Consider the following 244922-nt stretch of genomic DNA (forward strand, 5'->3'; position numbering starts at 1 on the left):
TCTCATTTCAAGTAACCTAATCATCTAAACCCAATCCTATTAGCTAAAAATGACGCCATCCTCCCCACATTAAAAATCTTCTCGCAATACTAATTCTTATTCGATCCCCGCTCCAAAAACCTAAGATTTTCCAAAGGGATCTACCCCAAAGAAAGGGTATAAAAACCCGTGTTCTGGTGGCTCCGGACACAATCACACACAGTTTTTCAAGCAGTTTTGCGCAGTTATTCCGTTTAGCTCAAACAGTTTTTCGAGTAGTTCGGGGGCGCGAATCAAAGAGTAAAACCAGTTGATACTTTGTCGCGACCAAGTGGTGCATCTCAAGTGGAGGGCCCATCACCCTGACAACACCATCCCGCAGCAGGGTGCCCACACGTTTACAAAAAAGGGGTCCGACGCTCATATAACACCTTCCCTCAACGGGGCGCCTGCTCAGAACCACCGAACATAGTCAACCCGATCTGAAACTATCCTACAACGAGTAAGTCAGTTCATTCCTCTTTATTTTATTATTTCTTCTGTCCTCCCTCCGGAAAAATAAAACACACACACACACACACACACTTGTAAAGAATACACAAATAAAATTATAAAACACATGCGAATAAGAGTTAAGTTTTGTATCCTAATTATAAATTCAATCAAATTAAAATGTTAAGTCTTTAGTAAATTAAACTTTTGTTCTTTTTTATTTAACCACACCCTCCTCGTTCGTCACCCCCTCACACTTTTCCTCTCAAATTGCGCACAAAGGTTCCGTCCCGGGTAAAAGGGATTCAATTCCTTGACCCAAAAAGGGAACCACGAGCGGTTGACCTGTCGACGGAGTAAAAACGACTCTTTCAGTCGCTGACCCGTCGCAAGTCCTAAACGTGCCGCTCGGCTCGTGCGGTCAGGCCCGTTTACGTTGATCGCCGAGCCCAACGAAAAAATTCTACATCTATCAGGACGTAACAATATATTTCCTTCATATAATGAAATTGAAAATGCCAAAAAGGACTGTTATCCTACTGATATAAAAATTACAGAAACTGAAGCAAGTGTAAATCTTCAATCTATTTTAAACCATACTTCGGAAAGATTATTGAAATCATTGGATGTAAATACTTTGCCACAGGAAGGAGATCTATTGACATTAACATCAAAATATGGCTGTGATGGAACTTCTGGTTTGAGTTTGTACAAACAAGCTTTTGAAGATAGTAAAAGTACTGACGAATATATTTTTATTCTTTATTTTGTTCTTATCTCTCTGAATCAGAATTCTGAAAATTTAGCTTTCGCTGTAGTTTGGCAAAATCCTAAACCTTCTTCAACAAAATTATGTCGACCTCTAAAATTTGATTTCGTTAAAGAAAGTAACGAAAAAATATTGCTGGAAATTGAGAGTATAAAAAAGGAAATTGAAAAACTTCGACCAAGTGAGGTTGAAGTCAGTGGAAAAAAATTTCGTGTGAAGCACAATCTCTTTTGTACAATGGTAGATGGAAAGGTTTGCCAAGCACTTACTGATACACCTTCTAGTAACTGCACTATTTGTAAAGCAACGCCTAAAGAAATGAATGATTTGGAAAAAGTAAAAGAAAGAGTTGTAAATATTTCTGCCTATCAGTACGGACTGCAAACTTTGCACGCTTGGATTAGGTTTATGGAATGTGTTCTTCATGTTTCGTACCGTGTAGCGTTTAAGAAATGGATATGTAAAGATATAGAACATAAAGAATTGCTTAAGAAATCAAAAACACAAATTCAGAATAAACTTAGGAAGAAATTGGGTATTTTAGTAGACGTTACGAAACAAGGATGCGGAAGTACAAATGATGGTAATACAGCGCGAATTTTTTTTAGAAATTTTGAAGTAGTTTCAGAGATTACAGGATTTGACAAAGACTTAATGAAAAAATTTTATGTCATTCTACAAGTATTAGCGTCAGGAGATGCTATCGATACGGACAAATTTAAAAAGTATACTTTTGAAGCAGCAAAACATTTTGTTCGACTTTATTGCTGGTACTACATGCCCCCTTCGATGCACAAAGTACTCATTCATGGTGCAGATATTATAAAAAGCTTAGATGTTCCCATTGGTCAGTTATCTGAGGAAGCACAGAAAGCGAGAAATAAAGATTTTAAAAGATACAGAAAAAATAATAGCAGGACATCTTCAAGAATTCATACCAACGAAGACATATTTCATTTTTTATTGATTTCTTCTGATTCTATTATAACAAAAATGAGACATGGTGTTAAAACAGATCGTGAACCTCTACATCCAGAAGCACGAGATCTGCTTAAGAGGATGCTGAAGTGACGGGCGAACTCCGACGCGAAAGCGCCATCATTTCGATGGTACTAAAAATGAAATGACATTATCGGCGCAGCCTACGGACCTATGCCGCGTAGGTCCGTGTGTACGCATTTGTTTGTAGTGGTGACTCACTACACTGACGTGTGGTCTGTGTACGTGTGTCATCGGAAGTTTGTAAACAAACAATGCTTGCGCTTGTTTCCTCGACTGAAATTTCGTCGCAAGGCTGCAATATAATGTCCGAGAAAACATAAGCGTATACAAGGTGTCAAATAAATACAAACTAAATATGACAAAATAATAAATGAAAAATATACATATAATACTATATATATCATTGAAGAAAAATGTCATATACTTTTCTTACTTTTATCCTTATGTAGTAAATATTAAATAACTAATTAATCAATTAATTAATATATACATATACACATATATTCAATAAATAGTTATCTTTATTTTGTATTTTATATGATAATGACTGAAATAATGACAGTATATATTATTTTAGTTATATAAAATACAAAATAAAGATAACTATATTCAATATGTATATGTATGTATTCAATAATTAATTAACTTATTTATTTATTTTGTATTTATTACATAAGAATAAAAATAGGAAAAGCATATAACATATTTTTCCAATTAGATATATAGTATTATACATACATTTTTCAAATAAAATATTTTATCATATCTAACTTATATCTATTAGACACCTTGTATAAGTCTATTTTGTCTCGTATGTACATCATTCAGCCATACGATAGAATTTCAATTGCGAGAAAAAAGGTTAAATGACCTTATAAATTATCTGATAAAATATAAACAGACCACACGTGCAGTAAATTGCTAACTAAAATAAATACGTATTTCTTCAAATCTGTCAGCTGACGTTAGATCGCCTCTGACAATATTTCTTACAATTTGCCAGTTCACGAATAAATTGTCTTTAGCTCTCTTTCTTCTAAACTGTCAGCTAACGTTAGATCGCCTCTGACTATATTTATTAAAAATTGTCAGCTCACAATAAATCGCCTCTGACAATATTTCTTACAATTTGCCAGTTCACGAATAAATCGTCTTTAGCTCTCTTTTTTCTAAACTGTCAGCTGACGTTAGATCGCCTGTGACAATATTTATTAAAAATTGTCAGCTCACGATAGATCGCCTCTGACAATATTTCTTACAATTTGCCAGTTCACGAATAAATCGCCTTTAGCTCTCTGTTTTCTAAACTGTCAGCTGACGTTAGATCGCCTGTGACAATATTTATTTAAAATTGTCAGCTCACGATAGATCGCCTCTGACAATATTTCTTACAATTTGCCAGTTCACGAATAAATCGTTTTTAGCTCTCTTTTTTCTAAACTGTCAGCTGACGTTAGATCGTCTGTGACAATATTTATTTAAAATTGTCAGCTCACGATAGATCGCCTCTGACAATATTTCTTACAATTTGCCAGTTCACAAATAAATCGTTTTTAGCTCTCTTTTTTCTAAACTGTCAGCTGACGTTAGATCGCCTCTGACTATATTTATTAAAAATTGTCAGCTCACAATAGATCGCCTCTGACAATATTTCTTACAATTTGCCAGTTCACGAATAAATCGTCTTTAGCTCTCTTTCTTCTAAACTGTCAGCTGACATTAGATCGCCTCTGACTATATTTATTAAAAATTGTCAGCTCACAATAGATCGCCTCTGACAATATTTCTTAGAATTTGCCAGTTCACGAATAAATCGTCTTTAGCTCTCTTTTTTCTAAACTGTCAGCTGACGTTAGATCGCCTGTGACAATATTTATTAAAAATTGTCAGCTCACGATAGATCGCCTCTGACAATATTTCTTACAATTTGTCAGTTCACGAATAAATCGCCTTTAGCTCTCTGTTTTCTAAACTGTCAGCTGACGTTAGATCGCCTCTGACTATATTTATTTAAAATTGTCAGCTCACGAAAGATCGCCTCTGGCTTGTCTTATTCTATATTGCCAGTCCACGACAAAGCCGCCTCTGGCTTGAAGACAAGAATAAGAATTTTCTTCTAATGCCAGTCCACGAAAAAACCGCCTCTGGCTTGTCTTATTCTATATTGCCAGTCCACGAGAAAACCGCCTTTGGCTTGTCTTATTCTATATTGCCAGTCCACGAGGAAACCGCCTCTGGCTTGAAGACAAGAATAAGAGTTTTCTAATGCCAGTCTACGAGAAAACCGCCTCTGGCTTGTCTTATTCTATATTGCCAGTCCACGAGGAAACCGCCTCTGGCTTGTCTTATTCTTTATTGTAAGATACTTTTATTACGTCATATGCTTTATGTATATACAGGGTGTCTGGCAATAATCGCCCCACCGGTCATATACAGGTAGAGGAGGTCAAATCGAATAGAAAAGTCCTTTACCATTTTTTGATTTTTGTAATAAGTACTAAGTAATTAACGAAAAAAGATTGGTGAATCCGTGCAAGTAAAGCGCGCGCAGCGAGAAAGACATCCCACTGCTATGCGATCACTAGGCGTGCGATGAAGCGTTAGGAGGAGCGCTTTACAAATGACAATGGCAACATACGAGCGGCGCGTAACGCTAGATCCTTGTGTCCTAGTGATCGCGTAGCAGTGGGACGTCCTTCTCACCGCGCGCGCTTTACTCGCGCGGATTTGCCGATCTTTTTTCGTTAATTACTCAGTACTTATTATGAAAATTAAAAAATGGTAAAGGACTTTGCTACTCGATTTGACCTCCTCTACCTGTATATGACCGGTGGGGCGATTATTGCCAGACACCCTGTATATAAAATTTCTTTTGGTTATTGTATTTTGATCTAGCTTACATTTTTGTAAAATGCGCGAATTAATATACTTATTTTCATACCAGTAAATTTCATAAGTTGTAAATCCATTTACATTTTTTTTTCTCTTTCATTAAGACCTCATAACTTTCCACATCCTCCAAAGATTGTGCTAGATTCTGTCCCTGGTAATTGAGATCGCTATCTCAGACCAAAAAGAGAATCGAACGGAGTTCTGTAAAACGGAGTAAAATCGATTCGTCGTTGACCCGTTCACAGGAACCAATCCGTTCGAATTCACAAACAGATCCCTCATAAAACCCTGTTTTGCGAGTTTACTATTGGTGTATGGTTTATGATTCGACCGCCCTTCCCAGGTAGGATGTAACATATAACTAAATGTTAAAATAGTATTGAAATAGTAATGGTAATATTGTTTTATTACTTTTAGTTTCACAACCCAGATAGCAAAATGCCAGCAGTATGCCAGCAGTATGTCAGCAGATTCAATCATGAATGTGCAGCAGATTCCGCTCCGCTGCGTCCTCATTAAGCTATGTTTTTGCTAGCACTATGTGACGGCACGATGTGACGGCAGAAACGCGGCAGAAATGCAGCACGGCGTGCCGTCACGATGTGACGCTAGAAATGCAGTCAATATTAAACAGAGCCTGCGATAGCAGTTACCGACAGCAGACGTACAGCAAAAATTGAGCACGATATGCAGTCACGATGTGGCGGCAGAAATACGGTAGAAATAGATCAGAAAATGTGCGTTTTTAAATGGTATTTAATGAAATTAAAAAGTGGTTTTTAAAAATGTCGTGTTTTTTAAAAATGGCATTTAAAAATGTCGGGTTTAAAAAAAATAATATTTTAAATGTTTTTTAAATAAAATTAAAAATATTTAATATTTAAAAACAAATTTTTATTTATTTATATAAAATTTTGTTATAATTTAATACAATTTAAGATAATTTCGTACGATTTTCTACATATTATTTTATATTCTACATATACTTTTATACATATTACTTATATTTTATACTTATTACATATACATATTATATTGTAATATTACATATTAAATATTACAAATTCAGTACTTATAACTAATTTTATTACAAGTTATTACATTATACACAACGTAAATTTATTATTATAATAATAAGTTTAATAAAATATTTCCTAACTTATAATTAAATTTTTTTTTTTTTTTAACGGAGGTGGAAAAATCTTCAAAAGACGTCCCCATGGCCCGTACCATGGGGGAGTGCTGGATTCAGCCAGAACTTGGATCATAGATCCGCTATTCTGACCGCCTACCAGCTAAAAAACCATCTCATTACCTACACAATTTACAAAAACTTAATAAAATTGAAACCGTGTGAGCTTCGGCGGACGCGGAGTAGCTCGCCGGAATCCAGGTTCGGTCGGTTGGGGGTATGTCAAATAAACCAAATGCTCGTTTATGATAAATGTAACAAAATAGTGTTTATTCAGAAAGATGTAGATATGGTTTGTCTCGAATGATCTGCTTCAATGCTCGTGCATACATGCGAAGCGTGTGCAAGATGAATTTGAAATAGCATACAAAATAGCCAAATATCGGTGAAATAATTAACAAGTGATAGCGAAATAGTTCTTTAAAGCGGCGTGGAATGAATACAGAGTAGCGTGAAGATAAATGCGAAGTATCGTTACTGGTAAAATAATTATTTGAGCGGCGGTTGAGAAATAATTATGTAAGGCGGCGTAAAATAAATGCGAAAGTAACGTGAGAATAAACGCGAAGTATCGGCAATAGCGAAATAATTATTTGAGCAACGGTAAAATAATTATTTTAAAGCGGCGCAAAATAAAAGCGAAAGCAACGTGAAATAATAATGAAATAATTATTTGAGCGGCGGCGAAATAATTATTTAGTGTGACGTGAGGCGTCTTGGTGCGGTCGGTGAGAGCGCAAGCGCGGGCGATCGTGTCGCAACGGTTGGTACAAGACGGAGCGCTTGTCGGTGAGTGCGTTCGTAGTATCGCGAGTCTGTTCGATCGTAGATCGATGCGGACTATTCGGCGGCGCGGATTGGTCGACGCGGTTTTGCCTGCCGGACGGATTACAATTATGAAATCCCGGCGAATAAACACGGTATGAGGACTTAGGCTGCCGATTACGTTCGGCGGGAGTACGAGGACGCTCGTACGAAGACGGAATTTAGAACAGCGACCTGGCTAGGTATGCGGAAATGCCCGCAATACAAAGTTCGGTGGCCTAGAGGAACCAAGTACGCTTGGCGGGTATACGAATATATTCGTATCCTGGAATCAAAGAATACCGAGGACGCTCGGCGGTACATGAGGATACTCGTGTGCTGGCACAGGTGTAGAGTCCGAGTATGCAGCGGGCTGCATCGTTACAAAATTTTAAAGTAATAATACTAATGCTAATACTATTTATAAAACTAACACTTTTACGAACTTTTAACTTAAAACTTATTTTAATTTATTTTATATCACCGTTTATATCACAAAGGGCGATAAATCCAACGATGAATCCAACAATTAATCCAACGATGAATCCAATTCTACTTGTATAATCTTCAAGGCACTGCAACATAGTTTTATAATATAATTAATAATTGAATAATAATTTATTATATTCTATAAATAAAATTTAATATATACATACCTAATCACTTTCATTTTGTTCCACTGCTTCATCCGGTTCGTTGTCCAATTCCTCTTCGTCGGCCCAATATTTTTGAGCCACATTTCGCACCTTCTTCCTCGATCTATTTTGTCGCTTATATGTCCTGTGGCGTTGTTTTGCCGATCTCAAGGCTTCTCGCATATAGCGTTGGAATTCTGATCGAGTTGGTTTTTCAAAATGTTTATTATTGGAAACAGCATCTGAAAAATATAAGAAATATTACATTTTATTATTAAAATTGTATTGCTTTTATTTTATGTACAAATACTGAAAAAAAGCTTACCGTAAATTGCCTGAATAATTCGCGCGTTGTACAAAGGCCGTGAGCCTTCTTCACGGGCAAACTATGTAAATGTTGCTGTCGTTTGATCTTTCATAACTTCTTTCAAACATAAATTAATTGCTTCCTTGGCTGTAAACCCGCCAACGTATTGTAGAAAATTCACCTGAAATGTGAAAACATAATTGTGTTTATTACACTAATTTATTCATTAAAAATCTATGCGTTTTTACATTAAAACTTACAACTTCTTCATACGTCTCGTCATTAACATTTTCAAAATCTTGCACATCCTTTTCCGTAGAAAGTGGCAAGCATGACACTTTTGTTACTCGGCGTCGATCTCTGTCTTGAACACATTTTAAAATTCGTTCTACGTTGTTATTCAATTTCCTGCAAACATAAATATATATAATTATATATATGTACATATGTAATATATATTACTGCTACATATTATTTTAGGGCAGAGTAGGCCGGGGTGAGAGCGAACTGAACACATACGCTTCTGGTATGAGTGATGCGATCTTTCCCACAGCGGTCCCGGCTCGGCTGTGCTCGGCTGCCTCACCCAACCTTACAGAAGCGCTACGTCACGTGTGCATACGGATACGTGACGTAGCGCTTCTGTAAGGTTGTGTGAAGCAGCCGAGCACAGCCGAGCCGGGACCGCTGTGGGAAAGATCGCATCACTCATTATACCAGAAGCGTATGTATTCAGTTCGCTCTCACCCCGGCCTACTCTGCCCTAAAATAATATGTAGCAGTAATATATATTACATATGTACATATATATAATTATATATATTTATGTTTGCAGGAAATTGAATAACAACGTAGAACGAATTTTAAAATGTGTTCAAGACAGAGATCGACGCCGAGTAACAAAAGTGTCATGCTTGCCACTTTCTACGGAAAAGGATGTGCAAGATTTTGAAAATGTTAATGACGAGACGTATGAAGAAGTTGTAAGTTTTAATGTAAAAACGCATAGATTTTTAATGAATAAATTAGTGTAATAAACACAATTATGTTTTCACATTTCAGGTGAATTTTCTACAATACGTTGGCGGGTTTACAGCCAAGGAAGCAATTAATTTATGTTTGAAAGAAGTTATGAAAGATCAAACGACAGCAACATTTACATAGTTTGCCCGTGAAGAAGGCTCACGGCCTTTGTACAACGCGCGAATTATTCAGGCAATTTACGGTAAGCTTTTTTTCAGTATTTGTACATAAAATCCGTCACGTGTGCACACGGATACGTGACGTAGCGCTTCTGTAAGGTTGTGTGAAGCAGCCGAGCACAGCCGAGCCGGGACCGCTGTGGGAAAGATCGCATCACTGGGTATAATAATACTTTTATTATATATTAGTAATGTTCGTGTTGCAACCACAAGGATAGAGAAGATAAAAGATGTAGATGCGCATGCGGCGAGCATAAACTATCGCTCGAGCTTAGATAGAGATGGCGCGGGATGTGTCCGCTCGGGTATCGCCACATAAATTCTAACACTTCCCCTCGAGGCTCGTGCGGTGATCCGCGTTAACTCTATTTTCTATACCTAAAAGTTCAATGCACTTTCGATGTTTTGGTCCCGATAAACCTTTAGTAAGGATATCCGCCGCCATGTTTTCTGTTGACTTGTAAACGACCTCGATACAGCCGCTCTCCAGCATTCCTCGAACAAAATGATGCCTCACGTCGATATGCTTAGATCGGTTGTGAAACACAGGGTTCTCAGCCAACTTGATGGCTCCAGAGCTGTCGCTGAATATCTTCACCTTTCCAACGCTTTCCAATCCAAGTTCAACGAGGAGGCTTTGAAGATACACTGCTTCCTTGGTAGCCTCACTCAAGGCCATATACTCGGCCTCTGTTGATGAGAGAGCGGTGGTCCTCTGCTTTCGAGATTCCCAAGTAACAGGACATCCAGCCAAGACAAAAGCAAATCCTGTATAGGACTTTCTGTCGTCTATACAGTTTGCCCAGTCGGCGTCCACGTAGCCAACGAGTGGATGAGTATTTCTTCCGAATGATAATCCGATGTCCCTGGTGCCTCTCAAGTACCTCAGCACGCGTTTCGCAGCGGACCAATGACTCGAGTCGTAACAATTGTTATACTGACTCAGATAACTGACTGCGTGTGCGATGTCAGGTCTTGTACACACAGCCAAATACATCAAGGCTCTAACTAGTTCACGGTAGGGAAGATTCACGTCTTGCTGGGTGATGTCTTCGTTTCTTTTCAGTTTCACGCCGACATCCAATGGTGTCCCTACTGATTTTGATTCGGACATTCCGAAACGACTCAATATATCATTCAAGTATCCCCTTTGATTCATGGATATAACTCCTCGGTCTTGCGAAAATTCGATTCTGAGACAATATCTTACGGCTCCTAGATTTTTGACATCAAACTTAGTGGATAAAAATTCGTACAATTTAAAAACGTTCCGATTCCTTTTTGATGCCACTAGCATGTCGTCCACGTAGATCAAGACCATAAGGATGTCTTCCCCTCGCCCGAGGTAGAATAAACAGGGATCACAAGCGGATTGAGTAAGTCCGAAGCTTTTGAGAACTTCACTTAGCTTTACATGCCAGCGCCGCCCTGCCTGGCGTAAGCCATAGAGCGACTTCTTTAGAAGGAGCACTTTCTCTCCACAATCTAATTTCTCTAGCATCTTTGTGGATGACTTGTGAATCTTGCTTCCTTTCTTTTCTCGATCGACGATTCTCTCTAAGATATCTTCGAAATTGTCCGGACATTCCATAAGAATCTCTTCCTCGAGTTCGCCGTTTAAGTACGCTGTGGTAATATCAAAATGACTTAAGAACAACTCATGTTGAGCGGCTAGTGCGGCTATCATGCGAATAGAGCTCATGCGGGCTACGGGCGCAAATGTATCGCCGAAATCGATGCCAGGACGCTGCGAGTAGCCTTTTGCGACAAGTCGAGCCTTTCTTCGTTCCAGGGTTCCATCGCTATTAAACTTGTTTCGGAGTACGAAACGACTCCTGATGACTTCGCGATCTTTGGGACGATCGATGATTATCCATGTATCGTTCGCAATGATTGACTTCAACTCCGATTCCATGGCCGCGAGCCATTCGTCCGCCTCTGGGCTTCGCAGTGCTTCTTTGACTGGAATCTCGGCTGGATACGCAACTTCCGCGTCCCCGTTGCCGAAAAACAATTCGTTGTATTGCTTCTTGGGCCTTCCCCTGGATCCGGTTCTTATTATACGTGGCCTTCCTCGGCCTCTTCTTGGCAAGTTTGCATTGTTTTCGTCGACGCCTTCTTGGACTAAGGGATCCTCTTCGTTTTCGAGTTCTATTTCCTCCTCGCAAGTCTTTAGAGGGATTTCGACTTCGCCGCCTTCCGAGTCTTCCGTGTGCTCCTCGTCGTTTGTGCTGAAGTCCTCAAAGTCGTTGCTAATTCGATCCTCGTCGTTTTCCAAGAATTTCACGTCACGGGTTACATCGATTCGTCGTTCTTCCGGAATCCACACTCGATACGCCTTGGACTCTTCAGAGTATCCGACGAAGATTCCTTTGTTCGATCGATTATCAAGTTTACCTTTATTTAGATTTCTAACTAAAGTGTAAACTTTGCATCCGAATTCTCGGAGATGGCGCAAATCTGGTGTCTTGCCCGTCCATTTTTCGAAGGAAGTTTTTCCGTCTAGACTATTTGAAGGACATCTATTTTTAATGTAGTTGGCGGTGTTTATAGCCTCTCCCCAAAACGATGGTGGCAACCCGGACTGGATCAGCCAGTGTTGCCGCGACTCTAAAAAATTCTTCACCAGACTTCAACTTAAAAAATCACCAGATTTCACCAGATTTTTTAAATGATGTAAACTCAAATAAAAAAACAGATTTTAATGATTTTTAATGTTTTAATAAATATATTTAAACATTAATATAAACAAAATTAATATAAAATATTTAAACATTCATAAAAATATGAATAAAATACTCGCGTAAATAGAGAAACTTATTTTATATTTAATTCTAGCATATTGTAAATTGTTAGTATAATGTGATGGTTGCATTATTAATAAATATAAACATCATTTATATATATATATTTTTTTTAGATATGTACAGGTTATGTACATATATATATATTATGTATTACAGATTTTATTTTATATCAGATTTTTATTCTAAACTTATTTTTTATTGTTGAGATGTATCTCAATGTATCTTATACCTTTTTTATGATGCACAAATTTATCTTATATTCACAAATAAGTATTTTCTTAAAAATAAACTTTATACAATATTCTTAAAAGTAATAATAAACTTGAGCATAACAAAAATGAGTATCTTTCTTAAAAGTAAATCACAGTATTTTTAAAAGATATAATATAAACTTGAGAATTATAAAAATGAGTACCTTCTTAAAAATAAATCACAGTATTCTTAGAGTAAAAATATGATAAACTTAAGAATTACAAAAACGAATACCTCTTCTTAAAAAGAAATCACAAAGTCTTCTTAAAAGTAAATATATAATGATAAACATGAGTATCGCAAAAATGAATATCCTAGCAAACACTAATTAACAAGGTAATTAATGTTTAACTATGTATTTTCTTGAAAGTAAATCACAAAATCTTTATAAACTATAATAAACAAATCATAGACCTATAAAAGAAGAAACATATTACATTTTAGTAATTAAATTATTATTAGTGATAAGATTGTAACAATTTTCACCATTATCACATATATATTTTTTGGTATGTAAAATACTTGTCAGAGTTTCAGTATTTAACCGATTTCTTACTTTTGTCTTATTCAAATTTACAGTACTAAATATTCTTTCCACGCAGGCACTGCTATGTGGTAAGCATAATATATCAAACACAAATTGTGTTATTAAAGAAAATGCAGGAGTATTATCTCCTCTTTTAAGATTACCTACTTCCGTCCAAAATTCCAAAATTTCTTTGTTTTTATTTAAATTAGTATTACGAAGAAGTCTATATTCTCTATCTAGTTCATTCAAATCAACGTTTAATAATATTTTTTCGAAGTACATTGCCACAGGCCCTATTGAAATAATCGAATCCATTTTCTTTGGATTTAGGAAAGCTAAATGCTTTAGAGCCTGTATATGTGGTGCGTTGAATGGAAATCTTAAATATATTTGGTGAGCACTTTCAATATAGAAGTCCAAGCATCTTAGTTTCATATCATGTTTTTCTTTAGCAGTAATTTTTACATCTGATCTATGAAATTGTCCATTTACTTTTGGTCCTAAGTATAAATCTTCAATTGGAACAAAATTATGTGGATTTCTGTATTGGATTTTACTTATATCTTTGGAGTCTAATACTTCTTTTTTTATGTAACATTCGAGAATTGTTTTGTACGCCAAAGATATATTGTCATACAATAAATGAATTTTAGGCGTTTCTGCTTGAAATTCCATATTCATATTAGTAAATATTGGCAAGATAAATTCTAAAAATTCTAAATAAAGCTTATTTAAAGGATCTTGAAGTTCGTTATAAATATTTTCGGATGCTTGTATTTTATCACTGAAATATTGCGATTGAAAATAAAGTTTTAATGCATCATATTGCTCCAAGACCCTTTTAATTACCGATATTAAAGAAAGCCAACGAGTTTGAGCTGGCAATAATAATTTATGTGGTTTTGCATCTACAAACTGTTGGAATTCTCTAAATTCGGATGTTCTTTTAAAACTATATTTCATGTACGAATGTACATCCCGTACAAAATCTTCAAGACCTCTAGGTAATTTCAAACAAGCATATGATGCACATAACGCTAATGAATGACAAGTACATTTTAACACAAAAAGTCCAGGTACATCATTAGTTAACAAAGTTTTTAAAGAATGATGCTCGCCCATCATTGTATTAGCTCCGTCAGCCCCAAAGCCTATCATATTTTTTTTTAATGGTATTTCAAACTTATTAAAAAAATTTATAATAACGCTATGTAGTGCTACTGCAGAAGCATCTGCAACAGATAGCAGAGTTACAAATGTATCATTTATTTTAAAATTTTCTGAAAACCTTGCAACTATTGCTAAATTTTTTATGCAGCTATGATCAGTACTTTCATCTACTATTAACGAAAATTTATGAATTTTGAGTTTAGCAATAATTTCTTCAAAAGCTGTTTGACCTATTACATTTTTTACTATTAAAGTACATTTAGTTCTATTGCATTGTATATTTTTTATGACTTCGGGTTTGCAGCTAATATTTTTAATTAATTTGATTAAATGTTCAGCAGAATTAAATGCAATATTATGCTCTATAATAAATGCTGCAATCTTCAATTCGACTTCTTTGATTTTGGTGTTCAATATATTGGTCTTTTTAATAAATGGCATACTTGTTACAGGCATTTGAATAGCATTTATCTTTTTTGTATGTTTCATAGATGCAGCATGCTTTTTAATTGCTCCCAATCCGCCAATGCAATCTACTGAACATATTTTACAATGAAAGTAATTTTTACCTTTTTGACTTTTTTTAATCCACTTTTTATATTCGCTATGATTTTCCCATTCAGATCTATATTTGTGCAAATATATCTTTTTTGCTTTCTTAATACTGGTTGAAGCTGATGATGTTTGTTCATCATGTTCATTTTCTGTTAGATATTCATCATATATATCTTCGTCTTTGTCCATATCAATCTATTGGAAATAAAAATAAAACTATGTAAATATAAATGTATACATATGTACAGGAATAAATATAGAAGATGTGTATCAAACTTGCTTACAGTGATATTATCTTGGTTTAGCATATCCTTTGAATTTGTATATCAGCATATAACTGACACATACACATATCTTCTTTTATAATTTAACAGGTGATCTCAAGAGCATCCTTATTGGCATTGGGTTCTAATAGACTAATAGACTTAACATTAATTCCAAACAATTGCGCTCAAGATCCATAGACAATCTTGACTTAAATACAAACACAATAACATTACTGATGTGTAGCTATGCAAGAGAACACAAGCTTTCGTTCATTAATTAATTGGTAATTGTTGGTTAACTTCCGAATTGTTTCCGAACATAGCTAACGCAGTTATTTTATAAGACCGGCGTTCCATAGAGTGGAATGCGTGGAGTCAGCGCGACCAATCACAGCCATTTCATTTTCTTGCGCAAGAAAACGAAATGGCTGTGATTGGTCGCTCTGACTGCGCGCGTTCCGTTCCGTTGTGGATTTCCGCTCCATGTGACATTGACCTAATTTAGAAGATTTTAGAAAAAAATAAGAAAAATTCATCAAATAAAGAAAATAATCACCAAATCATCAAAAGACATTAAAAATCCCCAGTCTGGTGAAAAATCACCAGCAACGGCAACACTGGGATCAGCAAACATCTTGCCATCTCTATGAGTGTGCGATTCCGTCTTTCCGCTACGCCATTTTGCTCAGGGGTGTGAGTCACAGTCAGCCGTCTGCCTATGCCGTGTTCCGCTAAGAATTGATTGAATGCCTTACTTTGATACTCCTTCCCGTTGTCAGACTGAAGGTATTTGATGCTTCTTCCGGTTTGCTTCTCGACGAAGGCCTTGTAATCCTTGAATGCATTCAAAACTTCGTCTTTTCCTTTCAGCAATTTGATCTTGCACCATTTCGAGTGGTCGTCTATAAAAGTAAGTGTGTACCTCGCTTTTCCATTTGATTCAATGCGCATCGGCCCGCATACATCGGAATGTACGATTTCTAGGAGTTCCGTTTTTCTATCGGACGCTGTCGGAAACGAGGCTCGCGTCATTTTTCCTCGAATACAAATCTCACAATCAAATTTGTTCTTTGACGTACCTAAGTTGATGCCTTGTACGCTTCCGTTACAAACGCCCTCCACGAGATCGCGCGCGTTAAGGTGTCCCATTCTCCGGTGCCATAATTCAAATAAATCGCGCGTCTTTCCATTTTTAATCGTCGCATTACATTCTAGCTTCGCTTCGCGTAGGTAATAAAGATCGTTGATGCGATCGGCAACGAGTGTGATGTTTCCGTTTCTGTCGATCACTTTGCCGTATTTACTATCAAAAATTACTGTAGCCTTTATCTGCAATTTTACTTACTGAGAGAAGGTTGGTTCTCAAATCCGGTACGTATAATGTATCGCGTACACTTACTCTTTTAAGTTTACCGTTAACCTCCGCCGCGATTGAGATCTCGCCTCTCGCTTTTATCTCGGTTGACGCATTATTCGCGAAATTTAACTTCCCAGAGTTTACGCTCGATATCTCCGTAAAATCGCGTTTATCTTTACATAAGTGCGTAGAACACCCACTGTCCAAACACCAGCTTTCACGCGGTTTATCGTCTTTTACTTGGAACGTCTTTTGTGCGGGCACTTCTTCCGATGACGCGAACAGACTTACATCTTCCGCTTTTTGAGCAACGGTATCTTCGAGTGATGCTTGACAATCGGCGGCTTTGTGTCCTATTTTGTGACATCGGTGACACTTATATTTAAAGGTTTTGCTGTCTTTTTGATCACGCTTGCCGCGCTCACCGTCTTTCGAATCACGTTCCTTGTTTCTTTTCGGATTCGCCGTCCGTCGCTTAACGAGCGGTCCCTTTACTACCATGGCGTTGGATGTACATGCGCGCGTATCTGCTTTTCGCGCGTCACCTTCCTCCACGATTTTTACGCGTAACGCTTCCGGACTCGGTAGATCGTCGCGGGACTCTATGGCGCACCTGAAATTTTCGAAACAAGGTGGTAAGCTGTACAACAACATAATTGTTAGTAAATCGCTATTAATGTCTACTTCCATTTCCGCGATCTTGTCCAAGGTGTCGAAGAACTAGTTCAAGTGTTCTCGAACGTCTTTTCCGTCGTCCATCCAATGCAGGGTCAGCTGTTTTAGTAGGGTGGCCTTCCGCGCTGGTCCCGTCGATTGGTAGATGGTCTGCAGTTTCCGCCATACCTCATTCGACGTTTCGCAACCTTTAATCCGTTTTAGCTCGGCCGGGCTTATTCCCAAGATAATGTCGGACTTTGCCTTTCGATCTTCCTTTTTCCATGCAGCAGCGGCTGCGATACCATTTGGATCGTTTTCGATTATCTGGGGTTTGGCCTTTTCTCCTATCACGTATGCCCATGTATCGTTTTTGACGAGTAGCGCTTCCATCTGGATCTTCCATGTGTCGAAGTTGTCTCGATTTAGTGGTTCGATCCGCACAGTATGATGTGAAGCCATATTGATTCGTCTCTCGACAACGCTTACGATCGGTTTCGACTAACCGCACTTTTGTCCTCACGCGTATTTCTCTCTTGTTTCGTTTTGCTTCTCACACTTTCACTGCGAGTCCTGGGCCCATAACCTTTTAGGGCAGAGTAGGGGTGAGAGCGAACTGAACACATACGCTTCTGGTATAATAATACTTTTATTATATATTAGTAATGTTCGTGTTGCGACCACAAGGATAGAGAAGATAAAAGATGTAGATGCGCATGCGGCGAGCATAAACTATCGCTCGAGCTTAGATAGAGATGGCGCGGGATGTGTCCGCTCGGGTATCGCCACATAAATTCTAACATATTATATTTTGGACTTACTTCAATTGAGCTTCTATGGTTTCCAGTCGCTTTTGAAACTTCCTACAAAATAAATATACGTTAGCTCCAAAGTGCATTATATAATAATTTTCTTTTTTGCAATAATTATCATATACTCACCAATATTGCACATTATTTTCTGCATGGCGTGGTTGAGCCTGAAACTTTGAAACATTTGGCATTATATTTGATTCATATGTAAGTATAGGTTCAGTGTAATTTGGTTCATGGGATGTTTGTAATTGTATGTAAGAAATGTTTTGTGAATTTGTGGCTGTCTGTGTGTATGCCAGAGATGATTGTGATACTTGTATATTCTGTGTGTGTAAATGGTTCTCATTGTTAGTATAAATTGGCGAGCAGTTTTCGTCTAAAACTGCTCGCAACTCCCTTATATCGTCTGTTATCTGTAATCCTCTTCCATCTGCTGTCTTCTTTCGTGGAGCTTCATCTGATGATGTGGTTATATATCTTGAAGGCTTCATGATTTGCCTTTTAGGGCGATCCATTTTGCTATAAGAAAAGAATGTACAGAAACGGAAATATTGCAAATATAAGAAGAAACAATAATGTCAGAGAGAGGAAAAGGAATAGAATGTTTAAAAAAACATGAAAAAAGAGAAAAACGAAAGAAATAAGGAAAAAACAGACGAGAGGAAAAAGAAGATTGCAAGAAGAAAAGTGAATAAAACAATTTTTTTTTTAATGTGAACATAATTGTGTATACCCAGGGAGAACAACAGGTCTAATAGACGTCTATAAACGTTTCTTAGACCTGTTGTTCTCCCTGGGTAAAGCAAAGGCAAATTGTGTGAATACATGTATATTGTAAAATATAAAGTAACAGAATCATGTATCCCGAGAAGGGAAGCATTATCTTATGGTAGCTGTCTTATCCCAGACAACACACATGTCCAAAATTGGGACATGCGTGCTGTCTGAGATGAGGATTACCTCAGGACATTGAGATATCCCTAAGATGTCATAGGATGTTTTGTGCTGTGTGGGAATAGGTGTAAAAAATTAATTTCTTATAAATTGATTCAAATTTTCACCTTACCTTTATTAAAGTAATATCTAAGTGGTTCTGCAAGAAAAAAAGAATTTACTGTTCAGAAACTGAGATGATTGCAATTATAATTACCTTAAGGTACGCACGACAAAGAAAAGTACAATTATAATTGCAATTATCTCAGCTTCTAAACAATAAGTTTTTTTTCTTACAGGACCATTTAGATATTACTTCAATAAAGATAAAAATTTGGATCAATTTGTAAGAAATTAAATTTTACACCTATTGTCAGAGATAATTACCTTAAATAAAAAAAATATTCTATAAAGTGTACAAGGAAAAAAAATGTATAATTATTATTTTTTTAAATATTACTTTTAGGTAAAAATGTTATTCTGTTGCTTTGTCTGTAAAATGCTTTTTAAAATATATTTTTGATTGTATCATATATAAATTGTAAAATTTATGTATTAAAGAAACTTGATATCAGATTCAAATTGTTTTCATACAACAATTTACAAATAACGTATATATATATAAATAATTTTTTTTTTTATGACAGCTTTAAAAGTTTGTATGTATAACAGCTTTTTTGAAAGGTTTAAATATATACAAAAATATTCTAATTATTTGTTATTTGTAAATTGTTGTACAAAAACAATTTGAATCTGATATCAAGTTTCTTTAATACATAAATTTTACAACTTATATATGATATGATCAAAAATATATTTTAAAAAGCATTTGTAGACAAAGCAACAGAATAACATTTTTACCTAAAAGTAATATTTTTAAAAATAATAATTATATATATATATATATATATATATATATATATATATATATATATATATTCATGTAAATAAACTTTTCAGTTTAATTTAAAATAGAAGTCAACGTTATTGTTATCTTGTATTAATCAAACATTTTTGATAGTGAAACTGTTACCTTGGTTATCAAGAATTGGTCTCTTCTTGATGGCAGAAATATATCCTTTGTTTATTTTTGAGCACCTTTCTTTATAAAGGGCATAGCAGGATAAGCACGTGTGTGCTGCCCCCTGCCGGATCCGGTCGAGATTTTAACTATAAGTCACCACTGACATAAGTATTATTATCCCAAAAGCATATTTCCCAAATATGGTTTTTACGGGAGTTATGGAGGTGTAAAGAAAAAAAGAGAAAAATTTTTTTCTCGATAACGGCTTGACCAAATTTGGCGAAAAAAAATATGTTATGCGCTTGAATGGGATAATATTTTGAAAAAATTAAGGGACAATTTTTGTCGAATAGAAATGGTTTAAAAAAATTGTTAAATTTTTTTCGAATTTTTTTTTAAGAGATGTAATCAAGACACTACTCCAATTAAAAAAAAAACACAAAACTTTGAATACTTAAGTATAATATAAAAAATTTTCAAAATAATTGAAAGGGTAGTACTTAGTTAAAAAAATTAAAGTTCTCGACGGTGCGCACGCGGTGAGCTATCACATGTCGTGCTTGTTTATTATGAATATCCTCACCTCTCAGGAATCAATCTGCTTATTATCTGCTAGACCCCTTCAATCCTCATCGCTGTCTTCTTCGATTATTGGAGAATAATTATGCTGCTGGAACATTTTGCTGAGAATTTCAGCTGGCTTTAATAGTTTGGACAAATATCTGCCATGAGCTAAATAATACACTACTGCCGCAATGTGTGAACAACAGCCAACAGTTCTTCGTCCGTTGGCACAATCACATGCATAGTGCAACACACCAGAAATACCGACACTATCGGGTTTATATTTTATGAAGCACCTGTATATTTTCCGAGAAATATGACGTGATCTAACTTCCAGTTTTAAAACATTCGTTTGATCCTTAACAAATTGCAGGTTTACCCTTCCATCTTTATCAACCATTTCAGCTAAATATGATACCGCCTGGGACAGTTGATAAGATCCAGTGAATAGGATTTTTAAATCACTTTCGGTCATTTCTGGAAAATCCATGATGTCGTCTGATGAGATCGTTTGAAAGGGAAGTTTTTTGCGCAACCAGCCTTTTTCTTCGGCTTCAATAGCCAAAGAATTTTCAACATGTCTCCTGGTTCTCATCCTTTCCAATATGTCATCTGAATTTTCTGTGTCCGATTGTAACCTCTTTCCGAATTCATTGTTAAGAAACGATGCAATTCGAAAGTAGGTTCCAATTTTCGGAAGCATTTTGTTGTCCAATTTGTGGTCAAGCAGTCGATATTTTTGCTTTAATATTCCATGGACAGCTTCAACTGCCCATCGAATTTTTGTCACATAACGAGATTCATTCGATTCATATGTGGTCAACTGCTTACGTTTCCCTTTCAGGGCAGGCATCAATACGTTGAATTTCCTTTTCTCTAATTCAGCCTTCACATCTCGAAAGCCACGATCAAGAACCACGTAATCGTCCTCCTTTAACAATTCGCACAAGCCCTTTGGATCTTCTAGAAGGGTTTTTAGGATCTCTGCATCATTTAGATTAGCAGGATACGGTCCCAGCATATCAACTATGTACCCGTCAGTTGTACAAATCGTGAAAGGCTTGCAAAGTGGGACTTTCTTTTGACCAGAAAATGATTTTCTTTAAAATTCATTATTCGTACTTTTTTGATGGCGTGCGTACGTCCCATCGCAGATCAGCATTAGATTTTGGTAATTGCCAAATAAATTCTTAGCAATGTCAGTCGTATGATTCTGAATAAGATTGTCTCTGACTGAAGAAGTTAATCCAAAATGAGAGGGCAACACGTCCTCCTGAAATGATTTGACTATCGCTGATGAATATTCCGAAACAACCTGTTCATTTTCTAGTTGCAAAATGGAAGCCAAGACTGCATTTGAATTGCCAGTTCGAAGCTTAAAAAGGAACACAACAAGTGCCTGAGTTATGGTACGTGTTTGTCTGTTCCGCATTGAAGTCATCATGTCTCTCAAACGTATGATACTTTTCTATGTTAGGCCTGTAAAGACAAGAAGTTGTTTTTCGGAAAGACTATAATCTCCGATTTTATCATAAAGGCTGAAATCACATTTGAGAGAGAGACTTTGCATCATTTTAGTTAATTCAGATGAACTCAGATTTGACGAATTGGAGTAGACCTTCAAAAGACCAAGATCTTCGTCATAAAACCGATTCTTGATTAAGTGATGTCGACAACATCGATTTCCTGCTGGTACATGAATTTTCATTTTGATAAACGATTGCATACGAGCTTCTTCTGGAATAACTGTGAGATTCTTTGTGGCAGAACAAAGACAACAGTGCTTGTGAGTCGATATAGTTCTTTGAATTGGAACTTCAATTCTTTCGATGTTTTGTTCTTCCGATGAAGGTTTGAGTCGTATACTGATTGATGGACCATCAGAAGTTAATTCTAATTCATCGATTTCCATTTCAAAACTCGAGAATTCGTTATCAAGCTTCTCTTTTTTATATTGAAGAACGCGGCATTTTGAACATAAGACATTGTTAATAGCAATTGTCCGTTGAAGTTCGGTAGAATAAATCGTTGCTTCATCTTCAGTTTCAATTTTTTTTTCTGGCCACGTACTTTAAGTAAAAACTTATCGCACCCAGGGCATCGAGGATTTTTTAATGGTGCAGCCATATTTCGGTGAACGTACACAACACGACAACACCAGAACAAGTCAAATCAAGTGTGTGACAACACGATGATAAAGCGAATCAAGTATGATAAGAGCAAATTGAAAATTTTAGTATATTTAGGTGGAAAGAGTGAACTCGTACTGTGATACTCGTACTACGATACTCGCACTACATACTATTTGAGATCGAGCGAAAGCAGCTCGACTAAAACAAAAAGTCTCGACACGACGCGGCAACAAAAAATCGATAACAATTATTTTTAGCTGAAAATAATGTACTCACAAAAAAAAACACAAAGCGAAACAAAGACGTATCAACACAGTACAGTATACACTATTTGAGGTCGAACGCAAGGAGCTCGACCAAAACAAGAAGTGACGAGTACATAATAGCAGAGATTGTAAAAACACTTCTAGAAGATCCCAACGGCTTATACGAATAATTAAAGAAAACTAAGGAAAATCAATGTGTTGATGCCTGCTTTGAAAAGAAAACGTAAGCAGTTGACCACAAATGAATCGAGTAAATCTCGTCATGTGACGAAAATTCGATAGGCAGTTGAAGCTCATGGCAGATATTTGTCCAAACTATTAAAGCCAGCTGAAATTCTCAGCAAAATGTTCCAGCAGCATAATTATTCTCCAATAATCGAAGAAGACAGCAATGAGGATTGAAGGGGTCTAGCAGATAATAAGCAGATTGATTCCTGAGAGGTGAGGATATTCATAATAAACAAGCACGACATGTGATAGCTCACCGCGTGCGCACCGTCGAGAACTTTAATTTTTTTAACTAAGTACTACCCTTTCAATTATTTTGAAAATTTTTTATATTATACTTAAGTATTCAAAGTTTTGTTTTTTTTTTTAATTGGAGTAGTGTCTTGATTACATCTCTTAAAAAAAAATTCGAAAAGAATTTAACAATTTTTTTAAACCATTTCTATTCGACAAAAATTGTCCCTTAATTTTTTCAAAATATTATCCCATTCAAGCGCATAACATATTTTTTTTTCGCCAAATTTGGTCAAGCCGTTATCGAGAAAAAAATTTTTCTCTTTTTTTCTTTACACCTCCATAACTCCCGTAAAAACCATATTTGGGAAATATGCTTTTGGGATAATAATACTTATGTCAGTGGTGACTTATAGTTAAAATCTCGACCGGATCCGGCAGGGGGCAGCACACACGTGCTTATCCTGCTATGCCCTTTCCTGAAAAAAAATATGCACCAATAAAATATAATTTTTTTACATATTTATACATTTTTTGCAAGTATAAATATAAATATTTTTTTACATTATAAATATAAATATTTTTTTACTAATTTTATTAACTTAGTTTTTTTTTTAACAGTAACAAAGTGTGTTTATTTATAAGTTAACAATATTTTATTACAAAATTATTTTTAAATTTGATCAATATGTATTATTGCAACAACTATATATTGAGAAGTTTGTGAATTATTGTTATCATTTTCATCAATTAATGTGGAATTCCAGAAGGGCATTCTAAAACATTTTTGGTGGACTTCATTTATACGAACGGTAAAAATATTTTCATCTAATGTGGAACATTTAAAAATATGCAATGCTGAAGATAAAATACCTATATCGTAAAATGTATCTACATCTAAAAATTTTTTTAATACTAAATAATGTAAATTGTCAGCCATAAAAATATTGATAATGATACAAATAGAACCATTACGTAAGATGCAGCAATTATCACGTGCGTCTAAACTGAGCAAGATTCCATGAAACATTATCTTACGATATTGATTACAATTCGGAGCAATATTGCATGGAAAAGGACCTACATTATGCCTCATGGATACATGAATTGAGGAATCAATATTGCAATAGTCAATTGCTGCATGTACTTCCATTTCGGCGACTCTGTTAGAAATTTGTTGAAGAACAGAACCAGATTTCCTACAATATCTTCTGAAAACAGCCATATTATTTTCATACGGGAAAGCTGAAAATGAATCTAGAGAGCCTAATTGTCGCACATCGTTTGTAAGGTGAATAAGACCATGTACATTATAAGAATAAAATGTCGGACCGTAAAGATCGTCACACCTATTGACGAATTTACGCAATGCAAGATCAGCAAAATTCAAATAAGTTTTGGACGGTGATGTCGAAACTAAAATCCTAACTGCTGCATGCAGAAATAAAAAGTGTGTGTATACTTCCTGATCAAGAATACCGTAAGTAACAACTGGACCTGTATACATAAGAAATTGTCGATACTCTGTAGCTTTATACTTTGTATATGCATCAAGTGATCTTGGACGTCTTGCAAAATTAGAAGGACAATATGTTGCAAGTGTTTTCAAGCGTGTGGATATATGAGAAATAGATCTTGCTGATAACTTTGTTAATCGTGAGTATTTTCCATGAATCCATGCAGATAATAATTTTTTTACAACTCCTAAACACACAAGATGCATGTACTCGAAAGGCACTTGAGAAACCATTCCTATGGGTAGTTCTGACAATGGACTCTTACCATCTTTATGATGATCCTCATCTAAACATGCAATGTATTCTTCATTAGTTCGCAGGGAATGATTAACACCACAGAAAATATTACGTCCTTCACATATTACACCAGAAATTTTACATTTAGAGCATGGATGACTGGACATATGGCTTCGATGATTGAGAATAAAAGCACGAGCTGGTGCATCAGCTATGAAGCATCTTAAACGTATAGGTAATTTTTTTCTATGAAAAGTAATATCCCCATTAGCCAATATATTTTTTATATCCGCAATAAATTTGTCAAAAAATGCATTAGAGTCATTTGGTTTTGCAGGGCCTTTGTATATCCCTACCACTATTGGTTTGGAATGTCTAATGTTCGCGAGTCTACACTGAATTGGCCAAATATGAATACTGCCTGATTTGTCTAGATTACATCCGTCGGTATTAAAGTCAATGTCTAATTCGCTTGGAAGAGATAGTATTGGAAAGCGCTCAAGTTCTCTGGAAATGCGTGCTCCTATATCAAAATGAATGTATTCGCCTAGATCAACTTTACATGTGACAATTTTATCTCGTGGAGTACCTACAATTGTTCTCACATCTTTCGGTAAGTTACGAAAACAAGAATGTGTTCTAAGAAGAGATACAATATTATTACCTTGCACATGAGTCAAATTATTTTCTACAAAACAGGAGGCCAGTTTCTCTCGAAACGATGGCTCAACCGAGGAAGTACTAACAGAAGACAAAGTATTATCAGAAGAAAGAACATCATTATGAAGAAGAATATTGTCATCTTCAACGGTTATAGAACACGTACTATCGCAAATATTATTTTCCACACAACAGCATGTTTTGTATTTGACGCGCCCAACGTATCTTCAGTATTAATATTATCTAATTCTCTTAAAGTATTCTTTATATACAAACTTTTACTTTGCAAGTTAGTTTTTATTTCGGATCTAATTCTTCTTTGTTGTCTATCACTTAATTGATGCCACCTTTTTCGCGAAATAGAGCGTTTCAGTAAATAAGGTTTCATACTTATCTGGTGTTATTTCTCGCTGTTGTCCAAGTAGCTATTTTCTCTCCGATGAAGAGTGTATAATATCTCTTGCTGTAGTCCAAATATTCTGTCTCACCAAATAAGAAATCTGAAAAATTTTTTAATTTCTAAATTTTCAATAGACAAAATATTCGCACACCAAGATAAAATTTTTGAGACCGTTGTCAAGGACAAAAAATTGGCATCTGTTTTAAATAATTACTATCGCATAGCAACACAGCTCGTTTTATTGTTTTATAAATGCTAGCAAATGTAAAAAATCTAAAGGCCATATTACACATAACAAAATAAATTATAATTTATTTTAAATTTATTGTAAAAATGTTTAGTATTAATAAAATTAATTAGTAATGTAAAAGTATTAGTAATATACAGTAGAACCTCGATTATCGTGGTAATGTGGGAGGAGCATACCTCGGATAACCGAAATCTCGGATAATACGGAAAATAAATACATACAAAGGCTGTTTTAACTTTTATGTATGTATGTTTTTTATGTATTTGAAAACATAACTTTATTATTAAATAAAAATATAAAATATAAGAGTCAATTGACGAATGCACATTATTCTTTGTTGCAAACATGCGTTATTGGCTTAACAAAGTCAGTAATACGAAACTGCTTTAATTTGCTCATGCGTTTTTTAGCTGCAATATCTCTCCATCTTTTTATTAATAAGAGATCACTTGCAGTAGCTTCTGATTGTTCCTCAACATATTTAAGCAGCATAACATAAATTCGTATTAACGTATTATCCGAGTTTTTCCGTATTATCCGAGCAACCGCCTCGGTTAATGCGGAGTGCTCGGATGAATTCGATGCCTCGGATTACGCGGAACGTCGGTTAATCGAAGGTCGGATAAACGAGGTTCTACTGTAATGTAAAAAACCTAAAGCTCATTTTTCAACTATTTTACATGCGAGCATTTTACTAACTACTAAATTAACAGAATTAATTGTAATTTATTTTAAATTTATTGTAAAAATGTTTAGTCTTAATAAAATTAATTAGTAGTAATTTTTTAATAAATTATTAGCTAGCATAGCATGTTCCGTGCCTCGATGGCTTACGCTGAATTTTCCATTCAGGCCGTTCAATATTTTACATAAACAAATACATTATCATAAAACATTTCGCAATTTATTTCTTTTGTTCTACACTATTTTGATAATACATCTTAAATTTATTATAATATATACGGTTGGGCACGGAACGTGTTAAGGTATAAAGGGAAAAATAAGGAATATAAATTATTTTATTAAAATTATTAAAATAACTAAAACGAGACAATTGCAAATTCGCGAAATGGAGTGTTTTAATAAAAAAGACTTACCTATCTGATATTATCCCTCGCTGTTGTCCAAGTAGCTATTTTCTTACCGATGAAGATTATATAATATTCCTTGCTGTCCAATCCTTGCAGTTTAAATATTCTGTCTCACCAAATAAAAATTTGAAAAATTTTTTAATTTCCAAATTTTCAACACACACTATATTCGCACAAAATATTCGCAGATGAAATTTTTGTCCGGCAGCTCTCGCTATTGCAATCAGAATAATGCAAAGCGCGACAATTGTTAAAAATGCCACTCGACAACGCTAACGGTTCCACCAATCACAAGCTTGTAAAATGTGACGCAGCATGTGTCCGCGAATCCGCAGACCGTTGTCGAGGGTAACAAATAGGCGTCTGTTTTAAATAATTACTATTGCGTAGCAACACAGCTCGTCTTATTGTTTAATAAATGCTAGCAAATGTAAAAAACCTAAAAACAATATTACACATAAAATGTAAAAAACCTAAAGCCCATTTTTATACTATTTTACATGCGAGCATTTTACTAACTACTAAATTAACAAAATAAATTATAATTTATTTTAAATTTATTGTAAAAATGTTTAACATTAATAAAATTAACTAGTAGAAATTTTTTTATAATTATTAGCTAGCATAGGATATATATAATACAACTTAATACAATATATTAATAAACAAAATTTATATTAAAATTTAAACGCATATTTTTAAAGAAGAAATCTGTATATAATTCAGCACACGCATGCTATTATGCATGTATAATTTTATTATGTATAAAGTTCTAATGTCACTTATACAACACATAACAAATATTGAAGAAAGTAGAATGATAAACTCACATACGGAACATTCTTGATATATTAAAATAAATATAACGCTTCTTATATTTAACATTATATTCATATCGTATTGCTCTATAATTTAAAAACAGTTTTATTAGATAGTATTTTTAGTAAGCAATGTGGATAGCTATATAAAAATGTGTTCAAAATAAATTAGAGCTGTTTCTTTCGAATGTTTTAAAAAGGATTAAAAAATACGTCACACGCATGTTGTTTGGCAATTTTAAATAAATTTGTAAAATTTTATTTAAATTATATCTTGTCTACAGAATGTATGTATACAAAATCTATAGAATTAAGCATTAATAAAACAATTTGTGTTTTTCAAGTTTTTTAAAAATAAATTATTAATTTTATTAATTGTATTAAAGTGCCATTAAATTAAATGTACGATGTATCATAATACCATTTAATTAAATATCATCATGTGACGGCAGAGCATGCTGCATTTCTGCCGTGTTTTTGCCGTCATAGCGTGCTCGCCGACAAGTTTGATTTCTACCGACAATCTGCTGTTACACCGTGACAGCAAGTTATGTGCAATCTCTGTATGCATTCTGCCGATATATTGTGCCAGCATAAAATGTTTGAAATTTGCTCTATTTATGTTGGTAAGCTATGCTCAATTTTTGCCGCATTTCTGCCATTACATAATGATACACGTTATACTCGATTTTTGCTATGTTTCTGACGACATTAACTAAAACGGCATACTCTGCAAGAATATTGACAGCATTTTGTCGATATAGTATGCAGCATATAATTTGCAAAACGTGCTCTGTCCGATTTTGCTATCTGGGAATATACTGAAAATTTGCCTAACGTTGAATGGAGTAATAATGAGAATAATGTTTTGAATAGCGTCCCAATCTCATTAACAAATAATACCAAAACAACAACAGCACCAGATCCGAACTTGAATTATGGACAAAATTAATATGCAAGTAGTTTCTATTTTACTCATGTTTGATATTTAATTATATATATTTTAGATAATGATATTTATTCCACTCAAAAAAATATTTCGCTGATGTAGTTAGATTTCTAGATATCGCAACAAGAATGTATCGCTATTTTTCGTATCTGTGAAAACATTGTTTGTCACATACAGAATTTATAGCAGTAATGTTCTAGCAATAGCTTCTGAAAAATTTAGGTGCCATTGCTAAATGTTATTCATTGCATGATCTAACACGTGATTGATCTTATATAGATAGGCGCTTTAGAGAAACTTTCTTTTTAAAATTCACAAACAATACAGATATATATTCTGTTTCTGTCATCTAAACTGATTAAGTAATTACATATGCGATATCACAACAGTTGCTAATCATTTATCTGTTTTAGTTAATTTTTTACACCTAGAAAATTTTAGCTATTATTGCAAGATCATTTTTTTGAGTGTCTGGAGCAATTTTGCGTTATATTTTTTATCTTTATTTTTTATCTTACATGTTTCATATTTTTAATTTGTAGAATTTTAAAAAAATTTTTTTTGTTTTTACACATACATGAATAAATTCTTTTGAATATTTTAGAAACGAAAAATTTTCAACGATTTGTAATTCGAAAACTAATTAATTTGGAATTAAAAATAAATCGTACCCACACGGAACATAATATCCAATGGACGTCCATATAATCTCCATAACTCCACACTACATCTATCTCTACGATGTATATTAGATAAGTTTTTATTAGAAATCCATATTATTTCCATGATAAATGACGATATAAATCCATCATAAATGTCTATTAGACATCTGTTATCGATGTTTGACAGAAGTATCCATAGTAACGAATATTGTTAAGGCATCGTCGATGTCAAACGTTTCGGCTGATCATTCAGCCAGCTTCACTACTAACGTTACAAATCTGTTTAGTAGAAAGATTGTGGTTTCAATTCGTCATTAATAAAATTATTTGGAAATAAAGTCACAAATGTGATTGCGAGATAGTCTTGTTTATGCAGGTGTTAACAGAATGTCACCATGTTCTCGACTGTCTCACAGTTCTCGACTGTCTCACAGTCGTGACATTCTGTTAACACCTACATAAACAAGACTATCTCGCAATCATATTTGTGATTTTACTGCCAAATAATTTGATTAATGACGAATTGAAACTACAATCCATCAAAGCTCTATGAAATATCTATGGAACATCTATGATTGCTCCATATGATATCTATGAATATATTTAATGGATGTCGAATGGAGGTATGTAATGCGGAATTGTGGATGTCTAGCAGACATCTATAGGAGATTACATAGATATCTAATAGAGGTTTCAAATCTCCATGATGGACATCTAGTGGATATCTATTAGAGGTTTTTGTTCCGTGTGGGGTATCAACATGAACCAAAAGCTTATTTTAGAAAAATTTTCAATTAAAAGAATTTTTGAAATGGAAGAAAGAGAAAAAATCGATATTTTTCAAGATCTACCATTGAAGGATGAAAATAGTCTTGAAGCTATAGAAACAAAATTAAAAAATTATTCCTTTTATCGAGGTCAAATGGTAAGTTGAATGTCTATATTTTCATATTACAAAATATTTTTGAAAAACGGAAGAACAACAGTTTATGATTCGATAAACAATTCAATTATGAAGAATTCTAGTATAAGTTGTTGACAAATTTTTTGAATTAATTTCTTGAATTATTTCTTGCATAATAGAATCATATCTCCTGGATAGTGTAACACATTTGATCCATGCAACATATATAAATTTCTTAAGGCTCCTGGGTAGTCACCGCAGCCATATTAGATTCGTGACGTCAGAAGCGAGAAATGACACGTCGAGAATTCTTGCGTGCCATTTCTAAATAAAATAATAATTTAACAAAGTAACACTCTGGATCGCTTTAAGACACCTGTAAAATTGTCCGAAAACTATGCTTTTTCCTTGACAGGTTATAAACAATCGTTAAATCAACCGTGAAACGAAGCCTAATTATGCGAGGAAACACACGGTTGACAGCTGTCTGTATGAGTAGAAAATACTCCTTCTATGTTGGGCTTTCCCTGCTAATCTTAGTTTTCGGACAATTTTACAGGTTTCATGAACACGTCACATATTATATCACTAACATTTAACGAATATTAACGAAATGGCACGCAAGAATAAATTGGGTAGTCAACCTGTCATTTTTTTACGCCTAATAGTTCATCGATTCTCCACCTGAGACGCTGCATAAGAATTTCTGTCATATGAACATGTCGGTAACAGTACAAAGCTATATATACAGGGTGTCCCAAAAATTTTGACACAGCGGCCATATGCCGGTAGAGCAGACCAAACTGAACCGAAAAGTCCTGTACCATTTTACAATTTTCACAAGGGTTAAAGAGATATTAATTATTAAAGATTACCGAATGCGAACGCACGGCTGAGATACGACCGCCTACAGACTACGGTCGCTAGGCGCGCGGCGTGCGGTAAGCGGCGAGCGACAAGCAGCGAGACGCGCCGCTCGCCGCTCCCCGCTTGCCGCTCCCCGCTTGCCGCTCCCCGCTCGCCGCTTGTCGCTCGCCGCTTACCGCACGCCGCGCGCCTAGCGACCGTAGTCTGTAGGCGGTCGTATCTCAGCCGTGCGTTCGCATTCGGTAATCTTTAATAATTAATATCTCTTTAACCCTTGTAAAAATTGTAAAATGGTAGAGGACTTTTTGGTTCAGTTTGGTCTGCTCTACCGGCATACGGCCGCTGTGTCAAAATTTTTGGGACACCCTGTATATTCTGTCTTTATCGCGTTTATTGCACATATTAATTATTGCGCATAATAAATATACTATTAATATAGTAAAAGTAAATAAAATGTTACATAGATATATTTTTTAAATACATTTATTTTTTATTATTTTAACTTTTTTTATATATTATATTAAAAATTATATTATATTAAAAATTATATTATATTAAAAATTAATAATTAAAAATAAAAACAGGATCCGATCCGGGCCTAGTGCGCCCCATATCCCAGCTACGTCTCGATCCTCCTCTCCATCTTCCTCCTCTCCATCCTCCTCCTCTCCTTCCTCCTCCTCTCCATCTTCCTCCTCTCCATCCTCCTCCTCTCCATTCTCCTCCTCTCCATTCTCCTCCTCGCCAATCTCTTCCTCTCCGCGCTCTTGATAAATAGTAACTACAAAAAACGTTAGAATAAAAGCAATTATTTAATAAAATACGAATTAATTTTATAATTGTACAAATAAAACAATATCTTTTATTTCTTTCTTTTAAGTTTTGTCCTTTTCTTTTTTTTCTTTCTTTTTCTTCCTCCTCGGACTCTTCCTCTTCAAAACTCATGACTTCTGTTTCTTCTTTTTTTTTCTTCTGCCGTTTTCGTTCTCTCTCCAATCTTTTAAAATATATATTTTTATAATGAACCAATAACAAAAAATTACTTATATATATACATATATATGAATTATTGTTGTGCATATTTTTAGCAATTATTTATGCAATTTTATAAGAAATCTAAAAATAAAATAAAAATGTACTAACCTTTCTTTTCTAGCTTCTTTTTCCTTTTCTTCCTTTTTTCTTTCTCTTTTTCTCTCTTCCTCTTTCTTTCTTCCTTCCATTCTTTTCTCATCTTCCTCTTTTTTCTTGTCTCTACCTGTCATCCTCTGCTTTCTTTCTTTGCTTCGATCTCTATCTTTGTTTAACCTATAACATAAGACAGATATTGTGTAATTAGATCGCACGTTATTATTTTTATTATTATTGTAGAAGAATTATAATTGAGGCTTTATGGAAAAAGGGCACATAAGCTTACATATATACATAGGCCTATGTGTCCTTTTTCCAAGGCGTCACTTATATCAGTAAACACTAAGTAATATCAGTTATTATCACTTGTACTGGAAATTTGATATAAAAGTAATGTGCAAACAGAATAATAATCTTAAAATTATACTCACATGTTTATTACGGCAGTGCAGCATCGACTGGTTTCTTGTGCTACGCGTCAGTCGTCAAATGTTTTCAAAAAAGTAAACAGTACACACACACACACACACACGCACGCACGCACGCACGCACGCACGCACGCACGCACGCACGCACGCACGCACGCACGCACGCACGCACGCACGCACGCACGCACGCACGCACGCACGCACGCACGCACGCACGCACGCACGCACGCACGCACGCACGCACGCACGCACGCACGCACGCACGCACGCACGCACGCACGCACGCACGCACGCACGCACACACGCACGCACGCACGCACGCACGCACGCACGCACGCACGCACGCACGCACGCACGCACGCACGCACGCACGCACGCACGCACGCACACACATAGTTTGTTTGTCACGCATCGCCTTTCCTTGCGCGGTTGTGTTTTATTATTACTACGCTGTATATAAAAGCGATCAAGGAAATACAATTCACAGATCAGTATTATATACTTTTTGAGTGTTATATTCATAGTGTTATCTACTTTTTCTTGAATTTTAATTCTTGTGAAAATGGAGAAGTACGATGAATATGGAAGAATGTACGGAAGAAGTCGCAAAATGAAAAAATATCAAACTTCGTGTAAACGACTAAGTAGGCAAAAATCGCGGATAAATCTAAGGTAACATCATATAGGGGGAAGTCCCCTAATACCGGACGGCGCCTACAACCGGACAGTACATATATCTATAGAACTAAAAACAAAAGACGTTTGTTACGGACGTGGCTTGATTCTTTTGTTCGGGAGATGCGCGAGTAATGTGCGTCGTTCGTCAATCTGCTGCCACCGGCTAGTGAGAGCGGTTGTTGTATCTAACAAGCATTTTTTGTGCGAATAATTTTGTAAGTGATATATCTTTAAATAACGTAGATTTCGCTACTTCGTGGGCACGTAAGATTGTTCATTGGTATGTATACTTATAATAAATTCGACTTACTTTTCAAAGCTGTCACGGATTTATCGACTTTTCGTCTGATTTCGAATGCATTAAAGGTCCCTGTATCCGGACACTAGAAAAGTCCCCTATTACCGGACACTACCATGTCTTGTTTATTGATCATGTACGTTTATTATTTATTACAGATTTTTTTTTCTAAACATGAAAGTGAAGAATAAGAATACTGTGCAGAATAAACAAAAAATAAAAATCGCGATGAATAAGGTATTATCAGGTGAATTATCAATTCGGAAAGCTTCCGAAAGATATGCGGTGCCAAAAAGTACACTGTTTGACAACATAAAAGTCATAAAACAGGGTGGCGAAGTCAGCCTTTATTCTAAAAAAGGATTTAAGAAGACATTTGATGAAATTTACGAAATGACTTTAAAAGAACATGTCGTAAACTTGTCACATAGATGCATGCCCCTAACTAAAAAAGAATTTCAAAAGCTTGCATTTGATTTAGCTGAGTCACTAAAAATAGATCACAGATTTAATAAAGAAAAAAAGATGGCCGGGAAACACTTTTATTATGATTTCATAAAAAGAAACCCAGGTTTGAGTCTTAGAACTCCAGAACCAACCAGTTTATTGCGTTCTGTCGGCTTTAACAGACCTCAGGTGAAACTGTTTTACGATAATCTTAAATCACTCTACGAGAAATATAATTTTGAGGCATCTGATATATTCAACTGTGATGAAACAGGAGTCAGTACTGTACATAAGCAGCAGAAGGTATTAGCTGTAGAGGGTATCCGGCAAGTAGGGAATCTTACATCAGCAGAACGTGGAAAAAACGTCACGGTTATGTTCTGTATGAGTGCGGCTGGATTTTTCTTGCCGCCATATTTTATTTTTCCTCGACAAAGAATCCCCGAGCGACTAATGATAGGCGCACCACCTCAAAGTGTAGCTGTGGCACAGTCAAATGGTTGGATGAATGGCGAGCTCTTTGTAAAATGGCTTCAACATTTCGTAAAATTCTCGAAACCAACAGCACAAAAACCTGTTTTGTTAATTCTTGATGGTCACTGCAGCCATAAAGAATTAGCTGTGATAAATTTTGCAAAAGAAAATCATGTACACATGCTAAGCACGCCTCCTCATACGACACACAAACTTCAGCTTTTAGATAGAGTATTTATGAAGCCTTTTAAAAATGCCTATTACGAAGTCTGCGCTTTATGGATGAGAGCCAATGCTGGAGTAAGAATATCGGAATATGAAATAGTCAGCTTCGTGGCGAAGTCGTTTAACCAGGTCGCTCGCTTACAGATTGCTACGTCCGGATTTCAGTGCACGGGGATCTATCCATACAATCCAAATATTTTTACAGATTTGGATTTTCTTCCTTCAGAAATAACAGATATTCCTGTAGAAAATGATCCAAAAACTGGAAACCTTTTGAACCTTCCTATTAATCCATCGACATCAAGTAACAAGTTGCCACAACCTTTTCAGGCTCCAGGACCTTCAGCAGAAAAGATTAAAAATTGCATAGAGGAACTGTCGCCATTACCCAATGCAGCCGCCAAGCGTTTGACATCAAGAAAGAGAAGATCAGAAAAGAGTGCAATTTTGACATCATCTTCCTACAAAAAAACTCTTGAAGAAAAAGAAAACGTAAAATTGGAAAAATCAATCAAGAAACCGTCTTCTAACAAGCTACAGAATTCTAGAGGAAAAAAGACTACTAACAAGTTAGAGATACCTAGAGGAAAAAAGACTTATGATAGGTCTAAAGTAAAAAATAGTAATTGCCGACTAACTGTCCACAATGCAAAAGAAAAAACAGCATGTGTAATTTGCCTCGAAGATAACGAGGAAGATTGGATCCAGTGCTGTAGCTGCATGGAATGGGCGCACGAAGCATGTGCGGACATTCCTGAAACCAAACAGGAATACATTTGTGATCGATGCACCTTATTTTAATAATATTTTTAGTATTTTTGGATATGTCCGGTTATAGGGGACCTTTTCCAAAACTGTGATTTAAAATGGCTCTAAAAAATATATATTAATGTTTATTTCTACTTATTGTTAATCATCGAAACTTTTTATTTTCACATGAGATATGTCAAACTTGATATAAAAATTAAAACATATAGATTTAGTTGCTTTGTTTTCATTCAATTGTCAAAAAATCTTAAGTGTCCGGTACCAGGAGACTTCCCCCTATTAAATTTTATAAAATTGCTATATCTACATATGAATCCTTTGCTCTTATAGGAAAAGATATCATTCATTGCCACTTATCGAATTTTCTTTCAATTCTCTTTATTTTTTCAAAAATTTCAACTCTGATCGAAAAGCGATCATAGCCCAAATAACAATTCCTACGCGCAAAGTTTGCGCGTCTTATGCAAATAATCTGTGTAGCAGTTTGCCTGAATTTTGCTCGTGGGATATGTTGCGCCTACTTTGGTGGCGGTAGGCGCTGCGTAAAGATTCGGGATTCGCCGTGCTGGTCAAGGGGGCTTTGGCTCGGAGAGTGTAGAATAATTAGGCACTTCTGAATATACGTAGAATAGCTTTTATTTGGTATCTTCTTATTACACTTGTCACCTCACTTATTCGGCGACCGTACTACCGTGGTTACGCGTGTACGCGACGTGTCGTGCTTCGTCCGGAACTTTGCTGATAAAAACCCGCGGCGCCTTGTGTGCCGCCTTAATTTATACGGATCAGTATTCGGAACACAATGAGACTTGAACTATATCGATCCATTGTGTTACCAAAATGCTGATCTGTTTAACCTACTTTAGACGCAAGTGACACTCGGGCTTCTAAGAACGAGAGCTCGCGTCAGCGCCTAATTGTTTAATAATTAAATAACTTTTGTCACAGGATTCTCGAGAAGTGGCCTCGATTAATGGCCTTCTAAATGTTTATTATTGTTATTGCCTAATTAACCTATAATTATTACGTTGTGGTCTTTCGACACACAACATCCCTCCCCCGTTAAAAGAAGAAAACGGAGGTACGAAGTTTTCGTTTGTTTAGTGCAGTTGTCTCAGTAGTAGCCTGAGTAGTGCATGTTATAATGATTTACAATTTTACGCATTCCGGGGTTGCGAGAGTTCTCGAGTTTCCCTTTTTCTTTTTGCTAGAACAATTACCATTCCTATTAATAGAGTTAACACAATAACTACGATGGCTACAGAACTAGTGACCATAGGATAAATAAATATTGGCTTTTTGAATTGCACAACATTACTTTCTTCTAATTCCTTGTTAATTTCTTTTATTTCTCTTCCTAAATCCATGAGTTCCTTAGGGCTCTGGATGATTTTCTTTAATTTTATTGGTCTGATTGCCTCCTCTGGCTTATTTATGACCGTCTCTTTTATTAGAGTTAAATTAAATTTCGGCAAAAAGGTTTGAATGCTAGTGTCACTTGTTGACGTTAAAGTCCTGATGGTCATGTCCGTCGTAATTATTTTACAATTATTTACTAATGTAATTCTACCGGTGCGTTCGATTTTGATTCGCATATCCCTTTTATTTTTGCACTGTATAATTATTTCCTGTTCTTTATTAGTCGAATACAGCCATGAATTTTCTTTGCTTAGAGCTATCCAAATCGTTTGGTTAGATTTAATATATCTAACGTCGCACGCATTTTCTTTCGCTAGTCCCGCGTACAACTGTACTTCACAGAGTGCTCTCGGATTTATAGAGTATACTGGACTGTCTGGTTTACAAATATACTGATTTACGATTTTTACACACTTACTTAAATTTTCTACCGTCATGGTTACATAGGAGGGTAATTCCAGATTAACGGCAATTACATGTTGGTTTATTTCCGTAAAGGTAAATAGTTCGCCATGGTTATGGACAGGTAGAGGAATTATCTTTATTAACTTATATTTAGGATAAGATACAAGTGGAAATCTTAATATAGTGTACACAGTGTCGTTCGCATAATATGCGTTAACAGTGGTCAATTTCTCTAGTAACGGCCATCCACTATTTTCGAGGGCAAAGGGGAAGTGCGTCCCTTGAGGCAAGTGTGGCGTTATCGCTCGCAATTCGCTAAAAATTTGCTCTACCGGAACTAACCTAGGGTGTATAATTCCGTGTGTAGCGTAGGACAAGTAGTCATATACGTTCTGTACGTCACGTTGTAAATCGGTTAACATTTTATTAATAATAGTATAATATTCGTTTATTTCTTCGCTTTTGATAATTAACAATGTGCCGCTGTAGATACGCTTATCTAGATCGTATAATCTTTCGTTATTCTGTTCGATGGTTTCTTCTAAATCACTGATATGCGCTATTGTAGTATTTAATACTTTTAATTGGTTATGCGTTACGTGCGTAAGTGTCTTCTGGTTACTTTGTATTAGCATCAGTTGTTCGTTTATTTGTTTTTCATCGTCGGCGTCCATAGTGCCGAATAACGATTTAGCTAGCGAACCTATTCCGTTAATCAGTCCGCGCTTTCTATTTGATGAATCCTTATAAATACTGTTTAATCTGTCTATTAGTGCAGCTAATCTAACTTCATCTTTCTTTATTAATTCTAACAGATTCGCGAATTTGCTTTTCTCTTCTTCGCAATTCATATGCTCGGTCCTTATTGACTTCTTTATTTTTCCAATACGCGATAAAGGTACTGTATCCTCCTCTTCGCATTTTCCGGTGATTAAGATTTGTACTTCCACCTTATTTTCTATGGGCTCAATATCGACGTGTGGGGCTTGTATTTCGATCTCTTCGTCGGTGGTGTTTATTACGCTTACGGGACAGCTATAGTCACTGGCGTTTACTAAACAACCGCCGATGATCACCCCTGGTCGTGTCTCCAATACGTGCACGACTCCTAGAGCGTTTTCGCTTGTCGTGGCTTGCACGACTGTTTCACTTCGTGGTGCCAATGTTATTTTCTTATAAGGAAACAGCTTGAATGTAGTTTCTCCTATGGTTAATCGCTTAGTGGGGTACTCCCAATGCGTCACATGCCGTTTCAAAAAATCTGCGCCCAGAATTCCTTCATGTGTTATGGGGAAATCATCTCCCACTACATGTATCTTGTGTCTTATGCGCTTGTTGCGCATGGGTATATTGGCTTCAATTATCCCCAAAGTTTCCGTTTTTCTTCCGGTGGCGCCAATTAATGTAATTTTTTCGTCATAGATTAGCGTTTCTCCCTTCAGATGTTTTAACTTTATTAATGTTAATGTAGCGCCGGTATCCACTAGCATGGTAGATATTTCTCCTTTTGTTTCTTTAACAGGGATTTTAATTAGATCCAAATCCGTGTTTGTTTGCGCTATTTTATCAGTATGTGCGACTTGTAGAGTTTTTGCTGGTCGAGCTGTTCTCTTGGCAGTGACCTCGCTCTCGTTGTCGCTATCGTCGCCCTTGCCCTTATCACTTTTAGTGTATTTAATGGCTTTTGGGCGTACATTATCGTTTGAGTTGGCCCCCTTTTCGGGTCGGCCGTTTAGCAGCCAACACTCGTCGCGCAAGTGTCCTGTCTTTTTGCAATGCTTGCAATATTTTTCAAGAGCGTTTACTCTTTGTCCGTCCGCCTTGGGTAAGTTGAATCGGTTAGCGAAGCGACTTGTGCGGCATTCGCGTCCGTGGTGGCCCCATTTGCCACATTTTGCACATTGCGGTGGTTTTTCTCGCGTGGTACCTACCGCTTTGTAATTAGGCTTATTCATTGCGTTTGGGCCTCTCATTTTTTCTTCTGAGGCAGCCACTGCTATCGCCTCTTGCAGATTGCTGTAGTTCCGCGATCGGACTATTATTTTTATGTCCTCCTGCAATCCTAATTGAAAATTTTGCAGGGCCTGGCCTTATATTGTTCCCTTAATCGTGTTCTTTTCGGCCACGGTGTGTCCCTTGCCTTCAATCGTTGACTCATAGAGTTTCATTGCGAGCTGATCCACTCGCAGGCCATATGCTTGAGCGCCCTCCCCCTGCTTTTGCTTGAGTGTGTTAAACTCTAACTGCAGGTGAGCAATGCTTTTACGGGTCGTATAGCATACCTCGAGTTCTTGCTTCAGTTCCGCGAACGTTTGTATGTTTCGCGTCTGGAAATCGAGCATGACCTTTCCCTTTAGCTTAGTGCACAATATGGCCTTGAGTAACTGTGACTCTTCTGTAGGATTTATGCTTTCCATTGCATATGTGCTTGCGCTTAAAAATTCTTGAATTTTGTGCTGCGAGGTACCGTCAATTTCCGGTATTATACTCCGCGCCTCTTTTAATTGCATGTAGCTGGTCGCGGGTAGGGACCTACTTCGTATATCGGATGGGCCACGTCCGTATGTCACGTTCGTCTCTGTTACACGTCGTGGTGAAACCTGTGCCCTATTATCAGGCCCGAACGCGACTGGTCGGATCGTGTTTCTTATATCGCGTTGCTGTTCTTGTAGATCGACGAACTGCTCTTGTAAGCGTAGTATTTGCGTGTGGAAGTGTTCCTGTATCCCTTGTAGTTGAACTCGCATGTCGCTCATAAATTCGACCATTATTTCCATCTGCTCAGTTTCGCGATTTCTATGCGTTCCAGCCTCTATTACGGTCTCTTCGCCCTCGTTACTTAGTTGTTCGCGTAACGATTCTATATCCTCGTCTATCGCGCTGGCAGTTATGTTGCGCGGTGCTTGGGCCATCGTGCTCCGGTATCTTATCTCGCGCGGATCGAATATACTGCTATCGTATGAGGTCAGTTCGGACTCGCTATTTGCTGACGCGCGACTCGGTGTTCTACTGCCTATTTGTTTGTTTCGACGCGTTTCCCTATCCTCGCTTTCGGGTATTAGACTAGTATCTATTTCCCCGAAAGAGTAGTGTCGATTTACTTCTATATTCTCGTGGACTTCCGGATTCTCGCTCGCGTTTTCGGTACTAGAACTCTGTGTTTCGAGTTCGCGATTTCCGCGTGTCGCACGCTGTGTTCCCTGACTCGGGTTTATAAGTGCGCTTATCGCTCGTTGGCCCTGGCTGCTGAATAGCCAGGATCGATTAAGTTGCACGTTGGGGTTATCGCGTTCCTCGGACATTAACGCCGCTTAACTTTTAGTGTACAATTTTTTGTCAGTAACTTACAGAATTATTATCGCTCGCATGTTGAATCGCTGCTCGTGCCGTTGCGTCGGGCTGTCTTCTGCGTCCGGCTGTCGGCTGTTGAGGCAGGTCGCGGTTCGTCTCTGCGATAAGGCCGCTCTGCTCAGGTTGCGCTGATTCAGCTCCTGCGGCGTTCTGCTAGGCTCACGCTGTCCCTCTGCTGTTTGCTGCTGCGGGTTGCTTCGGCCTTGTTACTTTCTTGGTCACCAGTTTCAACACTTTAACTTTCGTTTTGCGTTGTTTTTAGCTCTGGCGCCTGCGCTTCTAACTCTTCGAGTTAGGCTTCTTGGTCCAGCTGCAGCCGTGCCCAGGTCATCAGGGTATTCAGAACATCCAGGTAAACGGTAAAGATGGCGAATCCCACCGCTGCCACCAATTTGTTGCGCCTACTTTGGTGGCGGTAGGCGCTGCGTAAAGATTCGGGATTCGCCGTGCTGGTCAAGGGGGCTTTGGCTCGGAGAGTGTAGAATAATTAGGCACTTCTGAATATACGTAGAATAGCTTTTATTTGGTATCTTCTTATTACACTTGTCACCTCACTTATTCGGCGACCGTACTACCGTGGTTACGCGTGTACGCGACGTGTCGTGCTTCGTCCGGAACTTTGCTGATAAAAACCCGCGGCGCCTTGTGTGCCGCCTTAATTTATACGGATCAGTATTCGGAACACAATGAGACTTGAACTATATCGATCCATTGTGTTACCAAAATGCTGATCTGTTTAACCTACTTTAGACGCAAGTGACACTCGGGCTTCTAAGAACGAGAGCTCGCGTCAGCGCCTAATTGTTTAATAATTAAATAACTTTTGTCACAGGATTCTCGAGAAGTGGCCTCGATTAATGGCCTTCTAAATGTTTATTATTGTTATTGCCTAATTAACCTATAATTATTACGTTGTGGTCTTTCGACACACAACAGATATATTTAGTCGTGTATAAGTCGTGTATTGCCCGCAAAGTGCAAGCGTTTTGCAAGTGTGCTAGCATTTTGCTACCGCTATAACAACGCACTGGGATAAGGTTTTGTGTGCGCAGTATGAGCCATTTTTGTATGTGAGTTGCTAGATATTTATGGGCATAATATTTTCTGGGAGAGAGCATAAAAAAGATAGCAATTTTACTAGTTATATTATTAAAGTGCACAAAGTTGTACAAATATTTATTGCAGATAGAAATCGATAAATTTTTTTCTTTTTATAATGTAATTTGTAAAATTACATTATAAAAATTTGTAAAATAAATTCACACATCGAGGTTTTAATTGACTAGCGACAGCTTGTTCGCAATTCGTTATTATGCTCAAAGTTTATATATTTCTAAATTCAAGTACATAATCCATATGAATTATAATTTAAAATTAATTACTTGTGTTTAAAGAGATTATCTTTTATGTATTATATGAAAATTAATAATTTTTAATACTTTTTTTCAAAGTTGTACGTTTCAATTCTTCACTTTTAAATTATATATCTTCTGCTTTAATGAATTTATTTTCTTTTTTCTTATTCGTGGAAATATTTTTAAATTTATAGAATACATATTTGTTATTTTTTTTTTTGGTCCAATACTTTTCCAAAACGGTATGTGATCTATTTCCAATATAATTTTCGCAGTTTTATATCTCTTTTCCACTTTTTGTTTGATATATTAGTATCCTTTTTTTGAATGTAAAACATCAATTGAAAAATCAATTTTAAACATTTTGTTAGACCTTATTGAAAAGTGTTCTTGTAATGTTACAAAGAATTGTCAGCAATTTATGATAATCTCGCTTGTCTAGCATGAAAAAAAAGTTGCGAAAACTGTTTCGGAAACACATACCATTCTGTAAAAGTATTAGAAAATTTTAAGAATGAAAACAAAATATTTGAAAATAAAAACATTTCATATATGTAGTGTATAATGTAATTTTTGAACTGTACTTATGTATGTAAATATGTTGTACGTATTAACATTTATTTATAGAAAACAGAAATTAAAAGAAATTAATATTTTAAATAATGAAACAATTAATAACAATGACACGAGAGAAAATATAAATGCAGATATACATGAAAACACAATGCAGGTAGATAAAGATGGAATTCTTCAGGATGTTGTGCATGACAAATTAGCTGCAATGGGTATTGAAACTAATAATTACGAGGAAAATGCAACATGCATTTTAAGTAATAAAGAATTAGAAGAAATATTAGAGGATGACATAGAAAATGAAGAAATGGACACTTTAGGAATAGATAGCAATATTGATGCATTTCGTGTTAATAGCGGCAGTATGCCAGGAAAATGTATCGTTGATTTTGTATTTCTTTTTCAACAACTGCACGAAAAATTTGACATTCTCGCGGAATAGAATGTTTGTTTCGCGATTTAATATTTATCGGAGCTCGTGCATATGGATTGAAAAATAAATTATTTTTTAAATGCCGAATGTGCAATTTTGAAGAATTTGTTTGGAGTGAGCCTTCTTCTGAAGAAAATTTAGATGTAAATATAGGCGCAGTGGCTGGCGCTTTATTAACTGGTGTAGGATTTACACAATTACAAGAAAGTTGTGCAGCTATGAATATTAAATGCATGGGAAGAAAAACGTATGAAAAAGCACACGAAACTGCTGCTGAGGCATTCGCAAAAGCTGCAGATGAAAGCATGAATGCTGCTGCGAATGAAGAACGTGAATTAGCATTACAACATAATGAAGTAATAAATGGAATACCGCATATAGCGATAACAGATGATGGAAGCTAGATGAAAAGATCATATAGAACAGGACGGTATGATTCCTTATCAGGTGTTGGCACAATATGTGGTGTACGAACAGGCAAAGTGCTGCACATGTCTGTAAGAAATAAATATTGTGCAGTTTGTGTAAAAGCAGAGAAACATGAAAAAGAACCCACAAAACATAAATGTTATAAAAATTGGAACAGAGATTGCAGTTCAACAAGCATGAAAGCAGATGCAATCGTGGAAGGATTTAAGACAAGCATAGAAAAGCGCCAATTAATTTATTCTACATATATAGCGGATGAAGATAGCAGCGTATATAAGAAAATTATACAGGCAAATCCATATCCTAATGTTTTTATAGAGAAAATAGAATGTCGGAATTATTTATTGCGCAACTTGGCGACAAAAATAAAAGAAATCGCAAAAACAAAAGGACGTTTTGGACAGTTAAGAAATGTTATTGGCAATCGTGTCCTTCGAATTAGAACATTTGTGTCAAAAGCTGTGCAGCACCGTTTAGAAGAGCAAAGTACAATGGAGCAAAAGATTTTATCTCTAAAAATGGATTTCAATAATATTATAAGTCACGTTTTTGGCGAGCATAATGAATGCGCCAGAATTGGATATTTCTGCGATGGATCACAGAAAGAAAACGAAGAGAATTATATTCCACAATTAAAAAAATATGGATTGTATGAAAAACTGCAGAATGCTATGAAATATATTAGTTGGAATGCCAAAAGCTTATTGAAAGATAAAGACAGTAACAGAGTTGAAACTTTTAACTCTGTTATATCAAAATGTATTGGTGGAAAAAGAGTAAATTTTGGTCTAAGAGAATCATACGAAGCGCGTTGTAATGCTGCAGTAGTTTCATTTAATACTGGCAAGCCTATAAGTTATCTAAGCTATACTTTAGGAGCACAACCAGGGGAAGTAGCTGTAGAATTTGAAACTGGGAGAGAAATAAGTAAACCTTACACGAAAAAACAATCGACGAAACGAAATGTTAAACGTGCAGTGACAGACAGAGATTATGGTCCACAGGCTGATAAACCTGATGCTACATCAGATGAAATGGAATTAAGAAAAGCGCAACACATGAATATGTTGCAAAATTGGCAAATAGAGCGAGTAGCAATAGAAAAAGAAACTAAGGAACAAGCAGCTAGCGGTATTTGGCGATATTATCGTACAAAAATAATCACCGCCTCTCATTTTGGTCACATATGTAAAATGAGAAAAAGTACTTCTTGTGCATCAAGAGTTACGTCAATAATATATCCATACGAATTAAATGTGGAATCAGTGCAATATAGAACAAAATGTGAGGATGTTGCACGCAAAAGCATTGAGAAGGCACTAAATATTAATATTAATTGTTGTGGATTATTTATAGATTCAGAAATACCATTTTTAGGCGCTTTGCCAGATGGATTAATAGGAGACGATGGAATAGTGGAGATTAAGTGTCCTTTCGCAGCACGATTATTAACATCAGAAGATGCAATTGCAGCAAATGTTTCAAATCTGCGATCATTATATAAGAATGAAAAAGATGAGGAAATGAAACGCAGTCACATATATTATTACCAAATACAAAGGCAATTACATATCACGCAAAGACAATACTGCGTTTTCGCACTTTGGACACCATTAGGATTAAAAATAGAAAAGATTATACGTGATGATACTTTCTGGAAAGAAAATATGCTTTCCAAATTGATTCAATTTTATGAAGATTGTATTACCGGAATTACTTGATCCCAGACGAGAGAGAAACATGCCAATTCGTGATCCTGAATATATCATTGAAGCAAAGAGACAAAAAGTTGCAGAAAAAGAAAAGACGGACAAATAAATGTAAATAAAAATAATAAAAGATAAGTATTGAAACACATTGAAGTAATGAAAAAACAAATTTGGATTAAAAAATGAAAAAATTTTGCGCTTTGCAAAATTAATAATGTTGAACAATGTAAAATGCATTCTGCGTTAGACGCAGTGATTATTGTCGAAATGCATTCTGCGCTAGACGCAGTGATTATTGTCGAAATGCATTCTGCGCTAGACGCAGTGATTATTGTCGAAATGCATTCTGCGCTAGACGCAGTTATTATTGTCGAAATGCATTCTGCGCTAAGCGCAGTTTATAACATACAAATAAAATATACGCTCCATTCTACCTGCATTCTGCGCTAGGCGCAGTAAATCATAACACAATGTAAAATATGCTGCTACTTGAATATATAAAATTTAATATTGTCTTGTATACTATAAAATCGGACAAATGAGATAGCGTATATGTGCACACGGATACATTCATATCTTACCGTTAGAGTTGAAATTAACTATTCTCTAATGGATATATATGATTGCAACCGTTTGTACTACAGCGCGATGTCTACTACCCACAAAATAAATTGAAAGCAAATTGTCGCCAACTTAGCATCAAACTCGTTCGAAAATTTGTTAAAATAAAATAAAAATGTATAATAAAAAATCATAATAAATAATAATATAACATCAATCTTATAAAGTTAGAAAATGTTAATATAATGTTTTTGTTCATTACTGAATAATATAAAAACCTCTACAATTGCCAAATTTTACAACATTTCTTTGCATTTGCTATCTCACTTTAGCGCAAGTGTTCGAGTAACTCGCACAGAATCTTACATGAACGTCCGCATTCTAATCGTATCAGTCAAAACGCAACTTATTCGAAAATTGAACAATAGGGATATGTAGAGAAAGAAAAAGAAAGAGAAAGAAAAAAATTACAAGAAACATAATATCTTCTAGTCACTCGCCTTACTTCTTTAGCTACTTGGCATTTACCTCTGGAAAAGAAAAAAAAACTGTTTCTTAAAACTTTTTTTACTCATTACTTTCTAACAGTAATCAACTAAATTATTAAATTATGATTTTGACAAATATTAATGTTTCAAAAAAATATTCTATGTTTATTAATAATCTTGGCATATGTTTAACTTGCATTTTATTCCAATAAATAAAAAAATATAAAATAATTTTAATAAATATAAAATATTTTTAGTAAAAAACATTATCTGATTATTTACTTGATTATGTACGAAAAAGAAAAAAATTGCAAGAAACAAGACTCGAACGCAAGATCTCTAATATTCCAATGACTCGCTGACTCGCTTTACTTTATTAGAAACGCTTGTTTCTTAGTATTTATCACAGCGCTCGGAATTAGTTGCACATTTCGGGCCGATTCCCGAGACGATGCCTCCTGTTTCCCCACTACCGCCCGGTTGCTGGTGGCCGAGCCGCCGATAGCTCTGGCGCAGGAGCGTTTTGTATAAGAAATAGGCTGGGTTGTTGAGGCACCTCTCAGAAAATAGTAATATTTTCTTTACTATATAAATAATATTTATTTTTATTAATAATTAAATACATATATATTATGTATTAATGAAAATAAACATTATTTATGTAGTGAAGAAAATGTTACGATTTTCTGAGAAATGCCTAAACAATCCAGCCTATTTCTAATATAAAACGCTCCTGAGCCAGAGCGCTGATTTATCATATGCTGTGTCATACGCTGCGCTGGTGGAAGCGAGACAAGATCATTGTTAGTCGAACAGCTGAACGCACACGAATGCGTGACGTAGCGATTCTCACTTGCCCGACCGCAACCTGAGCTACATATATATGTATATATGGTACATATTATATTACTTTACAGTACATATAATATTACTTTAGATATTGATTACTATGAATACATTACATATAGATTTATCGGGAAAATAAAAAAATTTTTTAATTTAAAAACTTTTAATGATTAGATATATACAGATTTGCAGGAAAGTTTATGTAAACAAATTTTTAAATTATAAATTAGCATTTTGTATGTTATTCAGTAATTTACTTTTATCAAATTGTTTGACCTAACCAATTGATTAGGTCAAACTGTTACACTATTTACTTATACGATAAATCGACTGGGTAAATTCGACTGGGTTCTTATTCCTACCACAATTATGTCGCCACTGTCAACGCGGAGTTCACGGCTACGGGACCAGGAGCCTTAAAGATAGCAGCTATATATGTGTATAAATGTTTGTATAATTTAATATTTATATGAAAAATTTTTTAAAAGTAATTTTATAAAAAAGCATTTACAAATATATATTTATTTGAATATTTTTATTCAGAATTACAAATTCTAAGTTTATATTCTTTTTCTCATTTTGATATATTCTATACAAAAAATAGTTGTTAAAAAACAAAATTATAATTTTAATTATACATATTTCGAAAATAATTATTAATGCTAATTTAAAATAATTTTAAACAGGTTAAACAATTGAGGCGTGTAACTTGCCAAAATATTCATGTTGCCAAAACCTCATGTTTACAGCTGATGAAAACAATACTGTCAAATGAGCTGGCAATAAAATACAATTGGTGCGGAGCAAAAAAAAACAACATTTTTCTAAATTAGAAATATGCAAAATAATTATGAGTAAGTAAAATATTTAAAAACAATCTTTATCTTTTTATTAATGAATGCTATAATTCCTTTACAAATTGAAAGACATGTTTGTAAATATTTATAGCATTTATTAATGAAACATGTTTACAAATATTAATATTTTTCAATTATCTTATATATATTAGAAATAAAGCATATAATCATTTGTTATTTAATTTGAATAACACCGTAGACATATTTGTTTTAATTTATTCATAAATAATGAAGAAATAATATAAATATGTTACTTTTTCAGATGTAATACGAAAATTACATGATGTCACAGATGAGCAGATCTCAGTCTCAATCAAAATATGGTTAGCTCATGCTAAAGAACGTAAGGAGAGAGAATACCGTAACATCATATATCAAGAATAAAGAATAAAAAAAGTTAATATATATATAAATATAAATAAAATGTAAAAAAAATATATAATGATAAATATATATTTCTAAAACGCAAATATTACAAATTAATATAACCTAAGCTAATCTAACCTATCTACAAATTGTCTACATATTGTATATATGTATATTGTATATATTGTGTGTGTATGTGTGTGTACGTGTGTGTATGCGTGATATACCAATAACATACTGATGAAATGCTATGGATATACTAAAAAATGTTCAGAGTATATACTATAAACTATAATAAGTGGGACATAGGAACATTCTCAGTATGCACTAAGTATATCGTAGTACGTATATCGAATGTTCTGAGAATGTACGCAATATACTTTTGTGATATCCTCCAAATATTCTCAGAATCTACATGTGCTGTTAGGGTACTAGAGACTATTGTAGGCAATATTTGAATTAGCCGCACCGCTATTGAATTAGTCGCACCGCTACTTTCTTTTTGTTCATCAAAAAGTGAATATTTTGACTCAAAGATGAAATATTAATAATCTGCGAATAAATGTTAATTCTCTCCCTTTCTCTTTCCTTTTACCTGCCTTCTTGCATGCTATGTTTATGTATGTGTAATTTTTTTTTAATTTTATATAAATTAATATTAATATAGTTATATAAATATTTTTTAAGATTTATATGTTGTATAAAAAAAATTATAATTTGATGTACAAATGTCTTTCATATTATAATAAATAATACTTTAAATTTACATGATATTTAAAGACGCTACATTTCTTATGATACTTAACTACTTGATTCTCTTTGATAAAGTTTAGTTGATTGTAGTTCACCCGTCGTGATAGAATCTATAATCCAGGTTTCCTTCAAACCATTCATACCGATGATAATTTTAGCCTGCTTAATATTTTCCGTAATATGTCCGCCTGCTGTTTTTATAAGTTCTTTAAGTGTATCACATGGTATTGTAGTTTTATGCTCAACATATATAAGTCCACATAAACTGAACAATTCTGGGATGTATGACAGTCCAAATAATTGTCTATCTTTCCGATTCTCCTGCAAAATCCAAATATTCTTGTTATACAATATGCGAATAAAGATTTGCAACCATCTCGTCTATCGCCTTACCTCTACAGCTTTAGAGAAATGTTTCATCTCAAACTTTTCTGGATCTAACCATGTATTGTTCTCCAGGGATGTTAGAACCCATTCTAAAGTAACAAGCCAACAACCTCTTATAATTCCTCGAAGCAGATTCACTGTGCGTACACCTGTACTCACAACATGAGTCGTTCGCTTTGATACATTTATTTCCATTTCTGCCATACCAAGGGATTTGATGATGCTTTTAACTAAACTCTGGTCTCTACAAAATATAATACATTTTTTATAACAACTTTATAAATTTGTGAAATAACATAAAAAATTATTACTTGTAAAAAAAGAAGCATTTTAAAATAATTAGTTATTATTACTCTTTTGATAAACCAGTCGTTACAATGACAATCTTTTGAGACTTGTGTTTATACCATTGAGTAGGTATTGTGCGATGCCTTACAAAATCATTTAAAGAATCTTTATTCTCTATTGATCGATTTTCTTTATTTTGTCTATTTTCTTCTAATATATTCAACACATTTTCGTCAACAATTTTCTTGATAACGATTTTCTTACTCATAATTTTTTTCGGTTTTCGCACTTTTTTTTTTTTTCTTTTATTCTCAAAAGTATCGCAATCATTATCTGACCACCTTTCATTTACGATATTATGTTTAATACTACTTGTGTTAGTCTTAACATCCGCTAACTTTCTTTTTGAACGCTTCTTTTTGAACTTTTTGCTTTTTTTTCCAAATGTTGATTCCTTAGCTGTGCATTTATCTTCCTCTATTGGAGTAATAGAGCACAATTGAGAGTTTTCGTTAAGCGGCAATAATTTCCTTTTGCCCTTCCGTGTTACAATACATTCCATATTTTGTGAAGAAATTGTAGTCTTGTCACCTATTTCAAACCTTGCCTTATTACATGTATCTTCCGTGATTATTAATTGATTTTGAATAAGAAAATAATTAGAGCTGGGCATATCTTTTAACATAACTGTATCTGCATCGGCTGTTTTTGGTGTTTCAGTCGACTTAGGTGTTTTATTTGATACTTTTGTATTCCTAATATTAAAAAAACAAAGTTAGTAATATTAAATATAATTAGTATTTAATATAATTTATATATACACTAATATATTAATTTACGCGCGTGCGTGTGTGTGTTACATAATGTGTATGTTAAATCATGCAAAAACAGTAATCTGTGTATGTATATGTAAATAATATTGTATATTTGTATACTTACAAAACATTTAACTTAGTTTTAATCTTGTTTTCTTTATTATCAATCAAATTTGCATTGTTGTTACAAGATTCTGCATTGTGATTGATGTTTTGTGTTTTATATTTTAGTAATGATTTAAATAAAACTGATCGGCTTATTGGATATAGAGTTCCTTCAACGCAACTATAATTATTACCACTATTACTTGTATGATCATTACGCTGATATATTAAACTTGTTACATTATTAGATTTATCGTTTTCTGCTTTTTCTTTATCTCCTATTTCATAAATATTTGATTGAACGTTATGAGAAAACTGATTTTGTGTAGAGATATTTTTTAATCTCTCAAATAAACTGATGTTTTCTAAAAAGTCTACATCATCTGTTTCTTTATTTTCTGTTATTAAATATTGATTATCTATATATAAATGTTTTTCTCTTAGGTCTTTAACATTCCCCTTCTCTTGGATCAATGATTGTTTGATTGAACGATTATTTCTTCTTAGCCTTGTTTCGTGCATAGAATCTATCGATGTATTCATTTGCAACGAAGTTTGAGTGCTATTTATACTTTTGTATTGATCATTCAAAACTATTGATCTTTTATTATTAGTTATTGTTGCTCCAAAGCTTTGATTAGTATCAATAATTTTGTAATTGCTTGAAGAATTCACTTTACTAGTTTTAACCATTACATCCAATGATGTATTTACATTTAAAGATAACTGAGTAATACTATTTGTACTATTATCAGACAAAAGTAACATACATTCTTTTTTGCTTTGATTTGTAGTATTACGCTCCTGTACTTGCAATGTATTATGTATTTTTGTAGTAGCTGCAACTTCTTCAATAGATACTTGCACAGGAACTACAGGTACACGTGTACTAACTGCATCATTCGCAACGTTTGCACAGGGCACATTGGAACACGCAATATTATTTTGTACAGTAAATTTGTTTAAATGAATATCTTTTAACCTCTGAATAGTTATATTTTTCTTTTGGTCTAAACTTTTTACTTTGGATTTTTCTTCCTCTCTATCTTCAATACAATTGTTTGCATTTGAATTTCTATCTTGTTCTTTACTTGTTTGAATAATACCACAAATCTCTGTCATTTCCATAGATATTACTTTATTCATTGTATGCGTAGCATGAGATATATTAAAATCATTATTTGTTTTATTACAGCTACTTTTATTTTTTTTTTCCCTTATTGTGTTATCTTCAATAAAGGTAGAACAGGTAATGGGTACTCCTATATCAACATTCTGAACAGAGTGTTCAGTTGAAAATGTGTTATTATAGTTTTCAGATTGATTTTGCAAACATAATTTAGAACCTGCTCTCTTGTTGCTGCTGCTTAATATAGGACTGCTACTTTGATTTGTTTGTTTAGGGGGGATTGGACATTTATTTTGCAGAACAATATCTTCTATAATTCGACATTTTGTGTGCTTTTCTACTTGTTTGTCATTAGTGACAAATAATCGTTTTTGAATTAATCTAGATTTATCCACAGTTTGTTTAGAATTTTGTCCATTCTTGCTTGTTGGAGTGGCTATAATATTTAAATATCTATCCTTTCTTTGCTGATTAGTATATTGTTTATGTTCCATTGTTATTTTATTTCTGAGACAATGATTATTTGTCTTTAATATAAGAATAGACTTGTTCTCAGAATTTGAATTGTGTATACTGCTTACAAAGTGATTTTTCTTATTCCCTAGTACCATTGCAGTTTTTATAGATAGCTCATTATCTCCGTTAAATGTCGCTTTAGTCTTGTTTAATATTTCATCTTTCAACTGCTTACAATTTGTTTCTAGAGCTCGTTCCTTAGAACTTGTATCTTCTAAATGTATTTCTTTCTTGACTGCAAGAAAATTTTTATTGTTATTATTTATCTTTATAACACATTTGTTCATATCGTTTATAGCTTGCAAATCTTCATTGTTAAAGTTAAATTAAGAATAATTTTGATTATTATATGTACCTTGGCTTTCTTGCAAATTTCTATTATCTGCTCTTTCAATGTTTTCAATCTCTGATCTATAGAGAGAACCATTGCCAGAATCCGTTAAATTTGCGATGTAACTCATATTAACTCTCAAAGAGCTATGTCGATGTTCAAAACTGTCATCTTCATCTGATGTGTTTGATGCGATTATTTTTCTTTTATTCATCATTGATCTATATTATTATATTATAATTATAGTTATATACAAATACACATAAAAATATTTTTTCTGTTCTTATTAATTTATATTATAAATTATATCTGCATACTGACAATGCATATCAAAATATAACAAAAATTACGAGATTAATAAACATGATGAGGTTATTGAATTTTATCTTACAAATATATTTTTATACACTATAGGTTTATTCTTTGCCATTGTACTGAGGTTGCAGCAAGGAATCGTCACTTCGCAAATTTTTATGGGGGACGAAAGTCGGTGTTGACGGTACAATACTGAACTATATATGTCAGAGAGAACTCTGAGAGGGACCACGCCACTGAAATATATACATACTGGAACGCGCACGGCCTCTCTACTGTTGTGTCCGCGAGAGAGAACATTGCAACAAGATTTTTGGCTTTGTCTCGTCTCATCTTATTGGTTGAAATTTATGCGAGTACAGTTCAAGACAAAAAATTGAAAGAACAAAAAGTGGTGAAAACACGAAGTAAGGGTGCATCCCGACGAAGGAAGAAATAGCGGAACGGAACAGTAGCGGAAAAGAAACTAGATGGAAAGTAGCCAATCAGAATGATTCCGTTTCAATTCCGTTCCGCTTTTTAACCACTGGGTTCCCCATGGCACGGAACTGTTACGGAACGGAAAAATTTCTAACCTATCGACATGAAAAATTCGCGAAGTGTCCGTTTGTTTATTCGTTTTGCAACGTACGTGCATTTTGGAAGCTGTTGGAAGGAAATAAAAAGCAATGTCGTCATCGGTACGTTATTATTGTATAAAAATAAAATATATATATTAAAACACTATGTATGTTTTCACATAAATTCAATTATTTAAGATAAGAATTGATAATAATTCTTGATAAGAATTCTATTTCTAATTTAGACCGTAATTTATAAGACAGTCTATGTAGACCTTCTGCCAAACGTGACACGAATCCATCTATAGGATTAGGTTCTGCATTTTGTGTCAAAGAATGAATAAGAGCTTCTTCATATTCGTCTAAATCAATCCTCTTTTTTTCTGCAACAAAAAAATATATAAATTAATTATTATTCATTCGCTAATGTAAGTTGCGTATAATAAACATTCATACTTCGTGATTTCGGTAAGACTGGAGACAGTGATGTGGAAGTATTATCATCAGTGATAGGAGTCAGAACATCATCCACGCTGCTTGTTGATGTGGAAGGAATGCTGTTGCAACTTGAAGCTTGCTCTTCACACATTGATCTTAAAGACGTTACGGTTCTGAAATAAATGTTAGGATGTTATTACTATATAATTATTATCAATAAAACTACCACTATTCTTGAACTTACTGTCGATATTCCAACATATCATTTAAAAAATTCATTACATTGTAGTGACGAAAGGACGGTTTCATTTCATATTTTTTTGATATACCAGCCGCACCACTTTTTTGCACAATACTTTGTTTTTTTTTAAATATATTTCTTGCTTTCCTATAACAATCTTTTAAATAGGTCCATCGTTTTTCCGCTTCAGTAGCGGTATATAAACCTACAACACATAATGTAATTAAAAAATATATTTAAATGTGTAATACTTGTTTTATATATACATATGTGTGCGTGTGTGTTTGCTTATATACAGAAAACCTTGCAAATAAATATATATATAAGTAAATAAATATAAATAAATATATAAATAAATAAATATAAATACTACCTTTCAAACGTACGCTGACTTCTTGCCATAAGCCGTCTTTTTGTTTCCTTCCTCGCTCTTTCACCGGTATGCGAAAATCATATAATGCTGGTCTTTCTTTTACTGCACTTATTAAATCTTCATCTAGTTTATCGATATCAATGTGTTCCTCAAGATTTTCATCAATATTTTCTTTCTCGTAGGTACTTTCTTCAATAGTGCTATTTCCACCAGTCTCATTCTCTACATGCCAATTAATTAAATTAATGACAGTTCTTAATTAATTAAATGAATGACAGTTCTTAAAAAATAAATAATAGTTTGTTGAATATATTGCCTCTTTTGTAGACACAAATATACGTACCATTTCTAAAAAGATTTTTATCCTTATCCATTAATAATTCTTTACACTTTCCAAAGCAACCATGTGAAATCTGTCCACTTTTATCACGCCAAATAATCCAGCCACAATATCCACATTTGAATTTCTCCTAATCAATAAAATATATTACATACAATTGTATCTGTTTTTTAAATTTCTATTATATATTATAAGAACAACTTAACCTAATCTATTTTATGAGTTTCATGTTAAATAATTGAATTTATGTGAAAACATACATAGTGTTTTAATATATATATTTTATTTTTATACAATAATAACGTACCGATGACGACATTGCTTTTTATTTCCTTCCAACAGCTTCCAAAATGCACGTACGTTGCAAAACGAATAAACAAACGGACACTTCGCGAATTTTTCATGTCGATAGGTTAGAAATTTTTCCGTTCCGTAACAGTTCCGTGCCATGGGGAACCCAGTGGTTAAAAAGCGGAACGGAATTGAAACGGAATCATTCTGATTGGCTACTTTCCATCTAGTTTCTTTTCCGCTACTGTTCCGTTCCGCTATTTCTTCCTTCGTCGGGATGCACCCTAACTATATTCAGCCAAGTATAAATATTATTGTTCGAGGACTCGGACCGAGATCTCGGATTGAGTTCTAGCATCGTGGACACAAGGCTTATGGCCGGTATTCATAGTGTAGTTCAGTGTAGCTTTATGGTGCACACGGGGCACAAATGTGCGATCCATACACCAGCCAATCAGAGTCCACTAACAGTCACGTGACGAGTTGGTGAGTCTCTCTTTTTAGGGTCTCTACCTTGGTGTACATAGGAGCATGCGACGCGAACAAACCTTTTATCTCCTTGTGTCCCATGGAGCCGTAATTCCATGAAATTTCCGTAAAAGTTACTATAAGTTGCTAATTATTACTAATAATACTTTTTCTAATTTTATTTATTTAACTAAATTTGACGATTTAATTAAAACTTTTGTTAAAATTATAATATATTCTGTAGTTTTCTTATGAATAAAATACAAATAAACAATTATAATTTGTTAAATAAAAAATAGTACTACCGTTACGTCTGTATTTACGGCTCTATGGGACACAAGGGCCGGTATTCATAGTCCGTTCTTATATTCAAGATCGTCTTAAATACAAACTTATATTCGCTCTCTTCGTCAGACACAATCTATGTGTGACGAAGAGAGCGAATATAAGTCCGTGCTTAAGACGATTTTGAATATAAGAACGGACTATGAATACCGCCCAAGGAGATAAAAGTTGCGTTCCGTTTCGCACATTATGCGCACGAATTACATAGAAAACGTTCCGTTTCACTCAATGCGCGCATGAACAGCGCTTAGAATTCCCTAGATCCCCACCACCTGCAGCGCATAATACACGCATCAGCTACCTCAAGTTTGAGTTGCAGCAGCTTATGCGTTCCATGCGATTGCGTAATTGCATATGGCGATTGATAGCGATATTGTAAAAAGTGTCAAAATAGGAAAAGTCATAATGGAAGAGTCATTAATGATTCACTACTATTACTGTCACTCATTTCATCAATTAAAAACATTGTCACATTGATAGCGCAATTTATTGTGGAATCCATTTTGATTTTCCGCTTCTAATGCGTTCAATATCGTTCCGTTTCAAAGAATGTATCATGCGCATAATGAAACGAAACGCAGCCAATGCGCTAAGCATTAGCGATGCGAACGATGCGTGCTATGCGCAAAACGGAACGCAACCAAAAACACACGTAACGTTACGGACGAAATACCTAGTAACTTTTGCGGACTTTTGGTGCGGATTATGGATTACGGGCTGTATGTGGCTTAGTTTACACCACGGACTAAGGAATAGAGGGACTGAGGCGGGTATTCATAGTCCGTTCTTATATTTAAGATTGTCTTAAGTATTGTCTTAAAATGCTATGAACCAATCAAAAAGCCATATTAGTATCTTAAGATGACGATGACGACGACTTAAGACGATCTTAAATATAAGAAACAACTATGAATACCGGCCTGAGTCTAAAGTCCTAGTTTAGGCGAGAGGGGATGGTAACTCAAGCGTGCGGGGGGGACTGCTTTCCGCCATATTGATGTAGCGATTCTCACACAGAGATTCTGTGTCTGTGACATGGTTACACTCGTGTAGTGGTGCCACTAGACATAACGAGTGACAAGCATAAAGAGATTAGGCGATTTTATTATTGTTGTATTATAAATTTTATAAAATACTTTAACTTTTATTACTCTGAGGCTCTGCATACAGTAGACAAAATATTAGAAATAGCAATAAACATTTAATATTAAAAAGAGAAATTATTTTACATCTAACAAGAGAATAAAATATATTAATTAGTTCCAATTCTTATTTCTTAATTTATGCATTAATTTTTTCTATTCTTTTTATTTTTAAAATAAATAATTCCAATTTCTTATTTCTAATATTTAATAATTATTTCTATTTCTATTTCCTATTTTGTTTATTGTGCGCAGGATCTGACTTTCATTTCTCACATATACGCAAATAGTGAGTTCTATGTGTGGTGATTACTAAACGAATATGGCGGCTCCCCCCGCCGCAAACGTGCTCCCCCGGTACAGCTTGTGCACCGTCTCTCTATTCCTTAGTCCGTGGTTTACACCGATTGTTTAGTACGCGTACCAAGTACTAAATCAGCTTTTTTGATTGGTGTAGATTTTACACTAAACGATTTATAGCTATCGGAGAAGCAGATTTAGTATTTGGTACGCGTACTAAACAATCGATGTAAACTAAGCCTGTGACGGCATCCTCATTCCGATCCTTGCTTAATGGGACTGCACCCTTAGGCCTGTTCTACAATACGTCGTATGTCGGCGTCGGATGTCGTTTGTCGTTTGTCGTACGTTGAACATCGGATCTGAATACGACTTGTCATTCTACAATATAGTCGTAAGTCGGTGCAACAACAAATATAAAAATCAAAAAGCTTATATAGATAGAGTAGAAAAGTCAGCTAAGAACAAAGAATAGGAACGTTAGACAATAGAAAGAGAAAAAATATGGGAGGGCCATCTTTATCTTTGTCTAATGTTGCGCGCGCATCGAACTTCAAAAGCTGAGTGGAGAGACGCGTTGTTTTGAGTTTTGAGGAGAAGTTTCTTTAGTAAACGCTGTGATCTGTGATAGAGAAATATTATCATTTTGCTCGTTCTTACAGAAGACAGAGATGTCTTTGCACGATAAATTTCTGTCTTATTTCATTATTATTTTCAACGTGGCTTACGCAACATTTATAAAATTATAACAAATTATGACGAAAGCGTGTGTTGTATGTAAAAAACAACCCACTCCCTTCGATAGATCTCGAAGTTTTCACAAGTAAGTATGAGAAAAATGTTTACGATATAATGTAGTATCAGTAATCAAATATTATTAATAAATTTATTATTATTCTAAGTAGTTATGATATAACCAAAATATCACTTAACCTAAAATTCAAGAAAAAATGTAACGGAACGCAATTCGCGTCATGTGAAAATGCAAAGTATTATTTTATCTTTAATTCCGAATTACAAATTTCCTGATACTGTTGAGTTAAAAAAGAAATGGATGGAAGTTATTGATGTGACAACAATTTCAAGTTCAGCCAGACTGTGTAGTGATCACTTCCATAATGATTCGTTTCAACAAACTGATGGATATACAACTTTGAGACGGTTAACATCAACTGCTGTTCTTTTTGATCAAAACGACAATCAATTATCTTTACAAATCAACAATGTACCTACTCAAGTACTTGGCGATGTAATTAATCATTAAGATATGACAAGTGCTGAAAATACATCATTTTCAACAAAAACAGATACTAGTGGCTTTAAGATACATAATCATTTAAGTTCCAGAAACAGTATTAAAAGGTACATTAGAACTTTTATTTAAAATAATTTTTATATTGCAAAATAGCTTAATATCTTATAAAATAATTGTACTATTAATTGTATGTATTAATGTATGTTTAGAAAATCATCTGCTGTCAACATTTCCCCAACAAAAAAATTTCGTTTCATGGTCGGAAATCAGTCAGAGTCTTTTTCAAGAGAGGACTTCACTTCAAATAAAGCATGGGAGCGGTTTGTAAGAGTTATGACTTATGAACAATCTAAGAAATCTGCTTCCCATGTGAAGATGATTAGAACAGAAAAAAAATTAATTATATGAAAGAAATGATTAAAACTATGAAGGAGAAATAATTTTTTGAAGCTGTTGAATATTTACAGGTTTATTCGTAATTATGTATATATAGTATAAATTGTAATCAATTTATTATGAACAAATTCATGTAATTTTTTTACTATAATAATTAAATTGTATTTACATTTAAATAATTTTTTTTATACATTATAAAACGATTGCGATTAGCTTAAAATATTTAAAATTGTTTTAATTATTATATTTTTTATTAGGAATTACCTCAACACTTACAAGAGTTGATATTTCGTATGAAAGAAAATAAAGTTACAGCTTCCTTTCCTGCTCAGTTAAAACATTTTGCTAGAACCTTACATTTTCACTCTCCAGCTGCTTACGAATTTGTGAGACGCAGCTATCTCAAATGTTTGCCTTGCGTTGAAACACTCAATCATTGGTTGTCTTCAAAAAATTATAAACCAGGTATTTCTGATGAACTAATAAGACACGTGTCAAACATGGTAAAGCAAGAATTTCAGAAAGGTAAGAAACTTATTTTCAACCTTACGTTTAATGAAATAAACATTCATAAATGAAAACATTGGGATAAAAAAGCTCACAAATGGAAAGGTGTTGTCGATTTAGGTGGACAGTTGGATGAAGTTAACAATAACAATGAACTTAAGATAGCTACTAAAGCATTGATTTTTATGTTAGTCAGCATTAATGGGTCGTTTAAAACACCCATTGCACATTATTTAATTAACTCTTTAACAGGCAAAGAAAAGGCAGTACTTTTAAAAGATCTATTGATAAAACTTAGCCAAAATGATATTGAAGTAGTTAGTATTACTTTTGATGGTGATAAAGCACATGCAAAAGCATGTGAAGTATTAGACGCTAATTTTAATTACAGAGATAAGAGCAATTTTAAGCCCTATTTTGAACACCCAAATACTTTAAGACCTGTCTACGTGTTTTTCGATCCGTGTCATGCACTCAAGTTAGTAAGAAATTATTTTGCGTTAAAAGGACCTATAATATATGATAAAAAAGAAATTATTAATTGGACGTATATTAAAAAATTACACAACAAACAAATTAGTGAAGGCTTGCACTGTGCATGCAAGATACGAGATAGGCATATTTATTTTCATAATGAGAAAATGAAAGTGTCACTGGCGACACAAGTATTGGGTTCAAGCGTATCAATTGCATTACGTTTTCTTGAATTTGAAGTTAAAGATGAAAAATTTGAAAAAGCTTCGTCTACAGCGAAATTTTGTAAAACATTTAATGATATTTTCGATCTATTAAATGTGAAAAACAAATTTTGTAAGACGCCAGGACGAAAAAGTATTACCAAAGATGTTTTACCTGAATTAAAAACAAAAATTGAAGAATATATTAAGTATATTAAAAAATTAGAAATAGATGTGCCTGTCATGATTATAAAAAAAAAAAAAAAACATAACAATAGAAAAAGAAAATTCTATAGTTTATGACCAAGTAATAAAAAATATTGTTCGTAAATCAGTCCTTGAAAGCGAATCTGTTAAAACGGGATTTCTTGGATTTATTATTTGTTTAAAAAACGTATATAGTCTTTGTATAGATTTGATAGAAAATAATATTGTTCAATTTGTCTTAACTTATAAATTATCTCAAGACCATGTTGAAATGTTTTTTGCATTAATAAGAAGAATAAATGGTTATAATAATGATCCAACAACAATACAATATCAATCTGCTTACACCAAATTATTGGCTAATAATATGAATGTTTAATGCCTGCTTCAGCGAATTGTACCCCGCAAGACAATACATTAAAAATTTCAGACGTAACAAACATTGTCGAAATAAAAAAAAACAATAAAGAATAATCAAAATAAAATTATTTCAAAAAATAATAAAGAAACTCATAATAAAAAAAAAGAAAGAGTCTCACAACAAAAACAAAATAGTAATTTTTCAGTTTATGATTTTTTGGAAAGTAATCATAGTATATTTGATCACAATTATTGCGGAAATGCAGGCTGGTATGTTTCTGATTATCTTGAAGAAATCGTGAAGCATACAGCTGATTCAATAGTATATTCATTAAAGAAAAAAATAATTTGCGAAATTTGTAGAGACATGTTAGAAGGAAGTGATAGTGTCAAATCTAAATTGACAATTTTAAAAAATCGCGGTGGTTTGCATTTCCCCTGTAAAAATGTAATTTTCATCTATATGAGTGCTGAGAAAATAATACGTCAACATATTTATTTATTATTAACTAAAGATATAAATTACAAGCTTGTAACGGAAACACTAAAAATACTCCTTAATACAATTTTAGATAATAATAATCACATTTTAGATCAAGAGCTTTTGTATGATCATCGACATCAATTGATTCTTCTTATTATACAAAAATATATCGATATTCGCTTGACACATGAAAGTAAATGTTCCAAAGATGATTCTAAAAGAATCAGAATGCGTAATTATAAGCTAACGATTTTCAGTGGTCAATAATAAATAATACATATATTAACTGATTTATAAGCGTTATGTTATATAAATAAAAAACATTTTATATAGAAAATATTATTATTATTAATATAAACATTTTCCTCTTCTTCTCTATTTATATCGTTCTCCTGAAATCTTCATCTCCCCACTTAACTCTAAAAATCAACAGCACATGCGCGATTGAACAAGGATGCTGATGGGCCTCTCGTTTTCTGTCTCTTTCTATCGGCTCACTCATTTTTAGCTAGCTCCCCTACTCTATCTATATAATATATATATAATATATAATATATAAGCTCTTTGATAAAAAAGGAAAGTAGAGTGATGAGAAATTATTTATTAATCTATTATTAATTTTGTTACATATAACAAAAATTAGATTATGTTTAAGAGGATGCTGAATTTACACTTTCTTACCGATCAAGTTTCAATTTTGTAATTAACACGGCATTTTTTATTGCTTAAATAGAATTACAAATCCTTTTATGTGGTTAAAGTACACACTCTAATACATCGGCAAGCACCGATTTTAAAACGAAAAAAAGAAAAAAATTTGGAAATTTTACCGACAAGCTGTCGATGCATATAAATATTTATTTTTTATAAAAATTATACAGTTTGTACATGCAAAACGAGTGTGCTGGCCGAAAAAGAGTATATCAAAGATTAACAGGAAACCTTTCAAATTGAGTTCAGAGATGTAATTTTAAAATGCGTCGCGAATTACAATTATGCAAAGGATGCGAGCAATATAGACGATAATAAGGTTAAAAAGAGCAGCAGATTAGTTCCCGGATTTTGGCATAGAGGCGCTATACAGTTCTTAGTGCTATCTGTCATATACATCAGAATCTTTAAGGTTAGTTATGTGTGTGTTAGTTATGTGTGTGTTAGTCGTGTGTGTGTGTGTTATGTGCTAGGAAACCCGGCTGAAGAAAATAGGTTGAAGGCATTCTGAAGGATAAAAAAAGTGTATGTATTATACATAAATTTTGCAACATTTTTGCAAACATTTACATTATTTAGTTACATACATTCATATTTTAATTTCTGTAAAATACTTTTATTTATCTGCTTCATGTGTATATATTATGTATATTATATGCTCCATATTATATATATTCACATCAAAGTATCTATGTAAAAAGTTAATATCATTTTGTATATTGTATATATTTTTATAATAAATGTATATGTCATATAACTTATTTATAAAGCATGAAATATAAAGGTATTTTTAGTTTCTTGTATGTATCACTTGTAAAAAAATTTGAATAAAAAAAACATTAATTTTGTGACTTGCAATAATCTGTTTCAATATATACTTCTTTTAAATACTTACAATTAGCCTTATTTTATGCGTTTACCTTGGTATCTAAAATACACATCAAAATGTAAAATTAATTTCTAGTTCAGTAGAAAAAAAACATTGTAGTCTTACACCAGAGAGGAATGGGAAAATATCATGTATATGTAATAACAAATAAATCACTTTTCCACTGACATTATACACAACTTTGCAGAAATAATTTTATTCTGTGAATTTTGAATGTGTGGTGCAGTTTAAAACACACAGTCGAAATATGTTTATATTTTTTAAATAATAGTTCTGATTTTTCATAAATCACAGTGGTTTTATAAAATGTTCAATTTTAACAGTTTTTATTAGACTGTACTTTAGACAATATTATATTTTGCCATTTCTTTCTGTTGTAAGACAAGAATGTTTCGTTTCTACTGTAATACAAATACATTTTCGATTTTGATACGTATTTTAAATACCAAGTTAATCACATAAAATAAGGCTAATTGTAAGTATTTAAAAGAAGCATATAATAAAACAGATTATTGCAAGTCGCAAAATTAATGTTGTTTCTTTTATCAAGATTATTTTACAAATAATAGACACAAAAAAATAAAAATATCTTTATATTTTATGCTTTAAAAATAAAAAATATGGCATATATCATACATTTATTGTAAAAAAAGTATACAAAATGATGTCAATTTCTTAGAAAGATATTTTGATATGAATATAGATAATATGGAGCATATAATATACATTATATATATACATAGAGCATATGACGTAATAAAAGTATCTTACAATAAAGAATAAGACAAGCCAGAGGCGGTTTTCTCGTGGACTGGCATTAAAAAATTCTTATTCTTGTCTTCAAGCCAGAGGCGGTTTTCTCGTGGACTGGCATTAGAAAATTCTTATTCTTGTCTTCAAGCCAGAGGCGGTTTTCTCGTGGACTGGCATTAGAAAATTCTTATTCTTGTCTTCAAGCCAGAGGCGGTTTTCTCGTGGACTGGCATTAGAAAATTCTTATTCTTGTCTTCAAGCCAGAGGCGGTTTTCTCATGGACTGGCATTAGAAAATTCTTATTTTTGTCTTCAAGCCAGAGGCGGTTTTCTCGTGGACTGGCATTAGAAAATTCTTATTCTTGTCTTCAAGCCAGAGGCGATTTCCTCGTGGACTGGCAATATAGAATAAGACAAGCCAGAGGCGATTTTCTCGTGGACTGGCAATATAGAATAAGACAAGCCAGAGGCGGTTTTCTCGTGGACTGGCATTAGAAAATTCTTATTCTTGTCTTCAAGCCAGAGGCGGTTTTCTCGTGGACTGGCATTAGAAAATTCTTATTCTTGTCTTCAAGCCAGAGGCGATTTCCTCGTGGACTGGCAATATAGAATAAGACAAGCCAGAGGCGGTTTTCTCGTGGACTGGCAATATAGAATAAGACAAGCCAGAGGCGGTTTTCTCGTGGACTGGCATTAGAAAATTCTTATTCTTGTCTTCAAGCCAGAGGCGGTTTTCTCGTGGACTGGCATTAGAAAATTCTTATTCTTGTCTTCAAGCCAGAGGCGGTTTCCTCGTGGACTGGCAATATAGAATAAGACAAGCCAAAGGCGGTTTTCTCGTGGACTGGCAATATAGAATAAGACAAGCCAGAGGCGGTTTTCTCGTGGACTGGCATTAGAAAATTCTTATTCTTGTTTTCAAGCCAGAGGCGGTTTCCTCGTGGACTGGCAATATAGAATAAGACAAGCCAGAGGCGGTTTTCTCGTGAACTGGCATTAGAAGAAAATTCTTATTCTTGTCTTTAAGCCAGAGGCGGCTTTCTCGTGGACTGGCAATATAGAATAAGACAAGCCAGAGGCGATCTAACGTCAGCTAACAATTTTTAATAAATATAGTCAGAGGCGATCTAACGTCAGCTGACCGTTTAGAAAAAAGACAGCTAAAGGCGATTTATTCGTGGACTGGCAAATTGTAAGAAATATTGTCAGAAATGATCTAACGTCAGCTAACAATTTTTAATAAATATTGTCAGAGGCGATCTAACGTCAGCTGACCGTTTAGAAAAAAGAGAGCCAAAGACGATTTATTCGTGAACTGGCAGATTTTAAGAAATATTGTCATAGGCGATCTATCGTGAGCTGACAATTTTTAATAAATATAGCCAGAGGCGATCTAACGTCAGCTGACAGTTTAGAAAAAAGAGAGCTAAAGGCGATTTATTCGTGGACTGGCAAATTGTAAGAAATATTGTCAGAAATGATCTAACGTCAGCTAACAATTTTTAATAAATATTGTCAGAGGCGATCTAACGTCAGCTGACCGTTTAGAAAAAAGAGAGCCAAAGACGATTTATTCGTGAACTGGCATTTTAAGAAATATTGTCATAGGCGATCTATCGTGTGCTGACAATTTTTAATAAATATAGCCAGAGGCGATCTAACGTCAGCTGACAGTTTAGAAAAAAGAGAGCTAAAAGCGATTTATTCGTGGACTGGCAAATTGTAAGAAATATTGTCAGAAATGATCTAACGTCAGCTAACAATTTTTAATAAATATTGTCAAAGACGATCTAACGTCAGCTGACCGTTTAGAAAAAAGAGAGCCAAAGACGATTTATTCGTGAACTGGCAGATTTTAAGAAATATTGTCATAGGCGATCTAACGTCAGCTGACAGATTTGAAGAAATACGTATTTATTTTAGTTAGCAATTTACTGCACGTGTGGTCTGTTTATATTTTATCAGATAATTTATAAGTTCATTTAACCTTTTTTCTCGCAATTAAAATTCTAGCGTATGGCTGAATGATGTACATACGAGACAAAATAGACTTATACAAGGTGTCTAATAGATATAAGTTAGATATAATAAAATATTTTATTTGAAAAATGTATGTATAATACTATATATCTAATTGGAAAAATATGTTATATGCTTTTCCTAAATTTATTCTTATGTAATTAATACAAAATAAATAAATAAGTTAATTAATTATTGAATACATACATATACATATTAAATATAGTTATCTTTATTTTGTATTTTATATAACTGAAATGATATATACTTCCATTATTTCAGTCATTATCATATAAAATACAAAATAAAGATAACTATTTATTGAATATATGTGTATATGTATATATTAATTAATTGATTAATTAGTTATTTAGTATTTACTACATAAGGATAAAAATAAGAAAAGTATATGACATTTTTCTTCAGTGATATATATAGTATTATATGTATATTTTTCATTTATTATTTTGTCATATGTATTTAGTTTGTATTTATTTGACACCTTGTATACGCTTATGTTTTCTTGGACATTATATTGCAGCCTTGCAACAAAATTTCAGTCGAGGAAACAAGCGCAAGCATCGTTTGTTTACAAACTTCCGATGACACACGTACACAGACCACACGTCAGTGTAGTGAGTCACCACTACAAACAAATGCGTACACACGGACCTACGCGGCATAGGTCCGTAGGCTGCGCCGATAATGTCATTTCATTTTTAGTACCATCGAAATGATGGCGCTTTCGCGTCGGAGCTCGCCCGTCACTTCAGCATCCTCTTAAGCCTTAGGTCTGTTCTTTATAGCTGAACTGGCTGTACTAGTTCAGAGTTTATCTTTTTCCCTCCACATTGGAAGGAGAAAGATAAACTCTGAACTAGTGCAGCCAGTTCACCTATAAAAAACAGACCTCTTGTGTCCACGATACTAGAACTCGGTCCGAGATCTCGGTCCGAGTCCTTGAACAATAATATTTATACTTGGCTGAATATAGTTAGCGTTGTAATCGAGTTACGATTCTTTACGATGATTTTCTGATCTATGTTATATTGCCAAGTTGGTTTATAGATATTATCAAGTGATGCACCGCTTGATTTCGAATGTTTTATTTTATTTAGATGGTCCAAATATTGTGATCTTAAATTATTAATTTTTTTTTTGCAATTTCAGTTGTTAGTGGTTGTCCTGTTAATTCTTTGTACTGATTACAGATTATCTGTAAAGCTTGATCTTGTTTCATACGATTATGATAATCAACACTTTTTGTAACATATAAACAAGAATGTTGTTGATATAACATTAATAAAATTTTAACATTTTCTTTATTATCCATTTTTTATTACAAAAGAAGTTTTTTCTGAAAATTAATTTTATATATTATTATACTTTTCTTGAAAAATAATATGTATATATAAGTTATAATATATTTTTAATGTCTAATTTAATCTGCATTAAAACTAATAATAACTACTTGTGTAAATCTTATTAATTATTAATCTTATTAATTTATTTTATTTAAGAATTATATTTCTCTTATTTTTTCAATTCTATAATTACTTACTAAAATATTATTTATATTGTTCACAGTATCTCGTATCACTATAAGTATCTTATATTTTGTCTTGACAGATAGTAAAAGAAACTAGTAAAATCTAATAACTCGCAATAACTCGTACCGAAAAATGGGACGCAACGCATTTTTTCGTTCGAGCTTCTTATTCGAGTTTTGCATCCAAGTTCAGTGTGTACATGATCCGAGTTCTAGTAACTTTCCCTCGGTCCGAGATCTCGGACCGAGTTCTAGCATCGTGGACACAAGGCTTTAAGCACGGACTTATATTCGCTCTCTTCGTCACACATAGATTGCGTCTGACGAAGAGAGCGGAATATAAGTTCGTGCTTAAGACGATCTTGAATATAAGAACGGACTATGAATACCGGCCATTGTAAAAATTCTTGAAAGATGCCGAGCAGTTGTTGAGCAGTTGTTAAGCAGTTGTTGAGCAGTTGTTGAGCAGTTGTTGAGCAGTTGTTGAGCAGTTGATAAGCGGCCATTTTGTTGTAGGGTGTCATGGCCGAAACCGGAAATCCTGCCAGCCTCAGTTTTTCCATACGTCAAAGCCTAAAGTTAGCGATCTAGTACTAGTAAGGCACTAGATATGTAGGTATTCTCATCCGCCATTTTGGTTCCTACTAGATGGAGAATTATAGCGTATACAGGGTGACACTTAAAGACTGCCCACTAAGTACATAGCGTTATTCCTTGCCAAAAAATAAGTCGAAAAAAGTCCTGAATCATTTTTAATAATTGACGTGTTACACATGTACGCTATACTATACTATAGTATAGCGTACATGTGTAACACGTCAATTATTAAAAATGATTCAGGACTTTTTTCGACTCATTTTTTGGCAAGGAATAACTATACTATAGTATAGCGTACATGTGTAACACGTCAATTATTAAAAATGATTCAGGACTTTTTTCGACTCATTTTTTGGCAAGGAATAACGCTATGTACTTAGTGGGCAGTCTTTAAGTGTCACCCTGTATACGCTATAATTCTCCATCTAATAGGAACCAAAATGGCGGATGAGAATACCTACATATCTAGTGCCTTAGTACTAGTATAGACATCTGTGATACTCGATAATATTGATGCTGATCGAAAGTCTCAATGGAAACAAAGCTTAAAAATTAATAGTTTTTCGTCTAGAGATATTTTAAAAGTCTTTAACTTTTAACTTTTGCTGTGATGACATAGCCGTGATATAATGCCGGCTAATGTGTATGCTGTGTGTGTGAGTGGGTGTGTGCGTATGTGTGGATATATGCTGTGTGTTGTATATACACACGCACGTACACACCCACCACTCACTCGCATACACACCTACACGATACATGCAGCACACACACGCACGCACAGGCGCGCATACGCACGCACACGCATGCGCACCCGCCCCGTACTCCGTACCCGCCATATTCAAATAAAAATTATTTATCTTGCGTTTTAAACAAAAACAAATGTTGGAATTATAAATTTAACCGATTATTAATAATGTACAAACGACGTACAAACGATTAAGCACGATAAATTCATAAGTTATAGTTTACGTGACGTAATTACGACATAGGGGAGGGGGGGTAACTATCATTGGCACAGTTACGAAAACTGTAATTTTTTTTTAAATTAACAAAAAATGTACAAACGATAAAAATCATAGTACATTCATGTACAAACAATGTACAATCCGAATATATAAATGTTTTTACGATTTGCGTTAGGAGGGGGGCCAACTATATAGACCTGGAGTCGGAAATCGGTTGTCGTTATCATATCGAGAGATGGTCAACTCTTATCTTTTCCGGCTTCCGACTTTCGATAGGTCTTACGACTGGATGCCAATATAATATAAGAGATCATGTAAGTGATCAAATTGTTGCACCGACATCCTTGTAAGTTTAAAAAACTCCTTATGATCATTCGTCCGAAAATATGTGAATAATGTTCGATGAGCATCATGAGTTTGTCTCATATTTCTTGAAATATGTGGTTTTACCCACCACCTTCTTGTTATTTTGCGTCTTTTTCTTAAACATAATCTAATTTTTGTTATATGTAACAAAATTAATAATAGATTTAAATAATTTCTCATCACTCTACTTTCCATTTTTATATTTGTTGTTGCACCGACTTACGACTATATTGTAGAATAAAAAGTCGCATTCAGATCCGACATTCAACGTACGACAAACGACAAACGACATCCGACGCCGACATACGACGTTTTGTAGAACAGGCCTAATAGATCCATAATATTTCCGTTTTTTTTATTAAAACTGCTATGGTAAAACGGCTGATTGGTGCATGTCCGTGCTAGATCCATAATTGAGGATCTAGCACAGACATGCACCAATCGGCCGTTTTACCAGAGAGAAGACTGAGAGTGGACATGCCCGCATTTTTCGTGTTTCTGTGGACTAGCGCCTCTATGTGCACAAAACGTGCACATTGAACTACGTAGCCAATGTCCACGAATCCGGTAGGTAATGTCCACGATCTTTTGGGTCTCTTCCGTGCTATGTCCACGACTTTTTGGTTCCGATATGTGCTATATCTACAAAGTGTCGGTAATGCATACTTGTAAAACATGATTATGTATATCAATCAGATTTGAATTATAAATACACACGTATTGTAAATACATGTATTGTAGCATTTATTTTTGCATTTACAGTTTATTTAGCAAAAGATGAGTTATTTTCAATAACCTGTGCAATTTGAAAATGTACATTTAAATTATTTTAATAAATTACTTCTATAATTTTGTGTGTGTGTGTGTGTGTGTGTGTGCTTGCGCGTGTGTAAATAAAGTATTGCATTTTTGTCAATATTTAAAAAGATGATAAACTCTTATAGATATTTCATACACCAATAACTTGACCAATAACTTATTTTGAATATTAAAAGCCAGGGTTGGGCGTTTACACGTAAACTATAATAGATGTAAAAATACATATTAAACACGAATGCAAGCTAGACAGTAAAAATAATCTTTTTATTTATAATTTGAGAGGACTATAGTCATGAACCGCCGCAAGCAAGTGTGCACCGCACAAAGTTTCATTTAACAATTAAGTTTTAAAGTCTAATTCTATATTCTTAACACTACACATACACAAAATTTTGTGTGCTTGTTCTGGAAGACTTTAATTTTTTCTAAAACAAATATTGTATATCAATTGAAAAAAACCGTGTCATAAAACTTGAAACTATATTGGTCGGATCGAATACTTGTTTATTTTTTAAAATATGACTACCCTAAAAATTGCTCTTTTTAAAAATTGTGTATTTACCAATCCTTTATAAATCAGATATTGTCAAAAATTATTTTAAAAATGTTATTTATAAAAGATTGATAAATAAAAATATGCAACAAAAATGAATGAAATAATGAGACAACAAAGGACTTTTTGAAATTTTTTAATTTGGAAATTCATATTTTACAGTTTAATATAACAGAATCGTAAAAAAAATTTGAAACATTGTGGTTTATAATTACAGAAAAGCAGGTCATAACAATTCTTTACACGATTTCACGTCACAAAATTATTCGCTCACGCTATGAATTGACTAAAACAAATGCAGTCTACTAACTTCGATGGGTATTTATTTCTGATTGTTGCTTAAGATAGTCAGTATAACATAGAAAAGCATTCAGTAAGCATCGATTTCAATTTTTAACTTCTCGTTTCAATAATTCATTATCATGGGCAGAAAAAGCAAAGAAACAAATCTTGAAGTTAGGAAATTAATTATTTTTTATTGAAAAAATAGTAAATTTTTAAGAGAAAAATCTTTAAGAGAAATTGGAAGTATTGTTTGTAAAAGTTATTTGACGGCGCGATACGTTATTAAACGATACGAAGAAGAAGGACGAATAGAAAATAAAACAGGCCGTGGTAGAAAGAAATTATTAAATTCCTCAGAAGAGCGTTTGTAGTTAGGAAAGTTAAAGAAAATCCGAAGATAAGTGCTCCCCGAATAAACTCACTTCTTCAAAATTTCTCTGAAAAAGAAGTTTCCCACGAAACAGTTTGAAGAGTACTACGGAAAAAATTCGCAAACATTCTATTACAAGCAAAACTGAGTTGTAAAATAGATTACAAAAGGAATAACAAAAAATAGACAGCGATTATTTGAAAAAAATAATAGGATCGATGCCAAAAAGACTTGCCGAAGCTATAAAACAAAAAGGATATCCCACTAAGTATAAATTTTATTAAAATAATAATTTCTACAATATAAGCGAACAATTTTGTGACGTGGAAACGTGTAAAGAATTGTTATAACCTGTTTTCCTGTAATTATAAACCACAATGTTCCAAATTTTTTTACAATTCTGTTATATTGAACTGTAAATTATGTATTTCCAAATTAAAAAATTTCAAAAAGTCCTTTGTTGTCTCATTATTTCATTCATCTTTGTTGCATTCTCGACTAAGCAAATAATTTTGTGACTCACAGTATATATATATCATCGACAGTCCTGATAGAGATTATAGTTTTATAAAACAATCTCCTAGCACAGTTCTCGGAATTTGTTGAACATTTCTGCCGATTTCTGCGGTATACGCCTTCTTTCTTCTCCACACTGCGCTCGCTGCAGCCGCTAGGATCAACGCCGCCGAGCGTTAGGAGCGGCACTATTTAATTATGAGTGGATTCTTCTCCCTATTTATTAAAATTTTAAAAAATTTATTAAAATTTATTAAAAATAAACTTATTATTAAATTTATTAAGTGAAAATATTTCAATAGATTTCCACATCATCCATGAGATACTAATGCTGACGCATTTTTATCTTCAGTGGAGCGGACCTACTGGAAAAACCACTTTTAAAAAAACGCATCAGCATTAGTACCTCATGGATGACATGGAAATCTATTGAAATATTTTCACTTAATAAATTTAATAATAAATTTATTTTTAATAAATTTTAATAAATTTTTTAAAATTTTAATAAATAGGGAGAAGAATCCACTCATAATTAAATAGTGCCGCTCCTAACGCTCGGCGACGTTGACCCTAGCGGCTGCAGCAAGCGCGGTATAGAGACAAAAAAAGGGATATACCGCGGAAATCGGCTGAAATGTTCAACAAATTCCGAGCACTGTCCTAGCAAAACAAGTAAACAGCGAGCATCTCGGTAAAAATTGAGATAAATACGCTACGCTCATAGTCATGTGCAACGGAAAGTCTGTGTGTTACCGTGCAGCTTCGTTTCACATTTCTCATTTTGCAATATTATCGTTTTATAAAATATTGTTTTTATATTTTCTTTTATTTCTGTTTAATTGTTATTTAATTTGGGTGGAGTTCCGATTAGCGGAACCCTCCGATTTTTTTGAAACTCCGCTCTTTTATGTAGTTTGGCGCGCTGATTACGAATATGATAATGAAAATTGCTGACTAGGTCATTTTCAAGGTCAAAACAAGGTCAGAAAAAGTGAAAAAATATCACTTTTTTGAGATTATTTCGAGAAATATTGATGTAACAAAAAAATGTTTCAAATAAAAGTTGTAGTTTTTGTAAAAATACATCATTTATGTCCTATGCATTTTTTGTGTAAAACTGATAAATTTCGAGAAAATTGACGTTAAAGATTAAAAACTTTGGTAAGCAGGTAGGGGGGGTTTGGGGGGACGAAAAAAGAAGGGTTAGGGGGGGCGAAGCCCCCCCGAGGGGGTAGAAGGCACAGGCGGGGGTAGAAGGCACAGGCGGGGGGAGGGGCAGAGCCCCTCCCCCCGCCTATTACATAGCTAGTCACTATTATAGAAGTTTAAAATAACTTTCAAACACAATATGCTCTTCACCTTGCGTAGGGGTCTTGCTAATCTTTTCAGTATCTAATATTTTTAGTATATTGTAGACTCATACTTTTAGTAAGGCGAAGATTTAATTCATATAAACTTTCTGCGCGCACACACCTTGCGTTAGGGTCTTGCTAATCTTTCCTGTATTTAAAATTTTTAGTATATATACGAGTAGTAGACTCATCATACTTTTAGTAAGGCGAAGATTTAATTCATATAAACTTTCTGCGCGCACACACCTTGCGTTGGGGTCTTGCTAATCTTTTCAGTATCTAGTATTTTTAGTATATTGTAAACTCATTAGATTTTTAGCAAGGCAAAGATTTAATAAATATACATAAATTGTATACGCACACACGCCGCTACATTCTTGAACGGCATGCGCATGCAAGCTAAGGCCTACCTGTTTACCAAAGTTTTTAATCTTTAACGTCAATTTTCTCGAAAATTATCAGTTTTACACAAAAAATGCATAGAACATAAATAATGTATTTTTACAAGAACTACAACTTTTATTTGAAACATTTGTTTGTTACGTCAATATTTATTGAAATAATGTTAAAAAAGTGATATTTTTTCAGTTTTTTAATGTTTTGTCCTTGAAAATGACCTTGTCGGCGATTTTCATTATCATATTCGTAATCAACGTGCAAAAATACAAAAAATAGTGTAGTTTCAAAAAAATCGGAGGGTTCCGCTAATCGGAACTTTATCCTTTAATTTATATAGTTTTTTAATTTTATATTTAAAAAGTTTATGAAACATATTTAACATTTATTAAATAAAGTATAATAAATAATCAGTGGACAATGGAAACAATTTATGATAAATGTGCTTATAAAAACTGTCGTAACGGACGATATACTACAGGTTCACATTTATTTAGATTTCCATCAAAGCAAGATGCAAGACAAAAATTATGGATACGCAACAGTGGTAAGTTTTGTTTATAAGTTATTTTTTAAAAGCATACTTTTGCATATTTTTGAAATCGTGTTTATAAAAATAAGAAATGTTTCTTTAAATGATATAAATATATCCAATGATAATGTGTTGATGTATACACATTTAACAGCAAAATTAAAGCATCACCCGTTCTGCCCTCCAAATTTCAAGAGAATTTATAACTTCGTCAAAAGTAGGCATAATAAAATGTTCTGAGAAGCATTTTACAACTTGAAAGCTTTACTTTTGAGATCGGTATTTTAGTAAATGACTTACTGATTTTTTACAAAACTACATCAAATATAAAGAAATGCGTCAAATTTTAAAATTTTTTACTTTGAGAAGTTCCAATGCGTGATTTATAAATCGCATACAAATACGGTTTATATTATTTGAAAGCGTAAATCTTTACCTTTAATTTATTCGTTTGAACGTTGTGCAATTTTTTCAACAAATTATCCCAGATAGCATTTGGATATTCTGACAATGTTCGTAGGATATTTGACCGGGAAATTAATGATATTCTTAGAATATTCAAAACATATCCTGGGATATTCTCAGTATAATCTGGGAATGACCAAATGTCCGCTATTTTCTAATCCTGAGTATATACTGGCGATATTCGAAAAAAATCCTGGCCATATTCAAGGAATATTCTGGATATATATGGACAATATGCTTAGTATATGCGGAGAATATTCTAAGCATATGGGTAAGGTCACAATGTATGGATTGAATGTCTTTATATAGAATGTGCACATTATATATATATTTTTTTTAATATATATATATATATTAAAAGTAATGTTCTAATAATATGAAGATACTCTGAGATATATTGAAAGAATTTCTTAATATTATTATAACATCCCACATAGCACATAATGTTGCAGCAATATTGCAGCAATATTATTTTTCCATTGCAATATTACCATGAAATATAGCAGAAATATTGATTAAATATTATTGAGATGTCACAGCAATATTAAAATGTCCGCGAAGATTAATCGCAGTAATATTGTAGTCATATATCACAATTATATTACTGTAATATTAATGAATATTTCTGTAATATTTATGTGATATTAAATATAGCAAGGAATTAAATAATAAAATTATTTTAATACACAATAATACTTTATATATTAAAATATGTTACGTACAATGTTAGTACAAACTGAATGGCATATAATATATATATGGTTACAATAAGTTTTCCGTTTGTAAATTTTTTAATCTTCACTTTCATTTCCTGAAAGTGCAAGAATATCGTCGGTGTCTTTTGATTTTACATTTTCCTTTTCTATATTCTTGCTTTTTTCTTCCTTTATTCTAAAAATTTTATATATATATATTTATGTTTGTGCAATAAAATTTAATTTAATTATTGTAAGTGATATTTTAAAAAACTGTACTTACTTTTCTCGAGCCTGACGAGTAGGTGCATTAGCAAGCCAAAATCCTATTTTTTTAATGATGTAGTCCTCTGTTACATCAAATTTATGACGATAAACGGCACCTGAAATATTAAATTTCTATTATTATTTTCAATTATCTTTAACAATATAAACTTACGCAAACACAAAATAATAGTAACATAACATTATTGTTATAATTTCCCACTCAAAAATGTAACTGCAAGTAACATTGCCTTGTATGTAATAGTTACACTGTTGAGTGTTGAAAAATTATTACACAATAATGTTATGTTACTATTACTTTGTGTTTGCTGGGAATTTATTATAATTTTACAAAATTTACCCAAAACGCATTTACATAAAACTAAATTATAAAACGGTTTCTTTTTCTGTTTTCCAAGATAACTGTAACTACATGCTAGAGAGTTAGTAAAAATTTGCCTCATTATTTTGTTCACAACTTCGTCAACATTTTTTCCTCCTTGATAATATAATTTAGTCACCTGTAATAATTATTACAAATAAATAAATAATATATTATTTTATTTATAATAAGCAATATGTTTATGATAACATATGCAATATATATTTATGATAAAATAGTAAGTCGTTATCATTATTTAGTATGTATTCAATAAGCGTAAATAGAAATCAAATTTACATATTAATCATTTTCATTTTTCATTCATGAAAACATTCATTTTTTAAAAAGAAAGATACTGATTACTCTGCATAGAAAATTTAACACACATGCACAAGCATTATGAACAAATTAATTGCAATATATTTATTACTACAGAAAATATCAATTTATATATATATACCTTGCATTGCAGATGAATTGTCAGGAAAAGAAATTGTCTACTTTAAAAAGTGGATTATTTGTAATATATATAATATATATTATTAATATATATATATTATTTGTTAAAGCAAAAGAGTTTATATCTAATTTTTTGTACTGTAGTAATATTTCTACTTATTTTATAAAATTTTTCAACATTTACTATTTCTTGATAGAATTATATATTATAATTATATGTAGTAATAATATTATTGTATAATAATATGTATATGTAATAATAATAATGTTGAATGCATTTTATTTTATTAATGTAATTAAAAAAATGATTTTGAAAGACTTTTAAACTAAACTTTTAAGTTTTAAAAAAATTGTTTAATAAGTTGTAAAATTGCAAAAATATGTGTACCGCTTGATTATAAAATTCCTTATTTTTTAATTTTTCTTCGAAGTTTTTCAGTTGTTCTGCATCTTCAATTGGAAGTAAAGAAGCAATATTATCATCATCTTCACTCTTGTTATTAACTGTAGCATTATCTATATATCCTGATTTATCCAGACTATTGATAGATTTTAGTAGATCATTAATTTTTGTAAGAACAACATTTTCCTTCTTTATAGATAATTTTTGTAATTCTATAAATATTTGCAACATTAAAAACAATTAAATATTAAAAAACAATCTTTTAAACTTCCATTTTATGGCTTACCAATTAAATAATCTATTTTTTCATTAGTTGTTAAAAATGTATGATCTATATTTCTTGAAGTTTCTCTTATGCAACATGTTTTCTGAGAAGTATTCTTCTCTTGTACAATTGAGGTGTCAACATTATATTTTGTCAACATTGCGTTATCTATGAAAATAAAAAAAATTAATTATTGGGTTGGCAAGAAAGTCGTTTTTTCCTTTATTTAAATGAAAGGCGAAAACAAAAACTTATTACGACATGACTTTCTTGCCAACCCAATATTTACATTAATATTTTAACAATTACCCAGATAACAAAATGTCTGCACAATGCTTTCACAGTGCGCGCGTGCGGATTGTTCGCCCTTCGACTAATGTGCTTTAAAAAGCTTTTAAATTTTACGCTATAGAGAACCAAAGATTATTACTTAATATTTTAATAATCTTATTAAGTTTGTTCTTTTTAGCTAAAATGGCTACACTAGTTCAAAGTTTATCTTTTTCTCTCCACATTGGAAATGAAAGGAGAAAGATAAACTCTGAACTGATGCAGCTAGTTTAGCTAAAAAGAACAGACTTATTATTAAGTGTACAAATAAGTTCTTGGTTTTTTTTAGATTATATTTATTAATATAAAAGAAATGGTACACTCAATTTTAATCGAAATAATATCCTTTTGAATTGATTACTTTTTGCCATCTCTCAGGTAAGGTGCCAATCTCTCGACGAAAAAATGCTTCGCCTTTTAAAGTAATCATTGATCCAATTTTTGACTTCTATTTCATTCCAAAAGCGGATATCCAAAAAGTCGTGCTCCATGGATTAAAAGAAGTAAAAATCCGAAGATGCGATGTCCGGAGAACAGATTAAATACAAAATAGATAAAGGAAAAAAAAACGCCGAAGTCTTCCCCATGATAATGAGAAGCTGCTGTTAAATAAGCATTTCTTGATGTTGAATGAAAAATCTTATTGCAGCCTATTCTTCGGACATCGCATCATTGGATTTTCACTTCTTCTGGTTTATGCATGATCTTTTAGATACGTGCTTCTGAAATAAAGCAGAAATCAAAAATTGAATCATTTTAAAAGTAATTGATTTGAAATCATTTCGATTAAAATTAGGTATACTATTTCTTTTATATTAATAAATTTATAAAAAAAGCTGCGAGATCTTGTTTATACACGTAATATTCACGCGTGAGAGGAATATAAACTCGCACAAATTATCTGGGCATTTATTTTCGTGAGAATATTTTCCTTCCTCATACATAATTTTTGTAGAAATATTTAAAAATTAAAAATTTTTAATTTCCATTATTTGTAAATCACTTTTATGCATGACTTACCAATTACGTCAACAATTTTTTCATTACTTGTGTGATCTACATCTATATCTGTAGAAGTATCTTTAATGGTGAATGTTTTCATAAAAGTATTTTTCTTTTGTACAATTGATGTATCATCATCATGTACAATTGATGTATCATCATCATGTACAATTGATGTATCACCATCATGTTTTTCAATTGAATTATCTATAATAGAAACAAGAAAAGAAATTATGTTATATTCAAGCAAATAATATGTATATCACAAATTAATGGAGCGTTTAAGAAGTACATTGACTGAAGTATATTACTTGCTATGCAATTTGTAAATATATATATAATTACCATTTTCCATACTAATAAGTGGTAATTTGGATGTTGAAGGAAATTCTGGATATTGGATGTTGGAATTCATTGTTTTTTTCATACTACTTTTAATTCTGTTTGATCTTTTTCTTGGAGGATATTCTTCATTGTCAGAATCCTCACTTGATAACATACGACGTGCACGACGTTTTCTAGTCTTTTTTGCATTTTCTGAATCACTAATATCAGTCAGCTGTTCTGCTAAGGACACTTTTTTCATAGCATTATCATAATCAGCTGTAATAAAACAAGTATTTTTATCACTTATATAACATATATTATTAATTGAACATATAAAACCTATATTATTATTTTACATGCAGTTCCAAAAATTCTTATGACACTTAAAAATTCCCAATTTTCATCAGGTTCTTCTCTCCTAGAGATAGCTTTCAAAGTTTTTCTTTCATCAAATGGAGGCCATTTAGCTTTTTTCTTGTCTGTGCTTAACCAAATAGTTGGAATAGCAAATATTCCATCATTAAATTCAACGATTGAATACATGTTCTAATTTTATTTTCAACTATTGTGAAAAGAGAATCTGAAAAAAATGACAGAAATAATGAGTTCATTAAAAATATACATATATTACTATATATATTATATATATATATATATATATATATATATATAGTAATATATGTGTATATATATATATATATATATATATATATATATATATAATATGGTTTCTTGGGAACTGAAGTACTAGAAAAATGAAAAATTATGCATTATTAAAAAAGATATTTATGCTTATTATAACCCCAATAGCGTGTTATTACAATTTAATCGAGAGTCAGTTAGTAATAATACAAGAAGCAACAAGTTTGGTAAAACACGGCAAAGATAAATATATGACCTAAAATAAACCGATATTTTAGGAAACTGAAATCATGAAATTTCTGAATGTATGTACACATATACATTATATAATTAATATCTGTACCTTTTTGGAACTCAGCACTAGATTAAGTATATAATTTATTAGTATCAAAGTTATTAAATCTTGACACTATCACATGAAAAACAATCTGCGCACGTTACATTATGCACACTATGCATTCCGATCCGATATAAGGTTATCGCACACAAAATAACACAATTGCATATATATAACATAAGACTATCTCGACCAATGAGCATCTAATGTAAAGGCGCTATAAAGACGCACTTACTTAAACATAACGTGCGCGTGTCTTTCACGTAATATCAGTGTCAGGATTTAATAAATAACTTGGCACCAATAAATTATATACTTAATCTAGTGCTGAATTTCAAAAAGGTACGAATATAAATTGTATATATATATATATACACACTAGACATTCATCAACATGTCATCTAGTGAAGAAACAGATGGCGAAATTGTGTGGACAGATTACACAGATAGACACAAACGTCGTTTAGCACATAAAAGAAGTTTAAATGAATTTACAAAAATATATAAAAAGGTTAAACGAAATAGAGTTTATAATATAGCAAATAATAATGACGGTCAAATAGACTTTTCTTATATCAAATATATTGATACATATATATTATATGATATATATAATATATATGTATCAATATATTTGATATTTTAATAACGTCTCAATAACATCGCTCTAATTATATGTATTATTTATTATCTTGCAACAATATATTACAATATTACTGTAATATTTCAATGTTATTTATCAACATGTAATATATCAGTAATATTTCTGTAATATAGTACGATAATGCGTAATATTTCTGGTATATTGCAATATTACTGAAATATTTACGTAATATTTCGTGCTATGTGGGATCCTTAACGCGTATAACATGTTCACATTCTGTAAAAGACATTCAACCCATGCAATGTAGATATGCCGATGCATATCTAATAATAAAAATTAATTACAGTATATTTTTCTATTTATTTATATAATGTAAACATTTAAAATTTAACAATCGTTATACACTTTATATATATCGACCATCATAAAATAACATAGTATAGTTTTTCTATTAACGTTGTCATTATAAAACGATTAAAATAAATTATTATTACAATGAGCAAAATTAATGCCGCAACTAAACTTTTCGAGAAAATGCAAAAAAAATGTTAGTAAATTAAATGTCGTTCAAAAAAAAAATTACGGTATACTTGTATGATCTTAACAACTGAATTTTTTAATTTACTTTTTTTTTATTTTTTGCGCTATTAGCGCGTTCTTTGGCGTGTGCTAGCCAAGTTTTTATTGGTGCAGCAATATCATCCTCGGTTGCACCTGTAAATCGTTTGCCGACCACATCTGGAAATTATATATTATTTAAATAAGCTGTATTAATAAAAAAAAATGGTATTTGGGAAAAGCTATACAACATTATGCACAATTATATGCTAAAAATATGTATGCGGTTTTAGCCGAGAATAATTATACATAATTATATGAAATTATGCATAATTATACAAATACTAAATACTATTTTTATTTAGATTGCACATTTATGCATTATTATTCTGGGCCAAAATTGATGCATATTTGTATAATTATGCAGAATTTTTTTGTCGAGTAGTACAATGAAAAGTAGAAAACTCACACAAAATTGCTTTACAAATACGCAAGTCTGAGAAAACTTCTTTCTTTTTGCCACCAACCCAACTAAATTATTCTGCCAAGTCGTCGGAAAACAATTTACGCATTAACTGTAGGGACATATGTTTTAATGTCTTTCCACCGGTTTGCAGAAGCTCTTTTATAACTTGACTTCTGAATTCCTTGTTTGTCAAGTTCTCCTCCAATTCCCGTAAATCGCCATCAATAGTTTTGAGAGGGAGATTTATTAGTACATTCTCTTTCTCCTCCTCTAATAGATCATCTTCAAATTTTCGATTCAATGTTGCAAATGATTCCTTCCTAATTGTTTTTATTTCCCTTTGCAAATTCTGTATATCAAACTTTATGTTAGTTAATGATCTCACGACAAAGCGTTGAAACACGTTCACACCTATAATAATTAAAAAGAAATACTTTAAAAATTGTTTCTTTAATAAAAAAAAGATACATTCTAATAAAATATAAGTTTGCTTACTTTGATTATTATTAAATATATGACTTATTGGCGAATAGTCTATCAAAGGAGATGCATTTTCTTTTTGTTGTTCGAATTCGGGAAAATCAAAAATAATATTGTCATCAATATTCAAAGTTGGTTCTGACGTTATTACATTCGTAGCTTGATTTTCAGCTGCATGAGAATGAATGTGACGTACAACGGTACCAGGACTATTTTGATTTCTTGCAAATTCCGTATTTTTTCTTGCATATTTATTCGATAATGTATCCTGCGAATTGATACTTCCGTTATTGGATGCATAACTCGGTTCATTTGGCAATTCTGTAAGGGAGCAAAAACAGAAAAAAACTTATTTCAACATAAAAAACCAGAAAGAAAAGTTTGTTTTAAGAATATAAATAATTCTCTGTACTTTTTTTCGCTGGTATGCTTTGTGAAGTACAAGGAGATTTATTGAAGACTGGTATATCATTTGTTATCTGCGGCGTTGTATCATTTATGGCCAAGCGTTGATTACCATTTTTTATCAAAACAGCTGGAAATTAAAAGGAAATATATTCATCATTTTAGGAATAATGGGAATCTTAACAAGTAATAAATAAAAGACATCTATATTTTATGTTTTTATAATACTACAAAATTGTATAGTATAACTTATGATTGAGGAATCTTGTCACGCAACTTAATAATTTCAAATAAAATTAATAATTAACCTGCGCGCGATTAGTATTTATAAAATTTCTGCATAAATCTGACGAATTTATATTTTTTATTCCGAATTATTTTATTTTACCTTTCTCTTTCTTTGCCTTGTAAATGTTAATAGGAGTCTTTGAATTGATGGTTTGAGGAGGATGGGGAAAAGGGTCTAATTGAACTTCTGTTCCATTGAATTCTTCCTCGTCGCTGCTGCTATTGCTCATTCGTGCTCTCTTTTTTCTAGATCGCTTTAACTTGTCCGCTCTTGCGTCTGAATCGTTATCAAAATCCGTTAATAATTCTGCATCTTTCAGCTTGGCCTTAGCTTTCTCATACGATGCTATAAATAAGAATTAATTATATAAATATTTTATATATATAAAAAATATAAATGCATATTAAATATTAAAGGCTTCCGTTGTTTAAAGGAATTGGCACTTTATATTGTAGTTTGCGAAACGTTATTCTATTGCAGAAATACGCACTTATCACTCGGAAACCAATGCCATAGAAAATATGTGAATATTATTTTAGCAATAAAAAATCTGCGTCAAAGAAGAAGAATGTGCAATATATTGCATAAATTATTAAGAATTTATACTTACAATCCTTGGCTATTATTTTTATAACTGGAATGTTCGTCCATAATTCCTTAGGTGGTTCCATGTTCCGAATAGCCTTTTCGTAGCGCTGTACATTTGTCAAAGTGGGCCATCGAGCCATTGACATGTCCTCATTTAACCAATTGCTTGGTATTAGTTGCAATCCATCGGAAAACTCGATGACGGCATAATAATCATGTTCCGACGGTGACATTATTTTTGGAGATCTACATTCAAATGGCATTTATATCAGTATGCAATAAAGGAAATACAGCAAAATTGTTTTTTGCAAGTGTAATTTTGACATATTTTATGACAACTTTTTGTAAAGACCATATTTGTAATTCTGATAGAGTATGTACTGCATATATTCCAATTAATGAAGAGTTGCAAGGTTGTTTATAAACGTCATCTCGATGAAGAAATTCTCGTCCTATAATTACGAAACTCTTTAGTTGCAAACAATATGCTATGTTTTCTATAAGAACAATTTTCCCACAACTTAAACCACAGCAGCAATTTGCATTGTTGCCTGCCTTTAGCGTCACATTTCCACGTCTTATACATTTGTATTGGGGGTCACTACAATGTGCAATAAGAGGTCCAGTGTTATGCTTTGATTTGAGATCAACTTTGAATTCAGTTTCCACCGAAGCCTTAATGATAACTGTGTTGTTTTCCATTTCAGCTATTCGTCGTACAATTTGCTGTAAGGGCTGATTGGGTTTTCTTACAAATCTTTTCAATGTCTGCATATAATTTTCAAATTTATATGCGCTAAAACCATCTAAAGGACCAAACTTTTCGACATCCTCGACAAGGTGTACGAGCCCGTGGACATTGTGCGAGACATTGTGATTTCCATACAATTTTGCGAAAGAAGAAACATAATGTTCTAGCAGCTGTTGTGTATATGGTAAAAGAGAGTGTAATTTTTCACAGCACATTATTCTTACAGCCACGTGCAAAGATACAAAATGATTATACAGATCAGATCGCAACTTTGATTTTAAAGCTATAGGGCCCGTGTACAACAAGAATTGGCGATATTCCGTAGCTTTCCACATTCTAGCATATCTTAGCGACTTTGGTTTTCGTCCAAATTCAATTGGAAGGCATGGTAACAACTCGTTTTCTAAGCGTGCTGATATTTGCTGCTGTATAAGAAGTCGAAGACGATATTTTAAGTCACCATATAACCATAAGTTTAACGATTTACGAGTAACTCCCAAACAAACTAGATGCATGTAATCTTCGGGTACATTCGTAACGGGGCCAAAATTTGGTATTTCCAATAGATTGCATGTAATGCCGTCTTTATGATATGATTCATCAGTTTTATTTTTAAAATCTTTATCTGTTCTTTGCGGTGCGCCAAAGCGTGGAAAACAAATTCGGTTTTTAATGTAATCTCCTTCAACTGTGCATTTTGTGCAACTTCTGTAGCCCGTATGTGATATTACGCTTAATGCAAAGGACTTTGCTGGTGTATCACATATCAGTTGAAATATATAGCAAGGGAAATGTCGACCATTGAATATAATTCCGTCTGAACATAATATTTTAGCTTCTTCTACTAAATCTTCAAAAAAATTATTTGCCGAGGCAGGTTTTTCTTTTCCACAATAAATTCCAACAGTGAAAACATTTCTGTACGGTATTACAGATGCTAAAATTGGCCACAGCTGATCCGGCATTGATTTCCAAAGTGGTAGTCCATCAACACTAAGTTGCAAATTAATGCAATCTGTAAGGTCCCCGGTTACCCGGGATAGTATTTTTAATATGCCACTTGTTAAACCAAGATGGAAATATATTCCTGGTGGAACATCTCGTAATGTAGTTTTTTTAGGTGTTTGCAGAAGTGTCCGTGAATCTACAGGTAAACAGAAAAATTCAGTACATTCATGCTGTCGTAACCGTCTTAATAATTGTGATAACGCATCATGCTTGATATGATATCTAATTGCCCAATCAATAAGGAATTTTTTCATCGGCTCATTACCCTCTTGTTCTTCGTACTCTTGAAATTGTGGCAAATTAGCTACTTCATCATTGATGTCGTCTTCTTGTTCTGAAGATTCAGAATCGCTGAATTTGCGAACGTGAAGATATTCATATTCATATTCGTTCCATAACACTTCTGTTTCGCAATCCTTTTGTACCTGTTCCTCATTATTATTATCACTATCATTATTATCATAATGATTATCTTGAAGATTTATCTCATCATATCTGCTTTTGTTGGTTTGCAATAACTCGTCTTCTACATTTGAACTGGTCTGTGGGGAAGAATCAGTGTCATCCAATAATGCCTTCGATAACAGTTGTATCTCTTCTTGCCGAAGTCTGCGACGATGTCGATTAGAATAGGAGCTTATATTTTTCAATAAGCTTTTTCGATTCATTGTCACCTGCGCATTTACTAATTTGTATTACTCTTCATTATAATAGCCTTGTGCGAATTTATCGATATAAACTGCCACGCAAAAAATATATAATTGCCAGTAATGACAAAATACAAAATACAAATTATTAAAAAAGACCGGTGGTAAAAAACACTAAACTTTAATTGTTATTAATTTTTATATATTTTTAATAATCACACAAGAGATTCTAGAGAGTGTTAAATAGCGCTAGATTTATTTTATGTATGTGGCGGCTCACCGCCACACCGCTGCACTGACGCGGTATAATACATCGCGGCGCCGCTACGCGCCGCAGGCCTTCTACCAGTTACAAGCTTGCGGACCCACCGCCAGGTTGCGCAGGCGGTGAAGAACCTTCTCGCGATCAAGCTTCGATCGACGAGATATAAAAGAGCTGCTCCGCAGATCTTTCCTCACTCACTCGCTTCAAGGCGAGCTCTCTCAAGGGCCCTTGAACTGAGTCGTACTCTGCCTCGGCAGGAGCTAACCAGAGACACATAGTCTCGCAGTTTTTCTCACGCTGCCTCGCAAGGCGCGTAAAAAGAAAACAGAGTCCCAGCATCGGCCGCACATTTCAACCAAGCGGCCCGCGGATACTCCACTTTCGCCGTCACCTCCTCAGTCTCTAGTGTGGAAATTAATCCCACTAGAGTTCTGCGTCCGGTTGACTCGACCACCAAGGGACACGCTCACACAAGGCGACATCCGAATTCGGAGACCTCTCTCTCCTCGGTACACGGAGCAATCCGTAATTCCGAGAGCCGAGACGGTTGCCACCACCAGCACACCAGAGACTCGATCCATCGCAGTACAGACTTCACCGCTCAGAGCCTGCTCAGAGAGCAGTTGTCAGACGGAAGACCACTTCCCGAACGGAGTTCCACCGACGCCGGGAAAGGGGCTGCAACGAGCTAACTCAGTTGAACCGTCCTTTTTAGGACCCGTTCAACACACTAAGACGCGGCCGGTAATTTCTTACCGCGCCCGTCAATTTTTCTTTTGATTCTCGGCCTTACACTCTTGCCGAGAAAGCGCCTCTGGCGCACTTAATCAAATCAAACACAAAACTTGTACTTTACTCTACTTCTCTGACGAAGAAAAATAAATTATATTTTTCTAAGAAATTGGTCTCAATATTTCAACCAAGTCGAACACAATCCTTAGGCAATACGCCTATAAACTGGTGACCCCGACGACTGGTTAAAGCAAATGAGCCAATCAGAGAAGGCCGGCGATATGCCAGGCGCCGACGCAGCACAAATCGGCAGAGTATCGGTGCGAGTACCACCTTTTTGGCCGGAGGAACCAGAATTATGGTTCGCCCAATTAGAGAGCCAGTTCCTGCTGAGCGCCGTCACGTCGGATTCAACCAAGTACGCATACGCAATCTCGCAAATCGAAACAAAATACATTAAGGAAATCAAAGATGTGATAACGAATCCTCCGCCATGCGGGAAATACGAAGCCGTAAAAAGGGCACTCATCCAAAGACTGAGCGACTCACAGGAACACCGCATCCGCCAATTATTAGAGCGAGAGGAACTAGGCGACCGAAAGCCATCGCAGTTCCTGCGCCATCTAAGGACGCTCGCGGGCAATGCCGTGCCTGATCAACTCCTGCGCACGCTATGGCTGGGGCGTTTACCGGCCCAAATGCAGATTATACTAGCGACGCGAGCTGACGATCTTCTCGAGGACGTGGCGGAACAGGCCGACCGTGTCTACGAAGTCACATGCCGAACAGTCGCAGTTTTGGACAAGCCTAAGGAGACGAAATCAAAACCTACCGGCTCACTCGAGGACCAGATTCAGGCATTGGTCAAGCAAGTCGCCGCACTCAACACGCGATTGGGCCGGCAGGAGCACCGCCACAAACAGCAGCGCCACAGATCGCGCAGCCGCAGCCGGACTAAGTCAAATTCGGAAGAAGACAGCGAGTTTTGCTTTTTCCATCGGCGATTCGGCAGCAAGGCAAGAAAGTGTACAGAGCCATGTACATACAAGGAGAAGAAGAAGGACAAAACGGAAAACTAGACGGTCCGGAATCAATGGCGGCAGACGGCCCGGACCCGAAACCATGCCGCCTTGTAATAACCGAGCGACAAACAAAAGTTCGGTACCTCATCGACACGGGATCAGACATAAGTGTCTACCCGCGCTCGATGGTACGCGGACGGATGTCCGGAGCAACGCAAGCCCTGTTTGCAGCCAACGGAACTGTCATTCACACCTACGGGTGGATCGCGCTTCAGCTCAACATCGGATTGAGGCGCGCCTTCCAATGGAAATTCATCGTAGCTGACGTCACGCAGCCAATCATCGGCTCCGATTTCCTTGGGCATTTCCATCTCCTGCCGGATGTAAGGAGAGGCAAACTTTTGGACGCTACGACGGGATTGGCCACAAACAGCCTGCAGAGCAGAACCGGACAAACATCAATTAAGACATTACTGCAGGAAACAGCTTTTCACGCCTTATTGGCTGAATTTCCACAGCTCACTAGACCAACCGGAAAGACGGAATCCGCGCCGCACTCAACGATGCATTACATCGAAACAACACCGGGACCACCGGAAGCATGCAGGCCGAGGAGACTGGCGCCGGAGAAACTAAAAGAAGCAAAACAACAGTTCGATCTTTTACTGCAAGAAGGAGTAATCGCGCCGTCCAAGAGCGCATGGGCCTCACCATTGCATATGGCACCGAAGAAAGGTGGCACGTGGCGACCATGCGGCGATTACAGGAAGCTCAACAACCGAACGGTGCCGGACAGATACCCGATTCCGCATATCGAGGACTTTACACAGGCTCTTCACGGGAAAACAATTTTCTCTACACTGGATCTGGTTAGAGCTTACAACCAGATTCCAGTAAACGCTGAAGACGTGCCAAAAACGGCAATCACCACACCGTTCGGTCTGTTCGAATTTCTCAAAATGCCTTTCGGTTTGAGAAACGCAGCGCAAACGTTCCAGAGATTCATAAATGAGGTGATACGCGGACTCGATTTCTGCTACGCCTACATTGACGACATCCTGGTAGCATCTCACAACGTTGACGAACATAAAGCACATTTAACAGCTTTGTTCCAGAGACTCAGCAAATACGGAATTCAACTAAACCCAGCAAAATGCGTGTTCGGAAAAAAAACCGTAGCATTTTTGGGCTACCAAGTCTCAGCAGAAGGGACGCAACCACTACCGGAGAAAGTCGAGGCCATTCGGAAATTTCCAAAACCGATCACCGTCAAGCAGCTGCGGCAGTTTCTCGGAACCTTAAATTTTTACAGGAGATTCATTCCAGGAGCGGCCATAGACCAAGCAATTTTGAATGACGCGCTAAAAGGGAACAGACCCGGGAAAACACCAATCGAATGGAGCGCAGAACGAGAGGCAGCGTTTGAAACGTGCAGAGAAAGCCTTGCACGGGCAACGCTCTTGGCACATCCGGACCCGAAAGCAGAACTCTCCTTAACAACCGACGCCTCAGATTTCGCAATCGGAGCAGTAATCCACCAACATGGAAAACTCGGACAGCAACCGGTGGCGTTCCTCAGCAAAAAGCTGACCACCGCGCAACAAAAGTACAGTCCGTACGACCGAGAGCTCTTGGCGATATACGCAGCAATTAAACATTTCCGGCACTGGTTAGAAGGAAGGGAGTTCATCATTTACACGGATCACAAACCGCTCGTGTACGCATTCCGAAAAGATCCTTTGCAGAGCTCACCGCGGCAGACACGGCACTTGGAGCTGATCGGGCAGTATTCAACCGACATCAGACACGTGGCGGGAAAGGATAACATCGTAGCAGACACACTATCGAGGACGCAGGCTGTCCAGCAAGCAGTAAACTTTGCAGAGCTCGCAAAATCTCAAAAAGACGACGCCGAAATACAAGCATTACTCAAAGGGAATACGAAGTTGCAGCTTAAAGAAACCGTAATTCCCGGCACAGATATCAAACTGATTTGTGATACATCGACGGGCATCCCACGACCATACGTCACGCAACAATTCCGAAAGCAAATCTTTAAGCATTTGCACGGACTCGCGCACACCGGGATAAAAACCACCGTCAAATTAATCACGCAGCGCTTCGTGTGGACCGGAATAAAAAAGGATTGCCGCAAATGGGCGCAGGCTTGCATTCCCTGCCAGAAATCAAAGGTCCACCGACACACCGTTTCACCAACAGGAAACTACTTGGGGCCTACCAGCAGGTTCCAGCACATACACATGGACATCGTCGGACCTTTGCCTCCATCTCGAGGGAAGAAATACTGCCTCACAATCATTGACAGATTCACACGATGGCCAGAGGCATACCCGATGTCCGACATCACCGCAGAAACGATGGCTCGCCTCTTATTTGAAAACTGGATTGCGCGTTTCGGAGCGCCGGCACGAATCACCACGGACCAGGGACGGCAGTTTGAGTCGGAACTATTTAAGCAGTTGGCCAGACTGACCGGATCGCAACACATCCGAACTACCGCGTATCACCCGGCAGCCAATGGCATGGTAGAGAGACTACACCGGCAACTCAAAGCGGCTATCAAAAGCCACGAAACAGAAGCATGGACGCAAATTCTTCCAGTCATTTTATTAGGCATCCGCGCCGCAGTAAAAGAGGACATCGGAGCCACACCAGCAGAATTAGTTTTCGGAGAGACTATTCGGATTCCCGGACAATTCTTGGACCAAACCAGTAACGAGCAGCCAACGGACGAGTTTGTCCGTCATTTACAAGAAAAAATGAACAAACTCCGTCCACACCTGCGACGCCATGGCCACCGCAGCACCTTCGTACACAAGGACCTGGCCACATCGGAAAAAGTTTTCGTCAGACACGATTGCCCGACCAGAGCGTTACAGCAACCATACGACGGACCATTTAACGTTTTAAGCAGAAACGACAAAGTCTACAGGCTATTGGTCAACGGCAAGCCAATCAACGTCTCGATTGACCGATTGAAACCGGCTTACACGTTGGACGACGATGAGCAACCAATCGAACCAACACCAGCCGACCAACCAAAGCCCTCCGCAACCAACAAGACGAGGAGCGGCAGAACTTCTAAACCAACCGTGCGTTTCCAGGCTTAAAAACTGCCAAGGGGGCCCTGTGGCGGCTCACCGCCACACCGCTGCACTGACGCGGTATAATACATCGCGGCGCCGCTACGCGCCGCAGGCCTTCTACCAGTTACAAGCTTGCGGACCCACCGCCAGGTTGCGCAGGCGGTGAAGAACCTTCTCGCGATCAAGCTTCGATCGACGAGATATAAAAGAGCTGCTCCGCAGATCTTTCCTCACTCACTCGCTTCAAGGCGAGCTCTCTCAAGGGCCCTTGAACTGAGTCGTACTCTGCCTCGGCAGGAGCTAACCAGAGACACATAGTCTCGCAGTTTTTCTCACGCTGCCTCGCAAGGCGCGTAAAAAGAAAACAGAGTCCCAGCATCGGCCGCACATTTCAACCAAGCGGCCCGCGGATACTCCACTTTCGCCGTCACCTCCTCAGTCTCTAGTGTGGAAATTAATCCCACTAGAGTTCTGCGTCCGGTTGACTCGACCACCAAGGGACACGCTCACACAAGGCGACATCCGAATTCGGAGACCTCTCTCTCCTCGGTACACGGAGCAATCCGTAATTCCGAGAGCCGAGACGGTTGCCACCACCAGCACACCAGAGACTCGATCCATCGCAGTACAGACTTCACCGCTCAGAGCCTGCTCAGAGAGCAGTTGTCAGACGGAAGACCACTTCCCGAACGGAGTTCCACCGACGCCGGGAAAGGGGCTGCAACGAGCTAACTCAGTTGAACCGTCCTTTTTAGGACCCGTTCAACACACTAAGACGCGGCCGGTAATTTCTTACCGCGCCCGTCAATTTTTCTTTTGATTCTCGGCCTTACACTCTTGCCGAGAAAGCGCCTCTGGCGCACTTAATCAAATCAAACACAAAACTTGTACTTTACTCTACTTCTCTGACGAAGAAAAATAAATTATATTTTTCTAAGAAATTGGTCTCAATATTTCAACCAAGTCGAACACAATCCTTAGGCAATACGCCTATAATGTACATTTAGAATCTGTTTATATTTGGAAATGTTTATGAAAAAAGTCTGATTTCTTTGAAATATTTTAAATAATTTTAAATACTTACTAAAATATAAACAACGGAATTAAAAAGTGTACATAACAAGACTGCATATTTGCAATAGTGAGAAAGCATGATATGTAGCGAAAAATATGAAGTGCAAGTATGGGAGAGAGGATTCAATAAACACAAAAAGAACTACGAAACATATAAAGTCGAACGAATATATAGTCGTTTCTTTAAAATTATTTATGTTAAGTACTACTTAAATGAGTTCCTAAGACACCATTTCATTGATAATATAAAATAAGTAATTCTGCAGACATGAAAACAATACTTTACGAAATAGTTTTTATAGTAGTAGTATTTAATAGTCACTTCTTAAAAACGGATCTTAATACTTGTATATTTCATAGTCATGTTATTTCTTATAAGAACATTAAGCTTTTTCGTGCTTCATCTCATTAATCTAAAAAATGTTTTTTAATATCAAAGCAAATTTTATTTGTGACCGCGCGCATAGAATGTTCTATAAAATATAACCTTAATTATAAGTATCAAAAATTTTCTGAGATTTAACACTGGGAAATCTTTGATATTAGACTGAGGTTATTTCGCAATTCGGTGCATGAAAAACACGAAAAGTTGTGCTCTCAAGTCGCGTCTTACTTGAGACTTGTCGGGATGTGAAATAGATATATTGAAATTCAACAATAAATCTTTTGCACCGGCTAAAAGTGCAAAAAAAATATATATATATGGGTAAAATAAAAATACCTCTTTTCGCTAGGATTCCTCGCTCGACACGTAATCTAGGTGGATTGACTTCAGAAAATAGGCACGATAGACGAAAACCAAAGGTCCAAAAGTAACAAGCAAACCATTCACGACGAGCACGAGATGACAGCGATTAATGAACAATGGCTAATGTGAATGGTGGCGCGCGCCACGCGCCGGTGGGCGGCGCGACATGCAGCACTGGCATTGCAGTTTTTGCCATAAAAACGCGGACTGATTATTATAGCGTTTTTCATTGAAACTGCACTCGTGCAGTGTTTCCATAACAACAATGTTAAAATTTGCACAAAGACAGTGTATATTTTAACATTGCTCTCATGGAAACACTGCACGAGTGCAGTCCTAATGAAAAACGCCATTAGATTCAATAGAACGTGACAACATTAATTAATGACCAATGAAAAAATGACTAATGAAAAAAAATATATATATATGTATATATACATGTCCATAGGAAATTTAGAATATACTCAGAATATATTCGGAATATACTGAAAACACACTTAAAATATATATAATAAACTTTAAAAATTTTTACTTTGTACGATATCCTCAGAATATATCAATAACTCTATATACTTCGTATATATACTCAGTACATTCTCAGAATATTATTTATATATATGGCAGATCCGGTATGTATTCAGAATATACTGAGAATACAATATGCTATCTGGGATTCAATGTTAAAGTAAAAAAAATTATTTTTGCTTCAATATTAACACTTTCAAAAGCTATAAACCGCATTTGTGTGCGATTTTTAATTCATGTCATGGAACTTTGCAAAGTTCATACAAAAATTTTAAAATTTAACGCATTTTGCATTCTTTATTTGTATCCGTATAGTTTCGTAAAAAATCAGTAACTTGTTTAATAAAGTACCAATCTGAAAAGTAAAGATTTCAAATTTAAAATTTGAATATGGAATATTTCATTATGATCATTTTTGACAAAGTTACACTCTTTCGAAATTTGCTTATTTTTAGAGAGCAAAATGAGTGATACTTTAATTTTGCTGTCGAATGTATAAGTAAAAGTAGCAATCTTAAATTTGTTTACAAAATGATTTAAAAATGATACTCTTAATTCGAGTTTTGATATCTTGTGGAGCAAAGTTATTTGATATTTGATTTTTAATAGGCTAAAGAACGTATTACGAATTTATGGATAAAATAAATTAAGACTTTTGTTATTGATATTTTCCTGGTAATTATATATTGCGCAATAGAGAGATGATCTCGGCATCTTTCGCGCATCAATATGTATTTTAGTGCTTGCTGAATATGTAAAGATTTCACAAAAAATTAAACTTTTTGATATAAGAAGTTTATAAAAAAAACATTAAAGAATAGTTAAATAAAGTACAATATAAGCGCGTGCGGATAAGATCAGCGGGATTTCGAGCCCAAGCACATCTCACGCACACACAAAACGCTGTACCTGTGTAACGCGCGCTCGGCTAAAAATAAGTTCAGCGGGTCGACCGAGCGTAACAGATAGATAGAATTGACGGCCCGGATCAAAGAATTCGCCCAGCGCTTGAAATCCTGTAAAAGTATTGTCCAAACGTCTCAGAGCATGAAAATTTTGAAAGTCGCAACATTAATTTGTTTAAATATAGGCTTGTAGAGATCGACGAGACGGAACTTTTTTCTATTTGCAGTGTTTTTGTTCGATGCTTATTTTTAATAATAAAAATAAAAAACTAAAAAATTTTTATCCCTAAATTCAATAAGATTTTAAGATATAAATCGTCGTAATTTGGCCAAATTTTATTGAAATTGTTTGAAATTTGGTATACGCATGCAGTATAGTCTAGCGATGCTTACAAAACAATAAAGAAGCTGAAAATCGCCTATTGTTTAATAATAATTAATTGCAAATTGAGGCCAATCGGTAACCACGTTTTTTTAGTTTCGCCGACAAAAAGTATCGAGGGAACTTGAAATTTGGAACAACTTCCAGTGATACATTTGTTCCTCACTACTGAAGGAAGATTTCTGGAAATTTTCAGATTGATTCATTGAAAATTTGCGGAAATATGCATTTTGTAAGAAAACATGCGATACCGGCAATGATAGCTTTGTGAGCGCTGAGCACTATCAGGCAGCGTACTCGCCGTTCGGATTTCCAGGACTCGATTTTATAATAATTTTTTAATGGTTATACATTTAAACAATCGCTCACTTTCCACGAAATATCGAAATGATGAACTATTATTTATAGGCTTTCTTAATTAAATACTTTTATTATTATTATTTCGAAATATTTCACATACACTCCAGAGACGCGGTTTTTAAGACGATAGTAATTTAACAAATAACAATAGTTAAAGTTGTAAAAAATTATTATAAAATCGAGTCCTGGAAAACCGAACGACGAGTACGCTGCCTAATGGTGCTCAGCGCTCACGAAGCTATCATTGCTGGCGTCGCATGTTTTCTTATAAAATGCATATTTCCGCAAATTTTCAATGAATCAATTTGAAAATTTCCAGAAATCTTCCTTCAGTGGTGAGGAACAAATGTATCACTGGAAGTTGTTCCAAATTTCAAGTTCCCTCGATACTTTTTGTCGGCGAAACTAAAAAAACATGGTTACCGATTGGCCTCAATTTGCAATTAATTATTATTAAACAATAGGCGATTTTCAGCTTCTTTAGCTTGTTTTGTAGGCATCGCTAAACTATACTGCATGCGTATACCAAATTTCAAACAATTTCAATAAAATTTGGCCAAATTACGACGATTTATATCTTAAAATCTTATTGAATTTGGGGATATAAATTTTTCAGTTTTTTATTTTTATTATTAAAAATAAGCATCAAACAAAAAAACTGCAAAAAGAAAAAAGTTCCGTCTCGTCGTTCTCTACAAGTTTATATTAAAAAAAATTAATTTTGCGACTTTCAAAATTTTCATGCTCTGAGACGTTTAGACAATACTTTTACACGATTTGAGCGCAGAGCAAGAGTTCTTTGATCCGCGTCCTCAATTATTATCTTATTTATTATTTGAAAATAAAATAATTATGTTTTGAAAGTACTTTCAAAATATTTACTATTTGTCAATCGTTTTTCATTACTTTATTTTAGGGAATATTAAATTAGAAAAATGGACTGTCAATTCATTTCGTCGTGCTGGTCTGTGTGCAGATCATTTAATGCTAACTCATTTAAGGGAGAAGGCAAGAAAACATTAAAACGCGATGCTGTGCCAATTCGATTTAATGATTTGATAAATTTAGAAGAAAAATCTGAGGCAGCTATGGAAATAGGAGAGATGCAAAGAGCAAAAAAAAAACAAAACCAAATAAAAGAAATGGAAGAAGTAGAAAATACATATAATAACGCAATTGCAGGAACATCATTTAATATCGATCATAATGATAAAATAAATAAGCAATTATTAGATCGATTCAAACAAACTTATCTTCTAGCAAAATTAAATTTTGACAAATCATTAGAAGAGAAAGATATTACAGAATGGATGCATTTAGAACCTGTAAGATATGAAAACATTGATAAGTGTGATCTGTTAATGACAAAATTGTGAAAAAGAATATAATCCAGAAAAGATAATTAAAAGTTTAAAACGTGAAAATATTCGTTTGCGGCAGACTATAAAGCGTTCAAAATTGCGTTTACAACGTCGCCAAATAGCTAAAAAAAAATAAATAAAAAAAATAACAAAAAGAAAATATAAAATTTAATTAATGAACAAAATCTGCATCCCGTTGCAAAAGCAATGATTAATTAACAACTCCATACTCCACATGCGGCATATACAGAGGAAGAAAAAACTCTTTTGAAACAGCTTTTTTATTATTCGGCATCTGCATTGCGTCGTTTACAAAAGGCAGGTTGCAATTTTTTTGCAGAACGAACTATTAGAAGATGGCACGAAGAATTTAATATAATGCCAGGATTTTGTGATGTTATATTCCGCAAATTGCAGGAAAAAATTTCAAAGTTGCCTGTGTTACGTCCTAACCTGGAGGGAAAGGAGCGGGTCAGGTATACGGACGGACGCAACAATAAAAGTATAAATTTGTGGTGTTTGCTCGCTGGTCGGTATGAGGAGAGGCGACCGCGCGAGCCGAACGATTTTCCTTGGCTGAGAACAGGTCAACGATCGTAAAGATCGATATTACCCTGTTAGAGGCCTCAACCAATCGTTCGTGGTTCCCTTTTCTGGTCAAGAGAATTAACTCTTTTTACCAAGGGCGGAACCTCGTGCAATTTTTCAAAAGGAGAGGTGTTTGAGAGAGAGAGAGAGGTGAGAGAGAGAGAGATGATTGTGAAAATTAGACTTACTACTTGGATGTCTTCGAAATGTGTTTAGATCTCCAATCCTAAAGTCCAGGTGTAGTCGGCCTTGAGGTGTACTTGATCCTCCTGGGGTCAGTTAGTGGTATCCGCACTGGGTCGATCGGAGATTGATTGCAGCTGAGGGGGATGAGAGTGAAGGGCCACGGCCGATGAGCGTTATATCCTTCGCGCCGGGAAAACTGATCGGAGGCGTTGCACAGATCCTCGTATTCGAAGTCAAAATAATTTCTTTGAACACCGATGTATTCTGAATTGTCTTCCGTAACCGGTCTCGTGTACTGGAGAAGTAATTGGCGCGCACGGTATTTTACTCCCCCACGTCGCGTCTTAGATTTGGGCATGAAGGATAATGTCGTCAATCTGAAAATTCCAGGCTAAAAGCGTGCGGTGGTCCGCACCACGATTAGCGGGGATACAGAAACCAAGTACAACGTGCGGTGGTCCGCACCGGAGCAAATAGTTCTGAGTGCTGATTCAGAGAGATAACTGGGTGGTTGGGTGTTAGGTAGGGTGTAGGTTGTACACGAGAAAAGAGATCGAATAGTTTTAACAGACACTTTACTGAATCTATTTTATTACAAACTCTTACAGTCAATTAAAAATGTTGCGAATTGTTTCTAAGTCCCAATATTCAAACTGTTCGGGAAATACTAAAAGCCTCTCTCTACTAACTGGCTGACTCTCTAACTAAAAACTGCTTAACTGCCGCTTTCACGGGTGGGTGTCTTCCTTTTATACTCGAAATTTTGGGTTCTGGAAGGGAGACATTCCTTCCGAGGGGTTGTTAATAAAAATAAGATAAAAAAGGTTGTTTGAAGATTAATAAATGGATTGCTCGAATGACATGTATATCGTTCCGTCGGCTTTTCTGTCGGCGAAAATTCAAAGTCTACTATCGCGGTCGCGTGTCTTATCTCGACAAATTTTCGATTGAAGGCCTAAAAGATTATTATGGTACATTCGGGATCTTAAATCATTAAAATAATATTTTTGGAACGTTTCTTTGAATTTTCCCGACTGATCGTGAGAAACTTGTGCAAGGGAAAGGTCCGTACAGGACGTAACACCTGTAGAACAAAGAGTTTGTGCTTTAAAATGGGATGAAATGTATATAAAATCATATGAAGAATACTCATTTAGTCTGGATCAAATAGAAGGACTCGTTGATCTTGGGCCTTTAGGAAGGAAAAATGAAAGGACAAAATGCGTATTTGTATTTTGTGTGGATAGTATAAATGCGCTTCATCCATGGCGTCAACCGCTAGCATATTTTCTCCCAGGAAAATGTATGAAAGCGGAAGAAATAATGATTTTAATGAAAGAATGCTTAGATAGATTGAGCAAAACGGGTGCTGATGTACGACTTATAACGTGCGATCAAGGTCCATCTAATCAAAGCGCTTATGCTCAACTTGGTGTGCACTCAGATAAGACATATTTTATACATAATAAAAAAAAATATTATGCATCATTTGATTTTCCACATTTGGTAAAAAGATTGGCAAGCTTGTTAAGAAAACATAAATATTTGTCAAATATAATAGAAGGGGCATCCAGAGCCATCGCAGGATGTTAGTGCAACATTTTTAATTTAATTTCTTAAAGAATTATTTTAATAAATTAATCTACAAGAGACAGTTAAATTGTACACCGATCTCACATTGAGATACGTATGTGTACGAAATTATAAGTATATTGTTCTCATATCGAGAAACATTTACTTACATATAGGAATTATTGGAGAGAAAGGAAGAGAGAAAAAATATCAGGTCGCGAGTGGCTAAGCCGGGAATTGAACCCGGGTCTTCCGCTTGCCCATCGTAATACAAATAAATATTTGTATTACGATGGAAAAATAATAGCATCATATCCCGATTATGAAATAACATGGTCTATTGATTAAGTATGTACTGATAGGAATTATTAGAAAGAAAAGAAGAGAGAAAAAATATCAGGGCGCGAGTGGCTAAGCCGGGAAAGCTTCCCGGCTGATATTTTTTCTCTCTTCCTTTCTTTCTAATAATTCCTATCAGTACATACTGATTCTCCATATGTAAGAACAATGTACTAAAATTTTCATACACTTTAAGTATCTCGAACCAGAAATTGGTGTACAAAGTTAACTGTCTCACGTAGACTAATAAATTAATTTCTTTAAGAAAAATTAAAATTCCGCACTAACATCCCGCGACGGCTCTCAATGCCTTTCTATTATATTATGTGATAGCTATCATTTGAGCCTTTCCTTTATATGTGTTAGATTGTTAATTAAAAATGTATATCTTTGTTCATTTTACATTATGTTGTAATTTTTCGTAAATTGTACTCCAAAATTCAAGATTACAATTTACATACTTTCTTGCGACAGTTCATAACTATAGTCTTCTCAAATTATAGATAAAAAGATTGTTTTTACTGTTTAGCTTGCATTTATGTTTAATATGCGAGTATTTTTGCATCTATTATAGTTTATGTGTAAACGCCCAACCCTGGCTTTTAATATTCAAAATAAATTATTGGTCATTACTGTATGAAATATCTATACAAGTTTATCATCTTTTTAAATATTAACAAAAATGCAATACTTTATTTACACACACGCACGCACGCACACACACACACACACACACACACACGCGCGCGCGAAATTATAGAAGTAATTTATTAAAATAATTTAAATGTACATTTTCAAATTACACAGGTTATTGAAAATAACTCATCTTTTGCTAAATAAACTGTAAATGCAAAAATAAATGCTACAATACATGTATTTATATTATATGCTACAATACGTGTGTATTTATATTTCAAATCTGATTGATATACATAATCATGTTTTACAAGTATGCATTACCGACACTTTGTAGATATAGCACATATCGGAACCAAAAAGTCGTGGACATAGCACGGAAGAGACCCAAAAGATCGTGGACATTACCTACGGGATTCGTGGACATTGGCTACGTAGTTCAATGTGCACGTTTTGTGCACATAGAGGCGCTAGCCCACAGAAACACGAAAAATGCGGGCATGTCCACTTTCAGTCTTCTCTCTGGTTTTACCATAGCGAAAAGTGGATCTGGCCATGTAGTTCCGCCGGCTGAAAAAATGCCAATCAGCCGTTTTACCATAGCAGTTTTAATAAAAAAAAAACGGAAATATTATGGATCTATTAATATGTTTTATTATAGCTGCGCATGATTTTTTTTCATTTTAGTATATATTACGGACAACGATATGAGTTATTATATTATATTGAAATATTTTTATGTATGCGCATGTGCAATAAAATAAATTTTCTCATCATTTCGATAGAACTAAAATCCAGTTAGCGCTACTGTACGGCCTAGAGAAAGCGTCGTACGAAAAACGACGGCATGACCCCTCTCAGGCTTCTCTCTGTCACTAGTGTACACTAGTGCAGAAAGTTCGGCAATAAAGAACAAACCATTGAGTAAAAAGAAACAGGAGGGAGCATATACTAGCCAGGACTAGGTAAATCCGCGGACGGATGTACGTCATGGCAGCCATCTTGAGCGATCACTTTTTGAAAGTGAGAGGGAATGCTCGAGCATTGCGGCAAGCGGCATATCGTACGCCGTACACATTAATATGCAGTGTATAGTCTTTTATGCAACAGTGTATGGAAATAAACGATCAAAATGGTATACTGTAGAGCTTGTGGCATAACAGCAGCAGCTCGAAATCATGGAATAACGTTTCATCGGTTAGTATTATCAACAATAATGAGATTTTTATTTTGGAGATTATAATTATATGTATAGTATTGTGAAATTGTAGATTCACAATAATTACTAAATAATTTTCACTCACAAACAGGTTTCCGAAAAATCCAGATCAAAGAAATGCATGGATAAATTTTTGTAAGGACGAAGGATTTAATATAAATTTAGATTTTAGATTTTAACATTGCTCTTATGGAAATACTGCACGAGTGCAATCTCAATGAAAAACGCCATTAAAATTTGGTATTATTGTTGCATATTATAGTTATTTTCTTTTAATTGTACATTATTTCCTAATTAAACATAACAAGTCATTCAATATTGGCGCTCTTGAGCGGCCATCTTGAGCGACCACTTTATATAGTCACTTCCGTCCGCACTTTTATGGCTGGTTTATGCTTCGGTCTTAATCTTAATCTTAGTCTTAGTCTTAACTTAATCTTAAGGACTCGTTTATGCTTCCCTGGAAATTCGGACTACGCATGTGCAAATGTAACAAAACCTAACCTAACCTAACCACAAATTGTAATAGAAAAACTATAAAAACACTCCTACACAGTTTTTGTTCTTTCAATTTAAGAGGTTAGATTCTACATACTAACTTACCACTTAAATTTAGCGCTTCTCCAATAGCGTTCCAACTATTCTTCACCACTAATTTATTTTTATAATTTGGATTTTTTTATTCCAAACAACATCGAATTGTTGGACACATTCAATTAAATCAGCATCACTCATTTTCGTATTTTACAAGAATCGAAAACCATTATTTCGCGCGGTTTCGTGCTGCGTCGGACGTCAGACTTACCTCATTGGCCCGGCCTTAGGACATTAGGGACTAAAGTTAAAAGATGGGATCTTTCCAAGATTAAGATTAAGACTAATAGCGTTTTCGATTATACAGGGTTTGAACGACCCAAGGTTGGTTAATCGTAATTCCCTAGAAACACATGTTCGAGCTAAAATAGGTTCTGATCTAAATTGGGTTCTAGTTACATACATTATATAGCGTAATTCTAAAAAATGTCGCATCAAAAGCAACTTGTGGCTCTTACGGAATTTTTATTTTCATCTGATAGTGATGATGATGTTGAATTAGAAATAAAAGCAAGAACAATATATAAAATAAAACAAAAGCGACGTATACATCGTGTACAAAACTTTACAAAAATAGTTGATAAATATGATGATAATGAAGTTAGTAGATACATAACCTATACAACATATTTTTAAAATAAAAAAAGTATAATATAACAATTAATAATTATGATATATTTTTTTACAGTTTAAAAATCATTTTCGTGTTTCACGTAAAACTTGTAATTTACTCATTAATATGTTTAAAAGAAGTGAATATTATCCATCAGGAAGAAGAGGCATAAAGACAAAAGCAGCTAAAAAACATATTTTATGTTTCTTATGGTATGCAAATATATATTAATGTTTGTAGTATTAAGAATTATAATAAAATATGTAAATGAAATGATGCAATTTATAAAATTATATTATATCAAAAAGATATTATTCATAAAATTATATATGAAATATTCATATATCATATATATGAAATATATGAAATATTATATGAAAATAGTATCAAAATATTTGTTGTTAATCTTAATTTTAGTCTTAATTTGTTTTTAATCTTAATTTTAGGTTTGCAAGCAATAAATGTGTTATACGCGATGTTGCAAATTTATTCAATGCTAGTTTTTCTACTACTATGCTTATGATTAATAGGGTCATAGAATTTTTATATAATTTAGCTCCATCATTAATTCAGTTTCCTCAGACTGCTGAAGAAAGAGAGAGACATGCGGAAAAATTTAAGGAGGTAAATTATATATTATTTAAAATTATTTTATTTACATATCAATTTACATATATATATATATATATGTAAATTGATATGTAAATTAATATATATATATATATATATATATATCAATTTACATTATATATGTATATATAAAGAAACTATCTCTTAAATATTTCTACATCTAAAATATTTCAATATCTATAAAAGTTAACGAAATTACGTATAAAACAATAAATATAATTTTTCTTGATAATTTTTTTCTATTTTCTATTATTTTTGTAGATCTGTGGTATTTCTGGCATTATTGGATGCATTGATGGCTCATACATTCCTATTCGAACTCCTTGTCACAAAATTAGATCTACATATGTTAATCGACATGATGAGACAGCTATCACATTGCAAGGAATTTGTGATGCTGAAAACAGATTCATTGATGTTTTTACAGGGATTTCCAGTAAAGTACATGACGCTCGAATCTATAAGATGTCTTTTATTCGAAAAAATGTATGTGAAATGGGAGATCAGTATCATTTAATCGGGGATGCTGCATATCCTTTGTCTGTAAATTTGATAACCCCATATAAAGATTGTGGCACTTTAACTGCAACACAGAAAAAATTCAATAATGCATTTTGTAAAGCTAGAGTAAAAATAGAAAATACATTCGGTCTTTTAAAAACCAGATTTAGACAGCTAATTCGATTAGAGATGTGGTCTGTTTTAAAAATGTCTAAATTTATTATTGCTTGTTGCGTAATGCACAATTTATGTGTTTATAACAATGACATGTTACTACAAGAATATATTGCAATTTATGAAGAAACAGGTGAATATATTAATAATTCGTATAGACAGAGAGAGGCTGGTAAACGAAAAAGGGATATGTTAGCTGATAAATTTATGGAATCATTTCATTCATAGATAACATATTTATATATGATAAAATTATTTTCTTTTTTTTTATGATACTGATTTCCTATTTCACATACATTTTTACTTTTACTTATTATAAGATAAGACTTATTATAAAACTTATATTAATAAGACTTATGTTAATATGATTTTAAACTTACATTAATAGTTTTAATATATATAAAACGTATAGTTTTAATATGTTATAATATGTATTTCAATATAATTATAAAAATAAAGAACATTATTTTAGACTAAAAATTCTTTTGTTTAAATAATTGTTTTATACAAATATAAAAAAAAACTTATGCTATTATCAAAATAAAAAGCACAGAAATACAATATAATAATTTTATTAAGAAACATTTTTTATACATATAATATGTTACATACATTATATAATATTTTAAGTATAATAAATGTTATATTGCTATTTTCCAATAAAGTAATACTACCAGCACAACAAAGACATACTGATATCGATTATAACCAAAATAAAAAATATACCTGTGTGATATATGTGAAAGTAACATTTTTAAGAATTTTAAATCAGTACTTTTGTACATATAAAAATAAAAATAAAAATTATAATTAATTAAAAGTAACAATTATTGTCTTTATCTTTTTTTTTTTTAAATAAACTTTAAAAAATATTAATGTTATCACTAAACAGCAAAATCACAGCATGTAGTAAACATTCTCGTACGTACACAAAAAAAAATTAAAATTATATTTTTTAACAAAAAATAATCAGTCTTTATCATTTTTTCTTTAAATATAAATATAACTTTAGAAATAAACATATCACAACATATAATAAAAACATCACAGCATATAAGAAACATATATTGCATTTAGTTTTCTGTAGAACTAGAATTTTGTGATTTTCCAAATAAAGATAGCAGTAAATTACATTTTTCTTTATGACGCCGATCTCTGTTTTTTTCTGCGGTGGCAGATATTTCTCTTAGAACTTGTTCGAATGTATTTAATTTTAATTTTTTTTCAGGTTTATATGAAGATATTTCAGATGTATCAGATGTTTCAGTATCACTTATTGTCAGTGAATTAGATGTGTCAATATTTCTTTTAGTTGCATCTATCTTTTTGTTTATTTCTATATGATTTACTCCAATTAAAATTTCTGGTTCAAAACTATCATCAATATTTTTAATTTCCTCGAATTCATCGTTGTAGGGTACTTCGGTTGGAGCATTTCCAGAAATTTTATTATTGTACAATGCAATATTTTTTTCTCTTCTAACATTCTTATATCTATTAGCGCATTGTGTTGCAGTAACTCTAATGTCAAATTTTTCGAACAAATCCTCGCTTATTTGTTTAAACATAGTAATTCTATTCTTGAACATTCGATATGGACCGATTTGGGGAAAATATATACTATACTGTTGGAGTAAATATTTTGTTTCGTTTTCAGTCCATCTATGTATATTAATGTTATTAGACTCTTCATTCTCTTTCTGATCAGATACTTTCTGATCAGACATTTTATTTGTCTTTGAAGTAATCTCTGTAATTAAAAAAATTTAGTATTTAAAATAAAGATTCTTTTCAGTATAATATTTAAAATAAGAATCTTCTTTAATAGAAAAAATATATGTATTTATAATTATTATCCTAATATATATTTATATAACACGATATATATATATATATATTATACATTTACCTATTAATGATGAGTCAAAGATACCAGTTGATTTTAAATATTCTTTGGAAATAAATTTTATTTCATTTTTACCTAAAATTAAAAAAAAGATTTTTATTTGACAAACTTATATTCATGAAACATTATTTATTCAGTTTTCAATAAGCGTTTTATATAATTAATATATACATTATCTAATAAAAAGCAATTATAAACACTGACCTTTATCATTCATTAACTCACATAAAATCTGGTTATCATTATTTTCTATTGTGCTTCCTTCTTCATTAAGAATTGCTCTCTTAATTATCATTTTTTCTTGATTCCTGAAAAAAAACAGATTGTTATTAAATAAATTTTATATAATTTACAGTGTAAATTTACAAACTACATACAAAAATTATACACAAATTATATAAATTAAGATATTTATACTTCTTAATTAATAAAAAATCTAATATATATATATATTGTATTATATTCTTTATTATTCATTAAAATATCAGATTATTAATAACTTACAAAATATAAGTCTTGTATATTTTGCATTAACTCTTGATTTTGCATTAACTCTCTCGATTCTAGGTTAAAACTTCGATCAAATAATATACGTAGTAAGTACTACGTTTATAAATCGAACACGATTCGGATCTGATCCTGTTTCTAGTAACCTCACACAGATTGAATGACGTCATGAACCAACCTTGGGTCGTTCAAACCCTGTATAATCGAAAACGCTATAAGATTAAGACTAGGGAAGTATAAACGCCCTTATGGCATTCTACGTTATCAACTCTTAAGATTAAGATTAAGACCGAAGCATAAACCGGCCATTAAGACCAAACGCTCCCTCCTGTTTCTTTTTACTCAATGGAACAAACCTATACTTACTTACACTAACTTATCCCCGCTTGCACTATTTCAATTCAGTTCAGTGCAGTGTGAACTCAGTGCAGCAATAAAGCAAGATCTGTAGAGAGAAGGTTACCTCATACGCAAAGAGGGACAAGCAGCAAAAGGGACAAATGCAGAGAGGGGCGAGCGGCAAGAGGGGAAAATAAAGAAAAGGGCGAGCGTAGAGTCCCTATATATAGAGTCTGGCCACTCGATTAGTTTTGGAAAAACATGGCGGCGGTATATGCATAGACGCATCTTGTATTTACCATATTTATGGAATAAAACTTTCATTGACTACACCTTATTCGACTACAAATTGATAGTATTAATAAAAGCAGAGTAAAGCCTATAAAAGTAAGTACAATTATTTGGTATATGGTTTTTAAATTAAAATATCTAAGAATAATGATATTATAAAGAAGTAGGATTTGTCATAAAAATTGTAATTCTAACCTTACATTGTTTTTAATAGTTTTATTTACAATGAGTTTTATTTATAATAAGTTTTATTTAAATGAGTTTTATTTATTATTGTGATACAAACATTATTGTGATACTGAATATATAAGTAATAATAATATGTACTGTAATGATATGATTTTAAGTATTATTAGTTAATTTTTTTTTATTTTTCAATTAAAAATTTCTAGAAAAGAATAATATTAATTGTTATTAATTTTTTTGTTCTATTTCTTTTCAAATTATTATACTTTCTATAAGAATTCCTATTGGTTCCGCCATGTTTTTCCAAACTTTGTTTTGACCAATAAAAATAAACACAAGAGTGGCCAGACTCTATATATAGGGACTCTAGGCAAGCGGCAAGAGAGGCAATGATGATGTCATCTGCGAGCAGAAGCTATCTCAGACAGCTACTGTTTGCAGATGAGATCATCATGTTCTCCCCTTAGAACATATATACTGGAAGGGGCTAGCTGACTTGCCGTTGTCCTCAACATCTATCTATCCTTGTCTGTACATTTTATTGCAATACGCATGCGTCGATTATGTTGATGTGTGTGATGACAAACTAGACAAGCTTATCTATGACAAGCCTTCCAATATTATCAAGTCTAAAGAAATAATCATAAAAAAGTATAGTATCGAGTATAGTAATAAAGTAATAAAAATGTATGTAAAAATGGGATGTTATTGCATTTTATGTAACTCAACAAACCGTAGCAAAATATCTCTTCATGCGTAAGTATAGATTTACTTTGTTTTATTTAAAGCTTTGAGGTTATATCTTGAATTAATTTAGAAATATAAAAGATATATTGTACGTATAACGTACATTAAAATAATCTAAAATGTTATTATATATTCTGTCCACAACGTTTAGATTTCCTAAAGATTTAAACATCAATAAAGTTTTTAAATATTTTTTTTATTATTTATTATACTAATTTTTATTGTACTAGTTACTATATATACAAGATATAATTAAAATAAGATAACAAACTTTAGAAGAGCGAGAATATTACATAATAATAAATATTACTTTTTTATTTTTTATTAATAATATATATTTTATATCAGTAACAGTGGGTTTGACGGTCATATGTTGATGTCAAATTTTTTTTTATATTTGGTCTCGCTCCTCAAAATTTGTTATCTTATTTTAGTTCATCCTGTACATTCTGTATATAATTATTGTTCATTACAGTATTTGTTTTTGGTTATGTGCATCATTATTTTTATTTTATTTCGCAAGATTATTATTACATATTACTACATATTATTATATATAATTTATAATATATTGCAATTATATTATAATATAACTTAAAGAATAAATTGTTATAATCAAATTTTCAAATGCCTTCCACCTATTTTAAATCTTTCTACTTTCAACTTAAGCGGTTATTCATTCGCGCAAGCGCATTGACTGATTTTGTACAGACAAGGATAGATAGATGTAGGAGACACTTTTGTTATGTATATTTAGATAGGCTATGCCCCTTCCAGTATATTGGCCGGAGCACAGACTTTTGCATAAAGCATAACGCATAAGCATAAGGAAATTGATTGGTCCATTTCCTTATGCATTTGCTTATGCTTATATATAGACCAATCAATTTTCTTATGCTTATGCGTTATGCTTTATGTAAAAGCTTGTGCTCTCGGCTTATATGTTCTAAGGCTCTCCCCTTTCTTCAACGCCCCCTCGCCTTCAAGCTGTTTCTAGCTCCCCCTTTACTTCATCGCCTCTCGCCACAAGCTGTTTCTAGCTCTCCCCTTCCTTCATCGTCCCTCGCCAACAACCGGTTTTACTGAAGTAACCTTCTCTCTATAGATCTTGGCAATAAAGAACAAACCTAAGGGTGAAATTAGATGATACGGAAAAGAGCTGCGGAACGGGAAATGCGTCATTGAGACAACCAATCACTTGCGGAATACAATCGTACACAATAGCTGTGATTGGCTGTCTCAATGACGCACTCTCCGTTCCGCAGCTCTTTTTCAAATCATCTAATTTCATCCTAAGGGTGAAATCAGATGATATGGAGAAGAGCTGCGGAACGGAGAGTGCGTCATTGAGACAGCCAATCACTTGCAAAATACAATCGTACGCAATAGCTGTGATTGGCTGTCTCAACAACGCACTCTCCGTTCCGCAGCTTTTTTCCGTATCATCTGATTTCACCCTAAGGCCGAATTTCCACTGGGCGCGTCACGCGTCGCGTTATCCGCTGCGTCACGAATTAACCAATCAAAACATCCCATTTTATTGCATCATTTGCCGCGCGAATAAAATGGGATGTTTTGATTGGTTAATTCGTGACGCGACAAATAACGCCGCGCGTGACGCGCTCAGTAGAAATTCGGCCTAAAAAATTGGAATTATTTTATTTCAGAATAAAAAAATGGAATGTATTAACGTATATATTATCATAAATAAAAAATTAAGAAGTAGGAATAATTAATATATTTTGTTCCCTTGTTTGAAGTAAAATAATTTCTATTCGTAATTTCTAATTTCTAATATTTTCTCTATTATACGCATGGCCTGAGTAACCATATTTATTTTTGCATCGCTTTTCTCTTTCTAAAATTAATAAAAGTACAATCGCGACCAATCTTTGCTTTTTTGCAGCGTCTACGTCCCTCATTTACAAAATACGTCTAAAAGTGTGTTATTTATTGTCTTAAATAAATAGAAATAAAGTAGTAATATTTTTAATAATAGTAATATTGAGTAAGATATTATTCTAATAATATAAATAAATTATTATTAATATTTTTATATTAACCAATATTATTTATTTTAATATTTTTTAATACTATTTAATTATAACAATAATATTAACAATTAATAATATTTTTAATTTCTAACTCTTAGAAAGCTTCTTTTCTTTATATTTACTATGTATATGTTGGTTTATATATTGTATTTTCTTTGATTTTTAGCAGATGTATTTTGCAACAACTCTTGTAGCGAAAATAGTATTGGATCTATTATCGAAATCAAGCATGCTAGAAGTTCGCATCACGCAACATTTCCGATAAGATAGCTAAGTTTTGCCAGCACGGCAGCAGCAAGGCGTCTTGCGGTGTAGCATGAAAAAGCACATTGTGTGCTAGTAATTGTCAAAATCGTTTATCATTCAAAATTTTTAATTATTTTCCGTCATTTCGAGTTTAAATAACTATAAATTAATTTTGTATATCTTTGGCTTATCTACTATGATTTACAGGTCAACTCTAAGTTGTAAAAATAGCAATCTGAAAATAATTTTTTTATTATATAACAACTTTATTGAATATAAATAATATGATTTAAAGAGCAAACATCTTGTTGATTTGATTTTTGAAATAAAAGAATACTTATTGCATAAAACTTACTTCAAATATTCGAAAGAAATAATTTTTAGGTTTAATAATTAAACTCGCATCTATCTATAAAATATGAAGGGTTCATAACAAAAACAACTTTTGTCAAAAATTGAGGAAATTGAGAAAAACGTATTCTAGTAGTCACAAGTGGAACCTACAGTGTGGTTGCTACCAATTCTCATAAAAATAACTTATGCCTTGATTTATATTGTTAGAAAGTTTGGATGGTTCTACTGAAAACTTAAGGATGACAGAATGTTTTTTCTTCTCCTGAAAAAATCGACAAGGATTGTTTTTGTTATGAATCCTTTATATGTAAACAATAATCTAAGTCTCACAAGATGTAATAAATTTGTAATCCAATATCAATCGAAATTAATAATGTACATAGTTAACGTATACTTTTTTGGTCTTTTCAAAACTTTCAAAGTTTTTACAAAGTTTTTGTAATAAATATGTATTCAATATGTGTGTATAAATAATTTCTTAAATAACGATAAATCTTCATGTGATGATGATATAATTATATACTTCTTGTATTCATTAACTGCGTCTTCGATATCTAAAAACAACTAAAAAATATACGTAGCTTATTTTTTAAAAGATATCTTAACTAAATATATTTTGTTACGGAATTAAAAGTTAAAAATTGAATAAAAGTAAAAAAATTTTATTTGTAATAATTTAGAATTAATGTTTTCTTAAATAACATTTTACTAATAGTTACTAATTATTTCGCAAAAAGTAACATTTTACAAAATACGAGGCAGTGAAAATCTTTATTGCAAGTCTGAAGACAATCAATTCAATATATAATAATGTGGCCTGCTTACCTTAATATATACTATTACATAGTTTTAATTTATTTTCACAACTAACTATTTAATAATTAAAAGTTTAAGTCTTTGAATGTAAATTTGAATATAAATATTCCGAAAGTAACATAGTGCATAAAGAGAACTTTATGACACAAATATGATCAATTTCAAAGACTTTACTTATTCTTTTCACAATTTACTTATTCTTTTATCAAGGCACTAATCATCATATAAAATTTTACAATACATATTCATAATTTACAAATACTATGCACAAGTGCTAAATTAATTTTTCTAATTGCTTTCGAGATTAATAAGTATGTTACATATCGACATGGCTAAACAAAAGATATTTTGCAAATTTTTGTAATTCTTAATATTTTATATATAATTATATTTAATCATATTCATATGTCAGAGTTATATGAGCATATATAGCTTCACTATAGGCATAATTAAATATTTGATAACTTGAATGATAGAAAAATTCATTCATTCATTTATTCATTCATTCAAGCTACCGCCAATTATGGCTTCTAACTGACTAGATGTAAGATTACTTAAGTCCTTCGTTTTATTTCCTTCTCTCTGTGATTTATGAAGTGTGTTTTTCTTCACTGAAGCTCTTGAACTTTTATCACATGACATAAAATTAATCTCTAGATTGTTTTCTTCCTCTTCCTTTTGAGATCCTTCACTCTCTTCACTGCTAAGATGAACCTGTGAGGCACATTGTTGATTTAAGAAAATCTTTGTAAAAAATGCAAAACTACCTTGAAAAATTATTTGAATAGCAATATATATTTTTAAAATGTATAAAAGATATAAAGAATATAAAGAGAGAGAGAGAGAGAAAAGCATATTGCATGCATAGAGAATTCCAGTCAAGTAAATACTCTCTTTTATTTTCAAAAAAGGTGGATTAAATAAATAAAATTAAAGTTTTATATTGACTCATAAAAAATAACCATTTAAATTATTGATTCTGGATTGTATTTATTATAATTTTGGTTTAGGAAACAAAAAGGAATGCTCGTATACCTTATATAAAAATTAATAAAAAAATAAATAGAATTATAAAAGGTTACCTATTAAAAAAATAATTACGTGCAATTAAATAATAAGCATTAATGAGATAAATAAGATTAGCATATTAAAATTTGTACAGTCTTGAAAATATTTCTCATAGAAATTGAATATTATTATTACTCACCATGTCATTAAAAAATAAATGAAATATAGTAATGTAGAATAAATTTACTAAAATAATAATAAATAAACTTATTTTTTTATTAATTTTAAGTATTATATATCCAGAGGATCACTCAATTCTATTATCTATAACACATCTAACTACATTATATAAAGAAAATATATAATCATTTATAAAAATAAAATAAAATATTTGTTTTCATTAGATGTACTACTGCCAATTTGAAGGAGTAGGGATATCAGGAACAATGAAAAATAATTTAAAAAAAATAATAATCCATTTTCGGTTTGTCTTTTTTTCGAAACATATCCTACCTTTCAATATTACAATATTATTTTTTAGACTAAAACATTACAACAATAATCCTTGCTTTATGTACATACATACGTACATACGTACATACGTACATACGTACATACGTACATACATACATACGTACATACGTACGTACATACGTACGTACGTACGTACATACATACATACATACATACATACATACATACATACATACATACATACATACATACATACATACATACATACATACATACATACATACATACATACATACATACATACGTACATACATACATACATACGTACATACATACATACATACGTACATACATACATACATACGTACATACATACATACATACGTACATACGTACGTACGTACGTACGTACGTACGTACGTACGTACGTATGTATGTATGTATGTATGTATGTATGTATGTATGAACGTATGTATGAACTTATCTATGAACTTATGTATGAACGTATGTATGAACGTATGTATGAACGTATGTATGAACGTATGTATGAATGTATGTATATATAGAATAGCTGCGACATATATTCAAAGATTTTGATAATACATTTAAAAAATAGTCATACAAAGAATGTCTTATTTACTTTTGTGTATGTATTACGTACATTTTACATACCAATTAAGTTTTGGCTCAAATCACACTTTAAATATACACTTTCCTATATTCAATTTAGTTTAAAATAATGTAAATTGTCACAATAAAGTAAAGAGTATGGCTCTCTTGATAAATTACAAACGCTTTTATTTATATACACATCCTTTTTAACCTTTTTAAATCTTTTACAAGACATAATCTTAGATAACTTCTTCAAAATGGAATTTTCCTCTCGTATGCTCTATCATCACCGAAAGTAATATGCAGCCAACTCAGATGTATGCGAATAGAGATGCATATACAAAAAGCATACAAAATACTAAATTGCATTGCATTGCATTGCATATGGTGTTTCTATGTGAAGTTGTATTCATATGTATATAAAAATTGCAATTGTTCGACCATCACTGTGATTTATACTAATGACACAGATAGAGAGTAAGGTTTCATCTCACCTCTACGATAGAAACCCTTGGTGATGGTTCTCGCGTCGCAATTTTTTCCATTACGATCGGACTACTGGAACTCGTGGAGGAATACTCTTTATCTGTCTCGTTATCATTATCCGAATATTCTTTCTCGTCTCCGGTGGGTTTTGGTGTATCCGCATTTTCGTGTGATTTACACACGACACCACTTTTGTCGTTTTCTCGTTCGAATAAGTTTCCATCCAGATGAACTAAAAACAAAAGTGATGACACATATAAACATGTTATATTTCAAATCTTCATAAAACATCTTTATAAATATGCAATTATATTACACATAATATTTTAATAAAATCTTTTTAGATGAATTAAGAGTTTATTTTTTTTAATGAAAATATCAAGAGAAATCATTATTTATTTTATCTTTCCAATTTTTCATATTTTATATTTATGTAACAACTTTTAAAATTAAAATTTCAATAAAGTTTCCTGAAAATCGACTAAAGGGTATGATTATATTATTCATGTTCTTTCTTATTTGCTTAATGTTTAATGCAAAAGTTCACCAAACATAGGTATTATCTTGAGATATTTTTATTAAGGAATAGATTTTAAATCAGCCGAAATTTTGAGATACTCAGTGATTTTATGGAATATGCGTTAATATTATTTTCAGTCTACCTTGACAGAAAGCAGTGCTGCAGAAAGAACAGTGTGAAGATGTACGACGACCGCATTCTAAACAATAATGCCAAGGACAACTGAATTTTGGTTCCGCCTCATCAACTTCCACGCACGTCATATGATACTTTTTTTTACATGTTGTTTGCGAGCAAATTATAAATTTACTAGAATCAGATATTTTTTGCCCACATCGCCAACATATAAGTTTTTTTCTCCATCTATCACGAGGACAGTAAAAATCATTAATACACTTTGTATGATAAAGATCATGATTAAATGATAAAAGTAGTGTATAAGTATACAACAAAATATTTCCAAATTAAACAATTAACTATGTTATATTATAACATGTATGTAACAACTATATATGTAATATAAATAAAAATAAGAAAAATATATAAATGTGTAAGTTTAGAAATATTGTTAAAAATTTATTTTAAAAAAGGGGGGAAGGGGTGCAAATAGAGAGATAGAAAAGAAATAAAGAAAAAAAGAAAAAAAAAAGGAAAACATTGTTAGATCTTTGCTTTTCGTAGAAGCATTATCAAACAAAGTGACAACTCTTTGGGAGGACAAAGAGGATTAATTTTGTGCCTATTTTCCCCCTCTATCCAGATCATCAAATTGTACACGGTTAGATTTTTATCTAGAGAGTGGAAAACAGTCTAAACAAAAATATATTAAAAAACGATCAAAATTTGAAAAGAATTGATAAACAGATCAATGTATTCACTGAAACTAAGCAAGATAATCAGCATGAAATTCGTGAAGTGCTAAATTCAATCTATGTCAAATAATTAAACTTGACAAGAGCGATATAAAAATGGAAAATGGAAAATTATGAAATATTTTCTTTCTTCTTTTTTTTATTATAACTTTTTAATAAAACATTTCAAAACCTACCTATTTTGAATATTTTTTATTCATAGAATTTTATTTTTACTCATATAACATATTAGCATAGTTTGATCACTAAATTTAAAAACGTCCTATAACATACCTTCGTTTAGGCTTATCATCTTTCTTTGGTTGTTGTTTCTGTACTTTTAGACCAATAAAACCACTACAATTCGGTGCACCGCAAAGACATTGTTTATGCGTTTCTCCATCTGACGCTAAATTATAATTAAACGTCAGCTCTTCACTTGATTCTATGTCACGCAAAGCAAATAAACCGATACGCGTATCGCCATTTACTGTCCATTTCTGCGTTTCACAGTTCGGGGCGCATGAATGATCTACAAACAAAAAATGATACTTCCAAATTTATGGATTTACGGATATTGCAGAAAGCGCAGTATACTTACTCATAAATCGGCTTAGATTTCCTTTCGGTTCCGCGTCGATTGTTCTATTATTATCGATTGTCAAGAAGTAAAAATTTTCATTTTTTAGTTCCTTTTTTCGATACAATCTACACCTATACTCAGCCTCGTCTATAACTTCTCCCACATACTCAATGACGAATTGTCCGGCTTGAATGTCCTCCAAAGTTCGTAAACCCCAGCCGCGACCCACCGTGTGAAATGGCTCCATCGCTGGATATTGTCGCAACACAAACGATTGATTCATACATTTGGGCCCAGCCGGACAGATTCCCGGACTGCACTCGACCAACAATATACGATTCAAGCAATCTGTTCCAGGTGCGCATGGATTATCCAAATCAGGATTGCATTCGCACGCCACAATGCTCTCGACTTCGGCTGGCTTCACGTTACCCACTGGTTTATTGACCTGTTATATACCTATTTCTATTAAGGTCTCTAATTTCATGTTACATGCTTATCAAATTGCATATAAATTAATATTATTTTTTTGTAAAAAATTTGATATGATTGCAACAATGAAGTAGTGGTAAGAGTCAATCTTACCGCTTAATTTTAATCTTAATTAATCGCTTGATCAACTCTTAATTTTATGTTAACTGAATGGATTTTGATCGATTAGAAATTAGGCGATTAAAGACATCATTATCTCTGCGAATAAGACTTGAATTTATAATAAAATAGCGATTAACATTGTTCTCGAATCAATCAAAATCTGTTCAGTTAAAAATTATTAAATAAACAATGATAAAATACTGAAAGTAATATGATATAGTATAAACCATACTTTTAATTTTACATATGGTGGTGGTTTCAATCCTTTTGGTTCCTTAGTCACGGATCGCTGCGATTTTAATTGTTGATGCAATCTATTTGCTTCTAGCAGGGCTGCTCGAAATCTGTCATCCATACCATTCTTTTTACCTATAGGTGGTTTAAAATTTGCGTCGCCATCTTGATACAAAAAAGCTCGACCTCTAGAAAGATCAAATTAAAAATTTTTTAAATTGATATTTATTAAATCAATACTATATATTTTTTTGCATAAAAGAAAATATTTTATTTACCTATGCACCCAATAATAATTATGAGATCCCAAAAACATTACGCAAAATTTACCAGGGCTATGAGATAAAGCATCTACTTTTTCAGGTATTTCTTGCGGATAACATATACGAGACGGCCACCATCGATAATGGCCGAATTTCACCCACACAACTTCTCCGTACAAGGGTAATCTTCCTGTTTCGCAATCTTCACAAATAAATCCACCGTCAGGTGCATCTATGCCTATATAATAATACAAAAATAACTTATTACACATATTATATACTTTATGTATCAACTGAATAAGTCTGTAAATTTTAATGAAAAGTTACCGAGACATTCCAAATGAAATGAAGTCGGACACGTGTCGCAACAAATCAAGCTGCCGCCTCGTGAACACAAGAAACACCATGCCGCATTTGATGGAGGATTTGGCGCTTTGTAATGCTTAGGACATACGATTTGACTGGCCGTCAAAATTGTCGAGCCGGCAGGAAGACACTTGATGGACGCGTGATAAGATGAAGGACAACGGACGCATCTTGCCATTTTCTCGTTAGGAGCGCGCGAGTGATTGTCTTGAGGATTATCGGAACTACATGTGTGACATACATGATACGGACACGTCAAACGTCCACCTTGCCAATGTGACTAAATATAAAAAACAAATATTTATTTATTATTAAAAGGCTTATTGTTGGATATTTTAGCATGGTAAAATGTAGAACGTAAATGAAAAATTTTACCTGAGGCCACGAATTCAAACACTTGGAATGATAATGCTTTCCACAAGCTGGCACAATACATCTTATTCTATCTCCTTCTCTTTCGTTGCATATAAAACAAGCAGGTGCTACTCCAGATAAGCAGTCAATACATTTAAATGTTTCGTCTTCTTGTTCCTCGGATTTATCTAGATTCAAAATTAATATTACAATTAATATTGTAATATGTTACATGTATAAACAAATTTATACAAAACAAAATTTGTTTATTTTTATATTATATTAATATAAAAATCATTTATTGAGAAAAAAATCAATTTTTTATTCACTTTAATATGCAGCATTAAATTTAAAGATAAGTTAAGAATGTGAAATATATATATATATATAAATTGTAATATGTATGAATATCATAGTTACCATTTTTATTTTCACTATTAATACTTTTTTTAATTATATTTAAATCGTCAAGTATTTTATCATCTGATGTGTTCTCATCAGCAGAGTGTTCTGGACTAGATTCGCCAGGTTTCACACAGGATAAATGAAAATAAGAATAACAAGGTCCTTTACATCTCGTTAACTTGCCTGCCTTCTCGCAAATCTGACAAACTTTCTCTTGCTTCAAACCTTTAAAGAGATTGTATGGCCTACCTCGTTTCATCTCTGAAACAGAACTTTCTTCTTTGTCAATCTTATTTTTTGTTTTTTTATTTTCCTTAATACTCATTTCAATATCAGCAAATATTTCTTCACGATTTGGAGAACTTTCCTTTGAAGGTAAATTACCATCATTGGTCATATACGATCGATATTTCTTTCGATAACTTTTATCCATGTCATTCCAAGTTTTTCGCAAATATTTTTTTATTTCTTGCTCTGATGCATCTGGATATTCTTCCTCCAGAAAATCTCTATTTCTTAAATAATAGATTTCAAATAAACCTTCTAGATCTTCTTCACCTTTATCAATTTTTGTATTTGTACTTTCATGAGAACTTTTAGAACTTGAAGGAGATGAAGGTAAAGAATCTAAATTTAGTTTTAAAGCAGCTTTATCGTTAGAAGTCCGCAAATTTTTTGATTTTGGCGTATCCAATTTTCCTGCATTATATATCTGTAAAAGTAAAAAGTATTACTTTCAACAGTTTTACATTCAATAGCACAAAATTATATTTATATTAAATGTAGCTCTTTTAATATTACATTATCATATTTAGTGCGCTTAGTATCAGGTCTATCTTGATCAGTCGAATTTTTTCTCTTGTTTTTATTTTTTTGATCATTAGAAGATGACTTTAAAGTTACTTTAGACTTTGAAACTTTCTTTTTTGGTGCAAAAGCTTCAGCTCTTTCTTCAATTGTCATTGACTGTACTTCCATTGCTTCTTCAACTGCTTTATCCCATTTTGCCTTTGTTCCCTGCTTTATAACAAAAGCCCTAATGTATTTAGCATTTTGCTTTTTTTGTTCTGCTGTTAGTGATTCTGGTAGTTTTACAAAGTCATCAAGATTTGTAAATGATATCATAGAATTTGATGAAACCCAGCTATGACGTTCATTGTCTCCAAAGTACTGAACATGTACCAACAAGATAGTTGATTTGCTCATAACTGTTGAAAAATAATAAAAAATTTTTTAACAGTTTGAAACTACATATATATATTTTTTATATACACATGGAAATATTTAACAAAAACATAATTTAGAACTTTCAGAATAATCTATATTCTCAAACAAATTAAAAAAGAAAAAGTTAAAATTTAGATGAAGATAGATAAAACTTTTAGAAACATTCACCTTTAAGCTTGTGATATATCATTGAGACTGGATCAAGTGTCACAATACAAGGCCAAAATGGGAAATTGCCAACCCTGGCCCATGCTAACTGTCCTATTACCCAATGGCATTCAGTATTGTGATTACTTGAATGGTTTATCTTAGGAGACAAAATTTCTTCTACGTTATTAGAAGCAGTAGAAGAACAACTGACTTTATCCATCTTTTCAGATATATTATTTTCATCGACAAACTCCTCTTGAGTCTTCGATATTTTTGAATTCTGTAAAGTCATATAATGCAACATTATATTATATAATAGATATTAGTTACAATAAAAGAAGCAAAGTATTCAATTTGAGATACACATGCTGATATGAATACCTTGTTGGCTTCTATGCTCACAGTATTCATAACTTAGAAATCAGTGTTGCATTTTCTGATATTTACACACTGAATGTTACAAATCACTAAAATGCGTTAATTTCCTCAACGATGGCTGCTCACGAAAGTCATGAAATGCCAGCGGCAAAGACTTACACGTGGAAAACAATTTCCATTACCGCTGGCACTAGTCAACAAATCCCGTGTCTCAAGGGTTACTCTCTTTCTTGCGAAGGATCGTGTTTATCTAGTCCGGAGAGCAAACGTCGGCTTTCACACCGCGAAAACCTTTACACAAGCCTAATTTTTGCTCACACAACCACCTCAATAATTGAGATAATAACGAATCATGGACAAACCTCGCGGAGCTCCTGAAGCGGGACGCGTTTCCCGCGATTTTAGACGATATACACAGCGGCGCTATCGTTCCTGGAAAAGTCACTAGATTGGCAATGCGTAGAGTAGGAATGGGCAATACAGTATCGATATTTTAAAATCCGATATATCGATATTCTTATCGAAACTTTTGCTATGCCCCGTCTACACATTAGGTTTGTTCCACGGACTAAAGCCTTGTGTCCACGATACTAGAACTCGGTCCGAGATCTCGGACTGAGGGAAAGTTACTAGAACTCGGATCATGTACACACTGCATTTGGATGCAAAACTCGAATAAGAAGCTCAAACGAAAAAATGCGCTGCGTCCCATTTTTCGGTACGAGTTATTGCGAGTTATTAGATTTTACTAGTTTCTTTTACTATCTGTCAAGACAAAATATAAGATACTTATAGTGATACGAGATACTGTGAACAATATAAATAATATTTTAGTAAGTAATTATAGGGCTTGTTCGTTTTAGCTACACTGGGGCTGCTCTGGGTCTGCTCTACACAGGATAATACAGGACAGATAAATAGTTTGTCCTGTATTATCTTATTTAGAGCAGACCCAGAGCTGCCCCAGTGCAGCTAAAACGAACAAGCCCATAGAATTGAAAAAATAAGAGAAATATAATTCTTAAATAAAATAAATTAATAAGATTAATAATTAATAAGATTTACATAAGTAGTTATTATTAGTTTTAATACAGATTAAATTAGACATTAAAAATATATTATAACCTATACATACATATTATTTTTCAAGAAAAGTATAATAATATATAAAATTGATTTTCAGAAAAAACTTCTTTTATAATAAAAAATGGATAACAAAGAAAATGTTAAAATTTTATTAATGTTATATTAACAACATTCTTGTTTATATGTTACAAAAAGTGTTGATTATCATAATCGTATGAAACGAGATCAAGCTTTACAGATAATCTGTAATCAGTACAAAGAATTAACAAGACAACCACTAACAACTGAAATTGCAAAAAAAAAATTAATAATTTAAGATCACAATATCTGGACCATCTAAATAAAATAAAACATTCGAAATCAAGCGGTGCATCACTTGATGATATCTATAAACCAATATAACATAGATCAGAAAATCATCGTAAAGAATCGTAACTCGATTACAACGCTAACTATATTCAGCCAAGTATAAATATTATTGTTCGAGGACTCGGACCGAGATCTCGGATTGAGTTCTAGCATCGTGGACACAAGGCTTAAAAATAAATCCAACTATCAAAATTGGAAACAAAGTAATAGCGGAAATAATTTTAAAATAACATTTTACAGGTATTGAAATTATTTATTCATATTAAAGTTAATATTACATGTTTAAAGTAATATTATATATTTTATTTTAAGAGTATAAGTTGTTAAAAATATTGTTTTTTTTTCTTAGTTTTCTCAAAGATCCTAAAGCTCGTACATTGTGGTTAGATATTTTGGAAATAAGTTCATCATCTATCCCAAGTACAGCTCGTATTTGCTCTGTTCACTTTGAACAGAAATTCTTTGACAGAACATGTTTCATAACTCGATTAAAAGTGCCGTCACATACAGCCCGTAATCCGTAATCCGCACCGGAAATCCGCAAAAGTTACTAGGAATTTCATCCGTAACGTTACGTGTGTTTTTATCTTCTAGGCTGCGTTCCGAAATTCACTGCCAGTACTGAAAATCTACAATATACGTAACGTAAATTATAGATTTTCAGTACTGGCAGTGAATTTTGGAACACAGCCCTTGTGTCCCATGGAGCCGTAATTCCATAAAATTTCCGTAAAAGTTACTACAAGTTACTAGTTATTACTAGTAATGTTTTTTCTAATTTTATTTATTTAACTAAATTTGACAATTTAATTAAAACTTTTGTTAAAATCATAATATGTTCTGTAGTTTTCTTATGAATAAAATACAAATAAACAATTATAATCTGTTAAATAAAAAATAGTATTACCGTTACGTCTGTATTTACGGCTCCATGGAACACAAGGAGATAAAAACACACGTAACGTTACGGACGAAATACCTAGTAACTTTTGTGGACTTTCGGTGAGGATTACGGATTACGGGCTGTATGTGACCAAAAGTTTGTTTTTTATTCCTGCACTGAGTTGAACTAGTGCAGTGAACTGAACCGAGTAGTGCGAGCGAGGACTGAGAGTACAAGCAGGAATAAAGAACGCTACAGTGCAAAAGCATTATGGCGCATTACGTGGTACCTATGGAAATGTTAGATTCATTTGATGAAAATGATTTATTAATAGCAATTCCACTATTACAAGCGCCATTAATTGAAGATAATGATGGTAAGAAATATTATTATATTCAGACTTAGTATTATTAATAATATTGTAATATACGTACAACATAACCTATTTATTTATTAAATAACTTTTTAGAACATAATGAATTACAATTATTACATCCGTTGTTTGAATTAATAGCTCTAATTTTTATATACTTAACAATTTAACCTTTTCCACGTTTATTTTCAAATTGCCGGTTGCACTGCTGTCCTGTACTGCTTGCACTAGCTCCAGACCTAGAGCAGCCAGTTCCGTAAACTCTTGCACTAAGTTCTGCTACACTGCAATAACGAACAGCGTCGGTAACACCAGTTCTGCAATAAAGAACGCTTCAGTGTACACTTTTTGAACTAGTGCAGCCAGTGCAGGAATAAAAAACAAACCTTATGATCTATACTAATATCTATACGTATACTACAGTATACGTTACGTATACTATAGATACATGCGCGCATATGTGCTTTACGGAACGCAGCCATATGGCTGGTTTATGCTTCGGTCTTAATCTTAATCTTAGTCTTAAGCCGAGAGCACAAGCTTTTACATAAAGCATAACGCATAAGCATAAGGAAATTGATTGGTCTATATATAAGCATAAGCAAATGCATAAGGAAATGGACCAATCAATTTCCTTATGCTTATGCGTTATGCTTTATGCAAAAGTCTGTGCTCCGGCCAGTAGTCTTAACTTAATCTTAAGGACTCGTTTATGCTTCCCTGGAAATTCGGACTACGCATGTGCAAATGTAACAAAACCTAACCACTAATTTATTTTTATAATTTGGATTTTTTTTATTCCAAACAACATCGAATTGTTGGACACATTCAATTAAATCAGCATCACTCATTTTCGTATTTTACAAAAATCGAAAACCATTATTTCGCGCGGTTTCGTGCTGCGTCGGACGTCAGACTTACCTCATTGGCCCGGCCTTAGGACATTAGGGACTAAAGTTAAAAGATGGGATCTTTCCAAGATTAAGATTAAGGGCGGTATTCATAGTCCGTTCTTATATTCAAGATCGTCTTAAGCACGAACTTATATTCGCTCTCTTTGTCAGACACAATCTATGTGTGACGAAGAGAGCGAATATAAGTTCGTGCTTAAGACGATCCTGAATATAAGAACGGACTATGAATACCGCCCTTAGGGCGGTATTCATAGTCCGTTCTTATATTTAAAATCGTCTTAAGCACGGACTTATATTCGCTCTCTTCGTCACACATAGATTGTGTCTGACAAAGAGAGCGAATATAAGTTCGTGCTTAAGACGATCTTGAATATAAGAACGGACTATGAATACCGCCCTAAGACTAATAGCGTTTTCGAATAAACGGGGTTTGAACGATCTAGGGTTGATCAATCACTATTTTACTATAAATGCAAGTCTTTCATTGGTGGAGAGGTTGCAATGACGTCATTAACCAATCTTGGGTCGTTCAAATCCTGTATAATCGAAAACGCTATAAGATTAAGACTAGGGAAGTATAAACGCCCTTATGGCATTCTACGTTATCAACTCTTAAGATTAAGACCGAAGATTAAGACCGAAGCATAAACCGGCTAATAATGTTCCAACAAGCGGTTTTAGGGTGTCGTCACATACAGCCCGTAATCCGTAATCCGCACTGGAAGTTCGCAAAAGTTACTAGGTTTTTTGTCCGTAACGTTACGCGTATTTTTATCTCCTTATGTCCCATGGAGCCGTAAATACAGACGTAACGGTAGTACTATTTTTTATTTAACAGATTATAATTGTTTATTTGTATTTTATTCATAAGAAAACTACAGAATATATTATGATTTTAACAAAAGTTTTTATTAAATCGTCAAATTTAGTTAAATAAATAAAATTAGAAAAAATATTACTAGTAATAACTAGTAACTTGTAGTAACTTTTACGGAAATTTCATGGAATTATGGCTCCATGGGACACAAGGGCTGTGTTCCGAAATTTACTGCCACTACTGAAAATCTATGGGTTTGTTCGTTTTAGCTACACTGGGGCTGCTCTGGGTCTGCTCTACACAGGATAATACAGGACAGATAAATAGTTTGTCCTGTATTATCTTGTTTAGAGCAGACCCAAAGCTGCCCCAGTGCAGCTAAAACGAACAAGCCTTATAATTTACGTTACATATATTGTAGATTTTCAGTACTGGCAGTGAATTTCGGAACGCAGCCTAGGAGATAAAAACACACGTAACGTTACGGACGAAATACCTAGTAACTTTTGCGGACTTTCGGTGCGGATTACGGATTACGGGCTGTATGTGACGGCATCCTTACACAACTGTTTTGTGCCTGACACTGTGTCTATTTGTGTTTCATTGGTGGAAAACTACCGTTATTACCATTGAGTAAAAAGAAACTGGAGGGAGCATATACTAGCCAGGACTAGGTAAATCCGCAGACGGATGTACATACGTCATGGCAGCTATTTTGAGCGACCACTTTTTGAAAGTGAGAGGGAATGCTCGAGCATAGCGGCAAGCGGCATACCGTACGCCGTACGCATTAATATGCAGTGTATAGTCTTTTATGCAACAGTGTATGGAAATAAACGATCAAAATGGTATACTGTAGAGCTTGTGGCATAACAGCAGCAGCTCGAAATCATGGAATAACGTTTCATCGGTTAGTATTATCAACAATAATGAGATTTTTATTTTGGAGATTATAATCATATGTATAGTATTGTGAAATTGTAAATTCACAATAATTACTAAATAATTTTCACTCACAAACAGGTTTCCGAAAAATCCGGATCAAAGAAATGCATGGATAAATTTTTGTAAGGACGAAGGATTTAATATAAATTTAGATTTTAGATTTTAACATTGCTCTTATGGAAATACTGCACGAGTGCAATCCCAATGAAAAACGCCATTAAAATTTGGTATTATTGTAGCATATTTTAGTTATTTTCTTTTAATTGTACATTATTTCCTAGTTAAACATAACAAGTCATTCAATATTGGCGCCCTTGAGCGGCCATCTTGAGCGACCACTTTTTATAGTCACTTCCGTCCGCACTTTTAAGACCAAACGCTCCCTCCTGTTTCTTTTTACTCAATGGTTATTACCGGCCCTTTTCCCTTGTTGGCACTCATTTTGGCTTGTTACTAAAGGTAAAACATTGAGTAAAAAGAAACAGGAGGGAGCGTTTGGTCGTAAAAGTGCGGACGGAAGTGACTATATAAAGTGGTCGCTCAAGATGGCCGCTCAAGGGCGCCAATATTGAATGACTTGTTATGTTTAATTAGGAAATAATGTACAATTAAAAGAAAATAACTATAATATGCAACAATAATACCAAATTTTAATGGCGTTTTTCATTGGGATTGCACTCGTGCAGTATTTCCACAAGAGCAATGTTAAAATCTAAAATCTAAATTTATATTAAATCCTTCGTCCTTACAAAAATTTATCCATGCATTTCTTTGATACGAATTTTTCGGAAACCTGTTTGTGAGTGAAAATTATTTAGTAATTATTGTGAATCTACAATTTCACAATACTATACATATGATTATAATCTCCAAAATAAAAATCTCATTATTGTTGATAATACTAACCGATGAAACGTTATTCCATGATTTCGAGCTGCTGCTGTTATGCCACAAGCTCTACAGTATACCATTTTGATCGTTTATTTCCATACACTGTTGCATAAAAGACTATACACTGCATATTAATGCGTACGGCGTACGGTATGCCGCTTGCCGCTATGCTCGAGCATTCCCTCTCACTTTCAAAAAGTGGTCGCTCAAGATGGCTGCCATGACGTACATCCGTCCGCGGATTTACCTAGTCCTGGCTAGTATATGCTCCCTCCTGTTTCTTTTTACTCAATGGGTAAAATCAGATGATACGAAAAAGAGCTGCGGAACGGAGAGTGCGTCATTGAGACAGCCAATCACAGCTATTGCGTATGATTGTATTCCGCAAGTGATTGGCTGTCTCAATGACGCACTCTCCGTTCCGCAGCTCTTTTCTGTATCATTTGATTTCACTCTATACCCGTGACTGAAATATGCTTATACGATTCCGTGTTTTCCTTCTATTCCAACAGAGGCGCTAATTTCACATGGTCTGTATGTAAAGAATTTCATGCAATGTTGATATCAAATACGTAGTTTTGTACAGACTTGATGTGATCTAAAAGGTTTGATATATATGAATATAATAAAAATGTCAACACACACACACACAGGAAATATGACAACTGTTTACTTTCTATCAATGTTTGCCGAATTTGCGACGTGGACCATGTAATCATATTAATATCGAATAATTTAAAGAATAGATCTGTGAAAATTTCATCCTACAAAAATGATTTCCTTGAATTATTTCTATAAAATACAAGTGATAATCGGTTATTATTATTTATGTGTAAACGCCGTGAAGGATAATAACAGCTGTCACTGTGGCAACAGACTAAATCGACAAGCACTTTTCAATCCTCGTAAGGAAGGATACTGTGCCATGGATAACTCGAAATTTAGCGCGGTTGACGTAAACAAGGAAAACATAAAGAAAATGATCAAAATTGATACCGGTACATATTTCATAGGAACGAATAATCCAGTTTTTGTAGCGGACGGAGAAGGTCCAAAACGCGAAATAGTATTAGATAGTTTTTATATAGACAAATTTGAAGTGAGTAATGAAGAATTTGCAGCTTTTGTAAGCGCTACCGGGTACACGACAGAAGCAGAAAACTTTGGAGATTCCTTCGTTTTTGAAGATCTCTTAACACAAAATACAAAAGACAAGATCGACAAGGTTGTTGCACAAGCTCCTTGGTGGTTACCAGTGAAGCAAGCCTCGTGGCAACATCCAGAAGGACCCGACACAAATATCACTTGTAAGTGAAAAAAAGGAAAAAAAATTGAATATTTTATTTATAAGATGGTTATAATAATTAGTTCTGGTGTCTTCTACGGAAACATGAATTTGAGAAAAATAAAAAGTGTTTTAAAAAATAGGTGGTTTATATTATATATTTCAAGACAAAAAAATGTGAATTGTGCAGAAATTATTCTGTTTTCATAATTTCTTGATCAGTATTTTTAGGTTATGTTTCCTTCTTGTTACTTTAAATAAATCTTTGTTTACTAAAAATAATTCAAAGCTATCCTAATGTAAAAATTTTTCTGAAAATTTAACGAAATTTTGCTGAAATGTATTTGAAAATTTCTCTCAATTGACTCCATTAATTAATTTCATAAATATTTCAGCAATTTTTCATTAAAAAGTAACAGTTTTCAGTTTAATTCACTAAATTTTATAATGATAATTATTTAAAAACTTTTATTATTTTTCAGCTGTATATTTTGATTTTCCTTATATTTCATAATATTACATTAAATTTTCATACGGAAAATTATGATTTATTTTGAAATATATTCAATAATTTTTCAAAAACTTTTATTTTACTTTTCATTGATTTTATAGTACTTTCAGCAAAATATTTTCATCAGGGATACTATAGAAAAATGTGATTTATTTTATTTTTTAAATAAATTATTTCGTATTTTTACTTTTTTTATGGTAGAATTGCATTTCACAGTTGTACATCATTTGTGGTAATGTCAGGCTATATGTTTTTAAGATATTTAAGTGTTTAAAAATGAATATTTGTAGTGTTTATTCTATAATTATATTTATTTTATAAACATTTATTTTGTGTTTTTTAGAAAAAATAAAGTTTTATTTTTTTTTAATATATTTTTATTATATAAATAAAAATAAATGTTTTAAATTTTTTATGATAAGTTTTTTTTATTAAAATAAAACATTAAGCGGTTTCCACATAACTTCTTTAATAACTTTTTTTTAATTATTGAATATTTAACGTATCTTCAATCTAGTACTTATATGAGGCACTCAATTCTAAAGTGGATCAAGTCCAATATTCATGTTATTGATAAATTGAGTTAAAGTTTATTTGCTTTGGCCAGTTCTTTGATTCGGCCATCAAAAGATTTCTCATTCAGCACTGTTACAAAAAGGCGAATTTAAATTTAGGTTATGATCTCAGAACTTCAGCTATATTAATTAAAGCAAGAATTTAAATTGAACTTAAAATTTGGGATTGATCCACTTTAGAACTAAATGCCTTATATATAAATAGGTTTTTTGACACTCTTGCTTCAACCCTTCTTATTTTTAATAAGTTGGATTAGGCTAGAATTTTTTCAAAGTAGAGGTATAATATACTACTACTATATTTGCCCATGCATTCAATTTATTACATTGACTTAATTATTAAAATAATTAACGTATCAAATTAGATACAATAGGGAGATAGAATTAGATACAATAATGATAATAATAATAATAGATTATAATAGATAATAAGATGAATATTTTAATAATAGACTTAAGTTGACACATCCTTTCTATCTCTTCTATCTTCTCTTTTACATAATGTCGAACACTGGTGTTATGGATTTTATCAATACTCCAACTTTATCAATAATTATATAATTTATTATTTAAATCGTATAAAATCAATTGTATCAAATCTTGCCTTAATGTCTTAAATCATAAAGTAAATGTTTGCGTTGCATTTCATATTTTATTGTTTTTTGACACTGAAGATACTCTGATGTCAGACAGAAACGTTTGTTATTTGTGAGGTGTTTTTATAATATAATACAAATTTTATCGCACGAAAATCTGGCGTTTTGGCTCTTTACACTCCCTATCGTATCCAATTTGGTTGTTTAGTCAGCTGAGCTCTTATATATCCAAATTTTAAATAATTAATATAAGTAAAAAAAAGATTTGTATGAAAAAGTAAAAAAAAGGAAACATATAACGAAAAAATTCTAACATAAGAAAATAGTAAAAATAAAATTATTCCTGCATATTCCATTAATTTTCTTTTAATATACTATATAAAACACCTACTTTTTAGAACTACTTTCTTCAAAATTCATGTTTCCGTAATCGATACCAGCCCCACAATAATTCATACAAGCTCTTTTTTTAAATTGTGAAATTAATTACAAGATATTTAGCCAGAATGGATCACCCTGTTGTTCATGTCTCCTGGAATGATGCAATTGCTTACTGTAGTTGGATAGAAAAGAGATTGCCTACAGAAGCAGAATGGGAAGTTGCATGTCGTGGTGGACTTTCTGATAGACTCTATCCTTGGGGAAATAAATTGATGCCAAATAATCAACATAAGTAAGTTGAACTTATGCATATTTCTTCTGATTCTCTTATATGTATGACATGTCTTATAATATTCATTATAATATTTCAACAAGAATTCATATTTTATTATCCTTTTTAGAGTCAATATTTGGCAAGGTAATTTTCCTACAAAAAACACTGAAGAAGATGGATACAAAAGCACATCACCAATTACATTATTTCTGCAAAATAACTATGGTCTGCACAATATTGTTGGAAATGTTTGGGAATGGACGGCCGATTGGTGGATGACAAATCACTTACGTGATCGACAAACAAATCCTGTATTTATAATTTATTAAGAACTTAACAAATTTATATAACAAAAAATATATGTCATATTGTATTATTAATATTAGAAGTTAATAAATTAATATTAGAATTATTAAATATATTTTCAGACTGGTCCATCCAATGGTTCTGATAAAGTGAAGAAAGGTGGTTCCTATCTTTGTCACAAAAGTTATTGTCACAGATACAGGTGTGCTGCGCGTAGTCAAAATACACCTGATACATCATCTGGAAATTTAGGCTTTAGATGTGCTATGTCAGCATAAGGATTATATCAAATATTTAAAAGCAGAAAGTATGAAAATAAATATATAAATATACATATAAATATACAATATATAAATATATTGTAAATAAAATTGTATTTTCTTTATGAAACTGCAATGCGCTTTATCTATATAAAAAAATTTCTTATTTTTCGAATAAAAATTATAATAAGATATTAAAATACAAAATAAAGTTGTCTATATAGTGGTTTTTGGAGAAAAGTTTTTCTTTATAAATATAATAAAAAGTTGATATTTTTTGGCCAATATGACAAAATATTTTGATATTTCGTAGAGACTTTTAAACATTGAATACTATACTGGAATGCTCACTTAATATTAAGGGTATAATGATAGCCTGAATAGGTTCGAACAGATTTTATTTTTCAGAAAATAGTTATTAAATTTATGTGATTAAAACATATTTTTTATAATACTCAAAATTACACAAATGTAAACGTAAAAAGTTTGACAATAAAATTTAATATAGATATAAATTTAATTTTGGAGAATTACATTTGTTTTTACTCATATATCATGCATTTATGTAACTACAAGTATGATAAAAAGTATGTGTGTTTTCTCAGAAAAGTTTAATAATTATTTTCTCAAAAATAAAATCAAGTTGCATTTTATTCTGAATATGTACTTAATAACATAATTTTTATGATGATCTACATAGTTTACATTGTCTTGAAAAAAATCAATGTAAACATGTAAACAATACGTAAACAGTAAATGTCGTAATCTTGAAATCTGCGGCACAATTTTGCTATAAATGTATGGTGTAAAATAATACGAAATCAAATAATCGAACCTGTTTTATTTCTTATTGAAATATATTCTACCGATAACCACACGAGGATATTCGTTAATGCCGTCTGCATCGACTGTTGTTTAATTCGTGAGATATCTATTGTTGATTCACAAATTTCATTGAAAGCTTAGCGCCATCGCCGTAAGCGCTTTATTCATAACAGATGATGAATTTTGTGTTTTGATTGTTCATTTCATCAGAGTCATTTGAGAAGTATTTTAAATATGAAGAGAAGTATCTTGAAGATTATATATCTTTAATAATCGCAATTTGATAATTATTATGAACGCGATTACCGTGGTAGCAATATTGTTTCTTGTTGAATTGTGTTGTGGTACTTTGTCACCACCGACAGGAAAAAATAAAAGAGAGAAAGGAAAGAGTAACAATAAGGTAAGGTATTACAAAGAGTGTTTAGGCTTATAGATAAGTGAACAATTTCTTTTTATTTATAAATAATATTTCTCAAGTTGTCCAAGGGTCCTGTGGAGCAAGATGTTTTTCAAAGAAACTTGTTAGTTGAGAATCCTAAACAACAGGATATTCTTCGTGAATCAGGTCGATATTTTCAAGATACAAAGCATAGAAGATTTAAAGGAGATGTTTTGGGGTATTGTACACCTGTGAGTAAGCTATGCAACTAGTCTAGTGATATATAGAACTACAAGATACAAATTGATATAAAGATGTATTTATATTGAACGTAATTCGATTTTATAGTGGAATGGGAATGGATTTGAAATTTCAAAAACCTTTCATGGCAAGCTTACGATGGTATCTCCTGTATGGTTGTCCTTTCCTTTTGGCAACACGTCAACTTATCAATTGTCTACTCATTCTGTTCAAACTAAGTGGATAAAAGAAATGAGGAATTATAATAATATTAATCATGGTGTGAAACGTAAGTTAAAGATGATTGAAGTGAATAATTATAAGCCTACAATAATGTTATTACTTTTAGTTATGCCTAGAGTATTGTTTGAACATTGGTCCATTGATGACATTATGAAGATATACAGTAGTACAGAAAGCCAAACTCAATTAATAGTATCTCTTTTGGATGCTGCTCAGGTAAAATCTAAATTAATATTTTCTTCAAATACATTTTTGTGCATTGTTACTTCAAAAATATTTTACATTTTCAGACCTTTTATTTTGATGGATACGTCTTAGAAATATGGAATCAATTTGTATTTGCAGGTGCAAATCTACCAATTGTCACTTCTATAGTAAAATCTATTGCACAGAAGTTGAGAAAACATAATTTGGATATTATATTAGCAATACCACCATCCAAAGGGTACTCGATATTTTTTGTAATATATAAAGTATACAAAATTGATTTTACTATTGTTTTGTAATTTTCTAGTGCACAAATTGAATTGTTTTCAAAGCAACAGTTTGATGAACTAGCACCATATGTAAAAGCTTTTTCGCTTATGACTTATGATTATTCAACTATTCAAAAACCAGGCCCGAATAGTCCTCTTGATTGGGCCAAACAATGTGTAAAACTGTTAGTTCCAAAGAAAGATGATTCCAGACGATCTCAAATTTTACTAGGTATTAATTTCTATGGTTACAATTATACACCAGAGGGTGGTAGAGCGATTCTTGCATCTGAATATTTAGATATACTGAAATCATTCAAAGGAAAGATTCAATGGGACAACAAAAGCAAAGAACATTTCTTTGAATCAAAGTAAGATTATCTTTTTAATTGTCAAATATTACCTCAATTGCTCAAATTTATAATTTATATAAACATTTTTTTCAATTATTGTGCATCCCATATATTAATGTATCTATTTCAGGTTGCCTATAGGTAATGGTTACGTCTTTTATCCTACTTTATATTCAATTAAACATCGATTAGATCTCGCTAATGAACTAGGTACAGGAATTTCGATTTGGGAATTAGGTCAAGGATTGAATTACTTTTACGACTTGTTATAAACTGTTGCATATAATTTTTTATTTTATATAATTGAAGTTTTCTAATGTCTGTAGGCACATGGATATGCATGTACATACAAGTCTCAAAATACATTTAAACATTTATAAAGTTTATATTATTATTAAGCTTATATTATTATCACAATATCCTGCTTTAACCTCGTACAGTTTTGACGCGCGCATATATATTTTTATAGTACTTTGTGCTATAATCACCATTATTTGACGTTTCATTTGATTTACGGCCTTGGAACATCATCATGGCTTGTGGTCCTTTTACAATGTGATACATTAGCGCCCAACACATTTTTGATGGTAGTAACCTAATGGAACAAAATCTTTATATCTTTTGTTCTTACATATCTTTATATGTAAACAGCGTGTTTATCAATCACTCACCATTTAAGCGGCAGTAGATATTTTATACTATTAGGTAACACTACAGATATCTCGTTTGTTAGTATACCCGCGACTATCTCTTCCGCAACGTATTCTGGTTCGAGCATCGGCATTAATCTGTTTTGAATATTATTTTCTTATAAATTATTACAGATTATATTATACATAAATTAATAATTTGTTACAAACTACTTGTGTGATTTAAAAGGAGATTTCGGTCTAGACAGCTCGAAATTGATTACAAGCGATGCATTTCAAGCGATTTTCGTATATCAACGCCTCCTTTCTCTCTTTATCGTGTGTGTTGCAGCAGCTAGGGCAAACGCCGCCAAGCGTTAGAAGTGGCACTGTCCGACAAATAAAGTGGTTTTTTTTTAAATCTTCAAATATTAATAATCAGGATCCTTATAAAAAAAACCACTTCATTTATCAGATAGTGCCGCTCCTAACGCTCGACGACGGTGTTTCTAGCTGTTGCAGCGTAAAGAGAGAAAGGAAACGTTGACATATATACGCGCGAAAATCACTTGAAATGTGCAATTTAATTCCGAGCACTGATCTAGAAAATTCATTTAGGACTAGAGAAAAAAATCAATTTTTAAAAATTTTTTATATTTTTAATACGTGTAAAATATTGTTTAAAATTAATGTTCTAACTTTTTAATAACTTTTAATACAAGATAACTATTGGAAAGGTGTCTAAAGTAAATTGCTATTTGCAACGAATGGATAGAACAAAATGAATTAAATGTTATTTTGTAGAGAAAACCCGTCAATTTTATTTCGTATAGTATAAAAAAAGTATATAACAATTAAATAATTAAAATAAACATAAAAAAGTGCTACACAAATCTGTCTGAGCGCTCAGTGATAAATATTTTCAAAGTGTTATCTATCAAAAAACATTAATAAGCTGAAACAGAGTATTCGAAAATGCATTCAGGATATTTTCCCACTGATGTTAAAAAGTATTGTATTGTATTTAACAGTTTTAAAAAACTTTGAAGTTTTTGTGCCAATTTCCATAGACAACACTTTGAAAATATTTAGTGCCTAGACAGATTTGTAGTATTTTTTTGTTTTTTTTTTAATTAATGGGTTTCTTTTACAAAATAATGTTTAATTCATTTTGTTCTGTCCATTTTTTGAAAAGTTATAGTAATTTACTTTAGACTACTTTCTAATGGTCACTCTATATGTCTAGAATATTATGTAATCGTTGTTAAAACGATTTTTCAAGATTTATAAAGTTAAGGAAGTTACAGACTCTTATATACAGTCAGGTTTAAAGTGAAAAGTGAACTCTCAAAATATTAATAAATACAATGTTTGAAACCCTATGTTAATATATATACATTATTTTTTCAAAAACAAAATTCTAAAAAATATCTTGTTTTAAACTCTCTAGAATCCGGAATCTCCTCTTATGATGCAATATGTAAAATAATTTTTTTTTACTTTTATATACCTGGGTTTTACTCCATGGAACATCCCTGTGTTTATGAGATACGGACAAACCAAAGTCATATTGATCCCATCGTATCCGTGCACCTTAAAATATATAGAATATAATCATTGATAACAGACTGATGGTACAAAGTTGATTAAGTGACCATTGTTTGCTTTATTCGATAAATCTTTATGTACTTTGAGTTCGGTAAAAAGACTTTCGTGGTATCCCACGGCAGCAAATTTCGTCGCAGAATAATCCGTGCAATTGTATGTTCCTAGGAGTCCAGCGACACTCGCAATCGTCACAATGTGACCGTGATTATTTTTCATCATATCTTTTAAGAATGACTTTGTAATCTATGATAGAGAGACAGATAAAATATTATCGAAACTTAATGTGATTTTCATGAAATGGAAAACTTGAAAAATAGTTTGACATCTGCTAATGTCAAGCACAGTTATTTACCCAATAATGTGACAGGATATTCACTTGAAATGTTCGCTCAATTTCACGATCGGGTAACTCCAGAAAAGTTTTTCCGTGTACATATCCGGCGTTATTCACTAACAAACTTACCTATGAAATAGGCAAGTTTTAATTTTTTTGCTTTTGATAAAAAATCCAGACAACATCCCAGATAGCATGTATGTCTTTAAGAGACATGCGTATTGCTGGGTATTTAACCTAATAGACAGTTCATAACTTAATGCCATCTCTTGTATCATTTTAAAATTAAAAAAAAAAAAAAAAAAAATACAGTGTCGAAATTATTCTGATTTGTTTTATCAATATTTCCTAATATTTCTTGCAGCATCTCTACGCGAAAGAAGTATGTAAAGAAGTACAAACAAGAAGTACAAGGTAATTATTGTTTTATTAATTAATTACTATTTTAATATATAAAATTTAATATATAAAATATATCAAACTATAAATGAAGATAATTTGAAATTATAATTTATACTCTATAATGTTCATGTATGAATACTTGAATGGAGCGATAAGTGGTCTTATTGGCGAGGGGGGTGAAGCTTGAGCGGCAGGAGGAAATCATGCAGCGGCCATATTGGTCGGTTAGAAAAATGGCAGTGTTATTAACCTAACCTAACCTAACCTAACCTAACCTAACTTTGGCTTGGCGCTTGCGTAATGAATAATATTCATTAATTCCGCGCTCGTTTAGTTACCCGGGCTAGCCGTAGCCATCTTGGTCGGCTAGTTTTCCTCTTGTCTCTCTGGCTTCAATCCCGCTCGCTATCGCTCCGTCCATATATTCTTACGTCCATGGTAATAATAATTTTTTAACCTTAATTTTATTCGGTTAATTGCAGTATATTAATTGTAAAACAAGGAGCTTCAAGAAATCCAGGCTGATGAGGTGATGGCCTGTGAAATTAGGCAATACATGTAAAATCAGGTTTATATTAGGCTCGAATTGAATATCTATACTTGAATGCTTTTGACTCTTCTTGACTCTTTTTCTTTACTAGTAGTAGTGGTAGTAATTTTATGGTTTCCCTAAAGGTTACAATCTTCTTTTTTACTAATAAAATTTAACAAATTATAGGTTTTCAATTATTTCGGAAAATATAGCAATGTTATTGAGAAAACTTGTGCTGCTGAAATCGCGTTGAACATTCAAGAACAAAAAGATCTAAGTTTTATCAAGCGGCTCCAGTTATCACTATAAATGAAGACAAATTTATTTGTACAAAAAATGAAACTAAAAATTTGGCATTATCTTGACGAACACAATAGTGGAAGGCTAAATGGTATCTTTTTACCGTTTTTTTTATAGCATTCAATATGTTATTGTTGTTTGTTAATGATACATTACTGATATCGTTACAGTTACCAAAACTGGCAATTCCGATGAAGATGAGTTGTATGAATCCGCTATTATCGATACAAACAACTGATGCCGTGTGAAAAGTTATGAAACACGCCTCCCAAGACAGAAATACTCGATAAGAACAAGGTAATTTATTATTTGCGGAATTAAGATTCTACATATTTGTTATATTGAGATAGGTTATATATATACATATATATTTAAGACAAGTCTGAAAGACGTCAAAAATCTGGACACAAGACGTCTTTAAGATGTTTTTAAAACGTCATAATGTTGTTGGGAAAATACGAATATCTCAATTTTTTTATCATTTTGAGACAATTCAATAAAAAATTGATTTTTCTTTCTTTAGTTATGTTTCTTCTGTACAGACTCTGGGAAAGATTATGAAACACGGCAACAAAAAATTTGATTGCTCGACGAGGACAGAAGTAACACACGAGCAGCGAGCGGGCAAATAAAAGCGTGAAAAGCTTCACTTTTCGTTGCCGTGTAATACTCACCATTAGCACGTCTAAAGCATATATCTCACAGTCTTGCCGCGCGGATCATGCGTTTATTTGCCAATAAATGCTAAACTAAGAAAGAACGTTATTTTGCAATAAATGTTTTTTAATTATTATCTCAATAATTATTGCAAAAATTGCAAAACGGTGAAGGACTTTCTTGTTTATTGCGCTCTACTCGCTTGCAGAGATTTCGTAATCTTTCCCAAACATCCTGTAAAATTGATATACAAAAAGAATATCTTTTTGGAACTTTGTTTTGAAATCTGCTTATTTAAATAAATTGTAAGGTTGCTGAATATTATAAATTATTTATTTGCAACTCAGTTCGATTGTCATGCGCAATTTCGTACAATAAAGTTCACAAATCCAATAGAATTTAGCATTTATTGTATCCCAGACCTACTGTAATATCCGTCAATGGCAGATTTCTGAGATCATTTGGAGATGAAAATCTTAATATCAAAATGTCGAGGCTCCCAGATAGCAATGCCTGATGATCAGATCTCATCACGTCATGATCTTCAGATATTTACCGCAAAATTATGTATATCTTGTAATCATATTATGATGATACATATCATGAGCATAAGTTAATGTGCACATGAGGAAAAATGTGAGCTCACATATTGATGTTAAATTGTCAACTCATGATAATCACAAACTGATTGCAATAATTAATTATTATGTGTTATAAATTTTGTACATTCAATATTTTCGTCATTATTATAGAATTCAAGCGCATGATCTCCGTGACCCATTTTGCATGATAAAATGTGTTTTATGTGTTTACATTTTTAAATATGAAATAATATTTTAATAAATATTACAAAATTTTCAATGATTAATATATATTAATAATAATTAATAATATAAAAATACAAATAATATTAGGATATTGCTCTTCCTTATTAAAATAATGATCGTGTTGACATCAAGCTAATAGAGCAGGAGCCGGATCGAGTTGCTCAAAAGTTTATTTTATTAAAAATTGTTACATACGTTTCGGCCAAGGAATGTAGCCATCTTCAGTGTAAAATAGACAACAAAAATAATTTAGTACATAAAAAGAGAAGCATTGATAAAAACAATTAATATACAAACGCTCTCCGAACGTGGTTATGATTTAAGAAACGCATCCTCTGATACTACGGTTCGTACATTTTTTGTAGTTAGTCTTATTATATATGTGTGAAGCCATGGACCATCTTGAATGGCCCATCAAAATTGTGTAAACAGAAATTAAAAGTGTGACATGTGTCCTCGGCAGTGAGTGGGACTCGACAGTTTTATAAATATTTCTGTTTCATAAACGTGTTTATGTCGCTCTAATGCGCTTATATTGAGTGTACAATTAAAATAAATAGAATATATTTAATATTCAATAACGAAAAGAAAACATCTAATTTTATTATAACCTAACCTAACCTAATCTAACCTAAATATCAAAAAAACATAATCGTAAAATGAACTCATAAATCACAATAAATGTGAACATACATTGTCGTCATGTTCTGAACTACATATGACATACAAAATGCAATATTAGCTTGAACCTCATGCATGTACTAATATGTCATTCTTTTGTGCAATTTTATGGATATCATGACATGTCTGCGTTCTGAGCAGCATATGAGCCCGCATCTGTGTCTATTCTTGTCCTCATGTTTGTGAAATATATGAGTACAATATGATCTCAAAATGCATACATTTTCCTATCTGGGCTGTTAGTTACAATCTCGACAATTTGGTATTAAGATTTTTGTAATCAAATAATCTATGAAATCTGCCATTAACGAGTGTTACGATAGGTCTGAAACACTTTGTATATTTGAGAAATTAATTTCTGCACGAGACGTCCGCATATTGATCATTGACAATTGAAATTTGAGATCCTTTTTATTGGTCAATTGAGAATCAATGTGGTATTTATTTTCCACTTATCATAGGTTTAGAATTGTTCAAAAATGGAGAAATTACATTGTTCTCCGTGTCATAGAGTATACATAGAATTACAGCTTCACCATGATTTGTTATCGGAAATAGTTTGCAATATGAAATTTGTAAGCTTATTAGACTTTTCACTTACATTTCCGACTTCGATTTGTACCGCTTTTGCGGTGCGATACACTTCCTCTTTGTCAGTGATGTCGCAACAATACGTGTAACATTTTCCACCGGCTTCCCTTATTTCTTCCGCGATTTCCACAAGACCTGCAGTGTTTCATTTACACAAGAATGTACGTTTGCATGTATTAAAATTTATGAAGCAATAAATCTGAAGTGCAATTATTAGATGTTAAAATATACATATTGCCTACATGTTCACGCATTTGTGCAAGGTACGCAGAAGAATTATAAAACTTGTACACATAAGAAATACGATTGAGAAAACGATCACGTAAGCTAAACAATAATCAGAAAAAATAAGCAGCATTACAAAACATGCCCAGTCAACAAAATGTTAGCAGCCTGCTGGCAGTTTGCGAGCAGATTCGCTTAGAATTTGGCAGCAAATACGGTGCCATCTGTGTCCGCATCGTGTTCTGTCGGCAGAATCTGTCGACATAGGATGACAGCAGATTGGCGGCAGAAAACGAGTAGGATCTGCGCAGTGTAATTTGGTGTCAGATTGTCGGCAAAAATCGAACAGAACCTGCCGTCACAATTTAAATGGAATAACGGCATTTAAATGCTTTATTACAATTTTACATTTCTCGTTTTGTTTATTAAAAGTAGTAAGTGAGGTATACAAAGTATATAATATATATTTGCTTTATTCGGACAAAAAAAATACTTATGTTTTAATAAATTTATTAGGCAAAATCTCGAAATCACTGCAATATCGGGTTAACTCGCAGCGCATTTTCAATTTCAAAAATCAGTTTAATATTCTGAATCTCTTATGGGGATTGTATCAGATTATTGTATTAAACTGATAAGTTTCATTAAGCCACTGGCCACACTTTATATGCACTGTAGATGAATTTTGAGTACGAGTTTATATGTATATGAAGAAATACGCCGCATAGTGGCAAACATCAAATTACACTGCGCAGATTTTGCTCGATTTCTGCCGCCAATCTGACATCAAACTGCATTATACAGATCCTGCTCGATTTCTGCCGTCAATCTGATATCAAACTGCGTTGCGCAGGTCCTGCTCGGTTTCTGCCGCCAATCTGCTGTCAAATTATGTCAGCAGGTTTTGTAACATTTCTGCTGACATTCTGCTATCATCATTTGATGTAACAGGTTTTGTATACAATCTGCAGTCTTTCTGCTGACAAAAATTTGTAGCAGACGTTTGGCAATATCTGTTCGAACAGACTTTGCTGACTGGGTGTATTTCACATTATTTGAAACTCAACACTGTAGTTATTGTTTATTCTTCGCATAGAAAGCACATAATCTTCATTTTTCTTTTTTTTTTTTTCAAATTAAGTTTAAGGTAATGACAACATGAGTTTTTTCAATTAAAATAATTAGATATTAAGATCTCAACCATCATATAATATCTAAGATTTCTCTTCTATCTCGTTCTTTCTGGGTAGATGAGCTCATTTTCTACATGTGTTTTACTACAATTCTAACGTGGTTAGATTTTGAACTACTCTTCGGTTAACTATGGATTGTTAAAAAAATTTTTTTTGCTTCTTATATTGTTTATTTAATTAATGCGTTGCGTTTTATTTGTATTTGTATTTGTATAATAATACTGAGGAAGGCCTGATGACAGGCTGAAACGTCTGTTTTAATGTAAATGTAATAATGGTTAAAACTAATATACGATAACCTTCGCACGAATAACCGGCTGTTGGCTCTTTACGCTCCTTTCGAATATTATTGATTTTAACAATCACCAGAGCCTGATACATCTATAATTTTTAAAATAATTATTTATTCAAAAAATGTAATCTCTTACCATTTTTATCAATATCCCAAACGACTACATGTGCACCTAGTTTGGCAAGTTTGATCGTGATTAATTTGCCAATTCCGCTCGCACCACCTGTGACGAGAGCAATTTCATTCTGGATTGATTTGGCTCGATATCGACGAGGAATTAATGTTAACACTATGGCCTCGGTGAAATAAACTATGCTCATGCCAATGAACAGCAATAAATCGTAGATCACGTGCCCGCTTTTTTTCAGATTCATTTTGCGATCTAAATGTCATTGAGAAAATTATCATTAATTATTTTTAATTATTTTTATTTAATAATAAAAATAAAATAATTTTTCAAAATAACATTATTAAATAATATAAAATTAAATATAATTATTAGTTGCAATATAAGAGGCGACATTAAAATAAGAAAGTCCTATACACCTTTTCATACAATATAATGTTCAAACTTATTTTCTGTTCCAATTCTGCTAGATATTGCAAATTATAAAAAGTTTAATATTCGTTTCCTATGATTAATATATTTCTGCATCTCACGTTATTTGCATTTTAATTTTACAATATTGCAAATAATATTTGTTTATTATTCGTACTTTCACGATCATACATTTTGCACAAAAACTTTTGTCAGTCGTCGTTTTTGTTTGTTAGGATTTGTTTTTTAGGATATTACGAGAAATCTTACAATTAGATTTAGACAAATGAAAAACTTGCGAGACACTGCAATGACTTGATGCGAATAAAACGAAATGTCTTCTTGGACTGGCTAAAACATAGTATATAAAACATAGTATATGTTTAATATAATGGAAAATATAGTATACAAAATTATGAAAAATATATTGATATAAAGAAATATGTAAACATCATGATAAATATACGTAATAAAACAGAAATTTAATAAACATCAAATAATTATATATCAAAAACCAAGCAAAAATATGGTTATGTGACACCGACTCATAATTATTAATGGAACGAAATCACGTCGTGTCACGTACAAAGAAAAGGCGCTGAAACTGACATAGATCTCTTAAAGCGACATACTCCTATTTTTCAGAAATTAAATGTATTTTAAATATAATTTTAAATTAAATGTAATTTAAATATCAAAATATTTAAACTAATATAAACATGATTTGTTTAGTTAGTTGTTTAGTTAGTTAATTCATTAAAAATCCATAGTTCATGTATTTCTTGTTTATTTATATGCTAAATCAGCTTATATCGAGTGTTTAAAGTTGGAAAATTTTGTTTTTAAGATTTTCTTTGGAGAATTATTTAGTCTAAATAACAGTAATTATCTTTTTTGATAATATCAAAATATTCTACATGCTTGTAGATTTCTATTTTATTTTTACTTTTATCTTTATTATTGCTTCCACGGTATTATTATTTCTACGGATTTGAAAAATTTAATTAAAAAGAATGTTTTGCGCAGCACATGTAAACGGTTCTCGCTAATGTGACTCGGAAGCCGTGGAGCCTCGTAAGAAATATCGCATTACTAGATGTATCACAAATCAACTTACTTGATGGTGGGTGGTTTATTATTAAAAAAACATACATTAACATAAACTCTGCCTTAAAAATAAACAACTGAATTGTATCTATCTACACTAGGAAAAATATTTAGTTGAAGAAACCAAATTTTTGTTATGGTGACAAAAATATTAAATTGAAATAATAATCAAACTATTTCAAGTTATCTTAAACTTTGTTGTCAACAAATATTTGGTCAAGACAGCAAAATGTAAATATTATTTTAGGAAAAACAACTAAATTTTTTACAATATAAAACAAAATATTTGCTCAATCTTTTATAATATAAAACAAAATATTTGCTATAAATAAAAGCCCCAACAATACAATTTTACTAAAAACACTAAATTTTTTTCAAGATTAATTTTTTATAGATGCCTCGCACACAAATATTATCTGAAAAATACAAATTTTCTTTTGCTTAAATATTTTTGCATTTTAACTTTCCGATTTATATAACATTTCTTATTCGTCTATTTCTTATTCGAAATCCATCACAGCGCTATACAGGGTGTCCATAAAGTCTGTCTCCATCTCTATATTTCGGAAACGGTTCAAAATTATGAAAAACCGTCAAATACGTGTTCGATCATTTCGAGGAGCTATTCTTTTAAGGGAGTTGGGTATGAACCAAGAGGGTGGCCCAGAGAGACCTCAATTCAAAAATTTTAAATGGAACTCGATATTGTAGTATATCATTTGAAAGGGCATAAAAAAAGAAATTTTTTGGCGCAAATCGGAGGTCGATACGTTGACTCGTTTGGGAATTATTTAGGGTCAAAGTTTGAAAAAGGTCAATTTTTAAAAAACTGTTACTCCCATTTAAAAAATCCTAAAAAGACGTTCAAGGTATGAAAATGTTCATCTTTTTAAGTTTTTTCCATAAAAAAATTTAGATTTAATCTTGGTGTTTTTTAATCAGGTCGAAAAAGAGACCCAAAAAATTGTTAAATTTAAGCCTTGAAAGTTACATTATGAAGATTATAATTTTTGTCTTTTTTTTGTTTGTTTTTTCTTTTGAGTTTTTTAACTTAGAGGCGAACTCTACTAGGATCGGAGAGACAACTTTATTTTACATTTATTTTTTAAGAGATTTTAAGAAGATTTTGCTTTTATCTTCAATAGATACTGGATTTACAGCTGTTCAAAATGAGTACCGTTCACTTCTTGACAGTAAAATAATCGATTATAAAATTCTTGTCTTACGTTCTGAAATGTTTTCCTGGATATGTCCTTATAAGCTGTCGTAATTCTCGCCTTAAGATCTTCGATGCTATTAGGAACAGTTTTGTACACTACCGACTTGAAATAGCCCCATAGAAAAAAATCTGGCAGTACTGTAACTTTCAATTAAAAGGTTTTAATAATTTTGAACTGTTTCCGAAATATAAGGGGTGGGGATAGACTTTATGGACACCCTGTATATATATCAAATGTAAAATCATATAGACTACTGATCGGTGAAAGGCAACTATTATAAGCAAAATGGAAAGTCGTACCTTTCATCCGAATCTCTGGTGATTTGTGAGAGCAACACTAAATTCATATCTCATAAATCGATTAAAATCACATATATATGATATATCTACTGTGTTTCATACATACGCATGAGCCTTTTTTTTTTAGACGACAGAATGTATCATCAATACATTTAATGCATTTGCTCGGCTATAAACATAAATGACTATAAAAACTCGATGTATACACAGAAATAACACTTTTGCTAAAAGATCTAAAAATTGTGCCAGATACAGATCTGCAAATAAATTTTATTGGACATTCAAAATTGATCAATAGAGCACTCGATCTTAATTGATGGAATATCAAAACTTTTTGTTGCGATATGAAAAAGATCAACTGCTCTATTGATAAATTTTGATTATCCAACAAAATTTATTTTTAGATCTGTATCTGGCACAATTTTTAAATCTTTCAACAAAAGTATTCTTTCCGTGTATAAAAACAATAACAATAATAGTGTAGCATTAACTAGCAATTATCTGTCATTTATTATTATTTACACTTTGAACACGTATTTTCACACAACATCAACCTAACAAAATTGTTTAGTCGACGATAATCTCATTTCTTTGAAATATACAGAGTGTCCCACTAACTAACTAACTAACCGCACGTACTAACCGCACCACACAGTAATAGCACATTCCTGACATCATTTTGAGATGAAAAGCCTAATGCCAAAATGTTGAAGCTACAATAGTTTTTAAAAGAGAAGCATTTAAAGTTAATCAATCAATTTGTTCTGAATTTGCGCGCTCAGGCGTGGTATGTAACATAATGATATTTTCAGGTATTGATCCATTTTTCTTCTATAACCGTGCCTGAGTGCACGAAGTCGGAGTAACTATAAATAAGGCAAAAATATAAATTTCTTAACTACCTGTTATTAACGGTAAAAATGTTTCACTTTAAATTTCGATTTGTTCTGTTATTTTCTTACATTTTATTCATATATTTTAAGTTTATTTTGATTATCTATTAGCATGACAACCCTCTACGATCTGATTCAATCAAGCGATTTATCTTTTCTGTGCTGATTATGAAAATAGACTATTTACAAGTCATATATTTTTTGTCTTGAAATATTTTGACTTTTGCATTTGTATGTATTAACAAATATTTTTTGTTACGTAACAAAATATTTTCTAAAACATTTATTCTTATAATATAAATTTTTCCCTTGATCGTAAAATTTTGCGACTAACTTGTAAGAAAATGTTTCTTTGATAATGATATAGATCACAAATATAGATCATTTTCAAAATTAATGATAAACTTTAAAAATGATTTAAAACAATAAAATATTGAATTTTATTTAAAAACAGGCTAAAAACAAACATATCCATTTACATTTTATGATTATAATTATGTTTAATTAATTTTTATCAATATTTTAATTTTCTCTTTCTTCTTCAATAATAGACTTCCAATTTTTGAAGTCTCACGAGCTCTCTTTAAAATATTTGTAGAATCATTTTATATTATTATATAAAATTTATTTACTTCAACTGCTATCTGATGACATAATGAAAGAATAAGTATTTTCTTTTTCACGAAACAAAAATTTACTAGAGATCAAATGATTTAGACTACTACCAAAATAAACATGAATTGAATTCTGATACAATTACCAATGCCATTAAGTAATTCAATTTTCAACCATTTTTCAAGAATCTCTTCACATTATGTTATAATGTAGATCGATGTAATACATATAAAGTAAGGCCAAGATTTTTTATTTACACATAGTCGACTTTCATAATTACTAGCATATATTTTTATGAAAAAGTATTTGAAAAATGGATCGACAATGCTAATAATCATCTATTGAATTGCTCATAAATTCTTTATTTTGTAATTGTTACCTTTTTTGTTCGATGAAACGTTCAGATTCCCGACCTTCAGGCCTTCAGCAATTGGCAATGCTTCGCAATCGAATGTTAAAATCAATTGTATCACAGTTCAGAGTCTATGCAGGAAGTAGCGCACGTATCGAGAACGCGGAACATGGAGATACTCTTCGTCCTCGCAACCTGCACTAGGTGATCGACAAATGTTGACTGTTGACTGCGCAACTGCAGTGCGCCTACTAACTCTAGTGCGCCCGAATTTCCGAGCGCACTGTGGAAGTGTTGGATCATGAAGATACTACGGTACGAACACTCCGCCAGGACTTACAGGATAGATTAGGCCGCCCGTTTCCCGCCCCGTATCTCGCTAAGGGTCAGGCGTTGGGTTCCTTTTACTTACATACACTATATACTTTCATCTTTTTCTACCTCCACAGCTTAGATATTTACTTGTTGCATTGTATGTACAGATGGTGCAAGAAAGCGCGTCTAAAACGAAGAGTATCCTCGGCGGAGAAACTCCGCTTCGGTGCGTGACCTGTGATTACGTTGCACTCGATAACGGCAAATCTGTGTACATGCTATAAAGTTTTATTTCGCGAAACGTTTTCTAAGTTGCGTCTTCGTATTATTGAAATTGAACGCGGCAAAATCTGATAATTCACCAATTGCGTTATCTCTCTTTTTTCATTACAGATCAATTTTGTAATCTACCATTTCTTTTCCATTGATTATGTTACTAAAAGTGCATCAATAAGAATATTTATCTATTCTATTCTTTACTTTTGCCACGTTAATTAGCATCTTTTTTTAATTACAACAATAAGATAATATCTTTCCAAGAGATATAAGATTTTTGTTGGCTAGATAATTTTGTTATTAAGTAGCATTGCGCAAAGATAGGTGCTACGATCACGCGCGAATCGTACAAAAATTGCCGCTCGGTAACTTATCTTTCACGCTAATATTGTATTAGAAAGCCGTATGATTGGGCAAATTCTTGCAACGTGCGCGGAAAATACATATTGCCCAATATCCTTACTCGCCTCCAAATTGCAACAAGCTTTAAACTCCTAAATTGTATTTGAACATATTATTCCTCAAATGTGCATTTTCTTCATATTTTTCGAAAGAAATGTTGCTTACGGGCTCTTTTGATAAAGAGAAAATTTATCAACATTTATGATAAACTGAAGAAGTTATCGAAGTTAATTTCCATATTCGGAATGTATGCATTTCGCGATATCTACTCAAACATAGGAGAGAAATGTAGGTAAATCGAAATATTTCTCCGTCTGAAACTGGTGAAAGGATGACGCTGCCAAACTGGGTCACCAGCAATTGACTCAAAGAGAAGAAAGAGACGCAACAAGGGTGATGCTAATGTCGCTATAATATTCTACGTGGCATCCTGTCGTACAGCGTGCTCAATGCATGCACGCGCAAAAGAAGAAGGGCGAGAATCTTCCTTTATATAATAGCCAATTTCTGTCACGTATTCGTTAACCATACAAAATACTGTGACTCATAATAAGTACGCGTGCCGGCGAGTGAATGAAACTGCGAAGAGCAATGCGAAGAATATTGTTTGCATTGTATGCGTGGGAAAAAAATTATGCGTCGAAAGATCATTGAACTTTTGATGCGCAGCCTTTTCTTGACAAATCCGCAAGCAAATGCAGATAAAGAAGAACCGTAATTCTTTTAAAACTCGCACAAAAAAGTTTATTTTTACTAACATTCTTTAATGTTATACAGGGTGAGGCATCTAAAACCAGGTCACCTGAATAATTCGCCTGCTTTTGGCAAATACAAAAAATGCATCAGATCTATCTTGGTTTCAAGGGGGACATAATCTGATGTCAATAGTTTTTTGTAGGTAGCGGTGTAGAGCAAATGCAAAGGTTAACTTCGTTTTTTTAAATAGAATGATATGTTTTTTTACTTACCTTCTAATAGAGCATTTTAAGACGTATACAATGACCTATGGTTATAAAGGTCATTCAAGGTTAAAGGTCAATTGTAATGGAAAATAATTTGCTTCAAGGAACCAATCGAACACTTTCGTGTCTTCTCTGGTCTTGTTGTTATAATCGTTCTTCTAATCGTTATACTGATCGAACATTAACGCATATTAACGTTCGAATCAGTGATTTCGTAACATTTACTATTTACTTCTTCCATTCTTGAGTTTGAGGGACAGCAATATGGAACAGTTATTTTTAACTTCTCATTATGTTTTTTGTTTCTCATCTATTATCACGGCCGTTTTGTATTTCGCTTTTGGACATATGTTATATTCTCGTTAACTGTGCTACGATTTCTACTTGAAGTTGATACAAGCCTACTATTACGTTTAGATCTAATTTTTATATTTTACATCGTTTTAACATCAGATCTTATTGCAACGACCAGCGTATTTTTATGTTCAAATTTATTATTTTTGTTGACACTATAAAAGGCTTGATGTTAAGCTGAAACATTTGTATATTGATGTTATTATAATTTAATACAGATTTTTGCACTAAGAGCCAAGCGTTGGCTCTCTAAGCTCCTTTATTCATATTTGACATTATGAATATCTTCTTAATTGATACTAAAATCACATATACAGATACATTAACTATTTTATATAATATAATTTCTGTTTTATTTTTCTTTAATTTTATAAGATAATTACTCTTTTTTGCATTCTAATATCTAATTTATAAAGCTTACATTTAATTTATAAAGTTTACATTATCTATATGAAAAAAGTCCATGTAAACATCATATAGACAATACGTAAACAATTCATGTAGACGTAATTTTGAAATCTACAGCACAATCCTGTGAGACAGTGATTTGGTAAGATAAAATGTTCATATTTGTTATCCTGCGTGCAGTCAACGATTGGTAATGTCATTGTCCTTCAATTACCTCCGGGCCCACTGGATCCACTTGATGGTCACAAAAATTTATCCAGGGCTAACGGTCTTTAATAGTACTTCGTCGGCGATTATGGGTTTGTTATTTCTCTTCAATTTGAGCTGAATCTGATCAAGATCTATAGAGAGAAGGTTACCTCAATAAAATCGGTTGAGGACGAGGGACGATGAAGTAAGGGGGGAGCTAGAAACAGCTTGATGGCGAGGGGCGATGAAGGAAGGGGAGAGCATGATGATCTTATCGACAAACAGTAGCTGTCTGAGATAGCTTCTGTTTGCCGATAAGATCATCATTGCCCCTCTTGCCGCTCGTCCCTCTCTGCATTTGCCCCTCTTGCCGCTCGTCCCTCTTTGCGCATGAGGTAACCTTCTCTCTATAGATCTTGGAATCTGATAGCCCACTAGCAACTAGCGCTACCTTGTGAATTAGTTCCAATTGACGACAGCAGTGAACTCTATACATACTGAAAAGAGCACCGCCGTTACAACCAGCCAAGCTTGTATGTGAGACGGAAAACCGATTGAGACAGAGAAGGCATTCCCTGCTATGGAGATTATTATTATTTTTCCATTTAGATAAACATGCGAAACAGAATAAATATCATCCCTTGACTCTTTCTCGGAGCCATTAGACAAATCCCTACTCGATGCTCATTCCAGTTGTATAGAGTTCATTGGGCGACAGTAAAAGACATGATGTGTTGGGTGAGTTGGATAGGGCCAAGATCTATAGAGAGAAGGTTACCTCACGCACAAAGAGGGACGAGCGGCAAGAGGGGCAAATGCTGAGCGGGGCGAGCGGCAAGAGGGGCAATGATGATCTCATCGGCAAACAGAAGCTATCTCAGACAGCTACTGTTTGTCGATGAGATCATCATGCTCTCCCCTTCCTTCATCGCCCCTCGCCATCAAGCTGTTTCTAGCTCCCCCCTTACTTCATCGTCCCTTGCCCACAACCGGTTTTCCTGAGGTAACCTTCTCTCTATAGATCTTGGGATAGTTCAGTGCATGTATCTCAATACAGCGCCTCTGTTCCAATATCTGAGAACTAATTTAGTGCTCTGTTTTATCTCATTATTTTATCTCGATATTACACGCAAATGTATGTATAAATTTTAATCTGGATTATTTTTTAAAACTAAATCTCTAAACTCAATTCTAAGAATGAGATGTTATTCTTTTACATATCCTACATTATTATCGGCTCTTGTTTTACACATACAAACTTTACATATAAACTTTTATACATATAAAGTGAATATTTTTATGATGCGACTCAAGAGTCGATAAATAAAAACAATTTTTCTAATTTTTTTTCTTGTTTGGTTCAAATTCAATCAATTTCAATACATTAACGTATATACTTTAATCCTAGAAAAGAACTTTTAATTCTATACAATTAACGAAATGATTATCCCAGATTAAGAAATAAAGTTTTGTCAGTAAAACAAACGACTCCGGGATCTCATTAATAAGGCGTGGACAAAATAGACCCATGAATCCGTTTTATATTGACGGAAAACAGCAGTCCGTTTTGAGGGTTAAGAAATGCTCTCATAACCAAGTAATGTATATTATTACGTACATGGAAAGCAATTTGAATCGGCCGATCAACACCACAAATTAATGCTCACTTATGGAATAAAAGAACACTTTTAAGGATTAAAACGAGAACTTTAATAAAACGTTTTTACAGGATTTGTAACCGTAATCGAATAAAATACAAGAGAGCTATCGTAACGCGTCCGAACTATTTGACACCTCCTTCAAGTTTGACAGTCTGTCGTTGTTTGTAAACAAGCGTCTCTCTGGAGACGAATTTTTTACTCTCACTGAGAGTACGGGAAATTCAGAAAACGAAAATATAGGGACGCAACAATATTATACTATATATTACATTATTTTGCACGGGAAATTCAGAAAACGAAAATATAGGGACGCAACAATATTATACTGATTATTCTTTTTTTTTTCACTATAGGAGAAAAAATCTCAGCTACACCATCTGGTTTCTTAAGTATAAATAAATACATATTATTTAATGCAAAAGTATTTCGTGGAGTGTTTAAATAGTTAGTATGACAACTAAAGGTTAAAAAAAAGTTATACTCACTCTATCTCTTCATAAATTCAAAGTTCTACACTCAATAGATTCAATCTTTGGTCGATAAATTTGGAAAAGATTTTTCTTGTCAATAAAATAATTTATAAGATCTATTTTCAAATTGAAGATTTGTTGTTGTGGATGGTTTCCAGAAAGAAATACACCATCCCAAGTCAATTGAAATACTTAGTAGGTTTATTATAAGCCAACACTTGGTTATACAGAACAGCGTTGATATAAACGTGAAAAACAGAACAGGGCCAAAAGCGTAAGTCCTCGTAAGCATGCGCATTTGCAAAAGCGTAACCAATAAGCAATCAGCAAAATAAAAAGGAAGGAAAAAGTAACATGCGACTTACAGATAGATACATAAAAACGAAACTGAAGGATACACTTTAATCTTACAACAAGATTTTTAGGATTTCTTTGTTAAAAGCAAATAAAAGCAATAATAACTTTTTCGTTAACAACCCAATAATTATTAAGATCTCAAATGCATATAATTTTAGCTTTCAAGATTAGTGAATTGCCCATATAATTAACAATAATTTTTTAGGCTAAAAGATTTATTACATTAGACTATCAATGAAAAATATAAAATGTAAATACTCAGATATTACGCATGTAAGATATGATATCACATATTTCTTATCTTATCACATTGACTGTTTGAACTTGTAAATATGTATGTTAAGGAAACAACTAATAATTTCAAATAAATATCAGTATTTTAAAGAAAAAACAAAATTTTATGATTATTTTATTAGCACATTTTATTTTTAATATGTGCACAAAAGAGAGTGAACAAAATTTGAATCAAAAATTTGAAATTATATATATCTAAAAATGTTTCGTCTTGTTGTAATTGTTCTTGCTTTAATTTCTCAGAATTTAGATCACTATTCAGTCAGGATTACGAGTGCCTGTTTTTCACGGTCCACTATCACCCTACTTTCGCTCGCTGTTGCCTTGAAAATTAATTATTGTTGCGAAACATCTTAATATTGCATCAAACAATCAATGTTTTTTTTTCTTCTGAGATGGAAAATATTTAATATTTTGATTTAAAAACAATATATAATAAATGGGTATATTTTTTACAGCTTAGTGATTTTTTTTGCTAATGTTTTGTTGATAGATATAATTAGTGTTCACAGCTTGATGTTTAATTTATGATACTCCCGTATTTGATTAGATAAACAGAGTTTGCGCTATTTTTTACATCTAATTTATGATTGATACTATTAAAGTAGTACTGTTTTTATATTGCAACAAGCTCTTGCAAAATATCAACACGAATATCAATTGGATCGTCATTTAATGATTTATGTACCTGTTTTTTAAATTATCTCTCTTTTAAATTATCTTTTTTTATATTGAAAAAATTATAACAAATTAATGTTCTATTCGATTGATATTTATATCTGTTATTGCAAACCAAATTTTGGAAACAAACTTATATTTAATTTACTGCAGATCATTTTTTGTTTCTTCAGAAAAAGAGTCAATGCATTCTGCGATGTATCACGTTCGTATATTTATTATACGAAATAATGTGAATAGAGTAAATGGAATGTAAATTGATCATAAATACATAATGATTAGAATTGTGCCAATTATTTTCATTTCTGTTAAATTTCTTATTTTTAACAAGAAAAAAAATCATTTGTATAATATTTGTTTCTTTTCCATCTCACTATTGTATAACCATGCATATTCGTTGTAAAAAAATTCAAATTAATTATTTCATAATATGTGAAACAATTAAATTATAATGAATAAAAATTACAATAAATGAGAATTGCCTGTTGTAAAAAAATAAATTGATGGAAGCAATCTATGTTGTATTGTATTACGCAATAAAAGCAATAGTTTTACACATTTGATTTATGAAGTAAACATATGTTTTCCTAAAAATTTATTATAATCAAAATAGAGACTAATTATCAAAATATAGTAATTGTGTTTTCAAGATTAATATAATCGAATACAATCTAAATTTGACACGCTTTTCTTATTCTTTAACGTTTTGAGTGCTATGGACACATACATGTGTTCAGCGAATTTTATCGATATATATTATGGACACATATATGTGTTCGGCAAAAGTTATCGGCATAGATTATAGGTACAATATATGTATTTAACAAATTTCTTCGATTTATATTCTCTTCCCAGCAATTGTCAGTGCGGATTACGTGTCGTCCGTATTGAACGCTTGACTCTAGAGCACTCAAAAGGTTAATTGACATAATTGAGCGCAGTAAACAACCCGTTTGCAATCACAAAATTTAATGTTTAGATTCTAGTGGATAAAAAAACAATGATCTACAAAATTTACAAATGCCTCACAATTGTTGCCTCACACTATTGACACAAATACAGAAATAAAAAACTAACAAAAAAACCGTTTGTGCAACGCAGACAATCCTGAAACTAGATAATTATTAAATCAATATTTTATAATATATACAAAATGGATAAATACGCTGTAAAAAGAATGATTAAATAAAGTTTTTTATTTAATAAACTCCCCCCTCCCCCCCCCTCCCCCCCTCCTTTTCGCTCCTTCTCTTCTCTCTTCTCCTCACTTCTTTTTCTGAAGAAATTTTATTCCCGTTTTTCTTTCTCTATTTTTCTTTATTTATCTCTCTCCTTCTTCCCCTTTTTTAAGATCCAACTATTTCCTGGCAATTTGGTCCTCCTTCCTCAATTCTCTGCAATTCTTCATACATGCTTTGATCTCATTCTTACATAATCTGCTTACAAAATCTTCTTTCTACCTCCTCTTCCAAATACCTTTTTTCCCTACTCTCGTTGCTTAACCGTTCTAAATCTCGCCATTCTCTTTCATACCTATATTCTCTTCTCATACTTTTTTCAAATATTTTAATCAGTTTTCCTCTTGTATAAAATTATGTATATGTATTTAGAAAAAATGTGAAAAAATACATCAAATTCGAAAAAAATATTAAAATTCGGAAAGAAGTAATTTCTCATGTAAATATAAATAAAAATAAGTCAAAAATAAAATATCTTTTTTCAACTGCAATTTTGAAGAATAAAAATTAATAATTTATTTAATAATAAAATATATTAATTACCACACAAAAATATATAGATAAAGTTTTATATTCTATAATTTAAATTTGCATCTATTAATAGACATTATATTTCGATATTTATGATTCATATTTTGATGATTTTTGTATATTGAAGTATTTGTTTCTGACTTTGCAAAAAGAGGAGTTTATTCTTCTAGCACTTCAATCTAATTATATCACATTAATTGTTATAAAATAAATTTTTATTATTAAATATACATATGTATAATATTTACTTAAATATGTATAATATACTTAAATTAAAAATTACTAAATTATTCTCAGGAGACATATTTATTACTTTAGTCTTAACAAATTAATCTCGTGTAGTTGAATCTCACATTTTGCATGTTAAATTGCATGTCAAATTGTTTACTTCTGCGAGATTATAATAGGTACGTGTAAAGTGTTGTCAGAAATATTTACAGTACACTTTACATAAATGATAAACATTGTAATGTATATTTTATATTTTATCTTATGATCATACATTAAAAAGGAATATTTTATGAGATATTTTGTATTTTATGTAAAAATTTATCAAAATATATACGAAACATTAAGTATTTCATAAAGATTTTGATTTTAATATCTTCATATTAAATAAATTGAAATATTAACGAAGCAAGAAAATCATATAATTTTAATAATTGTTTATTTAAAATTATATATGAATATATACTGTTTAACAAGTGTATTTAGTCTTTGTACATCGGCTCTTTTTTATTATCGCGAAAAGTTTTTAAGATCTTAAAAAGACTTTTTTTGTTCTTTTTTTATTATCTTATTGTTTATTTATAGCACTTTTTTACCACAATATTAAAGTATTATTTTTTTTTCATTTTTTTCAACTTTTTCAGACTATTTTTCCATGTGTCTAGGCATCAGTAAGTCACGCATATACACACCATACACGTATAGAAATATATACACGCATGCTTACTAATCTTAGATCTATACACATATGTGTACATCTGACAAAGCAACGAAGTGCGTTCTCGTTGGTTCGACGATCATTCGGAGGTGAAGGCGCAACCGAAGCAACGCGTTCCATTCAGTGTACCGACGACCGTAGTCTCGATAGGACTTCACCATCTTTTGTGAGGTGGGTCTTCCATCTCGTAAACACGCGTGTGTATGTATCGTATTCGAATTGCCTCCGAATCTTTCTTTCTGATATTTTCTGTGCTATCACCTATGTATACGATCACGAACGTAATCTTTTGCACGCGTCGATTATTAATAGGTAAGAATTGGAATTAATAATTAATGCGAATTAGGTAATTAAATCTTTATCACATAGTTTTTTTTTATTTCTATGTCTTCTAATTCTTATTTTTAACGAAATAAATTTAGCCAAAGAAGCTAAGTATATTTCTGAAATTTCAAATATTTAATAATGTATTAAAGTAATAAATTAGGATTGAAGATAAAATATCAAAAGTCACAAAAGAAATGCGAACGAGCTATAACTTTAAAATAATGAGCTTTATTATACAACATATTTATTGTTTTTTTGCGATCGCTATCTATCTCTGCAATATAATTATGGATGTTTTAAGATGATTGGACAGAAATCAGGTTGCAAATTCGATGATGGGTAACTGAAATAACACAATAAAACAACAATAATGTTGAAGATAAGAGGTTTATACAAGTGAAAGTTAATCAGTTCCTCAGCAAAACTTACTACCGTCTGTCGTTACAACGGAAGGAAAATTTATAATTTGCTACTCATATGTGATTGTGACTTAATCGCATCATATGGTGGAACGTTATTCTATAAAGTACTTACTAATTTAAAAAAAAATCAACTCTCCTTGCTTTTTTGTATTCCTTGCATTCGCAATTTGCCGGCGGAAAATTATTAACGATTGCATCCTGCACGATGTTCCAGAAATACGGGATGTACTTTTAATTGTAGCTTGGTTGATTTGGTTATAGTTCTTTTTTAGCAAACATGTAGATATTTGACATTATTAATTACATCTATAACTGAGCTTCAAATTAAAGTTAATAGTATTCAAATAAATTAAAAATTGATATAAAAAATGATTAATTAATATAAAAAATTATATAATTTTAAATCGATGAAAAAGTCTAAAAAAAATAGAGCATTTAATAATTCTGAAACATTCTGTATAACAAATAAGAAATCATAAATGAAACAAAATACACAAAAAATTTGAAATTTTTCTAGAATTTTTTAGGTATTATTAATTCGATAATTACAATGTTGCTTCAGACGATTTTTCGGCTATATTAATTAAACGCCGATTATACAGCCGCATCGTTTTACGTCAGTTGAAATCGCGGTTGAAAATTGAAAGTGAGTTTCGTCGGTTACTAGAAAGTGGCGAGTTAGCGTCTCAGCACTATAAAATGCCGATGAATCAATGATAAATTGATTTTTTAGGGACATATCGAATGTCAACGATAATATGTGAGTTTTTCACTCGTATTTTCACTGCTATTGCACTGCAAATGCTATTTTTTGTCGTTTTCTTGTGCAAAATATCGCAATGCAATAAGAGAATAGAATCATCAATACTTGTTTACGTATATATATATGCAAAATGTAATACATAATTATACGCCAAACATAACATTATGTTTTTACTCAGAATTCTATCTTTGTATCGAAAAATGAAAGATCTTTGTATCTAGAAATAGAAAAATATATAAATTATGATTTTACGGAGACAAGAACGTTTTTTTTGTCATTAAATTGTTACTCCATGTGTATTAAAGAAATCGTTTCAATAGCTTTCACGGTCGGTGTGTTTATTAATACGATATTTTCACGGTCTCCCCGAGACGCTTCGTCGAAGTTAACAGTCCACTTTCTTAAACTGGATAACGCTGGACTCTTATATACATATACATAGTAAATGAAAGCTGCAATGTTACCGGCTTCATCCAATGTCGAGGAAGTTATATAAAACATGCAAACCATTACTCTTATTGATGTCAGACATATGCGTTGAAATCGTTTAAGCGTAATCTTGTGCATTAATTTTTGTTTAATTGTATATTCAAAAAAATTTCTTTAATAGCAGACAATTAATTAAGATTCGAAATAATAAAATTTATCAAAATAAAAAATAATAGGTGTACGATTGATTAAAATAAAGAACAATTAACCCTTACGGAAAATAAGTATTGAGCTCTCAATACTTAGTATTGATCAATAGTAAATTGGCCAACATTTTTTTAGGAAATACTTAGTACTAGTATTGATGAATACTTAGTACTAGTATTGACGAATACTTATTATTACAGCTCTATATACAGGGTATTTTATAATGTCCGTGTCAGCGCTCGTGTGCGAGTAGAGTGCGGTAAACTAAATAAAAAAGTTCTTTACCGTTTTGCAATTTTCACAATAATAATTGGGATATTAATTAAAAAAGATTGACGAATAATCACGCGTTGCGTACGGCTAGACCATGGGCTATACATTCTAGACGTGACAGCAACAAGGATCGCACGGCAACGAAAAATAACAAGGCATGGCGAGAGCAGGAGTAATACATGTTATTTTTCGTTGCCGTGCGAGCCTCGTTGCTGTCACGTCTAGAACATACAGCCCACGGTCTAGCCACGTGCAACGCGCGATTATTCGTCAATCCTTTTTAATTAATATCTCAATTATTATTGCGAAAATTGCAAAATGGTTAAGGACTTTTCTATTCAGTTTACCGCACTCTACCCGCACACGAGCGTTGGCACAAACATTATAAAACACCCTATATAGTAGACTATAGTTACTTTCTCTATATAGTAAACTGCAGTAATAAGTATTCATCAATACTTAACTTCTCTTAATACTTAAGTATTGACGAATACTAGTCTAATATTTAATATTCACCAATACTGACTGTCAATACTCAGTATTCATTAATACTTAACTCCCTCAATATTTTAGTATTGACCAATACTGACTCTCAATACTCAGTATTACAACCTGAATACTAAGTATTACAATCTCAATACTAATTGTAAGTATTGAACCTCAATACTTATTTTTCGTAAAGGAAATTATATAGCAATTTATATATATAAAAAGCCAGGAAAGTTTTGTAATCTTGATATTCACTTAACGTGCAAAGATTACATTATAAAGTAAATAATCAATATATGCCAATAATTATATGTCAGAAAAAGGACTAAAAAATAAAAAATCTTGACACATTAAATTTATCACTTATTTCGTGTTACCTCAATCTACATTATAATAATGTAGAGTATTTTTTGAAAAATAAGAAAATCGGACTGTTTAATGGCGTTGGTAATTATGTTAAAGAGAATTCAGTTCATATTTATTTCGACAATGATCTAAGTCACTTGCTCTCTGGTAAACTTTTGTTTTGTAAAAAAGAAAATATTTATTTTTTTATTATGTCATCAGATAACGATTTAGATAAATAAATGTATTTATTATCTATCATTTATTATTTCTTATTTATAATTATTATTAATTATCTATTATTTATTGTTTATAATTTATTTATTATAATAAAATTTATTATAATAAAATAATGTATTACGAATACGAGATGTTTTATTATAAGAGATACAGTCAATTATTTTGAAAATAAAGCATTTTCGAGAAAGATGTTCCATATGAAAGTTGTAGGGTTTTAAGTGGTACATTACACAGCAATGTTTGTGTGACCTTGAATAGTGTTGTTAAGGTCACGTAAAAATTATTTTGAAATGTTTTAAAGGAAACTCCTATTTTTTATTACATATTCTTGTAGCTGACCTCGAGAGCTTTTCAAAACTTTATAATAAAGTTTTTTTTATTAAGTACTTTCCGAGGTTTAAAAGTTTGGGAGGCTGACCTCCACCCACTCTAAAGACATGATCGATTTAAAAATGGAGAGGGTTTGAAGGCAAAAAATACCAAGGACCCTTGAAGTGCTGATCTCTATTTCCCAACACACATACACGCACACACGCGTACGCACACACGCACGCACGCACACACGCACGCACGCACGCACACACGCACGCACGCACACACACATGCAAAGAGGTATAAATCTGACCGGGCAACCTTCGCGTAGTATACTTTGAGTACTATTAATGTCGGCGGTACTGTACTTGCCTCATAACTCGGAAAATACTTGATGGGATTTTACTTTTAGTTATAGGTTTCTACAATCACAATCTCGTCTCTTAATTTAATGTGAAATGTATTTAATCATTAGTAACTCCTTTACAAGCTTTTACAAGGAAACCAAAATAATGCCTTCAATAATGCCTTCACGTGTACGCTTGCACAAGAAGAAGTAACTACCGGAAGTTCAATCATAAAAAAACAAAAACTAAATAATCGATTCTCACTCGATATCGCAATTTGCATAGCTGACGTCTAGGACAACGATTATATTTCTTTTACTCTTTCTTAATCGTTGACCTTATATTATATATTTAAAAAAAACAAAAACAAAGAACACAGAAACTTATTTAAACTTATAAACTTATAAACTTATTTAATCTTTTAAACTTATTCTATATTTATAATTTTACCAACTTATTCCTAACTTCTCAAACTTAGTAGTGGCCAACAACCTAATGGCTTAGTGAGTATATCGGTTAGTTGCTTGTCAGTCGGGCAATATTTTAAATCAATTATACCTTCTATGTATTTTTCATTTAAGTAATAATATCTCACATCTATGTGTTTACTACACTTGTTTCCTATGCCATTCTTGATAATTTGCAAAGTCTTTTGATTACACAGAACTACAAAAAAATTTTTGGAAATAAACTCAAACCAGAGTAGGTGTTTCTTAAAGATTTTGGGTCACTAAATCCGAATTCGCTAGTTGTTTTGCTTCATTACGTCCAGTTTTTTAGATAATCGAGAAAAATAAAAAATTTGTGAAAATTGAAAGAAACATTTGAGGAAAGAGGAAAAGTAAATATGACATTAAAATGCGGTCGCAGACTGATTTAAATATATTTTGATAAGTTAAATAAAGTGCAAGAAATAAAAAAAATTTTGCTTTACTAATGTTAGGTATTATAGCCTAACACGTCGTAAAACAAATCGATATAAAGTACCATTGTGCAACAAACAATTAGGTGATCTGTGTGAGTTATACTAGGTCTTTTCAAAAATGGATTTTAATTGTTACTTTTAGAAGATAAGTTAAGTAAGTGAGGTACAGAGTTGGACACGAAGTGGATCAGTATAAATTTCAAAAAAATTTGTTTGTTGCACAATGGTACTTTACGTCGATTTGTTTTACGACGTGTTACGCTATAATACCTAACATTAATAAAGCAAAATTTTTTTAATTTTTTTATATTTAAATCAAATTCAACTGATTTAAATCAATATTTAAATCAGTTCTGCGACCGAATTTTAATGTCATATTTACTTTTGCTCTTTCCTCAAATGTTTCTTTCAATTTTCTGTTTCTTCAAGTTTCTGTTTCTTCATCACTTTTTAATCTATTTAAAACATCTTCGTAATCTTCTGTGTTTTCGTCTTCTGATTCCAGCACATCTTCTAATTCTATCGGTATTTTAGCTTTCGTATTTTTAATTTTTATTTGTTTTTCTTTCTTAAATATCATTACATCTCGTGATACGATTAATTTTTCTTCCATTTTATTAAAGAGTTGATATCCATTGGGCACATATTCCACAAAAGTATACTTTTTACATCTGTCATCTAATTTCTTAAGTCGACTGAGGGTTTTTACATACGCACCGCATCCAAACAATTGTATGTTGTTCAAATTTGGCCTTTTCATTGTCCACAGTTCTGCTGTTGTACTCATTGTTACCTCTGTTAAACTTCTGTTCAATAGGTATACTGCAGTACGAGCTGCTTCTCCCCATAGTGTTTTATTGACTTTACTGTCTGCTAACAGTGTTCTCGTTCTTTTAATTAGAGTTCGATTTAGTCTCTCAGCCTTCCCGTTTAGCTGTGGGATGTAGGGAGTAGTATAATCTAAAATGACACCTTTGTCTTTGCACCATTCCATCAGGTTTCTACTTAGATATTCTCTACCGTTGTCACTTCTTAGCTTGGAAACTCGCAACTGCCATTTAGCTTCAACCATGTTGATAAATTGTTTCATCTTTTCTGCGACTTCATATTTTCATTCCAATAGATATATCACAACAAAATGAGTGTAGTCATCTAAGAAGATAAGTATATAATTTTTCTTGTCCCATATATATGGATCTATTGGTCCGCAAATGTCTGTGTGAATCACAGTTCAAGTTCTAAAGTCAAGTCAAGTTCTAAAGGTCGTGTTGTTCCTCTTCTTTTTTTGCCAAATGATATTCTCACTTGTTTGGCTTTGGGACAAATTTCACAGTTCCTTGTTGTTTCTTCTATTTCTTCTGCTGCAAAATCCATTCCTTCTGATAGTTTCATTAATCTTTTCATATTTTTAGCATCTAAGTATCCCAATTTTCTGTACTATTCATAAGCTGTTTCCTGTTTACTTACTAATAGTGCATTTCCCTTTTCTCCTTTTTCAAGATTTGTTATCCAAACCTTGTTTGGTTTTATACGCCATAAATCTTTTACTGTCTTTTCTTATTTTAGCTTTGTCTTTGGAAAACACAACTTGTCCGCCATTTTTCACTATTGCACTTACTGAGAGCAAATTTTTACTCAGCTCCGGAACAAACAAGACATTTTTTAATATACAATTTTCAGTTTCTACAATGCCTATGCCTTTTGCTTTTATTTTTTTTTTTTTTGCCATACCTATTTCAGTCTCTTTCCAAATTATTTCTTTGAACAATTTTTCGTTATTCACCATGTGAGACGTTGATCCTGAATCAAGTATCCACTTTGATTCCTCTTGAGTTAAATTCTCATTTCCAACCAGAAAAGAGACTTTCTTTATCTTTATCCTTCGATTTTGTTTTGTTTCTCTTAAAAAAACAATCTTTTTCTGTATGATTAGTTTTCTTGCATATATTACATTATATTTCATACCCTGCGTCATTCGTGTTTCTGCAGAATCTGGCAAAATGTCCTGGTTCATTGCACTTGAAGCATCGTTTCTGCTTGTTCTGTGTGTTTTGTAACTTATTTCTTGTTTTTGCTGAATTTACGCTAGACTGTTTGTTTTACCTTGTCTTTTCTCAACAGACTTGAAAGCCATCGGCTCCTTCTTTTCTTGTGACATATTCACTTTATTCATTTCTTCCTCGGCTAGTAATCTAGCTGTAAGACTTATTAATGTCTTTTGATTAGCGGGGGCGGAATCCCATGCACTTGCAAAGTGTTTATAAGTGTTCAGTAGTGTAGCAAGAATTTTAGACATTATCATTTTTTCATCTATATATCTGTTCAATACTTTTAACTCATATTTTGTAGAGTACTCACATGCATAGCCATATCCTGACTACGTTGATATTTATAATTGAAAAACTCTTACAATAACAGACATTTCTGCTGTTCCGTGTCCTTTTCAAAAACAGAGCAAATTTTTTGGAACATTTTTTTAGCTGAAATACATATCAATATGTGCGTTAAGAGCTGTTTTTCCAATGATGTAACTATTAACTTCTGTGCTCGAGCGTCCTTTTTTAACCATTTCGCTTTTACTTGTTCGGAATTTTCCGGCCGTAACTTACTCTGTTCAGATATTATTTCATATAATCCCAGGAATTTTAACACACAATCGTTATTTGAAATTTCCATACAGGAAAAATATCACTGTCTTTTAGTTTTTCAATGTAAACGAATATTTCATCGGCTTGTATCGCCATTTTTTGTCGGTTCTTTTCTTTTCTTAATCTTGTCGGCGCGAGTTTGGCAATCACCAGTGTCAAAAAACTAAATGTCACATGGTTGACGGCACGTTAAATACAGAATAAAAAAGAAAAAGTCTTCCAATCACACTATTCATTACCTGATGGGATTTTACTTTTAGTTATGGATTTCTACAATTACAGTCTCGTCTCTTAGTTTAATGTGAAATGTATTTGATCACCAGTAACTCCTTTACAAACTTTTAAAAAGAAACCGAAATATTTAATAATTCCTTCACGTGTACGTTCGCACAAGAAGAGGTACTACCGGAAGTTCAGTCATAAAAAAAAACAAAAGCTAAATAATCGATATCGCAATTTGCATAGCTGATGCCATCTAGGACAATGATTATATTTCTTTCAGTACTTAATGAAAAAAACTATATTATAGTGGTTTGAAAAGCCCTCGAAGTTAGCTACAAGAATATGCAATCAAAAATAGGGGTTTCCATTTAAAAATTTCAAAGTGATTTTCACGTAATCTTAACAACCCTATCCAAGGTCACAGTAACATTGCTGTGTCATGTGTCACTTAAAACCGTACAATTTTCATATGGAACATTTTTCTCGAAAATGCTTTATTTTCAAGATAATCGACTGTATCTTTTAAAATGAAACACCCTGTATATTTTAAAACTCAAAACTTGAGAAGTTAGAAATTAAAGAAGAAAAGAAAACTAGAATATTAATGAAAATTAATTAAATATAATTATAATTATAAATGTGTGAATGGATGTATTTGTTTTCAACTTGTTTTGAATAAAATTCAGTATTTTATTATTTTAAGTTATTTTCAAAATTTATTATTAATTTTGAAAATGATTCTAGCCACTTGAGATATCAAGAAACATATTTTCTTACAAGCTACTAGAGTAACTACCAGAAGTAAAATTTTAGAATTACAGGAAAGATTGTAAGAGTAAGTGTCTTATAAAATATTTTGTTACACAACAAAAAAAATATTTTTAATACATACAAACGCAAAAATCGAAATTTCTCAAAACAAAAAATATATAACCTATTGTTAGCCCACCAGTACAAATAATATAGTATATTAAAAAATAAAAAAAAACACTTATATTAATAGAATTTATAGAAACAACACAAGATATTTAACAAGTAATCGAAACGTTAAGCAATGATTTTTCATGAGTCGAGTATTTGTTGCATGTTCAATCGTTATCGCGTTCTCGTGATTTATCTTCTCCTTAAGCGGGATGAATATATCATATCTTGAGAAATTTTTTTTTTGTTGCAGCCAAAACACATAGTGCCATTGGGTCACGAGCGTAATCGTCAACCGCTATCTCATAATTTAGTTTCAACTTTTCTCGCCAACTCGCAGTTTGAAATATGACAGACTGAACGATCGATCACCAAAGTCGTAGAGAAGTCACGCGGACAGCTTGATAAGCGAAAGCAATTCAAGTTGAATTAACACAACATAATAACACGCACATAAAATACGGTACATACAGTGCCAACATGACGTATTTGCGCACGATCGGAGAAGTGATCGGCTTCCTGCTGGTTTGCGCCGTCGTGATCGTGAAGGATATTGTCAAATTTTTCATCCCCAAGAGATATAAGATGAAGAGTATAAATGGTGAGATCGCCCTCGTAACGGGGGGTGGCGGTGGATTGGGCAGGCTTCTCTCCCTTAGGCTGGCTAATTTGGGCGCCATCGTTGTCGTTTGGGATATAAACGAAGCCGGTGAGTAAAATTAAAAGGAAAAAATTTATCAAATTTTAGCTCAGTATTTCGCAAGATAAAATTTTATTATTTAATTAGATATATTGCGCAATATAGAACATTGAATAATCTCATCATAGTGTCATCCTTTAGTTGTTTCGTCTTCTGTTTACTTACGTGTGTAAACTCAATTCTTTCAGAGAATAATATTATTCTGCATACATAAAACATTGCAACTGGAGAAAGTATTTATAAACTTTTAAAATTACTTAAACGAAAAGAGAACATGTTTCATAAAATTTACTTTCAATTTTTATATTTTATATTGAAAATGTAGGGCGAGACATCAATCTTTAAGCGACTCATGGAAAAATTAAAATTCACGTATACATGCACCATAGAATCAAAATTATATGTGGATTATCTGAAAATAATACACACATTCTCATATTATATCGTGCTGAAAGCTATAAGAGATTCTTCCCGCAAAAATCTCGCGTTCACTCGAATCGAATCGTCATTTCTAGTTCATATTTATAAAGGATACTCATTGAAATTAAAGTTTGAGGTATAAAAAGTTATAAACATCTGTAAAGCGATGCGCTTTACATATCCAACAAATAATGTAAACGATTTGATTGTTATTTTGTGAATAATTTTAAATTTAAAAATCGTATGTTTAATTATTTTATTATTTAAAAAAAACATTATTTTACGTACGTAATGATGCATAAATATAGAGATTGTACGTAATGATGCGTAAGTAGAGATCATGAAATCAAAAGTACTTTTTAGGAAGTCTCGATAATCAATAAAAATCAACAACACGACTCGTCATAAACGCAAGGCCGATTAAGCTTCTAAATTTCAAGGTCACTGCATACGCGCCTAAACTGTTAATGTGACTCAAAAGGCACACATGGAATACAACGTATAAAATTATTCATTTATAAATCTTCCCAATTTATATATAAATACAAGATGCAATTAATTAAACATTCAGCTAATTCTGACGTAATTATAGTTTATTTCTACAAAATTATTTATTTTATTTATTGGCTCTAACAGGCACATTTTTAAAATATCAAAAAAGAATAATGCGCATGCTAGACAGTGTCACTTATTTATGTTTAGTTTAAAAAATCTTTTTAATATTCAAAAAATAACTATATAATATTGTGAAAAAATATAGGTATTACATTATATATTTTTAATAGATTATTGATAAATATTGATAAAAAAATTTATTTAAAATATATACTATTGAGTTAAATGTTTATTGATTTTCGTATATATTTTTAAATAATTAGAACATTATAAGATTCTGTATTTTTATAATATGTTATAGCATAACGTTTATGCATAAATGTGATTATATTTCTCGCAATGATATTTTAATAGTATATTCCTGAAGTTATATAGTTAGAAATTCTAATAAATATTAAAATTGTAATATAGTTTCAGAATTATATTAAATTAATCACTGATACTATGCAGATTTTCTAAATTTATATTTATGCATAATTACTGCACGATTACTCTTCCATTTCTGCCGCTCAATGTTTTGTTTGTGAAATTATTACGCAAAATTTATAGAGATATTTATAAAAGATAAATTTAAATTTTTAATATTCTTTGTTAATTGATAATAAAATTTTTTGCGCTTTGACATCCGCTTTTCGGTTTTTATAACCTTTTTTCTGTTGATTTTTTTATTTTTAATTTATGCTTGCACATTAAGACATATTTTTAGAAAAAAGTTTTATAATTTTTAATTTAATTTTAGTATAACGTTAAAAATTTATATAATTAACTTTATTATTTAGAAATTTATATAATTATTTTATTATTATTTTTTATTATTAATTATTTATTTTGTTTGATATAAATATTTTGCTAGTACAAAATATTTATATAAAAAAGAATTTATAATTTGATGTGATGATGATTATTTAATATCACAATTTTCAATAAAAATTGTTTTCATAATTATTTATTTCTGTTGCATCTATCGCATTATTAAAACACATCAATTTATGATGAAATAAACAGAGCGTACAGAGAATCAATTGACATTGTGAAAAGGAACAACGATAAAATTCGATAATTTTGAGTTTCGAAATTTTATATATTATATCACTTTCAAGAATAAATAGTATTACATTTTGATATTATTATTTATAGAATTCTTTATTTGATAATTGAAAAGTTTACAACAAAAACAATCCTTGTCAATTTTTTTCATTTTTTCAGGAGAAAAAAAAACATTCTGCTATCCTTAATTTTCAATAAATCAATTTCAATTTTTTTTGACAAAATATCGATCATGTATTGCTGTAGGTGCTATTTGTAAATTATATTACAGAAGAACCTAATAAAAAAAAATTATAAAATTCTAAACTTTGAGACTATTGTTTGAAGGTTTTTGAAGGAAAAAATATAAATTAAGAGATAATAATAAACACACAATACACATTTAAACTGCACTTTTTATTAAATAATCTAATAATTAAATAATATAATTTTTATTAAATATAAAATTTTTATTGAATATAAAATCTAATAATTAAAATAAGAAAATCTAAGACTATTCATCAAATAATAGCAGTAGAGAGAGGAAGATTATTAATATAATATTATATATTATCATGTCATGATTCTAGTCCACATGTGAGTCACTTTTTTTCAGCGACGGTCAACTTTTTGTAGAAAGCATAGCTTTTTGATTTTAAATAAGAGAACAGCTTCTGCTAAAAAATTTGAAAGCTAACCTGCAATCGTCACCAACCTGTTTTGCTGCTACATTTTTTCCAACATAATTAACATGTTCAAGGCTCTTAACTTTTTATCTTTTTACATCTTTCCTTTCTTTCTGTTTTCTTTTCTTTTTCCACTTAAAACTATCATCTTTTGAAATTAAAGCCACTTGATAACTGTTCTTAATAACATATTGTAAATAACACACAAGTAATAGATTTGGTACAATACATAATGGATAAAACAATCAGACTTTCAAAATATTGTCCAATTGTGCAGCTAGTTTTTTGATTGTTCGATTGTTTAGGCGTGCACGAACAATCGAAGCATCGACTATCAATTTTTCTTTATTTACATTTCATAATTCCACATTCTATTATCTTATGAAATATTATTACCATTATGATTAAAAGGTTTTTTTCTTATCTGCTTTCTGTTTAATAAATCTATATTTCAATAATTATTTTATTATTCAGTCAGCAATTATCGTTATATATTAATACGACTTGCTATCTCTCTTAGCATTAATCATGATTAATTAGATGATTAGATATTTGCGCTTTTATACGACAATGTGTAAATATGATAATGCTTGTTGATGCAACATTAAGCTCGCATAATATTATATATATAATTAAGCCACTCGCGCCCTGATATTTTTTCTCTCTTCCTTTCTTTCCAATAATTCCTATCAGTACATACTGATTCTCCATATGTGAGAACAATGTACTAAAATTTTCGTACACTTTAAGTATCTCAAACCAGAGATCGGTGTACAAATTTAACTGTCTCACGTAGACTAACAAATTAATTTTTTTAAGAAAAATTATAATTTCGCACTAACATCCCGCGACGGCTCTCTATGCTTTTCTATTGTATTATTTGATAGTTATCATTTGAGCCTTTCCTTTATATGTATTAGATATATAATTAATATTTTAATATATGAATAGTACAATTACATAATGATTTAATCCAGCGCTCGGAATTAGTTCTGCTATCGGCGGCTCGGCCGCCAGCGGCCGGGAGGTAGTGGGGAAATAGGAGGTGTCGTCTCGGGAATCGGCCCGAAATGTGCGACTAATTCCGAGCGCTGATTTAATCGATGCATTTTTCACTCTTGACTGCAATATTCTTTCATGCGACTATTGAAGCTGAAGAAAAAATACAATATCGAAGTATTAATCCGACAAGGCTAAAGCATCTTTTTTGAGATAGTCCATCTTTTTTCTGTCGATCAATGCCACTAGAAGGCCACTGTACAAAATTTACTTGAGTTCACGAACGTATAAGAAACGGCGTATTGAATTTCAATGCGCGATTCCAATTATGGATGGCTGTGCTTAGTGTAACAATCAGCTTTATTGTGGAAATACACGCTTTATTATAACAAAACTCAATCGCATCAATATAATGTATTTATAATATTAATATTATTAATATCATATTTATATCAATAATTATTATAACACTTATTATGTAACACAATTAATTTTTTAAATATATTCTTTATTTTTAATAAAAATAAAGATGAGTGTTATAAAAACTGATGATTCGTGGTCATTCAAGGTTTGCAAGTGCATGCGCTGAATCAGGTTTACAAACTGGTTAATCATTAAAAAAAGTCAAATGTCAAACAAGTATAAGCGCACGCACCGTATAATGTTTAAATGCCATTTCGAGTTTATTACAAAGTTTAAGATATACTATATAATACAAATAATACAACTTTATATATACGTAATAAATGTGTTTCTGTCTTTATTTTCATAGTTCTTTATAATTACAAGTTATTTTATCGACATGCGAATAAATTCTATTTTTACTTCTCTTGAAAATATAATATTTTAAATGCAATGGAAACACTATTAGGTGTTGTTTTATATTGTTATTAAGAGAAATCGATTGTAGTGAAAGTATCGTAGATGACAGTTGCATTACTAATTTTAGCTAACCACATGAAGAGAACGATTGCTTTTCAGATATGGAGCCAAATAGCGAAAAGGACAGCTATGAAAAATAGAATTTTCTATCTAGAAATTTGTGCATAACATATGATGAATATATTGACAAATAATTTAATTCTTTACGATATATAATTCCTTTTGATATATAATACCAAACTTTACTTATTAACAAAAAAACAGCGGTGTAATGTTAAATAATAATATAATGGGTAAATATGCATTTTAGATTACACAGCACCGATTTTGTTGCTCTTTAGATATGTTGTAGGGGAAGTTATGTCGAGAACATTTTAGAGGAATAGCAATGACATTGTAGTTCCATAATACGATAATAGGCAGCAGATTAAAATTATCGAGAAAGTAACAACGATTTCGCGATGTCAAATTTATCTTTCCCTTTCACTTGGTACTTTCTTTTGCATCGATGTGACTATCACTTCGCAAACTTGTGTCAGCGTTTTTATATATTTGTCATACAAGTTCTGCGAGTAATAAACATAACTCGCCAAATATACAATTGTCCCTGCTGAAATATAGGAAATTCATGAAGCATGAAGTGCAATAAACAGTGTTCTGAACAGTATTCATTTTGTCCTATAGGCATCGAAGAAACTGTTAAACTCGTCCGGGCGGCCGGAGGTTCATGTTACGGCTATGTCTGTGATTTGTGCGATCGAGAAGATATATACAAGAAAGCTAGAATCATCAAAGAAGAGATCGGCAAGGTAATAATTGTGTATTCTACTCATTGTCAGACAGCAAATCGTGGGGAAGCTGTAACTCCAGATTTACTCTATAACGCGGAGAACAATATAATTTCTCAATTTTCAGATCAAATCTAAACCTATAATGAATGGAAAATTTATAACTACTACACTAATTCTCTATTATTGACCAATAAATGGAATCTCAAATTTTAATTCTTAATAAACAGTTATCGGTCTTATATGCGGATCTCGAGCAATTATTATCTTATAATGTAAAAAAAATTAATTTCTTAAATGTATTTGAAAAATTTTGAAGATTAATACTTTGAAAGATAAAAGGGCAATTCTACATGAGAAACCTTTTCGACCTAAAAAACTATTTGTCTATATTTACTTAACAAATGTTCAATTTTATGGATTTATGAATTTTGCTGTATGTAATTGCGCAAGACGATCGTGACACAGTGCTTGTAGCTCAAACTGAGTTGCAAATAAACAATTTATAACGTTCAGCAATCTGAAAGTTTATTTATATAAGCATATTTCAAAACAAAGTTCCAAAAAGATACTTTCTTTTGTATATCAATTGTATAGAGCAAACATAACTAAAGAAAGAAAAATAAATTTTTCTATTAAATCCTATAATTGATACAGAATTGAGAAATTTATATCTTATATTATATCGATTCATTACAATTAATAATTGGTTTAACAATTTCAATTTAAAAATGTAAAAATCAGTTAATGTAGAATTAGACAATAATTGAGAAAATTTATTCCTGAGTTTGAATTGGTCTAAAAATATTGTATTTTGCGGACGTGCTTAAATTAATAACTGAACAATATTCTCGATTACATAAATCATTTTTGGAGGAATTGTAGAGATATTTTGTTCTCTGGGTATCAATATTGTTTTTTAAAAGAGAGCTGTATCACGGTCATATAACATCTTTACGTTTATATTCGCGAAAAAATGATATGCAACAACGATCATAATTGATTTCTTCTTGTATATTTACAGCATTAATAACAATTAAATTTATTAAAATAATATTTACATAGAAAAGGATTATGTAAAAGTATTATGAAAAAATGTGACACAAAAAAACAATTATATACAATTACAAGGAAAAACAAAGACAGTTTAAGATTTTTCTTTGCTTCAAAACTCGTTTATCATTGTTATTTTTCGTTACCTTTAGTTTGTTATACCAATTTCAGTGCTCGACACAAAAATGTGATTCGCATATCAATCTCAACAATGTTGGATAACTCGCGCGGATGTTCAACGCAACGCGAAAGAAATGTCATTATAGAAGACAAATAACCGACGACTCGTGGCGTCGGGCCATTACTCGTGGCGCGACCAGCAATTTTCTGCGGACGATATTATGAAAGTTTAAGTTGCGCCATAACATTGCGATACGCTGTAGCTGATATGACAGTCCGTTTCGCGTAATACATAAAATAACGAAAAAATGACCTTTTTGCGATTCTGCGCCGCACCTGTTTTCTGCTTGATATCCAGGTCGATATCTCGGACCAATATCATTCGTTGTTTCTACGAATGCAAAGCACTGCAACTACTTTTTGTTTTGCACAAACTTGACACAGTTTTTTGCTCGCGAGGATAATACATTTTGCATATTTTATTTATAGGTGACAATTCTCATTAACAATGCGGGCATTGTTACGGGAATGAAATTTCTCGATACGCCGGACAAACTTATCATTAGAACGATGGACGTTAACGTCATGAGCCATTTTTGGGTGAGTAGAATTTGTTCAAACTCAGCATTGAATGTAAAATTATGATACTGACTATTACATTGCTTATCCAAAAACTTTTCTGAATCATACTTGTAACGACTCGAAAATCTTTTTGCGAAGAGAAGAATACTCGAGAACGGTATACGAGACATTGCTGTGAAAAGAGGTTGTTCTCACTTGTTCATAAGCCTCTCGCTCTCGCGTAAGTTTTGCAATAACACGTCGATTTCAAAACCCGTGTACGTTCACAATATACGAGCAGTAAGATTTGAAATTATTCGCGGCTTTTACCACGATAAATTTGGGTTTAAATTCAAGGCTCACGAGTCGTCTCATTACAATATCATCGGTGGAAGAATCGCCGGTGAGAGGCATTCCATTCCGTCCCCGCCGCTTATTGCCATTGGTCAGGTGCAAAAACCGGTCGGATAGGTGCAAGCGATGTGTAGTATGTTGTAGTCTTGCAATTGCAACACACACCAGCCAGCGGCGTACTTGCCAAACGTAAATAATTCCTTAATTCGAATTCCTGCTTAATCAGTGTCCTGCAAACTTTCGTTTGCTTCAGATCTTTGGCAAATTGGAATATCAATAATTTTATTTCTTGTACATTCTATTTCGTATCTTGTATCTCATTATTGGCTGTCCAATTCGGCAAAATGGTTCTGTTGTAATAACATGTTTCCACTACATGAAGCAACGTAATATTGAGCTCTCGATGATTTCTCTATATTTTTGCAATGTTATTTTCAGCGAGCAATTCACAAGTTTGTGTAAAACTTTATAAAAAGATTGTTTAAAATTGACCATTTGGTCACATAGAAATATCTGCTGTAGAGTAAATTAAAAACAATTAAGAAAGAAAATAATAAAATTTAATATTAAGTACGAAAAATTCAAAAGTGGGAAAAAAGAAATAATATGCAAAAATTGATGAACAAATGATAATACACACATGCTTATTATTTTGATATATTTGTATATATATTTAATCATTTCGTTATTGAAAAAATTGTTTCGCCTGCAGGAGTAATGACATTGGAGAGTTACGTGATAGAAATAAAAAATATTCAACATGAGATTTACAGATTTACGTAAGATACAAGTGTGTAGTTGAAAGGCACTTGTATACTCATATCGATTTGACGAAAATTTTTTATCATATTGCATGATGCGAAGGTCAAAATAGAAATCGTGATCGCTCAGAGCGGTGTTCTTGACACATTTATCGAGTGCAAAAATGTTACTGGGATGATTACATTTATCTCCGATAAAAGTGACGTAACAAACTCGATAGTCAATGTTGTTGAATGTTTACACAAGAACTGATAACTCATATGCGCAAAATTAACGTTTGCACGAAAGATTTATGACATTTATGATCAATGCTTGTAATTCTCTTCTTCTTTCTTTATCAACTTTAACAATATCAACTTTTTACAATGTTAAATGGTTTTTACAATGGTTGTAATTGCTTTAAAAATTTGTTCAAGATTGTGTTTATTACAATTGGAAAAAGATTTTACACAAAAGAATAACACAAGATCTTGTGTGATTATTTCGATTTTTTGCTAATGTTTTTTATTCGCAAGAAAATAGAGTTAGTGCTTTTAAAACTCAGCATTAATATCTTGATAAATATTGATAGAAATACTAATGAAAGTGGATAAATGAATACTGATAGATAAATATTGGTTGAAAAGTATAATCAGTTACATGGATGTATACTAATTTATTTTTTTTGCACGCATGAATTATGAATGAAGCACTTTCTCATAACATTGCTAAATGATTAAATTTGACTGATTTAATTATTAGTTGTTAAAATAACTAATAATTTTTAACTAAAAATTTAAAAATTTTTAGTTTAAAATCATGCGATAGTATCGATAATGTAAAATTATATTAAAAAATTTTTTTATTTAATGATATTTAAATAAAAAAGCAGTCATTTAAAGATTTCAATCAATCTCTAATCTTATCTTCTAAGAATGATTATTTCCACTAACAAAAGAAGTGCACGAAGTGTTAATCGTAAATAAGTATGTACACGGTGCGGTCCAAAAGTTTTAGGACTGAATTTTTTACGACAGTATTACTAGTGTTACACACCGGGACGCAGCGGAACTATGCACTAGAAATCTTTTTTAACAATTATGTTAAGTGGCGCTAGTGTGCAGTCAATTGTCATTAAACAAAGACACTTTGTGCAATTGATGTTTAATGACCTCGGTCAAAAATTAAAAATGGATACGAAGAAAGAACAACGAATCGCAATAAAGTTTTGTTCTAAAACCGGTATATCGTCCGCGGACACGGTAAATATGATCAAAAAGGCTTACGGGAATACAGCCTTGACTCGTTTAAATATTTTTCGGTGGTATGCGCGATTTCGAAGAGGGAAGAGAATCGGTGAAAGACGACGAAGTAGTCGCCCAAGAACAACTTGAAATCCTCTCGACTATTTTCTGTTCCCTAAGCTAAAATTACAATTAAAAGGGACCCGATTTGACACTGTTGACGATATTCAAGGAGCAGTAACTAAGCGTTTGAAGGACATCCCTTTAATGTGTATTAAAAAGTGTATTGAGTCAAATGGATCATATTTTGAGTAATTAAAATGTAAGATAAATTATTTCGACGTTTTTTTTATTTTTAATTGCCTTAGTCCTAAAACTTTTGAACCGCATCGTGTATACCGGTTTTATAACAAAACTTTATTGTGATTCGTTGTTTTTCCTTCGTATCCATTTTTAATTTTTGACTGGGGTCATTAAACATCAATTGCACAAAGTGTCTTTGTTTAATGACAACTGAATGCACTAGCGCCACTTAGCATAATTGTTAATAAAGATTTCTAGTGCATAGTTCCGCTGCGTCCCGGTGTGTAACGCTAGTAATACTGTCGTAAACAATTCAGTCCTAAAACTTTTGGACTGCACCGTGTATTATATATAGTTGAAAAGATCTTAGGTCTATTTTTTTTTAACTGAACTGGTTATACTAGTTCAGAGTTTATCTTTTTCCCTCCACATTGGAAGGAGTTCAATTAAAAAGAACAGACTTCTTGCCGAGTAGAGTTCAGCTGTGCAATATCTCGCTTGAATGGCACCTCTAGAGAGCGCTATGCGCAATAGAAGTTATATAGCTATTAGGGATGTTTGAAAATCTAGTTCATTATTAAGTTCAAAATAATGCGAAAAAAGAAGAGAAAAAAGGGGACCTCTTGCTTTAATCTTGAAGCAAAAACCCCCACCAGTTTTTTAAAAAGCCCAAATAGCTATATAACTTCTATTGCGCATAGCGTCTTCTAGAGGCGCCATTCAAGCGAAAAATTGCATAGCTGATCTCTACTCGGCAAGATCTTTCCAACGATATATAATACATATCCATTTGCGATTAATACTTCGTGCACTTCCCTTGTAAGAAACATGCCATGATTGCTTTAGAGTGTTTTTTTAAAGTGTTTTTGCTTTAAATTGCTTTAGAGAGCTTTTATTGTATAGGTAATTTTTATTATAATAGTTTAATGTTAACTTTTTTCAGCGTCGATTAACTTTATAATCAATGATTAAAAGTTTGTCAATAAAATTGCCAATATAAATGAAATATCATTATATTAAAAAAAAGTTTAAAATTTTTTTTAATCGACATTGGAAACATAGTCATCCTTGAAATAAAATATATAATAAAAATATAGTCACCATTCTAATAAATAATTTCTATTATTTAATCAATTATTAATTCAAATATGATAGCTATAAACAAGCCCAAAGGCAGGTGTTAGGTGCTCTCAAATTAGTTAAACAAATTATAATTACAGACGTTTCGGACAATTTATTGTGTCCATCCTCAGTGAAATAATACTAACGGCGAAACAACGCCTTGAATACAGAATTAAAATATAGATACACACATATAAGCCGCAAGGTTAACGCAATTCCGTTAAAGATTTTAAACGTTTCCAGTCGCTGTCCATATGGTACGGATGATTCTCGAAGATGTGAAATATAAAAAAAATCCTTACTTGACAAATCAGAAGTATAAAATAGTTAAACAAGGCGATGCATTAAAGTATCGGATGGTTAGTCCAACAGCAATAAGACTCTGAAGTCGGACGTATCTGAGTAAGAAGTACATACATTCAGCTGTAGATTGTAAAGCACGAAACGGAACGAAAACATCTTTTTCATTCTTTTTGTGTTATTTAAAATTAACACGAAAAATGTATAAGTGTGGTAATAAGGAAGCTGGAGAAAGTGCGATCCCCCTGTGAGAACAATAATTACAAATATTATCCGATAAACGATAAAACTACGATTCTAAAGATATATATTATTCAAACTAATTAAAACACTGCTGCACCGCAAGAGAGAGATAACGAAAGAAGAAAAAACAGTCAAGTACAATAACAAATTAAAAAATTAAAATAAATAAAAAATTTTAAAATTAAACAATGATCAAAAAATAAATAAAAATAATAATAAATAGTTAACAATTAAAAACAGAAAACAATATTTACCTTCCAACAACCAATTCGCCAAAATTATAAAACTGTCAGATCGTCCGGTGTTCAAGTTCTTAATATTCGGTGTCTAAGACTCAAGACTAATAAGAGATAAATTCAATTGTCCTCGTCGATATGTGTTATAAAAGTGAGAGATAGAATAAAATAACGAAGGAATTATCAGTGGGAAAGGAAGGAACAGGATTGATGAGAAAGGGAAGGAGAAGAGGATGAAGAGAGAGGCGAGGCGAGGAGTACACGTGTGAGACTAAGGAGAGGGAAATTTTCGAAGAATAGGAAGATACGAGTTAGGTAGGAATTCCGTGTCGCTTTGTTTATTAAGGCTGTTATGTTGTTTTTTAATATGAAGCATTTCAGAAATCAATCTTTTGCTGTAAGAAGGTTCTTTATCTAAAATTTCAATTTTGTCCCAACTGAAATCATGGCCAAGGTCCAACCTATGGCTCGTGATGGTAGAAGGAGAGCCCGATCTTTTATTAATATCATTACGATGCTCTTTAATTCGCGTTTTGAGTTGCCTCTTAGTTTGTCCGACGCATAGGATGCGTCACAATCATGACATGAGATTTTATACACGACTCCGCTTTGTTGTAAGGGTTCAAGAATATCTTTACCGGTTTTTATAAATTTATCTAATCTGTTGTTGCAGCAAAATGCAGTTTTAAAATTATATTTTTTAGTAATAGATGTAAATTTTTCAGATATATTATTTACATATGGAATTGTGAAATATTTTTTCTTTTCCGTTTCTTTAGATTGCGAAATGTTTTTTTCATTATGTAATAAGAAATGAATCCTTTGGTTAATGGTTAAAAATATAAAATCTAACGGGTAACAATTGTTTAACAATATTGAAATCGTCTGCTGTAGGTTTTTTTGATGAAATATGGGGTGTGATAGCCGTATAATTTTATTTACTATTATTTATTTATATAACAACTCCGCAGCGATCGTGACGTGTTGCTTAGTGCATTGGTCCAGTATGCCAGTGACGATGGGTTTAATCCTCGCTGCCGCACAAAAATAAAAATTTACGATTTCCTCTTGAAACAACAAACTTGCAAGTAGTAAAGTTTGAAATAGCGTTCTATTAATACTAGAATTTGATATTGTTGTTGCCTTTGATCGGATAATGGTATATTATAATATCTTGCCTCTAGACAATTTCTCAACTTTAGCTTTTTATTATAACATAGTTTTCTGTTTCGCGCATGTAAACTAGAAATGGGCTTGTTCCCGACGCCGTCTATATATTGTAGAATAAAAAAAGGATGATTTACTTAATATTTGAAATCCAGTAATATTTTGTAATTTATGTTTTATATATAACATTTTTAATTTATTTTTTATAGTTGTAATTGTTTGTGTTTTGATATTTGATTACAAATCGCAGTAAGCAAAATATTAATAATGTTGGCAAATTGGTAACAAGATTTGATAAAAATTTTAAATTTGAAAAAATGTTTTAATTTTTTCTTCTTTGATACAATATTTCATTTTTGATGTTAACAATTTTATCGACAAGTTTTTAAATAAAAATAATTAGAAAATAGAATGTAATTAAAAGAGTTAAGAATTAAATAAATAAAAAATATAATTAACATGATGTTAAATAAAACTGGTTTCAAACCGGCTAGCAGTAAATTACCATAATATTTGTAAAAGTGGGTTAACGACTTTATGAAGAAAACTGCGCGCAATGGATCCCCTTGTATCTCGATGTCACGGTTATTTTGATCGAATCTTGCCATCCACTTTCCAATGCTTCTTTTCCACTTCCATTCACGATTCCATCCATCCGTGTAATGTGTATATTATCGTGGCAATTCTACCAAACTCATATTACCATATTTAGCTGAATGTTGTTTGGCGTAATATTATACGAGACACTACCGTGTCTCTTGATAAAATCGAAAAACGTTAGAATCAAATAATTTTAATTTTATCCAGCATATATATTTTTTATCTTTTAAATATTTAAAATTATTTGTATGATCTGATAGAGTATACATATGTCACAAAAGTAATTTTTATAATTTTTAAGATTTTATATCGGCGATCATAATGGCAATGGGTGAATAATGGAGCTAAATAAGCGGTAAATAAGCGCTTTAATAATCGTCGTAATCCACATTTTTAGACCGCAAAGGCATTTCTTCCAACGATGTTGGAAAATAAGAAGGGGCATATCGTGAGCGTGGCTAGTTTGGCCGGTCAAGTTGGAATTCAGAAATTAGTGGACTATTGCACATCCAAGTTTGCGGCGATGGGATTCGACGAGGCGCTTCGAATGGAACTTGAGGCAATTACACTTCTTAATTACATTACTTTGATTACATTGAAATAATTAGAATTTATTCATTGGTAAAATATGAGCGAGAAGTTTTGTACTTTTCGTCTGTTAACACTGTTGATTAATTGATCAAAACTTTTTTCTACTCTATTCTACTCTAGAATGAAGAATGCAATATTCACACAACAGTCGTGTGCCCCTACTTCATCCGTAGCACCGGCATGTTCGATGACGTTCGAGCGAGGTAGTACGACGCTGAGTGTAATACTTGTAGTTTTATGATGTTTGCGATTAAAATTCTCAATCCGTTGCTGCGACCAGTCAAATCAAAATATCGTGACTGAAAAATCAAGAGAGTGAAAAATATTTTACCATCAAATTTCAGTGATAGAATGCGAAAAAAATTATTTTATTTTACGAAGAAAAAGTTTTAATTTTCAGCATAATTTTCGACATTATTATTCAATATATAAATAGTCCAGTTTTTATTATTTGCAAAGCATGATCCGATACAAGACATGAAATCTCGTAGTACAAATAACGAAAAAGAACTCTTAATGTCAGTAGTTTGCAACATTGATTAAATGTCTCAACAGTCTTAGAAAATTATTTAAAAATTATTTTAGAAAAATACATTTTTGCATCCTTCCAATAAGATGTCTCGTATCAAATGCACTGTACGATAATGGCACATTTCTGAGATAATTTTGAAGAGAAAGTCCTAATACCAAAATATCAAGGCTATAATAGTTTTTAAATGGAAAGCATGAAGCAACCAATCAGGTTGGTCCACATTCGCGCACTCAGTGCACAGCACTGATGCGATATCGCCCACCGCGGTCCCGGCTCCGCTGCCTCACACAACCTCACAGAAGCGTACGTCACGTATCCGTGTGCCACGTGTGCCACGTGTGGCACACGGATACGTGACGTACGCTTCTGTGAGGTTGTGTGAGGCAGCGGAGCCGGGACCGCGGTGGGCGATATTGCATCACTGGTGCACAGTAATGAAAGTAATACTTTCAGATATCGATTTCTTAATATCGCCTATAGCATACTTCTTATTTATAATATTTCGTAATATTTTTATTATTATTAACACGTACAACAAATTAATTTACCACACCTAATTGAGACAATATTAAGAAGCAGTTTTTATATTATTGTGTATAAAAGTGCGAATTTTATAATTATATTTAGTGTGTGAATTTGAAGCAACCTGATTAGTCAACTTTACACGCTTCCCATTTGAAAACTGTTGACTAGTCTCGATATTTCAGTTTAAAAACTACTAACTAGTCTCGATATTTTGGTTAGAATTAGAATTTTTATCTCAAAATAGTCTAAGCAAAGTAAGTGCCATTACTGTACGGTGCGTTTGATATCCTGTACATATATAAGTATATGCAGCTAATTGGTTAAATATCTTAGAAATTCCAATAAAGATTGTTTATAAAAATTGCAAAAAGTTTTTACATGATTGTTTTCTCCCTTCTTGCAACAATGTTAAAAAATCTTTATTAGAATTTCTAAGACATTTAACCAATTAACTGCATTTCTGAGTAACTAAAAATTGGTTGATTTAAAAGAATTTATATTTGAAATGTAGCTATATCCCGACTCTGAGTCCAAACGTCGTGGCTGATAGAATCGTAACGGCAATGAGATGCAACGAGAAGTATGCCATCATACCGGGTTACTTGCAAATTCTATTGGCTCTGAAATGGTAAAACATTGTTCGTGTGCCATACACATAAGACGGACTGTATAATTGACGAAATTGCAGGTTATTTCCGTGGCCGTGCGTGGCGATGTTTCTCCGTGGATTGGTCCAGGATGCTTCTCCGAGTCACCCATCATTTGTAACTGCAGCTACAATTAACACAAAGGAAATGTGCACTGTACCATTATCCAAGGATCAGAACGGCGCCGTCATTCATCAACAATTAACCAGACGTGTCTCCAGCTCTGAAAGAAAGCCTTGAAATTCCTCGTTCTGTCCTGATCTCAATATCGGTTTGGAATGTCCTTTATCACTTTCGAAAGTGCCTCCGCTATCTGGCCAACCGATATTGGCCTTTAATTTTTTAGATTTTTATCTTTCAGATTACTTTGACGGACGAGAAATAAGAATGTAATGCAGATATCGGAAACATATACGGTGATTTTGTGGCGATTACACTGATGAAATATTTCGAAATCATGTCCCGGTCCGTCGCGGAGCGTCTTATATACCGTCTATAATACCGCATAAAATTGAGACGAGCTTCTTCACGAAACGATGGGTTTGTTTTAATTCTGTCCAAGATTAGGAGGACCTGTAACGGTATATACATTATTATCCTAGTGATTCACAATCCTACGTCACATCTATGAGATTTTGTTATAATTTTATGATACTTTTTTTTTTAATAGCAAGATTATTAATATATAATAAGATCGACAAAATTAAAATTATTTATCAATGTATGACAAAAAAGAACTAAGAGCCGTAGCCAAATGTACATGTCGAAAAAATTAAATATTTATTATAATGTTTTGGTCTGACGTCAGACCATCTTCAGTGAGACTACAATTGAGATTAAGCGCTATAATATAATAATCGTTGTTAAGTGAAGTTTAAGAAGTTTGACAAAATTATTTATATATACATATGTATTGCCGTAATCTTGTAACACTAAAAATGGATATAAAACACGAAAACAACAGATACGACGCACAACTACAAATTGTCAGATATTTCAAGATGGACCGACGCGAAAGATGTGATACCGAACTTGTAAATGACGTCAGTGTTTTTTATAGGTATAAGAATAATTTTAGAATGTCTACAATTTGATACTGACATAAAATTGAAGAAGTGTGTTTATATCGTATTAACTGAAACTGACGGTCCTATAGAATTTATAAAGATTTTATCCATTATTTTCTATATATGTAAGAGATATTTATATCATAAAAATGATGGGCATTATATTGTATGCCCAGAGTATCAACATATGATGTATAATAAAAATTGTTTAAGTTTCAATTTTCCAAAGCATAGTTTTAAATGATACATTGCGAAATCTCGCACGTTATTACATTGATATAAAGGTGTTAGAATATATAACACATGTTTGTAAAGTTTACATTACATATTAATATATAAATATAAACTTTATAGCAAGTATTTAAATATTCATCTTTATAAGGGAGAGGAGGGGAGAGGAGGGTAAGAGAGGGGGTAGGGGGGAGAGAGAGAGAGAGAGAAAGAGAGAGAGAGAGAGAGAGAGAGAGAGAGAGAGAGAGAGAGAGAGAGAGAGAGAGAGAGAGAGAGAGAGAGAGAGAGAGAGAGAGAGAGAGAGAGAGAGAGAGAGAGAGAGAGAGAGAGAGAGAGAGAGAGAGAGAGAGAGATTCAGATAAATTATTAATGATAGTTATCTTAAAAATTTTCTCGTATACGAAAGAGGCAGCGCTGTTAAGGCGCTGCAAAGTAATATTTTGCCCCATTTTTAATATAGAATTAGAATATAAATAACAAATTTATATAAAAAATATTTTTATAGAATAATTTTATTAGCATCAATATGGAAATATATATTCCTTTGATGAATGCTAACTTTTGCACAGTGCCATAGCTTATCTTTAGAAATTTATTTTATGTATAACATTTTTGTACTCTACAGCACGACAAGATATAATAAATTATTCTATTAGATTTTTCTTGCGAACGATATGTTGGATGAATGTAAGTCTGACAGAACTGTATTTTGTTAAAAGCATACTTTTTTTGACAACTATAATCGATTTTTTTTTTTTTTAATTATCAAGTATCTTCTTGCAGTGATTTATCATGTAAATCAGTAATTCTTAGAAATCGTATAATTTTCTGGACATAATACATTGCGCAGTTTCTCGCACGTAAACAGATCAACACGAAAAGGCTTACTTTCACTAAAATTTCGCTGCTTTCGCGATACGACAGAAGTTTTTGTCTCAGCAAAATTTCTCGTACGTATATAACATAATATAACGAGCTCTTCAAGGTGAGAGTTAAATTATGCCCATTAGCATAGCTTTTTTAATGTATACGAAATCGCAAAAAGAAATCTTTGTATAGAAGGAGAGAAAAAAGAAAAGATATTCTTGAAATATGAAACATCAGAATAGCTTGAAAACTCTCAAACCAATTGACGCCGTATCCGAAAATTCAAATATAAGAATCGGTACTGCAAGATTTATTTTTGAAAATGGAGACAGCTACGAGGGAAAATATCAAACCGATATCGACAGACGCATTTTAGTTAAGCAAGGTTAACATTTTGTATATTTAGCGATTATGGTATCGATATATATATTTTATCTCGACCAGTGAATCATGCATCAATACTCGCGATTTATAGATCAAGGAATGTATTTAACTGATAATTTCGACGTATACGATGGTAAATGGTGCGACGATAAGTTTGCCAACGGTGAATTTTACATTCGGTAATCGATATGTTAAACTACATTATTTTAATATAAAATGCAATTTAGCAAAATATTAATATAACATGTTCACTTTTTATAAGATATAACAATAATGCACAATACAAAGGTGAAATAGAAGCGAATGGAATAATAAACGGCAGAGGAACGTATATTTTTCCAGATGGCTCTTTACTGTCTGCGTTATGGTCCCAAAATAAACCTATTTCAGATGTCACCTATAAAGAATCGCTTGGACATGAGTGGACAACTGAATTAATTTCAGATAACGTTGGTGTATAAACCATAAAAAAGCATATTATATTTTTTTATATAGATTTATAATTTTGTTAAAAACATTCGTCTTATTTGTACACAGCAAATTTTGTTCACAACTGGAAATCATTTTTGGAACGAATTATGTAAAGCATCTTCTGAAGAAACTTTTTCATCTTTAAGCCGACATTAATGAAACAAATTGTAAATTATAAAATAATTAAAATATGCACGTATAAATTAACTTATATGATACTTTGTTATAAATATTTATAAATTCTAAACGTGATATTTATATCAACAATAAAATATATAATTAACAGTTTTAAATTTCTGCATTTATGCGTAATGATTGTTAATTATTCTCACTCGTCCTTGTACATGGAAGGCACTCTAAATCGAGTAATAGCTGGACGGAAAAGCGGGTTTTCGTCTAAAGCGTAAATGGTTCTCTTTTGTTCTTGTTCAAATTTTGCGTATTCCCTACGATCTTTTATCGAAGTCCAACATCTAAAAAAAAGAATGCATTTTGCACTCATAAATTAAATTAAAATTAAAACTGAATTTTTGAATAGTGTACTTTGTTTATACATAGATTTGCAATAAAATAACTCACTTCCATATTAATAAAGAAATAATTCCTAACAACAATACAGCGCCACAGAGAACACTCGGAATGAAGGCGACGTGTATCGGCGTGTTACAAATCTGCGAAATTCAAAATCAAAGAATTTGAAATAAAAAAATAACTCATCCCAGATAACAAAATATCTGCAAAATTTCTTCAGAAATTATTTATACAATTGAGAGTATTGTTCAATTATTGGTCCAAGTATGCAAAATAGAGCAATTTTAGATTATTTTAAACTCAGAAATAAATATTCTTAATTATTGGGATTAATTATCTAAATAATTAATTATCAGTTTTACATCAACTAATTTTTACATTTTTAGACTAGTTATTAAATCAATTATAGCTCTACAATAAATCAATATAATATGAGATACATATATCGCAATTTTGTATTAATTATGGGACAATTTAATGAAAAAATTTTAAACTTATCCTAGGTTTAGATTTAATAAAATCTGAAGTTACAACTTCTCTGCAATTTGCTACCTGGGAATATTTCATGACGAAATATTGTTATGAATTTAAAAGTTTGCAATACGTACTTTATCGGCAATTCTCAATAGAACCGTGTTATCTGACTGAAATTCGAATATGTAAGGTATAGTGCAGATGGTTTTATCTTGTACCATTCTCACAAAACAGTAATGCTGGTTACCTGTTTAAAAATACTTATAAAATATCTTTTAAATACTTTTCAATATTTGTTCAAAACACTCAAGATTTCTGTTTAAACATTTGATGAGTGTGAAAGAAAATAAGTAGGTTGCAGGTGAGCGGTATGTCGCGTCTTATACCTATATCCACTGTGTCCACTCGCACGGTTTTGTAAAAAGTCGTGTTCGTCTGACATAGTTCTTCCGCTTTCTCCGGATATTCGACCGTAACATTCACGCAAGTATTGTAGAGGATACAGAGTCCACTACCGCCCGCACTCGCCGACGATTCGCAATAGGTACCTCGATAATAAAGACCATCCGCTGCTGTTTCGTTGCATCTACGAGTATGCCTCTTTTTAATAAGTATCAAATAGTTAATAAGATCGTAGTTGCTAAAATCATATTATATATAAACATAGTACTAATATATCTCTCTTCAGTTCTTATATACTCATATATGAGCATAGTGACCTCTCGCAGATGCTCAAATATTTGGGGCCTATAAGTTTAATGTTGAGTCCGAACAGTTAAAATTGAGAGATGTTCTTAGCAAGATACTGCTCACTTGTTTCTCTTTGTCTTACAAGAGGAAGTACAATTAGATTTTATTTTTGTGCGACGACAGGGATTGAACCTATCACCACTGGAGTGCTAGACCAATAGCAATAGCAATTAGCAATTACTATTAAAGCAACAACAAAAAAACATAAGAATCACCGAATGAGCGTAAAAAATACTATAAATACACAAAAATTACATTTCGGTCATCATACGTTGACTATACTCTGATGTATCGTGTTGGTTAATGTTTGCACATAAGATTAGTAAGCCCATTCTTTGTTATGAATTAATTAATTAATTAATTAATTATAATTAATATATTAAATATATTAATATATTAAATATATATAATATAATAATATATATAATAAATATACATATTATATTATATATAATTAATATATATAATATATTAAATATATATAATATAATATTAATATATATTAATATATTAAATATATTAATATATATATATTAAATATATATATTAATTATTAATTAATATATTAAATGTTATTAATTGTAATTAATTAATTAATTTCGTTAGTTTTTATATTCACTTACTTTTATATAATATAATTTTTAATATTTTCCATTGTATAATTGAAACCCTTTTTTTTCTTGATTATTCTTAAATTTAAGAGAGTCCGAAATATTGTGGCTAAAACGTGATTTGTAATTTTTGTGTATTAATTTATTATCTTTTACACTCCAACATCCGTGCTTCTAGTTCTTATTGTCTTTTTTATTGTTGTTTATTCTTGAAGAACCATACGTTACGTTATATTAAATATAAGATTTAGAGATAGATTTAGAGATAGAGAAGATATATATTATATTTTACAAAATTTTTTTTTCTAAATTGTAACGAACCGGCAGTGTCCACAGTCGCAATATCCATGACCAGCACACACGTCCTTGGTGCCAGGAGTGATGCACAGTTTGTTGCCGGACCGACATTGACAGCTATTGCCCTCCCATCCATCAAGACAATTGCAAACACCACAATCGCATGTCCCACGACCGCCACATTCGATTCCATCGCTCTATAGAAGTTTCACAGTAATCTCTCATAATCTGTCATAATCTCTCGGCTAATTACACTAATAAACTTTTGTTATTTTAATAACACTGTTGGCACAATGATGTCCATACTTTGTCGCAAGGAGAACACTCGCAGAAATGCCCATAATACCCCTTATCGCAGTTGCAAGTACCACAAATGCATTCGCCTCTGTTCGAGCAGACTTCCGTGTTGTTGACGGGAATACATAGCAGTCTGTTTTCTGTCGGAGAACTCTCATCGCAGTTACAAGTCTCTCCTATAAAAACATTTTTTACCTGACTCATTGTAAGGTATAGAGACATTTCATATAATGACAAAGATATATACTGCTCAAAAAAATTATGGCATAGAAAAATTTTGGACAAAAATTGATCAACTTTGACGAACGATAACTCCGCGAAAAATCATCGTAGAATCCTGATTTTTTTTTAAATGAGAGCTTGAAATCTCTACTTTAAAATACTATTGTGCGATTTTAAGTTTAATGCACCGCAACCACTGTAACCCCTTAAATCTGAGGACATGTTTGTCATATTGAAAATTGCAAAGTTTGACGGAATGCATGGATTTGCTAAAATTTTTTGGGGGGGATGCCGTTTGCAGGGATATAAAGCTGGAAACTTCTCCTTTAATTAAAAAAAAGTAGCGCGCGCGCGATGTGCAAAATCCAACCGGCAACCTCGCCGTGATGCACATCCGGTAACTGTAACGCCGGTGATACATGTCAAAAATGCAAAGGTTACTTTAAAGTGCTGTAATTTTGCGAAAAAAAATCGTAGCAACCTTCTTTTTTTTAAATTAAAGAGGAAGTTTCCAGCTTTATGTCCCTGCAAACAGCATTCCCCCAACAAATTTTAGCAAGTCCATGCATTCCGTCAAACTTTTCAATTTTTAAAATAACAAACATGCCCTCAGATTTAAGGGGTTACAGTGGTTGGGGTGCATTAAGCTTAAAATCGCGCAATAGTATTTTAAAGTAGAGATTTCAAGCTTTTATTTAAAAAAAAATCAGGATCCTACAATGATTTTTCGCAGAGTTATCGTCCGTCAAAGTTGATCAATTTTTGTCCAAAATTTTTCTGTGCCATAATTTTTTTGAGCAGTGTATTTTTAAATGTGTGAAAAAAATGTTTTATATTCTTACCGGACCAGCCGAAGTCGCATTTGCATATACCGCATTCATTGACTCCATGCTCGCAATATAAACTTTTCACGTTCTTACAGTCGCAACCGCACAATAGTTCTACCTCAATTTGCACCTCCGATGCCTCGGATGCTAACGCATCATCGATCACCACCGTTTGTTTCTAATAAATAATAAAAAAAATAAGATAAAAACACATTTACTCATTCTTAGAAGTTTGCGCAGTAAACGAGCGAGTATATATTGTAAAAAGTTTTGCAGTGTATAATTATATTTTTTTAAATACATAATTAAAACTATTTATTTTTCTCCATTTTTAACAAATCATGAATTTTTAAATCCGTTTTTTTTAAATTCCCATTTTTTAAATTTATATCCATAATTATAAAAGTAAACTAATTGAAAATCAAAAATCTTGAAACACACACACACACGCGCGCGCGCGCGCACACACACTGAACTTATCACATGTGGAAACATTTTTTGATTAAAAATCGAACTGCTTAATGGTATTGGTAATTATGTTATTAAAAAGAATTCAGTTCATGTTTATTTTAACAGTGGTCTGTCACTTACTTTCTGGTAAACTTTTATTTTGTAAAAAAGCAAATAGGTACTTATTCTTTCACATATTATGTCATTAGATAGTGCTTCAGGTAAATAAATTTTCTATAATAATATAAAATAATATATTTTAAAGCTCTCAAAACTTGAGAAATTGGAAATTCTAATATTAAAAAAAAAAAAAGAAAACTAGAACATTAGTGAAAATTAATTGAACATAATTATAATTATAAGATGTAAATGAATGTTTGTTTTCAACTTATTTTTGAATAAAATTCAATATTCTTTTGTTTCAAGTCAATTTTAAGATTTATCATTAATTTTGGAAACGGTCCATAAATCATTTCAGATCATATCAAAACATATTTTTTTTAAATTACTTATAAAATTTTACAATTACGGAAAGTATTGATATTATAAGAATAAGTATTTTGCAAAATATTTTGTTATATAAGAAAAAAATGTGTTTTAATATATACAAACGCAAAAATCAAAGTATCTTATTGTCAAAATAAAAAATATATGACTTAGCCTCTCATAATCACTGGCACATATAAAATTTAATATTGTATTAATAGCTCATTAAAGTTCAGAACTCACCCAAAGACTTTCGTTTCTCGGACACTCGTCTACCGATACGACGATTTTGAACTCATACACTTGACCCTCTTGTATACCGTCGCACTCAGACGTGTCTGATTCCACGCTCGTCTTTCCACCGCACGTGGACAAATACTTGAGATGCAACGGACCGGTAGAATTATCACGAAGTACTACCTTGCTCACGATTTCGTGATAGGCGCTCTCGATGATCTCGAGAATGTTGGAACTGTTTCGTGTTAGAGTAGCCACTCTAGCTTGCTCCATCAGCAAATCGGCGATTGGTTCGTACTCGCGGCGACGATCCTCCGTCACAGCGAAAATCAAATTCACTTTGTGCTCGCGCAACAGTCGAGATACCTCCGCTAGAGACGGATAATCGTATTTTTTTGCCATGGAGTATCGTCCACGTTCATCGATGTGACATTGAAAGTCTTGACGATCTACTGCACCTCCCAACTAAAAAATACCAACAGACAAAGAAGTTATAAGAAGTTATAAAACATATTAGTTTTTAAAGACAAGTTAAAATTTCTTCGTGTTTCTCGTCTCTTACCTTTCCTTCTCCAGCGAAATGCAAGAGTCCATCGGTTGCTACCAACATCAATTTTCGCGCTTGATGAGCCCATCCGACTTGTTGTTCGCAAGCGATCGCTTGCACAACTCCATCAAGACCACCTTCCAAATTATCCACATTGCCAGTTACCGAACTATAATTTACCTATAACTCGGATAATTCATGTAAATTTAATAAAATTATCTTGAATCGAGAAATTGCAAACAAACGCGATTTATTTTATATATACATATATATATGTCAATCGGCTACTCTGACGACAATTTTACATAAGAATTGGCTACTTTGACGACTTCTGGCTACTGTGACGACCGTCGTCGAAATTTTATCGATCAATCGTATACCTTGACGACTGTCGTCATAATAACTATATCAATTAATCGATCATTTTGGCGACACTGTATAGATTGACGACATTAAATCAGCGATTTCGATGACAGTAAACGAAAATTGTATAAATATATATATATAGCTTGGAATTTATTATTTTTAGTTTTATTGTAAATATAAACTGATTATGTAAAAATTTCAATTCGATACAGGGCAATAAAAGAATATATAATTATGATTATAATGATAATATAATCGAATAATTTTATGAACAAGAAATTGAAATTGAAAGCAAGAAAACAGCTATATAATGTATAAATATAAAATATGTATAAAACACAATTTCGAAATATAACTACAAAATTTCTAACTTATTTTGACTAACTTACAAAAACATTCATGCTTACATGGAAATGTTTTCTCCAATAAATAATACTTAACGAGAAATACCTCATACTGCACAACAAGATTGCAGAAACATTGTGACAACGTTTCATTGCAATATTGCAACATTGCATAAATGTGAAATATTGTTACAAGATTGCTGCAAGGTTGCAGCAACGGTAAAATGTCCGCTTTCAGAAATATTACTAAATAACAATGTATCAATATTGCAATAAAATATGTATGCAACATTATTTCGGAAATGTACGGTCAGACTGGATCTTTTATGCTTAACATTTTTCATGTGAACTTATGTACATTTTTCACTTAGCAAGCTATGCGCCGGTATTTTTGATTTTGAAACTTAGTCTCAAGATCAACAAAGTAAAGCCTATCTCAGATATTAAAGCCTATTATTGAGATTGAAGATTAAAGATTGAAATTTCATTAATCAGAACAAAAAAAATTTAGCTCCTTTCATTCCGATCAAATTTCAATCTTTAATCTTCAATTTTCAAAGCGTAGTTTGATACAGACATAGTGGCACGTAAATTGCTAAGTGAAAAATGTACACAAATTAACATGAAAAATATTATTAGACATAAAAGATCCAATGTGACCGTATAGTGATAAATTTTCTATTTATTTGATTATTATCATTTAGTTTAAAGGTAATAAAAATATAGATATACAGGGTGAGTCATTTTAAGTGACGCACTGAAATTTCTCAAAAATTATAGGAGATACAGAAAAATGGTTCAGACAAAAGTTGTTCAGGACAATGGAGGTCACCTATTTGTGCTAGTGACTTTGACCTTGAAGTCAATTTTCAAGGTCATTTGAAGGTCAGAGTTATTTTTTAAAATGAAAACCCCTATTTTTGATTCCAAAATCTAATAGCTGGTGTCAAGAGCTTTTCAAAACACTATAATGAAGTTATTTTTCATTAAGTACTTTTCGAGTTATGAGGCTTGTAAATTACAGTATTTTGACATAAAATACAAAATATCTTGTAAAACATTCAATTTTTGGGAATCTTACCTTAATACTTTTATGCATAAAATAATGAGACGAATCAATTGATATAAAGAAAACACATTGGTTTTAAAAAAAAGTATGCAGTTGCATGTTGCAAATTACATATTTTTTCTTGAAAGCAACTATGTGTTTTCTTTATACCAATTGATTCGTCTCATTATTTTATGCATAAAAGTATTAAGGTAACATTCTCAAAAACTTGTTTTACAAGATATTTTATATTTTATGTCAAAATACTGTAATTTACAAGCCTCATAACTCGAAAAGTACTTAATGAAAAATAACTTCATTATAGTGTTTTGAAAAGCTCTTGGCACCAGCTATTAGATTTTGGAATCAAAAATAGGGGTTTCCATTTAAAAAAATAACTGACCTTCAAATGACCTTGAAAATTGACTTCAAGGTCAAAGTCACTAGCACAAATAGGTGACCCCCATTGTCCTGAACAACTTTTGTCTGAACCATTTTTCTGTATCTCCTATAATTTTTGAGAAATTTCAGTGCGTCACTTAAAATGACTCACCCTGTATATTATATAATATAAATAAATATTTATTTTATTAATAATATTGCATTATATTAAAAATAATATTAAATAATGTTAAATAATATTTGATTAAAAATAATGCATTATTAACATTTTTTTGTATACTACTTATTATATTTCAAGCAATAAAAGAACATAATAGGGCATTGTTTTTACAATATTTTTAAAATGTTGCTGTAATATTGTTTGAATGATATTGCAAATTCATATCCGTATAATATATCTGCAACGTTGCACTGCAATGTACAATATTATAACATTGCTGCAATGTTGCTGCAAGCTTGTATGCTGTATGGGACATGTCACTATATATCAAAGCAGAATATGTGAGAAATGTGTGATTTAACATATGACGTTATTTTAACGACAAAATGATATATCGCTTGATTAACAAAAACTATTTTATATAAATCAATTAGTAAATATACGCATATAAAATTAACTTATACTTAAATACGCAATTCTCGATAAGAATATTAATTGTTAAAAAAATCATCAAAATTAGAAATTTTTTAAACTTCAAAATTCTCGTTACTTTATTATTATATCTAACTTTCTGTCGAAATTACAGTAGCCTACAATAGCGTTCGTTTAGTACAGCGACACTTTATATGGAACGACTATTTTATAACGACACTTCTAGTTTCAGTGAAAGTATTATTTTATATGAATCAATTATTATTAAAAACATGTATGTGATATTTACTTGCGCTCAAATACATATTAATATTAATGAATAATATAAGAATATTAATTCTTAAAAAATCATCAAAATCGAAGCACTTAAAGTTTCAAGATTCTCATAAGTTACGAGAAACCATGAAGCATAATATAAACAGTTAATTACAACTTAGTACTTATTATTTTACTTAGCAATAAACAAGGTTAAACTACAAGTAAGGCGATCCTGGAGCCGTCTGTTTTACCGATTTCTTTAAATGCAATTTTATTTCTTTTTAGCTGTTTAGAATAAAAAATTCTTTTCTGTAATTAAAATACATATGCTAATGCATCGATGACGACTCAATTTGATCGGATTTTTTATTCCATTTAGCCAAAAAATAGAATAACTTTTGTCTGAACCATTTTTCTGTATCTCCTATAATTATTAAAAATAGAAGGTAAAACACATCGGATTTATTTTCAGCCACTGTAAAGCGTATCTACAAAAATGTTGTTAAAAAAAGTTGTTTTATATAAAGTGTCGTCATACTATCCAAACGCTCTGAATTCTCAGTAACGTATTTATCTGAAATATCCGACATTATTTAACATTCATAAATATAAAATAGAAATTATTAGAAAAAATATAGAAATTTTCTATGTAATATAACAAGTGATTTCATAAAAAAGTATAAGATTCATATTATATGCTGAATGTGTAACATTAAAAATTTATATAACTATCATGCAAGCGCCCTGTATTGCTATAGAGGTTGATTACGTCAGACTGTGATGTCACAAAATTTCCTATCGTCTACTTTCATACATATATATGAAGATTCAACAGCAAGAAATTCTACAAATACCATTTTTGTAATAGAGAAAAAATTTGTTGATTAAAAAAGCAATCATTTAAAATACAGTCATTTATTTCAAAAGTATGCTCAATTTCTACTTCGCATTGCAAAAGAATTGCGAATTAAAGATTACAATTTAATTAATCAGAACGAAAATAATCATTAAAATTATATGATTATTGAATTTTAATCTCAGTTCGCAATTCCATAATTTGACACGAGTTTTAGTTCGTATTTGATTTTAATTGGTTTATTTGGTCTATTGGTCTATCATTATTATTTATGAAATATAGTTGTTTATTTGGAAAGTGATGTAAATTCAATTCTGAAAGAAATAGCAAATTTGGTTTCTTTCAACAAAATTTGAACTTGTCCTTAAAAAGAATTAATATAGATAATTAATTACTACAGCAAAAAAGAATTAAAAATTAAAAATTCTTTAAATGATTATAATTGTAAGCATACAAGCGTCATAATTATATTTACATTTATTACAGAAAAGAATATCTCAACATTTACAACAAGATGTATTGTATATATTCATTCAAATATAAAATTCTCTTTTCTGTCTCGGCACTCACCATTAGGGCTATTCTACAATAAGCCGTAAATCGTATAGTCATAAGAAATTGACCAATTACAGACAAATCACATAAGAATTCATCGACTGTGATTGCTCAATTTCTTATGACTTTACGACTCACGGCTTATTGTAGAAAGCCTATTAGTCTTAAGAAATGATAATCACAGTCGATTATTCTTCTGTGATTTGTCTGTGATTGATCAATTTTTTAAGATTAAGACTAAGATTAAGATTAATACCGAAGCATAAATTAGTCATCAAACTGTGTGATAATGTATAAAGATATGTTTGTTTTTAGCTAAGATAGTACACTGCCCGTCAATGATTCGCTGGGTAGTGCAGTAGCCCTAACTTATTAGTCTAAGCCTAGATCTACAATAAGTATAGCCGTAAGAAATTGATCACTCACAAAACATAAAAGAATAATCGACTATGATTGGTCAATTTCTTACGCCTTAAAGCTTATTACATCTATTGTAAATTTAGGCCTATGGCGAATTCCCACTGAGCGCGTCACGCATCTTGTTCTATTTTATTCCATTCCATTACCATGCAATAAAATGAGATGCTTTAATTGGTTAATTTGTGACGCTGACGGATGACGCGACGCGTGACATATACGCTCAGAACATATTTGTCAGTAGGAATTCGCCATTAGGTCGATAAGTTAGAGGTTAGAGCTACTGTACGACCCAGCGAATCATAGACGGGCATTATACGTGAAAAACAGAGACGATGATACCTTATAGATACTATCTCTCTCGACATCAAGATTATCAGGCAGAAACAAAGGCAACGTTCGTATTAAACAGTAACCTAGCAATAAACAAACTAACTTAGCAACGATTATTTTTTGTATAATCGGCTATGAAACATGTAGAAACGTGTACGTTCGCGCTTTAACCACATTCAACCATGCTATAAATATTATCCAAAGAGTTGTATTGAAAATAGAAATTCTAATATGTACGCCTTAGTAAAATTTCATGATGGTATTTATCACGTGTGCAAATCAAATCTTATTACTTGTAAAGGCGTTACAAAAGCTACATACAGTGATAGACGTAAGTACCCAGCAAATATTATAGCGAAAAATGGTAAGTTGGAATTTTTTTATATTTTATAATGTATATTTTATATACGTTTTCAATGTTATTATTATATGTAAGTAATATCAATCACCATTATACGGTGGATATCAATGTTTTCTAAACTGAAATTGCACGCATATCAAAATATATTAGCACATGCATGAAAATGATATAGAGAAATGATGTAGCGAAAAAGCAAGAGCTGAGTATGCTCTGATATGTGCGTACAATTTTAGATAAAAAGGCATTAGTCTCATTGTGTTACTTGGTAATTATATTATTTATAAAGAAAATACAGAATTTTACAATGTATATAATAGCAAATTTCTCTAAATCCAATATTCATATTTTTTCATTATTGTACGAATAATCATAATTTTAATGTCTAATTATTTTTCTATTTGTTTTCATTCCAAAAAGTATAAATATCAATTCAATTCTTTAACGATGGTTTAAGAATGACTAATTAATTGCAATTGATTAATTAAAAGATTTTTACTTATAGTAGAGAGAGAGAGAGCTTCATCAAAGCTTTATTTGTTTTAATATAAAAGTCACATGTAATATTATTTTAGTTTGAAGAAAAAACTTTATAAATATGACATATTGAATTAAAAAACTGAATTATTATTATTAAATAGATTACTATTGAATATCTTTTTTATCATTACAGATAACAAAGCTATATTACACGAAATAAAACAGAATATATTTGCAAATAAACCACGTGTGTTTTGTAAAAAAATTTATTTCCAAAGTAGAAAGAGAAATACAAAATACAAAAATTATGATTATGAAAGGACTACGAATACCTGCGTATTCAAAGGTAAGTACAATATTATTAATTATTGCATTAATTATTTGACTTTTTTTCATAAGCATTAATGTAATGTAATATTTATTTACTTTAAAAATCATTACTTCTGATACATTTAATTAATATCATCAATTATTTAATATGTCAATAGTAATATACTTTTTTTCTTATGTTAGATATTAACACAACGACTTTTATGAATACATGAATACAATGAATACAAAAACGTTTCTACTGTACATGCTAAAATGTAATGCATATTTCTTTTTTATTTTTGTATTAGATATTAACATTTTCTAAATTCAGAGAAATTTTAGCAATTATACACTTTTTAACAATATATTCATGTTTGAGTATTCATAAAAAACTGAGAATAATGTTTCGCAATGTTCTTTTTTTAAATATATGTTTGTTTTGTATTATAAAGATTACTTAATAATGCTAACTTTCAAATTATTTTTTAATAATAATCTGTAAATTATTATCATTTTCTCAAATAAAGAAAACGACAAATCGGAAACAGAAATTAAGACCTACAATTATAAAGACACTAATGTCTTAATATCTTTTGGTACGATTAATTAATATTATTATCTATATTATCAGTATATTATCAATATATTATTATCCATTATAACTTTATTCAATATTTCATGATATGGATGAGATGCATATAGGCCGGTATTCATAGTCGATTCTAATATTTAAGACCGTTTTAAGTACAGTCTTAAAATGTGACAGAGCCCTATTAGCGTCTTAAAACATTACTTAAGACGATCTTAAAATAAGAACGGACTATGAATACCGATCATAATATACTTTTTTTTCAAATACAGTCATTATGAATGCATAACCAAATAAAACGCATGATTGAAAGTTTTTTTTATCACAAATTTTGTAGGTGTATCAAAAAGTTTATATCAATCTCTTTAAGTATGTTTCTATAAATGCTAGAATGTATATTTTTCTTTTTTCCAATTAATAAATCAATCATCGACGAAAATAAAGGAAACGACGAACTGGAAACATCAGATATCCCAGTGATCATTGAAAAAAATAGAAACAATTGTTCAACTGAAACTGAAAGCAAGGAGAGTGGTATTGAAATGTTTGATGTTCCAATGCATAACAGTGAGTGTTCAAAATATTTTCATCTATTCCATGTATTAAAGATTGGCATAAATGCATTAACATTTAGCAAATTTAGAGTAGTTAGAAATTTTGGCAATAATCCACTTCCTAATTACACATATATATGTTTGACTTAATAATTTGTAAGAATAAAAATAATATTCTATAAAAGTTTTGTAAAATATTCTGTAAATATTTTGTAAAACTTTTTTTCTAATATAATTTCTTTCATACTAGTTTCTATACTAGTTTTTCATGATAAATGTTACTTTTCAAGGCTAAATTTTAAAATTATTTTTTAAAGTAATATTGTAATTATTGAATAAAGTAATATTTTAAAGTAAAATTATTTTTTAAAGTAATATCATGTTAAAGAGTTTATTCATTGTTTCATGACATATACGAGATAATATAATATAACAAATTTCGACAGTCACTTTCTAAAGACATATTCACATGTTTCATTATTTATAATTTGTAAAAATAAGACTAATATTCCGTAAAAGTTTTTTCTTTTTAATATACATATATATGTGTTTCGCATGAATGTTCACTAATACTAAATTTAATTTTTTTTAAAATAATATTTAAGTTATTATTGTTTTCTCCAATAAATAACAGTAATTAATACATATTAAAACAAAACGCATATAACTGAAACTTAATCATAAATAATTTTGTAAGAGCGTATTAAAAAATTTATGCCAGTCTCTCTAAGTACATTTCTATTACGAAAGCTAGAATATAATGCACATTTTCTTTTTTGCTATTACATTAAGATATAGATAAACCAACCATAACAGTCACTGATGAAAGTAGAAGGTATGACAGACCAGAAACAGCAGAAATAGAAATTAAGGATTGTGATTATCTAGACACCAGTAATGTTCCAACATCTTCTAGTACGATTAATTAATATATTTTATCCATTACAATTTTATTCAATATTTCATGATATGAATGAAATACATAATATACTTTTTTTCTACATCAGATATCAACGCAGTAATCATCGAAAATGGAAATAGTTGTCCAACTGAGATTCAAAGCAAAGATAGTAATATAGAAACGTTTGATGTTCCAATACATAACAGTGAGTATTCAAAATATATATTTCCATGTTTTCTATATATTAGGCTGCATTAACATTTACTAAATTTAGAATTATTAAAAACTTGGCAATCATAAACCAGTAGTCATATATATAGTCGGTTCTTATATATAAGATTTTCTTAAGTATAATCTTAAAACATAAATCAATCATATACAATTTTTATAATTTTATTAAAATTATAATAATACTAATCTTTCAAACAACACTGAGCCAGTGCTGGTAGCTCTGGCAACCAGTATTGGACCGTTCGTAAGATCAACACTGGATCAGTGCAGGCTAACTACACTGAACCAGTATCGTTTATCAGTATTGGGACAAACTTATCATCCGACGCTGCGCCAAAACTGAGCCAGTAGTGTTGCCAGTACTGCAATTCAGGCAATCATTACTGGTCCAGTATTGGGCCGATTGCAAAATCCTATATGGGTAAGGACGGAGCGGCAACAGAAAAGAAAGATTGCTATTATCAGGAGAGCACTGATCTTCGAGCATCTTCTAGTATAATTAACGAAAATAAGAGTAACGATAGACTAGAAACAGAAAAAAACTGTTCTTATAAAAAAACCATTGATCTTCCTACATCTGGTATATTTAACTAATTATAGATTATATCTGCAATTACTATTTGATTATATGAACAAAGTACTAATATATCTTTTTTCTTATATCAGATATTAATACAATTTTGAATAAAAATGAGAACGTATGTCACAGTGAAATACAAAATATAGACTGTAATATTAATGGAATTTCAGATGTGCTTTTACCTTGTGGTTAGTATTTTTAATATTATGAATTATCTATAATCTATTTTATAAGTTTTAAAGAAAGATAATATATTTTTCAATTTTAATATTAGATTTGGTTAGTAAATCAATTAGTAAATCAGTAAGCATCGATAAAGACATAAGCAATGAAAGAACTGATAAATTCAATGAAGTCTGGCAAGATGTTGAAATTTTATTATCTTGTGGTAAATTTATTTTCATATTTTTCATAATACTAGTTACTTCTGAAAATTATTTTGATGATAACTACTGATTACATCATTATAATTGTTTTTGTTAGAACCTTTGTCAGAACCTGCAAGTATACAGACATGTAATGCAGTTGAAAATAATCTGGAAATTGACAATATTAACATGGACGTCTCATTAACAGGTATGTTTCTTATTTTCTAGTTTGGGAAGTAACATGTTATTGTAACGTGTTATTGTTACTTTATTCTTTCTGAAACAGTAACATACTTATATTTTTTTTAGTAACAACGAATTTAACATTTTCTTTTATTGTTACTTTTTACATTTTGAACCTATTTCTGATGTATTGTTTATGTATTTAATCTTTAATTAGTATATTATTTTTTATATTTAAAATATCTTAAGTATAAAGATAATCATAAATCAATCATATATTAGTGTAGTTCTATGATACATTAGCTGCATATTTTAAAAACAAACTGTCTTTACTTTAAATTAAAAATTCACATTAAAATTTTTGAACATAAGATCAACAGTGCAAAAACGTATAAATTTTGCTATATTTATAAGTTTAATGAATCAACAATTTTTATTTGCATTTTAAGCATTTTAAAATATTTCTCTTTAAATTTGTGTGGTATTTTGAAATTAAGATTATATTGCTTTTAATAATATTTGAACAAAAACATTTAAAAAATAAATTTTTAAATTTGATATTGGTTTAACATTTAAAAAATAACGATGACAAATTAAAAGTAACTTTTAAAAAGTAACTTTCCCAATTTTGATTGTATTATAATTGAATATGTTGAATATTACAAAAAAAATTAATGAAGCTTAATATTTCTTATGCAGTAAGTAATACCTGAATTCATTATCACTTGCTGTTATGCATTATTAAATAAGCTTATTTGTTTTCATTCTATTTTTTTGTTTACAGATTTACTTAACATATCTCCATCTACATTTATTTTAGATGATTGTGTTAGAAGAATATCTTTTAATACTACTGGTATGTAAAAGTTAATTATATTTAATATTTTTGAGGAATTTGTAAAATAGTAGAATCAGTCATTTATAGGATTTAAAACTAAATATTTCAAAAACTATATTAATATCAAAATAAAACAGAATGGAAGTTATTTTTTAATATAGTTCAAATTGAGATTTTACATTACTCTTACAATATATCTTTCGCGTATTTTCTTGTAAATGTAAAATTAAAATTAACAATGTGACCACCTAGTTATTAATCACTATTTTCATGTAGTTATAATTTTGATTGCTAAGATTAGGAATGTTTAGATGTAAAAACACATGAATATTATTATAGGAGCTAGATACAAAATATAGTAAATGATCCTGACATCCTTTTTGAAGTATTAAATTTGTTACAATGGACATCATAAACAATATATATTTTTTGCAATAATATATGAAAATTTATGTTATAACAATTGTCTTTATTATCTATATTGAAAAGTAAAAACCTGAGTATGATATTTCGATAATAATAAAATGTTTTCCTAACTTTAAATTGCTAATATTATATATGAGATATCACAGATTGTTTGCAAGTTTCTAAGCAGTTTTTATTATTAAAATATATCATATTTTATAATTAACTTTTTAATTTTAAGTATTTAATTTTGATTTTAATTTTATAACAAATTATACGTATATTTTTAAAAATTTATATTTGTAGATGATACGTGTAATTCTATTACATGTCAAAATGTGAGTCAAATAGGAAATGAAGCAAATGTCCAAATATCATCAACACTTGGTATGTAAATTGTAAAAGCTCTTTTTGATTATTTTTGTAAATTTATTAAGATTCTTGGTCCTTTATTATAGATTTTAGCTTTATGATAAAAAAAGAGAAAATTTTATGAAGAATTCTTATAAGATAGTTCAAATAAAAAGATATATTTATAAGATAAGATTAATTTAGACTTTATAAAATACTCAGAAAACTTTTTTCTTCTGTTTTGATAAATATCAATAAAATTAATGTGATATATCTAATTAAAAACCAAATAACACACAACTTTATATCTGTTTGTTATATTTAGTACAGTTCAAAAAAGTTATTAAGCAAAAGAAAAATTTTCGGAAATATAAATTATTTTTCAATTATGTGATTTTTTAATGTGATTTTTAATTTTATAGCTTATTATCGATTTATTATTACAGTTATTGATTACTAAAGCAAAAAGAAAGTTTTTTTTCTATACTTTATTAAGTTATTTAATTAATTACAAATATCATTGTATATATATTTTTATTTCAAGATATATTTTGCAAGAATTTTGAACATGAATTTTTTCGCTTTTGATGTCATGAGTTGAGATAACTAAGGTAATGAACGAAATGAATTAAACCCAATACTTACCTAATCTACATCTTTTTTTTACAGACGTTGAAAATGGTAAAGAAAGTAGTGAATCAGAATATGTACCATCAGAAGATGAACATTTATCGGATAATGAACTGCCACAAAAACGCAAATCAAGCTTAAACACAACTGTAACTTCAATGTCAAGTTTAGATGCCTCGCAAATTAATGGTAATGGATGCAACGATGAAAATATGTATGTAGAGACTTCTAATGCAAGATCTCCTAAAAAAAACTATTGTATATTTTGTTCAAAATTGCAAACACAACTTGCACGACATCTAGAAAAAGTACATCGTAATGAATTGGATGTAAAAAGGTTTACGGCTTTACCCAAAAATAACACAGAAAGGAAAAAAATTATAGAAATTTTACGAAAAAATGGCAATTTTAAATTTAATACAAATTCGACATTGAATAATGGACAACTTATAGTATCTAGACGTCCCAATGAAAAATATAACAAGCTCGCCAGAGATTTTATTGCTTGCTCAAAATGTAAAGGTTTCTTTGCAAAAAGTACAATACGTCATCATTCTCGAACCTGCTTTGGAAAAGATTTTCGGAAGAATAAATGTATTATGATAATGGGTAGAAAAATTATGTGCAGGTTACATTCTTCGGCAAATGAAACTTTGAAGAAAATGGTATTTCCAGTCATGCGTGAAGACGAGATTACACGCATTATAAGATATGATGAATTATTGATTTTATTTGGAAATAAACTCTGCATTAAATACAAATCTCAACATCATCATGACATGATACGTGCAAGATTGCGTCTTCTTGGCCGCTTCCTTTTGGCATTAAAAAGTATAAATAAAAATATAAAAAACTTTGAATCGCTATATCGTCCAGCAGTATATGATGACTGTATCCATGCGATAAATATAGTTGCAAGATATAATGATGAAGAAAAAATATATGAAGCTCCTGCAGTGGCGGCAAACTTATCCACTTTAATTAAACACATTGGAAATCTTCTTATCGCAGAATGTATAAAGAGGGAAGATTCAGAAAAAAAGAAACTAGTTAAAGACTTCTTAAAGTTATTAGTTGTTGATATTGGGACAAGTGTAAATAAGACTGTTATGGAAACACAATCAGCTCAGAAAAGACGTAAAAAAGTTATTCTACCATCATTGGAAGATATCAAAATATTATATAAATATTTGGAAAAAAAGCGAATTGAAGCTTTTACAACACTACAACAATCCTTTTCTTATCATAGTTGGCTTTCTTTAGCAGAAGCTACACTAATATCTGTACTTGTATTTAATAGACGACGGTCGGGAGAAATGGAGCGAATTCTTATTGAAGATTTCCAAAGTTACGAAAAACTACATGAAAACGTAAATACCGACATTTATACATTATTATCAAAAAAAAATAAAAAAATTGCGGAAAAATATATTCGATTCTGTATTAGGGGCAAATTGGGCCGTGGAGTGCCCGTTTTATTAACAAAGCAGTTATTTGAAAGTATTAATTTAATTTTAAAATTTCGCAAAGAAGCTGAAATACCTAAAACAAATCCTTACGTATTTGCATTACCTGGCTATAATAAAAAAAGATTTAGACATCTTAAAGCCTGCATTTTATTACGAAAATTTGCAGAAGAATGTAATGCAAGTCAGTCTACTACTTTGCGTGCTACAGAATTGCGGAAGCATGTGGCAACATACTGTATTCAATTAAATCTTGATGAGATTGATGTATCTGATCTTGCTACATTTATGGGTCATTCTGAGAAAATACATAAGGATCATTATAGACAACCATTGGCAAGCAGAGATATATTAAAAGTTTCACAATATTTGGAAGCAGTTCAAGGAAATAAAAATATTTCAGATGACGAAACTTCAACAAATAACAGTTCCGAAAGTGATGAAGAAGCAAAACAGAACAACTTTAATAGCTCAAATAAAGAAAATATACATTCAGGTAATAACATTTTACATTTGTATTTCTTATGCATAATATTCTATTTCTATACAATATATATACATATATATATATAATTCCTTTCAAATATTCACAAACATTTATTTCAGACACAAATTTATATGACTTACCTGATGATATAATACATAATCAACAAAGGAATAGCGATGGAAAAAAAAACAAAAACGTTCAAGTGAGTATTTTACATTAAATATGTGAAATTTTAATGTTGTATGTTTTATTTTTCTAAGAATTGTTTAAAAATGTTTGCAGAGTCTTGTATCTTATATATACAGGGTGATTCAAAATAACCTGATGTCCTTGCAATGCCATATTCTTGAGCGAATTCTGAGACAATTTTTCCTTTTACAAAATTTTGTCCGAAGCTTAGTTTTCGAGTTATAATTGAAAATAGTTTGCTACTTACGAGTCCGATAGTTATAATTGAAAATAGATAGCAACTTACGAGTTCGGTACAACGGACAGACAGAGACGGTGTAATGCGTCATGAGACGATAGTAAACACTTGACAGTCTCATTATACGTTGCGCGTCCCTGCCTGCCTGTTGTACCGAACTCGTAAGTTGCTATCTATTTTCAATTATAACTCGAAAACTAAGCTTCGGACAAAATTTTGTAAAAGGAAAAATCGTCTCAGAATTCGCTTAAGAATATGGCATTGCAAGGACATCAGGTTATTTTGAATCACCCTGTATATATATATATATATATATATATATATCATAGAGATTATATAAAAGTTATGAGTTATAAGAGTTACAAGTTATAAGAAATTATGGCACAAAAGTGTTTGTAAATCTCATGTACCTATTTTAGTATAATGTTTAACAACATTTCTTTTTAAATTTAATTTTCAGTATACTTTTTATTTTATTTTTAGTATAATTTTTTCTTTTAACATTTCATTTTTTTCTCAAATTTATATATCATGATTATTATTATATATTATTTATACGTATATAAGTATCACTTTAACAATACTGGTTTTTTTTACTAGCATCGCCATATGGAAAAACTAAAAGAATTCGTTGGTCTCAGAAAGAACAAGAAACAGCACTTCATGCATTTGCTAAACATATGGAAAATTTAACATTACCCTCTTTGAGAGAAATACAAGAAGTAAAGAAACAGTACACTTCTCTTGCACAACGTACATCCCCACAAATAAAAACGTGGATACATAATAAACAAAAAGCTTTTCGTAAACAATGTGAGTATGTATTATGTTAATACTTAAAAACATTTTTAAAATAGAAAATTAATTATTGTTACACTATTAATGTGACAAAAGTAAATGCAATTAGTAAATTATATGCAGTTTTACTAATATATAATTAACTAATTTATGCAATTAGTAAATTATATATTATGTTATTTTCATAGTTATTTGCTAATTATTAGAGCAAGGAAAAGTATATCGGTATATTTTACAAACATACTCAATTGATTGTAAGTATTATTTTATGAATATATCTTTTTGTTTCAGGAATTTTAATATCTTTCTCAAACTTTTGATGTTCTTCTGATGTCACAGACCTTCTTGCTTTTGATGTCTGTCATATACTTATTCGCTTTTCTTAAGTTAAGACTGCATCAGTGAACAAAAGTATACCTATCAATAATAAGTTTATTTGACTTCAAGTTGGAGTTTTGAAATTTCATGAATATTTCTAGCGATATTAAAAAGATACGTATATTTTAAGTTTTATTCTATTAAGTATCTTTCAACTAAAGAAACTTTAAGATATATATGGATGTGCAATGACAAATGCAATATCTGTAATGTTATTTAATTTTGATTATAATTATGTAATTTTAAGTTTATGTCTGTCTATAAGTATATCTATATATTGCTGCTATACGTTAAAAAGGATGAAGATACTTAAATGATAATTGCTAGAGAGTGTAAACATTTTATAGTATTTTTACATACTTTTTAAGTCATTACTTTAAAGAAGTGCCTTTATTTAAAAACTAAAATAAGAGTGATAAAAAGCAATACTGTCTTATACTTTATATAATCAGCTATTTTAAAGCATAAAAGTTGTTTAATTTTGATTTTAGTTTATTATTCAAAACTATAGAATTATTCAAATTTACTATAGAATAACAAATAAATGCAAAGTTTCTTTACTAGCATTTGATAAAAAGTACAAATATCTAAGAGATTATATCTTTAATTTAAAGAAAACATGGTAACTATAGTACATTATTCTTGTGATATACTAAGTAAAATATGTCAAGTATAAATTTATACTGATAGAATGTGATATTTCATGTATTACAATAATTTTCACTCATATGTAGGAATATAATAATTTAAGTTCAATTTGTGATTAGATTTATTTGCATACGAGGATATTGTATCTATCTATGTATGAATGTAATCTTTTGAACTTATGAATGTAATCTTTTGTAACTTTGATGTTTATGTATTACTTTTATATTATAAGCAGTTATTCTACATTATAAGCAGTTATGTTCTATGTCTATTTAAGTCTTGTGTCTAAACAATGCTATTAATCGTTCAGATAAGGAAAGAATTGACAAATCGCATTTTAACTATTCAGACTAATGTGATTGAACAATTGTTTTCCATTCAAAATCTTGGAGCGATTTCTAATATTGCAGATACAAGGTTTTAGATATAATACTTGCCTGATAGAAAATGATTTTATATTGCATAATTTATGAAATTTCTTATGTAATTGATGTTCTTTATTTTTCTTATATATATATTTTACACTTTGTAAACATTACACTTATTTTTCTTTATTTCTTTATTAATTTGTTTTCTATCTAAACATATAAAACAGAAAAAAAGATTACATTCAAAATGTTATAAAAGAAAATAAATATTCTAAAATTATACTTATCTGAATAAAGAAATTAAGATTTAAAAAATCAAACAGATTTGATTTGTGCTTATAACTTTATGAGTAACATTGAGGAAATCAAATAGATTCGTTCCATAAGATAAAACCTTAGGATAAGTAATATTCCAATTAGTAAATTCTTTAAATTTGAAGACCGGTATTCATAGTCCATGTCTTATTCCTAGTGAAAATATTTTCACATAATATTTTTCAAGAAATGTTTTTAATTTATAAAGAACTTCAAAAAATTCTGTAAACTTTTTCAAATTTTGTAAGTTTTCTTCAGAAATTATAAAATAAAAAATCGTAGAAATTTTAAACTATTTCAGAATTTTACATAAAAAACTTATATATAGAAAGTATTCCAAGAAAAATTTCAGTTTAAGGCGTTCATTTTAATTGCACTAATGTTGCATTGAAATTTCATTCCTCATTCCTTTAATGCTTCAATGATACATTCTATTAATTCAAAAGATAAGAAAAGAGCATTTTTTTCTATTTAAAAATTTTTCTTTCTTCATTATTTATTAAAGTTTATATACAGTCATATGCAGTCTAAAATAATGACAATACTGCAAATCTATATTTATATATAAATAACACGCGAAATATGGATTTTCACTACTATCAGAGTATATTTCGAAATACATTTATATTATTAATTTTAGTTACCTAAAATGCATCTTAATACAGCGTCCAATAATAAAATAGAAGTAATATTTAAATAAAATAAAAATAATATTTAATTATATCAATAGGTTCCTTTTTTATAGCTAAACTATTATACTCTCTTTGTATTTAAAGAAATATGTATATATTTAATATTTGACAAAAGCAAGAAGGAAAATTTCAGTGCAACAATAGAAAGCAAGTTTATTAATAAAATCATCAACATTATTTCGAAATCATCAAAAGAAGAGAGAAAGCAATGCGGATCCGCATTTTACGCAAGTTACGCCTCATGTACACAGATGCACTGACACGTATCAACATGTCCGTTAAACTGCGCAAAACTATATGATTAAATTCATAATTCATTATTATGATAACTATTCAGTTCTAATTAAGATTTTTGTTTATTTTTGTGTAGTAACAACAGTTAGGGCCTATCTAGATAAACTTGCATAGTCGCATAAACATATGCATAAGGAAACTGATTGGTCCATTTCTTTATGCATTTGCTTATAAACCAATTAATTTCCTTGTATATGTTTATGCGACTATGCAAGTTTGTCTGGATAGGCCCTCACTAGATTATGAAACATAAAAGTATATAGAAACTGATAGAGAGGCAAAGAGAGCACGTCTTGTTATAAAAGATAACATATTTTTCTCATTTAGATAAATGTGTGAGACAGAATCAACAGTACCTATCAGACTCTAAGGTCGGTATTCATAGTCCGTTCTTATTTTAAGATCGTCTTAAGTAAAGCCTTAAGACGCTAATACGGCTCTGTGATTGGCTTATGACATCTTAAGACTATACTTAAAACGGTCTTAATTATAAGAATCGACTATGAATACCGGCCTTAACTCTCTCGGCTCGGCATTATTTGCTTATTTCCTATTCGGTACTAACTCCAATATGTTATACAGTTTGCTTTATTTATCAAAAATGGTTTGTTGCATAAATATAAATAATACAATTTAAAAATTAAGCATTCTTTCTTAAAATTTTTAAAAACTGTATTTTGAGATCAACAAAAAGGAAAAAAGATATAACGGTACATAGTGTGCCTAAAAAACAAACAGACTTGAAGTATATGTGAATAAGGCTGCGTTCGTTATGTTCACTTACGCGCTGAAAGCATCAGTCTGTCTTTCTTGTTCATTATGCGTCGAAGAAAGATAGAATGATGCTTTCAGCATGTAAGCGAGCATAACGAACACAGTCTAAAACTAAGGGTTGGTTTATAATAAAGCCGTAAGCTGTAAGCCGTAAGAAATTGACCAATCACAGATAAATTATGGAAGAATAATCGACTGTGATTAGTCAATGGTGTCAAATGATGATGCACCGTAATGTGATGAAATATTTTATTTGAGAGCAAGTAAAAATATTCAAAGTATATATTAAAACATGATTGATATCTCTGTTTGTGACGTGTGGTGTGATCTGTAAATAATGAGTGTAATTGTGTATTTAATCATGTCATAGGACTATAATAATTAATGAAAGCTAATTAAAACTTTGAGTGAAGTAATAAAACACTATATTATTGCGATTAAAATTACTGTGCCATGCAATACATAACAGTGCTGCAAATAAAATACATTAGTGCTACAAGATTCTGATTTTGATTTTAAGGTTATCTGCTTACTGTTTTTATAAATATTTAACAAGACATACATGCATGTTGTGTAGTATTAATAATAATTCACATGTGGAATTGTCACTGCTGCCAAGAAGCTATTAGAAGAGAATCCATTTTCAAAACACAAGATTCTTTCCAGAGAGAATTTATTATTATTAATTTCTTCGCTACTAGAATTCTGTGTAATGTTGTGGAAATATCAACATCTATTTATTCATCAAGATAAATTCTAATTGGACATTTGCTGTTACGTGTTGTGCCATATTAGTGAACAATAACAGAAAATATAATTGTGAATTTAGCTGTATAACAATACTTCTCAATAATTAGTTTCTTTCATATTCTTTTAAATTTGAATGGAGCATTAGAATTCTGTATTGTGTGATAAATGACACATTACGATATTTATGCAATATATAACAGTGCATATAATCTCTCTATATAATTTGTCAGCGTATATACATATATGTCTTATTAAATATTATTAAAAATAGTAAACAAATAACCTTAAAATTATAAAAATCTTATGCCACAAATGAATTTCATTCATGCATTGCACTGTTATATATTACATAAATACCGTAATAACTATCATTTATCACAACAATATAGAATTCTAATGCTCTACTTAAATTCAAAACATTATAAAAGAAACTAATTAGTTATTGTGATATTGTTACACAGCTAAGTTCACAATTATATTTTCTGTTCACTGATTTTTATTGTTATTTTTATTTTTATTGTTCACTGATATGGCACAACACGTAACAGCAAATGTCCAACTATAGAATTTAACTTGATGAATAAATAGATATTGATATTTCCACAACATTATACAGAATTCTAGTAGCAAGGAAATTAATAATAATAAACTCTCGCTGGAAAGAATCTCGTGCTTTGAAAATGGATTCTCTTCTAACAGCTTCTTTGACAGCAGTGACAATTCAATATGTAGAATATTACACATCGCACACATATACATATATGTTTAAAATATTAATAGAAACAGTAAGCTGTTCATTTTATTGTGTTAATATTAATTATAAAAATCCGTTTATGTTAATTATAAAAATCAGAATCTTAGCATAAATGTATTTTATTTGCAACACTTATTTATTACATGAACACAGTAATATCTTTTAATTGCAAAAGTGTAGTGTTGTGTGTATTACTTTACTTAACACTTGAAGTAAGAAGCTTTAATTAATTATTGTAGTCCTATGAGAGACATGATTATATACACAGTTACACTCACTATTCACACCACATCAAAAACAGAAATATCAATCATGTTTTAATATGTACTTTAAATACTTTTACTTGCTCCCAAATAACATAACATATTTTATCACATTACAGTGCATCCACATTGCCTTACAATGAGTCTTATTCACATGTACTTACTTAAGTCCGTTTATTTTTGCAAGGCATGCTATTTTATTGTTATATCTTTCTTTCTCTTTCTAGAAGTTCGCTTTTTTTTAAATTTTGATAGAGAATATTAAATTTTTAAATATGTTATATTATTCGTGTTAAATAAATTATTTTTGATAAATAAAGTCAGTTATATATAACATAGTTAGCACAATAGAAGAGGGAGCTAAATAATACCGAGAGAGATAGAATATAATATTGCTGATTTTGTCTCACACACTTTTACTTAAATAAAAGAAATAGAAGTTACACTGCAATTATTTTATTGCATACATCGAAGCATATCACTTTCTGACATATGCATTATAAAATTTTTTATAGTATGGAACATCAGTAAATTTGTATAAACAATTAACTATAGATTGCTATTTCTGCGAGTATAAAATTACAATATTACATTGTTTGGTTTAATACGGCGATTTGACCATATTATGTGAAAGGATATATATTATTTATGTATATAAAATTCTGTATATACAGGGTGGGCCATTTTAATCCATCCACGCAAATAACTCCGAAGGTATAGGTGATAGCGAAAAATAACTCGTACAAAAATTGTAGGGTTCAAAGGGAGCCAACCGTTGATAACCTTGAACTTGACCTCGAAGTCGATTTTCAAAGTTATTTTAAGATTAACAAGTGTTTTTTAAATAGAAACCCCTATTTTTGATTCCAAAATCTAATAGCTGGTGTCAAGAGCTTTTCAAAACACTATAATGAAGTTATTTTTCATTAAGTACTTTTCGAGTTATGAGGCTTGTAAATTACAGTATTTTGACATAAAATACAAAATATCTTGTAAAACATTCAATTTTTGGGAATCTTACCTTAATACTTTTATGCATAAAATAATGAGACGAATCAATTGGTATAAAGAAAACACATAGTTGCTTTCAAGAAAAAGTATGCAGTTGCATGTTGCAAATTACATATTTTTTCTTGAAAGCAACTATGTGTTTTCTTTATACCAATTGATTCGTCTCATTATTTTATGCATAAAAGTATTAAGGTAAAATTCCCAAAAATTGAATGTTTTACAAGATATTTTGTATTTTATGTCAAAATACTGTAATTTACAAGCCTCATAACTCGAAAAGTACTTAATGAAAAATAACTTCATTATAGTGTTTTGAAAAGCTCTTGACACCAGCTATTAGATTTTGGAATCAAAAATAGGGGTTTCCATTTAAAAAACACTTGTTAATCTTAAAATGACTTTGAAAATCGACTTCGAGGTCAAGTTCAAGGTCATCAACGGTTGGCTCCCTTTGAACCCTACAACTTTTGTACGAGTTATTTTTCGCTATCACCTATACCTTCGGAGTTATTTGCGTGGATGGATTAAAATGGCCCACCCTGTATAGATTTTTTATATTAATTTTTGCACAAGCATTTTTTTTTATGTTCTCTAATTAATTCTTATAATAAGTATTGCATAATTGATGGAATATTCGCATTTAAATTTTTTATCAAAAAATGTGTTTTAATTGTTTCATTTAATACACAAATAAGCACATTTAATTATTTCATATAATATGATAGGGTCGCCAAACTAATCAAACAATATATCATTGTACATAATTTTGGACTGTCGTCGAAATAGCCAATCCATAGTTAATTGCTTATACATTAACTTTCTGACGTATACATTGCAAAAATTTTTGTGATGTATACGTCGGGAAGTCAATGTACTCTAATGTATACAATAATATAGCGTATTTGTCACTGTCGTCAAAATAGCCAATTGACATATATATATATATTTATATTTTATACACTTTTATATTTTTTTGCGTTGTATCTGTTATAAACAACATTTAGATATAAATATAAAAATTAGAGTTTAAACGAAAGATGTAAACTTTTTATATATTCAAATTCTTTGAATAATATGAATCAAAATAAAATGAGTATCGAGCTTGGACATTTCGAACATTTCGAACGTAAGTAGTATTGATGTAATTATTGATCTGTTAATTTTATAATGTTCAAAGATTCGGATAGTTCAGACAATAAAGAAAATTTTTCTTTTTACCTAACTTTATACAAATCAATAAAATTAATATCGCGTCATCCACATTGAGATATTCGAACAAACAGTCCAAAGTGTACGAATTTGAGGCTCATATTTTTGGATTTGAACAGTTCGATTTGTTCGGATATATCTTCAGCTCAAAGCGTCCAAACTCGAGAATTTTGAACTGATCAATCGATTAATCGATCATCTAAAGTTTTCGAGCATTAGTCAAAATATTAAACAAGATTTTAATTTGTTTAGCACATACTTCGTGAATGAACCTCGGTATGTTGTCGGTAAGTTCCAAGTGGTGCCAGAAAGAATATAGTGACGTGCAGACGGCGTGTTCGCTTTTACATGGATTCTTCTCGTGTCCTGGAAAGATATACGGCATCAACGGTTTATCGGCGTAGCTTCCGAAGCCAAGACGAAAATTCGTGGTGAATGTGCCGAGCGTATTGGCCAGCTTCCACCCTAATCCCACCAGAGTTTCTTTATCGTCTTTCATCGACCAAGTGAGATCCATGAGATAATAAAGATCCAAGGGATAATTTCTAATTAAACAAATACCAAAGGTAATTAAATGTTCAAGCATTGTTATTATTATTAAATTTGTTAGTATTGTTGTTACAATATAGTGATTTTACGTGTGATGAGTTGTGTGAGAATATAAAGCTTGCGTTCGCTTTGGATGCTTATGCATTATGAGTATGTACGCTTATAAGCGCTATTTTCATGCGTTTGTTTTGGTTTGTATGCGCTTATGCAACGCTCACAATAACCGTTTGTTTTGCAAACGGCGTGAGCACATAAAAAGTATCGTGTGGTACTTTAATATGTACTTATTCTATTTGTCCAGATTTTTGCTTTTTCAAGTAAAATGTTATATAGAGTTTTTGGCTGTTCTACAAAAATAAGAAGAAAATGAGGGTGGACTTCCGAATGACCCTCGTGAGCTAAGGCTATGAAATTACGTAATTGGACTAATTAGGAGGTGAGAAATTTAGTGGACGTGGTTTCAACGTTGACAAATGTGTAGAAAAAAATAAAATTTTAGAGAAGTTGTAAAAATTTCGATATTTTGCTGGTGGTAGTAAGCCAAAGGAAACGTATTACGTTAGGTTAGAGGTTTTTTGGGGAAGTGCTCCCCTACAACATATTTAAATGGCGAAAAAATTGGTTAGGTGTAACTTAATACATATTCACCATATATATTATATATTGTTGCGCCCAGGCTTTTTTCGTCGCTGATGCTGCGTGCAGTCAGCTGAGAGACCGATCGATATTATGGATCGGTCATTCAACGGTTTGAGAAGCTGTTTCTTAGCAACTTTTTAATGTTATAAATAATGTCTCCATGGTAATATTGTTTAGACGTCTCTATGACAGTTTGTAAATAAACTGTGAGACGTCAGATTTTCGGGAGCTGCAGAAAAGTGCGGACGTGTTTCTGCTAGCTCAGCGGTGTACAATTTAAACGGGCTTGTTCTGTGTATTACCGTTCAGTGTTTGAGTGAAATAAAGTTTCTGTTGTGTTCATAAAAGTGTTCTTTCTTTTGTGCGTGCCGTTTGTGACGGAAAGACCGTTCGCGGGCGCAACATTTTGGGGGCTCGTCCAGGATAATAACGAACGATCGGACTGTGCAGTGATTTATTGTTTTTGGGAATGGCAACTACGCATACGCCAAGGAAAATGCGCTCGCAAACCCCAGCGATGTCTGCCAAAACGGAAACGTTGAGAGCGATCTTGCAGGAGCTGGAGCAGCTTCGGGAGGAGCGCAGGCAAGAACAGGAGCGGTTGTAGGCGGAATTGGAGCGGCGAGACATGGCGATGCAGGGATTTGAAGAACAATTAACCCAGCTAAGTCGTGCACATAATATCTTTCAAAATAACGCTTGTCGCGAAAATTTAATACCGCGAGATGAATTGTGTGCGAATGCTATGAATTTGGGTTATAAATTGAAGCCTGATGTTTATGACGGTTCGGGATCTTTACGCGAATTCTTCGTACAATTCAATTTGATAGCTAGTGCAAATAATTGGTCGAATAGGGTCAAAACTTTCGCGTTAGCTTCTTGTTTGAAAGGAAAGGCGCGTTCGGTGTTAGAATGTGTGTCCGAAATAGAAAATTTAAATTTTGATGAATTAAAATCAAAATTGGAATTACGTTTTGGGGAGGGATGTCTCTCAGGCACATATTATATTCAATTTATGAATCGTCGGCAAAAATTTGGAGAAGATGTTTCGGATTTAGGTGCTGAAATAGAAAGACTTGCCAGATTGGCATATGCGGAATGTACAATTGAAGTCCGCGAAAAAATAGCATGTGCACAATTCATCAATGCTTTGAACGACGGATTTATAAAGAGAACTCTTCAATTAGAAGGGATAACATCGCTAAAATTAGCGATTAAAAGAGCAAAAGTTATAAAAGAAGTCAATGAAAATAGTTTTTCTGAGAAATTTAAAAAGAACATGGAAAAGTTCAATAAAAATAAAATTAAGGACAATAATTATTTGAAAGAAACGAATGAAGAAGAAAAAGTCAAAAATAAAAAGGAAATTAAAGTTTTTCAAAAGAATAGGTTTCAAAAGAATAAAATTATTCAAAATAATAAAGAATGTTGGCAATGCGGAAATTCGGGTCATTTCCGAGCAGAATGTCCAACATTGAAGCAAAACCCTGAAAAGGGAAACTAGATTTAGTCGAACTAGTAAAGGCAAGTTTGGCTATCAAACTGAAGACCCCGTATGAGAATAATAAGATTTGTTGTAATAAGTTTAAAAATATTAAAAGTAAAAGAAAATTGTTTTGTTTTAAAGGATATATTAATAAACAAATGTGTGTTTTAAAAATTGATACGGGCTCGGATGTAACATTGATTAATAAAAGTTTAGTAAAAACATCTAAACAACAAACTTTGATAAATTTGTCTCATTGTTTGAAATATCCTACAGGAGAAAAAGTTTCTATTGAATCCAAGGTAATTGTATTAATTGAATTAGGAGAATATTCAGTTGAACTTCCGGTTTTTGTAGTAGATATGGATGAGGATTGTTTATTAGGGATTGATTTTCTTTCGGAAGTAAATTTAGAAAACATTTTTGAACCAATTTTTGGGAATTCTGTGCTGAAAGAGGAGGAGGAATTTGTTTGTTCCCGAATAGAAAACTGTGTTGATAAAGTTCCTCAAATGTTAACTGAACTTTTTGAAAGGAAATCAAGAAATTTAAATAAAGATCAAAAGGATCTTTTTGTTCGATTTTTGATGGATTTTGAGGATGTGTTCTCAGAGGAAATTGTAGCTGGAAATTGTGACATAGTGGAACATGTCATTAATGTAAATAATTTTAATTCTATCAAGCAGACTTCTCGACGAATACCTTTGCGTATGCGAGAGGAAGTTGATAAAATCATTGAGGATATAAAACGACAAGGAGTAATAGAGGAATCACATAGTCCTTGGGTTTCTCCAGCAGTAATGGTTAAAAAGAAAGATGGAACAATAAGATTTTGTGTTGATTATAGGAAGTTGAATACAATTACTATAAAAGATTCCTATCCTATTCCCCGTATTGACGATATGTTAGATCAATTGTCCGGTAATTCTTGGTTTTCTACTTTAGATTTGAAAAGTGGTTATTGGCAAGTAAAAATTCGTTCAGAGGATAAAGAAAAGACAGCATTTTCCATTAGAAGTGGACTGTGGCAATTTACTGTTATGCCATTTGGGCTTTGTAATGCTCCTGCCACTTTTGAGCGACTTATGGAAAAGGTTTTACAACAATTAATAAGCAAGATTTGTTTGGTATACTTGGATGATGTTATAATTTTTAGTAAGAGTTTTGAAGTTATGTTGGAACATCTAAGGCAAGTCTTCTTACGGTTACGTTCTTCAAATTTAAAATTAAATCCAAAGAAATGTTCTTTCTTTAAAAGGGAAATAAAATATTTAGGACATGTTGTTTCCGAGAAAGAAATAACTACGGATGATGAAAAGATTTCAACTGTTAAGAATTGGCCGGTTCCTCGTACTAAAAAGCAGATTCGTAGTTTCTTGGGATTTTGTTCTTATTATAGGAAATTTGTAAAAGGTTTTTCGCTAATAGCAAAGCCGTTATTTTCATTAACGGAAAATTCCACAAAATTTGTTTGGCTGAGCAATGTGAGACGGCTTTTGAGGAATTAAAGAGATGTTTAGTGTTTTCTCCTATTCTGTTTTTTCCAAAAGATGAAGGACAATACATTCTTGATACCGATGCTTCCAATCATGGAATTGGTGCGGCATTATCTCAGATTCAAGATAAAGAAGAAAAAGTGATAGCATATTTTAGTCGGGTTTTAAATAAATCAGAAAGGAATTATTGTGTCACACGACGGGAATTGCTTGCTATAGTTGATTCACTCAAGTCCTTTCATCATTATTTATATGGAAGTAAATTTGTGATTAGAACCGATCATATCTCTCTTCGGTGGTTAATGTCATTTAGGAATTTAGAAGGTCAGTTAGCACGTTGGCTAGAACGGATTCAACAGTATAATTTTGAAATTATTCATCGGAAAGGGAAATTACATAACAATGCCGATGGTTTATCCAGATGACCTTGTGAAGAGGTCAATTGTAATTATTGTAATAAATTAGATTCTAAGAAAGAGAAAAAAAGATTAATAGGAAGAATAATTTTAAAATCAGAAAATTCAATAGACTGGAAAGAGGAACAAATTAAGGATTTGACGTTGATCAAAATTCTTCAAGGAAAAGAGAAAAATCAACGTCCTCATTAGCAGGAAATTGTTTTGGAAGATTCTTCAGCTAAAGTTTACTGGACGCAATGGGATTCATTGGAGATAAGAAATGGTGTTTTGTATAGGAAATGGGAATCCCCTGATTTACAAACTTATGTTTTTCAAATAATAGTTCCACGAAATAAAGTGCAACAGATTTTGGAAGAGGCTCACGATTCTTCTTCTGGAGGACATTTTGGAGTCAACAAAACTTTGGATAGAGTTCGAAAGCGATTTTATTGGGCAATCTGTAAACAGGATGTTGAAAATTGGTGTAGATCCTGTGATATTTGTATTGCAAAAAATGGTCCCTCTGATAAAGGAAGATCTGAAATGCAAATTTATAATTCTGGAGTTTCTTTTGAAAGGATACAAATGGACATTCTTGGTCCATTTCCGACTTCTACTACAGGGAATAAATATCTGTTAGTTGTGTCAGATTGTTTTACCAAATGGGTAGAGGCTTTTCCATTAAAGAATTTTAAAGCTAACACTATTGCAGAAGTTTTTGTTAATCAGGTAGTTTCTAGATTTGGAGTACCTTCTGAATTACATACGGATCAAGGAAGGAATTTTGATTCACGACTTTTACTTGAATTGTCACATTTGTTAGGGATAAAGAAAACTAGAACAACTCCGTTTCATCCCCAATCTAATGGATTAGTAGAGCGTCAACATCAAACAATTACGAATTATTTGGCCAAATTTGTTTCAGAAAATCAACGAGATTGGGATCGTTGGATAGGAATGAGTCTATTAGCATATAGGTTTTTTAGACATGAAACCACTAAGATTTCTCCTGCTGAATTGTGTTTTGGTCGGGATTTGAAACTACCTTTGGATCTTCTTCGTGGTAGTCCCCCTGAAGAAATAGAATATTCAGAAGGAAGTTATGTAACAAAGTTAAAGGAAAAATTAAATAAAATCCATGAGGAAGTCAGACAACAGTTGAGAATGAGATCTCAAAAAGTTAAGGCTCTTTATGATCGGAAAGCTCGTCGAATTCGGTTTGAGCCTGGACAAAAAGTTTGGTTGTTCAATCCTCGGAGAATTATTGAAAGAACTCCCAAATTGCAAAGCAATTGGAAAGGACCATATGAGGTCGTTAAAAAATTAAATGATGTAGTTTATTGTATTCGGAAATCGAGAAAACACAAGAATAGAATAGTTCATTTAGATAGGTTAGCTTCTTATCATGAGAGACAAATTTAGGAATTATAGAAAGTTTTATTACATCTGAAGCCCTAATTAATATTCTTTTTTTGTGATCAATTTACTTGTTTGAGTTTTTTTTTTTTTAGTGTTCTAAAGATTTCATCTTTATGAATATGGAACTGTATGGAAATGGAAAGAAGTAAAGAACAATTGATTGAAGACTGTCTTGCCCACGAGTTTCTTGAAAAGAAAAGAGGAAAGGTTTGAAGAAAGGAAGTAAAGAAAGGATATTTGAAGAAAAGAGTTTGAAGATTTGAAGAAAGAAAGTAGAGGTTTGAAAAAAAGAAGTGGAAAGGATATTTCAGGAAAGAAAGTGGAGAAAGGATATTTGAAGAAAGGAAGGAAAGGAAATTTTGGAAGAAGGAATTAGGACAAAGTTAGAAAGAAAAATGGAAAAGATTAAAGAATTTTAAAGCTTTTATAGGAGATTGCTTTGCTCACGGTTTTTGAGCCGTGTTTTCCCGTGAGCCGAAGGGCAAATGCCGAAGCAGAGGGCTTGAAAAGTCCTTTTTAGGGCGATGGGTCCACGGTGAATACCCCTCTCTTGTCCAAATTAGAAAGCAGAAGAAGCCAGAAAAATTTGAGAAAAAAAGTCGATTGGATACAAAAAGATGAAGCTCGGTAACCTGCAGCAGAAGTGGCTCAGGATAGAGCAAGAAACCATGAGGGTATCCTGGAATCGACGCTGAAGGGTTCGACGACAAAATCTGTCATGATTCTGAAGGTGTTTGATTGGGAATTTCGACGCTCGGTAACCTGTAGCAACAGCTCAGGGTAGGGCAAGAAGTTGTAATGTCACACTGGAGTCAACATTTGAAGACATGAAGACTACCGTCAACCCATTAAGCCAAGACAATTGTCGGGACGACAATTTTGAAGAGGGGCAGTGTTGCGCCCAGGCTTTTTTCGTCGCTGATGCTGCGTGCAGTCAGCTGAGAGACCGATCGATATTATTGATCGGTCATTCAACGGTTTGAGAAGCTGTTTCTTAGCAACTTTTTAATGTTATAAATAATGTCTCCATGGTAATATTGTTTAGACGTCTCTATGACAGTTTGTAAATAAACTGTGAGACGTCAGATTTTCGGGAGCTACAGAAAAGTGCGGACGTGTTTCTGCTAGCTCAGCGGTGTACAATTTAAACGGGCTTGTTCTGTGTATTACCGTTCAGTGTTTGAGTGAAATAAAGTTTCTGTTGTGTTCGTAAAAGTGTTCTTTCTTTTGTGCGTGCCGTTTGTGACGGAAAGACCGTTCGCTGGCGCAACAATATAATATGAATATTATTTATATATTAATACAGGGTGTCCCATTTTATTTTAAACAGTCAAATATCTGGAGAAATCACAGGATTTTAGACAAAAACGTTTCGTACAAAAGTTTTATGACTTTGAAGGAGATATAAGATGGTATCATTGGTTTATCCTTAGTCGTTTGAAGATCATATGAAGGTTACCTTTAATTTTTTAAATAGAAGCCCCCATTTTTCATTGCATATTCTTGTAGCTTGTACCTCGAAAGCTTTTCAAAACACTATGATAAAATATTTCTTTATTAAGCACTTTTTGAGTTATGAGGCTTGAAGTTTATAATACCGCCGGCATTAGCATTACCTAATGTGTACCGCGTGAAGATTGCACGATCGAATTTACATTTACACCTCTGCTTTGTGTGCGCGCGTGCGCGCGGGCATGTGTGTCGCGTTCGGGAGACACGAACCCCACGGCTCGTTTAATGTACTTCCACGGTATTTTTTGACTCTAACCGTGTACCTTACAGCAACTGTTCGAAATTGTTGCCGTTCCGTTCGATATAGAGTCGAACTCGCCTGTTAAAATTCGCTATTGTATTTTGCAAAGTATGTGCAGAAATTCTTCTGCAAGCATGATGCGGTTCATTATGTTGGCTGTCGTCGTTGGTCTTTCGCGGTAGACGACGTCTTTGAGAAAAATCCCTAGAGAAAAAAGTCTGGGGAGGTCAAATCAGGTGACCTAGAAGACCAAGAAACGGGACCTCTGCGATCAATCCACCGATTCTGGAACGTTGCATTCAAGTGATCCCTCACAATTCGTGCAACATGTGGAGGCGCATCTCTTGCTGGAACCACATTCTTCGCCTAGTCAAGTTCACATCTTCAAAGAGTCGCGGCAAATCATTTTGAAGAAACTTCAAATATCTTGGACCGCTGACCGCTGATGAGTTCATCGAGGAAAAAATGAGACTCAATCAAATACCCCTTCACAATTCCACACCACACATTTAACTTCTACTGGTGCTGGTGGTCGAGCTGGCATGTCCAATGTGGATTTTGAGCGGTGAGTAGTGACAATTGTGACGGTGACGTTACTATGAAAGTGGCTTCATCGCTGAAAAGGACGTAGTCAAAAAAATCAGGTTGATGTTGAATTTGTTGGACCGCCCACTGACAAAACACAATTCGATTTACAATATCCTGATCAGATAGTGTCTGGACGAGCATAATGTGGTATGGCCGGTATCGACAAGCCTGTAAAGCTTGTTTGCGAGTCAATCGGGATCCCCAACTCACGTTCGATCTGTCGAACGCTGATTTGAGGATCATTGTGTACATCGCCACATAGCCAACACAGCAATGGTACGAGCATTGCCTTTATTAACATTGGCGCAATTCCGACACCGTCTTTGGTGAGTAAATTGCCCACGTCGAGCTCTTTATTCAATGTAAAAAATAGCAGAAGCATTGGGATGTTGCTGATTTGGATATCGTAAGCGATAACTAAACGCCGCTCTCCTGTAATAGTGTCGACATTCTCCGAGTATTAGGAGAATATCGACAATTTCAGTGGCAGAGTAATCTGGAATCTGGAAGAAACTCCCTCTTACGCAACCCTTAGCTTTAATCTCTCATTTATCAAAAACCTTTATTACCTCTTTCCACCACCCAAAAATCCATCGATTTTTATTTGTTAGATCCTTCTAACTTTCCACCATCCTTACCGATTCTACCATTTTTATTCGCCGAAACATTTTACAACTTTCTTTTATTTTAGAATTTCCTCGACGATCCAAAATCCTAATTTATTCCTTACATCAAGTCCTCGAAATCTAAAGAAACTCCCAAAAAGACTATTCCCCTTTCAAAAAATTAGTGTATAAAAGGCCGAATTTTCGCCGCGACAGACACTTACTGTTTCAGTCACTCGTTTCCACCTTACGCGCCAATAACATTTTCCGTTCCTTATGTAATCTTTAACTCTCGGCGCACCGGTACTTGAATTTACTCTTGTACGATAAATCAGTCTCAATTCCGACAAGTATTCATAGTATTCATATTCATGCGATCCCTTCGTGTGCAAACGGTTGTGTAAGTGCAACTGGATTGTGAGTGAAACGACCATCTTCATCTGGCACTCGAGTGAGCTTTAATCGGTTCCTTGAATCAGATTGAATTCTCTCTTCTATTTTTCCTCCATTTGAGCCTTAGCCAACTCTCTGAATTCGAATTATTCATTTTATTGTCTTGATTCTACTTTGATCAAATTATTTTCCGTTTAATCCTAGATTCTTCTACCCCTTTTCCTTCTTTGATTTATTCCTAAATTTTCACACTATTAGTATTCGTATGGTAACTTGCGGAATATTTTTAATGGATCCATTCGAAAACCCTGCACCTTCAAAGCGAACGACCGCCTATCGTCGGAATCGCCGACGATAAGAATCGACGACTCAGGAGACTGCGGGCATTACTTCCACACACCGGCCCTGAACCGACTCCTTTCCACTTAAAATTGCGTCGGGCTGCGCGTCTCGGAGTAAACTAAATGGTCGCGTACAAAGTTAGCTTAAGAAATTAAATATATTACAAATAATGTTAGCGTAGATAATAGTCTCTCCTATCAATCTCGGTCTCCTAACTACTCTCCTATTACTCTCTCTCCCGAACCTTCACATTCGTCTACTTTACCTTCAACTTCCAATTTTCCACTATTTATGTTTTGTAATCCCAACATTGTAACTATTCAACAAATCTTAAATGATTATTTTTGAGAATTCGTTGCAACTTCCTTCAATGCAAATCTTCCACTGATTCGTATTCCCATTTCTCCTCCTCTTTTTGACAATAATAACGGCAATAATGTGTTTTATAGAAATCTGATTTCTCCTTATTTAAATCTTAGTCACCCCCCTTCCTTCGAACGGTACATGGGACATACCATTCCTAGCTATTCACCAATGCATGAAACTGCATCTAGTCCCCCTTGCTCATGAGGAAAATCCCCCTCTTTCTCTTGCTTCTTCAATGGAGTTTATAGCCGAATTCCCTTCCCAGAGCCATCTCTCTCCTCCATCAGACACCATCCCTGCCGACAGTTTGGAGCATCATTCGAAAGAATTTTCCCCCTGTGGATACCTTGAATATTTCAATCAATTTCCCGAATTCAGGGACACAGTTCTCCCTGATTATTTTACCCTCGGAACGGGCTCATTCATTCCGGAAGAAGTCCGGCGAACCTTTTCCCGATTCCCTCATCTTATCCACGTCCTCGTTTATGTCCTTCCCCAAATCATTCCTACTACTTTCTGATCCTAGTGATCATTTTCAAAACAATATTTCCCCGATCCACCGCCACAATCGAAGAGATTTCTAATTAAACAGCCGTCCTCTTCTTCCGACTATGCATTCACACATACGTACATACATACACCGACACTTAAGTACCTATAAATTATAACTATAAATTATAACATTAATATTACTAATAAAAAAAATATATTTTTATTTTGTATTTCTGTTCAGTTTTCCAAATTGTAAAACAAACAGTAATCATAAATTATAATTTAATAACAATAACCAAAACACCTTTTTAATTTGTATTTTTATCTAGCTCCGAACACTGTAAAAACGTGAAATTATGTATTTTTTTGTTTTGTTAATGTAGTATTAAATATTCCTCTCGTAAATGCATTCGATCGTTTAATTAAATAAGACTTTAAGTCCTCTATCTCTTAAAGATCACACACAATTCCGTCTCAGATAATTGAGATTGCTATCTCAGACCTAAAAGAGAACCACCAAACGGAATTCTGCGAAACGAAGTAAAATCGACTTCCCTGTCGTTGACTCGTTTCCAGAAATAAACAAACCGTTCGCCTCACAGAGTCAGACCCCTAAAATTCTGGCCTGTGAGTCACTGTAATTACGGTCCGACCGCCCTTCCGCCCAGGTAAGGACGCAACATAGTATTGCTATGTATTTTGAAATTTGATGAGTTAGAAACAAACCTACCCAAGCCGCGAATTGTGATAAGTTAACGTGCCGTAGGACATACAGGGTGTCACAACAAAAGTGACCCTCTTTTATCTTTTAAATTAAAAGAGATAGACCATAACAAATATATATCAAATTAAATGGTTCAAACTGAACTCTATTGTGAGCATAATAGTTGCTTACAAAAGCTATTCGTGTTAACGAACGGAGAGTATGCATAATTTTTTTATAATAATGTGGATATTTTGATGTAAGAAAAGTTGTAGCGCTGTTTGAAAAGAATACAACGATGTATAATTTAATATAAATATTTTACATATTATACGAGTTTTATCGGCTTGAAATATCGCGGGCGACGTCTACCTTTTCATTTTCGGCTCAACTTCAATAATTAATTAATAATTAACAGCGCTACAACTTCAATTGATATACGTCTATCTCTAACGCACGAGTCAAAAGTTGGTCATATCGCAGGGCCGAAAGTGAAAAGGTAGACGTTACTCGCGATGTTTCAAGCCGATAAAACTCGTATAATATGTAAAATAATTATATTAAATCATATATCATTGTATTTTTTTCAAACAACGCTACAATTTTTCTTACATCAAAATATCCACATTATTATAAAAAAATTATGCATACCTCTCCGTTTGTTAACACAAATAGCTTTTGCAAGCAACTATTATGCTCACAATAGAGTTCAGTTTGAACCATTTAATTTTATATATATTTGTTATGGTCTATCTCTTTTAATTTAAAAGATAAAAGGTGGCCACTTTTGGTGGGACACCCTTATATGATTTGTTATAAACTTATTGCTTATCAATTCGCGAATCGAGTATATGTAAATACCTATGGCAGCATAAGCAAGTTACAAGTCATGACAAATCATCATTGAACTATATATGTACTGGAATAGCCATGCTACGTATACATGCCATGCTACGTTTACATTGACGACTAGCGAGCTTGAAATAGATAGTTTGTGTGTTCAGTTACACGTCTATACGCATGCACACATTATTAAGGATACAGGTAGGGCAAAAAGTTTATACGCTCGATTCGTTGGTATTGTACCGATTGTACCTACTATTGCGTCAAATAACAGTCAAAAGTTTCGAACTTGACTGTACGTAGAAAGACAGCAATATACATGTGGTTTTCTTGTCTCTTTTGACTCATAACAAGCGATTCAGTATCCATTCCAGTATACATATATAGGATGTCTTACTTAAGACCGGCCACCTGAATAACACCCACAGTTTTGGAGATAGGAAGAAATGCTTGAAGTAAAAGTTGTTTGGTGCAAAGAGAGAAAAAACATGGGGATATTAGTTTGACCTCGAGTGAAGACGTTTCAGAGATTTGAAGGTCATCGCCATTTTTTTAAATGAAACTATCTTAATTTTTTTATATAAATCGATTCCTTACAATATTCGTCGTAAAAAGTTATGAGGGTAGAATGACCAAAAATTGAATAGTTTACGAGATACTTTATACTTTAATTTGACATAATTTTACACAAACTATGAAATATTTCGTTAAATATTAATTTTTCAATTATCTTACCTCAACACCTTTATGCACAAAATGAGAGGAATCAATTGGTGTAAAAAAAACATAGTTATCTTGAAGAAAAAATATGTAGCTGAAATAATACCATATTATATTTTTTCTTAAAGACAACTATGTGGTTTTTTCTAAGATTTAAAATTTTTGTCACTTAATGAAGATATTTTATTCTTTATGTTAGCAATTCTATTAACAAATTGAAATCGTCGGTTAACGTTAACCGACATACGCTCGTATCATCTATCGTTAAATTAAGGAACTAATGTATGGCATATAAATACATGATTTATTTGGTTGTCTTGACAGCGCGTAGTAACATTTAGTCAAATGTTTTCTTTCATCTAATGTATCTTTAGTCTTTGTTTCACCGTTAATAAATACACACATTTTGAGTTAACGGATCTGACGCTGCATGTAAAGTGTACGCGTGTGATTATGTAGCGCTCGAAAGTAATTTGTGCAATTTTATACGTATTACGTGGTATCGTGTAGTTAGAGAGTGTATTTTGATTTCTAGCTTTTTTTAGCTATTTATTGAGAGGCCAGTCTCAAGTTTAATTGCAGGAAAGCCTGCTTTTATCGGTGTGAAGGAGAGTAACCTCCCTGATCCCTTCCCACATGGGCAACATGCCTCGCTCTCAGTCTCGTTCCCGCCTTAAAGGCAACAAAAGCAACTTAAAGCAATACGCCGGGGTAAGCAATATTAAGAAAACTATCTCTACCTCTAGTTCTCTAATAATTAGTGATTCTGATATGGATATGAACATTGATAATGCTCTAACCTTCTCTAAGGAAAATATTAATTCGATTTCACCAGAGATCCTAAGAGTATCTCTGACATAATTGGTGTTAATTTTACCAATTTATGCCCAATTCACGATCATGCCTCTACTTCTACTATCCCAACTACATCGGGGATCAAATGATTTGCCGACGAGGACACTAGCTCGGCTACTGAGGTTAAAAAGCCCAATAAAGTTATCATATCTAATAATTCCAAGGATATTTCTAGTCAGACAAGTGAGCCAAAGAATGCCCTTGCTACCTTAATTAACAATAGATACGCGCATACTAATCAAGGCCCCTTCTACGTTTATATCCAATCTGCTTCTTCTCCTCCCTCACCCATTCACCCTCTTTATATAGGTCGCTCTTTGACTAAGTGGGGTAAAAATGATTTCACTGAGATAAAGAAGCTGGGCTTTTTCAAGATTTCAGTCAAATTCAGGACCAAAGATACGGCTAACCTTTTAGTCTCACAGCAGCCTTTTAAAGATCGTAATATGACGTGTTTTATTCCTAATTATAAGGTTTTTTGTTAGGGTATTGTTCGTAATATCCCTATTGACATGGATTTGGATGAACTCAAATCGAGAATTGACTGGCCCTCTAAGATCACTTGCCTTGAGAAGACTTAATAGAAGAACCACCGTTGAAGATGAGTCTGGTGTAAAATCCACTCAATTTGTACCTGCTAAGACTATTGTTATATCTTTTCTAAACCAAATCCTCCCCAAATACATCTACATATTTGGTGTCAGATACGAGGTCGCTCTTTTTGTTCCAAAGACTACAATTTGCTACTCATGTTACAGATTTGGCCCCTCAGCCACCCAATGTAGAGGCAAACCTTGTTGTTCTCATTGTAGTCACTCAGACTATGATAATTCAACTCCTTGCCCTAATACTGCACCTTCGCCATCTTGTGCAAATTGTAGAGAAGAATACTCTCTTATGGACCCTCTTTGTCCTGAGTTTGTAATTCAGAGAAATGTGCAACTTCTTGCAGCTGATAGAAATATCCCTCTTAAAGAGGTGAGAGATCTGCTCTCAGGCAAAAACCCTGATTTTAATCTGAGGAACGACATTCTTAATTCCCCTCTCTCTCCCCTCGTAGGAAGCTCCTCCCCTGATTCACCACCCAGTTTTTTTCATTTTTCTTCACCTCTCTTCAGATCATCTCCCTATAATAGCAACTCTCCGCCCAGTCAACTTGGTATTTCTTACGCACAGGTGACTGACAATTCCAATAATAAAACCAACAAGCATCTGTTTTCTACTACTAGTAAGGGATTTTCTGCCCCTTATGCCCCCCCTCCCCGCTCACTCGTCCTAATCAGGACGGCCGAGGTTCAGGGCATGACTATTTACTGGAACCTAATGATCGATCTCTTTTCAGACCTCCAGACGGATGTGCTATCCCTTTTGAACAACTTAATACTATTCACCCCCCCCCCTCCCATCCTTCTGGCTCTCAAGAGAGTCAGCTAAACCTTATTTTCCAACTACTCACGCAGTTGATAGCTGCGTTTACCCATATAAATCTTTCTCTGCATAATCTTTTTATTAATAGATCCCCTTTGCCTTATCCTTCTCGCGAAAACAAACTTTTTTCCAATGCCTTGGATAACTCCCATAATGGATAAGTCTTTCAACAGCAATATAAAAATTTTTCAATGGAATGCCAGAGGACTTGTTTTTAAGAAGGGTGAACTTCTTGAAGTTATCAATAACTACGATATAATTACTATCTCTGAGTCTTGGTTAAATCCTAACTTTCATTTTTTTATTCCAGGATTTACGATTTATAGAAGAGACTCATCTCGCTATAAGTCTAGCGGTCTATGCCTCATGATCTGTAATGACATCCAATCTGTTGTTGACAATGAGATCAAACACTATGAAGGACTTTTAAACACTCTTGGTGTTTTTCTTTCAACCGCACAAGGTCAGTTACTCATGCCTCTTTATAAGCATCCAGAATTTCGTATAGGATATGATCATTGGAATTCGCTTTTTTCTTCTTTTAAAAACTTTAAAAACATTATAGTCCTGGGTGATTTCAACTCTCATAATCTTTCTTGGGGTTGCGCTGTTACCTCCTTAGCTGGTAGATCATTGGAAGAAGCAGCATCTGATCATAACCTTGCTATTCTTAACAACGGTACGGCAACTAGGCTGACATCTCCTCTTTAAAATAAAAGTGCTGTTGACCTCACCTTTGTCAATCCAGATCTTATCCCAGTTTATTTTTGACAAGTTTTAGAAGATTCCATGAATAGCGATCACTTTCCTATTGTCACCACTATCAATATTACAATTTTCTATTCTAAAAGGTTCTGTCATAAAATCGACAATAATACGATTGACTTAAAAGCTTTTAAAAGACACTTTGTTCTCCAGGAAGACGAAATCTCAACCAGATTACAAAGCGATGACTTCGACACCTCTGAACAAATTAACTATCTCTCTACACAATTTATTGAGGCAGTCAATTCAGCTAATGGTAAACCTCTTCATTCCAACTTTCAAGCAACCTATTGTTTGGTTAAAGGCCCTCCACCAGCTCCCTGGTGGAACCTAGATTGTCAATTAGCCGCTTTAGAAAGGAAGACAGCCTTACAAAACTTTAAAAAACTTCCCTCCTTCTCCAATTACACCTTTTTTAAAAGACAAGAAGCTTCGGCCAAAAAAGTATTTTGCAAAGCTAAAAGCGAATCTTGGAAAAAATTCTGCAGCAAAATTGAATTTAAAACAGCTCCTGGAAAGATCTGGAAGGTTATTAAATGTTTTCAAAATCGGAATCTCTCCGATGTAATATGTCATCCAAATTCCAACCAAAAAAATCAAGGACATTATTCACTCTCTCTGTCCAGATTCCTGTGCTCCTCTTGCTTTTTTCGACGAATCAGACTTTTCTTCAGGGGAGTGTTTACTCTCTCGACCAATTTTAGTCTCCGAGGTTTCGGACGTCATAACTAGGCTTAATTTACGCTCGTCCCCGGGTATTGACGGTATTAGTTATCGCATAATCTATCATCTACCTATCTTCATGCATGACCTTATTTGCAAACTCTTTAACCAAATTCTTTCTTCAGAATCTTTCCCCCACGATTAGAGAAAAACTTTGGTCTTTCTAATCTCTAAAGCCACTCCGGGCAAATACCGTTCTATCTTACTGACCTCTTGCCTTCTTAAGATCATGGAAAAAATCATTGCTTCAAGACTCCAATGGTGATGTGAGCACAATAAAGTAATTGCTAAATCTCAATTCGGCTTTCATAGAGGTAAGTTATGCTATGACAACTTGGCACTTCATTCATCAGAAATCTTTACGGGTCTTGCTCCCTCTCAGTTCACGCCTTGTCTTTTTCTCGATATCAAAGGAGCGTTTGATAACCTTCTCTTCAACATTCTAATTCATATCTTAAGGGAGTTAAAAATTCCTGAAAGACTCTGCAAATTCATTTATAATCTCACTTCTTTTTGCACTCTTTTCTTCAACATAAATGGGGATTTATCTCAACCATATCATACATATAAGGGTGTGCCCCAAAGGTCGGTATTAAGCCCTCTTCTATTTAATTTATATATTAATAAATTACGTAACCAAATATCTAATAACTGTCGCCTCCTTCCATTCGCAGATAACACTGCCATCTATACAAGAGGTAATAATATAGAAGAAATTTTCCTTAACCTGTCTACATCTGCATCTAAGGTTGTCAGCTACCTTGAGGATATTGGTTTGGAAATCTCCCCTTCCAATTCATCCTTGGTTATTTTTACCAGGAAGAGGATAGACCCTTTTTCCTGCTGTATTGATGTCAATGGAAGCCTTATTGACTCGACCGTCGAGTCTCGACGGATCGTGCAAAATTCTTGGGCATTTTCTTTGACTACAGATTTTCAGGACATTTACATGTTAATTACCTTCTCTCCAAAGGCTCGCACTTGGCTTCAGGAAAACTACTCTTACTAACATCCTTCTTGCCGAGGCCTGTGTACTACCCTTATATTCTAGATTTTTGCTCCTTATTCGAAGATACCTTATAAGGGTCTTCTCGTTGAATAAACATCCGCTAATTCATAAACTGGAAGATCTTTCTAACATAACTTCTATTTACATCAGACACAACCTTTCCAACTCTTTTCTTCTTCTCAAGGCCTATTACCATATTCGAACTTTTAGAAATCATATTAAACCTGAACCACTGGCTATTGCTTATTCAACACCCTATAACGCATTACTTTGGACACCTAACATTAAGATTACCGACAGATCCAACTTTGATGAAAACTCAGACTCTAATCAGATCTTCAAAATGATTTATGGTGACTTAATCAGAGGAAAAAACGTTTTTTATACCGATGGATCCAAAAAATCCGATGGCCTCTATGTGGGTCTGGCTTATGCCCCTTCCTTGGATCACTCACAGAATATCATCTTATGCCTCCATCTTCACTGCTGAAAGTATGGCAATAGATATTGCTATCAATCTTATTGTTTCCAACCAATTCAAAAATTCTGTTATCTTTACAGACTCTCAAAACATTGTCCGCTCTATTGCTAATTGCTCACCACTTCATTGTACAATAAAAATAAACTTGCTATCCGTCTTAAAAATAAACTTTACTCAGCACACGAAATGGGGTTGCAAATTGAGCTTATTTGGATCATTGCCCATATAGGAATAGCCGACAATGAAATGGCAGATCGCCTTGCAAATTTAGCCATAAGATATGGTAACAACTTAAATTCTTTACTCTGATTTTTTCTATCATTTTAAAAAAAAAGTAAACTCAAGATTTTTCTCTTTTCTAGATCGTTGGAAAAATGTAAAAGGTACTCACTACTTTAAATATTTCTATAACAAAGCCAAAAAACCTTGGTTCCATTCCTTCCAATCTTCAAATCGCAAATTGATCTCTTCCTTATCTCGCATAAGAAGTAACCACTATGGTTTAAACGCTTTTCTTGCTCTTCTTTTTAATATTGTCAACTCGAGATGTCAATGTGGCTATCAGTTTGAAAATATTGAGCATGTTCTATGGAATTGTCCACTTTATAATGATGCTAGAACTGTTTTCCACTCGGAATTACTAAAAGCTGAAATCAACCCTCCTTTTTCAACAATTATTCTATTAAAAAACCCCTATATCGAGACTTTGCATGCCTTTAAAATTTTTCTTAGGATGTCTAACCTCTCTTTTTGAATTTCCCGCTTCCTCAATTACCCCCTTTCCACCGAACCAGTGTTGCGATATGGGACCGGTTGTATGCGCATGTGCGGCAATACGGCGTCAGTACAGTGTCTCATACAAGTTAAACAAGGCACCGTTACCCCGCTACATTAAAAATATTTCAAAATTTTTTGAAATTGATTGAAATTTTCTACTTCTTGGTTTTTTAGCTGCTGGCTTCGTAGATTCCATGCTTGTAAATAAATAAATCTTACCTTATTTGTAGTCACCTAACCTTCTCATGTCAAAACGTCCCGTCATAAGCCGAGAGCACAAGCTTTTACATAAAGCATAACGCATAAGCATAAGGAAATTGATTGGTCTATATATAAACATAAGCAAATGCATAAGGAAATGGACCAATCAATTTCCTTATGCTTATGCGTTATGCTTTATGCAAAAGTCTGTGCTCCGGCCAATACGGTCAAGTTGACCGGGTCAACACACAACATATAACGGCACTGGATCTCCATCACCGCACATGCGCAGAGCCGCTCATGCGCATACAACCGATCCCATATCGCAACACTGCACCGAACCAGATGGTCGCAAGAGGGGAGACCCTTCAGAACACGCCATATTTAACTTAACTTAATTTTGAGTTAACTGATCATATAATTATTTCTTTTTGTGATAATACGGACACGCTTATACTGAATAAAATTCAACAAAATTGAAAAAACAGACAAATTTTTAGGTATATGGTTAGATAATAATCTTAAATTTAATAAATGTATTGAACATATGCGTAATAAAATAAATAAGGCTCTAAACGTTCTTAGATATGTTAGCAAAGATATATTCTTAGATATGTTAGCTGAGGAAAGGTCAACATTTTGTTAATGATGTACAAAAGTTATATATACTCCATCCTAAATTACGGTTTATTCATGTATTTCCCTAATATTTATTGGAAGAATTAAAGAGGAAGAATTAAATTAGAAAAAGTTCAATATAAGGATTTAAGAATAGCTTTAGGATATAAAAACAGCACACCAAACAACGTTGTTGTTACCGAAAATTATGTTATTAGAGGACCATGCAGAATATTTGGCCATAAATTTTTGTACAAAAATAATTGTTTATGGAGACAAAGAATTAAAAGAGAAGGACAGATTACAAGAGTTTGAGAGAAGATATAGACTTTGTAATATAAGAGGACATATCAATATTCTTATGGAAGCATGGCGAAATATTAGTAAATATAAAGATGAAATAAACCAAGGAAAAAACTTTGAGCTATTAGAATAACTACTAGGCATCTACTTTAGATATTAATATAGATTGTAAACTAAGATCTGAGAGAAGAAATGAAAACATTACAGATAGCAAAATATTATGCAATTTTCAAAATAAGTATAATCTCAAAGAGGATATTTAATATTGTACACTAACGGATCTAAAATAAAAGGGAAAAATGAAGATAGTTATAGAAGAAAGAAATGTAAAATATAAAATAAGTATTAAAATTGACAATAACTTATTCATGTTTATCATCTTATTCATTCATATTAATGACAAGTGCTCAATCTTCATTGCAGAAGCATTGGCTATAGAAAAAACTATAAGATTAGCTAGGAAGTGATCAAGTAGATATTTCAATATTAACTGATACGTTGAGTGTAGTAAAGGCATTAATAAGTTAATAATCGTATGTCCTCTGGTGAAAAATATTCTCAGAATTTTTCATAAAAATTTTCAGATTTTTCACAAAAATTTTATAACTTTTTCAGAAAATTTTAAGATTTTTTATATGAATTGGCACATTTTTCAGAAAAGTTCAGAAAAGAAATAAAAATATATAAAAATATATGAATAAATTCATTATTTCTCAATTTTCCAGATCTGTATATATTAAAGCCCGTGTCCACAATGCAAGAAATTGGTTCGAGTTCTTGGCCCAAAATGGTTGGATTGCTTCAAGAAATGTGTAACCAATCAACTTGCTGTTTTTCCATAAGAACTTCAATTTAATTGGCTATACATTTCTCGAACCAAGAACTTGGACCAATTTCTTGCATCGTGGACACAGGCCTTTAGAAATATCAAATATTTTTACAAGTTAAAAAATATACGATTTATCAGCTTTTATTTTTCTACCTTATCTTTGAATGCATTTCATTTAGCAATGTAAAAACATGTCATTCTATATTTATTTTCTAGTAGATATCGAACATAGAATGTCACGTTACATACATGTTAATACATGTTTTATTCTGTGTTTGACATCCAATGAAAAAGATAGAATAGAAATATATACTTGCGTTAATTTGTACCGTTAAATGAAATGTACTCAAAGGCAGGGCAAAATATGGAAGCTGATAAATCGTAAATTTTTTTTAGAAATATTCCGTTAAATAGAATACAGAAAAATATACCTTATTACAACACATACTCGCATACATATACATTTAAAAATTCTATAAAAAATATATAATAATTACAAATATTGAATTTATTACATTTCATACATAATAAATATAAAAACCGCTTATAAAATATAAATTGTAATTATAACATATTATTGGCAAAAATAATTTTCATAATAATTATTATTATAACGCTTGCAGCTATACAGCTATCGAACATTATTACATCAGATTCCGTAATCTTAAAAATCCCGGCTAATAATTTTTTTTTTTTTTTTTTTTAATAATTTTCTAAAAAATGTTTTAAAAATATGAATAAATAAGAAATTTTTTCTTAGAATTTTTCATAAAATAAAATTATAAAAAATTCTTAAAATTTTCTAGGAAATTATGAGATGTTTTTTCACCAGGGTCGCTATACAAAAAGAGATATATATTTAAAATAAGAGAAAGGATATATATAATACATAATATAGACGTAGAGAGCATGAATAGGATGAAAGTAGTAATTGATTGGATTCCAAGTCATATAAGAATGAGATAGCAGACGGGTTAGCGAAGGAAGCCACAGAAGATGACCAGAATCAGAAAATCAAGGTCCCAGGTTTAAAGATTGGAGAGCCTTACGTAAAGAAAGTATGTTTGAAACAACGAGAAACAGAATAGAGATAGAAGGCAGATACAAAGAACAATTCTATTTTACTAGGTTTACCAAGGTCAATTTAGATAGACGACTTATAACCATGGTAAATAGGCTTAAATCAAACTATTATAATTCGAATGAATTTTTATGGACGAATAAATATGTAGATGATCCTAGGTATAAATGCGCAGTAGAGATTCAAGATATAAAACACGTATTGTTTAGGTGTAGTATAGATACAATAAACCAAGAAATTTATTATATTTAGAATTAGAAAAGTTAGAGATCCGCACAATAGATACAGATTATCCGTACAGATTAGATATCCGTACAATATATGAAAATAAGTGAAAGAAATAGATATTAATCCTCTGAAGCTGATCTACGCTTTTCTTAAACTAATATATAGACAAAGAAATATATAAATTAAATTTAAAATAAACAAAAAGACAAAGTATTAACATTGTCAGAAAACTTTAGAAGCATTATATGTATAGGTTGAAAGTACCATCAATCTGAAAAGAAAAAAAGGACGAGTGATTTAGATCTGTCAAAATAAACATAAACTGAATTCTGTTTAACGACACAGTTATTAACGCTATTAAGCAATTCAGTTTTCAACTATTTTTCAAAATAGACTCCACATTATTATAATGTAAACTGATGTAACACAAAGTAAGTGATAAATTCAATTTTTCAAGATTTTTGACTTCATTCATTTTCATAATTATTACTGGTACATATATAATAGGATTATTATTTATTTTACATTATAAATTTACATTATAATTTTTTAGATGGAATATTATTAATTTTATGTTAACAGTGTGTTAATCTTTTATTTTTTTAACAGTAATATAACATTGTTAATACTCAAAAGATTAATGTTAACAAAAAATAACAAAAAAGAAATAACGAAAAAGAATGTACGATTTTGTAATCATGCAGAACGACAACGTCCCACGCGAGATCCAGAAATACAATCTGATCAGATCGCGTTTGTGTGAGTCGTTTATTAATAACTCTTTGATGTCATTAATTTATGCAACACTACGGTACTAACGTAAAGTTTCATCTGTTTATTTATTATTTAATTTATTATTTCAGTTCTCCTTTTTTTCTTTTAATTACTGGTGTTATTAATAAGTTTTTATTTAGATTTACTTAGCGAGCCTGTACTGGAGCGTCATCACTTGATTAGATCGCGGTCTAATCCTAAGCTGCAGTTTTTGCGGTTTCAACTGTACCGTGTGGCTATCAGAGACATCCTGGAAGTCCTCGTTTACCAACACTTGAAACGATCCTGGTGGTGCTGTACGGATTTCCACGTCCGGGCAGCCAAATGCGCGCAGACGCTCTGGCACGTTGCATCTCGGTTTCCCATACGTCGAATTCGAATATGACTAATTGTAAATTGTAATTGAAAAAAAACAAGTCATACAATTACATCACCATGCAGTAAAATCATAAGATGATTCGTAAGATGCACGTGTCTCAAGTTTAGTACATTGAATGTCGCGCGGTTTTAATATTGTATATTTTTGGTTACGGTAGAAAAAAAGATTGTTTTACAATTTTACATATTTATTATCTCCATTTAAATAAATATTAAGTAGATGTGTTTTACGTCAGATCCTGTCTATTGAATAAATTGTTTTCAATTAATTGACATAATTATTATTTAATAAGCTAATCTTAATAATATGAATGTGATGTTATATATAAATATATATAAATATATTCTCTTCTTTTCCGAGAATAATGCATAGAAAGATTTTGATCACGCGAAACGATACATCTCAGCACAACATTTGAATAGAATAATATTTCGTTTTATAAGAATAAGAGATTATAAGAATAAGAGATAAAACAAATTGAAATGAGAGACAAATTCAAATATTCAAATTCGATGATTTCATGCTGGATGTGAGAAAAACAATTCATGAGAGATAATTAACATAAATTTTAGTTAGCAACTTTTTTGGCTGGTTTTACTCTTTTTCTTATTCTTACAAGAACTGTGTTTGTCAGAGCTACAAAACTTGATTCTTTAAATGTAAATCAGTTGTTGAATTAATTCACAATTCTAATTTTTCAATTTACTTTACTTCTTATTGAAATATATCCTCGCGACATTCAATGCGTTTATCAAAGACTTCGATGTCTTCAACATCCTGCGGGGATATGAAAAATTTACCCAGTCGCTGCACCAGGCACAAGCCGAGCTCACTTCTAAACAATTCTCGCAAGTACTTTGAGCCGTGCACAAGCTCAGTATCTTCGTGTCGACACTCAGGCATGTTCTCATAAAATACAAGTTCACCGTCAAAATAAATAGCAACGATGTGTGAAACTTCATCTTGTTAAATAGGCTTATACAATATATTTAATCAATAACACACACACGCACGCGCGCACACACATAAATAAATTACGATTAAAATCGTAAATGTAAAAGTTTTTTTTTCAAGAAAGAATATATATTTTTTTCAATTTGCACTTTATTTGCGAAGAATCAATTGCTCATTCGATTTCTCACATATGTCAATCGAGGCAAAACTACAATATTTACAAGATATCACAGAACACGTCGCACATTTCTTTACGCGAATCGATACACGTGAGTATTCTATCAGCGCGTAATGGCAGGTGATACATCGAAATCCGGCACACAACTCGAGTAATCAGTGACACAAATACAACTGTAAAAAGCATGTCTGTTTTTCTTATCAGCGTCACGATAACGATAAAGTATTCACGAATTGCCAATTTAGCAAGCGAATGGCTTTCTAATCATCGACGCATCATTATTTATTATTATTTGTAAATCGTATTTATTTATTATTAACGGATACATAATCGAATATATAGTTTAGTTTAGTTTTTTTTTTTTTTTTAATCAATTACTCACTATCAATAAAAAGTGATTCTATACTACGTCGCGCGAATGTAAAGAAGCAACCAGATCGACGCATGTTTAATTTTATTTGCCCTCACATAGAGGCAAGACTAGATACGGTTAGATTTGTTACAATACTGAATGCTAATCTTTTACTTGCCCAGCCAGCTGCTAACTTCAGCAGATAGATAGTATGCATATAAAACAGATGTATATAAGCTTGGAAATTTTCCACTTCGATCATGATCATTTTTGTTGTAACTTTAAAATACATAACTCCCACTAATAATCTTTATAATTAATATTAAATATATAAATAGAATTTAATATATTTATAATATATTGTAGCTTATTTTGTAATGTCTCGCATTTGTAAATTGTAAAAAATGTAGATATGTACCCACACAATACGCATGTCTTAACGACGTTCTGTAGACGTCCTTTTTCTTACGTCTTTGAGACATTACCTAAAGACGATGTACAGACGTCTGACGGATCTTTTGTAAGACGTCACTAAAAGGACTCATAAAATCGTCTGCTATGGCAATTCTAGAAGAGATGTATAACCTACAATTTCATTCAGTCATGCCTAATTTAGACCGGTGAATGATCCTACTGTGAATAGTTTGACTCAAATAATTTTTTTTAATTGATAAAAAAATGAGCCACAAGTAAAATCATCCTCCGATCTAGACAGGGTATTAATTGTAGACTGCTTGAATAAAATATTGTAAAACGAAGGGCTTCAAGGATTTCAAGTTGATAAGGCAATGGACTGTGAGGTAATAATAATAAAGTAATATAAGGTAATTTGAAACTATAGTTTATATTCTATAATAATAATTTTTTAACCTATATATGTCTCTTATGCTGTGTTTGACGTTTTTAGATTAAATTAACCACTTCACTCAACCGGGTCAAAAATAACATTCTTAATCCAAGGTAATCATTGTTCTTTTAATTAATTATTATTTTAATATATAAAATATATAAAATTATAAATAACGGTAAATTGAAATTATAATTTATACTCTATAATGATAACCCATACAGCACAAAATATCCCACATATCCTTAGGACATCTTGGGGAGATCTCGATGTCTTCAGAACATCCTTGGGACACCGAAAATCCTCGATGTCTTGAGGATATGCTGAGGATGTTTTGTGCTGTATGGGAATAATAATTTTGTAACCTATAATTTTATTGCAGTATGCTTGAACCCAGTGAGCTAAATATTATGAATATGCTAGTAGTGTGGCAGCAAAAACGCAGCGAACGCGCAGAAATCGAGCATGATCTGTCGTCACAATGTGAAAAAATTTGTACCACGAAAATGCTAAAAACCCGATAAGTATTTGATTTTTAATATACAGGGTGTCCCATTTTAAAAACTCCACGTGAATAACTTTTCAGAGAGACATTTTCAAGAAAAATGATTTAGACCAAAGTTGTTGGGTTTGGAGGGGGACATCCGATGATGACATTGGTTTAACCTAGGGTGTACATGCCAAGGTCATATGGAGGTCAACTTTGTTTTTTTAAATAGAATACCCTATTTTTGATTCCAAAATCTTATAGCTGATGTCAAGAGCTTTTTAAAACACTATAATGAAGTTATTTTTTATAAAGTACTTTTCGAGTTATGAGGCTTGTAAATAACAGTATTTTGACATAAAATATAAAATATCTTGTAAAACATTCAGTTTTTGAGAATGTTACCTTAATACTTTTATGCACAAAATAATGAGACAAATAAATTGGTATAAAGAAAACACATTGGTTTTAAAAAAAAGTATGCAGTTGCATGTTGCAAATTACATATTTTTTCTTGAAAGCAACTATGTGTTTTCTTTATACCAATTGATTCGTCTCATTATTTTGTGCATAAAAGTATTAAGGTATAATTCCCGAAAATTAAATGTTTTACAAGATATTTTGTATTTTATGTCAAAATGCTGTAACTTTCAAGCCTCATAACTCGAAAAGTACTTAATAAAAAATAACTTTATTATAGTGTTTTGAAAAACTCTTGACACCAGCTATTAGATTTTGGAATCAAAAATAGGGTGTTCTATTTAAAAAAAGATTATATATACTTATCAGGATATTGCATGTGAGAGTACTTTTGAATGTGACACAATATTATATAATAATATTTACTTCTGATGACCATAGAAGATTATTGCAAATTTGAAGGGAAATTTCAACAAGACAGGGAAATTAGAAAACAGTTTGTAATTTTTTTATTCAATGTTGCTTTAAAACTAAACTATTACGGCGCATTTCAATATAGAATTTCAGTATAGAATTTAGTATTCTATCTGGATAAATTAATCACTATTTTATATCTGGTTTTTATGTTGCAGAAAAAGAAAATTTCAACAATTGAAGGAACTACATATGCTAATCAGACGAGAAATATTCTGAAATTCATTTTAGATGATAACGTTTCCAAAAAATAGTCGTGAACAGGAAAAAAACAATCAACACCAACAAAAGACACAATATTTGCTAACATTATTATAGGTAATTAAAAACAAAAATATTATAAACATAAGTTTAAAAAGTACGTTATAATTAACATAGTAAATTAGTTACATTTCTTTAAATAAATTTCAATTATGAAAAACAAATCAATATATGCAATTGTTAGATCAATCTAATAATTTAAATGCAACAATTGTTACATTTACTTCTTTATATTTTAACAACAGTTTTCAATATTGAGAGGGGATTCTAGTCTAGAAGCTTGATTTTTAGGTTATCTTTGCGATTTTTTTGTGGGAAAGCTACGGAATTTTTTAAGATTTTTTCTACATATTAGTGCACCTTTCAAGTATCTTTCAAAATTTTTTTATTTTAAAATATAAGTAAAGAAGCGCGGTACATGTGGTTTTTCTAACCCATTTAAAAAAAAAGTGATAAACGGTGCCCATTATTCCGGCCGTTGTAGTAATCTAAAACAAAAAATTCGAAGAGATTCTCAAAATATAAAAGTTTGGCTCTTGCTTGAACTAGAATTTTTATAAAATATTAAAATTTGCGGAAGTTGTGCGCTTTTGAAAGTAAGGTATCGAATTTCGCGACTTTTTTTCAGCTTTAAAGTGTTGCAAAATTTACAAAAAACCATATTTCAAAAAGATTCTAGTTCCAACCATAGTCACACATGTGCTGAAAATGTGTGTAAAATTTGACAATGATCGGAACAATGAATTTTGAGATATCATGGGTACCAGTTGAAAAAAAGTGGTTTCACGAAAAACGCGTTTAAAGTTTTTTTAACTTCTTTACTTTACTTAGAGGAGTCCTGCTTTCTAGGCTCTAAACTCATATCAGCTTTTCGAATCAGGAAAAATTCTTTTAGCCACTTATTCTAAGGCAAATACTTGCGAAAAATAAAAAAAAAATTTTTTCGATTTTTTCAAATTTCTAGACTGGAATCCTCCCTTAAGAGACATATATAGGTTAAAAAATTATTAATATAGAATATAAACTATAGTTTCAAATTACCTTATATTACCTTATTATTATTACCTGACAGTCCATCGCCTCATTAACTTGGATTCCTTCGTTTTACAATATTTTATTCAAGCACTCTACAATTAATGCCCTGTCTAGATCAGAAGATGATTTTACTTGTGGCTCATTTTTTTATCAATTAAAAAAAATTATTTGAGTCAAACTATCCACTCCACAAGTAGGATCATTCACCGCTCTAAATTAGGCATAACTGAATGAAATTGTAGGTTATGTATCTCTTTCAGAATTGCCATAGCAGACGACTTTGTGAGTCCTTTTAGTGACGTCTTACAAAAGATCCGTCAGACGTCTGTACATCGTCTTTAGGTAATGTCTCAAAGACGTAATGAAAAAGACGACTACAGAACATCGTTAAGACATGCGTGTTGTGTAGGTATAACCCAGATCTATAGAGAGAAGGTTACCTCAGTAAAACCGGATGTTGGCGAGGGACGATGAAGAAAGGGGGGGAGCTAGAAACAGCTTGTGGCGAGAGGCGATGAAGTAAGGGGGAAGCTAGAAACAGCTTGAAGGCGAGGGGGCGATGAAAGAAGGAGAGAGCATGATGATCTCATCTGCAAACAGTAGCTGTCTGAGATAGCTTCTGCTTGCAGATGACATTATCATTGCCCCTCTTGCCGCTCGCCCTTCTCTGCATTTGCTCCTTTTGCCGCTCGTTCCTCTTTGCGTATGAGGTAACCTTCTCTTTACAGATCTTGGGTATAACCTTACAAATCTCTATTCATGTTACAAAATAAATTAATAAGTGTGATAAATTTTATACAAATATAATTTTATATTTTGATTATTTTTAAGCTGCGTTCCGTAAAGTACATATGCGTGCATGTATCTATAGTATACATATAGTATACACAGAGAGAAACCTGAGAGCAGTGTTCCGATTAGGGACCGGTTGTATGCGCATGTGCAACTCTGCGCATGTGCGGTAATGGAGATCCAGTGCCGTTATATGTTGTGTGTTGACCGTATGGTAAGACGTTTTGACATGAGGAGGTTAGGTGACTACAAATAAGGTAAGATTTATTTATTTACAAGCATGGAATCTACGGAGCCAGCAGCTAAAAAACCAAAAAGTAGAAAATTTCAATCAATTTCAAAAAATTTTGAAATATTTTAAATGTAGGGGGGTAACGGTGCCTTGTTTAACTTGTATGAGACACTGTACTGACGCCGTATTGCCGCACATGCGCATACAACCGGTTCCTAATCGGAACACTACCTGAGAGGGGCCACGCTGCCGTTTTTCGTACGACGCTTTTACTAGGCCGTACACTAGCGGCGCGTACATCCATTTTACAGCTTGCCTGGAACTACATGGCCACATCCATTTTCCGGAATGGTAAAAGAGCCCTGGTTGGTTCATGTCCGTGTTACATCCATTTTCCGGGATGGTAAAAGAGAGATGCGAACACGAGCTCCGTGCAACAGGCAACGTGAGGGGCAGGGCCCCCACCATACGAGTACCACACAAGCGAAAACGTCACGCGTCCGTGTGTGTTCGGCCGTTCGGTCGACACAGCGTATGATAAATGTTAAGAACCAAGTGTTTCTAATCGAGTAAGGCGAGTCGCGCTAGAATATTAAACATCACGCGTTCGAGACCTGCTTTTTGCAACTATTTTCCGCATTTCCGCTTTTCTTTCTAACTGTGCACAATCAAATAAATGATTTGATAATGTTTGTTTGCTAAAAAATATTATTTTATATTTATTAAAAATATTCGCATATGTTAAATTAATAACTCTGGAAAAAAATACTGAATACTCGCTATTGTCAATAGAAAAATAAAAAATAATTTCACAATTTTGCAATAAAATGCAAGTTTGACATATACAAATATTATATATAAATATAAAATAATATTTTTTGGTCGAAAATATTATTTAATAATTTAATCGATTACTGTTAGAAACTAATGTGTAAAAACGGAAAAAAAGTTGTAAGAAGCAATTTTCAAATACGATACCTTCAATATTCTAGCGACTCGCCTTACTTGGTATTTACCTCTATTAACTGAAAAAAGAAAGATTTATGAATAATTAATTAGTAATAACTAATAGTGGTCTTCCACGCTACCCATGAGGTGCCACTAATAGCGCGCTAGATTTTTTAAAAGTGGATCTTTGCCTGTAGCCCTATTATATCACATTTTATTATATTCTATACAAAAGAGAGATATATAAGATAGATACAAGGTGTAAGGATGAAAAAAAGTCTTATGAACGTGGCTCCGGAAATACTTCCTTTCCAAGTTATAAACGCTTTTTATTTAATAAAAATTCTGTTAACATGTAGAACGCATGTTAAAAATAATTCACAATATTGTATTAACAATTGAGGGCCCGGATCAAAGAACTCGCCCAGCGCTCGAAATCCTGTAAAACAGAGCTCGGCGTTAGTTGCACATTTCGGCTCGATTCTTGAGACGACGCCACCCGCTCTCCCACTACCGCGCGGCCGCTGGCGGCCGAGCCGCCGATAGCCTTGACTCAGGAGCGTCTGTGTAACAAATAGGCTGATGATGAGCGGGTACTTTTCAAAAAATAAAATTTTCTTTGTTATAGAAATAATATTTATTTTCACTAATTATAATTAAATATCTTTATTACATTCATTATAATAATTTATCCAGATAATATATTAGGTGTACAACTTTGCTTCCGCAGTTTTTTTTTCGACATTTGAGGCTTTATTGTAAAAAACTGGTTATACATTTACGATTCAAAATATTGTTCATCGTTGGCCACTACTTTCTCCTATCTTTCGGGCAGCGTACGAATCCCGCGTCGAAAAAACTGCTCATCTTTTGAGGCGATCCACGTATCGATCCAATTTTTGACTTCTTCATAAGAACGTAAATGCTGGTCAGCCAGGCCGTTTGCCATTGATCAAAACAAGTGATAGTCAGAGGGAGCAATGTCTGGAGAATACGGCGGATGGGGTAGGACTTCCCATTTCAACGTTTCCAAGTATGTTTTGACCGACTTTGCGACATGGGGTCGAGCATTGTCATGCTGCAAAATCACTTTATCGCGTCTCTCGTTGTATTGCGGCCGTTTGTCTTTCAATGCTCGGCTTAAACGCATTAATTGCTTTTGATACAGATCGGCTGTGATTGTTTCAGACAGTTTTAGCAGCTCATAATACATTACACCGAGCTGGTCACACCAAATACAGAGCATAACCTTTGAACTGTGAATATTTGGTTTGGCCGTCGACGTGGAAGTATAGCCGGGAAGTCCCCATGATTTTCTGCGCTTGGTGTTATCGTAATGAACCCATTTTTCGTCCCCAGTCACAATGCGATGCAGAAATCCCTTCCGTCTTTGCCTTTCAAGCAGCTGTTCAGAAGCAAACAAACGCCGTTCAACATCTCTCGGCTTCAAGTCGTACGGCACCCAATTTCTTTGTTTCTGAATCATTCTCACGGCTTTCAGGCGTTTTGAAATGGCTTGTTGAGTCACTCCCAATAATCCTGCCAATTCTTCTTGCGTTTGACACGAGTCTTCATGAAGTAATGCCTCCAATTCTGCATCTTTAAAAACCTTCTCTCTTCCACCGCCATGCCGGTCTTCGATGTCAAAATCATCGTTCTTGAAGCGTTGAAACCACTCACGACACGTTCTTTCACTAATAGCGGTCTCGCCATAAGTATTTCAGAGCATTCGATGAGCCTCAGCCGCAGATTTCTTCATATTGAAACAGAAAATTAAAACCTCCCGCAAATGACGAGAATTTGGCTCGTAAACTGACATTTTCAATCAAGAATAACTTTACGATGCGGACACAAATTGACTAATGTTTCGATGGGGTTATGTTGACAAATGCCCAAGCTTATTGTATGACGTCTACATCTGTTTATTTCCACCACCACATACCGCTAAAGCCATTCTATTGGAAAACAATGGAAGCAAAGTTGTACACCTAATATAATATTAAAAAAATAAAAATAATTAAAATAAATCAAATTATTAAAAAATTTTACTTTTTAATAAAAATTGTATGGTTGTTTAATTAGAAATCAATAGTTTTCCACATTGCCCCTGAGATACTATTGTGAATGTGTTTTTTAAAAAGTGGTTTCCCCAATAGACCTATTTTAAAAACCTAAAAATAACAAAGATAATTTAATATCTATATAAATATGGTTTGGCAGAAAATTTTATATAGGGCTTAAATAATATTTTATATTTAAGATAACAAAAGAGAAACAAATAACAAAATTAAATAAATTTTAAAAAATAGAAATAGTTTATTTATAAAATTTTTGTTGGATTTTTTTGGTCATTTGCATGATTTTATTAAAGACATCCACAGAAATAGAAAAACTAGTTCGCATAAAAAAAAAAATAATGATGCATTGCTCACAAAACAACATTTTTCCGTTTTTATTAATTTTATTTTACAGAAAGAGTATTTGCATAAATATGTACCGAAGGCGTTTATTATCAATATTCGAATTACTTTTATAGTAAATTAAATTTGGTAATTAAATTTTAAAATATAAGCACAAAAAGAAATGTAATTGAATAATTTAAATTTTACAATATGAGGACAAAAGGAAATGTAATTGAATTAAAGTACTAAAATTAATTTACCATAAAAGTAATCAGGGTATCGAGAGATCTTTCAATCCCTCCAAGCGGTTTTTCAAAATTCGTAAATTTTTGAAAAAATTTGGCGTGTTGAAGGTTATGGGTCGCCATCATTTCTCGTTTGAAACCGAGTACCTACGTCGATGAGTCTCGTTAAGACAAGCAATTTTGGTCCTATAAACATATAGCGGACAACGAATATTTATGGAATAGCTCCTTTTCGTCGCTGATTTTTTGGTTATCGGGCCAAAAACTCGGAAACTATACGAGATAGAAGATCGGACTATAGGATTTTATTGGCAGGGTATCGAGATCCCGTCTGACGGTTTTTCAAAATTCGTAAATTTTTGAAAATAATTTGGAGTGTTGGGGGTTATGGGTCGATATGGAACGAAACGGGACGTGCCATACGGAACGGTTTCGTGCACGTACAAAACGGTTTCGTGCACGATCCAATAAGCTCATATTGTAAAATTTAAATTACCATTCAATTACATTTCTTTTTGTACTCATATTTTAAAATTTAATTACCAAATTTAATTTACCATAAAAGTAATTAGAATATTGATAATAAACGCCTTCGGTACATATTTATGCAAATACTCTTTCTGTAAAATAAAATTAATAAAAACGGAAAAACGTTGTTTTGTGAGTAATGCATCATTATTTTTTTTAATGCGAACTAGTTCTTCTATTTCTGTGGATGTCTTTAATAAAATCATGCAAATGACCAAAAAAATCCAACAAAAATTTTATAAATAAACTATTTCTATTTTTTTAAATTTATTTAATGTTGTTATTTGTTTCTCTTTTGTTATC

General features: G+C 32.2%; 16 protein-coding genes, 7 long non-coding RNA genes and 1 pseudogene across 48 annotated transcripts; 13 read left to right on the forward strand and 11 right to left on the reverse strand.

The window, feature by feature from the left end:
* Positions 1–12125: 12125 nt before the first annotated feature.
* LOC137001407 (SCAN domain-containing protein 3-like) lies at positions 12126–14998 on the reverse strand. The gene is made up of 3 exons (XM_067360181.1): positions 14872–14998; positions 14602–14782; positions 12126–14094 (listed from the first exon to the last, which is right to left on the reverse strand). The coding sequence occupies exons 1-3, from the start codon at positions 14893–14895 to the stop codon at positions 12767–12769; spliced, it is 1533 nt and encodes a 510-aa protein (XP_067216282.1). The 5' UTR covers positions 14896–14998; the 3' UTR covers positions 12126–12766.
* Positions 14999–24665: 9667 nt separating this feature from the next.
* LOC137001714 (uncharacterized) lies at positions 24666–33496 on the reverse strand (annotated as a pseudogene).
* Positions 33497–34124: 628 nt separating this feature from the next.
* LOC137001715 (uncharacterized) lies at positions 34125–35897 on the forward strand. The gene has a single exon (XM_067360823.1). The coding sequence runs from the start codon at positions 34125–34127 to the stop codon at positions 35895–35897; it is 1773 nt and encodes a 590-aa protein (XP_067216924.1).
* Positions 35898–42623: 6726 nt separating this feature from the next.
* On the forward strand, positions 42624–46733 carry LOC137001555 (uncharacterized). The gene is made up of 2 exons (XM_067360613.1): positions 42624–45113; positions 45186–46733. Exons 1-2 carry the CDS (start codon positions 43805–43807, stop codon positions 45548–45550), a joined length of 1674 nt encoding a protein of 557 aa, XP_067216714.1. The 5' UTR covers positions 42624–43804; the 3' UTR covers positions 45551–46733.
* A 509-nt stretch (positions 46734–47242) lies between these two features.
* Positions 47243–48760, forward strand: LOC105676926 (uncharacterized). Of its 2 annotated transcripts, XR_010891531.1 has the most exons (4): positions 47243–47481; positions 47726–47880; positions 48120–48287; positions 48553–48760. It is a non-coding gene; the product is annotated as an uncharacterized lncRNA (long non-coding RNA). The 2 variants fall into 2 exon arrangements; XR_001101470.2 differs by lacking the exon at positions 47243–47481 and having other exon boundaries at positions 47558–47880.
* On the reverse strand, positions 48728–53818 carry LOC105676924 (putative leucine-rich repeat-containing protein DDB_G0290503). 2 transcript variants are annotated; one of them, XM_012375156.2, is made up of 6 exons: positions 53372–53818; positions 53005–53201; positions 51024–52884; positions 50150–50839; positions 49803–50040; positions 48728–49730 (listed from the first exon to the last, which is right to left on the reverse strand). In XM_012375156.2, the coding sequence occupies exons 2-6, from the start codon at positions 53195–53197 to the stop codon at positions 49458–49460; spliced, it is 3255 nt and encodes a 1084-aa protein (XP_012230579.1). In that variant the 5' UTR covers positions 53198–53201; positions 53372–53818; the 3' UTR covers positions 48728–49457. The 2 variants fall into 2 exon arrangements, with proteins under 2 accessions (XP_012230579.1, XP_067216713.1); XM_067360612.1 differs by lacking the exon at positions 48728–49730 and having other exon boundaries at positions 49904–50040; positions 50108–50839.
* A 148-nt stretch (positions 53819–53966) lies between these two features.
* Positions 53967–55812, reverse strand: LOC137001558 (kinesin-related protein 8-like). 2 transcript variants are annotated; one of them, XM_067360617.1, is made up of 6 exons: positions 55555–55804; positions 55251–55377; positions 54908–55129; positions 54538–54739; positions 54312–54466; positions 53967–54238 (listed from the first exon to the last, which is right to left on the reverse strand). In XM_067360617.1, the coding sequence occupies exons 1-6, from the start codon at positions 55564–55566 to the stop codon at positions 54045–54047; spliced, it is 912 nt and encodes a 303-aa protein (XP_067216718.1). In that variant the 5' UTR covers positions 55567–55804; the 3' UTR covers positions 53967–54044. The 2 variants fall into 2 exon arrangements, with proteins under 2 accessions (XP_067216718.1, XP_067216719.1); XM_067360618.1 differs by lacking the exon at positions 55251–55377 and having other exon boundaries at positions 55555–55812.
* Positions 55813–58028: 2216 nt separating this feature from the next.
* On the forward strand, positions 58029–114145 carry LOC105676918 (uncharacterized). Of its 2 annotated transcripts, none has more exons than XR_010891530.1 (4): positions 58029–58616; positions 58696–59155; positions 59258–62915; positions 113934–114145. It is a non-coding gene; the product is annotated as an uncharacterized lncRNA (long non-coding RNA). The 2 variants fall into 2 exon arrangements; XR_010891529.1 differs by having other exon boundaries at positions 58030–58616; positions 58699–59155.
* Positions 75406–80267, reverse strand: LOC137001559 (uncharacterized). 8 transcript variants are annotated; one of them, XM_067360620.1, is made up of 9 exons: positions 79928–80267; positions 79299–79522; positions 78961–79218; positions 78634–78822; positions 77305–78335; positions 77004–77230; positions 76151–76295; positions 75794–75893; positions 75406–75706 (listed from the first exon to the last, which is right to left on the reverse strand). In XM_067360620.1, the coding sequence occupies exons 5-9, from the start codon at positions 77441–77443 to the stop codon at positions 75607–75609; spliced, it is 711 nt and encodes a 236-aa protein (XP_067216721.1). In that variant the 5' UTR covers positions 77444–78335; positions 78634–78822; positions 78961–79218; positions 79299–79522; positions 79928–80267; the 3' UTR covers positions 75406–75606. The 8 variants fall into 8 exon arrangements, with proteins under 8 accessions (XP_067216721.1, XP_067216720.1, XP_067216727.1 ...); XM_067360619.1 differs by having other exon boundaries at positions 76136–76295; XM_067360626.1 differs by lacking the exon at positions 76151–76295 and adding an exon at positions 76617–76653 and having other exon boundaries at positions 79928–80266.
* Positions 81094–92870, reverse strand: LOC137001556 (uncharacterized). 2 transcript variants are annotated; one of them, XM_067360615.1, is made up of 6 exons: positions 92639–92865; positions 83334–83557; positions 82823–83068; positions 82442–82564; positions 82045–82350; positions 81098–81960 (listed from the first exon to the last, which is right to left on the reverse strand). In XM_067360615.1, exons 2-6 carry the CDS (start codon positions 83542–83544, stop codon positions 81620–81622), a joined length of 1227 nt encoding a protein of 408 aa, XP_067216716.1. In that variant the 5' UTR covers positions 83545–83557; positions 92639–92865; the 3' UTR covers positions 81098–81619. The 2 variants fall into 2 exon arrangements, with proteins under 2 accessions (XP_067216715.1, XP_067216716.1); XM_067360614.1 differs by having other exon boundaries at positions 81094–82350; positions 92639–92870.
* Positions 99718–101283, forward strand: LOC137001561 (uncharacterized). Its single transcript, XR_010891533.1, has 2 exons — positions 99718–100716; positions 100830–101283. It is a non-coding gene; the product is annotated as an uncharacterized lncRNA (long non-coding RNA).
* Positions 101702–103730, forward strand: LOC137001557 (putative nuclease HARBI1). The gene is made up of 4 exons (XM_067360616.1): positions 101702–101932; positions 102021–102157; positions 102392–102569; positions 102837–103730. Exons 1-4 carry the CDS (start codon positions 101759–101761, stop codon positions 103476–103478), a joined length of 1131 nt encoding a protein of 376 aa, XP_067216717.1. The 5' UTR covers positions 101702–101758; the 3' UTR covers positions 103479–103730.
* Positions 103807–105987, reverse strand: LOC137001560 (uncharacterized). The gene is made up of 4 exons (XR_010891532.1): positions 105661–105987; positions 105361–105464; positions 105160–105231; positions 103807–105000 (listed from the first exon to the last, which is right to left on the reverse strand). It is a non-coding gene; the product is annotated as an uncharacterized lncRNA (long non-coding RNA).
* On the reverse strand, positions 110527–119671 carry NSD (Nuclear receptor binding SET domain protein). 2 transcript variants are annotated; one of them, XM_012380284.2, is made up of 13 exons: positions 119205–119669; positions 118842–119103; positions 118248–118654; positions 117462–118158; positions 117063–117229; positions 116649–116967; positions 116337–116559; positions 116057–116246; positions 115249–115678; positions 114942–115179; positions 113939–114159; positions 113285–113508; positions 110527–111410 (listed from the first exon to the last, which is right to left on the reverse strand). In XM_012380284.2, exons 1-13 carry the CDS (start codon positions 119232–119234, stop codon positions 111195–111197), a joined length of 3624 nt encoding a protein of 1207 aa, XP_012235707.1. In that variant the 5' UTR covers positions 119235–119669; the 3' UTR covers positions 110527–111194. The 2 variants fall into 2 exon arrangements, with proteins under 2 accessions (XP_012235707.1, XP_012235708.1); XM_012380285.2 differs by lacking the exon at positions 110527–111410 and adding an exon at positions 112607–113183 and having other exon boundaries at positions 119205–119671.
* A 6419-nt stretch (positions 119672–126090) lies between these two features.
* LOC105679937 (formylglycine-generating enzyme) lies at positions 126091–130501 on the forward strand. Of its 3 annotated transcripts, XM_012380274.2 has the most exons (5): positions 126091–126477; positions 126601–126786; positions 128948–129119; positions 129229–129412; positions 129530–130501. In XM_012380274.2, exons 1-5 carry the CDS (start codon positions 126252–126254, stop codon positions 129683–129685), a joined length of 924 nt encoding a protein of 307 aa, XP_012235697.1. In that variant the 5' UTR covers positions 126091–126251; the 3' UTR covers positions 129686–130501. The 3 variants fall into 3 exon arrangements, with proteins under 3 accessions (XP_012235697.1, XP_012235696.1, XP_012235698.1); XM_012380273.2 differs by having other exon boundaries at positions 126091–126786; XM_012380275.2 differs by having other exon boundaries at positions 126091–126786; positions 129509–129762.
* Positions 130502–130646: 145 nt separating this feature from the next.
* Positions 130647–132572, forward strand: LOC105679938 (chitinase domain-containing protein 1). Its single transcript, XM_012380277.2, has 7 exons — positions 130647–130895; positions 130973–131125; positions 131223–131403; positions 131464–131573; positions 131648–131802; positions 131872–132204; positions 132317–132572. Exons 1-7 carry the CDS (start codon positions 130785–130787, stop codon positions 132456–132458), a joined length of 1185 nt encoding a protein of 394 aa, XP_012235700.1. The 5' UTR covers positions 130647–130784; the 3' UTR covers positions 132459–132572.
* A 40-nt stretch (positions 132573–132612) lies between these two features.
* LOC105679940 (estradiol 17-beta-dehydrogenase 11) lies at positions 132613–146154 on the reverse strand. Its single transcript, XM_067360649.1, has 8 exons — positions 145509–146154; positions 140594–140839; positions 138758–138882; positions 134776–134886; positions 134505–134666; positions 134326–134408; positions 132858–132974; positions 132613–132781 (listed from the first exon to the last, which is right to left on the reverse strand). The coding sequence occupies exons 2-8, from the start codon at positions 140829–140831 to the stop codon at positions 132613–132615; spliced, it is 1005 nt and encodes a 334-aa protein (XP_067216750.1). The 5' UTR covers positions 140832–140839; positions 145509–146154.
* An 8494-nt stretch (positions 146155–154648) lies between these two features.
* On the forward strand, positions 154649–181173 carry LOC105679939 (short-chain dehydrogenase/reductase family 16C member 6). 4 transcript variants are annotated; one of them, XR_001101914.2, is made up of 9 exons: positions 154670–154874; positions 163686–164141; positions 169445–169569; positions 171211–171321; positions 177990–178151; positions 178304–178386; positions 179752–179868; positions 179929–180468; positions 180558–181173. XR_001101914.2 is itself a non-coding variant. In XM_012380280.2 (8 exons), exons 2-8 carry the CDS (start codon positions 163913–163915, stop codon positions 180125–180127), a joined length of 1026 nt encoding a protein of 341 aa, XP_012235703.1. In that variant the 5' UTR covers positions 154649–154733; positions 163686–163912; the 3' UTR covers positions 180128–181173. The 4 variants fall into 4 exon arrangements, 3 of the variants coding, with proteins under 3 accessions (XP_012235703.1, XP_012235702.1, XP_012235701.1); XM_012380280.2 differs by having other exon boundaries at positions 154649–154733; positions 179929–181173; XM_012380279.2 differs by having other exon boundaries at positions 154655–154763; positions 179929–181173.
* LOC137001572 (uncharacterized) lies at positions 172949–176070 on the reverse strand. Its single transcript, XR_010891544.1, has 2 exons — positions 175844–176070; positions 172949–175591 (listed from the first exon to the last, which is right to left on the reverse strand). It is a non-coding gene; the product is annotated as an uncharacterized lncRNA (long non-coding RNA).
* Positions 181174–181380: 207 nt separating the features above from the next.
* Positions 181381–183104, forward strand: LOC137001571 (radial spoke head 1 homolog). The gene is made up of 4 exons (XM_067360650.1): positions 181381–182437; positions 182528–182615; positions 182699–182885; positions 182974–183104. The coding sequence occupies exons 1-4, from the start codon at positions 182278–182280 to the stop codon at positions 183061–183063; spliced, it is 525 nt and encodes a 174-aa protein (XP_067216751.1). The 5' UTR covers positions 181381–182277; the 3' UTR covers positions 183064–183104.
* On the reverse strand, positions 182895–236177 carry Itgbn (Integrin betanu subunit). 2 transcript variants are annotated; one of them, XM_067360647.1, is made up of 12 exons: positions 235265–236177; positions 234232–234470; positions 211481–211766; positions 188652–188816; positions 188096–188554; positions 186932–187094; positions 185877–186043; positions 185595–185767; positions 184299–184498; positions 184047–184159; positions 183487–183578; positions 182895–183380 (listed from the first exon to the last, which is right to left on the reverse strand). In XM_067360647.1, the coding sequence occupies exons 1-12, from the start codon at positions 235424–235426 to the stop codon at positions 183236–183238; spliced, it is 2364 nt and encodes a 787-aa protein (XP_067216748.1). In that variant the 5' UTR covers positions 235427–236177; the 3' UTR covers positions 182895–183235. The 2 variants fall into 2 exon arrangements, with proteins under 2 accessions (XP_067216748.1, XP_067216749.1); XM_067360648.1 differs by lacking the exons at positions 234232–234470; positions 235265–236177 and adding exons at positions 229181–229279; positions 229666–230317.
* Positions 191125–205479, forward strand: LOC137001569 (uncharacterized). 5 transcript variants are annotated; one of them, XM_067360642.1, is made up of 14 exons: positions 191125–194171; positions 194839–194991; positions 195991–196113; positions 196893–197015; positions 197108–197206; positions 197899–198000; positions 198087–198200; positions 198296–198388; positions 199148–199219; positions 199913–199993; positions 200627–202549; positions 202660–202742; positions 203568–203780; positions 204057–205479. In XM_067360642.1, the coding sequence occupies exons 1-13, from the start codon at positions 194039–194041 to the stop codon at positions 203658–203660; spliced, it is 3192 nt and encodes a 1063-aa protein (XP_067216743.1). In that variant the 5' UTR covers positions 191125–194038; the 3' UTR covers positions 203661–203780; positions 204057–205479. The 5 variants fall into 5 exon arrangements, with proteins under 5 accessions (XP_067216743.1, XP_067216744.1, XP_067216745.1 ...); XM_067360643.1 differs by having other exon boundaries at positions 191125–194138; XM_067360644.1 differs by lacking the exon at positions 198087–198200.
* Positions 226103–227491, forward strand: LOC105669636 (uncharacterized). The gene is made up of 2 exons (XR_001100302.2): positions 226103–226759; positions 227215–227491. It is a non-coding gene; the product is annotated as an uncharacterized lncRNA (long non-coding RNA).
* Positions 236178–236360: 183 nt separating the features above from the next.
* LOC105669631 (uncharacterized) lies at positions 236361–240459 on the forward strand. 3 transcript variants are annotated; one of them, XR_010891546.1, is made up of 4 exons: positions 236361–236908; positions 237178–238198; positions 238335–238494; positions 239733–240459. It is a non-coding gene; the product is annotated as an uncharacterized lncRNA (long non-coding RNA). The 3 variants fall into 3 exon arrangements; XR_001100300.2 differs by having other exon boundaries at positions 236361–236748; positions 236856–236908; positions 237178–238494; XR_010891545.1 differs by having other exon boundaries at positions 237178–238494.
* Positions 240460–244922: the final 4463 nt, after the last annotated feature.

This window comes from Linepithema humile, chromosome 8 (genome assembly GCF_040581485.1).
Source record: "Linepithema humile isolate Giens D197 chromosome 8, Lhum_UNIL_v1.0, whole genome shotgun sequence".
Classification (NCBI taxonomy): Eukaryota; Metazoa; Arthropoda; class Insecta; order Hymenoptera; family Formicidae; genus Linepithema; species Linepithema humile.

Excerpts from the sequence above, each read along its gene's own strand:
- LOC137001407 (XM_067360181.1), bottom strand. The coding sequence starts at position 14,895 with ATGCTAAACCAAGATAATATCACT. Across the intron at positions 14,783-14,871 it reads TAAACCAAGATAATATCACT|ATTGATATGGACAAAGACGA; the intron begins GTAAGCAAGTTT and ends TATTTCCAATAG. Across the intron at positions 14,095-14,601 it reads GATTAAAAAAAGTCAAAAAG|ATGCTTCTGCAGTAGCACTA; the intron begins GTAAAAATTACT and ends TATCTGTTGCAG.
- LOC137001715 (XM_067360823.1), top strand. The coding sequence starts at position 34,125 with ATGAAAGTGAAGAATAAGAATACTGTGCAGAATAAACAAAAAATAAAA.
- LOC137001555 (XM_067360613.1), top strand. The coding sequence starts at position 43,805 with ATGAAAAGATCATATAGAACAGGACGGTATGATTCCTTATCAGGTGTT. Across the intron at positions 45,114-45,185 it reads AGTGCAATATAGAACAAAAT|ATTCAGAAATACCATTTTTA; the intron begins GTGAGGATGTTG and ends GATTATTTATAG.
- LOC105676924 (XM_012375156.2), bottom strand. The coding sequence starts at position 53,197 with ATGATGAATAAAAGAAAAATAATCGCATCAAACACATCAGATGAAGAT. Across the intron at positions 50,840-51,023 it reads AAAACTAAGTTAAATGTTTT|GAATACAAAAGTATCAAATA; the intron begins GTAAGTATACAA and ends TTTTAATATTAG. Across the intron at positions 50,041-50,149 it reads ACGACTGGTTTATCAAAAGA|AGACCAGAGTTTAGTTAAAA; the intron begins GTAATAATAACT and ends TATATTTTGTAG.
- LOC137001558 (XM_067360617.1), bottom strand. Across the intron at positions 54,740-54,907 it reads AGTCAGCGTACGTTTGAAAG|GTTTATATACCGCTACTGAA; the intron begins GTAGTATTTATA and ends TATGTGTTGTAG. Across the intron at positions 54,467-54,537 it reads GATATGTTGGAATATCGACA|AACCGTAACGTCTTTAAGAT; the intron begins GTAAGTTCAAGA and ends CATTTATTTCAG.
- LOC137001559 (XM_067360619.1), bottom strand. The coding sequence starts at position 77,443 with ATGTTGACAAAATATAATGTTGACACCTCAATTGTACAAGAGAAGAAT. Across the intron at positions 76,296-77,003 it reads AGGAATTTTATAATCAAGCG|GTGACTAAATTATATTATCA; the intron begins GTACACATATTT and ends TAATTATTACAG. Across the intron at positions 75,707-75,793 it reads ACTCGTCAGGCTCGAGAAAA|AATAAAGGAAGAAAAAAGCA; the intron begins GTAAGTACAGTT and ends TAAAATTTTTAG.
- LOC137001556 (XM_067360614.1), bottom strand. The coding sequence starts at position 83,544 with ATGTCACCGTCGGAACATGATTATTATGCCGTCATCGAGTTTTCCGAT. Across the intron at positions 82,565-82,822 it reads CAAGGCAAAGAAAGAGAAAG|CTGTTTTGATAAAAAATGGT; the intron begins GTAAAATAAAAT and ends TTTAATTTCCAG. Across the intron at positions 82,351-82,441 it reads AAGCATACCAGCGAAAAAAA|AATTGCCAAATGAACCGAGT; the intron begins GTACAGAGAATT and ends GCTCCCTTACAG.
- LOC137001557 (XM_067360616.1), top strand. The coding sequence starts at position 101,759 with ATGTCGCATCAAAAGCAACTTGTGGCTCTTACGGAATTTTTATTTTCA. Across the intron at positions 101,933-102,020 it reads ATAAATATGATGATAATGAA|TTTAAAAATCATTTTCGTGT; the intron begins GTTAGTAGATAC and ends ATTTTTTTACAG. Across the intron at positions 102,158-102,391 it reads CATATTTTATGTTTCTTATG|GTTTGCAAGCAATAAATGTG; the intron begins GTATGCAAATAT and ends TCTTAATTTTAG.
- NSD (XM_012380284.2), bottom strand. The coding sequence starts at position 119,234 with ATGAATACTGTGAGCATAGAAGCCAACAAG. Across the intron at positions 117,230-117,461 it reads TAATAGTGAAAATAAAAATG|ATAAATCCGAGGAACAAGAA; the intron begins GTAACTATGATA and ends TTTTGAATCTAG. Across the intron at positions 113,509-113,938 it reads CAGCACTGCTTTCTGTCAAG|TTCATCTGGATGGAAACTTA; the intron begins GTAGACTGAAAA and ends TTTTGTTTTTAG.
- LOC105679937 (XM_012380273.2), top strand. The coding sequence starts at position 126,252 with ATGATTTCCTTGAATTATTTCTATAAAATACAAGTGATAATCGGTTAT. Across the intron at positions 126,787-128,947 it reads ACCCGACACAAATATCACTT|CCAGAATGGATCACCCTGTT; the intron begins GTAAGTGAAAAA and ends CAAGATATTTAG. Across the intron at positions 129,120-129,228 it reads ATGCCAAATAATCAACATAA|AGTCAATATTTGGCAAGGTA; the intron begins GTAAGTTGAACT and ends TATCCTTTTTAG.
- LOC105679938 (XM_012380277.2), top strand. The coding sequence starts at position 130,785 with ATGAACGCGATTACCGTGGTAGCAATATTGTTTCTTGTTGAATTGTGT. Across the intron at positions 131,404-131,463 it reads TATTAATCATGGTGTGAAAC|TTATGCCTAGAGTATTGTTT; the intron begins GTAAGTTAAAGA and ends TATTACTTTTAG. Across the intron at positions 132,205-132,316 it reads GAACATTTCTTTGAATCAAA|GTTGCCTATAGGTAATGGTT; the intron begins GTAAGATTATCT and ends TATCTATTTCAG.
- LOC105679940 (XM_067360649.1), bottom strand. The coding sequence starts at position 140,831 with ATGAATCTGAAAAAAAGCGGGCACGTGATCTACGATTTATTGCTGTTC. Across the intron at positions 132,975-134,325 it reads TTCCATGGAGTAAAACCCAG|ATTAATGCCGATGCTCGAAC; the intron begins GTATATAAAAGT and ends TATTCAAAACAG. Across the intron at positions 132,782-132,857 it reads TATCTACTGCCGCTTAAATG|GTTACTACCATCAAAAATGT; the intron begins GTGAGTGATTGA and ends TTGTTCCATTAG.
- LOC105679939 (XM_012380280.2), top strand. The coding sequence starts at position 163,913 with ATGACGTATTTGCGCACGATCGGAGAAGTGATCGGCTTCCTGCTGGTT. Across the intron at positions 171,322-177,989 it reads ACGTCATGAGCCATTTTTGG|ACCGCAAAGGCATTTCTTCC; the intron begins GTGAGTAGAATT and ends CCACATTTTTAG. Across the intron at positions 179,869-179,928 it reads ATTCTATTGGCTCTGAAATG|GTTATTTCCGTGGCCGTGCG; the intron begins GTAAAACATTGT and ends ACGAAATTGCAG.
- LOC137001571 (XM_067360650.1), top strand. The coding sequence starts at position 182,278 with ATGAAACATCAGAATAGCTTGAAAACTCTCAAACCAATTGACGCCGTA. Across the intron at positions 182,438-182,527 it reads ACGCATTTTAGTTAAGCAAG|ATCAAGGAATGTATTTAACT; the intron begins GTTAACATTTTG and ends CGCGATTTATAG. Across the intron at positions 182,616-182,698 it reads AACGGTGAATTTTACATTCG|ATATAACAATAATGCACAAT; the intron begins GTAATCGATATG and ends ACTTTTTATAAG.
- LOC137001569 (XM_067360642.1), top strand. The coding sequence starts at position 194,039 with ATGTACGCCTTAGTAAAATTTCATGATGGTATTTATCACGTGTGCAAA. Across the intron at positions 198,201-198,295 it reads TGAAATTTTATTATCTTGTG|AACCTTTGTCAGAACCTGCA; the intron begins GTAAATTTATTT and ends TGTTTTTGTTAG. Across the intron at positions 202,550-202,659 it reads TAAAGAAAATATACATTCAG|ACACAAATTTATATGACTTA; the intron begins GTAATAACATTT and ends CATTTATTTCAG.
- Itgbn (XM_067360647.1), bottom strand. The coding sequence starts at position 235,426 with ATGAAGTTTCACACATCGTTGCTATTTATTTTGACGGTGAACTTGTAT. Across the intron at positions 234,471-235,264 it reads GTGCCTGGTGCAGCGACTGG|TCATATTCGAATTCGACGTA; the intron begins GTAAATTTTTCA and ends ATTTACAATTAG. Across the intron at positions 188,817-211,480 it reads TACCGAGGTTCATTCACGAA|GTAAATTATAGTTCGGTAAC; the intron begins GTATGTGCTAAA and ends TCCGAGTTATAG.